This window comes from Anser cygnoides, chromosome 3 (genome assembly GCF_040182565.1).
Source record: "Anser cygnoides isolate HZ-2024a breed goose chromosome 3, Taihu_goose_T2T_genome, whole genome shotgun sequence".
Classification (NCBI taxonomy): Eukaryota; Metazoa; Chordata; class Aves; order Anseriformes; family Anatidae; genus Anser; species Anser cygnoides.
In genome coordinates this window covers 18,754,895-19,038,092 of record NC_089875.1, presented here as the reverse complement: position 1 = coordinate 19,038,092, position 283,198 = coordinate 18,754,895, and the positions used below count along the sequence as shown (strand labels likewise).

General features: G+C 44.2%; 5 protein-coding genes and 3 long non-coding RNA genes across 23 annotated transcripts; 5 read left to right on the top strand and 3 right to left on the bottom strand.

Annotated features, from left to right (window-relative positions):
• Nucleotides 1–11,810: 11,810 nt before the first annotated feature.
• XDH (xanthine dehydrogenase) lies at nt 11,811–61,396 on the top strand. Its single transcript, XM_048078421.2, is given in 38 exon segments — nt 11,811–12,092; nt 17,716–17,773; nt 19,645–19,741; nt 20,910–21,018; nt 22,063–22,189; nt 22,987–23,048; nt 24,593–24,661; nt 25,435–25,503; nt 25,940–26,026; nt 27,267–27,408; nt 28,033–28,125; nt 28,810–28,961; nt 29,837–29,930; nt 30,774–30,883; nt 34,594–34,778; nt 35,291–35,465; nt 36,046–36,135; nt 36,824–36,830; nt 36,833–36,992; nt 39,468–39,591; nt 40,145–40,264; nt 41,781–41,877; nt 43,825–43,949; nt 44,686–44,819; nt 45,377–45,464; nt 46,080–46,166; nt 47,577–47,768; nt 48,271–48,416; nt 49,039–49,120; nt 49,752–49,847; nt 50,300–50,428; nt 51,447–51,521; nt 52,468–52,520; nt 52,941–53,055; nt 53,769–53,834; nt 55,524–55,712; nt 57,008–57,175; nt 58,125–61,396. Coding segments are annotated over 38 exon segments (4,077 nt in total). The 5' UTR covers nt 11,811–12,038; the 3' UTR covers nt 58,176–61,396.
• Nucleotides 61,397–64,335: 2,939 nt separating this feature from the next.
• Nucleotides 64,336–75,645, top strand: LOC125184599 (uncharacterized). Of its 4 annotated transcripts, none has more exons than XR_007168885.2 (4): nt 64,336–64,520; nt 64,649–64,747; nt 65,362–65,495; nt 70,777–75,645. It is a non-coding gene; the product is annotated as an uncharacterized lncRNA (long non-coding RNA). The 4 variants fall into 4 exon arrangements; XR_007168884.2 differs by having other exon boundaries at nt 64,336–64,747; nt 70,777–71,009; nt 71,480–75,644; XR_007168886.2 differs by having other exon boundaries at nt 64,336–64,747; nt 70,777–71,009; nt 72,067–75,643.
• Nucleotides 75,646–80,980: 5,335 nt separating this feature from the next.
• On the bottom strand, nt 80,981–110,807 carry EHD3 (EH domain containing 3). Its single transcript, XM_013174064.3, has 6 exons — nt 110,260–110,807; nt 104,448–104,624; nt 100,369–100,466; nt 85,795–86,207; nt 84,518–84,682; nt 80,981–83,016 (listed from the first exon to the last, which is right to left on the bottom strand). The coding sequence occupies exons 1-6, from the start codon at nt 110,484–110,486 to the stop codon at nt 82,489–82,491; spliced, it is 1,608 nt and encodes a 535-aa protein (XP_013029518.1). The 5' UTR covers nt 110,487–110,807; the 3' UTR covers nt 80,981–82,488.
• A 6,605-nt stretch (nt 110,808–117,412) lies between these two features.
• LOC106031599 (uncharacterized) lies at nt 117,413–132,404 on the top strand. Its single transcript, XR_010830102.1, has 5 exons — nt 117,413–117,592; nt 120,366–120,540; nt 125,205–125,398; nt 128,627–128,689; nt 131,725–132,404. It is a non-coding gene; the product is annotated as an uncharacterized lncRNA (long non-coding RNA).
• Nucleotides 132,405–139,039: 6,635 nt separating this feature from the next.
• Nucleotides 139,040–237,877, top strand: GALNT14 (polypeptide N-acetylgalactosaminyltransferase 14). 7 transcript variants are annotated; one of them, XM_066993611.1, is made up of 18 exons: nt 156,763–157,024; nt 164,252–164,421; nt 178,317–178,415; nt 184,739–184,806; nt 186,554–186,619; nt 188,508–188,629; nt 192,302–192,389; nt 193,083–193,167; nt 193,942–194,045; nt 198,192–198,318; nt 200,523–200,615; nt 201,922–202,005; nt 202,937–203,081; nt 208,756–208,875; nt 209,451–210,487; nt 210,575–210,651; nt 215,696–237,174; nt 237,205–237,877. In XM_066993611.1, the coding sequence occupies exons 1-15, from the start codon at nt 156,842–156,844 to the stop codon at nt 209,607–209,609; spliced, it is 1,713 nt and encodes a 570-aa protein (XP_066849712.1). In that variant the 5' UTR covers nt 156,763–156,841; the 3' UTR covers nt 209,610–210,487; nt 210,575–210,651; nt 215,696–237,174; nt 237,205–237,877. The 7 variants fall into 7 exon arrangements, with proteins under 7 accessions (XP_066849713.1, XP_066849715.1, XP_047934465.2 ...); XM_066993612.1 differs by lacking the exon at nt 156,763–157,024 and adding an exon at nt 139,040–139,338 and having other exon boundaries at nt 215,696–237,877; XM_066993610.1 differs by having other exon boundaries at nt 215,696–237,877.
• CAPN13 (calpain 13) lies at nt 221,487–282,252 on the top strand. Of its 7 annotated transcripts, none has more exons than XM_048078494.2 (22): nt 221,487–221,591; nt 239,259–239,507; nt 247,960–248,029; nt 248,851–248,969; nt 251,425–251,558; nt 253,348–253,522; nt 254,473–254,541; nt 255,550–255,635; nt 257,032–257,106; nt 257,927–258,093; nt 260,118–260,266; nt 263,355–263,515; nt 264,701–264,737; nt 265,730–265,792; nt 266,831–266,888; nt 267,857–267,924; nt 269,391–269,459; nt 270,534–270,612; nt 273,541–273,657; nt 277,509–277,564; nt 279,432–279,484; nt 281,349–282,252. In XM_048078494.2, exons 1-21 carry the CDS (start codon nt 221,589–221,591, stop codon nt 279,456–279,458), a joined length of 2,031 nt encoding a protein of 676 aa, XP_047934451.2. In that variant the 5' UTR covers nt 221,487–221,588; the 3' UTR covers nt 279,459–279,484; nt 281,349–282,252. The 7 variants fall into 7 exon arrangements, 5 of the variants coding, with proteins under 5 accessions (XP_047934451.2, XP_066849707.1, XP_066849708.1 ...); XR_010830099.1 differs by having other exon boundaries at nt 221,492–221,591; nt 279,432–279,526; XM_066993606.1 differs by having other exon boundaries at nt 221,492–221,591; nt 260,121–260,266.
• Nucleotides 241,167–242,582, bottom strand: LOC125179632 (heat shock transcription factor, Y-linked-like). Its single transcript, XM_048078509.2, has 2 exons — nt 241,959–242,582; nt 241,167–241,621 (listed from the first exon to the last, which is right to left on the bottom strand). The coding sequence occupies exons 1-2, from the start codon at nt 242,505–242,507 to the stop codon at nt 241,427–241,429; spliced, it is 744 nt and encodes a 247-aa protein (XP_047934466.2). The 5' UTR covers nt 242,508–242,582; the 3' UTR covers nt 241,167–241,426.
• Nucleotides 242,730–247,282, bottom strand: LOC106031601 (uncharacterized). The gene is made up of 3 exons (XR_007168882.2): nt 246,991–247,282; nt 245,741–245,855; nt 242,730–243,509 (listed from the first exon to the last, which is right to left on the bottom strand). It is a non-coding gene; the product is annotated as an uncharacterized lncRNA (long non-coding RNA).
• Nucleotides 282,253–283,198: the final 946 nt, after the last annotated feature.

Sequence of the window (283,198 nt, the reverse complement as noted above, 5' to 3'; positions counted from 1 at the left end):
GTTATTGTTACAAATATGTAGATGATCTTTTTATTATCAGGACAGATACCATGAGAAAAGAAGGGGAAAAAGTAAGGGGAAAAGAAGAAATTAAAGTTTGGTCAAATAAAATTGTACATATATGGTATAGAAAAGCATCGAGTAGTTTGTGAATCTGTAGTACTCACCAATGAGGAAACAGGAGGAATTAAGCATTGGGTAATAGGGAATATGAGATTATGATTTACTGTGTGCTGCTCTTCACAGGACATCTGCCATTGCAATTGTGAATAAATTAGCTTCACAGAAGACCCTGTCTGAGAAAATTATTGAGATATTTCTCACAATTTACTGGGACTGACTGTAATAGCTTGGGAGGGGAAAACACAGAGCCTTTCAAAATACTGGATGTATTAGGAGCACTTTGTTTGAGAAGCTGACAATAAAAGAAGTTATATTTAGTGAATATAGTTATGAGCCATTCGATGATGAAAACTCACTGTCCTATAAACAGGAGGGAGGGGGAAAAGCAGAATCAGACAACTAGTTAAGATATTAAATGTATATATCCATATCCCATAAATAACATAAAGCTTTATCATTTCTAAGTACTTTAAATGAGCTGCTTCAGAAGCCAGTACCGTTGCTTTGTTTGTTTTTTTAAGGATACTATATATGATTTTTCTATGCACAACAGACCTAAGCCTAGCTGGACAGGTGTTAGGGTCTGTTAACTTGTCTTAAGCAGAAAGGGAAACTTCTTTTGATTTAGCGTGAACACTAATTTTTGCAGCAGAAAAAATGCCTGAATGAGTGCTAGATAAGAGAAATCCAAATAGAATACATTCTGTTCTTTTAGGATGGTTCTTATGAAACAGCAATGGGATCTATTCAAGAAACGTCTCTGAGGCGAGCACTCTCCATATATTTTTATTGCTTCTCTGGAAAATGAGTGGTTCTTTGAAAAACATAGATTACTCAAGGAGAGAGAAAACAGAAGATTACTGAGAGGAGTAAGACTTACAGTCTTAAGACAGTTAGGGAGCAGTAAAACTGAAAACTGAAGGAAATGAAACGATACACAAAGGAAGCCTTAGGAGCCATCTGCTCCAGCCTTCCCTTTCTTGTAAAAGAAACTATGGAGCCAGATAGAAATCTCCAGTTGACTAACCATAACCATAGGTGAGATGTCTGACTGTGCAAACACTGACCTCTGCTGAACTTACTGTGGATATACGTTTTGCAAATTGGATATATCAACACATCTGAGTGCAAGACTGCCAGACAAAAAGCCCTGTAAGGTCACATTCCCTGTTGGGCTGAATGCTGGGCTATGTGACTGGTTGCAGAGCTCTCTTGAAATACAAAATAGGTCATTAAATAATTGTCTTCTGACTTAGTAGAAGAAAGCTCTAGACCTCTTTACAGTCTTTACAGCACACTTGGTGCCCCTTCTCAGAAACCATCTGAGATAAATATTGCCTGCCTGGCCTTTTTGAAGTATGATTTGTACCCTATTAAACGTGGTGTCATCTGGAGTAATTTCTTTTCCTTGAGGAAAGAGCGTTCCACTATCTTGCTGTAACTCACTACACAACTGTCAGCTCTTCGTTCAGATGATTCTCATAATCAAAGATGTTTTTTTTTTTTTTTAAATAACGTGTGAGATGCAATATCAAACTGATCAGCAGTTTATTAGTCTTTAATGTTTAATGATCTTGATACCTCCTGTATATGGAAAGGGAACAACAAAAATTTGGTTAGATTTTTTCAGCTTGGAGCAAGTGAAGAGGTTTACAGAGTCTCACCAAAAATATGACAAGGTTCTTCTGCAGTTGAGGAAATCAATATTGTCAATTGTATAATGACATTTAAATGACTTAATAGTACTCAAAATTGTGATTAGTCAGTTACAGTAGTGTGGAAGCTTTTTGCATTGTGGTAAATGTTTGCAGAGATTTTACATATCAATATATCAAGCATGAAGTGCTGCAAAGGTTTCTGAAGACTTTAAAATAAAAAGCATACAATGTAACTGCTACTTTTTAGATCACAAATTGAAAGGGCAAAAGAGAAAACAAGTTATGTGGGTTATTTACCCTGGTTTATCTCTGTTACCATATTTCATATTGCTTTCACTTTTTGCAGTGGAAAAAATAGAGCAAAGAACTATTTTTTTAGTTAAGCATTAGTAAGTCTATAGTGACAAACTGTCAGTAAGTGACTTCTGTATTTTTTTTTTTTTAGTCCTCTCTAGGCTTTCCATATTTAAATGATATCTTGCTTATGTGACATCTATTTTTCTCAATGCTTTCCATCATCATTTTAGGAACTGGAAACAGAAAGGACAAAGGCAGCTGAGGTATGTTCTGAATGTCCCAATGTAACACTTGTCAATTGCATAAACGGATTTTGTAATCTGTTGCCCTGTTCCTTGCACCCTGTGGATTAAGTTAATTATTTATAGCTTGTCAGGGCAGCATTTTAAGAGTGCTGTGTAACGCAGAAGTTGAGTATGACAGGAAGCCATCCTGCCCTGACTGGTCAGTCAGGGTAGGGGCTAGAAGAGTTTAAGTGATAGAGGTGGAATAACTTAGAGATTTATTTTTTTCCCCAAAGAAACAGAAAAAATCACCTTCCCATTTGTCCCCTGAAATAATTTTTCCTATGATCCTGAGTTTTTCATTATTTAAATGTTTGTGTTGCCGTTGTTAAGCTCGCTCTTTTCCCTAGCTTTTGGTGATCTACACTATCTACACACCTGTCATGGACAGGTACTATATAGCGAGTACTAAGAGTGAATTTTAATGCTTAGCCACTAGATTGAGTGCCTTGGACTGAAGTGAGGGTGAGGAGATCACGTTATGCTCAATACAGTGTATATACTTGCTTACCATTAATATTTACATAAACAGTGGAATGATTTTTTTTTTCCAGTTCCTCCATCTTTGATAATTTATACTTACGAGAGGAGTTGCTGCATTTAACCTTGTCTCAACAAAGGCTTTGAGTGGTAGAGCTGCCATCAGTGGGCAGTCAGCACTGTCTCATGGCCGGCAGTCTCGCTCTTGGTCGTATGCTGGGCAGAGCGGGGCAGGTGAGAGGACAACCCTACTGGGTGCCTCGCTGACCATCCCTGCCTGCCCCTCACTGGGCACGGGGCCCAGGCACTGGTTTGCTGGGCCCTTGACCTTACCAGTACTGCTGCTGATCTCTCCAGCAGACTGAGTTCAGGACCTGCTCCCTTTCCTCACCCAATAGGGGCTTGTTTTTGTGAAGCTGCTGCTGAGTCAGGCGTTCACTGATTAGCAGACCCTGAACATGGAGTCTTTTTTTTCCCTTTAGTTTATCCTGAACAGCATGTCACCTTCCTGCATTGAAACGTTTTCTGACATCAGTGGGGTAAAGAGATCAAGGACTATGATGTTTTTTTCTCACAGGCAGTGCTGAGTGACCTGATGCTGCATGACCTGAGAAATTTGAAACTTAGGAAACAGGTCTCATAAATTAAAAGGCAGCGTTAATAATGGTACATTCCATGCCCCCAAACTGGAAAGGAATCAATTTTATATGTAGTATTTTTTTGTTTTAACATAATAGCATCGTCATGAAACACAGGTAAGATATGTAAATATAAATTAAACAATTCAGTTTGTCTTAGCAAAATGCAACATTATCTGTATTAGTGAATACAGCTATTCAGCACAAGTCATTCACTAATACATCAGTGAATTGTTAGAATAGTCTTTGAACATTCTGTTCTTGGAAAGCTCTCCCTACTCACCATGTTACGTACTGTGGAATAAACTACTCTATAGCTGTTTCTTAGTCAAGAAAACAAAACATTTCCAGGAAGATTATTACTATTACATTGTATTTTCATATTTATGTTATTTTCACGCCTTCCAGGTCAATGTGGGAAAACATTCAAGCATTTATTTTATTTACTTTACCTACTTTTTATTTACTTACTTTTTATTGCTCTTATATTGCATCCTTTTTGCTGGGACATCAACGCCAGTAAGTGTAAACGAGCGATATACATGTTAAATTTCAGTCAACGTTGCAGACAATTTGCATTCAGATTCTGATCTCAGTGAAACCAGAGGTGGTTTCCCACTAAGTGGAATTTTTCAGATATCATTCAGTGTTTATTTAACTTCTCTCCCACTGAGTCCGGTGAGAAAGCATTTGAAAATTTCACCCTTAGTGTCGTCACTGTTTGTCCAGCTGTTTGGCCAGGTCATTTAACTTTTCTGTACCACAACAATTTCCTCCATAAGATGAGAGAAAACTCTAAATCTAGCCCTTTGCTACCCACATAAAAGTGGAGCGTGTAAAAAGACTGGTTTTCTAAGAATTTGCCTTTGAAAATGATGCTTTTATACATTTAAAATATTCTAAAAGTTAGGTATAGCCTATATAAATAATTAACAAAACTGGAAATGTCCTTTTAGTCCAAATAATGGATCTACTCGTGGAAAAGTGGAGACTACTCAATACATGACTCCACTAGATAGATGAAAATGGGGATTTGAAGGTCAGCTTGTTTAGGGCTGCATCTCATAGGAAGAGACAAATACGGTAAATGAATCCTGCCTTTAATGATAAAATGTAGCTTCCAGAAGGGAGTCAAATGAAAGCCTGTCTGCCATCAGTTTCTGCTGTTTGTGAAATCATTGCCATCATGTATGAGCATAGTTTCCATTCCTTGATCTTATGGGTGTTCTACTAGATTGGGGTTCTTCCCCCAGTCTTTGTAGTTGCTTTGTCTTCCACGGGGAGGAAGTGGTGGAGTAGAGACCTGATGCTGTGGTCTGAACTGGCAAAGAGACTAACAGACTGGGTCCACCTCTCCATTGATTTTGTTCACCATCACATTAAAAGGGGCTGAGAATAATACCCAACTTCAGGACTATATGGATTAAATGTATATATATTAATAATTTTATGAATGCATGCAATAGATAAATTTGCAGAAATAGATATCTGATCCAAAAAAAGTTCTGCCATGCAGAGCTGTGATATGCAAAAACAGGTTAAGTTAGATGACTATTGAAGGTCAGTAGGATATGAGTGTTTGATGTAAATGGTTTGGCATTGATGATGCTAGAATCCAGTCAGTTCTTTCTGCTTTATTTCAGCTCTCAGGGCAGGTGACTCCTTTTTTATTTTGTGCTCGAATATTCTCTAAGACATAGAATATGCAGCATCCTGCATATAACAGGCTTGACACTACTCCCTGAAACACAATTACCTGCTGCAGTAATCACCATCATAAAGCTTTTTTCTTTGCTTTTTATTATTGGTATTTAAAGATTAAAAGATTTGTGGTACAGAAACTGAAATCTCTCCTTCTTGGATGTATTTTATTGTGATAATAAACCAATGCTGTTACAGGGTCACTGGCAGAACTCTCTTCTGCAACAGAAATGTTGGAGTTCTTATTTATGGTATGTAATTCAGTATTGGAACCATCATTATATTCCAGTTTGGAAAAAATGGGTTGGAATTTCTGGATACGATTCCAATGTGTTTTTATCTATGTAGAATGGTTTACACTCTGTTAAGGGAACGTGAGAAAAATCTCAATAACTTTCTTCAGACAGGATCTTCTGTGAAGCTATTTTATTCGCGATTGCAATGGTGGGCGTATCTATGACCCGACACCTGATTTCTCCCGTTTCCTCGTTGGCTGAATACTACAGGTTCACAACCTACTTGACACACTTCTATACCATATGTGTACAATTTAATTCGACCAACCGTTAATTTCTCCTTTTCCTTTTTTTTCCTTCTTCTCTCGTGACTAGAGGGCCCATGGTTTTTGTTTTTACTGATTTCGTACTGCTCATCCTGTTTTTCTTAGCTATCCCCCTTATTTTGGGTCAGTGGGACCTTCCCCTTATCTGCTTAACATACTCCCTACTGCGATGCCGCACAATCACTTTTGAATGTGCAAGGCTATTGGAATTTTCCACTACAAAAACACCTTCTATTGCAAAAACACAACTTTGTTTCTCACAGGGAATAAAAGCCTTTTGTATCTTTATTAAATCAAAGTGAGTAATATTGGCTGTCTGACCATTTAAACTTTAGATGCTTTGGCCAGATCTGAAGGATCATTTTGAGAAATGATTGCACAGAGGCCTCAGGTTTACTCAGCAGAAAACAGACAGATTTGTGATTGAACTTTCCTATATTGTTAGTAACACAACTGGCAGCAAGCAGAAAACACCTAGCAGTCCATTATCAGGGTGTATAATCCCAACCTTGGTAACCACTAGAACACCTTTTCCTTGTTCTGGGAAAAGTAGCTTCAAGAAGTCTTACATATCTATGTATAGTTTATCTTAGTTTTGCTGTCATTTTCTCAAGTATTTTCTGAGCTGTGTTTGGTTAAAAACCATCTTAACATCTAAGTTAGCAAGGCTGTTAATCATGTTTGTATCCAAAATACTTCAGCAGTGTTCTGCTGAAAGAAGAAATCTACACTAGTGGTAGGTGTCTGCTTTACTCATGCTGGATGTTTTATTGCAACAGCTCTGAAGATTCATTTGTTATTGGCAAATCGTTCATAACCTTATTTTCCCTGCTTGAACTTTGTGAAATATCCTCCTGCCATAAAAACTTAGCTCTTCATCTTTTGCGTTTGGATATAAGATAATGGGGAATACAAACAAATGGAGGGAAACCATATTCATTTTAAAAAGGAAAACCACTCCAAACCAAAAGAAAGGTGAAAATTGGTTCAGATTTGTCATTAGAAGGTACAAATGGTGGTCACGATAAGTGATTAGAAATATTTGAGATCTCTGTTTCAACATGCAAAAAAATAGGAAGAACTGTAATAAAGGGAGTAATTAATCAGTTTTTAACTGGCTTCCAAACAAATTAATGACAATAGGAGGTAGTTTATGTTCTTGGACTTGAAGAAACAACTTTCAGCTCTTGCAATTATATGCATCACATCATATTATCCACTTTGCAGACTGTTCAAGTTTCATTTTGAAAGCAGTTAATATTTCTTTCACGCACTATTTCTTTTGGAAGGTAGTTCTTCAATCTTATTGCTGTTTTTAGGGCCTTGGAAATTTTCACTTTAAATGATTCATGTTCAGTATATAGCATTTGCTCTTGAGCCAACACTGTCCATGATTTTGCATTTGGGCTTTTTTCTTTCTTGCCTGGTGTTTATTCTCTGTTACTATTACTTAGTGGCAAATTATTTCAAATGGGTTTGTTTTTAAGAGAAGTCAACACAGTTTGGGAGGTATAAGCTGGCCCCAATGGCTAGTTTCAGACAACTAGTCTATTTCATTAATGATGTATTTTGCATTATGCTTGCATCTGCTGTCTTGTATTATATTGATAATAAAGCCCTTCTGAAATTTTCTTGGCGACTGTCTTCTCATATTTGACTGACAACAAGTCGTATGGACTTGTCCAGTCTAGATAGGTCTGCTTTTGAAAACTGTCGGTCATCTTAAGGGGAGAAGGTATTTGGGAGCTAGAAGGCGGTCACAGCATAGGGCACTACACGAAGTCTGTCTCTCTCTTTAGCCAGGGTCTTTGAAGAGGCGCACACCGACTTGTGCAGTTGGAGACTGCTTGCAAACTCAGCTTGCAAATCCTTCCTATATGGGACAGTCAAATGTTAGGTTGATTCAGGCAGCCTTTTTTTGTTAGCAAAAGCTGTGAAAGGTTTCTTGTCTTTTGAACAAACCGTCCATCAAAATAGCGCATTCTCATTTGAGAAAGTGATTAGCAGCAATATACACATGGCAGCCAGAGGACTCATAGAGATGCCCAGACACGTTTATTAGTATATTCACTTAGGTTTTCAGGACAGGTGTCAAATTTATCTCATTGTACCCTGGAAGCAAGTAAAAGAAAATTGGTAGGTATTGTGTGAGATACTGATGAAGACGATGTTGATGAAGGCAAAGAATCAGGATTACAAAAACCTGCTTGAGGAGTTGCTTGTCAGGTTACCCATCTGAAACACCTTTTGACTGACACATTGGACCTGGGTTATGAAAGAAAAACTGCAAATGAATTGAAACAAAAGAGCTTGCTTTGCTAATTGTTCTGAAGACTAGTGGCAAGCAGTACATTTCCACAGAAGGCAGAATTAGCTAAGTTTGTTCTCCTCTTAGTGCTGTCAGAGGAAGTCAGGTGGTAGGACTAGGAAAATAACTATAATTAAACTCCACCCATCATCAAATGCAGGTGAAGAGGTCATAGTTCATGAAATGCATACATACTATTATAAAGTATCCATACAATTACAACCTGAACACAGAACAATTAGTGATTCATGAATAATGAGCTAGTATCCTCTCAGAAACATCAGTGAAGTTCTCTAGTTTGATTTGTGACTATGATCTTTTTTCAGACCTGTATCTGTAACCAGAAAGGAATTTTAAAACATCACTTCAAAATGCATCAACGTTGCCATTTTTTTAACCTCTAGAAATACTCTTGAAAAAGTAACCAATACACTACTTTCACACTTGTATGGTAGTTTCGTGGATTTTTTTTTTTTTTTTTTTTTTTTTTTTTTAAGTCTACTGCCTGTATGAAGATCCTTGGAAGATTGCATTTCTTGGAGATCTTTTGGAAGACTTTGCTAATGAAGTGCAAATGTCTCTATAGAGTCAGATCAAAAGTCCATTTCTTCCAGGAGCCTGTCTCTAACAGTGGCCACCAGATCTCATAAAAGAAGAACAGATTTCCTTAGACAGCCTTAATATTCAGTCTGTAATTAATACATTGTTTTTTTTCTCTAATTTTACTTATACAGAGAATACCCATGACAAAGCAACAAAATTAATTTTCATCAAGTAACATATATGATACGTAAAGCCCTAAGTAATCTTACAGCTGACCCTAGATTTCAGGAGGTGGTTAGACAGCAGAGGTCCTGAGATCCCTGAAAACAGGATACCAGTGCACACTGCCGTAAAGGATATCTGTACCAACAGAAGAGAGATTTCCAGATCTAAAGCTTTCCAGCTCAATACTTTGGGCATTGTATTAAAGACCTGGGAATTTCTTCTTTTCTTTACTATCTGCTTTACCAAACTATTCCTCATAAATGCCTCCACAAACTCATCTTGATTCTTCTTGAATCATCTTCGGAGCTGCTACTGTCTTCCGTCCCGTTTCCCAGAAGAGTAATGTGTGAACAAAATAACAAACCTCCTCACTTCTGTGTAATCCTCTTCCTCATTACCACTGACATCTGTTTGTCATTGTGCTTTTATGTGTTTACTTAATTCTGGTGGTGAACTCCTTAGGTAGTAATGGTGTTTCTATAAATTTCAGTGTCTTTATTGAGCTATGCATACGATCATCTGCAGAAGAGATTATCATTAGGATTGCAACAGCTAGATCTGCAGGATTGCAGAATGAGTCAGAATGAGAAAAGCTAGCTTCTTTTTTTCTTGATGATGTAATAATATATCAGCTACTCTGAACTTTTTACTAAGTTAATGAGACCGTGGGGAATTCTGAACCTCTAAAACATAAGAAGCTCTTAGGTATGAATGGGCAAAGGGACTGTTTCTAAAATGGGAAACCTGCTACACTTTGGTTGCCAAAAGTGCTTTGTCTTGTAAGCAATCTCTGCGTTTGAGAAAAGTTTTTATCTAAATTAAGGGATATCTATGCTAATGGAAATTTTCTTATGATATAGAAGTTTTTTGTTTTTTTTTTTTTCTCCCACTTTCTGCACTGTCATTTCTGGTAATCCTCCGTGTTGTTTGGAGTGGGATTCTCCAAATGAGCTAAGAGACTTCTATAGGAGATCCTTATACATTCCAGAGTTACTTAGAGAACTTGGAAAATTCCTCTGAAATGAGTATAGCATTAGCTAGAGAGAATGAATTGATTTGATATTCTGTGATCAGTGGCACTTGAGATGAGGTCTGAAGCTTTATATTCTCTGCATGTAGAAGTCACTGTTACACATGTATTTGTCTTGACATTTCTCTTTGTATTACATGTATAGTTGGTTGATGGGGTCAAAAATAAACCTGACAATGGCAAATCCAGAGATTCTGCCTAGTGGTTTAAGCATCATGGGATAGTTTAGCTCTTAGGCTCTCACCACGGCCAGGTGTAGGATTCCTTAAACAAGTGTTGACGTATGATTACAATTGTTTTTAAGTCTAAGGACAACATCTTGCATTATGGAAAATACAGATTACGAAACTACTTATGTTTGATTTTGATGTTAATGCTGTAATGTCTAGTTGCTTTAAGATTGCTGTAACATGGTACCTGTGGTTATGAGTAATAATTGATATTTAAAATATTACAAAACTATTTAAAAGTATTAAGGCTGTGTAGACTAATTTTGAGATGGATGCTTGCTATGTGAGGGTAGTTCTTGTAAATTTGCACACAGATAACAGAAGAATTGAAGATTTCTTGAAGAAAAGTGTTATTTTTCTAACGCTACTACAGAGTGGGAGATGCCAAACAGTAGGTGTCAGCACTGCTTCAGTTAGGCACAGGCTCCCTACAAACGTAGAGTAAGGCAACCAGAGTTAAGCACAAGTTTGCTGTGTGCTATATGTTCAGCAAAATGAGTACCTGTAAAGAAGTGCTGAGACAATGACTGACACTTGTTATAAACTAGCTTTCTGGAGGACGAACTGGACAGTAGACTACATGAGTTGGAAGATAAAAATTGGTACAAATAATCCGTTTTCACTCCGACATATTTCCAATATACTGAAGGAAAGGCTTTCTGAAAATTGTAATTTAATTAGGTTTTGTTGTCTAGCGAATTGAGTATAGAGGTTACTCGCAGAGAGACTTAATTTCCAAGGAATATTAAGAAAACTAGAAAATCAATCAAAACTAATGAGACCTAGTATGCTGAAGAAGGAAAACAAAGACACAGAACTCAGACTGGAGCAGACAGGATTAACTACTGTGCTAGGAAACTTCTGTTGCGTTTTGGGATTGTGCAGTTTCGTGGTGTGGTTTTAAACTGGAACTAAGAAATTAGAAATCTTATTCGTGAAAATGATGCATGTCCTGTCTAGGGGTCTGTGGACAGTTCTGCAACAGTTTTGGGGAAGGAAAAAAAAGGCAGGAAGATTTAAACAAGGAAAAAATACGGTTGCATAAACCATATGAAACCAGAAGAAACCACAAAAAAAAAGGAAAAGAGAAGACACACAAATTCTGCATTGGCTCTTCTGTTTCACTGGCAACATGCACCTGAATCCAGGATGTGATAATTAAACCACAAAAGGTAAGCACAAAGGCCTTAAGAGCCCAGTGAAAATATTATGATTTCAGCCCAGTGCTTTCTTTTAACATGCTGAACCAGAGGTTCAGCTCTCTAGAATTGTTTTTAATCTGAACAAGTACATACCTGTTTGAATTATGTCCTTGCAGGTGGATAGCACTGTAGCTTTAAAAGTCTAAGATAAAATGGTGAAAGAGCCTTGCGGTCACTCTACTAAGTTGATAAGGAAGTGCTCTTACGAGAAAGACCTCACTGTACCGAATGCCAGGTGGATGGCTATGCACGGAGAAAAGGAAAGAGGGTTTTTGTCGTCAATATTCAGCGACGGACAGTTGGGAGACCATTCTCTCTGGACAATGCCCCCCACCCAGATTTTGCGTTGTATTGCAAAATGCTGTGACTTCCTGGCAGCTGTTGCAGTGGCACCCTGAGTATCCCAAGCTTGGCAGCATAGTCCAAAGGGAATGCAGCTGGATTGTGAGTCAAGTTGATCTATTGCTATATAAAAGGGGGCGGGCCACTTCGCTTGTTCCAATTCCTTTTCTGTTATTACTGCTGCAGAAGCACCAACCAAAAGCAGCTGGCACGCCTCTTTGTTGGCCCTTATATAATATGGGGCTTCACAGGTTACTTACGTAGAAATAAAGTCAGACGTTCTTGAGACAGACTCATATTACTTGTCGTGTCGCTGGTACTCACTTCCCTGTTAGGTGTAGGGTTGCTCTTAGGGGGGGAGAGGGGTTGGTGGTGTCTGTGGCCCTATTTGAGTCAATTTTGGAAGGCGTGCAGGATGGCGCCAGACGAGACAGGGGATGAACTTGTTTTCTTTGTGAATGGTAAAAAGGTAAGGAAGATTCCAGCTTTCTTCTTAGCTTGCTCCTTGATTGCTTGGTGATTACTTATTTTTCTAGTCTTCTTTTCTTCCTCTGAAATTCTCTAATACCAGCAAAATTGCTATGATCACTTCTGAATATTAAACTGTCAAGGCTACTTACACTTACTGCTTTGCTTATTGGCTTTTTCCCTTCCTTACCTTTAGTTTTTGAATTATTCAGAGAGCAATATAATGTTCCTTTTACAGTTGAAATTTGTTGGCAATAATTTGCTGCAATTCTGAGGCAACTACTTTTACTAGACATATTTTCAGTAATTACAATAGATCTGGAAAATGTAGCTCAAATATAAGCATCTCTATAATTCATAAGTTCAGTGAGTAATTTGGCATTTGCTTTTAAAAAGTGACTTTAGGAAAATATTTATCCCATTTCCATTTTAGAAGCTAGAAAACTTTACAATCTAAAACCCATTACCTGATCCTGTTTTGCATATATCGAAAACTCAAGTATCACCTAGGTCATCTGCAGACAATTCCCAAAGGAGTGGTGGTGCCCCACAGGAGCGTGGAAGGTGGTGCCTGCGCACACTGGACACCTTTCAGCTTTTTCTCTCCAAGTCTCATTTCTCTGTTTAGACTTCCCCAGCTAGCATTGCAGGCTCTGCTCTGCAACAACTTGTAACAAGTCAAGACTACCTCTTTTGAACTATGAATACAAGTTCAGAGTTTAGCTCAGTGTTAATCTTGCCCTGCCTCTATCCTCTGCCTGATACCTGGGTGGAGAAACTCGTGCAGAGCAATTGGCAGCTGAGAAACTTGGGGGTGGGGGGGGAGAAGGTTTCATATCTGCAGTATAGTCTGGGGCCAAGAGTTTGTGGACATTCCCTGTACCTTCTTCAGGGGTAAATAACATGCAGAACTAATTTTGGGCTATAGAATTACTTTAATCTCTTGAGGGATCACACAATATTTTTATTTGGTTAAAAAGGTCTGTGTGCTGCCCTGAGGATTGGGACAGGATTCCTATCCATTTTGCTTTTGTTGATCTTTCGTTCTAATTTAATCATGTGTAAATGTGGATTAGATTGTTGCTACGATCAGGGTGTTTTAGTTCTGAATTTGGATCCCAAGCTAGACTGGAATTTGAACTTTCCAAGGTTTTGTGGAAAAAAAAAAAGGCATTGGAAAAAACCTAGGACATTTGATGTCAAAGCCTTGTTTTAGCTAATTATCAATTGCGAGCTGAATAATGAAGTTTGCATAGTATGGATTAAAAATTAATCCAAGGTCTCTTTAGTGTAATACTGATGTAGAAGTCAGCCCTGGTTCTGAGCTTTTATAAAGAAGTAGACAACTCCTGAAGCTTTGGTTGCACATTTCAGTAATGGTTCATGTCAGTGTTAACTGACTCTTCAGCTGTTAATAGTTTCCAAAAGGATGTTAAAAACTTGAGGCTTTGTTTTAATTATAACTTGCTAATTGAGTCTTGTAAATGAGATCATGAAACAGTTGCATAGGATGATGTATGAATTTTCTGCTATGACAGGTGATAGATATACCATTAATTTGTGTTGTTCTCTTTCCGTGAAGGTTTTAGTCGTTTCAGATCCCTCCCTGTGAGCCCAAATTTTCAGAGTGAGTTGAGAGTTTTTTTCAGTCTTATAAAAGGGGATTGCCACAATCATGTATGGCAATCCAGGCCCTATCAAAGGCTAAGTATACTGTCATGTTTGGTGGTGGTAGGTTTTTGTTTGTTTAAGTATACTCAGATGGAAGAGAATTGTTCTTCTGGTGCTAGACTAGCTTTAGTTCAAAACCAATATGCTGCTCATGGCAGGTATAGGAATGTTTGCCAACTCTTCATATTCAGAGATAGCTGGTGCTTCAGCATCAGGGATTGCTTAAGTATTACAGGAGCGTTGCTCTGTGTATATCAGTAGAAAAGTTTGTCTTCCTGGAAAAAGACTCTTGGCTAACTTATGGAAAATGTGTTGCAATCTATAAAGCAGAAAAGAGACGTAGCTGCACCAAGCTGTTTTTGTGAAACGCTTATAGATGTGGGGTGAGGCAGAGAAGGGGAGGAAAGAGCAAGTGTGGGTCCTGAAGGCTGACAGCTGAAAACAAACCCTTCCTTTCTATCTGCTCTTGCTGTGTCCTGAAGTTAAAGAACACGCTGTGAATGGCATCTTCCTTGGTGCTTTGTAGCAGTTTTTACGGAACCACAGTTCCCTGTTTACAAAACCGCATTGGGGCTGGCCTTGTGAATAGTGAAAAGGTTTTTATCACATTACCTTGGCAGTCCTTAGTTGGGGGGAAAAGAAAAAAAAAAAAAAAAGCAGGAAACCATATACCATTAATACTACCAGCAGTACCAGCTCATTCCACATTTCGAGACTTTCTCAGCATCATTCCCAGCTCGCTCATGGGACCGCAGTTCCACCTGATCAGAGAGGAGGAGGAGGCCCAGAGCCTCCAGTGGCTTTTTTGGTTCCCTTTTTGGTTGTGCTGCCAAAGTCACTTGAGCTATGCCCCCAGCAGATGAATGTCCAAGAGAGATAACAGATGATTGGACTCATTTGGCAATCCGGTCTGTGGCAACAAACATGGAGTTTGTTGGCACACTTCTGCATATGAGAGACTGTGATGAAAGGGGGTGACGAGAAGCTCCTAGGCAATGCTGCTGAAATGCCAGGTAGCAAATCCGGGTATGAATCCACCTGTCTGGAGTCCTGACTAAGTATTCCTGTCAATTTGCTGTAGAGACTGTGACAGCATGACCAGTGGGAAAGGTTACTGCTGTATGTATTCATGACAGCTTCACATTGCTAATGGGTTGCTGATATTCATATGCATTTATACTATTGTCATAGTACAAAACTGCACAGTAAGAGGGGGTTGATAAGATAGGGACTTCCATGGTAGCCAATACTACTCTTTTGCATTAGCCCAGTCTGTCATGTTGTCAAGAAATAGTCTCGGAACAGCTGAATACTTTGTAGTCAGGGTTGTTTATTTTAAGCACCTCTTCGCTGGCAGTGAAACTTGGCACACAACTATCACAAAGTTATCTTGGTAGCCTGCCTGCAATATGATGGAAAACAGCACATACAATTTACAGGTGGTAATGTCAATTCTGGTTTCCTCAACTGGAAAGCATATCACATATGTAGTATGTAAGTTTAGTTCAAACATGCTCGATGCTTGTATTTCTATCCTGAATATTAAGGCGGGGGCGTGTCTATATTGGAAACCATATTAAGTGTCTTCCAAAGCCTGTGGAATTTTAATTTCAGATGGAACTAGACAAAATACAGATATTTCTCTCAATCCGTTCTCTGCCCAGCCTGTACCTGTGCTTGGGATTGCCCCAACCCAGGTGCAGCACCTTGCAGCTGGCCTTGCTGAACCTCATGAGGTTTGCACAGGCCCACCTCTCAAGTGCTTCAAGGTCCCTCTGGATGGCATCCCTTACTTCCAGTGTGTTGAATGAATGTCCTCCAAACTCATAACCTTTACCTCTGACCCCACGTCTCTGTCAGCATTGCAGATACACAGCTACAGTTGTTTGAAGTTAGTGAAGTAGGAAACTGGGCTATGAGTTTGACTGAGCTATGAGCGTGGGTTGTTCATGACGATGTTCTGCGTAGTAGGAGCCGCTTGCTGGTGAAGTTGAGCAAAGGTTTGGCAATGATGGGACTCAGCACATGCTTGAGTACTTCACTAAAAGCCCGTGGAGCTGAGTGGCTACATGCTTTGCTGAATAAAGACTTAGGCTTGTGTTTTACTGTGTATTTAAAAAAAAATAAATCTGTAAAAGGAGCTATTTGCCGAAACTTCAGTTGCTCAGTTGGAGTACGTAGTGGAATGTTTTTTGAGAACTTTCAGGAAGAATTCTTGAGACATTTTCTTTGATCTAAGGATAGCATTGACATGAATATTCTTTAAATATTCATCTGGAAAACTGTTCTGAAGGTTTTTCTCTATGCCTGGCTATCTTGGGAACTGGTTTGAAAGGGTTTGCAATGGCCATTGCTGAAGACCTCGGGAAGGAACTCAACTCACAGTGAGGGTACAGATTTTTAGGGAAGGCTCTTGGCTTGGGAAATGTCTGTGAAAGGTGAGTAGTTCATGGGAGACTAGTAGTCGGTCACAGGTATTTCTTTTGGAATTACCTGCTCATGTCTGTCTATTTACTGAACTGCTGCAGAGGGGTTCATGTGCTTGCTCTGAACTGAACGGTCACGAGAAGACCAATACATGCTCTTACTAGCTTATGTGTATACAGGAGGCTAGGGTATGAGACTGTACTGCATTGACTAGCAGCAACACAAGCGCTGCGTGATTTACTGGAAGGCATCCCAGAGATAGAAGGAAGAACTGTTTTCTTGTAGATTATCCCCAGTGCAGAAATTAAGTGTATAGAAACAACCCCCCCCCCCACACACACACACCCATTGTGCCTTGTAGCAGCAACTGTATTAGATGGTTATAAAAATGTAGACTCAAGTAGAAAATATGAACCTTGTCTCTTGAGACTAATCCTGTCACGTGTCAGGGACATAAACTGAAGCAGTGCAGAGGGCTATAAGCAAGAAAAAAGGCTTACACAAATGACTTCTCTTTCGTTTTGCCATTTGAAACTGGGAGGGATTAATTTATAGAAACAGTATTTGCCAGTGTGAGATTTGGGTTAAAAAACAGCAAGAGGACTTGCACTGTGTAAGAGCTGAGAACACGTGCTCACGTTCTGGCACATGGTGAATTTGGAAATGATTCTTACGTTCTGTTAATAACAGTGAAATAGGAAGACAAGCTCTGCAACTTGTGGGCAAGAGCAGACCTCCAGTTTCTGGCCATGAAGCAAAGGTCAAAGTAAAATCTAATTTTATATCTAATAGTTAACTGCTAATACTGTTGTTCACGAATGGATGAAGCCGACTGAAAACCTGCAAAGGAAATCTGTCCTTGGTTAGGATTTCATATTACTTCCTTCTGGATGGCTACTAATGTAACACGAGTACATTTAACACTATCAGGGATGAAAAAGAAACTTCAAGACATTTTGTACTTGCTGTCTGAGCTTTGGTACCTATAATAGGGTTCCTACTCTGCTTTTTTTTCTTTTTTTTTTTTCGTGCACAGTCTGTTACCAATGCTGCTTCTGTCTGTCTTCTGTGTATCTTCTCATTTTCTCCATCTCTTCTACTAGTGATAAGTGGAAGGGTGAGAGGTCACTTAAGCCTGATCAGGAAGACTGATATGCAGTTTGTGGAGATATCAAGAATTCAAAACTCAAGTCTAAAACACAATTCTTTCTTTCTGTACTCACAAATAATTGTGCTTGCTATTTTTGGTGAAGGGTTTTTTAGGGATTGCCTTAATGGGCCGTGGCTGAAACACTGTGGCCTACATGATATGTATACTTTTCCCTGTCTCAATAAATTCAAGGCATCATTGTGTCTGGACATGTATAACCAATACTGCTGAATGAAAAAAGGGCAGTTGATCTTCGGTTCTACTCCCTGCTTCGGAAAAGAAGTTGAAGAAACACTAAGCTTTCTCCTTGCATCTAATGTATCTGCCTGTGTTGTAAAGTTTTCAGTGTGTAAAAAGTATCTTTCCTTTCTTGCAGGTGGTGGAAAGAGATGTGAACCCAGAAACAACTCTGCTAACCTATCTAAGAAGAAAATGTATCCGATGTCAGAAGAAACTGCAGAAAGCTTTAAATTCCTATAGCATTTCATAACTGTTTACTGCCTAACAATGAAGTTGAGTGCTAGGCAGAGGTTGTGCACAGACCATAGGAGGGAGTGCTCTGCATAGCCTGGTATTATTTCATTCTAGAAAAGATTATAGAAGGTATTCCAAGCTTGAAGAACAGAAAAATACTTTAAATAAACCTTAAATAATTTGTTAATACTTTAAAGGGCGATCTCTCAGAATTGCTAGCAATTGGAAGATAGAAATAACTATAACATTGAAGGAAATTTATCTTTGTTTCACAAAAACTGTAAAGAATTTTCTCGCCAAAACGTTACAGCCACTTGAGTTGGTTGCTGCATCATCCAGTGATTTGGATATTACTGGATCTATTATATCCAATAATTTGATTATCCTATGGAATGCGTATTGTAGGGAAGGCTAAGGTGATCCAGAGATCTGCACGTGGAGTCCAGAGTTTCAACCACATACTACAGGCATGTTTACATGAAGAGATGCGATCAATCATGTTTCACTCCTCTGAGATGCTGCTCACACATGACTCAGATTTGCTTCAGGAGCTGGGTGGCTATTACTACGATGACGAGGCTGGCTATACTAGATCTAGTTCTGTCGGTAGTGTCATTCCATATTTTCTGAGTTTTTGTTTGCCCAACTGGGAGTGGACATGCTCTAGACTGTCCATGTCTGTGTTGGTGTATTCCTTAAAAAGAAGCATGCATTCTTATTCTAGCTTTGCTGCCATGTTCTAGTTTTCTAGGATATAAATCATGCTTCTCTTTGTAGTTTCCAGGAGAACTATCAGCAGCCCAGTTTTATCTGTTTCTTGGGTAGATAAATAAGGAAAAACAAGCGACCTGCCTACTGCGCCTGTGTGCGCTTTTAACTGCTAGACCTTTTGTGGCTAAGCTTGTTAATGTTGAATGTAAATAGCTTCAAAGGAGATAATCGGGACTCTTTAAAATGTTATGATCTTGTGCATGAGCTTTCTGATGAACTTATTTTGTAGATGTCTTGCTAGTGGCAGAGAAGTACTTTGAAAAACATGTTTTATTGAGGCAGATTAGCACTATTATCACAAAACTTTGGATCGCACAAGAAAGCTGTATTTCTGCTGAAGTAGGCATAGAGACTTACGAAAATAATAGCTCTGGCTCCAAGTTTCTCTCTTCTGCAGTCTTACGGAAACCGGGCTACTGATAGTCTGCTTGGCTGATTGTGTTCTTAGAAGCCTTTGCTTGGGAAGCCACCATAAATGGGGCCAAGAGAGATGCTGCAGTGACCAGGCCATGACTCTTGAGATGCAGGTAGTTTGAGAGCAGCAGTTCAAGAGCAGCGCCCTTGTCAGTTGTAAACTCTGTGACCTACAGCACTGTGTGATTGCCCTGCTTGGGTGCCTTCCACGTGGTAAGAATCACCAGGTATAGGAAGAAGTCAGCCACCACCAATGAGGGGTGCTGAAGATGTCACCATGCGTCTCAGGAGTGTGGCAACATGCCCGAGCAACTCCTGCTCAGCAGTTACTAAGAGCTTTGTCTCCCATATGTCATTTCCTTTTCTGAGTCAAATGAAAAGTGAGAAGTGTTGAAGTTCAGAAATTGTTGTTTATTCTGAGTTTATTTGATCATGGGCTGCTTCCTTATCAGGGCTTTGGGATGTTGATCTCAAAGCTCATGTGCCAGCATTTTGAGTCTTTTCTTATGTCAAGTTAACTTATTAAGCAGGAAAAATATGAGTGCTTTGTTTCCAGCAAGAAATTGTTTCTAAGACTTGATTGACAACTGTTTGAGCAGGCTTCTGCCAACAATCTTCTTGTTTTCCTTGATTCCTGTATTCTCAGTGGGCCTATGTGGAACCAAACTAGGCTGTGGAGAAGGCGGATGTGGTGCTTGCACTGTTATGATATCCAAGTATGATCCGTTTCAGAAGAAAATCATGTATCCTTTGCAGTCTGGACTCTGACAGAGTGTGAAATGAAATGGGGATAGTTCCAGGTTCTTGACATATCACTGTTTTAAAAGGTGTTACATAATGTATGTTTCTGCCAAAACATCATTTTTCATTTTCAGAATATATACTCAGAAGGCTGAGACAAGAAGGTATTTTTTTCTGACAGCATTGTACAGTGCTGATGAAGAGTGTTTCTTCTTGCTCTGAAATATCTAAACTTACTCCAGTGCACAGTCTATCTGCCTTTTCCCAACTCAGAAAATGTTTATGTTCCTTTCTTGCAATGCAATATAACTTTTTTTGCTATGCTGGCCCAAATAATGACAAAATCTTTACTGCAACTGTATTATTACAATAATCTGGTTTCTGTCTGTATTCGTTATTCCTCTACTTCTGTGGCAGCCTTCAGAATGTCAGTTTCCTGAGAAATGTTTTTTCCTCTTCTGTGTTTAATTCACTTAAGAGTGAAGCAGTGGAATCAAACCAAAAGGAGAACATAGACAGGAGGATGGAGCAGAGGTACAGGCCTTAGTTTATTTTTCCTGTGGGGAATAGAAGACCCTGAAATCTTGGAGATACTTTAACTTGGGATTATCTAACTTAATGGTTATATGTAGTAATATGACCTTCAATAGGATATCTTTAGGGTCATTATTTCTGTCTTGATAGAAAAGAAACACAGTAGCTAGTTCCTGTAAGAATTTTGCTGGTAGACTGGAGTTTTTCCTCATGTGTGTCATCTAGAAATGTCTTTTTGTTTGTTTGTTTTTGTTTTTTTAAGGAAAAGGTTAAGTGCTCTATGCTTAATGTATGTTTTTGTGCAAGTGAGCGTAGGTCAGCTGTATAACATCTTGGTATTTGTAGTCTGTCCCCATAAATTACTTACATTAGTTCTGTAGCTTAACATGCAATGATGATGTTTAAATTTCTAGGTCAAATCCTGTGGTGCATATTCAGTTTAAACTTCAGGTGAAGTTGATAAGAACTTTGGTTGAGTAGGTACTGTAGCATTTTGCTTGTAATACATTCAGTACATCTATTTAAGTTCTTCTGTCCAGTGCCACAGTTTCTGATTACTCTTCAGCCCTCCCGGTTGCCTTTTTCCTTTGCTGAGCAGCACTGTTGAATGAAAATTACCTTAATTTATCATTTTAGCCACCATACTGCCAATGCTTGCCTCTTCCCCATCTGTGCCCTGCATCATGTAGCTGTAACTACTGTTGAAGGCATAGGAAACACAAAATCCAGATTGCATCCAGTCCAGGTAAGCTATTAATGTTAACGTTAATTGTTAACCTTAAAACCCTGTATCCACACTTTCTTTTTATTCTACTCAACCATGTTCCAGTGTATTGGGACCTTCATCATAATGTTAAAGAGTTAACATTATGAGTAAGAGTTAACATTAAGAGTAACAATCTTAAAGCAAAGAGACTGTCCTCATGATTAGTCTTTACTTGCAGGAAGAGCTAAGGGATGGAATCAAACTCCCTTGTCAGTTCCAGAGCTCTGTTATGCCCTAGCAAGTTAACTGCTGCTATCCTGGCCAAATTGCTAATGCTTTTGTTCTGGGGCTCTACTTGGTTCACATCTTTTATCAGAAACTGGGAAAACTGATGTTGTGCTGAAAGCCTGTATAATGACTGTGAGCCAGGAAATCTGAGTTAGGTTTTGGCCCTGCTGTAGTTTTCCATGAATGACCTTGGTTTCTCCTCCTGCATAGTTAGGAACCTGCAGTGGTAGGAAGGAATGAAAGGAACGTGAAGTCTTGCTCTTCCAGCAAGGTGTTCTAAAACACTTCTTACGGAAGCACACTTCAGCATTGTCAGAGATATTGCTCCTTTAAGGGAAACTATGATTCATCTCAGTTTGTACAGTGGGTAGGACTTGTATCTGTCTGAGAAAGCAAACAACAAAGAGAAAATGTTAGACACGCATGAACGAATGACATAGTCAAAACCTTCTGTTTTCATACCTCCCCTGAAGGCTCTTAACAACTGAACTGTGTAATACAGTTAGTTTTCTATCATGGCAAAGCTGAAGAACACCAAGTCTCATTGGAGGCTTATAGTTATTTTCAATTACTCTGGAAATTTGAAGCCTAGATGCAAGCTTTTCAGTATACTCTCCTCTTTGAAGTCTGCTTCACAGACTAAATGACCATCTAATTGAAGAACATTGATAATAGCCTTAGCTCTTCCTGTAAGATTTCTGCAACATCTCTGTTTAAAAAAAAAAAAAAAAAAAAAGGTACAACCATGAACTCACTTTGATATTACAAGCTGATGGTTGCTGTTACTTTTCCCAGGAGAGAATAGCAAAAAGTCATGGGTCCCAGTGTGGCTTTTGCACTCCAGGCATTGTCATGTCCATGTACACATTGCTTCGGAACAAACCTGAACCCAACATGGAGGACATAGAAGATGCTTTCCAAGGTAAAACCCACAGTCATGCAGAGATGCAACCAGTGCTGCTTTCATAACAGCTGTTTCACCAAGTGGGTTGGAAGTGCACCTTCATTTAAGGTATTTCATGAAAGACAATTGTTATGAGGTTATGCTGTGAAGTAAACAAAAATGGCCTAAGGCAAGTCCCACAGAAGCTCACTGTTTGTCCTGAAGCAGTGGCAAGTGGTCTCAGTCTTGTATTAGGACTTCACTGAGCTTAACACAACAAATACGTGATCAGTGCCTTAGAGGTTTATAAGAGCCCTCCACATCTTGTGGAGGTAAATTCATCACTAGGACAAGAGCTTGCAAAGTGACAAGGAGTATCTGAGCCAGCCAGCCTTAGATAAAGGACCATGACAGCAATATACATGATGGAGTTGGGCAGAATCTGACTGTCAAAATTACCTCAGAGGATCCTGTTAATACTGAAATTAGAGAGCTATTACCAGGCTTCTGACAGTGGCCTGAAAGGAAATCAGATCAATCTCTTTGCAATTCAGGAGTCTGGATAGTTGGTATGCTGATTAGACTTGCATAATTGAGGTAAATGAATACCGAAAAGGGCAGAATGTTTTTTTTACTGAATTAATTTCAATTTAAAATTTCAGTGAAAATGGGTGGTAGGATTGCTGCAAAAATTATTTATGAAATATTCCTCCTCCCGGCTTTTTCATTAGCTTTATCTATATTTGACAAGGTGAGAAACGACAGAATGTTCTACAAGAGGATAAGTATTCAGCTTAATAACACTAAGCGTTTTTCCTTTTGCTCTGTATATGCAGGAAACTTGTGTCGGTGTACAGGATACAGACCCATTCTGGAGGGATATAGGACATTTGCTAAAGTAAGTGGCTTCAGATAGTGTTCAAATTATTCTGGAATTTTGGCTGTCTTACTTTTTGTTAGTAAAATACAGCATGACCTGAAAAGGGGAGGAGAATATACGTGCTGTACCTCAGCTCCAACTTTTGACACATTGTATGTGGTTCATGCATTGAAAAAGCAAGAGTGACTCACTCACTACAGTTTCTCGAAGTGGAATTCTTTATTAAGATCCACCTGATGGTCCCTTTTTGGATCACAGGTAATCAGGTGCTGTAATTCTCTTCTGTAAGTCTGAAAATCTCATAATTGCTGGATAGTTGCTGATGATCCCTGATGTGGAGAAGGTGTAAAAGGGTGGTTGGTACATGAATAGGAACAGACTGTGCGGAAATTTGATCAGACAGTTGCTTGCTTGAAAGATAACCAGCAGAGATGAAATAACTCTGGAAATAAGTTGAATTCACAACTATAGAGCTCTTGCCCCAAATTCTCCTACTGGATAGGTGACAAGTGAAGCTTTGCTATAAGTTTTCTCTAGTACTTTGATCATAAAAGACTTGTGGAGGCTGTAAAGAAAAGTATTCACTAGGTACTTCTGTGATTACTAGCCACTCATGGGGCTACGTGGGTATTATGTATCAAAAGTAAAAACAGAAATTAGAATGCTGCCCATTAATTTCATCTCATTATCCAGAATTATAGTCAACATAAGAGAATACAAGCAGGAGTGAGATACGTTACAAATGGTTGATAAAGCCAGTCGATATAGTCTACTTAGATTCCCAAGTCTTTTAACAGTGTCTCATCAAAGCCTTTTAAAGAGCATAAGCAGCCATGGGGTAAGAGGCAAGATCTCTGTATCTATGAAAAAAAGACAGGAAATGACAGGTAGGAGAAAATGGTGTGTTTTTCAGTGGAGGGAGGTCACTGGTGGAGTGGCTGTCATGAAGTCCCAGCCTGTTGCATAAGCAAAGGCAGATGCCTGCTGTTTGCTGCCTCTTCCAATACAAAACAAGGTGTCAAGAAATTAAACTAGTAGCAGTCTGGTACAAAAGCAAGGGAGATGTACCAGATAACTGGCCTGGAGAACTCACCAAAGGGTGTTGTGGGGACCAAAACCTGACATAGGCTTCAGGGGAGACTGTGCAAATACATGGAAGGAGAGCTACTGAGGATTACTGAAGTGACAGAAACCACACTAGACTAAAGTAGTCTCCTGAGCTGAAATCAGTTAGACCCTAGCAGAGTATTAGGGGTTGTATATATTCACCCCTTTTACTCTACTCTCTGCACATGCCTTCACAGCTGCAGCTGGACCAGAGTAGCTGGCTCAATTGTTAGGGTCCATCCACAAGAACAAGAGGTCAGTAAAGTGGACATGCCCTAGCCATCACAATGCCTTCCACAAGCAAGGGGAAACAACTACTTGCTTGGGACATCCCATCTCCCATTTCTGCTTTGGAAATAGAAAACATGGGATTAATTTCTCTCAAAAGGGAATAAAATCTGCTTAATTTCCTTAGAATCTGCGCATTTTTCTTAGAACTGCTTTTGTCCCCACAGAACTCGAATTGCTGTGGCAGAGCAACACAAGGCACAGGATGCTGTCGTAGCAAGAGGGAAAATAGCATGGTAAGCTGAATTAAAGAAGCCATAAGCTCAATTTTTAATGTTGTATTAGTAGAGTTTTTATGTAGTAGCCATTCCTCTGGCCCTACTGTAGTACAGGTATTCAGAGATGTCTGAGCTGGTTTGCATGTCTGTCTTGGAAAAATACTGCTGTCTTATATTCCTGAGTGGCATGACTGGCCATCATGACACAGCTTTTAAAAGAGTGAGCTATGGTCCTTCTGGGTCTGTGAGGTGAAATACCATGGTGACAACTGTAAGAAATGTGTTACTTGCTTTTGGTATATTGAAGCTACCTTTCTGTGAAAACACTTGCAAAAACCAGTTAACTCTCTGGTATGGTCTTTCCCAAACTTCATAGTCTAATGATGAATAATTTAATGACCATTCCAATAAACTGTTCCGTTGGATCTTCTTGGAATATCTGGGGTAAAAGAGCTAATTTTATGTACTAGTTGAGGTACAAATGGTGGAGGGATCAAAAGAAGGAATCCAGGCATAAGGTAGTAGGAATGTAAAATGAATTTAGGAAGGAGAGAATATAAAGAAATTATTTCTTGGAAAACTCCAAGGAATTCTTATGGATTATAATTGTGTGGAATACTTTAGCAATTAAGATTACTTTGAGTTCTTGCATCAAAATGGTTTATTAATGAAAAAATATTACTGAAAATTTCTGTTACCCAAGGATTGATAAAAGGGAGGAATATAACTGTAAAAGCTGGAGTTTTCTGACTTTGTGCAGAATAGCTGAAGTATACTTGTTTCTTCTTCAGAATGGGAGTTGTTGTGGAGGAAGAGCCAATGGTCCAGGCTGCTGCATGAATGAGAAAGAGGACAAGGTGGTAAGGTGTTCCTTTAAGTACTTTTTGCTTCTTTCTTATGTTTTGGAACCTAACTCTGCTTTGCTCTGTGCCAAACCCCGTTGGTTGTAATTTGTATTTATGCCAAGCACTTTGGACTTACCTAGCTTTTATGCTGGTGTTAACTCAGAAAAGGTTCCTTTGTTATCTAACATGCCAACGCGAAAGTGATGACTCTCTTGATTGGAAAAAAACCTGTGATGAATATGTTCAGGTTTCTGACCAGACCTATTCTTAGCAGAAAAATCCAACTGGGAGAACTTAGAATGCTGGTCCAGGTTGCATCTTTTCACTGTTTGCCATTATTTGCTGCATGAAATATTAAGAGCCATTTGATTGGAAAAAGGAATGAGTTAGTGTTATATGTAGATAGATTTCTCCTCTACCTACTATTAGTTTGCGTTTTTCTCTTTCATAGACAATGATGTCTTCTAGCCTGTTCAATTCTTCTGAGTTTCAGCCATTGGATCCTACACAGGAACCAATCTTCCCACCAGAGTTAATGGTAAGTTAATTCCAAAAGACCAAGTATGTCGTTCATTGGCTTCATTTTTCCATGCAGAGTTTGAATGTCCCCAGGGTCTCTGTCCTGAGGAAACGGTAGTACAAAAGATGGCTACCAATAAAAGAAGCATGGGCATAAGCTCTTCCCTCTTTATAAAAAGACCTTGCCAGCCGGAATGGCTTAAAAGATACTGAGTCTTAAGTGTCTTCCCCAGCTGGCTGCCTGCCCTTGAGTGCTCTTGGGTTGCCTTCCTTTCCGGTCACTGCCTGTCAAGGGATGGAACCGTTGCTGGCATCTGGATTTCAATTTAGTAGGTCATCGGTAAACCTCTATAGTAAATACAATTGCATCTGAGCTAATGACCCCGTAATCCATTTTTAGTGTAGGGAGAGAAGTAGGAACTATGGGATATAACCGAATATATGTTTGAACAAGGTAACTTCTTGAAAGCCCCAACTTCCCTCCACTCAGTATAGCAAGAGGAAAATCTGACTGGCTTACATCAAAAGTTAGGTAAAGAACAGCTTCTCTCCATGTTTAATTTCTGTCTTTTTTAGGGAAGTATTCCCCAAAGAAATTGTTCTGTAACAACAGAATTGTTCCAGCCAACAATGATGTCCAGTACATGAATTGTTTACAGCTTCCTTCATACTTAAGAAACCAAAACTCAGTTGTTAATTCTGCTGTTGCACCCAACACAATCAAGCCAAATGTGTCCTGAACTACAGAACTAGCAAGCTCTCATGATACTGTAGCCCAATACATATTTAGCCTGAACTAGGCTCCCCTCTGTTTCTTCTCTAAGAAGTACCTCTGCCTGACAGTTGATCTGATGTTGTTGGGAGACAGCTATGTTAGTCTGTTTTCTTCGGTCACAGAATGAAGGAATGGAAAAGGGAACCAGAATCTGGCCTTATTACTTCTGAGATGGGTGAAGCTACCAGTATCTGCCACAACTCGGGGATGATGGAGCATGCTGGCAGAGGTGTTGGTAGGGAGAAGTGGCAGCAGGATGCACCTGGCAGAATCAGGAAGGAAAAACTTTTCTCAGTGTGACAGAGACTCTTGTCAGTGATAGCGGAAGAATGGAGAATGAATAACTGATCAACAGTGTGGATATCACAGGTGCCCGTCAGTAACTTCACTGAGAGGGAGCCTGGCCTGGTATGGGCATGGGCAGCACATGAGAGATTCTTGGCTTGATCTAGGGTCTGAACTCCATCTGAACTCACTTTTGCAGAGTCAGAAAAACAAACAGCAGAAGCAGCTGTGTTTCAAAGGTGAACGTGTAATGTGGATCCAGCCTACAACCCTCCAGGAACTGGTGGCCCTCAAATCCCAATACCCCAATGCCAAGCTTGTTGTAGGGAACACGGAAGTGGGTAAGAGGAAGAGCTAATGCTCATTATCAGCAGTTGGAAAACTTTAAAAAGCTTACCTAGACCCCTGAGCCTTTGTACTAGTTCTGTGGAGTTCTGAGAAGTGGGGTGTGGCATAGTATAAAATTTCCTTGTATTCAAAAGAATTTGGTTGTGAAACCTGTGTTTTGAAAGATGTGCAAGGAGTAAACTCTTAAGACTTGAAATGTTTTCTCTCATTGATGTTTTCTCCCATAATACATTGTTCTGCAAACATGAGGGGTGAGAAAGAGAGTTAAGACATTGAGTAATTCTGTTATTCTGAACAATTAATCCACAATCTCCCATATTTTTCTGCTTCATTGCATTCATTATTCTTTCCTGAAGGATTACGTACAACAATAGCCAGATAACAAAAGTGCTAAATAGTGTATTTAAGGTTATTGAGAGCCAAGAAAAAAGTCTCTAGAACTTCCTGTTATTAATTGGAAACAACTCTTAGTTTATCTCTAAGACTATACATGATCAATGTGTTAGATGGTCAGTGAACTGACTCATTTATAGGCCTGCTTCCGTTTCAGTGGGAAACAGTTAATTTAGGCTCTCTGTCACCAATGTGTAACTGAAGGAGTCTTACTTTTCATTAAGGTGTTGAGATGAGGTTAAAGAACATGTTGTATCCAGTGATAATAGCACCAGCATGGATCGCTGAAATGAACGCTGTTCAACATACTGAAACAGGTGAGCAAAAAAGAGGCAGAATACCTGTTAAGTGAGTGGGGATTCCAACAGAATAATAAAGAGGGTATGAAGGAAAATCCGCAAATTAAAGACTACTTCCTATATCTGTTAATGTTTCTCCCATACAGGGAGTCAAGTGAGTCCTATGCATAAATAATTTGAGAATCAAAGAGAATTTTCAATGGAAGGTATTTTAAAAATTTTATCTCAGTTTGTATGGTGTTTTATTTATATTGATTGGGTTAATAATGGGTTTCAATGAGCAATCTTCTTATTTAGAAATATTTTAAAATTACTAAGTGGAGAAAAGAAACTGGATTTCATGGTCTGTGTGACTAAGTTAAGTATTGTATTTATTTTTGTGGTGGAAGCAGGTCAAACTTACAAATAGAAGTAATTGAGCTGATGTAGCGCATGGGGCCATACTACGGTGAGGCAAAAGGGTGGTGGGTTACTGTCATATGAGAGGCAATACCAACATGAGCTGTAATTTAAAAGATAATTCGTTCTGAGGATGTGATGTTTACATGCAATGCATAAAAAGTACTTTGAGCGTCTTCTCCAAACCCTTACTGCCTAATTAAATTAGTGGCATCTAAGCTTTGTAGACACAGTTATAACTGTCCTCCCATATCTAGACTTTTGGGAGAAGAAAAACAACACTTTTTGTTTGTTTGTTTACAGGGGTCACCTTTGGCGCTGCCTGTACTTTAAGCTCAGTAGAAGAGGTGCTGAGAAAAGCTGTGGCAGAGCTTCCTTCTTACAAAACAGAGGTCTTCCAGGCCGTCCTTGAACAGCTACGGTGGTTTGCAGGGCCGCAGATCAGGAATGTTGCAGTAAGTGACGTAGGAGTATCAAGGACTGGAACTGAAAGCTCAGTCTGAGGAGCAGGCCTCCCTCATCCAGCATTGCTGTGCCTGGTGCTCCCCATATAAGAACACAGGCAAAAAAAGAAATTACACATAAAACAACCCCAGGAATTGATAGCAACATGGGGTCTCAGAAGGTGTCTGCTGCAGTGATATCACAGATTCAGCAAGCAATGGCAACATGGTGGTTGTGCAGGTCTTCTATTACTGTTACTGGGATAAGTAGGGGAAACTGTAGAGAGGTTTGGCTGTGACTTAACAAAAATGCATTTACAGAGCTGAAAAAAATAATGGACTGGATGACCTTTGACCATTCCTTCCAACTGAGCTATTTTACTGTTTGACTTTTCTACCAGCTCTGGCAAGCTGGCCTGCTTTTATTTTACACCAAACTTTATTCAACAAGTTGTTATGCCATATATTTGTACTGCAGTCCAAAGACTTTGTTTCCTCAGCATTACTGAAAAGATCCTGCATAATTTTATGGATCTTCCCTTCATTACAGCTACAGCAATTGAATTTTGGCATTGTTGGGCATATGTGGTTTGAGCATAAAGTAATTCTGATGCATTACCCAAAGACTGTTCCCAAAATTGTTTCAGATAAATATTAGTTTTGATGGGACAGCAACTGGTTTCAGGGGTTTTCTATTTTCTTACTTCATTAAAGGCCTAAAATTGTTGAGTGAGCAAAAAGAATACAAAGGCAAACTCAAGCCTAACTAACCACTTGTGCATGAAGTGTATGTATGAAGTGTATAAAGTAATGTAGGATTACAAGACGTTATTGTTCTATCTTCAGTTTCTTTTAATATTTATCTAATGCATTTTTTGTCACTCTAGGCTCTTGGTGGGAACATAATGACAGCAAGCCCAATCTCTGACTTAAATCCTGTGTTAATGGCAAGTGGAAGCAAACTGACCCTGATATCAAATGGTAACTTACATTTCTTTTTGATGGTAAGGTCGATGAAATAGTTGACTATCCTTTCCTATGCATTAGGTCAGGTCAGAACTTGAAAATGCATCTTAGTAATACATAAACTATTCTTAGTTTGACTTAATAGGGTTTTGCCCTTTTTGACTTTCAAGTTTTTCTAGACTTAAGGCTGGTTTCCCAGAGAATTTTGAACTTCTCTGTCAGAATGAATCTCTAGTACTGTGCATGCACTTACAGAAACATCCTTGTGAAGAGCTGGTTGAAAGTGTCTATTCATTAAAAAAAAAAAAAAGGCATATAATTGTTTCTGTTACTATCATATTTTGATACTAGTGGATTTTTGAGATAAAGGTTAAAACCTGTATTTTTTTTGTTTGTTTTTCTTTGAAGAAAGCCAAATGTCTCAATTTGTAGTTGCTCTTAGGAAGAATTTTTTTCATAAAGGATCCATTTGAGGAGCAGACTGACTGCTCAGTGACATTCTCCTGTGATGCGTTTGTATGCAGGCTAAAGAAAGAGGGACTTGTATTGAAATGTTGGAAACTGATTCACTTGGAGACTTAGCTTTCATTAGATAATGGAAGGAGGGCTTTGAGAGATCTCTTTTCATCAGTTCCTGTGCAGATAAAACTTCATATGTACACCAAAACTGTCATAAATTACATAAGGACCAAAGTAAAGCCGAGAAAATCCTTCCTAATTTGGTGAAATTTTGTGGAAAAAAAAACACTGATATACGAAGAATGATTTGTGTAGGCCGAAGGCTTTTTCACGTGTACTATTGTCATTCTTCATCCAAGTTAGTTATTCATCTGCCATTGATCTCTTCTTGCTCTGCAGAAGGCAAAAGGACTATCACGATGGATGAGAAATTTTTCACTGGATACAGAAAGACAGCAGTGAAGCCCGAGGAAATACTTCTTTCTATTGAAATACCCTACAGCAAGGAGGTAAGCTTGTAGGAAAAGATTTCATTGTCCATGGAATTAAAATGTTATTACCTGAATGTTAGTTTCAATGTTAGGCACTTTTCCTTGAAGACAGATCACGAAATGCCTATGTAGACCCAAGTGGATCAGCAAGCAAATAAATTATGTGGTGAAAAGCAAGCAACGGGAACTGGGCTCTCTGGTAAATACAGTAAGCCCAACTTTCTTCATGCAAGAAATACAAACTTCACTTTATTGTCCAGGGATTTTTGAGCACATTCATTAGTGACTAAAGGTGCCAATGTGATGTTCTCAGAGGCCTAAGTTCTGTCTACAAAATAGTACAGCAAAGATGCTAGTAGTTTGTGAAGTAAAATAACTTTAAGGTTCCTGAGGTTTCTGTTTCATTTCTGTGAAATGAAATGGGAAAAAAAATGAGAGAAAAGTGTGGGGATAAGAGGCAAGTTCTGTTCTGCATCCTTGTCTTGCAAGACTGAAAGCACTAGGACTGACTATTGTGGCATTTTGCCAATGGAGACTTGCAGCTTCAAATGAGCCTGCAAAACTTCTGTCAAGTAGAACAATGAACATTCCTCTTTTTTAGCAGCATGAACCATAACTAATTCAGTCTTTAAGGCAGATAATATCAGACTTTAGTTTGATGCCTGTGAAAGGATTTACCTTTTTAGATTTACCTTTGTGGCTACAATTTATAAGATGCAAGGATTCACAATGTAGTAACACATTTCCTTTATAAATGGAAAACATCCGTTTACCTGAAATGCTATCCTGCTATGGGATAGAACTAATAAATCCTTTGTCTATCCTCTATATTTTGTATCTAAGCATTAAGAGAACGAAGGTATTTTATTGATGGTGTTTTTACATCTATTTCTGAGTGATTCTTCTTTGATCTCGTGGTAACTGCAAGCATCGCTTTTTTTCCAAAATGAGAACCACGTTTGAACGAGTCAGTGGAAAACACCACATTCCTCCATTTATATGACAGTCATATGGCAGTTTCACAAAACAAATAAATATTTACCAGCAGAACAGTGGCATGATCTGTAAGTTATATGCAGCTCATTCACGTGAAAAACTAGAACAGCTTTTGAACTCTCTACTTCCTGGTTGATCATGCTCATCAAGCATGAAACTAGGGAGACTAAAGTTCTTCAAGGGATGTCTGAAGTTGTTGGCATGTGGCAGACAAAGTGTTCTGGAACTGTGATTTCCTCACAACTGATGTGTCAGCACATAGCTAGAGATAAATTTTTGGTTTGTTTGTTTAAAACTGATGTTACCTCTTGCATTGATGTGACATCACACAAGGTGTAAGACTGGCCAAAAGCCAGAAAGAATTAGACCAAACCTATTTAGCAGATAAGAATATTTAGTGTTACTGTAGAGTAACTGAGTTTATGGTAAGCTTTATCATAGTGAGATTGTTAAAGAAGAAGAGGCTACACATTTTTCTCCTGCTAGTCTGTCTGTCAGATATTTAAGATCTTCAGAGAAGAAAGGTTGTTGAGTACTTACAAGATTGCAACTGAGTGAGAACAGGATTTGGAAGAGGAAACAGCTCAAAGAATTAAAGTATAAACAGGTTCCAGAAAAGAAAACTGCTTATCTTTTAGTATATAACAAGGCATTCCTAGAACAGGGATGTTTTTAACATTCTTCTTTCTCTTCTGGGCTGCTAAAACATTGCCTGTGTTCCAGGTAAGGTTCACAAATGTTAGACACGATTTGCATTGTTAACTCGCTTACTGACTATCAGTTTTTTATATCCTTTACCTTGCATGCATCTTTCTCTAGCACGTTTTTCACTGTTATGTAACTTTTATGGTAATAGTATTTTGTGTCATGAACACACTTGAATAGTTTTCAAACAGAAGAAGCATAACAACACAATGACTGTATATGTCTCTCTTTAAAAGGCAATCTTAAATGTAACTATTGTTTACTCAGTATTGCCATCATAGGTTCATAGTATCACATTTTTACTCCACTGCAGACAGAAAGAGGTCATGAAGTTTACTTCATCCTTTAAATTAGTATCCTCCAACCTTCATCCATTATTGACCTTAATTCCGTGGTGCTGGATTGAAAAAAATCACATGGAAATGTTTTTGCAATTATGAATATTGCCTATGAGACTTTCAGAGCCTGTACATTTCTTAATATGCTCCTGCCTGGTGTTGCCTCTTAGGCCAGGCAGGGATTCATATGGAGGCATCAAGAATCTGAGTTATTTGTCTTTCCTTTGAGATAGCTAATACCTAGAAGCTTTCACTGTGAACATTTGGAGGGAACATGCACTGTTGTTTTAGCAAGAAATGGGGCAGACACGGGCAGCTGATACGATGGCTACATAACCTGCAGCCCTAGTGAGGAAGAGTAGTGAGTGCCTTTTCTCCTACAGGACTCTTTACCGAGAAAACTAAGATATCTTATGAGGCGTGAAGGCAAATTTTGCCCTCATGTAGCAAAAGCTGAGGTGTGCAGTAAGAGAAGACGCTGCATTTTCTCCTCTTTGAAAGCTAATTTAACAAGCGTAGTGGCAGAATGTCCTCATTGGGAGGATGTTATTGATGTTATTCTGCTATTGTCTGCTGGCTGCTCACTCATCAGTTGAATTTAAGAAATTATATAGACTAGTTATACCTCCAGTAACAAATCTCAGTGTACAAAACTGGCCTCTTGTGAAACTGTTCTCATTACCAATGATAGAGGAATTATTCTTTACAGTAATGAAAGAAGTGTTATCTACTTCAGACGAGAGTTAATTAATGGAACAGACCACTCTGCTCTGCAGAGTCACTTGGCTAAGCTATTCAGGAAAGAACTTGGCAGCAAACTGTCCACAATGGCCATGCCAAGACATCAGATCTGATTTCTCTCCTAGTCTGCAGGATGACTGAACAGGAACTTTGTTATACCCTGCAGCATAGGCAAGGGAAAAAACTGACTTTACTATGACTCCAGATTGACACCATCACTTGATGTAAACTGGTGGAGCGTTAATCTCATGTTTACTGCCACTTTTGATAGGAGAGCTGCTGAGTTTTTTGAGTTGTAGTTGCTGGTGCATTTAGAAGAATTTCCTCTCTCTGTGGAGACCAGCAGAGGATTCAGAATAGTTACTGAGAGTTGTATTTTTAGTAACAGACTGATAATAAGTATGGTACATTCTGGAACTGTGAACGATTTGTGATTATTGATTTCAGTTCCTATAGGGTTTGAAGACTTCTGAAAGAGCAAGAAGAGAAGGGGTTTAGGGATCTGAGTTTTACCGATGAGGCTTCCAGCTTAGCAGCTTTTAAGACAGGAACAGTTGCTAAGGAATAATAAGCTTGTATAGGTACTAAAAATCTGTCTTTGTTCATCTCCTCATAGCATGGAAAAAATGTCTGCAGATCTCTGTCAAAACTCATTTTCTGAACAGTCCTATCATGGGTAATAATCACTAGTTTAATACATTAGATTTAATCTTTGAATCATATGAAATTTGGACTCGATGGTCTTGAAGGTCTTTTCCAACCTATATGATTCTAAAATGTACAACACTGCCTTAAAAAACATGTCCTGCTTGGCACTGCAAGGTGAATCTACCTGACAGAGTTCCCTGGAATAGCTCATCCACATAGGGATAAGCTAAAAGTTTGTCTATATCCGTATTCCAAACCATGCCAAGATGAGGAGTAAAGAAATATTTTTCTGTCTCCTAGGGTGAATACTTCTCAGCCTTCAAGCAGGCTTACCGTCGAGAGGATGACATTGCAATTGTGACCTGTGGGATGAGAGTCCTGTTCCAAGCTGGCACTAGCCAAGTGGAGGATGTTAAACTAAGCTATGGAGGAATGGCTCCTACAACGGTCCTGGCTCTAAAAACTTGCCAAGAGCTCATTGGCAGGTAGGAATTTTTCTGCAATAGGAAGGCTGGCTAGCGGAATAGTGTTGATTTTTTACAGGAACGGTTTAAAAAACCCTGAATCATTCTCTCTTATAGTACCCAGAATGAGAAAGGGGAAGAATAGTAGATGCACTTCTGTAGCAGTCTATTTTGTGTGATGTCTTGCTTCTATCCATACCCCTTACCCTCAAAGATCCGTATTGGTCTCTTTTTCACAGAGATTCCCTTGCTAAATGTGCTTATCTAATGAAGTGTGCAGATGGTAGATGTGGATATGGGCTAAAGAACTGATTTTTCTTTTGAAATGAACTGAGAAATCTGCACGTTTAATAGCTTTGTCATATCATTAGAAATGTACATGAGTCCAAGATGAGAGCAAAGCTGACATGTACCCTGTAAACAGAGAGCAGGTAGGCATCACAAGATAGGTTGTGGGGCAGCCATGTCAGAAGAGTTAGTCTGCCCTGTTAATAGGTCCGAGAAAAGGCTGTGTCACCTGTGTTCCCTTGCAGAGACTGGAATGAGAAGCTGCTGCAGGATGCCTGCCGCTTGCTGGCAGGTGAGATGGACCTGTCTCCTTCTGCACCTGGTGGGATGGTGGATTTCCGACGCACGCTCACACTCAGCTTCTTCTTCAAATTCTACCTGACTGTCCTTCTGAAACTGAACAAGCACCACAATGGCCCTGTGAGTGTTGCTGGAGAAGGACAAACTGCATGTGCAGTATTTCTGGGGAAAGCATAGGAAGAGTTCACATTCAGGAAGACTCATAGCAGAAAGTGGCCATGAAAGGATTTTTTTCCGATAACAAACTCCATGATGCAATAGCTGCCAAAGCTACTCTGCAGTGATTTCCCTGTGTGACAGGGACTAGTGTATCTTTCTACTTGCTTCCCCTTGGCATCTTCACCTTGCTGTAGGAAGATGTTGATCTGTGGGCTCACAGGAGGATTCCTGGAGTTCCCCTTGAGGGTGTTGTAACTGCTCTTGTGGGTCTTATGACTATTGTTTGCACAGAGCCAGAGTACTATTTGCTTTTCACCTGGTAAGAGATGGATTATCTTCACTGCAGGTTGAGCTTTGGGTTCCGCTGTATGGTTAGTGTGGGCTTCTGCCACTTTGTACCAACAATCTTATTCTTCTTTGTGGGCCACCATCCAGGAGGGGCATCTGTGTCTTACTAAGGGAAAGAGAATATCCTGGATTACTGGGGAATGTGAGAAAGAGACTGGCAGGGAAGATAATTGTCTTTAATATTCTTTGGCAGAACAATCTGTGTGAGCCTGTCCCCTCAAACTACATCAGTGCTACAGAGCTGTTTCACAAAGATCCCATTGCAAATGCCCAGCTCTTCCAAGTAAGTAGCGGTACCTGCATGATCTAGATGAGGCCTTTTTTTTTTTTTTTTTTAGCTCAAACAATGCTTCTTATCTTGTTGTCTCCCTGATTATAAACAATACATAAACTTACATAATGCCATTCCTGAGGCATGTATTTGGGCCTCAGTCCCTTCCTTGCTTTAGGATACAGTGTTCTTTCCTGTCATGTTCTTTCCTGTCACTGTCCAAGACCGCTATAACTTGTATAGCTTCATAAAATTTGCTGTAGGTAGCATTTTCCTCCTGCAACCAGCTCAATACACAAACTGAAACTGCCCTCCTGCTTAGCACAGTGTTTTCCTCTCTTTGCATCTCTCAGGCTTCAGATTTGGGATATATATCTCCTTCCTTATTTCTGTGCTAATGATGTGTTCTCTTTAGCTTTGAGAGTAGAAGCTAGCTGCAGAACTTGAATGTTTTTTTACGAGCTGTCATAGCAAAGCTTTCTCCTCTCTAGCAATTTCAAAGAACCATATCCCTTTTGCTTCATTCTCTGCAGCCCCATATGTGAAGCCAGTCCATCTCGTTTATCTTCCTTTCCCAGAGGACTGGGCACCTGTTCTCTTATACATCTCACTAGGATGTCTCACCTTGCCTTTTGTGCTCCCTTCAATGCTTCTGTCCCCTGCTATGAGCAACAGTAATCAGTGATGTGTTTTACTTCAGGAAGTGCCCCGGGGCAGGCAGCTGAAGATATGGTGGGCCGGCCTTTGATGCACGTATCAGCAGACAAACAAGCATGTGGAGAGGCTGTTTACTGCGATGATATCCCTCACTATGAGAATGAGCTGTATCTAACGCTGGTGATTAGCACCAAAGCCCATGCTAAAATCATGTAAGTGTTCCGTCTGAGTTTCAGATGTTGCATGCATCTAGTGCCTGCTGGGTTAGAAAATACTGACCTGTGGAGTTGTGGATAGGGGAAATGTCCTTGCATTAGTGAGACCTCCAGTTCATTGCACATTGTTACATGGAGGTGAGCTGTGTATGTTACAGCTGCACTGCCAGTCTGTATTAGTGGAAATATGAGGGAATTAACACCATACTCAGAGCTTTGTTGGAGCACAAAGGTCTTGGCCCTAGGCAGCCTTCTTACATGCCCTATCACACTCTTATACTCAAACACAAAATTAAAAAGGAGCTGGGTGGGAGAGCACCACAATGTCTTAGGAGATGCTTTAATCACTCACCAGAGCATGCAGCTTTTCTATGTGTCTAAAAATCTAGCTTGAAATGTGCAGTTCTACCACAGCACTCCTGGTAGCATCTAGTCGGATCTGTGTACTGTCTTCTGCGTTTTGCCTTGCACAGAGCTTGCCATGGCCATGCTCAAGCCCTCTGCATAACAGTCCTGTGTGAGAGAGATTTAGTTGTTAGAGAGCTATTTGTGCTGGGCTTTAACAAGGTGGATAGGTCAACATTTGGAAGTGTAGATGTCTAAAAACATCTTGTCCATAGAGAGAATGACTGATGGAGAATTTATAACTAAGGTGACTAACAACCTCTAAAAAGTCTGTCTTGGCAGGTAATGTCTTCTACATTCTCATATAAATTTTAATGCTGTTACATTGCAGTACTGACTTACCCCCCATGCAATTCCTAATTGCACGTGCACTGTGGTGGTTCTTCAGGCTCCCATCTGCTTTGGTGTGGTACACGCAGCAGTGCATTGCCTCATGACACCCTCAATAGCCTTGCGTTGCGTCATTCATTCCTTAAGCAATACTTCCTGCCTGTTTAGGCTTCCTGCCCAGAGGTTTCCCACAATGGTCTAACACAGGACAGGCAGCATACAGTGGTCATTTATGCACAGATGTGGTAGTTGACTCCCAGGTTATGAAAAAAATTATTCTGTCATCATAGTTAAATCTTAGGTGTTGCAATTTTGGCATTGGTGAGTGACACAAACATATGAGCATTGTTACTATTACCAGTGCACATGGGGCAATAGAGAAAGCATCACATCTATGCCTATGACCCCAGTGTGAGTTATTTTCTAGAGGTTGCTATGCACATTCTTTTGCACCTGCGTTGCACGTTCACGTTTCAAGCCATGTCAGTGTCGTTCTGTAGAGGAAGTGGCAGTATATTTCATCAGGTGACAGAAGTATCTCAGCCTGTGATTACGTTGACTTTGAAAACTTCACTTCAAATGAGTCAGGTTTTGACTACGAAATGTAATTTAGAAATTATCTGCCTCTATATTACTAAGGAAATTGATCAGGGGATTCTTTCTGAGGCATTGCTGCAGAAGTGCAAGAAAGTGAATTTTCCAAAGAAATATAGCATTTTCTTCAGCTCCTGTTGTCTGTCCGTGTGGGAGAGTTCATTCATGCATTTAATGTCTTTTTTTAAAAAAATAAGTTTGTAGAACACTGGGACGCATAAACTTTCAGGCAGAGTTTGTATCAGAATTTCAGATAAATCCAAGCATGCTGGAAAAAAATGCAGCAATTTAACAGAAGACAGTAAATCATTCAGTAGAAACGAAGCCACAGCTCTTTTTGCAACAGATCCCTTGTAAAGCCAGCCAATTTCATAGATACTGTTCACAATATTGCAAAAAAAGCTGGAAAGTTGTTTGTATTTTTTTTATGAAGAGCTCCATATAAAAATATAGTATAATGCACCTTTTTTTCCTGTCTCGCTTGTCACTTACTTTTAAACCTTTGAATGATTTCAGCAGACAAACATTTTCATTAGATACCTTTTCCTGATTACCAAAAGAAACCTTTCATGAAGTTTTTTTTCTCTTGGAGCTTCATTTCTTTTGCACCCTTTTAAATACCCTGCAGCTTTATTCTGATTAATACTCAACTTCTCCCAGGCTCACAGCCACATTTTTCTCCAGAGGTGAACAAACCGTAGATAGATCTGCAATAAGATCTTATATTTATCAATATACAAGGAGGAATCCTGCCCTCATGAAATCATGTTAGCTAAGATGGCAGTGGAGACATACCATCACTAACACAAATTTCTCTTTGGTAAAGGGTGTCAAGAGATTTTTAGCATACATGACAATTGCATTAAATTCAGGTATGTCTCGGGGAAAAGATGTATGATGCAGTATAGTCCAAAGCAGCAGGTTGGTTATCAGCGTGACAGTCAAGATTCAGGTTATAATATAGTTCCCAAATGATTTTAGTTGCCTTTCTGCCTTGGTCTTACATTATATTGATATGACAAACTCCTCTTTTGCATAGTCAGACTTCATGGAGTCAAGCCTGAAGATTTATTGGTATCTCATAAGCACTTACAGAAAGAAAAATGAGAAAGAATAACTCTGCCTCTCCTGCTTTTTCTTTAGTTCTATAGATGCATCTGAAGCCCAGAGCGTTCCTGGGTTTGTATGTTTTGTCTCCGCTAAAGATGTTCCTGGCAGTAACATCACTGGTATCGCTAATGATGAGACTGTCTTTGCTGAGGATGTGGTATGTGGTTAAAAAAATAGCCGTTTTCACTTACACTGTCCAGGAGATAAGACTTAGTATATTGTCCTGTGAAGTCCTCCATTGTATCCAGAGAGAAATTCTGACTGCACTGGAGTCAGTAGAAATTTTGGTGCCAAATTCAGTAAGGCTTGCCTCATGCCCCTCTTCTCTAGCTGCATTAATCTCCTCTAAGCTGCAAACTACTGTGCAGGCTTACACTCGTTCAGTTACTTTCCAGAGTCATTTGTGATCAGAGTTTACCTTGACAAGTTATGAGTAATTATGTCTGTATTCCATTCAGACATCTCTTACACAATGAAGGCAAACCTGCTACTCAGAGACACCAAAAAACTCCAGTCTAGCTACTCAGATAAAATTGTACTGTTCCTTACTCCATTCAGAGTTCATTTTACACAGACTGGTCCAATCAAACAGAGAAAAAGTTGCAGAAACAGGGTAAAAGTTGCAGATGATAGGAAGAGAATTATTATGAGCTGCTCAGTTACTGCACATATACACAGTAAATGATGGTGGGTCCAAATCTGGCCTGCAGGTCACTTGTGTTGGTCATATCATCGGTGCAGTTCTTGCAGACACACAAGAACATTCCAGAAGAGCAGCTAAAGCTGTGAAGATTAAGTATGAAGAGCTCAAACCTATTGTCACAATTCAGGTAAGACGGCTCAGATCTGCTGCTGCGGTTATCTCGGAGCCCTCTGATATCTAGTTAACTTCTCTTTTCACGGATGATTATTTAGCCACATGTTGTGTTAGTCTTTGTGATGCAGGTGCAGCAGGATATGGATAGAAAGAATAATTTGTATATTTAAATATAAAGAGGACACACCTTTTATATGCTACTGATTAGGAGTATATTGGCTCTGTATTACTTAATGCTAAAACAAACAAACTCTGAGAGATACATTGCACTCTTTACAAATTTGTTTAAATTAACAAGGTTACTGCCAGTTACATTTTTATCTGCGGGTGCTTGCTTCCAATATTGTCTGGTATAACCTTGCTGGCTTCGTTGGTATTTATTCATTCTTCTCTCATTTACAAAACTCAGTAAGAGAGTGTGAAAAAGTCCCCTCTAGCTCAGCCACAGCACTGTTTCTTTGAGTTTTCTGGAGACCGTTTGTAAAGTTTCTAAAGCTGACAAAATCAGTTTTCAGGAGTTCTCTCTGCTATGAATATTTCTATTGGCTGTATGGATACAGTCCGTAAGTGGGTCTTCTCAAAGCTGAAGAAATGCATGTCAACAATTTGTAATTATTTTGGGCCTTTTTTTTTTAAAGCTTATTATTTGTTGACAAAGTTTCCTTGTGAGAGTGAAAGCAAATGGTAATATCTAATACAGGATTCACATATAGAAATTGGGAAGAAAAAAAAAGTATGAAGCCAGAGAGAAATTAGAACCATGGAATTCTAATTAATTTTTATACAGGTCAACATTTCATACCATGTAGTTTGTAACATGCATCGCATTCATGCAAGTACAAAAAGTCCATGCCTTGTCTCATACAGACAGTAGTGCTGTCATCTATGAGCAGAAGCTTTGATTTGTTTACATGACAAAATTTACAAGCATTGTGTGAGAACTTTGCTGAGGCTTCTATCTGCTTAGTCAACCAGGGAAGATGAGACTAGAGATAAAAATGTGTTGATTTCTGTTGTTGTTCTTTGATCACTGTTTTGTTTTGTTTAAATTATGGAAAGTTTCAGTTTTGGCAAGAGTCAAATGCATTTATGAAATTTCTACAAGGAAAATTGGGATTTGGCTCAAAAGTGAACTATTTGTGCAGAACTTCTCACTCCATTTGGGAGATTTAGTTTTCTTCTCTTTCTTTTCTTTCTCTCTTCCCCCCTCTTCAGACCATGAACTGTAGTTAACACAAGTTGCAAGTCATAGCTCTGGTGGCTATGCTCTGGATCCATAAGGTAAAATGGGTCAGAAGAAACAATCTAAGATTATCCAATAATTTATTGTGGATTATTGTGGAACTGCTGTTATGCCAAAAAAAAAAATTAAAAAAATTGTACTGTGCAAGTGAAGTCATTTGTCTGTTGCCATAGTTACTGTCCTATAAGAACTTGTGCTTCTTATCTTAAATATTTCTTCTTCAGTCAGAGGAAGCTTTGCTTTCAGTCTGCTTCCACAAAAATTTCATTGTGTCATTGTTTCCTAGGAAGCTATTGAGAAACAATCCTTTCTTAAGTCTATAAAGAAGATTATTAAGGGAGATGTGAAGAAAGGATTTGAAGAATCTGATCTCGTTTTGGAAGGTGAGAATAAGTATTAATACTTTTACAATAGGATAGTCTGTGATAAAAGAAGTCAAACTATCAGCCTCCTTTCTATGCATATGATACCAAGCTCATGCAAGTAAAGCTTGCTGGGCTGAATTTCACATTAATTTTCAACTAACTGTTTATATACGAATAGCTCATGAAAAATTTAATTTCAGTTTCAAAAGGACTTGGATGCTCTCAGGTATGCCCCTGTACACTGTCTTCTAATGTAGGGACACATTTTTCTTGAGCAGATATTCTATAATGTGATTCTTTTTCCTGAAATGTATCATATAGAAGCTTTGCCCTGTCCAAACAGAGTCTAGTCTGAATCTTACAGACCTTAGTCCTGATATATGACTGTCTTATTAAAACAGCACATACATGCTTCTGAAAACCAGATTCACCAACTTTGTTAGCTGTAGGTATCATGAAGAACATGAGAACTCCTGATAACATTTTTTGAATGTTCTTTGTTGGCCTGGTTTTTGGTGTGTTCTTGGTCTCATGCAGCTGGAGTCTGTCAGGGAGGTTATAGAGGCATGGATAAACACAGCAATTCTCAACAACTGTTTAACCCTGTAAGGGTTAGGAGGAAATAGTGCCAGAGCTGTGAACTAGAGTACTCTCTCAGATCCACATTGTGTGACCATGAAAAGTGAAGGGTAACTTGCTTGGTGTATGGCACTAATCAATAGCTTCTATAAGGAACAGTCACGTACATCGGACCTTCTGGAAACTATGTATTTATAAAAAAAAAAAAAAAAGGGGGGGGGGGTGCTACATCCCTCTTGCAGATCTGAAAGTAAAGTAAGGTACACACATGAGGCCTGATATGAAGAGATTATTCTTAAAGAAAACAGAGAATTATTGCCACCCTTACCTCCTCATGGGAGAAGGAAAGAGCTGTGTAACTGAAACACACCTTTCCAATTCTGTCACTTGTTGTATGTTGCTATGCATTGCTGAGACTTTTCTCTGCAGTCAGACATTGGCCCTGGCATTTCAAGGGTGTCATAAACTATTGTTTACTGTTTCTTAAGGAGTACTGTATTATATAAAATGAAATCATTGTGCCAGGGAAGGCAGAGATTGTTCTGAGCTAGAATATTAGGTTATTTAAAAACCCACAATACTGTGCAAATGCCAGGCCTACCCCTTTGAGCAGACAAGGGAAAAACCCTTCTTCATAACAGAGTAAGCATGGTCTCACACAAGTGTGCATTTCTGACTGAGGTGCCTAAAGAAGACAGCTATTTTGTTGTCACTAAGTTGAACAGGAGAGGAACAGGATTTTGAGAACTGCTCTGAAAATTATTTTTGTGGCAGCTGAATAGATCAGGGCCATAACTGAGAAAAAAGGTTGATTCTGAGATATAACAATGTGTAGCATGACTTAAAACTGCACCATCAGCAATGCCAGATAAGATGTCCTGGTAAAGAGTCATGTGTAGCAGCAGAGAATTGATTACAAGTTAGATCATCTTAAAGCATTTGGGGTTTCTATTTTTGTTCCCCTATGTTGAAGTCTGTAATCCTGCATTTGATCTGCTCAGCTAGACTATGCTTGATTTATTTTTATCCTTCGTGTCAGTGGTATTATCAAGGCAGTCCAAAAGGCACCAAACACTAAATTTTAAAGGATGCTAGGTCAATGGTGTGGGGGTGCAGGCTTATTTTTGAAATGCCAGCCACAAGTGTTTCAGACGGCAGATTTCTAGAAAGTGGTTGTTGCTTTTTGGTGGTTGTTTTTTTGGTGTTTTTTTTTGAGATGAAACTGGAAATGCCAGTTCTAGAGCTAAGGATATCCAGTGCTGAGCAGCACGAAGGATTCTTGTTTAACACGTCAAGAGAGCAGAGTTTTGCAGAAAACAGGTGGTGGGAAACTTCTCACAACACCAGGGACACCCTACTTATGGGGCATTTCTTTCAATTTTCTAGGAGAGATGTACCTTGGTGGACAGGAGCACTTCTACCTGGAAACACACTGTACTGTGGCTGTGCCAAAGGGAGAAAGTGGTGAGATGGAACTGTTTGTGTCAACCCAAAACTTAATGAAGACACAGGTACTACCTCATTGACCTGATACCCGAAAAACTTCTGAGTCTGTGTTAGAGTAAATAAACAGTTGTTTTGCAGTTAGTTCTAGCTTGCCTTGTGTTGGGGGGGGGGGGGGGGGGGGGGGAAGCCACTTAGGTTTAGAGGTGGGTATAGGATCAAAGTCCACATCCATCGTATTGGTGTCCTGAATCCACTTCCAGGTAAGAGATTTCTCTTGGCAGCACATTTCTCTTACCAGGGATTACACGCTTAACCCTTGATGGCAAGGCCTGGTTGTTGAATGACATGTCAGAAAGGGAGGTGGTGCAAACATTGACAATATAGACCAACTCTGCCATTTTGTGGGATAGGCTACAGGCACTATGGGATGTCTCTGTCCTGTTTACAGACTGACTCACCAAGACTATCCAAAATCCCACAACTTAGCGAGGAGAATGGACAGAGTGGTACAGATGTTGAATGTTGTGCTAAATGAGACCTGTATCTTGGTAACCTCATCTGCTGCAAGTCTTTCTAAATCTTGTGCTGTTTACTGAAGGACTATATGCCATCCCACCTCAGAGATGAAATGATGGGCTTATTGGTTCCAATTGCAACTAAGTCAATTGCAGGACTGATAGGACCTGTAGCAGTGACAGAGTATTTCCACTATTACAATGGCTGCAAAAGGCAGTGTGTTTGTGTCTGGTTCTTAACACCGGGACAGCTCCATACATGCTCTGCTGTTCTGTTTTTCTTCAGGAGTTTGTTGCTAGCGCACTGGGAGTCCCATCAAATAGGATTGTGGTTCGAGTGAAAAGAATGGGAGGAGGATTTGGAGGAAAAGAGACTAGAAATACCATTTTGACAACTGCAGTGTCTGTGGCAGCCTTCAAGTAAGTTTCTGTGTAGGGAATAGGACTTTTCACTTCACCTGGTCTAGCCTTCCTCTTTTTAGAGCAATTTGCACTGGAACACTTTGAAGACTCTTCGTGGTTTTCTACTGTGTAGCTTGTAGCAAGCCTGAGACCTCCTAAAGGAGGTATATAATGGTCTCTGAGCTGGAAGGAATTGAACCTGCTCAAAAGGACTAAGCTTATTCAAGAATGTCAGCTTTTAGCAGGAAAGGGGAAAAAAGAAACAAAACAAAAAAAAAACTTTTATGTTCTTTTGATACATATACATATATATATCATATATATATGTATATATACATATATATATGTATACATATACATATATATACATATATATGTATATGTATATATATATGCATACACACAGTCAATCTAGCTGTTTTCTTGAAAGCAAGATACGTACTCCAGGCAATTTATCCCTAACTCAGGTGGCCTTTGCCACCACCCTGGAAAGACTCTGAAAAGATTCGTGTACATCTCCGTAGGAACTGTATCGTGCATTTCAGGGTTTGCCTGATAAATGTATCCTTTAACAGAACTGGACGCCCAGTAAGGTGCATGCTGGATCGAGATGAGGACATGCTTATAAGTGGTGGGAGGCATCCCTTCCTCGGAAGATACAAGGTATGCATACATATGAAATGAATGCATGTTTTCTCAGTGTCATTTCAAACATCAGAGAGTAGTAAGATACAGCGATAAACTTACTGCTCTGGTTGTTTCACCGCTGATGTCCGCTGCAGCATATGGATCTGATCAGCCCAGTCATGGCATTCTTTCTGTTAAAGTCCTTTTGCTTCCTGAAAAGTTGTGCTTCCTGTAGCAGTACTTTTGGTTTGGATGGTTCTCCTCTCATGACCTCTGTGTGAGTACTTCCCTCTTCTTCCACCAAAGAATCTGCTCCTTGTGGACAATCACATTGATTTTAGATGGCTCCCAATTGGTTTACAGTATTGTACTCCTAATTGTCTTAACTTTCTCCTCCCATTCCTTCTTCAGTCCAAGTGCTTTTGTTTTTCAAGGCAAAAATATGTTAAGGAATGTGTGGCTGTGACAAGTGGCCTTTATTTTTGGAAGAGTTTTCTGGAGCAAGATTAAGATGCGTACATACACTCTTTACTGGGAAGCTTCCTCAGTAATTACTTACCTTTTGTCTGCATGAGGTCCATTCAGTTTTTGGAAGGAAGTACAAAACCACATTTTATAGAAAAGACATTACTGATAAGACTCTCTTGACAGGTTGGTTTCATGAAAAATGGGAAAGTCAAGAGCCTGGAGGTGTCATACTACAGCAACGGGGGCAACTCTGCAGACCTCTCTCATGGTGTAAGTAAGAGAAATTTTCTGATACTTAACTATGTAGAAGACATGTTTCCCTGCATAACCTTTTTCTTTGATTTTAGAGAACTTATCTACAGCAATGCTTACGCATCCTGCACACTGACATGACTGTAAGCAGATTTTGATGAGTTTTGTAGCTTCTACAACTGTTGTCTGAGCCAACCTACTTGTCTTGACATGTGCTACACAGTTTTTATTGATGCCGTAGTAACTTGGATAGAGCAAAAAGGTCAAGGAGGTTTGCTTTGCCTTGCAGAAGACTGTGATGGGAAACTTACTGCACAATACAAGATGTCTAATACTCCCCCAGCTTTGGGGAAAGCTAGTTCCTTGGAATAAGAAATGCCAAAGTCAATAGCCTGATCAGGGCAGAGTGCCTAAATCAACAAGTTTGTTAAGGAGTGACTAAAGCTAACAGAAGCTCAGCATTGGAGTTCAGAAGCAATAAGGACAAGGTTGGGCCTGATTTCAGAGTTTGTTTTCAAGAATTTTTGCACTGTTCAGTAGAAAATTATCCTTTTCTGTTGCATGTGTCCAACCCATTAGCCTAGTGTCAGTCATGCTCACTTTAGTTCTCCTTCCCAAGTCTGCTGAGTCTTTGATAATTTTCTGCAAAAATGAATCCATTTCAGTGAGAGAGGACTGCAAGTAGTAGAGTCACATTTGATGCTAGCAATATGCTTGGTGCTGTACAGAGAGGAATGTCAGGCATGTGTAAACTGTGGGCGTGGCTGGGAGTACATACACGTGAGTTGTCTGTGTTTGAATTAGGAAACTGGGAAGTACTCCAAGTTGAAATAAATCTGAGATGTGCATAATCTCCTCCATGCTGCTGGGAACAAAAGCCAGAAAGAAGATCTGGCCCTTTCTCAGTTTGGACAATTAGTGGACAAAGATCTGAAATGTTGTGGTTTAGATGTAGTTATTGAAAATATTTATTTTATTTGCCCTTACTACTCCCATAGCCCAGCTGCTGAGTCGCTTGACATCAGCAATACATCTTTTCCAGGAACAAATTATGCAGTATATTTAAAAGAAGATTCTTGAGCTTCCAGGCGGGTAATGGCATTTAGTAACAGTTTGTCCCAGCAAGAGCCCAAGGCCAACAAATAACTTTGAAGCTCAATCTGTTCCATGATCCTAAATGTTAAGAAAGAAGCATGCTTATCTATCTTTCCTTCAGGAGGATATTGCTTGACGCTCCAATACGAACAGGAAGGAGTACAGGCTGCACCTCAGTGCTCATTCGTGTTAACTGCAGACCTGTGGGATGCAAGAGAAAATGATTCTTATTGTATTGCTTTGCACCTTTCCAGGCTGTCTTTGGCAGGTGATCAAAAGTCTGACATGTAATTCATGTAAAATGTATATACACCCATCCCTTCTCTTCACCAGGTTATGGATAGAGCCCTGTTACATTTGGATAACTCCTACAACATCCCCAATGTTAGCAGTGTGGGCACTGTCTGCAAGACCAACTTGCCTTCCAACACAGCCTTCCGTGGCTTTGGAGGCCCCCAAGGAATGATGATTGCTGAGTGCTGGATGAGTGATATTGCTCAGAAGTGTGGCCTACCACCTGAGGAGGTACAGATACACTGACACATTTCAGGGCAGTGCTGCCTTTGAACAAGCTCTGAGACTGGATAAAACAAAAGAAAATTATGAAGCATAAGAATTTTTGCTTCATTTTTTGCTGAGTCCTTAGCAGAATATCAGATTTTCTCTTTGATAGTCACATTATAGCTTGGTTCTTCCTTCTAGCATCTTCTGCTTCCTTATATTCCCTAAGTAGCCTCGATTCTGTAATACCTGTTTTAACAGTAGGTATTCAGAAAAAGTCTAAAGGTACTAAGTACCTTAATCTTATTAACAATATGCTAATACTTTCTCTTGAAAGTTCCAAGCCTTAATGTCTTATGTTCCGTTTTCCCATAAACAGATTTGTATCTGTTAATTCTACTGCTCTGTAGAGCGAACAGAGAAGGAAGAACTAGGAACCAATGTTCTTTTGATGACATCCATTAAAAGGACCTAGTTTGAAACATTAAACTTGGCACGTCCTTTATATGTCTCTTTCTTTGGGAAGGTACGGAAGCTCAATCTTTATAACGAAGGAGACCTCACTCATTTTAACCAAAAGCTGGAGGGATTTACTCTACGAAGATGCTGGGATGAGTGTTTGTCAAGCTCTAGCTTTCATGCGAGGAAGAAACTAATTGAAGAATTCAACAAGTAGGTGTTCTGCAGCTGTGGTGTTACTGGGCGTACCTGTTGCCTTCTAACTTCTGGAATTCTCTTAGCAACTTGAGCAATGTAAAGTTCATCCATATATTTGCAGAGTGACTTCTAAAAATTCCTCTTTTTGAAATTTCTACAGGCCCATTGTGTGAAGAAACCTGTATCAGTGACGTGGTAGCTTAGATAAGGCCTAGCATGACATGGTTTTGTAAGGGAAATGTAGCAGAGGAGAGATGTCTGTAGAGTCTAGGCTTTACCTGACCTTTCATATGGCTGTCAAGGCAATTCGTGTAGGCTTTGCACTGCTTTTTTACATTGTTTTTTATTTTTATTTTTTATTTTATTTTATTTATTTTTATTTTTATGCTTGTATTTATAACTAGGTAGCTAATAGCTAAGAGAAGTGCTTCTCTAATGCCTAGGAGGCCATCTTCGATTCAGATTTCTTCTTGTACCCATAAACAAAACCATTCTTTCTTAAAAATCACTGATTAACTCAGGCTGTGTTGCATTCATGCATTTAAATTTTGCTTTGATACCCAATCTGTCAGAGTGGTATGGCACCAAATTTGAATGAAAGCTTCATGACTATACAGATAATATTCTTTCCTTACAGGCAGAATCGCTGGAAAAAAAGAGGAATGTGCATTATACCTACCAAATTTGGCATCAGCTTCACTATCCCATTTCTGAACCAGGTGCGTGAGTGTCATACATCTTTTCAAGCAGAGGAGATAGATTTATGATGCCTTTCCCAGACCCTACTCCCTTTGTACTTAACCAGAGCTTTTCAGAGAAGTGGTTAAATTAGTTAAGAAAAAGCACAAGATTTTTGAACCAAAATGAGCAACACAACAGTTACAATTTATACTGTCCAAAAAAAAAATACCACAATGCAGCTATGTTGTCACTGTATTAATTTCCCTTCCTGTTCTCTCTTCCTCAGTGGTGGAAATACTGTGACACTGAAATATGGTCATTTTCATTCATATGTTTAACCTGACTTGATGGACTGTCAGTGGTGTTGGCAAATTCAGGTGGACAGTGCATCTCTGTTTTACAAGGGCAGGTTTGGGTTACTTCACCTGCTTTCTCAGATGAAAATACTCGCTGAGGTTTGCCATGTCACTGGAACTTCTGTCGAGCTGGTGATGCTAAACCAAATTCACCTCAGGTGTAAACTAGTGGCTTTAGTTACTCAAAAGAACAACACTGCTCTAGTTCCAAATTCATTCTCTCTGTAATTTTTAACTGGACTCTGCCAAGCACTTCACTACTTCATTTATGATGGCACTTGGAGTAAACTTGGAATAATATTCCCTTTTATAGGCTGGAGCTCTGGTCCATGTGTATACAGATGGCTCTGTGTTAGTTACACATGGTGGGACTGAGATGGGTCAAGGACTTCACACCAAAATGATCCAGGTAATAATGAATTTGGACTTAACAGCATGAGAAATCTTTTCAGCCAAATTACACTCATTTTATAGTATTGCCTCAGACAGCCTGACACATCCATTGTAGGCATGTATAGGGTAACAAAACATGACTAATTCCTTCAGCAGCAATGCTAGGTTTCCAGAGTGTTATTACAACTGAGCAGAAGAATTAGAGTCATTTTAGCTCTTCTTATTGTAGATAATGCAGCTTACGGATTGGCAAAAGTGTATATATATCTACTTGCACGGTGTCTATGAAGGGCAAACTTATTAATTTTCTGGCTAGCTCTGAAGCACCAAGTCAACTGATTCCCCAAGAAAGATGAGATTTAGTACTGGAAGAGGGTGGAGGTTGCAATGTGGACCCTAGCAGTGTAGGCAGTGAATCATCGTGTCCTTGTATAAGCCACTTACAAATTGTTTTCCTTTGCTCTGCAGGTTGCTAGCAGGTCACTGGGAATCCCCACCTCCAAAATTTACATCAGTGAGACGAGCACAAATACTGTCCCAAATACCTCCCCAACAGCTGCATCTGTCAGTGCAGACATCAACGGAATGGCTGTCCATGTACTGAAACCAAGTTATTTAAACAGTTGGGTCATGAGCTGGGACTCCAGAAGATGAAAAGTTGATACATATTTATCTATAGCTTAAGGAAAATATAACCTTCAAAAGGGACTAGCAGGCAAAGGATACCTCATAATTTCTGCTATAGCTACAGGGGGTGTTAGATAATGAATGACTATTTTTTTCTATTTTTATTTACTCTCAGGCTTTTTGTAGTCATAAAATATTGTTTCTGTGATTACTCAAAATGAACAGAACAAAGCATCTGTTTAAATGGCTAGCTTGTTAGTAATTAATGAGACCTTATCTATAACAATATATTACACTGCAGATACTACTTGCAGCTTGTTTGTGGGCTGTGCTCCAGAACCAAATACCTCTAAGTGTTAAACACTTAGAGCAAATAGCCTTCTGTGGCAATGGCATGGTTATGATCGTCTCTGACATGGTGTAGAGCTACCAGTGCATCTGCTTGCAGGGTATGTGACTCTTCCATTGAAAAGAGGAATTTAGTCTTGGTCAGTCTCATGTCTGAAGAAAAGGGGATGGATAATCTCAAAAGTAAAAAATTTCTAAATACTCATGGCTTGATTCAGTAGGTTGGGCTCTGCACAGCTTGATTCAATAAGTTGAATTTTGGCAAGAATATTTTTTCGGTGTTATTGGATCATCTTGCTGCATATGGCAATGTGTCCCACTGTGACTTGGTGCAGGTAAAGTTACTGCATAAAAAAATGGACTTTGGTGTTGTGTGCCATGGTCTGGCAAGTTCTGTGCTGTATTTGGGATTCTCTTCTGCTATCAGCAGAGACAATCTGTTTTAAAATCCTATTCAGTCAACATTTCTCCTACGCAGCGAGCCTTCTATTAGTGAACTTTGATCTGTTTTATGATATGCCAAAGTCCTGGAGGCAATATTGATTTAAACAGAAGGTTCTTTGAGACTAGTATTACTCTCTTAATACTATAGGCTGACTTTTCAAATCTTCTAATACTGCTTTTTGTTATTTGTTTTTAGAATGCATGTCAGACCATCTTAAAAAGACTTGATCCAATCAAACAGTCTAATCCGAAAGGATCCTGGGAAGATTGGGTAAGCTGTCTGTATATGTCATGAGACAGGTGGGCATTGTCACAGATTGTTTGCATTGGCAAACCCTGTTTATAAGTTATCTTCCAGGTCTGCATCTCACTAGCAAAGATTTGAGAAAGGACAGCAAAGCAGAAACCTGGCAAGGGAAGTAACCAAAGCCAGCAAGGGTTCATTCCCAAAACATCAGTTGTGACTTTAATATGGAGATTTCCCCAGATCCTGGGGCCTGCCTATGACAAACTTTACCAAATAAGTTTTGAGCGGTTACATATATCTATGTAGTCAAGCTCCAGTCCCAGACAGAAAGAAACCTAATTTGTAATGAAGGGATTCTGTGACAAAGATGACTTTGCTGAGTTACCCGCCACCTCCTATAGTGCTTCTTGGCTGTGATTTAGATAATTATAAATAACCTATAAAATATACCTATAACACCTATAAATAACTTATAACCTAAATAACTCTATAACGTCAATAATAAGAGATTGGTGTGCTGTAACACTCTAAAACTATTTTCAATTGTGAACTTTAAAGTTTTTTTTGTTTTTTTTTAATTTCAATAGAAGCTCCTCTTCAAAGGAGGAGCTTCGATTTTGTAATTTGGATGTCAGGACAGGATTTCTCCTGGCCTCAGTGAAGTCAAGGAGACTGATAGCTTAACCTTTGTCTCTGAGCTTGAAAGACTAATCTTGCTGAGAGACAAATAAATGAGTAAGTCTTACACCTCTACCACTATACCTTGGTAGCTGCTGACAAGGCTATCTGGGGAAGCAAGATGATGTTTCCCTTGGCAATGTTGGTGCTGGGTAGTGTCACAGCTGTCTGTCATTGGACACCTGTTCATGCTCTCCTTGCAATGTATTTGGGAATAATGTATTTGGGGTAGCTGTTTTTCCAGGCACTGGTTGGACAATGATTGTTTTCAATTTCTTATTCACTTTGGCAGATTAAAACCGCCTATCAGAACTGTGTTAGCCTGTCAGCCACGGGGTTTTATAGGTGAGTGAATATTCACACTACAGAGGCACAGTTCTTAGTTGCATCCAAGGAGATTCTGGGAGGATTTACAGCCCTAATCCCCCTGTCACTGCTCTAACCAAGGGCTGTATGCCCTTTGCTGCCTAGAATCATTGCAAATGACCTCCAAGAAATGTTCAACTACATTCAAAAAGCAAAGGATTTGCTACTGGATTTATGGCAATGAGTCCATAATACTCACCATAAGATCTGAGATTCACTGGAAAATAGCTAAAATAGTTTCAATAAGGTTTGGGAATACAGGGTAGCTTTAGGAGATTTCTATTTGTAGTTGTTTATGCTTTTCATTTCTGCATGGGTTTGATGGAGGAGGTAAAACACAAGTGAATAAAGATTTTAAGTTGTGGAATGAAATGTGGTTTTGTTTTTCTTTGTGTCAAGAATTCCTGATCTTGGCTACGATTTTGAAAAGAATGAAGGGAAGCCATTCTGCTACTTCAGTTACGGCGTTGCTTGCTCCGAGGTTGAAATAGATTGCCTGACAGGTGACCACAAGGTGAGGGGATCATCAGTGAAATAGCCTTTTTTTGTTTAGTTATAAGAAATGTTCACAGGGAGTTAGAACAAATAGTGGGTGTCAGCCTGTTCCTAGCTCAGTCATTGGTCCAGTGTGACCTTCACTGAATTTCTTAACTCCTGTGTTCCACAGTGCAACAGTCCATAAAGTATAATAAATTGAGAATTGTCTGACCTGCGGGGATATTAGGAGGCTTAATGAATGATTGCAAAAGTTATTGGATTTGCTTATGTAAGAGATATCAGCACTGTGTTAGCACAAAGGAACAGCAACATACCAGAACTGAGTTAATCATTAAAACTAACACTGGAATCTTTTAAGGATGAAAGAGGGAGAAGTGTGCTCACGAGAAAGAGGGGGGGGGGGGGGGGGGGGGGGGGGAGAGGGAGAGAAGACGATTCATTAGCATTTGGCCTAATTGGCTATGCTTAGGTACAGAGCACTGACACTGGCAGTTTTGATTAATGCAGATTGGGTCTGATGAATCTCCAGGGAAAACTTCAGTGAGTTCCTTTGTTTTACTTTAGAGATGAACTCCCTTTAAAAGATAGTATGAAGAATTGAGCTTGACATAGATTGTTGACCAGTGGCCAAGTATGGATAGTGGTGGATATATTGTGCCTCCTCATATAAAACCATTGTGTACAAGTTTCAATGTCTGTGCTGATTTATTCTTTATTTCTGTCTTTTAGAACATTCGCACAGACATTGTAATGGATGTTGGCACCAGTCTCAACCCAGCCATAGATATAGGACAGGTAAGTGAAATAGTGTCACTAATTTCACCATGTTAGTGTGATCACATTACCCTCAGGCTTTTCTAGATGAACCATTATCCAACTCCAGCTTGTACATTTACAAACAGAATATTTTAAACTTAAATTGGCTATCCAGAGATGCATTTTAAGAACATTATGAAAGTTTGACCCACAGTTAACTATGCAATAGGCACAAAATTTTGTAGTGAAATACCTTTTTATTAGTAGTAGTATTGGGCAGATATAAAGACTACAGGGTATTCTCCAGTTACTGCTACACCAATGCTTTTCAATGTATACCTCACCGAAGAAATTAATCCAGAGAATATTAATACAATGGAATAACCTCATCCCAGGACCAACTTCTGCTATGTGGCGTGTCTAGGCTAAATCCCACGCCCTGTTTCTATACTCCTATTGTCATTGTCAATTCCCATTTAATTCTGTGAATAAAGAGTTGGGGCAGTTAATTCTGTTCTCCAGCTACTGCTGTGCAGGGATCTCAATAGGAAGTTGGACTAGTTACTTAGCTTGCAAATTTTCAGGCAGGTACAAATGTACTTCTGTATTTTGTGCAGTAATAATCACAATGAAACTACCCAGCAAATAAAGGTAATAAAAATAAGGTAGTCTGATACACCGGGAGATGTGTCACTAGACATTTGCACCTGTTTACCTAGGCAATGCTGCCTTGCTAACTGTAGGTGTCAGTATAGTGCAACTCCAGTGCTGCTGCTGCAGGATCTATTTCCAGAACATAAGGTGCATTGAAAACAGCATGTTTTCAGAAAGAGGCTTTTTTTTTTTTTTTTGGGAAGTGGCCAAGGGGCAAGGGGTCCTTTCTGTCTTCTCAGCATGTTAAATAGGGGCTGGGAATAAAGATACAGGCTGTATGGAACCTGTCAAAGGTGGCAGTTTCCTGTGTCCTTCCATGTATCACTGCAGAGAATCTTGGGGGCAAACTAGTTGTATGGCTGCAGGATTGCAAGCACATGGAGCTGGGTTAAGGAATGTTTGTGCTGCATCTTTAGAGTAGTCTGTTTGTCAGATCTCTCAGTGGACACAGAGAGCAGTTTCCTCATATAGGGCTGTTTGAGAGTGTCCTCCTCTCATAGCTGCTTCCCTTATTTTTTTCTTTTTCTCCTAAAATTTAGAGTAGAAAAGTTATGCAAAGAAGCCTTTAATAGTTGAATGGATATGGGAGTGTTATTGCATGGGTCTGTGCTGTTAACCTGAGAATATGCAGTACTCAGGAAAGCATTCATACTGAAATAGCAAACATAAAATAGTTTGTTTTCAGATAAGTTTTCTTCAGTCCTTTTGATCTTCTTTGAATTATCAGCAAGTACAATTCATTCAGTGCTTATCTGCCTGTGAAGGAATTCAATATTCTGCTATTGATTTTTTTTTCCCTTATTTCATCAAAAATATCCTGTCCTGCATTTACAGTATATGTGCTTGCTGTATAGATAGATTGCTTCATCTGCCAGGAAAATGTAGTCATATCTATATTGGGAACACAGAAGTTGCATAAAGGTGCTAAACTACTCAGCAGAAGGGACGAGGGTTTAGAGACAAAAAAATAGGTATTTAGCTAGGAATGGAGAGCTGAAAACTCTGGCTGAAATTGTCACTGTTTGTTCAACAACAATGAAAAAAGAATGTAACCTTGTTCGGATGTTTTTGTAGATAGAAGGAGCGTTTGTCCAAGGACTTGGGCTCTTCACCATGGAGGAGTTGCGCTATTCACCAGAAGGGAACTTGTACACTCGAGGGCCTGGGATGTACAAAATCCCTGCATTTGGAGACATCCCAACAGAATTCTACGTCTCTCTTCTCCGTGACTGTCCGAACAGCAAGGCAGTTTATTCATCCAAGGTACACTTGCAAGATCTTGCAGGCCTCTTACTGCTTCTGTAAATGTGTGGTAAAGTAATGATGCATGTGTCAGAATAGTTGATTTTGATATGCTGGCTTTACACTCGGGTCAGGATGCTTTTCTATTCCTTACCAGAAACATGTACACTACCCTTCATTGTAAAGAGGACCGGAAGTAGACTGCACATTGCATCCCTGATTGTCCAGTAGAAAGAACTGAAACAACCTTGCTGTGCTAGAAGCTGTCCTCTTACAGAGGCTGCAAGCCTTCCACTGCATGCTAACACCCTTGCTGTCATCTCCAAAAGCCCTGATTACCTTTCCCTGGCAGCAGAACCACCACTGTGAATGACATTACCAGTAGTACCATTTCCCCAGATCTGATGTACCAAGATCTTGTGTCTGAATTTTCACGTCTTGCTTCCTTCGCTGTTTCACAGTGATATTTCACCGTTAAAGCTTCATAATAACGAATCCACATCTTCTTCAGCTGTTTCCATTGCAATCAATGCCGGTGCCTGCAGCTAGTCAGGTCTGCATGTACAGCATGAAGGAGTTTGCTTTCCTTATGGTTCAGCGGAGCATTTAGGAAGGCCACCCAGCATCGTTAACCTGTATATGTCTTGCCAGTTTCCATACCTTGTCTCATTCCCCTCTATCCACACAAACATCTTCATCAAAGAGGAGAACTTGGGTGATAAGTGCTGGTGTAAGAATTGAGAAAAAAGGGGCTTGGCAAGGGTCTCAGCGTGCTGTGTTAGACAATACTTGTGTAATCCCTGAGGGTTTGCAAGGACCTCCAGTGATGGGGTATCATGCACTCTGCCTAGACAACTTACCACTGCCTAATCTGAATTCCCTTTGCTGAAGTTTTAGTATCGTCCAAAGGGATGTGGGAAAGGGTTAGTACCTGTTTTCCTTTATAGCAGCCTTGCTATGTTTGAAAGCTTATATTTTGCTACTGAATCTTCTTAAAATGGACTGGGGATTGTTTTTTAGCGTGATCTTTCCTCACCGATCACACCTGGTAACCTGGAATCTGTTTTAGTTTGGTGTTTCCTCACTACCCACATCTGGTAGACTGAGGTTCACACCTGAGAGGTGAGTTGCTGTTTTGGCTTGGCCTTTCCTTGTTGATCACATCTGGAAGACTGAGAAGTTACAAAGAAGGAATGAGGAATGAGAACAATTGATTGTCGTCTAGGGCCTGCTCATCTTTCTGTTAGCCCCATTAGTCTCTCTAGAATCAGGACTGCTTTGGGCTGGAGCCTCAATCTTGCTTGTGCTCTGTCTAGGCTGTGGGAGAGCCGCCTCTGTTCCTGTCTGCCTCAGTGTTTTATGCCATTAAAGATGCCATCTACTCAGCAAGGAAGGACTCTGGCCTGACTGAACCATTCAGACTGGACAGCCCTGCCACCCCAGAGAGGATCCGCAATGCTTGTGTGGACATCTTCACGAAAATGGTAAAAGCTTTTGGTTTCATAGTCTGCTCCCTGACCAGCTTGTTCTGTGTGTGCTAGTCACCGTGGCTCAGGTCCAGGATTAGGCCAGTATGGGGAAGCTATGGCCCTACTTAAGCATCTGGTTTTTATTTCCTGAGCATTATCTTTTACTTAACATGCCACCAAATGAGAGACAAATCCACTGACCAACACTGTTTGGGCTGCCATTGCAGAAAGGGCTGTCATAATATTTCTGAAGTTGCAGTTCATCCTCTTAAGTGCAGTCCGCAGAAGGCACTGACCTGCCCTGATGCTCCTGACCCTCATCTCTTAGGGGATCACAACTGTTAACACACTGCAGGTCTACTGTGTGATTTATTGGCCTCGCTCCAATAGGGAGAGAAAAGAAGTGTTACTGGAAATGCTCACTTCTGCTGGATGTTATTACCTTGGGAGTCTCCTTAGAGGGTGTGGGCTTCACCTGAAGGAATGCAATATTTAACACTGTCACCATCTCCTCATGGGTTTCTTCTCTGTCATAGTGTTGTGACAGTGCTGCGTAGGATTATGTCCCTGCACAAAGTCCTTCTCATTCCTTTGTGACTCCAAAAACCTCACTGTCTGTTCACATGGGCATCCACCAGGCTTTTGTCAGCTTGAACCCTAGTGTTGTTAACAGCAAAACCTGGATACCTTAGTTCTCCTCACCAAACACCTGCAGCACTGTCTGAGTTATATATTCTCAAATAACTTTGAGAATGAGGCCTTCAGCTAGAGCCAGGCACAGCCTGTAACAGAAGTGCCACAAGACAGACGTCTCTGTGTTTCGAAACACCAGTATATGAGCTCAGATCTTCAGTGGTATGAAGTCACTTACCTCAAAGGGAGCATGGTGGGGCACACTGACCCAGATCAGAACCTTCATTTGTTGTTGCTGTTGCTTACTGTATTTTTTTTCTTCTCTTCACAGTGTCCTTCTGCTGAGCCAGGGACCTTTAAGCCATGGTCTGTGCGTGTGTAAATGGAGAGTTTGAGGAGCAAACTTTCCTCACGAAACTGCCTTGTGGTCCCTCCGTTGTAAACCCAGTAGGACTATAATGAAAAAAAAAAAAAGAATCTGTATCCATGTGGCTCATCTACTGTGATTCATAGAGCTTTCACATTTAATTGTTCAATCATTGTTTCCTCTAGGAGAGAGAATTGCTGCCAGGTTATAGCTGTGATTTTATTTTTTTTTTTTTTTACTGTGGGGAAAATAATGCACCTTCTGCTGTAATGCCAAGAAGGACTTAAATGCATCGAAGCCAGAAAAACAGTCCTCTTGTGGACATGTGGAAAGGCATTAAGGGGAACTGAGGGCTGGACCCTATTGTGTTGCCTCAGCACACACAGCTAGCTATATATTAGAGGAAGATGAGGAGGAATTTTGACATTAGCTAACTGTGGTGAAGGTCTTACATGTATAACGGCCATGGTTCAGAGGGCAACCCTGAAATGTGACCGACAGCTGATTTATTCTGTTATATGAGGATTGCTTTGTCTACAGCAGGTCTTTAATGATTTTTTGGTTCATGTGCTGCCTTCTCCAGTTAAAGACAAAAACTAGAGATACCAAGGCTTCCAGCAAGATGCTGATTCATTCACATGTTCAGCCTTTTTCCTCCACATCTTTCCCTCATCCTTTTAAATAGCAGAGGAAAGGACCTTGGAGTAACAAGAAGTTACTGATCATTGTTCCCAAGGCAATTTATACCAGCCTGGGTGAGGGAACAGGACAAGAACGGACGAAGCTGGAGGATTAGTTGGCTGTGTGTGTCCTCTAGGAACAAATTCCTTGCTTTTGTGCTATGGTCTTGCTGCCTTTTCAAGACAACTCTTAGTTTTGCTGAATGTAATGGAATCGGGTGTTTTGCTACATGGTTTGCTTGTCCAAAAAATGTGCTAATGATGTGATCACCTCTTGTCTTTTGAGTTCAGTGCCTTTTTAATGTTGGATTAAAGCCTGGGCATCCCTCTTCACAGGTTTTGTTACTGTCAGTAACACGGTGACATCACATTTTTTCTAGATGATGCCAGCCATGTACTGTAACTGCTCATCACATGCAAACTTTTTCTATTTCTCTGGCCCACAGCTCTATGAAAATGTCCTTTTTTTATTCTAGCACTCCTAGGGACAACAAAAATATGAGGCAAGAGGATATAACTTCATTGTCTAAAAGTAAATTTTGCTTACATACATCCTGCTTAAAATTGGCTGCCATCTTAGGACTTAACAATGTATGCAGAGTTTGAAATATTTTTTGAAGCACTCCAGGGCGTACAGTTTGGAAATATTTAGATGTAATTCTCAGCTTGAAATATTATATTTCTACCATCTGGAAAAAGAGCATTTTTATATTCAAGTTGCAGGAAGTATTTTGTGCCTGCTGGACTTGGTATTTAATTATTTTATTAATTAAAATAGATTATGGTTGTTTCTCTACTGATGAGGTAGTGGGTGAGAACACATTCTTTTTTTCTTCTGAAAGCTGGCAATATGTTAAAAAAAAAAAAAAAAGCAAAACTGAAAACTGTTAGGGAAGGAAAAAAAAGTAGTCATTTGTGTGCCAGAACAGCTAGCTATTGGAGTCTGCGTATTCATTGTCTTTGTCCAGGAAGGGATGCAAAATACAAAGTCTGTGAGGTAGATAGGCATCAGCACTGTCTCTGCGTTGTTCCACCTCACGAGATTGTTGGATGCACTCATTCTACCCAGGCCAAAAAGAAACAAAAAGGGAATGTAAAGCGTGTTAATGCAGAACATGGCATTAGAGTTAGAGGCAAAGAGTGTGACACCAGTGAGCTTCCAGCATCATTTAAGTGTTCACAAAGAGTCATTGACAGGGAGCACATCCCATGTGACGGGATGTCGCCCAGCAGGATAAATGTGCTGTTTATCTGCGGTGGTTCTGGCAGCACCTTTTTCATGATTTCAAAACGGGTTTGTGGTATCTCATAGCCACACTGACTGCCTACTCAGCTGAATTTTTTTATAAGATTTATCTAGTTTTGCTTTTGTTATTAATTTTCTGCATTAATCTTATGTGTATTTGCCAAGTTATGTATATATGCAGTGGTCAAAGCAAGCTAGTTCAGTGCAGGCCTTAGCCTGTGGAGCCACTTCTGCTGCAGTATCTGTGATCCACAGTTTCAGGTACCAGTCTTGGCTCTCAGGCCCACCTGATCTTTGGGCCCGCTTATTTTACCTTCCGCAGCCGCTGGGTGGCAGGAGGAGGAAACATCTTCCTTTTTGAAGACACTGGAATTGGAAGGAGATGATATCAGACACCAGGGTCGGGGAGTGATATAAAATCAAGGTTACAAAATAATCTACAGAAACTGGTTTTGAGGGTGTAGGCATAAGGTATGGTTGGAGACCAATGGAAATTTATGGAGATCAGTGTAACACCTGGGTGGGCTATGTGAACATTGGGGACCCTAAAGAATGTGAAGCTGAGATTTTCATTTAATTTTTCTGATAGTGCCTTAACATTTCATACATTGCTTTCCCATGGAACTAAGTGTCAGATAACCCTAGGGAAGGACTGGATCCCTTTGTGTAGGGCTGCAAGGAAGAGATAATACTGACAAAGAATAGTCCAACTTAAAATGTGGTCTGTGCTACTAAATGGAGAACAACTCTCCTATTTTTAGTGCACATTATTGTCCTCTGATAGATGCTCTGTCAGATCTCTTGATGCACATCTCTCTGCTAGGATTTCAGCTTGCAATTGCTGAAGGGAAATCTACTTCCAAGATCTACTTCCAAGATATGTTTCTTTCCTAGTACTTTTCAGTGAAAAACAGTATGGATGCATGACTAATGTTACGTATAATCTGGAAATCTGCCCTGCTTCTCTCCTTCCAGAACTGTATCCTCGGGAGATGAACTACACCATCTTGTTAGACTGTAAATTGTAACGTACAATAACATTTAAGTAATCATTGCAGTAGCTTGATAGTTTGTGGAAGGGCTGACGGCGGTCATCTGATCTGATGTCTTAAATAACATTAATTGCATGTCCCACTAAGAGAGATGGAAGCTGATCTTCAGTAATTGTTTAAGCGCAATTATAATTGACAGCTTTCACTATCATTCTTCAATGAACATAGTCAAATTGGTATCTCTGTCACATGAATGTGTGTGGAATTTTCTGTGAATGTCACATCATTGCAAAATAAAACTAAAAAATATTCTGGAAATCAGTATGCTACAGTAAAAGTCCGTCACAATTTGGAAACAGGACAACTTCATCTCACCCTTTATTTTTAACAAGGATTGACCCTTCCCAGAGGCTGCAAGACAGGTCAGCTCCATGGCTGACAGGTGCGGGGGGGGTTGCTCCAGGTTGCTGAGCAGTACGGTGCTGGAGTGCCTCTCTCTGGGCCATGCTGGCAGTCAAGTCCAAAAGAAAGTAGAGTCCATGGCTTCTCCACCAGGAAAATCTTACAGTAGCCACATCCCATTTTTACAGGAGAATAGTGATGCATCCTGATGCTTCTTGCCACCTCCACTGGGCCCATCAGCTGCTGAGAAAAGGTGGCAGGCACTGCACAACATCAGCAGTGGAGAGACTGCCTGCACCATAGGCTGTCTGCACAGTGTGACTGGTACCTGGTCTAGATTGCCGTATTCTTAAATCGAGCTTCTGAGTGCTGGCAAAAACTAAGCTTGGCCCATTTAAAACAGCCCTGTAAAGGGGAACCTGGTGTTACTCCAAGCTTGTTAGTGGAGCAAGCATCATGTTACATTTCCAGGGCTCTTTTAAGCCTGAACATGCTGGAACAGTCCACACAGAACAATTATGAGCAAATGACAGGCCAAACCTGGACTTCCCAGAGCATGGAAGGGTTGGGAACATCACCAGTGGTTCCCCAGTAGGGTCTGCCACCCTGTGTCATCTCACCTGCATTTGTAGACAGACACCAAGTAACGTGCATCTTTAGGTAGGTCTTTCATCTGTGTGGGCAGGTTTCTCACGAAGAAGCCATTCCCAAAGCTCTTGGCCCAAAAGGAAAGGGGAGCGCAGAATACGAAGAAGTCTATTCAGAGCTTGTGAGGATCATGCTGTAGTTTGCAGTGGGTCCGTTCCAACCTGCCTCAAAATGCTAGGTTTGCTGAAAGCTATTCAACCCATCACCATTAATATGCAGTTTTCTAAGCTCCAGTGCCATCACAATGCAAAGCTATGTGTTTCTCAAGCACCTAGTCCTGTATTTTGTTACACAATTCAATAACGTAAAGAGCCTTGGCACCTCGTCCCTGGCAGTGGTCTATCTCAGCTCCCTGCCCTGTCATCTGGAGAAGTAACACACTAAAGTGCACAACATGCAGCTGTGGAGAAAGGGTTCATCCGTGACCCAGCTGATATCTTGAAGCATTTGAATTTGTATTGTCTTTGTAACAGTCCCTCTAAATGGAGTTGTTTCTACCAGGACTCTAGGGTGCTGAGAAGGCCTGACAGCAAACTCTGAGAAAACCGGAAAGTAAAAAGGTCCCAGTAGTAAAGATGAGACAGCTGTTTCTTCTGTTGAAGGGACAGCTGCTCACTGAACAGCTGCTCTGACAGCCAGCTGTATTATCTCGCTGAGGCGAACAGACTCACTGAGGCGATCAGCTCTGTTCGGGTGCATTCACAAAGTCACAGAATGGCTGAGGTTAGAAGGGACCTCTGAAGATCATCTAGTCTAACACCCCCACACCGAGCAGGATCACATAGTGCACATTACACCGGATGGCATCTAGGCAGGTTTTTGAATGTCTCCAGAGAAGGAGACTCCACATCCTCTCTGGGCAACCTGTCCCAGTGCTCTGTCACCCTCACAGTAAAGAAGTGCCTTCATATTCAGCTGGAACTTCCTGTGCTTCAGTTCGTGCCCCTTGCCTCTCATCCTCTTGCTGGGCACAACTGAAAAGAGACTGGCTCCATGCTCTTGACACCCTCCCCTCAGGTATTTATACACATTCACAAGGTCTCCTCTCAGTCTTCTCTTTTCCAAGCTGAACAGGCCCTATACTCAGCCTGTCCTCATAAAACAGGTGTTCCAATCCTCTGATCATAGCCCTCTTCTGGACTCACTCCAGTAGTTTGGTGCCCCAGGGTGTGTCGGGGTGCTTCCACAGAACACATCTGCACTGCTGCCAATGGGCTTAGCGAGTGACTGTAAGATGGCGGCTATGCCCCACATAAATAACCTGCTGCTGCTGCCTCATCAGCTACCTTTGCCAGGGCTGCTGGGTCCTGGTGACTCAATCAGCTACCTTGAGTGGCCTTGATGCAGGAAACCCTCTGCACGCCATGAAACCCCCCTACACTGGATAACGTGTCTGCACCGGAGTTGGTCACCTCGGCGAGTGCCTTTAAAATGGCAGCTCCTTGCTCTTTTTTGTGGAACTGGTTCTTAAACAAGTGGTTTGCTGGTCTACAATTTTGCAGTTGCCCTTTCCTGGGTCTTGACCATTACATTGTTGTTGTTGACACACTCTCCTTTTTTCGAGCCCCAGAGCATATCTGTTGTGTAGGGGCACTTCAGGGGCAAGGGGGAAGATTCCTCACTCTGCTCTGAGCAGAGACAAGGGTCCTGCCTCCCTTGTCTTGCAAGTCTTGTCAGTTCTGCCAGTTTCAGGTTGGGAGCTATTTTACCACCCCCTTGTGAGGACTTAAGCCATGGTTGTTGCTCAGCACATGATACCACGCATTGGTGTCTCTCTCTCGGATTCCTGGATGTATTGCAGGCTGCCGAGCTCCTCTCGCAACCTAGCGACTTGCTCAGAGAGTGCGTCAGTCTGGTCATACTTGCACCCACGACACCCAACTCTGCCTTCAGGCCCTAGGAGGACCTACAAATACTGCAGTTCCCTGCAATGGGTGGTCTGGGTAGCTCTTTCAGTCCTTGGGAAGCCTGTGCGGGTAGAGGCGTCTCGGAGGTGTGTGGGGGGGGGGGTCATGGCCCCTCCGTCGGGGTTTCAGTCTCAGCCCGGCAGGTGCGGCGAGCCGAGACCGTTTTTGCTTCACTGGAAAGCCGCTTCGTGGTGCTCTGCTCCCAAAGAGACGGAAGGCATCGCCCCATCGCCTGACGGACCCGCCGCGCTCCCCAGGGGCCGCCTTTGTACGGCGGGGGGGGGGGGGGGGGGGGGGGGGGGGGGGGGGGGGCGCTCCCGGCGCCGCCCGCGCCTCGTCAGGGCGGATCTGCCCCGGAGCGGGTCGCATCGGCGTAAGGAAGAAATTCTTCACTCTGAGGTACTGGGAGTCTCCCATTTTCTTTCTCCTCCAGCTCCTCCAGAAGCTGCTGCCAGCCCTCCGCCCCTGTTGGTGGCACCTGGCAGGTGAGGAAGTTCAGCTTGCTGCTCACCCTCACCCCTGAGAGCAGAAGCGCCTGCGCCTCCCCACTTGTTAGAAGCACGGCAGCTCTGCTTGACTCACTGCAGAAAGCGCTCGCTCTCTATTTCCTGAGGTGCTGCATGTGAAGGAAGGTGTCCAGCATCAAAGTGAAACACATCTCACTGTGCCTTGGAGGCCAGGTCACCTGGAGAACGCTGTCTGAACGTGGGAGGTGAGGGAAGCCTGTAGTGGACCACTGCCCCAAGCCAGCACCCCAGCACAGGATGCTGTGGCAGGCTCTTTTCCGATTATTCCAGTTTCATGGGGTTATAAAGGAGTGTTCCTGTCAGTGAGCTCTCTGGGCTGCCTCCCTGTGACTGTTAGAGCTCATGGATGCCCAGACCCTGCTTTCCCTAATTGTGGCGTTCGAACACAGATCCTGACTATAGCTGTGTGCTGTGGATCCAGTTCTCTGCTAAATCAGTATTTCTGTTTTTAACTTTTCACTTGCAACTGAGCTTAACTGAGGTGAACTTGCAAAGGGGAAATAGAGTCAGAAATATTTTGAGACCAAGCAGTGGTAAATTGGTTTGTAAATACAAATACACAACTCCCTGCAAACAACAGCCTTTGGATCTGTTAATTGTTTAACATCAGACATTAAAATATGACGATAATTATATGCCAAAAAAAGGAATTATTCTCCACAGCTAGGGGTGATACCGGAATCCAAATTGCATGGTTTCTTGCATCACTTGGCCCTGGGGAGATCATTAGTTTGATCGTTTCTTGTGGGTCCTTGGGAAGTTAAATATTTTTCACTGATTCAGGGATGCTTCCACACAGGGAGATGAGCCGTTTTCAAAATTAGGAAGAAGGGGCACTGGGAATGCAGGAGAAGAATGCAGCAGTGACTGCAGCTATCCCGAGGTCATCTTGAATACACCCAACCTCAGACCAACAACATCTGCAAAATACAGGTAGGCCTTGCCCCGTATTCTCAGGGACTGGAGGGAGCAGGCATTTTTCAGGCAGCAGATGCACAGGTTTACTCAGCCCTGGCCCCCTCCAGCTCCCTGGTCCTCCCATCTCCACACACTGAAGCTTTCTAGTGTTACCTCTTGGAGTTTGACACCTGATTCCCCACCACACCTGAGAATAAAGGACCATACTAGGGACATGAAGCTGCAAGGCTCCACACCAAGAGCTTTTTCTGCAGTGTGGAGCAGCTTAGCCTTGCTGTTTTTTGCTTGGGGTGTTACCTCCTTGGCCAGGGACCAGGCTCTGGAGAAGTAGCCTCCAGGTCGTGAGGGTGGGAATGCTCAGGGTGACTGAAATGATGATTCAGGGAATGAAGCACATTGCAGCACTGTTCTGTGAGCCGAACTCTGTACCAGTGAACAGGTGTAGACCTGGAAGATGGGTGTCAGGAACTCTCTGTGTTGATTTAAGACAAAACACACCCAGAGGTGTGTGTAAAAGCACACTGCTATGGGGCAGAGAGAAGAAAGGAATCTTTTCTTTCTCTAACTTGTACCTGCCATTTAAATGATTAAAACAGTAATTTTTTAAATTATTTTTTATTTTTTTTTGGTGCTGGAAACCTTTCTCAAATGTCTGTTGACACTCTTCAAATTTAAACTTATTGCTAGGCTTTCCTCACTCTTCTACCATGGACCTCTTAGAAATGGCCAACAGATTGCAATCTGAAAGGCTTCCTGCTCCGTCTTGTAGAGGGACAGCACCGTTTTTAGGCTAGAGTTTGAGCCAGACAGGAAAATGCACTTGCATCCCACTATTTAACATGACGATACAGTGGAATTAAGGAATTTATGTGAAGCTTCACCTCTGAGTCCTTATTTAGGAAAACTCTTACTGCCATGACTGTGAGAAAAAGTGATTCTTTAAACCAGTAAAAAAAAAAAAAAAAAAAAAAAAAAAGATTCTTTAAACCAGTAAAAGGATAACATAATTAAGTTTATCCAGATTTAGCCCCACTGATGACTCAAACTGGGTTGCTTAGGTTTTTCTTTTTTTTTTCTTTTTTCTCATAGGATGCAAATGGTTTGGAGATATTCTTCTATGTCAATAAGCATTCTTGTCTTGAGCGTTTTCACATTCCTCCTACACTTCAAAATTTTGCAGAGCATTGTTTTGTGTGACCATGACCTGACCAAAGCACTGTGCCGATCCACCTCCATTGTTCCTCCATGTGCCAGCCTTTGTGGTGCGCGTGTGTGAGCAGAGGAAGGCAGATCCTGCTGCCTGCTTGTGGGAAAGTGTTCTTTTCTAAGTGATGGTAAACACTGCCTAATTCAGCAAGAGATATTTTTACACTGGAAGTAAAGGAAAGGCAAGATAGGAAGCTTTCTTTTCTCCCGTTTTTTGTTTGGAAGGCTACCGTTTGGAAACTAAGAGAGGACATCTAAGCTGGACCAGTCACTCTGTAGAAATGTGGGGGCAGCCAGGGGAGGAACAAGTTGCCCTGCTCCTAGAGCAGACAGTTGTGGGGTGAGCGGATCTTCCCAGTGCACCAGGTCCACATTCATCTTTTCCAGCACTCACATCCAGTGCTGCTACTCAAACACCAGTGCTAGGTTGGTTGGTGGTGGGTTAGGGAGGTGGAGGTTTAGGTTGGAAGCAGCATACCGGGTTTAGGCAGGTAATGCTAGCAGGAGACAGCCACCATCCTGTGCAGCAGCAGCATCCTGGGACTGGTCAGTGCTGGATCAGAAAGGGAAGGGAAGGAAAGGAAAGGAAAAAGTTCACATCGCGTCCAAGGAGTGGAGCAGGTAGGACAATGTTCAGAGGGGTTGTAGAACTCCAGCGCTTCCTGTTTTCCTGTGGGCAGGAGCTGTGATTGTCACATTATTCAGCTTCTCATCCTGGGAGGAAGACAGTATCAGGCTGTGCCGGGGCAGCAGGATGTTTATGTGACAGACTGAGTCAAGGTACTGCTTTTAATACTCTCCAGAGCAGAGTCATTGGGGGAAATGTACATTTTAGATTATATTTGTGTTTTTTTTTTTTTAAAGGGAGTCATAAACATCCAAAGTGCTTTGCAACCACCATGCAAGCTGCACAGCTAGCTGCCAGCACCGAGTGCCGTTCTTTTTAAAGCCATTACACAAGAATTGTACAAGGTGCCATCAAGTATTGTAATTTACTGAGGATTCGTATGATTAGTGAAGTTCAGTTAAGCTTTGCTTAATTACTACATCAGCTGTTAAACTGATCATTGTCTGCATCCATACAAGCACCACACCATAGTAAGGAGGGGACTGAGATGTGACTGGGGTCCCTGCAGGCCCAGCCATCACAGGTCTTCATCCCGTGCCTCACCACACCCTGTTTGGCTTTTAAAACACCGTAGCATGTAGGGGGCTGAAAGAAACCAGAAGCGTGTGCAGACAAACAGACAAGGCAGTGCCTATATGTGTGGTAATTTGGAATATCCAGCCCTTCACATTTTCTTTCTCATTTATTTTGAATACGAAACAACTGTCACCCTATTGTGTTCCTTAATATCATGTTCTTGAGGGTGGGACTCTCGGTTGGGCTTTGCTGTCAGCCCGGCATTTCTCTCCTCGTGTCAAAAGTCCTTTCCCTTTTGGTGGGACTCACAGCTGGGGCTACAACTGCTGCTCCCCATTCAACACTTGGGCAGCTCCTGTCGCCCCGACACTGACCTTAGCCAAAATATTGGGTTCAGCTTGTCTGTGACTGCTCTGGACTCGTCCTAATGGACACTGGGATTTATGGGGGGAGCCAGGAGGCTGAGGCTGAAACACCTTGGAGGAGCCTGGCCCTTCTGCATACCTGAGGTGCAGAAACCCTGCGGCCACTGCCGGTGGAGAACCTGCTCCTGCTGGGTGAGTGTGTCCTGAGGGAAAGGCAAGCTGCAAAAGCACTGCCGAGGCTCCTGCAGGACAGGTTCCCCTGGAGGGATGTTTGAACCTCCCAAAACTGGTGTAAGGGCAGCATTCCACTTTGCGGTCCTGCAGGGGGCTGCAGCAAACCTTGGGAAATGGGTGTCATTTTAGCCCAAAGACCTGGACTGCTGAGATGTCTGTCCATTGCTCCTGGCCTTTCCCATGGGAATAATGCCAGGTTGGTTGTTGAATTTTCTTGGTTGCTCATTCAGCATCTTCTCAAATACTCAGAGATCTCTGCTGTTGGGGTGATTTTTAGGGAGAGGCAGTCAGGCAGGCTTAGGCTATCTCCACACCTGGCTTTGCGGGATGTTACTGCTTACAGATGAGTAACATTTCTAGGAACTTGGGAGAGTCTGGTCCTGTGGTAATGTACCAGAAGTGGCAGGGGAAAACAGGTTTAAGATCTGTTTGGTTTACATTTTTTTTTCTCAGACAATAACCCACCAAATATTCCCAGGTCGTTTATATTTAGATAAGGCTGTGCAGTGTCCTGTGAAAGGAAAGTGACACATCTACTGCTCCGGGGGCAAGACAGCGTGGGACAAACAGACCTGACTGAAGTGAGGCACAGCGACAATAAATCGATGCCACTGGTGCAGGAGGGTGCATCAAACACACAGTCCCTGTGCGGGGACACCCACCTATCCAGGGCCAGGTCCTGTGGGGTGGAGCCCTCTCCCATCTGACCGTGCAGTGGGATGAAACCTCTGGATACACCCTCCCCTGTGTGCTGCCACACTCCTGGAGACCAAGTGCATACTTTAAATGTCTTTGTGGGAGCAGCCCGTTGTTGCTAGGTACAGGCAGGGAAATTATAAAAACAACACCCCTCTTTTTTTTTTTTCAATTGCTCATAGAGTAATTGCAGAGATTTTTGCTTGACAAGGGATAGGTTATGAGGCAAGGAAAACCTTCTAATTCTTCTTCTTCTTCTTCCTCTTCCTCTTCTTCTTCTTCTTCTTCTTCCTCTTCTTGTTTTTCTTCTTCTGCTTCTTCTAATTCTGATTCTTCATTTCTGATTGACCGTTGCTCTTGCCTAAAGCCTTGCAGCAGGCTTTGCCACTGGGAGCAAAGATGATGAAGGCGCTGGAGAGGACTGGTGATGGAGGCGTGGTGTTGGGCTCTGCCCCACACGGACTGGCCTCCTGGGAGAACAGCACACATCGCTTGTTTTTGTCCCGAGGGTGGGCAAGCCAGGGGGGAACAGGAGGTAATAGTGGAGCCTCCGTACCAAAACAGCGTTTTTAGCAGCTGGGCAGAATGAGCTTGTCTCACTGCTGGGACTGATTTGGGAGTGCTGCCCCTGCCCTGGACCTTCGAGTTTAAGTGGAGCACTGAAATGCCTCTGAAGACCTGGCCACAGGATTGTTTGAACCCACAGGCTGATATGGTTGCTGCAGTACATTCGCACTCCTGTTTTCCCTCCGGGGCAGCCCCTTTGTGGAGAACGATGTGGGTGCCCCATGAAAGCTGCCAGTGCCGGCTGCACCCAAAAATACTCCTGCTCTGAAGGGGCAGAGTTCAGTCCCAGCAGCACAGCCCTGCCTTGGGCAAGGTGAGCAATGTACAGGCACCGCCGGCTGTGGGCACTGCCACGAGAGAAACAGCTGTGACAAACCTTACATTTTGATTTTCATTTGATTAATAAAAGCGATGCAATAGCAACTGTTTGATACATCAGCACCTGGTCCTATTTAAATATTTTAATCTTTGTGGTGGGACAGGTTGCTTTTAGAAAGCAGACTAACACCCGTGCACACACAGCAGCGCTGCACACTTGCTGGCAATGACTGAGCCTGGGAGCTGGGTTAGCGTACCGGGGCAGACCCGAAAGTCTCTGTTTCAGCATTTTGTGGAGGAGTGACTGGATTCCATCAGCATGAAATTTCCCGCAGTTACAGGACACTTCCCCATACGCTGAAGGGCCAAGCTTTTTCTGAGGTGGTTGATTCACGTGAGAGAATCGGGATTTATTTTTCAAAGGAAAAAAAAATAAAAAGATGTACTTCTCTTCTCAGGGAAGACTATCAAAATCTTTCTTATGTGCCATTAGGAAAGGCTTTCTGGGAATTGAGCAAACCAAAGGTTTTGTGTGTCTGGTGGAAATAGTGGCGGTAGGGTGTGGGGGGAGTGGGCAGATGTGTTCTCTCTACATAGCACGTGTTGTCAGTGTGTGGGAGAGCAAAACCTCGTGTTGGTCCGATTTTACGGTGCTCCAGGAAAGGCTCAATGCCTGCTGTTGTGCCAAGCTGCAAGCTGAGGTTCCCTGCACACTCTGCAGGGTTTTTATTTTCATTTTCATTTTTATTTATTTATTTTTTTTCAGAGTGTTTCCCAAAGCAGCAGAAGGGGAGATCTGCCCTGCAGCAAGCTTTATTCACTGCATTGCCATCCACCCCCAGTTATTACCAGTTGCTGATGCAAGGGACAACGGCAGGTATCCCCACTACACACAGCTCCAGCAGAGCTTAAAATGACCGCACCTCCTCCGGCAGAAGCCCTGAAGCACGTACAGGATGAAGGCCTGATGCTCAGCCAAGCCCTGATGCTCACCATCAGGTGCGGGATGCTTGTGTTTGGGGCTGCAAGCCCTCTCCTCTGCTTCAGCAGCACCCTGGAGTGGCTCCTCCTGCCCCCAAAGTGAGGTGCAGGCAGTGAGGGAGGCAAAAACATGGGGAGCAGGGTGGGGGAGGAATGCATCCGGGGCTGCGGCGGTGGCAGCGGTGTACAGGAGTGTGGGAGCTGGCACAGGGAGTGGAAGGGGTGGGGGGGATGACTCCTCTCCAGCACTGACATTTATCTCCTCGTTAGTGACCCAGCTCAAAGGGCAGGACGCAACTCCAAGCCCGAGAAATTTGTTGTTTTTTTGCAAACACCTACCTGAGAAGGATGCAAAGCTTAACTCCACTACTAAAAATATTCACACAAAACAGATTTTCTAAAGCAGTTATGGAAATGCTAAATTTGGTTGTTGTTTATCTCGGGGTGGGGGGGGTGGTCACATCTGCTTTATTTTTTTTTTCCCTAAGGCAAAGCAGAAGCAATGTCAATACCGACCACTGCTCATCCTATCACTTCTGCTGCTGCACTTTGAAGAGCCCATCAATAATCCTACAGGCACCAGCTTTCCAAGGAGATGGCCCCACAGAAAAACAGGAATCCCTTATCGGATGGCAGGAAATTCTATTTTTACATGGAGTTCAGATTAAAAATAAAAAGGGAAGATACGCACAGGACTTGCGGGCTAAAATTAAACCTTTATATTCTCCCCTGCTGCTCCTGCTGCTCTCCATATGGAGAAAGCAGCGATGTGTGCCAAGAAGGAGGCTGCTGGTGCTGGCTGTGCTTGGTGGGTTTTGCCCTGCTGCAGTTATCATAGCTTAGCAGCAGGCTTTATGAGCGTGGATTAATTAAAGCACCCTGGATCTCTGCTGTGGCCAAGCCATGTGCCCCGGGCAAGCAGAAAGAGTTTTTTTCTCAGATTATTTACGTGGGTCCTTGTCCTCTCTCCGATCGGAGGGATTTGGTGTCTGACTGCCCCAAGTGCAGCCCTGTCTCGTGCCCAGACCGAGTCTTTCTGCGACTGAACATTTCTGTGCTTTGGGATTTCTTCCAGGCTGTGCCAGGCTTACCAGCTCTGCGGGCTTGGTGACACTGCTGCAGGTCTCAGAGGCACCATCATCGGCAAGGACGGCTCTGGTGGCACCTCGTCAATTCTGTTAGGAAGCAGCCAGCTCCTTTCAAGCTTACCTGCATTGGCTCTGCAGAGCTGCACCGTGTACCGAAAGTCTTTTTGCTTGGCTTGCAGAAAGCAATTAAGACATACCCAGCAAAGTCACCCTGCGCAGGGTGCACATCTCCTCGTTGATCACGCTGATGTTTTTTTATCTGTGTGTGGTTTATGCATATGTGTAATCTACCACCTGCCTGGGAAAGCCCCTTTCAAATGCAAATGGGAAGCAGGAAGGTTTCTGAGCTCAGCTGGGGGCTTTTCACACTACCAGAGTTTCTGTGAGAGATGCTGTGACCCTGCTGAGGGCTGTAAACAGCAGAAAAGGATTCTCGCAGATAGATACCCTCTGCTTGCTTTACCAGCGCCCAGCCAGGAGCGTGCGTTTTGGGGCTGGGAGCACAGCAGGTTACCTTGACACAGCCCAGAAAAGCAAGGAGTCACCAAATGTCAGAGAGAAGGATGCAAAAGGTGTTCGGCTAGGATAAATAGCAGGTGCAACCTGGGTGTCTGGAAGCTCAGCAGGAGCTCAGGGAGGTCACAGCCTTGGCTCACCGGGTGCCACCAGCCAGCTCTGGCCATGCAGTGCCTCTGCACAACAACGACTCTGATTTCTTCCTTCTGAGAGGGAAAAAGCAAAAGCTGGTCTGAGCGTGATGACCCAGAAGTGCTCTTCTGCAGCAAAACTTTGCTCCAAGCCTTTAGCTCGCAGCCTCGTTCAAGGAAGGGAAGCCCAGAACAAACAAAACAGATCAGGGCAGCCTGAGGTAGTCAAACAACCACCAGACAGAGGCCTAACTTGCCAGGTGAATGAGGGTTTGGGAACAGAATTTGTTTCACCTGTGCTGCTCTCCTCCTACTTAACACAATTACAGGAAGGTTTGAAAAGGGAGGATGATGCAATTTTTTTTTTCTTCCCTCTGTGGAGAGCCAGGTTGCGTGGAGGTATGAGTGCTAAGGCAAGATGGTTAATGGGGGGAGGGATGATGATGATGATGAAAAGGTGTTTGGTGCTGTTTTTGGAAATACTTGCTGGTCTCAGGCTGGACTGGGCTGCTCGGCTTGTTCGTTGTGGTGCTTGCAGTGCTATTGAAGGTAGCTCTTTATCACTAGCAGGTGGTATGGCTGCCTCTGCTCGTGCCTGGCCTTTTTAGTACCACTTTTTGAATTTTAATGCCATGACATCATTTGCTTCACCTATCTTCTTGCACACTGAAGTGGGTATGCAGCGAGAGCTGCTGCTGCCTTTGCTAGCCTCTATGGGCAAGAAATTAAACCATGCTGGGCAAGCCCACGTGTGAATAACTGTGTGGTTCACACACAGGTGAAAGTGGTTGTCTGAAAGCACAAGAAATGCAAGTCTGAGGTCTGTGCTGCATTGTGCAAGCACTCTGCAAGTACTCACTTTTGTTCCTTACTGTAAGATTGAGCGGTGAAACTTGATCTGAAGAAGCGATGCAAAACAGATTCTCTTAAAAAAAAGTACTGATCAGAAAGCTGTTGTTCCTCTATGGGGGTGTAAACTATTTCAGTTTTCACGCTTTAAAATTAGCTTGTTTGTGAGTTAAAATTTTTGATTTGCAAAATGGTTCCTGGATGTTTTGCCTACTTGAAGTCACTTTCACGGCTGTCCAGGCTGCTCCTGTGTGTAGAGAATTTGCAGGTTGTGTGTGTGGCTGATTTCTGCCTCTGCTTTTCTGAGGGGCAGAGGTTACGGGCTAGATGAAAAACAGCATTTTGAAAAAAGAGAAAAAGGCACTTTTGCTTTCCTTTCTGGAGTGGACTGAATTGCAAGTTGATTGTTTTAATGAGAGATGACTTCAGGGGATTAAGTGTTAAAACCTAATGCGTGAATCTGCTAATTGTAGGGGGGATGTCACTTATCAGTACTTAACGTTGAATAAAATGCATGTAATGATTTTTTCTTTTCTCTGAAGAAGAGAGATTTGTGACTACGTTTATCCAGAGGTGCTTGTGAGCATGTTGGAGTTGGACGACCTTTAAGGTCCCTTCCAACCCAAACCATTCTCGGATAAAACCTTTGGGCTGGGATAGGGGCAGGGACTGAGTTCTCCAGCAGAAGTCCCTCAGGCAGGCCAGCACCTAGAAGGAAGGGTCCAATGGCAACATGTTCCTGTCTCTGATGTAGCCTGTTAGGCACAGAACTGGTGTGGGACTTGGGTAGCGTAAAAATACAGCGCATGAGAGGAAAGGGATCAGGAAAGGACTGACGGTGTGTGCAGAAGTCACCCAGCCATCCCTAAGCAGTGGTGGACTTGAGCCATGCATCTCACCTGTTTCCCAAGTGGATGTGCTTGGTTTTTGGTTTTGGTTTTTGGAGTTAGTCTCTGTTCTGTATTCAGCAGAACAGCAGGTATTATGCAACACAACGTGTTTGGGGGAGGCAGAATAAACTGTATCTGATTGCCCTTCCTTTTACGAGAAGGTTGAGAGAGTTGATTTTTATTAAAAACCAACAGAACATAAAAAGCTACTACCATCCAAAACAAACCAGGAAACTCTTATCAGCTTGCCAGGAAGGTCTGTTGCTTTGTGGAAGTGTTACTGGACAGTCATTGCTACGTTCATCGGTTGTTTGCAAAATAATTTATTGTTTTCAGATGGGTGGCAAATCTTCCATGCAAAGCAGGGAAGAGGCCCTAAAGCTGCAAAGGGTGGTTGTAGGAGAAGAGGGCTGAGGGGAAATACCATGGAACAGGATTTGGATTATCTCCCTACATATTTTTACAACGATAAGAATTTCATTGTGTTCTGTTGTAAGTTATGATCCTGTTTTTGTTCTGTGTTCAGATCAGGAAACAACAAACCTATGTCTTAAAAATAATAAAAATAAAAATAAAGCCTAATCTTCAGTGACGTTGTCATTCAGCAGCAGTAATCAAGGGATTCAGGATGATATGTGATTTCTAAATCACTGCCCTATAAAATGCTGTGTGCTTTTGTTACCAATGTGTGCGTGTGTCTCTGTGTGTAAAGCTATCCAACTCTACCAACATCAGGGGTGCTTGGCTGCTGCTTTCATTCCCTGTTTCTGGTGTGCCCATCTCTGACAGAGGGCTTGGTAATGTCCAAAGGGCATTTATTATAAAACCGTGTTCCTCTGCAGTGTCTCCCGATTAAAAAAATAAATAAATAAAAGTGGTCTGCAGTAAACTGTATCTGATAACTCGGTGTGAGTGCTTTACTAAATAGATCTGGAGCTTGCAATGCAGATCTGTCAGGTGTTTGTGCTGACCAGAGCTGCCTCCTTGTCCACTGTTTGCTTTTTTTCTTCTCTGGTATATCCATTTGAGTATCTGTGGGTTGCAGTTACAGCAGTGGAGCTGTCTGGCATGCTGTCAGCTGCACGGGGCATGCACGATGAGAAGGCGGCAGCGTGGTGCTCTTCCTGAGTTACCACGTTTGTAGTACTGACTGAAGCGTTCATTTGCTTACCTTTAATTTGTGCTGGAAAATCCCTTTTGATGAAAAAAATAAAAATCTGTCTGGAAATCTGAACTTCTGGATGACAAAGGGGGTGGGGTGGAAGAAAATGATTTCAGACAGGTGCTCTGAACTACCTGCCTCACTCCTCCTCCTCTCCACAGTCGCTGCGTGCCCTCTCTGGTGCAGCAGCAGCCAGTCCTCAGACCAGAGAAGTGAACAGCTTGCTACGGGCATTGCGCTAGTAGGGCTAGTTCAGATTCATCGCAGGTAGTGGTGGCACACTTGGGAATCCAGATATGCTTATGGGCTTCTGATTCAAATCCCCTTCTGAAAAATATCTTTAAATACAAATATCAATTTTATTCCCTTCACTTTTAAAATGATAGCCTTAAAACCAGAGCTCTGGGTAAAGAGGTGAAGTATACCAGTGCTTCTGGAAAAGGGTGTGATTTCATGCTCAAGTCTTTGGTCAAGCCTAGTTGGAGTACTGATACGAGGTAGCGTGTAACAACTGCACTCGTGTGTGAATCCATTATTCCCTCTTTACATGCGCTGATCTCTCTAACAGAGCATCTGAAGAAATTTCTCTGAAACCCCGTGAACAGTCAGTGATCCTTTTCTTCTCCCTGGACTGAATTCAGGATTCTCACAGGGACTTCTGTAGGAAGTAAGCAGCTGATCGCTGTGGCTCTAAGGATCCCTCTTCCTCTCCTTGTACCTCTGTGCCTTTCTCATTTTCCACTGGCAAATGTCAGGAGCCTCGGGTATGTAGTTGAATTTCTTATTTTTGGCTGGGTGCGGGTTAGATGCTCTGAGAACAGGCCCAACCAACACTGGAGGTGGAAGCTAGGTCTGAGCATCCTCCTCCCTCAGTGGGGCAAGGGCAAGCCTGTGGGCCCCGTGCTGTCCTGACCCCAGCAGCCTCCCCACCTGAATCAGAGCTCTGATACCTGTCTGCAGCAAGGCGCGAGTGACCTGGGGATGAGAGCGTGGATGCCTGCACGTGCCTTGGGCCGTGGCCAGTGGCCCGTGGGGCTTGGGAGGTGGGTGGGGAGCGTTGCCTCAGCTTCTGTTCCCAGCACTCCTCCTGGAAGGAAGCAGTGAGAGGCCGTCAGTCCGCCTTTCTCCGTGAAATTAGCGAGGCAGGCTCTCTGAAGGAGATTGTTAGAAATATTTGTTGCCTTAGGTTATCCCTAACAGGGCTGGGGTGGAGTTTGCCAGAAAGGACGATGTGTCCCCGTTTGTCACGTTAGCAGTTTATGATCTCCTGCTCTGCGTGGCTTGTTTCTCTCGCCCATGGAGGAGATGCCCGTGCTTCCTGTGTGGTGGGGAACAGCCAGCAGTTTCAGGGAGGTTACACCAACCCCTTCAGGAACCATAAGCAGCCTTCACAGAGCTCTGCTTCCACCAGCCTGCACACGCACTGCACCCTGGCTGACTTCCAGCATCTCTCTTTCCTCCTACCACCTCATCCCACCTCCAGGTTGCTGCAGCTCCCTTCATGCCTTTGGCGGAGTTTCCCAAAGGCTGGGTTAGGAACAGCTCCTGCTGTGTTGTTTTTGGGGTCCTGCCAGGGGCTGGCTTTCTCTGAGGGACAAGAGGACAATGCTCCATCAATTCTGCCTGTCTCAGAGGGTCGTCTTGTTTTTTTTTCCCCCTGCAGAGGGTGGATAGGAGGCTGTACTTCCCCGCTTCCCTTGTGGGAGGAGGAGGGCAGAGTGGCCTGCTAAGAGGAATTGCTATGAGCAACCACAAACAAAGCCTGGAACTACTCCTCTCAGGTTGTCTCAAGAGCTTTCAAATTCTGACCCAGGGCAGGGAAATGCTGCCAAGATTGCGATGATATGGTGCTTGGACCGAGGTGTGTAAATGATGAAGGGGGAGGGAAAAGCCTAGGCTTTGCCAATCCATGGGCAGCATGTGGGCTGTTCTCTGCTCTGTTCTGCTCAGTGCTGTCCGATGCCTGAACAAGCATCCTCCCTAGCATCCTCCCTCACGCACACAGGGAGCGTAGCTTGTAAGACCAAGAAAGTGCTGGAGATGAAGGACTGGAGCGATTGAACCAGCAGAGCTTAAAGGCAGGCACTGCTGCTGAACCTTACTGCCTCATCTGCTGCTGCTCCTGCGAGGTCTCTTCTGAAAGAAGTACCGTAAATGTTGCACAGACAGCTGCAGGCCACGTGTTATGGTTATCGAGACTGTCAAAGGCCCGAGGACTGTGGTCCTGGACGCTTACAAGACATTGAACTACTTTTGCTGTACAGCATCTCTGATGGCTACAGTTGGCAAGGCGAGCGCATGTATGGCTTTGTCAAGGAATGGTTGCTAGTCATGGCATGTGCCACCTGCCACAGGCCTCGGCTGAGGCATGTTGGAACCAGGGGGAAAAAGTAGGTCTTTGTGTACTGTCAGTGTTTGATCCCTGGGAAGTACACAGCCACTTCTATGGTGTAACTTGAGCCGTGGTTTCTTGGAAGACAGGATGGCCATCAGCCTCCTCTTACCATTTGGCAGGATGAGCCAGGGAAACTTTAAAGACAGTTGGATAGGAATGCTGATGCTTATTTACCTGATGCAATTAGCTGCTTTTTCCATTTAAAACTCTATCAATACATACAGTGTTTGTGCTCCTGACCAGCGAAGGGAGCAGTGGAATGGGTGTGTCATGGTGAATGTGAGCCATGCCTGCTGGGGCTTTCTTCCATTTGGGTAGAGATGAATTGTTTCAAATTATGTTCATCCCACCTTAAATAGTGGCTTTGATACTTTGTCTGCACTGCCTGAGGGATTTGGAAAGCTACCCGGTGATTGACTTGCCTGCACTAGCTTTGAACTTATTAGTAGGTCAAGTTTCTAAACTGAGCCTTGTTCTCTGCCCACTCTGTATAAGGAGAATAAAACCAGAAAGGTCTCTACGCACAATGAAGGAAAGGGAAAAAAGATGCTACGTTGCAAAAAATCCACAATAGTAAATGTGGATGTTGTAATCGAGCTGTTCCTCTCCTCAGTGCTGTTCTCCACAAGTGTCTCCAAACATACACCTCTCAAGCTTTGAAGGATGTGAGGTCTTATAAGCCTAAGAAGAGGTTAAATAGTTAATTGTGTCCCTTGATCTGTGTAGATATGGAGTCACCTAAACCCTCTTCCCACAGCTGTCCCTATAGTAAGAGAAACACTGAAATAATAGCACAGGAGAAAGTTACCAATGAGGTGCTCTTAGATTAATTTTGGAGAAGTTTTTCCCCAGTTCTCACTGGGTGTTGTTGGAACATTGTCAATCTACGTAAGACCAAATCGTCTGTAACTCTGTGTTCCCCAGCCAGAGGTTGTTATCATATGGACAAAACATTAAGGAACAGCGAGAGCAAGTTAAAGAACAGTTTTCAGATTTAAATCTGAATTTCATTGTTGTATGAAGTTTAAATCAGAACTTAAGGTGATGGAAAAAGTGATTCTATCCTTTTATGTTTGATTGCAAATCCCTCTGAACTCCAACATCCTGGCCAAGATCCAGCTCACAGAGATAATTGGTTCTTGTTAGACTACACCCCTCCTGAAGCTTTATTCAGTGAACGTAGTGTAATTACTACCCTTCCCCTCATATATGTGGTTGTACAGCGCTGTTCAGCCGAACTGTCTGTCCGGTTCCACAGTGGAAATCTTAATTTTAATGAAGCCCAAAGCATGTATTTTCAGATTTTTTTCTCTAAATTCTTCCCAGAAAGGAACAGAAAGAGGAAGACCAAGTCTGCTTCCTATTGAGAGAAAGAAGGGGTTTGTTCTTTGACCTTGTGAAAGTTCTTCTGCCTGAGGACAGGCAGAGGGGAGTATGAGAGGATCAGAAGAGTGATAACTGTGTTCATGTGATACAATCCCCTACCCACAGCCATAAGCAAATGCATAGGTTCCTCTGTACAACTTCCTGGGGAAACCTTGTTCAGTGGTTGAGAAATGTTCCTAGAAAAAGGAAGCACTGCTGGGCACACGCAGTCACTTTCAAGAGCGTGGTTCTGTGAACTGGCAGGAACCCTTCACAAGGCTGCATGAACAGCCTGGAGTCCTGGTGCACTTAGGAAATCATTATCTTTCCCACATGTGTGGTGAATAGTGCGAGGTTACCCCAATAGTCATAACTCCAAGTAAGAGAAAGGGGGTGGGGAGTGATGACAGCTGCAGCTGCTGTCTGTGGAGATGGGCGCAGAAAAATGTGCACCTATTCATGGCCACATTGGAGGGAGGCTTCTGGGTTTTTTTTTTTGTTTGTTTTGTTTTTGTACAGAGAATCTCAGGATGCTTGAGTTACCTTTCATTTCCTAAAGCGCTTAATATGATTGAAATCTTTTGTATGAACTTGTCCGAGCATGGAGGACTATATGTAAACTGCAGCTCTGGAAACAGCATCTCAAGTTGCTGTCCTGCTCCCTCCACTTGAAGAGATGTCTTGTGCGTTGTTGCTGAACCACAAAGCAATCATATTAAGTAACTGTCACTGAAATGCTTTTGGTTTTGTCCTCTGCGATGACTAGGGAAGTTCCACTCTGACAGCGCCAAGTGGTTTTTGAACAAGTGCTGAAAGAAACCCCCCTGCCACACTGCTGCGGTATTGTTTTGTGTGCTTGACCTAAGCTGTCGGAGTTCTAGCGTTAGCTGGTGTGCACACGGTGCTTAAACTGGGGCCATTGGGTAGGTGAACTGGATTGAGAAGATAGTCTGCTGATTTCTCTCTAAACCTTTGTTTGTTGCTTTTTGCTCTCCACCCTACGATTTCCTCCCTCTCATCCTGTACAAATGCTGAATGGAAACTCTGCTCACACCCTCTTTTTCCAAGTGCTTTCCCAGGACTATTCCAACTGCTCTCACTCAGTGCATCTCGCTGTCCTGTTCAGGGGATAATGACCACCACAACAAACACGTAAAGAAAGAGTGATGAAGACAGAAGTAAAATTAAAACTAGCAAGATTTAAGACCAATTTTTTTTTTTTGGTGTTCATTCTAGATCTTGATGAATCTGTAGCATTTTCATCCGTGACCGGCAGGAGGAAACTTTCAATACATTCCTTTTCCTACTGAAGTACTTATTTAGATGTTACTTTTTCACTTCTGTTGAACGAGGTGAATCTTGGGTACAGTTTGACTAGCTACAGCAAGTATAACACATGCTTGTGAGCAGACTGCCAGAAAAGGAGATGTGTCTGCAGATGCTAACCAATCATTCAGCAGTGCACACAAGTCCAGCAGGGCAAATCTGTACATGCATGTTGGGGAATGTGCTAAACTCATTTCGTTGCACACAGAAATCAATTTTGTCTTTTCAGCTGTATTTAATCTGGTTATGTAAAGAAATAGACAGATCTGGCCTTTCTTTTTAATAATGTTTTAGGATCAGGGTACAAAAACGGTTAATGTATTAATTTTTAAGACAAGTGATAAATGTAATGCAGTAAGCACATCCTACATACACAATATATTTCTCTATATAATATGAACACAGATATAAAATAAGTTATACTTGTATTGTTTTTTTTCATCACAGTAGGAGCTCAGCTTATATAAAGTGACAACAGGAATTGGAACAAAATGCTGCTTTAAAGCAACAACAAAAAACAGAAGTGTCCGTGCACGGGTGTGTGAAACAAAATAGGAAATCTAAGTATTTCTGCTAAAATGGGGTCTTGAAAAGAGAAATTTTATAGAGCATTAAAGAGACAGGGAAGGTCTCTTGGCTCAGGGCCGAGGTTCTGAAGGGGATAAAGTGTTACTGTGTGGTGAGGAGGAGGGTAGATGAAGGCTGTTGACATTCAGGTTATATTTGTGGGGGCACAGGTAGCGGAGCATGCTCTGCCCGCTGTGTTCTCTGCTCTCGTGATGGACCATCTACCCGACAGTGCTGTGTTCTGTGTTCTTGTCTTTACAGTAAGAATGGGACCTACTAGCTTTCACTGCACACAATGAGTAAACATCGCTTCACAGGAATGATGAACACCACCGTTGTTCAAAGGCTTTTGAAGGAGAAAACACTATCCACTTGTGAAACAATCAGTGAGCCTGGGGGTAGAGTCCTGGGTTTCTCCCCTTCCAGCCCACCTGATGTCTGACTTCAGTATATTCTCCCTCTGTTTCACTCAGGGTGGTTGTTCTCTCGGCCATACTTTGAAAATAAATCACCACCAGGGAATGGATGAGAGGTACAGGTGCTTGGGAATTCCTAGTGCCTGTCCCATAGTAAATAACGAAGAACTCAAGATGTCCAATTGAGAGCCATTTCAGATTGCTTTATTTTTTTAAGGACAGGGAAATGCTTGTAGAACTTGCATCTGACAGTGAACCGGATTCCTAAAATTCTTAACCCAGGGATTCAGAATTTGGAATTTCTTATTAATTAGGAGGTACTCCTTAATTTGGCCAACAGCTTGGAGTCCTTTTTGTGGCTGCTTCTTTGCTATCAAGGATCTGTCTCATTGGGTTTGCAAGACCAATAAACAGCACAATGTGCAGTCAAAGCTCAGGAGTGACACTGGTGGTTAGCAGATTTCTGTTAGCGCCAATTCCACTCTCAAAAGATGCAGCCCACTTAAGGTTTTCCTTCTATCCTGCTTACCAGATAATCCTAGTCTCAGTGTCCTTTCTTCACCTTCATGTTTACAGACTACACATTAGAAAGCAGGGACATTACACTGGAAGAGTGAATTGCATATCATCATGAAGAATGATTGGACTTTTTTGTTCTGCTTTAGTTTTTTCTTCATACAGCAAAATAGGTATAAATTGAAAGGTGACCTCACATCTAAAGGTATAATTTAAGTAAACATGTTTTTCTAGATCTTTCTCCCCTCCCTTTCCCTCTCCCTTGCAACCTTCCTTTCATTCTGTTATTTTCCTTTTGGATGGAGGGAGGAGATGGGAAGGTAGCTCATTTGGCAGCTCATGGCCCTCCAACTTGACTTTAATGAGATGATTTGCCAAGGCAAACTCCTCATCATCCAGCATGCCATCTTTGTCAATGTCAGCCAGTTTCCATATCTTTCCCAGCACTGTGTTGGGCAGCTTAGACCTTACCATCTCCTTCTTGGCATTGGCACCAGTTATTTTACCATCAACAGGTGAGAGCGTATAGAAGATCTCATCATACATGGGCTTGTCCCTGGCCACTACCCACTCAGCATCATCAATTCCTTCGCCAGCACCTTCGCCGTAGCCATGGCCAAACGGACCATGTAGCGTGCCCTCGAAGGCTCCTCCCTTCACCATCTGGGTAGGCCGCTGTGACTCCTCCTGGCGTACAAGCACCATGAGCTGGGCGATGTCGTTAGCCAGCATATCTTCCACAGTCTCCAGCAGCTTGCTCTTCAGAGGCTGGAACTTGCTAAAATCTTGGGCCTGCAACTGATCCTTAAAGTGGGACAGGGGAGCAAGAGGTGAGTGACGTGGTTGTGCACAGGGCAGTAACAGCACAGGGTGGGCTCTGGCTCAAAAAACCTACTGCAGATGAGTGGGGAGTACAGCACTCTTCTCTGACAGCCCTGTTCCTCAGCATGTGATAGGATTTCCCTGGCTGGCATTGCTCTTACATATTCTTTAAGTCCTGCAGAGAATAATCTCCTCTGCTTACAAAGTGGGGCTGACATGGCACAGAGAAAGGGAAGTGATTTACTCCAAGACCTGGGTGATGGCCATATGCGAGTAAGACTTCCCTTCCAGGCCATGTACAAGTGTTCTTCTTGAGAACCAAATTGTTCAAAGCAAGCTGGTTGTGCAGCTCTTGCTGCATCTTCTAGCTGGTGCTCTGCATTTCCCCCCCCTACACACACACACTCTGGTAAAGAAGTGCGACTTTGGCAATAGACTATTTTACAGGTAAATCCCTTGTTATCATGCAGTGCGTATTTCAGATGCCATAAAGACAGTAGAACTTCACAGAATGACTCCATTTTTGTGCTTTTTCACAGCTAAGCAAAAGTGGTTTGAGCAGGGACTGCAGAAAACTCTCTTCAAAGAGCTGTAAAACAACCTACAACTTCATCCTTCACCCTACCCATTAAATCCAGTCTATTCACTCCTAATGGAGTGGCATAATTATTTTTTAAACATTGAAACACATTTTAACAAGCAGTGAGTGGGATCTTCTATTGGGTACGCTCTACAGACCTCATTCGAAAGAACTTAGGTGAAATATATTTTTATTAAAAAAGATGAGCAACTGCTGTGTTTTCCATAGGGAGCTTATAATGGCTTCAACAGCCAGTAACTGCAAAGAGGTTTCTGCTTGGACTGAAGCCACACAGCAACGTAGCCTTGCCCAGCATTGTTCAAGTATACAATATAAGGCCCTGATCCAAGGTCCTTTAAAGTCTTTGACTTGTATGAACACTGAATCAGGCCTCAACTTTGCAGCTCAGAAAAACTGCTTCCCTGCTTAAAATAGATAGGGAGCTTTAAGTTTTCACTGCCTCCTTCATCCCCAAGTCTTTCTAGAAACAGAGCAAAGTAGAGGACAAAAAGATACAGCTCCTGAGGAGATGCATGTATATAGGCTTCTGGGAAATATATCTTTTTATTTAATATAGATTAGCAGTATTCTTAGGTCTAGAAAATCTGAAAATGGAGCCTGGAATTAAAAATAAAGAAAAAGAGAGCAAATGATTTGTTGTCAAATGCTACTTAGGCAAAGACTTGAGAAATTAAGGCAGCTGTAGCTTCACATGAGCTCTATGTGCAAAAAATGTTTATGCCTAAACATTGACTGCACACAGTTCAAGGCTCATTCCAAGACCACAACAGGCCTTTCACACAGGCAACGATAATAAAGGTCTGTATTGTGGCTTCTGTCATATTCCCTGGAGTTACTCTTTCCTTGTATGTTCGGTGCTCTGGACAAGATACCACCACTTACCTGCATCTTTCTCAGATTAGGGAAGTCTCCTGGTGAGATCTGATGTTCCCGTTCAATGCGGGCATAAATCTCTCCCAAGTTGTTAACAAGCTCTTTCTTTTTATTGTCTTTCCCAAACACGGAGGGCATTTCCTTCTTTAGAGAGCTGATGATGTAGGCATGGACCTGAAGGGCATTAAATGATATGGAATGAAAAAGACAAGTGCTAAAGAACACATCATGGTTTTCCCAACAAACAGTACCTGTGTGTAGGAGTCAACCCATCTTGTCCCATCCTGAGGAGCAAGCTTAGCTCCTCAGCACGCCTGTATCTGCTGATTATCACTCTAGTGCTAAGTGCTGCTCAGCTGTGTCCAAACATACAGGTTCTAGAACTCCAGACTTTGTTTAATATAGGAATGAATCTTTGACTTACATGACACTATGCTACTGAGTACTCTGGTACTCTGTACGAGGACTGTACAGACCCAGAACAACCGCTTTCATTAAATTCAGTTTATATTATACTTCCTGTTAGCACTGGTGATTCTGGAAGGCAGAATCTATTCTAGTATCCCCAGCAGAAGTGACTGATGGCAGTGAATTTTATATGAAATATTCTGACACATCTTTATTTTGTGGATGCGGGGGTGGGAGAAGCTTTTTCTCTTTCATAGAAAGCTTTTGGGCATCTTTCAGTCTCTCTTTCTCAGTTGATATGGGTCTGCTCCCTGTGCTCTGGAGAGCTTAACTCAGCTCATTCTAAATAATCAGAAATAGAATTTCTGGCAGTGCCCTTGATATATACATATATGTGTGTGTGTGTGTGTGTATATATTTTATATATATATATCTTTCATGTTTGTGGGAGGCTTATCTGCCATTCTTGTCACTCTCCATGTCCTCTGCATCCATCTAGGTTTCTCTCTTTAAGGCAAAAGACCCCCAGACTCTTACTTCCCTTGGTGTGTGATTCTGACACAGGGAATTGGTTTTAATTCTCAAGTTGCTAGCACAGTGCAGCTGCTTTCTACATCCCCTCAGGTGCTACCTTCTTTGATCTGTGAGCAACTCTTCACTCAGGCCAGTTATAACTGATGCACTAAGCAAAGGAGGAATATTCTTCCTTGACGTGCATAGGACAAACACACTAGGCCTCTGAGTGAAATAAGAAGGGGAAGAAGAGCAGTAGGATCCACCAGCTATGCAAGCTAGACCAGCCAAAACCACTTTCCCATACCCTGTGTACTGCATACGGCCCAAACTGAGTGCCTGGGCTCTCCTGTGCCAATACGCACCTTGGCCAGCCGTGCCCGCTTGATGAGATCATTCAGCTTCCTTAGGGCTGCGTTGCGGGGAAGGCTCTGGATATCCCTGAACAGGTCCTGCTCCTCTGCTTCAAACAACTTCCGGTTGTCAGGGATGAGCAACGGATGGGACCAGAAGGAGCCGATATAGACCCTGATGACCTCAGGAGTGTTGACAATCTTTCCCAGGGACCACATAAGGGCACCGTACACCCTCATCAACTGCTGGGTCTCTATTTGGTCAGCTTTGTTGAGAACAACTCTCATCTTGTCCTCGTGGTTCTTCAGGGCCTTGATGACCTCAGAGAATTCATCTGAGATGTCCAGCTTGTGCGCATCAAAAAGAAGAATGATGCGGTCAACCCGCTCCGCAAACCACTCCAGGACAGCAGCAAAGTCGTAACCTACAAGGGATGGAGGAAGAGCAGAGATACACATGCACAGGTGTAGAGAAGCCTGGTGGTCATACCTGAATCATGCCATCTGAGGGTATGCTTGCAAAGAGAAAGCTTTCCCCTAGCAGCTCAAGTAGCTTGATAAAGTGAACAAGAAACCTCATTCTTTGCCGAAAGAGGGTAGAGAGGGAAGTGCTCTTCATTCTGAAACATCTAAGACTTGCACATTTAAGGATGGTTCTCATCTTCTCCAGATTAAGAGATCACCCAGGAAGTCCTGAACTCGTTACAAATGCTTTGTTCAATTGTACATCTTAGGCAAACTGCTATGTTCAAACAGCTACTGCAGAAGTTTTGCATGTAACAAGACAGGGACGTCTAATTTCTGAATTACTGGCCATCAGCAAAGCCTACAAATGCAGCAGAAAGCTAGATAATTAGTATTTGCACCCAGACCGGTTTGAGATTTATATCTCTACTGCTTAATAACGCTCAGGTCTAGTCTAGTTGTGCGACTGTCCCATACAATTCAAAGCCCAGGATGCAAATAACCTGTCATGGCTGAGTAATCATCCTCTCACATCTGCTGCATGTGCACGAAGCAAAATTAATTGTTTACTTTGCTAAGTACTTGCTACTTAGGCAGTATTGCCATGAACAGCAGAGCTGGACTCAAACTAAACACAGTAGTTTCAAATTTCACTTACTTCAGAACTAAGAATAAAGGCACGATAAATAATGTGTGTATGTTTTAAAAATGACAGCAACAAAACAAGCTTTTTTTTTTTCTTCCCCTAGCTGTGTGGTGTTTCTACATCTTTTTTAAAGCCTCACGAAGAGATTGGTGCTCTCTCTCTCTGCTCTATAAGGCTCTCTTATGCTGTGCAAGACTTGGGGTTATCTGTGTTGCCAGAGTGCTGCACTCTGTTAAGAGAACTGTCCTCGTTAAAACACCTTTACCAGCACTGCTTTGCAACACAGCTTTTTTCCTGGTGGGCAGGAATAATCAGGACAGAGCACGTGCTATTTGCATTCAAATCCTTGAACGTAATTTTTTAGTCTTAGCTTTCATGAATAAATGTATAAGAACTAATTCAGTGCCTTCCCCACTCCCTTTTTTTGCCCCTCTATCCTCTCATCTCTCCTAGAGCACAAATAATGCATCCTACTCTTTAGATGAGGGCTATGGAAGGGAGGACTGCAGAGCTCTGATCTTGATTTTAGCCACTGGCCTTTTCTATCTTGTGACTTTAAGCAAATCAGGGTGAAACCCTGACTCTGAAGTCAGGAGCAAAGCCCATGTGAATGTTTCTCTTCAGATACATGAATTCATGTTAGGTGTTTGCTACTAAGAACTTCTTTACAACTGCAAAGTACTATTACGAGGCTGTGTTTTGTCTCGGTTATAGTTTGCTCATAACAAACAAACAAAGGGGTGAGAGGAGACAAATGTGCTCTGCCATTTAAACAGCTTGCCCTGCTTTCTTCCATGTGATCTACAGAAATCATAGAGCAGAAGGCCACTGGCTTGTCACTCCATTAATGTGCAGTGGTGTCTTTTCCAGCAGCAACAAGTGATACCGGTCCCTAGCTCTTCACTCACCTCACATTTGATGCTGAGAGCTTCAGAGAATTCAGCTAGTATTACCTTTAAGAGAGACCTGCTCAACAGTCAATAAACTGTATTTATATGACTTGTCCAGTCCATGTGTCTGACCTCACACGTTCTTGTGAATCAGACCTTATAGTTGAAATAAAGTTGGTTCTGCTTGCTTTCAGATGTCAGCAGTCTTTTAACCTTAGAGATTTTGCCTGTAAGGAGCTCATCTCCATGGGTCTAACCATGTAGCTGTTTTAAAGCTATCTTTATTTCTTTTCTAAATTGCACTAGGACACGCTGGCAGCAGAACAGCATCAATCCCAACACCTTATCTCACTTGGACTTGGTTCAGGCTCTAAGTTCTCCCTCTGAGGAGATCAATAGGGTTTGCAACTGGGGGAAAAAACACTAACTTTGCTAAACACAGGATGCACATCTATACCTAATGGTCAGTTCGGCTTGGGCTGTGCTGGAAATCAGTGGCAGGATAGCTTATTCTGCATATGCAGCCATACAGCTTGCTCTTTCACCATGGGAACAATTAGTGTGACTTTGTTCAGAGAAGTTTGTGCGTTGAATCTTATGAAGTCTCCTTGACTGGGATGCTTTTTGTCACGCTGGCATGTGTTTGAATTGCACCGTGACTGCTTTTCCTAGCCTTTCCTTGAAAGATCAAAGGAGAAAAACTGAGTCATACTCTCTAGGGCACCTAGTAATGTTACAGCCATGTCCTGTCTCAGACCAACATGGATGGTTTCCCTCCAGCAATAGAGTAACAACTGCTGCTAGGCTCTTCAGGGTGTTTAGCAGGGGCTCGGATGAGGTGGGGAAGGCGTCTGCGTCTGACACTCAGCACAGCTTCCAGTGATTCAGTAAAGGTAGGGAGTCATTTGAAAAGAGGAAAGAAAAAGAAAAAGTGGCATTGTAGTTTTGGTATTAGCGGAGGACTTGGGAGGCTGAGGTCTGCCCATTGATCTGCCTGGTTCTCGGGATTTGTCTAAAAGGATCTTTAGTTGCTTAGCTCCATTGATCTGTTGATTTTAAGATGTGTCAAGCCAAGATCTACAGCAGCACTTTAGGTATCTGCTCTCTGAGTGTCTATTTCTTATTCACAGACAAAAATGTTGCTCTACCCAAGAGGAAAAGGGAATTAATATATGCTGGGATCTTCATATGTTCCTAGCTGCTAGCGTAACATACAATTAGTCTAGAATGTCCTTGTAGAGTTCATCAAATGTCTAGATTGATAGGCAGAGCATCTTTCTTTCCCAGCTTCTTTGTGTGTTTAGAGATAATCTACTGACAGCTGTCCTGTACATCTCTATTAAGAGAGAACAAAGCCCTAAGAAGTAGCAAATGTTGATGTTTCAGAGCAGTCACAACAGCATGGGCTGACTTACATCCTGTGCTGGGACAGAAGCCTGATCCCCACATACTCCTCCTCCTTGTATGCGTCCCACTTTTGGCATTTATGGGAATGTGTGAGGCCTTTCCTCTTGGTGCTAAGCAAGAAACTTCTCTCCCTGTGTGCAGCTCTATGAAGTGCTAATCATACCTGCACTCTCCTGTATGGAGGTACTTGCCAGGAAAACTAAGGTATTTTGCTTCTAAGTGACAGAATTCTTCAGAGATAGAAAAGAGGATAAAAACTGTGTGTTTTTCCTTTACATATAGTCTGACAAGTGGAAAAGGCAGGCGGGACAGACCTCTGTTTACAACCATCTACTTGGAGTCAACTCTCAGAGCTCTGTGATGGTATTTTCCCACACAGACAGTTGCCTAGAGAATTCCCACATGGGAAATCTACAGGGTTGACTTTCTAGTTTTGCTTTTAGCATATAAAAGAGTAGATCTGGAGCAGAGAAGCATTTGGATAGCCGGAGACAGGGTATAAAACTCTAAGGAGAAGCAAGCTATTAGTGAAGATATTTAAAAATAAGGCTAAACTAATATTTTAATGTTTAGTTCAGAACTCATTTTCAGAGGACTTCTCTATAGCATGGAGAACTCAGGACGTTTTGCCTGGCTGAAACCAGAGCTGGAACACCTGAAAACGCAAGGCTCATTGTGTAACTAAATTTAAGCATTATAGCCTCACTTCATATTTTTTTTTCCCAATTTTTATTTCACAGATGCATAGGGCCTGATTCTACGTTCTTCTGGCAGTTTATTTCAGTGTGAGATTAGACCAAGAACTCATCTTGACCTACTGTCAAATTAGGAGTTTTCCGTCCAGAGTGTCCCTCTTGATTTGCAAAGTTGAATTAATAACTCTGCGGATGTGTTGTGTTTTTTTATGCCCTATCTCAGTGTTGTAGAGTGTTGCTAAGGCCTCTCACAAAGGCAGCCAGATTTGGCAGTGTGTCACTGATGGGCGAAGCTATCCACATACCATAGCAGTTTATTGTGAAGTTAAATGGCATTTGGGAAGCCAACTGCTTGCCAAAGTTGCATAAATGCGAAAGAATTATTACAGGGATGTTCACGCAAAATGTGAAGGGGAAAATTTTCTCTTCAGTAATTCCTGGTTGTTTATGGTTACACTTCTACTTCTGTTGAAAAACATACCTATTTTAACACGCTTTAATACCGCTGATGTGGATTGTTTCACAACCTCCAGAGAAGGCTGTGAAAGAAGAACACGAACAGAAAATGAATCCCATCTATACAGTACTAGAAGAAATGGGCAAGATGAACATACCATTTCCTTCTATCAGATATTCTTTCACGGGGACAGATTTCATTCTGGCAGCATGAGAAGGATTCAACAGATTTAACACAAAGCTGACAAGTCAGATGACTGTCAGTAGATTCATCCTGTAGAGAAAACGGTTTTCTTGCAGACACCATGTCACCTAGACGCTGCAAGGCAGACTGTGGCTTTATGAATACTTGTCTGTGCGCTGTTGGAACACCTGGCAGCAAGTATTTAACTAAGATACGGCAGGATTATGCAATTACTTTTCTGTCAAGTCAAAGAATGACACAGTCTTTACGTTGACTCCTTGAAGACAAATGATAACAGACCCGGCATAAAACCTGCCTGGCTGTAACATTTTAAAGCCATTTAAACCAGCAATGAGCGTGCATGTAACAGTTCAGCATCGGTTTTGTCTGATGGTAAGCACACTACTCAATTTCCTGTCTTGTGGAACTACAGGCACAGACCCTGTGGTGAGGGTCAGGTGGGATGGAACGAGGAAAGTAAGATGAAGAAATGTTGAAAAAATAAAGCTGGTTTTTTTTTTTTTTTTTGTGGCAGGTATCTGACAGCTTGCTGTCACTAATGTTTTAAACTGTGCCACTGCTTCTAGCAATTTACCTCCTTCCTGGTGAGTTTAGTCCCTGGGAGCTCCCTTCGTACTATCCATCTAAATCTGGTGTGTTCCAGAGACTGAAAGCCCACTAGATCACAGCCCTCAAGAGGGAAGTTTTAATACAGTTTCCATCTGTCCCTATCTGTCAACTGATAGATTGGCATTGTGTGTCACGTGTCTGAGGGCAACATCAGAAGAAGACACAGTAGTTAGCTGGAAGAACAGATATTGACTACCTAGAGAAGGAGCAGCTCTCAGAGATGAAATTTAAAACCTATTCCAGGGAGCTAATTACTTGGTTTGTGTTTTTAAATTGCAGAAGTGGGTTTGGAGGCTGGGTCTAGCTGGTAATTGTGATGGCCTGCTGGAAAGCATTTCAGGGAAAAGACTCTGTCCAGGCTGAACAAGCAGGCAGTCCACGCTGGAAAAGGAGAATGTACCAAGAGGAGCAGGTGCCTCCTGAGTGTGGCAGATAGCTGTAAGCAAAGGAACAGTAAGACAATGTGATGGTCAGAGGGACGAAATAAAGGGAGGAAAGGAGGAGGAAGTGCTACACGAAGTGAGTAGGACACACAAAGTGAGTGGGAAGCAAGGCAGGGGTGGCTGTTGTGAGGGAGGGATGGTACAGACGTGGGTGACTGTAAGGTGATAGAAACCGAAGCAGGGGAGGGTAGAGAACAATGATTTAGGTAAGTTTCTGTGAAGGTGAGGAGCTGGTTAAACCAGCCAGGAATGGATTAGAAAGAATGATGAAAAGAGAGGGATGGATATTGCATATACCTCACTGAAGCTCATCCTAAACCATCTTTGTGAAAAAGCTGCTTCCTTTCTGGGAGTGGCTGCCTTCCAATGGGATATAAAGAGATTTATGTAACGTGTGTCTGTGGGTGTGTTGGGAAGTAGACAGAAATTCCACAGGATGAGAATACTTCTATGAATGATATGTCATAATTTCTAGAGCAGGTTTCTAGAGCTTGCTGATTAGTTCTGCCTTTGCCTATACCTGAAGAAATCATCTGTCCTAGAGCTGGTGATTCACAGCAATGGGAGCCGCATGCTCCAGTCAGTGCTCTGCACGGCCTCTCCCTCAGTACCAAGAATTAATGGAAATGTTACATCCATTTTGGAGGCTTAAAGGTTTCCAAAGCAAAAGTAAAGGGACTCAGCTCTCCACAGCAAATCTGCATAATGTTCTCAGCTAGGAAATGTGGGCTGGTGTCAAATTTCTAATGCTAACATTTACATGAATAAGTATCTGGAGTGGCATACCAGGGACTTTGGCTTTCATGTTGTCTAGAGCAATGGTTTCATGCTTGAGAAGAGACTAGGAGACTGATGAGGCTCCTGCTTTATGTCAGTGGAAACTTAGTGAAATCTCACTAGACAAGTTCAATTCAGGTGGACTAAAACTGATGAAAACATTGTCCAGAGCCAAGTCTTCTTACAACTGTAAGCTTCTATGTACACAAGACAGAACTTTTCCCCTTTACCTGTTACTCATTTATATCTTTGTTATTTCACAGAATCACAGAATGTTAGGGATTGGAAGGGACCTTGAAAGATCATCTAGTCCAATCCCCCTGCCGGAGCAGGAACACAATTTGTGGCAGACGGACTGAGCATCTCATGGTATCTAGGCCAATCCTCAGAACAGCCCATAGCCAGATTTTGAGACCTCAGGAGGTATCTGAATCCAGGCTAGGTTTTCCAGAGATACCAATTTTCCAGAGCAGTGCTGATGCACTGACAGAATTCCAAGAGGTTTTTCACTATAGTGTCCAAACACAAAGTGAGTTCTCCCAATAAACAGTTTGAATCTTGGGAGCGTTCATGCTTGAAAATCAGGTCTGCAATGGCCACCAGTATTAAGTCTTCAGGTAACCAACCGATAGTTGCTGCCAGTGACGAGGAAACACGCTCCTCCTCTGCTGTTACTCAGGACACTGCAAGAGTGCATGATGTGCAAAAATAATGCAAACTAAGATATTGTTGGGCATGACTGTCCTTCCTTAATGGAGGAGATACTTAGGAAATGTCTGGAGTGCACAGGGGACAGACGATAAAATGTACAAATTCAACAGTTCTAAAAAAATCAAACTTGTTTGGTTTAAAAAAAAAAGGCCATATATTAACAGGAGTTAAAAGAAACAGTAAATAAATAACATAGACCTTTCTATTTGCACAACTAAATACTTAATCTCATTTCTTTTGCATTTTATTTTTTCTCTTCCAGTTTTGGAAACGCAAAACATAGCAGTATTCCCACCCCAAATCATGGGGACAGCTCCTCTCTTTCCACCTCTCCCTCAGACAAAACGAACTCGGTCTCCTCTAAAAAATATATAATCTTGAGTTTTTGTTGCATCCTACTTTCAGGTTAGATGAGTTAGTCAGGCTAGTGGCTTCAGATATTTCTACGAATAAAAAGGGACAGATGTGTGCAGGTTTTCTGCTCATTTTTGTTCTTACAGGAAGCACAGAGCTATGTCACTGTAGAACTATGTGACTGCCTTTCAGTGGGACAGCATGTGTGTGAGACTATGCTAAAGTCAGGGAAGTTGGCAGCGTTGCTACTGCACTGTAGTCATGGAAGTGAACTGTGAGGCCACAACTCATCACACTGCACTTTCACCCTCCCGGGTGGAGTGAAACACAAATAGTCACAGGGGACTATTATAGCAAATGTTTGAAATGCCTCCTTTTTTAAATGCTTTCAGGGTATATCATACTGTTCCCAGAACACGTGACAAAACTCCTAAAAAAACAAAACAACAAAAAAAAACACAACTTGTTGCTATTGGTAAGAAAGATCAAGAAAGAAGATCCTGGTAGCTACAGGCCTGTAAAATTATGGAGAAGATTATTCTGGGAGTCACTGAAAAACATCTAAGGGACAACACAATCATTGGTCAGAGCCACCATGGGTTCACTAGGGAAAGGTCTTATCTAACAAACTTAATTTCCTTCCACGACAAGGTCACCCAACTAGACCAAAGGAAGCCAGTCGATGTGATCTTTCTGGATTTCAGTAAAGTATTTGATATTGTCTCTCACAGTATCCTTCTGGACAAAATGACCAGACTATAGTTAGATAAAAGCCTAATAAGACGGGTGAACGATTGGCTGATGGGTCAGGCCCAGAGGGTTCTTGTAAATGGGATTACATCAGGCTGGCGACTTGTCACTAGTGGGGCTCCCCAGGGCTCCATTTTAGGACCAGTCCTCTTCAATGTTTTCCAAAACAATTTGGATGAAGGACTTGAGGGTTTTTTGAGCAAGTTTGCGGATACCAAATTGGGTGGAGCTACTGACTCTGTCAAGGGTGGGGAGGCATTGCAGAGAGATCTGGGCAAATTAGAGAGCTGGGCAATCACCAACAGTATGAAGTTTATGAAGAGCAAGTGCTGAATTCTGCATCTGGGAAGGGGCAACCCTGGCTATACGTACAGACTGGGCAACGAGACACTGGAGAGCAGCCCTGCAGAGAGGGATCTGGGGGCTGTGGTTGACAGCAAGCTGAATATGAGCCAGCAGTGTGCCCTGGCAGCCAGGAGGGCGAGCCGTACCCTGGGGTGCATCAGGCACGGCATCGCTAGTCGGTCGAGGGAAGTGATTGTACCGCTCTACTCTGCGCTGGTGCGGCCTCACCTCAAGTACTGTGCGCAGTTCTGGGCACCACAGTACAAAAAGGACGTGAAACTGTAGGAGAGTGTCCAGAGGAGGGCTACGAAGATGGTAAAGGGTCTAGAGGGGAAGACATATAAGAAGTGGCTAAAGTCACTTGGATTGTTCAGCCTGGAGAAGAGTAGACTGAGGGGAGACCTCATTGTGGTCTACAGCTTCCTCATGAGGGGGAGTGGAGAGGCAGGTGCTGAGCTCTGCTCCCTGATAACCAGTGATAGGACTCGAGGGAATGGCTTGAAGCTGCAACAGGGGAAGTTCAGGCTGCGTATCAGGAAAAGGTTCTTCACCGAGAGGGTGGGTGGTTGGGCACTAGAACAGACTCCCCAGGGAAGCGGTCACAACACCAAGCCTGCCAGAGTTCAAGAAGCATTTGGACAATGCTCTCAGACACATGGTCTGTTTTTTTTTTTTTTTCTGTGGTCCTTCAGGGACCCAGGAGATGGACTTGATGATCCTTGTGGGTCCCTTCCAACTTGGAGACTCTATGAGTCTATCGTACCCTAAACATTTCATGAAGTGGGAGAACATTATTCTGCGATTCTATGATAACATCAGTTCTCTTGGTGTTTGCTTTCTTTTCCAACTACGGCTGTTCAAAACATAGTCTGAGAGCTCTGCAATTGCCCAAGACTGTTATTCATTTACATTTTTCCTTTCACTGTCAGGCTGGTGAGTAACTAAATATCCCAGAGTGAAGCTACTGGTAACTGGGAAGTTTTCCTTTCCAAGAGGGAGAACAAGGCTAGTATGTTTTCCCTTGGCTATGGGAAGCCTGGGCTGCACTGCAGTCAGCAGAATGGAACTGGGTGGAAGGCTGGAAAAAGGCTGGAATAGCATGTACTGGAAAGAACATGCCCTGATGAGAAGGACTTGAGGGTGTTGGTTGAAGAAAAGCTCCATGTGAGCCAGCAGTGTGCGCTTGCAGCCCAGAAAGCCAACCATATCCTGGGCTGCATCAAAAGAGGAGTGGCTAGCAGGTTGAGGGAGGTGATTCTTCCTCTCTACTCTGCCCTCGTAAGACCCCATCTGGAGTACTGCATTCAGCTCGGGGTCCCCCAGCACAAGAAGGACAAGGACGTATTAGAGTCAAGAAGAGGGCGAGAAAGATGATCAAGGGACTGGAGCACCTCTCCTATGAAGACAGGTTGAAGGAGTTGGGGTTGTTTAGCCTGGAGAAGAAAAAGCTCCAGGGAGACCAGCAACTTTCCAATACCTAATAAGGGGCTATTTGTCAGTGGGTCCTAGTGATAAGAGAAAGGGGAATGGCTTCAAACTAAAAAAGGGTAGATTTAGATTAGACATTAGGAAGAAGTTCTTTAATGTAAGGGTGGTGAGGCTCTGGAACAGGTTGCCCAGAGAAGCCGTGGATGGCTTGGATCCCTGGAGGTGTTCAAGGCCAGGCTGGATGGGGCTTTGACCAGCCTGGTCTAGTAGTGGCAGGGGGATTGGAATTAGATGATAGTTTAAGGTCCCTTCCAACCTAACTCATTCTTTGATTCTATGAAAGAAAGCTGCTGGGGAATGACACTGACAGTCCTCATCTCTTGACTGTGACCTTGTGCTCATTGCTAATAATGCAGGAAAGGGAGGAGGTGACATACATCGGGTGAAGATGAAGTGTTCAGCATGTATTCAGGAAGTATGACCCTAAAACAGGGATCAAATACTATTTGGCAATGGCTTTGTTTAACTTGGCAGACTTAGATCTGCTTAGCTCAGGGCGTGTGTAGGTCAAGACTGATGGTTAGCAGAGACTGTGAAGCTCATTGTCCAGGGATGCACTGCTACTGAAGTGCCTGAGCTGCTGTTATCAGGTGGCTCAGTTAGTGACTGCACAAGATGATGAATTATGAGTAAGTCCTAGCTCCTGTCTTGGTTCTGCTGTACTGAATGACCTGATCCATGGTCCTCCCCTTTGTCCTCATTTATTTCAGTACAGTTCCTCCCTTTCTCATCTTCCATCCCAGCAGGATGGTGAGGGCTCATCATGTGACACCTGAACAGTGCTTTGTAAATGGATAGCATCTGTATTGTTACCAAAATTGTCAGAGTAACCAAGACTGTGCTGCTTTGGTACATACAACTCTCTCTCCTATAAGTATCTCTGCAGCCTGCTGTTGCAATAAATTAAAAAAAAAAAAAAAAAGGACCTGGAGCAAGGGACAGGGCAATCTGATGACATTCTTTATATGTGAACAAAGTATGTAATAAAGACCAGAGGAGAAATGGTTGCTCTCTAGGCAAGGTGAGTACAGAAGCAGTGATAACCAGAATGCTTTGTGCCATGGCATCCTGGGAATACTTCTCACCAGGCTTGTAAATGTAAATCTGTGTATCCTAGGGATCTAGCTACCATACCCATGATACCATGGGTGCCTCTCACAAAGGAGCATACAAGTCACAGGAGCTCAGTATGACAGACCAGTGCAGGCAGCTCCTCGGCTACACCTTTTTACCAAAATCTGAGTACAGCAGAAGCTGTATCAGTGCTGGTGATCTCATGGCATGTGCAGGAGATGTGGATTTCAGATGACAGATTGCATCCCCCTTTGCTGCTTAACAGGCCTAGACCTGCACGTCTGCTAGTGGGAAACAACATGGGCTGCTCTGTGTGGGGAAGGTGGCGCATATGAGATCACGTAGCGTTGTCCTGGAAGAGAGCCAGGGCAGAGTTCTGCTTCTGTCTTATGTGGCTTTCCTTGGAGGAAAGCTTGCCACCCCTTTGCAAAGCCCAGCTGTATGAAGCTGACTGCTGCTAGCTCTAACACAGGCACACTGGTGCTTCTCAATGCTGCCTGCCCACTGGGGAAGGTACTGCATTTACCTGTCGCATTAGCCTTTACAACAGCAAACAGGCAGTGAAGTTAAGTCAATGTAGTTCAAACAGAGGAGAGGCTTCAGAACCTGGTCTTGGCCCCTGAATAGTTCCTGGAAAGACAGTTCCCTTGCTCCTGGTCCCTGAAGCATGGATGCAACAGGGCACATGATGAGCCCTGATGGATTGCTAAGCTGGCACTGTATAGATTAATTAATGTTCTTAATAGGAAAAGACAGACTTCTGACGTTCCCATCAAGAGGAATTTCCTATTTTTAGAAATGCTGCTGGTTCACATGGGATGGGCAGGGCAGGAATGCCTGCCATATCTTCTGCATTTGTACTTTCCCTCTCAAATTTATGACAGAAAGCTGCTTTGCTACCCCTTCCCTTCCCTGATTCTCACTGGTACTCTGATCTGAGGGTCTTAAAACATACATACTACTGGCAAATAATGGGGGTGAGCAGAGCTACCCTCCTCCCAACAGTCAAGGAACTGGGAAGTCTCCTGGGAAACCTCTCCCAGGTTTTGCTACATTCCCAAGTGAAATCTGAGCAGGCTGGAAGGTAGAGAAGGCCAGAAGCATTTTGTTGCATCAGCAGTTTTTGGCACTGTCTTGTTTTCTGTCTAGAAACTGCATTATTGCTCTGTCTGCCTCCAAAACCAATCTGCTGATCAGGGCAGCTGGCTTACAAGCCTAGTGGCAAATGTACCAGCCTCACCACTTTTTTCTGTTTCTCTGCCATGACAGCCAGAAGGCGAGCACTCCCTTTCAAACACTGGCTTCCTTGAGAAAAGCTTAAGCTAATCCCTGGCAACAGTCCTTCCTAAATTTAAGCACCTCAGCCCTCTTCTGACTTTCTGCTCCCTGGGCTGGATCCCCTGCAGACAGAAATCAATGGAGCTCTTCCAGCTTCAACAAAGTTATGTTGATCTAAACTGGATGAGGAGCTTGTCCTCTAGCTATTGAAAAGCCATCTGATGCGGCCCACGTGACCAGCTTTGGGCTGTCCTGGATATGTGTGAGGATCTCACCTAACCTGTACTTAGGGCTGTTCCCTGATGCTTAGGGAGGTGTTTGTTGCCTTGGGTTGAAGTGCACCAGTGACTTCCCTAACAGCACACAACTGTGTATCAGGTGTATTCTGGCACTGCTGGTATTTACTCATGTGGCCATAGGAATGGGACACCAAGGCCCCTGGGAGACTGATGGAGAAATTTTGCCAAACGAGTAGCAAGAAGTACCAGTACATTTTGCAGGTGGATATTTTTAGTACTGGAAGTAGCTGGAAAAGAGGAAAATCTTGCAATGTATGTCAGGACTTGAAATGATGAGGAGAGCTGGGGAAGGGTTTTGGAAAGCCTTTTTTGCCACTTGAAATGGGTCAATTTTGACTCATACGTGATGTTTTTTTTAAAGAAAGTGAAAAAAATTGGTTTCTCCTAAGCAAGTTTTCATCATAATAATAGTTCCAGAAGAGAACTGTGCACTTCCAGTAGCATTTTTGACTGAAAAAATGTTTACACCATGTAATTTAAGCTTTGATTGTCTCTGCTTTGAAACATGTTCTGTTGAAAGGAAGAATTCTTGCACACCTCTGACGGTGTCTGCATCTTGCTACCTCTTGTAGACTGTCTGGAAGGAATTCATGATCTCCTAGCAGTGCTAAGACCCACGCTGGAAAAGCTTAATGTGAGTCTTCAACTAACTCTAGCTATCTTTTATAGCTTTATTGATGCTGCTTTAGTTGAGCTTCCTATGGTGGAAGATCCCAGTAAAATGAACAAGGGCTGGCTCTGTGCAAGGTAGTTCCTCGATGAAAGAGAAAAGGAAGTCTCGAAGAGCAATTTCAATGCACAAGCGAGTTACAAAACTGAATCAACAGAAATCTTATGGGACAGGACACTGAAATATGGGAAAGGCCTCAGTACTTTTAAGTAGCGCCTGTGCTGCTGAAACTTAATTGTGCATTGCTAATCGGCAGTGTGAATGAGAATTGATCTCCTCAAACTCAGACATGTGTCATTATCATGCTTTTACTACTTTCAGCTTTCTTCCAGTAAAATGTACAGTTACCAGCTTTATCTCAGGAACCTGCAAAAAATGTGAGCTATGCCACCATCATCTTACAGAGTAAGAAAATGACTGCAAACATTAGGTTCAAAGTATCAAGATATTGTCCACTTCAGAGGGTCATCCTGAGCCACTAAGAGACTTTGAGCTATTCATCAGTATTTGTATATGAATATCATTTAGTATCGCCACGGTTTCCAGATTTGCAACTGCAACAAGGAACGTGAGTGCCAGCTTAGACCTTATCCAGTCCAGCATTAGATTCAGGAAGCCTGGGCAGTGTAAGAAACCCGCTAGGCCAACTGGAAAGAAACCAGGTTGATTGCCATGCAAACCTCACCTATGGCTCATCAATAGGTTGCTGAAAGCAATTGCTTCTGCAAAGCAGATAGGTATTATTTGACACTTTCTGATGGGAATCTGTTCTACTAGGGAATACCAAACAGATATAAGTATTGCTGACACTGTCAGCAACCTTACCTGATAGCACTTAAATTCTCCGTAGCAGATAGCAAATCAAGTTCTAAGGCATCAGTAATGACATCAGTAGTCATGCCGTATCTCTGAGAGGCCCCTACTATTGTTTCTGTCTAGAATTTGTACAGCTTAAGAGGAAACTCACATAGTCCATTTGATTTTAACTACTGTGATTTGGAAAAGAACTGAACTTGGGACTTACCTCTGCTAATTCTCTGCTTTTCTCCAGAAAGGATTCCTGGTGTATCAATGACACTGATGCTCTCTAACACAGGGTTAGGTAGCTGGGCACATACAAACCTGTGCAAAAATAATTAGGTTTAAAATAAAACCAAAAAAGTACTCATGATGCATTGAACATTACAGGCAGCATGGGACAATCCAGGCTCTGATCTCAAAAGCCTTCAGCTGGAGCTACTCTTGATTTAAAGAAATGAAAAAGCTGCCAGAACTGAGCACTTTCTCTGATTATTTTGGCTCTTCTGGAACATGAATCTCTGTCATGACCTATGACGTGAGTCATTTTTTGTGTGTCCCCAAAACTATGAGAAAAACAATTTAGAAATCCAGAGGTTTTTTTTTTTTTGCTGTTTATATTTTAGCAAGAAGTGGTATTTCTTTTTCTTCATTCTCCAGCAGTGACCTGAACTCAAGTGAATTGAAATTAGCTTGTTTAAATAAATCAAGTTGTAGTTTTGTCTACTTTTAAATTTGGTCTTAGAATGTGTGCTATTCTTGCACCATGGAAGCAACATGAGATCTCAAGAATCTGCTTAGGCTATCTTCCTGCTTCAAGGCAGGGTCAATCAGATGTTTGTATGAAGTATTCGTCAAACCCATAATGATGCCGATTCAACAGCCTTTGCTGGGAGTCTACTCCATTTCTTAACTGTCCTTACAGCAAAATCTTTTTCTTAACGTCTAATCTAAATCTCCCATGCTACAATGCATTTTAGTCTCAAACACAGTAGATTAGTCTCCAATACAGTAGACAAGGAAAATGGCTTATTCTTCCACTCTTGTAGCAACGTACACCTATTGTCATCGCATCTCCCCTCAGTCTTTCCTCTAAAGAAAACCAGACTCTCTTCCATCTCTTTCAGTTCTCTGTAGCTGCCTTTCCAGTTCCCTTTCTAAGTCACAGAAGGCCTTTGCAGCTTTCCTTCTGATTCTTCTCAACTTGTTCCACGTATGTCTTCTGGCACAATGACCCTAGTTGATGTGGTATTCCAGCTGTGACTTTGCCAGTAGTGAACAGATTAGATGAATTGCTCCTTCTCTCTTACATATGACAGTCCTGTTTGTGTGTCTCAGGAAGATATTTACTTCTCATAGAAGTATGACACTGTTGACTTACACTAGGTTTGTAATTCAGTCACTCATTTCCCCTCCAGAGCTTCATTTCTGCACAATTCCTCTTTACCTAGTTGTTCATCATCTTATGCCTACACAGGTCCCTAGCTGAGAAGAGTACCTTGTGCTTATTCTTAGAGGGCTGCAGCTCATCTCTTTCAGTTGCTGCTAACAGCAAAGCACAGCAAAAACCTATCTGCTTACATGGCTCCTGGTTGCGTTTTGTGGACAGCCTTTTTGTGACAGCATTCCGAGCAGCTATAAATATATGTGTGCGTCTACGTATGTATGTATATTAATAGGCTGGTGTAACACTGAGGCATAAAAAATGTTGCTGTGGGAGGAAACAGAACCACAGGAAGGACTGGAGTTGACATAATGGCCACTAGATGCAGTCAAGGCAGACAGAGCCTCTGATGGTTCTGATGAAATCCCTGCGGCGATGAACTCCTCCAGGCTATGCCACAGCCTCACCCCAATTTTTTCCACTTGTAGGACTCTAAGATCATTCTGACAAGAATGAATCCTTGTGGGTCAGCTTAGGAATGAAGGCAATTCTCTATCAGATATTTCAGTCCAAATATTTCAGCCTCTTTCCACCATCCACAGCTCAACAGGTGGCAACAGGGAGCATCTTTGAACACGTAACACCTTGTGTAGGAAATGGGGCTGGCTTAGTTCTCCTGTTACGTGCCAGGCTTAGAAGCAGAGAACAAAGGCTCCACAGGTCACAGGCAAGGGGATCTTCCATAGTTTCTCTAGGGAAAGTACTCTACAGGAAATTGCAGATAGAAGGTCAGAGGCTAGCTTAATAAGTGCATTCTGGCTCTGTTGGCGATGTTCTTAAGGATGCTGTCTTCCAGCTGTCCCCACAGAACTGCAGATACCTCAGGGAGCATGATCCAATTCTGCCCTGGACCGCACTAAGGGATGTGTGTAGTGCCAAACTGGACTTTCATTGCCCCTACAGGCAGAGTATGGGGGTGAAGAAAGAATTGTTATCCATGATGTCTCCTGTTGCTGACAAGAAAAAAGCAGAAACGACTCTACCTTAGCTCCCTAAGACAGACTACCAGGGTCAGGAATAATCTTGCAACCATCAATCAAGCCAACATGATACAAAAGCAATGGCTGATATTCCTGATTTTGTGCCAGGCCCTTGGTGCCAAACAAGCCTTCCTGATAACAAGGTGCAGCCTGTAATCTCTCCGATGGGATCCCTCCAAAGCTGGGATACTGCCAGCAGAGCTTGAGTGAGGAAAACAAGCCCTTCTCTCAATGCCTAGGAAGCACCTGGGGCAAGAAGAGGGGGAAAGGAGACAGGGTCAGAGCATGGTACTGCAGAGCTCTCTCTTTTCATCCCAAGACAGCTTGTCAGCCCCATCTCTGGCCTTACCCTCATGCTACTAAGCCTGTTCTTCTTAGCCTGTCTTCTTTTGTCAGTTCAGAAATCGTTACACCATTCTTTTTCTGTCTGCAGAAAAGGGGTTAGTTAGCTGTCATGGCTACTCTCTGCATTGCTAGCGGGACTGCACTTCAGCTGCTGCTGAATCACTGCTGTGCCCCTCTGCCCTGCTGTCCTCACATTGAAAAGGAAGAGCAGGAGGAGAGAGCAACAGCACAACATGATGCAGTGAACTAGGCTAATGGATATGTAGCAACATCAGAGATCCCTTGCTGTATTAGGAGCAAACTGCATTCAGGATGTGTCAATCAGTCCAGGTGTGCTTATTTTTTTGCACTCCGTGCCTGGCCTCATTGCTCCTGATGTTGCTTCTCTTCTGCAGTGAACTGATGGACGGGTGCACAGGTTTTGGGCCCTGCAAGATGCTGAAAACTTCTCAAAATCTGTCTAGTGAAGGACCTTGTTGTGGTATTTGAGCCTGTGTTGTGATCAGATATTGCTTCCAGGGTCACTGTGAGGCTTTCCGCACAGTAGTAACTCCAGCTAGGTCCCTCTTCTCTCATCAAGCTTCTCCCCGTGTTTCTCTGCAAGCCCATGCCCTTGCCTGCCTCGCTGCAGCCTACACCAGCATTCCTGTGGCTAGTGGTGGTAGGAGACAAGGCACTCTCCGGACAGACACTCCCAAAGCCCGGAAGTCAGAAAAGGAGTCTAACCCCAGCTTTCTTGGCCATCTGGCTGAACAGCTGCCATGTTTGCAGTGTCTCCCACCCTGTCTTAGCAGGGAAGGCACCAATGACAGGTGTAGTCAGTTTGTTCCCATTTCCCTGCTGTAGCACAGTCTGTGCTCCCCTAGGACATGGGTGTGTGCTTCTGGCTTCCTGCAAGGCCTAGATCCAAAACTGGATGGTTGGGCGAGGTCTAGGGAATGGAAAGGTTATATTCCTGATGTCACAGGGCTACTGGTCAAAGCCCCTGGACAGTTTCCTGTAGGAAAGAAGCACCTTCAGAGCTGTTACCAAAATATATGTAGGTTATATGTATGTGGCCTCAGAATGCAGAGACATTCAAGTAATTATGAAAGAAATGCAAGAAAGCAAAGATGTGCATATTGTGCCAGTTCCACTCTACTGACTTCACTGGCTGAATCTGGTTGGACTGTTTAGCTTCAAGGAACTGAACTGACTGCAGAACGGAAGAAGCTAGGAATATAAGAACAAGGGACAATGAAATGTAATGGAGAGTGTTTACCTTTAGACTCCTACAGCATGAACGTGACAGGCTGTGCTTTATTCTTTGTTTTGTTTGTTCAACTAAACTGAAGTTTTGGCCCACTTGACTTTATTAATCTGCCCTTCAGTGAGTGACTGATGCATGCCTGTTAGGACCAGGGTGGCTCTGTAATAGCCATGTGGATAGGGAAAAGAAAAGGCAGAAGAAGAGTAATGCCTTATCCTTTTAAATTGCTAGCTATGCTGCTCATTAATCTTAGCTTTATACTCCAGAGCAAGTTTTTGATTACTGACCTGTTCAAAAAGGCATTGCCAAAGGCATTGAGTTTCCTGAATGGTTTTTTGGGATCCACCACCAGTGCATTTCCAGGAACAATTCCTTCCACATCTCCTTGCATAACCGCTATAAAGGAGTCAGTTGTAGGCTCTGGTCCAATCCTCATTCCTGGGAAATCCTGCTCCAGCAGGTACCTGTAGGTGAAAAAAACAGGGTGTGAGCATGAGATGAGAGCTGCCCAAGTCCTAATTGAGTTGTCCTGAAGATCCCAGTGAAATTATGTAGCTAAACAATATAGATCCTTTCAAGAATATTTTTTAGCACTGTCACTGAATTTTTTGGTAAGTGTCACAGTAGCTTTTCTACTTGGGATCTCCACATTTAAAGCTTTTGCATTTCAGGAGGATTATAACAAATGAGAATATTACAGCTGCTGGCAAGGGATTCTCATCATGTTTAATCATTTTGTGTATTTTAATCAAGACATTTAGAACAAACTTAGCAGAGCAAAGTAAAAACAGCAGTTCACTGCTATCAGAGTTAATCCTGAAACCTTACTGGCCTTTGGTGCCAATATTACTTCACTGCTGCTCATTTCAGCAGAAAACTCATCCAACTAATGTGCTTAGCCCCCAGTCCAAATCAATCACCCCAATGCCAGCTTCTCCTGTACTTGGCTGTTGAAGTCTCCAGTCTTCCTTCCTGCATGCTCCTATAGCACAGCTACAAGTTTGCTATACAGAAAAAGGAAGTCTGGGGAAAACGTCGGCCTGCTGCTGGATGGGGCAGGTGCGCTGGTGACAAAAGATACAAGAAGGCAGAGTTGCTGAATGCCTTTTTTGCTTGTCTTTACTGCTAAGACCAGCCCTGAGATGATGTTGGATCACCTGGCCTGCTGACAAGCTCTGGATTGTTACCTGAGGAACATGTGACTACCAGGCTGTAGAAGTTAGCATTGCATTGTGTTGCTTATTGACATTAGATAGCCTCTTCCTCTTCTGTTACTTTAACCTAATTTTTATGATGAACCAGAAAGGTAAACACAGAACTGAAAGTGATGTTAGAAGGTGGTTCAGGGGGAGGGGAAAAAGGAGAGGAAGGAAGGGGTGGTGATTTTTCACAACTGAGATCAGCATATGTAACAGTCAGCACTGGTACACTCAGGTGAGTCTTATCAAAGACCAAAGTTCCTATGGGAGGGACTACAGGACCTCTGCTCTTGCTTTGTACTTTGCTTTTGTTCTAATCCTAAGTGCTTAAGAGTGATACACAGGTGAGCATTCACCTGATCTATAACTATGAATCTTGTGAGTTCTCTCCTTGCAAATATTAGAGATAAAAGAAGCAGGTAGTAATAACAACCATCAAGTGCAACAAATAAGGTGCGTTTGAGAAACGCACCTTACTCCATAAAACAGGTATCAGCCTTGTTGAGGCAATAACCCACTTACTTCATATGGGCTTGAGATACACGTGCAATATGACAGCTTTTGACCAACAGGGGAAAAAAGTCTTTTTTTTTTTTGTCATTTACAAACAAGGGTTCTGAGAAAATCCAAGCAAAAGCCCTGTATATAAGAACACTCCTCATCCAGCCAGGCTGATTGAAAGAACTGTATCACAGCTCCACTGAGCTTATGTTTCAAAGCATTTGTTTATTTCTCGTATACAACAAAACAAATCTCAGCAAACATCATCTCAAACAGACGAAACTGTGTGATAATGAACAGTGTTAATCAACTAAATGTGCAGCAAGTAATATGAAATCAGAGATAAAGATTTGCACTGTCTGGTATCACAGCCTCTGTTTTAAGTCAAGCTTCTCTGGGGGTTTGGCTACATTGTGCAGGAGGGTGTCTGTGGTACTCAGCCTCATTATACAGCAGACAAATACAAGGGAATTATTGACACTTGTCTGGGGAGGGGGAGGAAAGCTTCTGCTAGGCAGTGACAGAGGCTGCCTCTGCTAACAGAGGAAAGCTGAAGAACATGTGTGATTGTTACATTTGTGGGGTTTCTGAGAGAGGACAGCAAACAATGACTGTGGGAGACACCACGTGAGAGCAAGCAGCAGCTATAGAGCAATTTCCCCAGGCAGTGCAGTATGCTTTCCTCCGAGCCAGGTACACCACCAGAGACCTGGGGAGTGACCTCCGACCAGGTTAGGAAGATTGCGGAAAGCACCAGGCAAGAGGTGAACATTTATTTACAGCCTATCTGCTTTTTGGAGAAGTGGCTGGAGCCTGTATCTGATTAAGAGCATTGCTCTGCTTGCCCCCTTCTCAGAGCTGTCCCCTACCCTGCTGAGAAGGTCAAGGGGGAAGGGCAGAGAAGCTGCACAGGGGCTGACCTGGCACAGGGCATCTTTGCCCATCAGGTCTGGAGTAGTGTAGGAGACTAGCAAAGAGCTGTTGGGCTCTCCAGGCAGGAATGCCTCACAGGATGTGGGGGAGGGAGCCATTTGCTAGTGATGAGTCATGTAGGAGCCCTGCAGGATGCTGTGGCAGCAGAGGTGATGCATGCTGGAGAGGATGAGGAAAGGGAAGAAGGGTAGAGGGGGAGGAAGTGGCGAGAACTGCCTGGTGGAGGCAGAGATGAAAGGTTCAGGGCCACGCAGGGAGGTGACAACCACCCGGTGTACGCTGTGACAAGCAGTCAAGAGAGGCCAGGACATGTAAGTGATTAGCCGTAAGGGAAAGGAGTGGCTACACCAGAAAAGCAAACCATGCTGACAGTCAGTAGAGCTCGGGCTGGCTTGTTTATTTTATTAACAGGATGGCTGGACAGAAGCCAGGATTATTTTTAGAGAAGATCACAGAATCTAAGTGAATTAGGGGAGTAATGTTCTGTCCTGCATTCCCATCCTCTTACAGGAAAGATTAAAAGCAGAAACATTAGATGCAGGCTGCAGTGCCATCCTGCTGTCCCAAGGAAGTTAACTGCTGGGGCTGCTAGATGTTCCCAGGCAGAGGTGTGGCCTTGCTCCCAACACCCAGGCCTTTCAGAACCCAGTCCTGCAGAAAGGCCTCGGCTGAATGGATGCTGACAGAAACTGGAGCAAGGAAAGGGCATACTGCAGTAAGCAGGAGTGGAGAACTGTCAGTCACTGTTAGCGACACTGCATCTTTGACATGCAAAACAAGGCTCAGTTCTCTGGGTCTCTAGAAGGAGGAGAGAGAACAGCATTGTTTAGCCAGTGCTCTGGTCTCACTTCACTGCCTTTGACCCACGCGGCTCACCTCCCTCCACCCCCTCAGCCCCTAGGAATGTTTCTCAGTGACCTTGACTGGTTTCTGCCACTTCCTCCTGACAAGAGGGCAGCCTCGCCACAAGAAACTGCACCTAGGTGCTCTCTCCAGAGAGGTTCTGGCTATTTATTGCCTCAAAATCTTGTATTTCTTACCTGCTTTACCTCAGACTCCATAGGAACAAAGGAAGAAAACAAACCCATGTCTAGGATAGGTGAATAAAGCAATGTTTTTGTTTTAAAATGGTGCCCTGGGATTCAGGTGTAAGTTGAGATTGAGTTCACTCCACCTGAGCATTTAGCAGCCCTAATCAAAATCTCTAAGTTGCATTGCAGTATGTGCAGAATACAATAAAGGAATGGACATGTAGGGAAAAATGTCAATTGCCACTCATCCTGACAACATTTTATGGAAGAGATGTTGAGAGATCATTTCTTGTTTCACTCTGGTACCAAGACATATTGTTTCCCCTTTTACCTCCTCCTCCCTGCTCTTAGTTTTTAACTCCTACTCACCATCCCATGGTAACTCTGGATGCTAATCTGGTGTTTATCCCAGATGTCTAATGACCAGCACCTGCAAGCTCATGTTGGAAGCCTATCACAAGCAGCACAGCCTTCTGGCACCTCCTGCCTTTGTTTGGCTGGGAACATGCTGGAGTGGTAGGCCCGCACACTTCTGCTGTAAGAGGCCCACGGGTTCTTCAACAGCTCCACTTTCACCTTCTTAAGCACAATTTTAAACAGAGTCCTCCACCCTCCTGCAAATGGCTTGCTCATGGCCATTTTGCACTTCTGCAGAGCACCAGCTCCTAGTCACTTCTGCCTGACTGTAATACGTTGGTAAGCTCATCCCAATCTCATGCACAGAGGGGGCTGGGAGAAGAGCGCAGAGGCTGGTTGAAGGAAGGTTCCGAACAGCTTGCTGACCAGAGAGCTGAGGGGTTTCTGCCTTCCCACAGAAGTGAAGGCTCAGCTTCTCCTTTTGCCTGGAACATAATTTAAGCAGCCAGACTTCTGAAGAAAGCTCCAAAACAAGCTCAGGCTTACAGAAAAATGAACAGAAGGGGGCAAAGGCAGGAAGACTGCTAACAACAGTATGCAGGTGAGACTGCAGGGAAAAGCTGATGCTGGCAATCCAGAAAAGGATTTAGAAGGATGCTCTAGTTATACAGCCAGCAACCTCCTCACATTCAGGGAAATTTCTGCTCTGAAACATCACTAACTAGAAAAGGCAGAAAGAGCCTTTCACATAGGTTCGGTATCAAGTCATAGAACAAAGTTTTTGTCTGGTTCCACCCTGTTATGCTATACAAGACAGTTTTTCATTTTCAGAAGAGCAACTCCCTTTCCAACCACATGCCAAATGCTTCTGAGGGTCATTCACATTCCTTCATCATACACCTGAGCTGCTAACACAAGAAAGGCCTTTCCATTGCTAAATTTCATTTGTCATCTGCGTGTCTGACAATGTAGTAGAAATGCATTCTTTTCTTGGCTCCTGAGTGGTGCAATAAGTAACAGGAATATTACACAAAAACACCCTGCCATTTCTCAAGGTCACTTTTGGAGAGGCATTGTCATTTTGATTCACTTCTCTCTAGAGCTCCTTCCTTCAACGAGAAGTGCCGGTAGAACAATGGGACTGGCTGCTTGTGGCCTCTGTCCAGATTTACACTGGGGTAATTCTGCAGATTTCAACACAGCCACACCAGAGTAATGCTGGAATTTAACACTAAGCCCATGAATCACGTAGGAAATGCAGACAGCACAGCTTCAGCTATGATCCCAAGAGAAAGGCTGCTGCAAGCTGAACTAGAACTGTCTGAACAGAGATCCCAGCAACAAAGTCCAGCTGGAAAAATTTAACCCTCTCTTTTATAGCTTCATATCAAATCTGCTGCTGGCAACTGCTCTGCTTTACAGTTCAGAACAAACTTGCTGTTCCCACTATCACAGCACGTCAGGACACAGGTCTTTCTTACACAGGCACATGCCCGAGCACATGTGCTTCTCCAGCTAGGTTCCCAGTGTTGCCTCTGGGCACAGTACAGAAAGAGACAAAACGATGAGACACAGGCCATTACAAATCTGAGAACCCACTTCAAATTTTCCTAGGTCAGTGGTTGCCACAGCGCTTGGGCAGTGGGGAAGTCGGAAAAACTGGCCACAGGGGGATACCCTGACCTGAGCAGTCACAGGGGTTCCCCTGTTTGGGGCTTTCCACGGCCTTTGCACTTTGAATGGGCAAGAGGGCCTGAAATGACTCATTTCTCCACAGTAATGCCCTGCCTCAACCCTGCCCTGGGCTACTTTTTGCTACGTTGACGTTTTACCAGACACCTCACCCACCCTGTCCTCCTGAAGCAGGCCTGCTGAGGTACCTGCAGGGACAGCCTCCCAACCGAAAGCTGTTCAATGGTACCGAGGACATGGAGGAGGGGTGCAGAAGAGTGGTAACACAGGTAGAGAAGACCACCCCTGGTAGGAGGCGCTCCCCTGCCATCCAGGCGGGTGCCGAGGGGTCGGGCACGCCCAGGGAGCCCCTCCCGGCCCGAGGGGAGGCGGTGGCCCCGCGTTACCTGATGAAGGTGGTCTTCCCCGTGGAGTACTGCCCCACCAGCAGCACCATGGGCTTGTTGTCGAAGTCGGCATCCTCCAGGGCCGGCGAGTGGAACTCGTGGAACTTGTAGTGCTCCTCCAGGGGCAGCAGCTTGGTCTTGTAGAGCTTCTTCAGGCCCTCGCTGACCGTCTGGAACACCTCGGGGTCCTTCCTGCGGCGGTCGTCGGTGCCCAGCCAGCTGAACATCTTGGGGCCGCCCGAAGCCAGCTCCGCAGCGACAGCCGGGGCCGGGCCGGGCCGGGCAGGGGGCGGTGCGACGGGCTGCGGGCAGGCGTTACCCCCGCATACTCCCTCGGGCAGCCTCGCTCCGCTCCAACCGCCGCCCGCGACCGTTACCGGCGGTTTCAGCTAAACCGTGCCGGAGGACGCCGCTTCACCCGTGCGCCGCCGGCTGCCGGCGCGGGCATGCCGCGGGGACGGGGCGGGAGGGGAGAGCGATGATGGCGGCGGCAGCGCCCTGTGAGGGGAGCCGAGCGCGGCGGGCGGCGTTTAAGGGGTGCCCTCCAGGAAATGGGCCGGCGGCGGAAGTCGGCCACTCCTGGCAAAGCGCCGCCCGTGTTCCCCGGCGGGTGAAGCCGCGCTGGGCGGCGCCATGTTGAGGCGAAGGAAGGAGGGCTGGGAGCGCCCCGCCGGGCACAGCGCCCCCTGGCGGCGGCCCCGCGCAGCAGGGCGCTGCTGCCCGTCCGCCATTTTATCCCCTCGTGTCTCGCACGTTAAAACAAACTCCTGAGTGGACAAACTTGACAGGGGAGCCACTATTTCTGAGCGCGGCCACGCTAAACTGTGCCTCTACCTCCCCCGAAGCCAGTGACTGGAGTTGGGGCCCCAGTGGCATGCAGTGCTACACCACGGCAGCTGCCTCAGTGCGTGGCTTGGTCCTGAAGCACAAAACTTGCTCAGGCTGCCCATCAGCAAGTCGTGTTCAGTGACTGTTATCTGAGCTGGACTTTGCAGAGCTGGTGTCCAACAGGGTGGCTGCCCTCGGATAACCAATGCAGTGCTGTTGCCACTTGTCACAGGTTGTTAATTCAAGGTTGTCTTGAATCACAGAATCACAGAATCATCTAAGTTGGAAGAGACCTCCAAGGTCACCTAGTCCAACCTCTGTCCTAACACTAACAAGTCCTACACTAAACCATATCACTAAGCTCTACATCTAAACGTCTTTTAAAGACCTCCAGGGATGGTGACTCAACCACTTCCCTGGGCAGCCCATACCAATGCCTAACAACCCTTTCAGTAAAGAAGTTCTTCCTAATATCCAACCTAAACCTCCCCTGGCGCCAAGGCAGTCTGTACCTGGGATAACTCACTATTTACTTAGGTAAGAGAGACAAAGTAGTCGCTGTCTATGTTCTTTTATTCCTTCAGAAATTAGGGTGACAGGAGAGCTGAAGACCAAATGCTGCAGCACGTGGGCCTTCATGAGTTCTGCAGCACTCGTCTGTGGCTGGGCCTGTCCCCAGGACTGCCCATCTGCAATGCCACACTGCCATGCTTTCTTAACAGCAGCTGATCTTTTGGGACAAAGCATTGCAAGTTAGGAATGTTTCCTGAAATATCTCCAAGCAGCTTTTTCACTTGAGTTTCTCCATTGAGTCCAAGAAATGTGGCAATAGGCAGTTCTGGAAGAGGCTCCACCATGTCAGGGGTGCCTGCCCTTTCCCAGCCATTTGTGTCCAGCACGATTTCAGGCTTGGAGGAATTCAGCTCTTGCAGGAGATGAGATGCAGCTTTTCAGTAAAAGTGGTTGATTTTCACAGGGGAACACCAAGGTGCACATGGTCCCTTGTGCCTGCAAACAGGTACTTGACCTTACTGTTGAATGAGAAGAGAACAAAAGAAGGATAATAAAATAGTTTTCACTGAACATGTTTCTCCTTTCTTGACAGCCAGGGACCCTCCTAGGAATGACAGGATTTATGTGTGCTTTTGGGATCCCTTTCTATGCATCTGATTGATGGATTTTCCTGATTCTGTGATGGGGTGCATTTGCACGGATAGCTCTTCCATGCAGCCTGACTGTTTTCTTTTTCTGGAAGAAAATAGCAAGTTGACTGTATCTTCTGAAGGTCAGGCGCCTCTGCTTCACTGCCAATGCCTAAAGCTAGCCTGAAATCAGAATTAATATTTTAAAACTTCTTTAAGATTCATTTCCCTCATTACTTTATTTTTTATAAATAGACTGAGATTTTGGCTTTAAGAATTTGATGAGTTATTTCTAATGAAAATTCCTGAAAAAGACCCTGTAGAAATTATTTGGCAAGAATTCCTTGTTTTGTAAGAAAAATTTGGTTTCATCTTCTAGTCAGTTCTGCCGTTTAAGGACTTTGCTCCTCAGATGCTCCATATACAGCTGTACACTACTGCTAGAAGTCATTGCGCTTCAGTGCTTTCTTGTGATATTTTCAGAGCTGACTATAGGTCAGGCCAGGAAGCCTTTGATGGCAAATTTCCCCAGACCACCTTGATACCCTTCCTGAATGCAGTGAATGTGAGAGAAATGTGAGGTTTTACTTCTGAAATACACCACTATATTTAATCAAAGACTTTAGGTTGTACCTGCAAGTGCACTTTTCATAATGTGTGTTAAGAGACTAACAAAGATTAGCAAAGCCTAATACAGTCACATTATCATTTGACCAATCAGTGTTAATTTCTGCAGTTAATGTTCTGCTGTATAGTGAGAATGGTTGTAAAGGATGGCACTCCATCATTTCTTCTGCTTACCTTAAAATTTACAATTTTGCATGCAAACATTTGTTTTATTTCGCACAATCAGGAGCAGCTCCTCAGCCTAGATACAGATTGCCTTGTTAAATCAGAGGAGATGGGCTGAGCTGTCAAATGCAGTCTGTACCAATGTTGTCTGAGATAAATCCTCTCAGGCTGTCAGAGAATTCCTTGATGGTTCAGTTACTTTTACTGAAAGTGAAGAATTTTCCTTGAATTCTTCAGATTCTTATTTTAAGACTGAGGAACCAGCCAGTTCATGGCATCTAAGATGATGAGCAAGATCAGGGGAGATCATAGGATGCTGATCTATTGGAAGGATTTACATTAGATGGCAAACATACTAAGTAGGGTAATGTGCAAAGAATAGAGGATCAAATCCATCCAGCCTACCAGTTCACAGCTTCCATCTAAAGCTTGTAACCTTTGTCTGCTATGCTTGGCTGCTTTCCCTTAGAAATTATGAAATGTCTGGAAGAGACATGCACACACTGCTCCACCCATGTCAGAGGACATGGTGGGACACTGTGTTTATATGTATTGCTCACAGTCTAGTTCAGTAACATTGCTGAAAGGAGTACACGTGATTTCCAGGTATACTTTTGACTCTTCATATACTGCTGTGTCTGGGTCCTGCTTGTACACAGGACGGAAGCCAGGCAGCATGCAGAAACTTAAGAGACAAGATGTGTATGTGGGGTTCAAAACATATAAAGTAGCTGCATCACTGACTCTCACACACACTGTTGCAGCCAGGCTTTCTGGCTCAGTTTCTTGGAATAAAGCCACATGTTCAGGTAATTTAAACCTCCATTTTTGAAGGCATTATTTTTTCATACTATCTTTTGGTTCCAAAGCTCATTTGTAAGGTTTAATTATTTTACAAATACCAGACTGAGGTATGAACTGGTAAAAGGGTTACAACGATTTTATCAGGCATTGTGGATATCCTGCACATGCAAAAAAAAAAAAAAAAAAAACAGATCTCAAGTATTTGCTCTTCAGTATAGCTCAAAGTATGTCAGTTGCTCACTGGTTCTCTTCCTAGGGAGCAACAAAATGAGAATTTCTTCTTAATACATATTTTTACTGTCTTGTCTTTATGAAGTGCTGCCAGTCTCCAGGCTTTCTTTTTTTCCTCTCATTTTTGTATTAACGCTATCTGTCCACTGTTCACATTGTTGTCGCTCTGAAGGTCAATGGCTGTAAAAAAGGAAAGGTTTGGAGGGAGAGACAATACTTTTCATTTGCAGAAAAAGTGTACAAGGTGTTAGGCACTTAAATCCTTCAGGTTTTAAATTTCTAATGTACAATGGAACATTGAATTTTCGTTTCCAGGGTTATATTTTGAAGACTTTTCTTTTGTTTGCCCTTGAGAATCAAGCCTTGTGGATCACTTGTAGAGTGGTTTTATAACAAATGAGGGCTCTCTGTGGGAGGACAACATAATCTGTGTTTGTTGGATTTCTCACTGTTGGGTTTCACACTGGGAATACTTTCTACACTGGAATGTAAAGCCTTGAAAACACAGTGATCAGTGCTAGGTTAGAATCAGATAGAGCCCCACTTCTCCTGTGGCTGCCATTCCCCTCTGCTGACTAAAGAGAAAATTTTAAAATCCATGATTAAATTTACTTTTTACATTTATTTTAATGATCGGGAACTCTTATGGAGAAGACACACCTCATCCTAATAAACAAGGAGTTTACAACAGGACTGGTCAGGGCAAGGCTTCTCAAGGGAAATCTCCTCAAAGGAAGAATTTATCCCAGCCAGATACCTTCTGCAGATAGTGCCATGCCGTTGCTGTCATGCCTGAAAAAACAAACAAACAAACAAAAAAACAACCAACCAAACAAACAAAAAAACAATAAAGCTGCCTGTGCTTGTTTCAAAAGCACAACCCGCCTGTCCAGCAGAGCTACCAGGCCTTGCTGGAGATGTGCTTGAAGAATAAACGCCTGTTCACAGATGAGAATTTCCCTGCTCACATCAGCTCTATTGGAACAGGAACACCGTGAAAGAAACTGCAGAAATTTACAGTGAAAGAGGCCACATGTAAGTGATTTTCAGAGGTCTCATGTGAGTGGATGATTAGACTTGATAGCCAGCAAGTAGTGTTAGCACTGAGTGAACTTTTAGACTTTAATTTAGGCAGACCTTAATGCTGTCAGAGATGACACTTAGAGTAGCAGCTGTAAGTTTGGAAGTTGGAGTACATACGGTTTTATAATTGTGTTTGAAGCCTTTATTGTCAAAAATTATAACCAACTTCATTCAGTTTATATCCAGTAATTCTTGGAGAGGCAGGGAGAGCAGGTGACGGGAGTGGGGGTGCTCGTGTCCTTGGAACAAGTGGCATGCTTGCAGTTCTGATGATCCGGTGGTGATTCTGTGATGACAGTTCTCATGGTGATAATTCCTCCCCCCAGAATTCATGATTTTGATATTTTAGAAAATTTCTGCGTTTCTAGACAGTTTTTAACCTTTGGCCCCTGTCCCATTGACCACGCACTGTTGTGATGCTGGAGGCTGTTACTTTCACAGACAGCGGCAGGTGCCTTATCCTCTTGCTGGTCTGTTTTTTTTCTTCCTACTTAACTGTTTAGTCTAATCTTTCTTGTAGTTGTGGAGTGTTTTCCCAGCCTTCAAGGTTGAGCTTCTGCTGTGACCAAAAACTGACCTTCAGTGAGTTGTTTTCAGTTCTGGAGCGTCTGTATTCATCTTGTGCCTGTATTTCTAAGGCCTTTCCTGCTATCACACGGTTAAACTGAATGTCACAACAACAGACACTTGGTACCAAGCTCTGGTCACAGAACAAGTTCCCATAACAAATGGATAAGAAGTCTTGCTAGCCAGGACAGGCTATTAGCATAAGACGATAAGGTCTGTTGGTTCTAGCCTGGTTAATAGGAATGGTGATACTGTTCTTACTGAGCTGGTGAGCAAAACATTGATATCCCAATCATCCTGAAAGCAATGTATGCAATCATTTGAGAGTTTCAGTCCCACATACTCTTTACATTCCTGTGTCTGTAAGGGAATACTGCCGGCAATAGCAGATGGCATCTCCCAGCTAAGTCGTTTTCTAGTTGACAGATTCTGTCAGATTTATCCAGTTTCTTAGGGCCAAATTTCTGATGGACTCATGAAAATCACTAGGAAGGTAGAGGCACGTTTACAAAATAAGCAGGAGGGCTTGAAAATAGCAGCCCTGGTTCTCAGGGTTTCAGACCTAATTGTGTCTCACAGATGGTTTGAAGTCAGGATCTTGCTGGCGGAGCACAAATGCCATCCTCAGGAGCCTGAGTTGAGATACGCCAGTCTCTGAGGCTGAGAGAGCTGAGACAGCATAGCTGTGTTTGGAAGGGAAGGTCAACACAAGTCCTGGCCTCTGCAAAGGCCTTCAGGTCTGTAATTGTGTCCCTCCACGCCAGGTATATTGGAATGGGCTTGAAACCTCCTCTTTCTCTCAGCCCACTGTTGAGCTGCTCTAAAACTGCCTTAAGAAGGCTGCCATTTGCTCTGAAGACAAACTTAGCCCAGCAAAGACTCTCTGAGGATGGATGCTGCGCATCCTTCAGTCCCTTTGCTGCAGAAGAAACACTGAGATTGTGCTGTTTGGCCTGCAGGCTTGTAGCTTGCTGTATGTATGACTGATGGCCTGCAAAACGAGCACCCAAATTCACCAAGGATAGGAGCTGGTGTCTAATTACTGCAAAGGCCTTTTGAGGGGTTGCCATTTCTCTGCTACTGCCTGAAGGGAAAGCCAACAGTGAGAAAATTAGCTTGAGCAATTTGTGGGTCATAAGAGCGAAATGGAAGTTTGACACTTAGGTTATTAATTTGATCCAAGAGGCATCTGTGAGAGGAAAAGAATAATAGCACAATTTCTGTCTGAACAGTTAGTCAAGAGACACACTTGTCACAGCAATAGAAACTTCTTCAGCACATATCAGTTAATCTGTAGCTTGATTGTCGTTCAAATCATGGAGACATTAGCCAGGTTAGCTGAAAGTTTAAACAGTTACAGTCTGCCCTTGTAGCTTCTTGGACGGAAACTTGTCAACAATTACGGAGGGGCTGGGCTGGCAGCTCCGAAGGGTTGTCTTCTTAGATATTCATGGACAAACGCACTAATGTGTCTGAGCTCCACTGGCTTATCTCTGAGACCAAATTCAGTGTAGACCAAGCACAAATGTGTGCCCAGGCTTGTGTCAGATTAGCCAGAGTACATGACAGCACTAGAGTTATACCTGAATTAGAATAATATCTGCTGGGACAATGCTACCTTTATTATTTTGAAATCTTTAAACAGGCAGAAGGAGTCTTTTCATGATTTACATTTTTGTACATTCCATACTAGAAATGTACTGCATCTCTCATCTCATGAGGTTGCAGCTCTGCAGACAAAGAGCTTTACTTCAAGCTAAAAGAGATATTAGTGCCTTGTTTTTCTCTCTCTTCTTTTTGGTCATGTGCTTCCCAGGCTTTGCACAGAACTCCTGCGTTTTAGGATGCAAAAAGAAAGCAACTGGATTTCTGCCAAGGATTGATGGGTAAGGAAACTCCTTTGTCTAAATATGTAAGTTTTTTTATAAAATATAACATTTTGTGTGGAATATTGACTGTATAAATCCTGGCATAGAATAGAAGATACGTGTACCCTTATTGCTTTACTTAGCGTAGTGTGGATGAAGCAATCGTTAAGATGGGACAGGCTCAGTAAAAATATTGACAAGCTTCAAGGCAGGATTTGAGGTTTGAGAGGTGTCTTCACCATCTGAAATCAACATTCTTTTGTGTTGCTTTTCTGCCTGCTACTGCCTCAATAAGGAGTGACCATGTATACTGGGCCTATAGTGTTGCTGCTTGACAGCTGAATGGAGGCTATAGAAGCAGGAAAATCTGAGACTTGCAATTTTCACACCTAAGACTTAGTGGGAGTACATTCTCTTCTCAGCTTTACAGTTGGAAAAATCACTTTTATACCATGTTACCTGAGGTAGAAGAACGTATTGGCATCTCCAAAACAGGTAGGGGCAGGACTAAATTGACTTTCATTAAGTTTTAATTTTACTTTAAGCCCTTAAACACAAAGTACAGCTTTGCCTGGAAGATCCATTGGAAATTATTTTTCTCATCTGAAAAAGTGAACGCTTTCAAGGGAAAAAGGGAAAGTATTTTTTTTAATAGTGTGTTTTTACAGGCAACAGAAAAAAATGTGTAATGCCAGTAGAAAACAGTATGTTTCCATTGACAACTATTTCTTGTTAAATTTGTTATTTAAACTAATAGTATCCAAATGAAAAGATCATGAGAGAACAATTACAAAACAATCATGGTTTGGTTAAATAAAACACATATCTGGATTGTCTCATTTTCTATGTATGGTTCATTATAATTTTAAAGACATCAGCACAATAGCACTTCTAGTATCTTCATGGTGCTCTGAACTTAGCTGACAGGTCTTGTTTTTCAGCCAACCACATGTCCATTTGTCTTGGCACACAGAACTGCAGGTTCTTGGTGGCCCTGGAAGCCCTGACATTCCACCAGGGCTTCAGTAGTGCCACAAAACTAGATTTTTGAGAGGAAATAAGTTGGCATTTTCTACTTCCATGTACATTTGCTTCCCAAGAATGCAGGAGGTCTTCTGAGATCCTCTGTCATGCTTTGCGTCACACCCTTAGATAATTTCCACAAGGTTTCCTTTGGTCAAGAGCAAGTGGCTAGGGGGTATCCTGACCTGAAGGGTAGCCCATCACTCTGAACCAGTCTGAGCATATGCCTTAGTTTGGCCCTTCTCTCCAGCTGGCCCTATCCATATTTTAATCCAGACAAAAGTCTTACATACTAGCAGAAGTCAATGGGGCTTGAGCACATTTTCTCAAATTTACAGTCTTGCTCAGCTCTCGCTGCAGCTCTGCCAGCCTGCAATTGGGAACTCCTTCCCCAAAAGCCCAGCTGTGCCTAATTTCTCTATTTAATATTCTTTTACACCTGACACGCACTTCATTTTCTTTTCTGTCTGGGTGAGGCTGATGAGTTGGATCTGTGGGTGAGTCAGTAGCACCCACTGATCTAGTGCAGCCCTCCCCCAAGACAGCTCGTCCTGAACCCACTGCTAAGAAATTTTTCCTTTCCCATTGCTTCAAAGGGATGTTCCTTGTAAGGGAAACATGATCTTGTTCCTTTCCCCTGACAGTTCTGTCACATCCGTGAATGGGTTAATGTGGTGGTTGATGATCACCTGCCAGTGAATGGGGTGAGGAAGCTAGTTTTATTTTTTTCAGTCTATAAGAATGTGTTCTGGGGAACCCTTTTGGAGAAGGTATATGCTAAGTGAATCATTCCAAGTTATGCAAATGATCTCTCTAAATCACATTGGTTTGTGGCTATGCAGTTGTGTTTATAAAAGCATCTTCTAGGCCTTGCCACATTTGGAGCGTTGTAAATGGTTCTCATCTTTCTATTTTTAAACAGTAAAAGCTCACACTGCAGTAACTGTTGCTAAATCAGGCCCTTGAGTTTAAATCCTAAGGTTTAGGATATAAATGAAAGCAAACACATCCTGGGGGATTGTCCTCTGAGCAAGGAGTTTCATTTTGGGGATGTGTAAACAAATTTGGCTTTGGTTTTGGTAGAGGTACCTACGCTGGGGTCTTACAAAACCTCTAACTTGTTAAAGCACTCAACCATTCACATGGCATGCTGAAAATACTGCCTTCTCTCTTTGGGTTGTTTTGTTTAGAGTGGTTTATTGGGACTAAGAATAAGGCAACAAATCGTAACTGTTGGAATTTGTTAGTCATGGGCTAAAGTAATCTGAACATGGAAAAATCAGCAGAGCAGGGAAAAGTCCTAGTTAGTGTTGAGAGAAAGATTGTACAGAAGGAGAGAAACTTCAGTTATTTTCACTTGGTAGCATTAAAACAAAAAGAGAAATTTCCTCTGCAACAGTGAAGAAAATCGCTTTGGAGACTGAGCTTTCAAGGCACAGTGTCTGGTCAAATACTCAGGCAACAGTTGGTAAGGCAGAGTTATTAAAGAAGCAGTGATGGGCATGTTCTCACTACTGCTCAGTGAGATCTGGGACAATAATGAGTGAAGAGTCCTTTTCAGACTGTGGCCAATCTTGGAGGCAGTTTGCTAGATATCCTCCTCTTCCTACACACAAAAGATTCTCCCCCGCATCCCCCTTCCCAAACATGAGTTAGAGCCTTCTTTTTGCTTTGGAAACTGTTATTATATGCTTTCATTGGCACATTGTTCTCAACCTATCATCTGACTATAAGCCCAAGAATTTACTGATTTCTTTTTTTTTTCTAGCCTCTATGGCTCCTATGAAGATCTGCAGATTGGGCAAGTTTCAGATGCCTTTGTGGATTTCACAGGTGGTGTTAATACAAGCATCAAGCTTGCAGCAGCTCCTCCTGATCTGTGGGATACGCTGAGAAGTGCAGCCTGGAGCAGATCTCTCATGGGCTGTCAGATGCATTTAGGGGTAAGATTTAGTGTGACATCAAATGGTTTCACAGCTAAAAGCCTTTCCAGTCATGTTTGCCTCTGCTGGCTAGTCATTGTTGCTACTATAAAGTATCAACTATCAGTATTCCCAAAGAAATCACATCCTTAAGGTTAAAGATTGAACATGGATTGGTTCCCTGCTGCTCTCAGCTCCACTGTGTTTAGGAATTGGTTTATCTATTGAGGAGTCCCTATTAAATAGGACCTATCATTTTCCCATTTTCAGTAAATAAATTTTCCAATTTTACAGGTGGTGCACTGAGACACAGAGACTCATGGAATAAGCTTATAGCCAAGAACAGAGAGGGGTGTGGTTCAGAACATAAACTCGAATCTTTGCTCCCAAGCCTTATACTAATACTTCAGCTATTGGGAAGCCCTAAGTCATAACCTAACCTAGACTTTTTAGAAGTGAAAAAGACAAAAGATCATAATTTATGAAAGGACCCTTGCAATCATGCTCCCAATTCCAAACATGCTGCAAAATATGGCTGTTAGAAAAAAAGTGTCTGTTAAGAGCTCAGACTTTTGTTTTGTTTTTGCCTTTCAAACCATTCTCCATTTGCTTTGAGGGTCACTGCTTACACATATGCGTGTTTCTGATACTGGTGTGAGTCTGCTGTGTAAGTAGTGATAGGAAAAAAAGGTTTATTTTCCTTCTGGTTCTCTTCCTTGTATACAGGCAACAAAGGTCTTGAAAAATGGGCTTGTTGCTGGCCATGCTTACACAGTAACAGGTATTAGAAAGGCAAGAGTAGCACTAACATCCTGGGTCCAAGCTTGTTTGCATGTCAACAATTTTTTTTTTGCAGCCATAGGTTAAGCCCTTAATCAGGGCAGCTGTGGTATTTCTTCCCCTGATATCTTTCTCTTAGTCTAAGGCTAAAAGAGACTGTGTGCTTTGTAAAGACTCCCTTTCAAGTGTGTCTGGTTGAGTACTGTGACCTTGACAAGATCAGTGTAACTCTAAGTGTGGGAATGATTCACAGGGCTCTGCTGAGAGCATCACCTACAAATGTCTTAGCTGTTAAGGGTAGAAGGGTATGCTTTTGGGTATGCTAGGAGGAAACCTGCTCAGGGTAAAAAGCCTTCCTCTGAAGTCAGAGGAGGGCCAATAGTGTAGAAAAGTTAATTGAATACAAAGGCCAAAACATGACAAATTGCAGAAGGAAATGTGAGTCATGGCTAGAGTAAGGGAATCAAACAGTGCTCCCCACTGATCTGTAGAAGTATTATGAGGAATGCCCTAAAGATATCTGTGTAATGGGATGGAACAGTAAAATAATAGATCCCAAAGAGCCTCCCAAGCACAGCAGGAGTGCTTTAGTTATAGACTTTGTTAACGACATCTGTCAGTCTGACTAGCTCCTCTTATGGGGTGAAGGAATAGGCAGGAGTAAGGGATCAGCTCAGCTCGTGGAGCTGCTGTGAAGTCAGCCATTCTGCTGTATGCTGCCAACATAATTCCTAGTCAGCCTGGCTTCCTCTTCCCACCGTAGCATCCCAGTTCAGGAGGCATGAGTCTCTGTGGTCACCCCATGGGCTGCATTGTGCTCTCCCATCGCCCTGTGCTTCGCTTTCACAGCGCTACAGTTCTGCTTCCATGTAAGCACAAAATGAACAGCTGTTGGAAAGGGGGAGGAATTTACAGTCAAGCGCCCAAATTAGGAATCTGTGAGGTCTCAGGTTTCACTTCCAGTGAGGTAAGATAAATTATCTTGATCTCTTTGTGCCTGCATTCAGAGTTGCATGTTCATAGCTTTTATTATCATGCTTGCTAGCATTTGTGAGAACAAACAAAATCTGTGTTGCTGCCTGGCACAGTACAGTGATATAAACCAGATGAGAACTGCTGAGACCTCGGAGAGCACAGTGTTACTGTGTTCTGCAGGTGACAAGTCAATATGGACCAAAAAACCTAGTGAGACTGAGAGATCTGTGGGGGAGAACTGAATGGAAAGGGGACTGGAGTGACAGGTGGGTTTAAAAAATTGAAGGCTTGATGCCAAGCAGGAGGGAAAGTTTCTTGGGGGAAAGATGCTGCCATCTTCAGGATCGAATTAGTGCAAAGAGGAACATTAAGATAAATTAAAGAGACCCTCTGGTTTCAAAGCAATGACTCGATAGGTTTGTATTTCTCCAGCAATGGGCTCACTTCGCACATGCAGCTTCTGCTGGTTTGGTTCTGCTTTTCAGTGCTTTGAATATGAAAGGAAACATAGTGTGAACTTCAGATGCTGACTGTGTTGCTGCAATCTGGATGCCATTGCAAGTGACAGGTTATAGTTTAGCAATTCGGGAGGCTTTAAGCATCACATTTCAGGGCACACAGCCCTTTGTCACAGGAGGGGCCAGGCAAAGTTCTCCACGTGCTGCAAAGCGTTAGAGCTAGGTGACTATGAAGGAGTCCTCCCTCCTGGCAGCTTGGGGTATGACATCGGAGCAAGTAATTTGAGACCAATGGGCTGTATACTTGTAGCTGCATGGATTTTTTTGACAGGACCCCTGAAAGACAGTGGTTTGTATTCCAGTCCATGATCAACTCTAGACCTACCCTGTTCCACTTTGAATCAGAGCATGTTCCTTCTGTCCCAGCTTCTCTTCATTTTTACTGGATGCTCAGAGGTAGGGAGGAGAAGGATGAGCACAGGGAGGTGTTGAGAATATTAGTGACTTTCACCTTGTCTGCAGAGCAGTAACTTCTCTGTATCAGTCCCACGATGACAACATACCAGCTGTTCCTGTTGAATAGCATAATGAACAACGTAATGTAGGCCTGCCTTTTAAATGACTCCCAGCTGCCTCTTGGACTGTCCTACTCCTTCATTCATTATGCCAAACACTCTTCCTATTATTTTTCCTTTGACAGAAAGTTGACCAACAAAACAGATCTAGATTTTTATATTTTAACTACTTGTATGCTGCATGTGCAAATGAAGGAACTGGCTGATGGAAGTGGAGCGTTTCTGGTTTCTGCTGGAGAAAGCTGGAGCTGTTTAGCTATAACTCATGGGACCCAGTATGTTTGTGGCGTCTGCCATGGCTGAAGGCATAGCAGGCCTGGGCTCCGTGAGGGATAAACATGGAGATATATGGAGACAGGAATTTGTCATCCTTTTATAGGGGAAGGCTATGTCCTCAGTGATGAATTTGAGGCCACGTGGGTTTAGTCACCCCTTGTTTTTGCCCTTAGCTTTTACAAATGGGACCTGCTGAGCCCAAAGGAGAAGTGTCTTTTTTTTTTTTTTTTTTTTCCTGAGGAAAAAGAAGGAGGATGGAGAATTCTGGTAATGGCACAGTCTTCCTCTCTCTGCTGGCAAAAGAAACCCAGCACTTTGATTTCTGCTTGTGCCAGTTAGTTCGTGGTAATATGTGACCTGCTTTATAGCAGCCCTTGGTTTCTTGCTTGCTCTCTTTCTCTACTTGACGATGTGAGAGGCTGTGCTGATGTGGCAGAGATGCGCTGTTCTAAAATGGCAGGGGTGAGGGAGAAGCAAGGCACTACCAGATCTTCCAGGGCTTCTGGAGACATGGGCAACTTTCAAGAGCTTTTGTCTTATTTTTAAGATAACTGTGAAGTTCTTGCTCTGTTTTTTCTTGTCGTTTCTCCAAAGCTTGTGCCACGAGGTGGCAGTGTTGTCACCCGTGTCGTTTCACTGTGATGCCATGGATGGTAATATTTTAATCTCAGTGCTGCTGTCCTTTTCTGAAGCTTCAGTTGTGCTTTTGCTACTGATAGATGCTGCTGTTGGAGCAGACACTTGCTTCTTTACTACATAATAAAATTTGAGGATTGCCATGTGTAACACAGAATGAGTCAGCTTTGAAGTTCTCTGATCTCTTTCCTTTTCTTTTTGTAAGCCATATGGACTAAACTAAACTGCTGACAAGATGTCTCTTGGCAGTCTTTTCCCAAGATGTCTCTGTGAAATTTTAAGATGCATTTTGTAGACCTCATGATCTGTAAGTTAACTGCAGACATGATGAGCCAGGAAAATGGGAAAGAGTGGATGTATTCCCTGAAGAGTGGGAGGTGGGTTAAAGGAAGCACAGCAGGAGGAAGTCTGGGATTCTGCAGTGGTGAGGGGTGCTTAGGGCTCTTCTGGGTGCCTGGGGGGTGACCCTTGTCTCTTGACTCAATTACTAGCACATTATACCCCTTAACACAAAATGGACAAGAGAACATGCTCTTCCTGCTTGAACCTCCACACAAACATCAAAAGTAAGCAGCTGAAGTACTTTGACTAGCTTCTATCATCACAGGAGCTGTGTTGCTTGCAAAGGTAGGGCAGTGGGCTGGCAGGCATGAAATGATCTGCAGGAGTCCTAGGATCAGTTGGCAATACTGAGCTTCTTTGGGGCATTAGAGTTTCTGTTAAAATTTACTCCCTGGAGGTGCTGAAGATACCTGAGGATTTACCTTTAAGTAAAGCGACTGGGAAACACAGAGGCTCAGCCCTTCTGGAAGCAGGGTAGGTGGGGTCTGAAGTCAGTTAACCCATGCACAGGGAATGATAGAAGACTAATGATAAATTTATAAACAAAATAAGCTCTTAGCTGCAGGTGAGCCAAAGGTGTGCCTTTTGTTCATTTGTTCAGCTATTGCAGAACATGTTTCTTCTGTGTTTCTTCCCTTAACAGCACCAGGAAGTCAATAGAAAGCTGTCCCCAGCATTATTCACCTGGCACCACCTTGTGAATAAGCACCAAGTCTTGATGGTTGGGAAGTGACTCACGACTTCCACCTGGAGGACGGTGTCTATTTGATCCACTCTGGAGCCTCAGCAGGAATCTGAATTCATCCTGCAGGTCTTCTCCAGGAGGCATGTTATTTGGTAAGATGCTGCTGCTCCTCTGTCAGCACCTGATTGTTTGTCATGGTGGGGAGATCTGGTTGTTATGGTTTAGTGCGATAGCATAAGGGCTATGCAGCACGCTGCCTTTTGGAGAAGGCTGGCTGTGGGCCTTTCCTAGCTCGGGATGCTTAGTGGCTGAAGCACCGCTTTTGGTCTTACACTTTTGGGAAGTGTTGAGCTAGGCCCACACAAGTGATTCTTGCAGCATGCTCGTGTTTGAGACTGGGGAAGCACAACACCTTTAAATGCACCATAGATTTACCAGGGGACTCTGCTGGCAGTGGCAGAGGGGTTGTTTGTGCAGAAAGTGGAGAGTGCAGCTCTGGAATAGTGTCTTCAATAACTGTATCTTGGATGGCCACATTTTTCTTCCTTATTTTTATTTTTTTTATTTTATTTTTGTATTTATTTAAAACCCTAAAGGAAATTATTGATAGGTGCGAAGATGAGATCTGGGAGGATTTCTTAACAAAGCGTTTTGAACAGGTAAATGTGTGCAAGAGCCACCAGGCGAAATTACTCCGGAGCTATTATGTAGCTCTGTGAAAGTAAAAGCATGTGGACGTGCCAGGGATGTTTGGATGTAGAAGCATGGGGAAGAGAGAAGGGCCGTGGGAGGCTGGGCAACATGTACAGTGCTGATTCCATGCAGCAAGTTTGGCCACAAAAGTGTGGGAATCTGTTAACACTGAGGCAGACAAACTTCAGTACATGAGAAGCAATGAATGCCTGGAGCTTACTGCCACAGGACACTGTGGATGTGACAGTATCAACAGGCTCAAAAGGCATTAGCAATCTGATGGAAAGCAGGTCCATAAACAGATACTAAAAGAAACTATCACTGCCCAGAGTGCCTTGTCTCCTGATAGAAGAAACCCCAGTTCTGTAGCTGCTAGGCCCATGGGCGAAGGACAGGGGTGTGTGTGCTTGTGGGGACTATCTGAATGAAGGTTCTTACCTAGCTGTGACTTGGAAAGGTCATTTACAAGCATTCAAACCATCTCTTTTTCTTTTATAAGTCAGCATAGCCCTACTGAAGTGAGCTTGAGCTGGAGGCCTAGTCCACTAACTTTTTGCTGGGATGGAGCCTGTGATGCTTGCAGATTTGTTTCAGAGAAGCAGTGGGCTGTCTCTGCAGATCGAAAAGTACAATACAGTGAGAAGTAATCCCGTGTAGTCTTTAAGTCACTGGAGACTGGCAAGAAATATATGTTCTCTGTAGCATGACACGGGAGCAGTCTGGCAAATAGACTTGTAGGACATTAAGGTGTTAGTTCTTTTCATAAAGGAGAGAGGGGGACAGAGGGGAAGAGGAGGAGAGATTTTAAGTGATGCAGGCACATGGAGGCTGTCGCATTAGAGAATCTAAGTGGGGCTATTCACACCGAACTCTGTATTAGAGCTATTTGGCACATCTATCTGTAGGACCTTTTTTAACTTTCTTAACATTTAGCTGCTTGGGATGGAAACTTCCCCATTAAGTGCCTGTTAAAGGTTGCTGCTTAGACTTTTTTCATTCCTGTGGATAGCAGAATTGTCTCTTTTCCTGTGCACAGCACATAGTCAGAGCACTGAATGCAACAGAGTTCCAGCAGTAAAGATCATAAAATGGAAGACCATACTATAATGCCTTTGTAGGAAGGAGTTACATGAAGCTTGTATAGGCAGCCTTCCCTCTGGCCTCTGCTGACTTTTTAGGTGCTTAATCTCATAAATACTGTTTTAGAGTGTGCGTGAGATTCAGGAATGAGGACTCAGGTACATGCTTACTACTGCATTGAAGCCTGTGCAACAGCACAAGAATATTTAGAGAGAAACCCAACAATATGTGTTCCCTATCGGGAGGCATTAAACAATATAAACAAGTGTGCTCTTTATTCCCCAGAATAGGCTGTTTCTAACAGTATTATTTTCACAGGTTTTATTAGAAAACGGTTAGAACTGGATAGCTAGGTAACTATATTTGTCGTTGTTTATAACAGATGATACAGCTATCAATTATTAAGTGGCCCACTGTGGTGTCACCGGAGCCATAGGGTTCAGAACTGTGAGGCAGGACATGTTAGAGGGAGCAGGGATATCCAAGGCCCTTGAGCAGATGTGTCGCGGTGCTACCATCCTGCCAGACTCCTGGAGAGGTTATTTTAGCAGCTCTCATCACAAAGCATGTGCCCTCTCCCAATTGTCAGGTCTCTACTCCCTTTTGTGATTTGCAGCTGAACACAGTGGAGCAAACTAACTAAGCCTGATTTAACTTGCACTCAACTCAGTGGGTGATGTTATAAACACTGATTTAATATGTGTAGGAACGGCGCTAGAAGAACCAAAAGGTTGTCTGAGGGAACATATATCTTGCTCTTTGTGTGTGCTTTGAAGAAAATGGTCCCTGGTACCAATGGGAATGGCCCTGGGTGGCCAGGAGTGTCTGTGTAAGTGCAGAGAGTTCACAGCAGGACTCTGCTGGACGTGATGGGATGAAAATGTGTTAGTCCCAACTGTATTCATTACACAACGTGTGTTATCAGCTCTGCAAGAATTATTTAAGGCCGGGAGTATGCAGGACATAGTTTAAATGTCCTCAGCCCATGTGCAAAACTGGGTTTCAGGACACCCAGGTTCAAATAGCCATTCATTTTAATTCTGTACACACTGTTTTTTGTATCAGATTTTGTACTTACTTACTTCATACCTATTTAATGCAGAGCAATGTAATTGCAAGGAGATTATTTTGCTATTGATTACTTGATCCAGGAAAGAAGCAGAATTCATGCCATGCCATGAATCACTAAACATTTGCAGCAATAAACTTTATTGAGCCATGTGACTTGCTGTTACAGAATTGTAAAGAATGCTTTACTGGAATGATTATACCAAACTGTGTACAATTCAAACTGAATTATCTGGCTCACAATAAAATGTTTTTGGCATGGCACCTACTCAGACACTGTGAGGCTTTTATGTTGGTAACAGAATAACATTTTCTGGGCAATTCTGAAGATAAATTACTCTTCATTTACAATGTGCATTGTAGGAAAAAATGGTTTAAAAGGCTGCTGAAGGATGCATTTGTTTGTAACCACAGCATTTATAGAGATGCTGAGCTTTGCAGTGGGTGTTATTCATTTAACAGAAATGAAAGAAAAGTGAGGCTGTGACTTGGGCCTGGTATTGCTAATAGAGGCCTGTCTTTTTTTTTTTTTTGAAAAGACAGGTGCAAGTAACAGGAATGGCAAATAATGGCTGGCATGTGAAGAGGAGCTGGATGATGAGGTATACTGCAACAGTAATACTGACATGAAATTGAAAGGAACTCTTGGCAAACAAAATAATCAGCTAGAGCAGGACACACTACTGCATATACTGGAGGTTTTCTGGGTATCGGTGTTGCACACATTAAGTATGCAGCTGGGGTAGAGTAGGTACTGGTCAGCCTCACTGCACGTGTTCTGCATTTTCAGCATTTCTGTCCAGATGGGGACATCTACTTAGAAAAGCAGGAAAAACAAGTACTTCTTGAGCAGCTGGAAAGGGGCTCTGCAGTCAAGACCTGATCAGAACCTCAGTCTCCTGGAGCCCAGCCTTGAACCTGGACAATGAGCTCCTCTCTGCCATGTGTACTAGAGTGCTACTGCTCTGTAATTTGTGTACTGTTGTGAGCCAGATTTTTCTTAGAAACAGTGCTTCTTCCTCACTGGCATCCAGGAGCTCGAGGTATGATCCTGTCCCAAGGCTGGTGGCTTGTAAGGAGCCAGTCATCACTGGGCAGTTCTTCTGTATCCTGCTATCTGTGCATGCACACCCTCACACTCCCTTTCTCCCCTCCTCCTGCCATCTTCCTTAAAAAAAAAAAGTTGAAATATTGCGCTGAGGAAGGGAAAAAAATATATATATTTTTCCCTCTTAGGGGAAAGAAATGCTAACGGTTACCTTTGCCTTTCCTTCCTGCTGTGTCTTGCACAGGATTAGGCCTGAAAAGCAGTAGCACGGAGCTTGAAGTTCAATTTATCAGTACAGTCAGGACTGATTTGTTACACTACCTGTTCTGGGGAAACAAATGTCTCCATTGCTCTCCTCTCCAGTCCAGGCAGACCTTTGTTTTGCTCAGATCAATTACCTAAGGTAGGAAGCTGATGCTCCACAGATAAGGGCATGAAAACTGCAAAATCCTGACAAATGCTACATAGCTTGGCAGTGCCAGAAACTGATGCTGGTTGCAAAGCACCCACTTGTCATTTTGGTGGCTGCAGATACGAGGCAGAAAGAGTGCTCTTTGCCTGGACTTAATCTCCTACTTTTGTTGTTGTTGTTGAAAAAGCAGTGAAAAGTCATAGAAAATGATTCTTGGGTGAATTACATGTCCCATTTATCACTAATAACATTATAACTGGATGGTCAAATTCATCCTCGGAGCTCAAATTCATAGTAAGAGTCAGGCTGAAGATCAAGTTGTTTTTTGTACAAATTTTTATCTCCTTTGTGAGACAACAGAAATAGACTCTTGTTACTGCTGTTGAGGGAAATAAGTTTTTCTATGGAAATTTGCTACTGTAATCTAGCACAGGACATCTCAAATAAAAAAGCACGCAGTTAAAAAATCACTTTCCTCCCCAAATTCATTTTGACAGAATAGTTACAGCAAACCTTACAGGAATGTAGGATTTACATTTTCAGATTCAAAAGACCCAGAATGTGGATTGGTATGAAGAGTCATACTTGAAAAGGACCCATTTTTTTCTGACTTTTTTCTAACAAGTTATATATGTGTCTCTTGTTGAGGTAAGGGTGAATAGCTGAGCACCCCGCAGAGAGAGCTGTGGAGATCCTTGTGCTCCTGCAGATGCAGCTGTGAGAATGATGGCGGGAGCTGATGCTTATTAAGTGGGATGAAATGAAAGCGATAGGTGCTTTAAAGTAGCTTATTTTCCTCAGGTGAAAGCAGTATTTCTTTCTCATAAATATGCCACAACTAGACATAAAGCATTTGCTGTTTGAAAGCAGGATTGTTGAAGAGTTGATGCTAATGAGTGAGAACCTGCATCCTATGCTACCCTGCCCTGGGTGCTTTCAGGCTGGCACCTGCGATGCTGCTTTTTGTCTGGACTGAGGCTGAAGAAGACGCTTGCCTTTGCAGCAGGTGCTGCAAGCTGAGTTTGTGAGGATGTGAGGAAAAAGGTTATGTCTTGGATAGCCTCGTTACTACTCTCTCCTCTTTCCCTCTGCCCTCTTCAAAACCAAAGTGTTAGCTAGGAATACTGCTCACAAAATTGAAGGGCTGCACACCCGTGGGCATGAGATTTCATGTTGCCCACTTCTCTGTAACTTGAGCATTTGTTGTCATTAAATGTGTTTTCTTTTAAAATGAAAAAGAAACTCGGTATCGCACACTTCCTACCTGCTCCTTAATCCTACCCATAGCTTAGAAGAATCATAACCCTACTCTTAAAAATATTTCCTACTCTTAGGGCACTGGTGCGCATGTCAACAGACCGAAGTTGAAGGGTTGAGCTGGTTCTCCCCCTCTCCTCTGTCAGCCCAGTGGAGATCGTGGGCTCCAGCTCTCCAGGCTAGTGCTTGAAGTCACACGGAATCCAGCTTGTGTTGGACCGCACACATCCTAGCACTAGGGTCTGACTGCATCTGTGATAGTGCTGGGACAAAATTCGGGGGTGGGGGACACTTATTATTAGCCTGGAGCTATGGTTGTCAGACCCTTTTTCTGAAACAGAGCTGATGCCCATGCTGAGCACATCCATTGTGGCCAACTTGTACCAGCATAGCACTACCTGCCTTTTGGTGATACTATCAAAATATTAGCCTGATGATGCTCATCCTTGGGGACTGTGGAGAACCATGACTCCCAGCCTCCCAAGGCTCAGTGGACAAATTCAGACCACAGAAATAGCCCTGAGCATTTCAAAAGCAGTTTGACCTGAAGGGTTGAAGATTTTTGAACATCTGAGATGAACGTTGCTGACAACTCAATTTTTACTTCAGATTGCTCTTCATTTTGCAGGGCAGAGCATGGAAGCAAGGCTTGGGTACTTCACAGCCTCCATTGTCTAGATCAGTGTTTTCAAATGTGCACAAGTTTCCAACACTTTTTAAACTGCTGAATTTTGCAGAACTTTAATTGTATCAAATGCAAAAAGAAAATGACACTCTACAAAACAAACATGTAACTAGGCACATTAAGAATTTAGGGGCTGAAATAACAGAAAATAATTCCTGTGCTGCAAGAACAAATTGCTGAGTGCAGCAGGAGGAACTCGGATCTCTTATTTCTTCTTCTTTTTTTTTTTTAATAGTGCACAGTACCTGGAAAGAAAAAACTGTGGGAGAGATTCAGTGGAAAGGCCATACGGGGATGCCATTCTTTAATACTACTCTTTAAATTATGTAAAATGGTAGCAATGAATTTGGAGAACCATCGAAGAATTTCTGTTAACTCCAGCTACCTGAACTAGCTGAAGTGAGATGAGAAGTCCACCTTGCTGAATTAAGGTACGACAACACGAGGTACAAACAGTCATCACTGGAGATCTTACCATGACACTAAGTCAAGCCCTACCTGTTCTAAGAAAGACACAAATCCTTTCTCAAATTATTTAAAGCAACTAGAAGCAACAAATCCTCTAGCAAAATGAAGTGATGAGAAAAATAGAGCTAGACCTGCAGAGTTTGATTTGATAAGGCAGGCTGAGGACAGTGGGCATGAGACACTGGTTAAATGTTAGTTTTTACTTGTAGCTGAGTTTTACATCTTTAGGCAAGACTCGATCTCTTCTACAAGCAAATAACACGCTCATTTACATGAATAATCCACATTTCTTATGCAAATCACTTCCCTACTGCTGTTTCTACTGTGAATAATATACAGTATAATTACCACATTTATTTAGTGAATATATTTTCGCAGGGTAGCTCTCTGTCCATGAATGCTCTTCATTAGAAAGGCCCAAAAAGCAACAGAGGAGCCCAAGCTGTCAGTCACGTGCGCCCTCCTCTTTCTATTTCTGTTCTGATAAAGCATTTTGGGATCATTTGAGATGCCTCAGCAAGAGCAGAAGGATGTCAGCATCCTGCCTCCATCCCAGGGAGACCACCTGCTCCTAATGGAAGGCAGCTACCACCCCCCCGCCCTGCTCCCCCTCCACCCCTCCCTCCCTGCTAGCTAGCCTGCTGCTCAAGCTTCAACTAACCATAATGAGGCAAGGCACTTTGAATAGTAACTTCCCTTTGTTTATAAGGCCATCTTAATTTTTGTGTGTGTTTAAGTTGGTAATTGCCGAGAAATTTGACAATCTTCCAGGCTTTACCGCTCTTAATTAGGTTCACATACATATGCATCATCTTCTTGTGTGCTCATTACTGCAAAGAGATCAGAGCCTGAACCTTTGGAACAGTTTCCTCCAATTTTCTCGCATACACAGACTTCCCTGTGAAATAACCCTCCTGCATGGGACAGCCTACTCCGTTTGGAGCGTGTCTTGTTGTCCTGAGGAAACTCTGCTCTGTGCAGTTAAATCAACATGTATTTCTTATTTTGTGTGCCTTACCTGCCTTGCTGCTACCTAGACTTTCCGTTGGTCACAGCACCACCTGTTGAAATGCCTATTTGTTAGGAGTTGTTATGGTTGCTGATGGAAAATATTTCAACTTCTTAGCTTCCAGATTGATTCTTTACCTGCTTTGTTTGCATCTATTGATTGTTCTGGTCCAACAAGAGCCTCTGGGGCTAACAAATTCTAACAGGTTTGAATATGTTGATGATGAGTCATTATGTAGGGAAGGATAAATCATGGTGTTGGGCTTCTAACTTGTTCTTGCTAAGTAAGAGCATAACAAATGTGTTCAATTAAACATCTGTTTTCTGAACAGCAGCCTTGACATTTTGTCCTGCTGGTAGGAAAACCAAACCACTGCTTTGTCTTCTAACCAGCAACAATGATTTGGTGAAGGGAAACGAGATGTTAGTGTACCTGAGCATGTTCAGCACAGAATATTGTTCTCCTGTAGGTAGACAGGATTTGTAGCAGTGTGTGTGTTTTCCTGTAGAACACAATGGATCTTCTAAGATTTACATGGGGCTGAAACAAAAATTAAAAGCCAGAATTTCTATAAAGGTACTTTAATGGCAGGCAAAACCAGGCTCCCAAAGGAAAATTAGCCATCACCTGGACTGGGGGAAGTTCATGAGCTCTAGAAAAATGGACTTTCAGGTTATGTCTGCTTTCTGCAAAGAGTTACTGCTTGCTTTTAACTATTTTTCAAGGAGATAAGGGGTTAGTTGTTAGCACATTGGATCTCTGCTTTGAGAACAGGAGATGGCCTGATCAAATATCAGTCACTGTTTTTATACTTAAAGCATTTGCTTGTGTATGGAAGAAATGTCTGTTTCTAGACTCTTCACCTAAATATTGTGGATGAAATCTTAAGAAGTTAGATGGTGTGTAGCTCATTCTTTTTGGTTTTAAGATCTGTTGGAAGAGGGGAGGGCTGAATAGTCGAGCAATTTTCTATGAAAATAACTCTAGGAGGAAGAGGAGGGTAAAACTTGACATCCAGCTGTGAAAATGCTCCTTCCCACAAGAAGTTTGAGGCAATATTGCATACTGCCAGCTGTGTTAATCGATGCCTAAATCCTGTTTGGCATCAGGCCATGCTTACGTATCACAGAAGTCGAGATTTGGCTCTGAAATCTGCTTAACACCTGCACGCAAATGGAAAGAGGAATTAAAGGTGATTTAAGGACAAGGCTTTATTTGACTAACTGTTTTTTCACTGATGACTTGACTTGTTCTGTTGTGAACGTCACCTGTCCAAACTGCAATTATGTTCTTGAATGTGTCTAAGGGACACAGTCCTGCAGCTGGATAAAATGACTGCTTTAACGTATTGAGAATAACAAGAGGATTTGCTCTGAATTTTGGCAGGGTTCTCTGCTTTCTGTTAGAGATGAAGGATGCATCTGTGTGCATGCAGGAGCACCATCTCCTGGAGCTCATTTTCCTGGGATCCAGCTGAGCAGCTCTGCTTCCTGGTCCCCCCTTGCCTTCCCCCTCTGCTGCTTTGGTATCGGAGGACCTTACAGGCTCAGGTACTGCTGGTAAAGATTCATCTACCCTGTACTGTGTTTGCACAGTGTTTGCCCTCACCCATTTGCCCTCACCATTCTCCCCCACTTTCTTTCCGCAACTTGGTCCATAAAACCATCTGCCACAGCAGAAGAGCTACCACATCTGTTCTTGTGCTTCTCAGCGTGTCCCCCCAGCCACATGCTGAAGTCAATGTGTCTCGCATCAAATCTCCCACTGCTCTGGCCCTTCTTCCCACACCTACTCTACTGGTGCTATCCAGCCCCTGGAAGTGCTGGGAGCGAGCGAAAAGGCTGCATCTAAGCCAGAAAACGTGTGCTCCAGCAAGTGGAGACAAAGCCTGGGGAGAATGTGATCTAAACACAGTGCAAATAGTGGCCCCTTGATTACAGCTGCTAAAGAAGAAAAATATCTTGTAGTAGTTGAGAATTCCCTGTGGAAGGTGGGGTCCTCCAGCCTCCCGATGGCGATGTCTTTGCATTCATCCCAGCAGTGAGGGATCTTAGCGTTTCCTCCATCGGTGTCACACAAGCTAGGTTGAAGGTGGGAGCTGCAGATGAAGAGCTGGATGTGTTCTGGTTCCCATCTATTTGCAGAACAGCTTTTGTTCCTGCAACTGACCAGAGCTTTAATTAACAAATGCTATTAAAGTAGCTCCCCTCTTTATTTTTTTTATGCTTAGTCTATTCTGACAGTTTAAACCTTTAATTAACTGGAGATGCCATTGTGGAAAGTTTGCTAGAGAAGAATGCTTATGGCTTAATTAAAAAAACCCACAACTTTACAGTTACTGAAAAAGATCTGCTTACAATTCCAGTGGTGCCAACGAATTCCTCCATTTCTCTTTTTTGACTGTAACTGTGGGCAAGGATGTGCAGAAGTGATATCACTGCCCAAGTGGAGAAGATGAATGCTTTATAGCTGCACATTGGAACTTCCAGTTTAGGCTGCAGATGTAGGACAAGCTACAGTCTTACCTCAGCAAAGGAGACAGACAAGTATAAAGCTTTTTTTTTTTTTTTTTTAACAAAAACAAACAAAACCCCCACAACTTCATCGTAAAATTCTCTTAGTAGTTACCTGCCACAGAAACGTAGAATAATCTTCACAGGGTCTTGACCTGTCTTCATGGAAGCTGCTCTTTCAGATAGCAAGGTACAGCCGGAGGTGATAGAGTCCTTGCTGCTGCTCATGATCCCCAGTGGGCTGCATATGACAGCAGCCATGGCTGGGAACCAGCAGCACTGTACAAACTTGTCACCACCAGGCTTTTGTCCCTTGGCGTGTTGCAGTGAGGAGACAACTGCTGCCGGGCTGCTGGAACCCTCCCAGGGCACAGCAGCAATGGCTGGTTGCTTCTGTTGAAGCAATTGCTGGTTGGCCTGGTTAGGAACAGACTTGGTGACCTGGAGGATTCTCAAACAGCTGCAGATCTAAAAAGGGGGTTTTGTTCCAGTAATTAAATAGTAGCTTGGGTTACCAACATGACTTCACATTCAAAGTACGACTCCGCACCTAGACAGGTAGCGCTGTCGAATGGTTTCTGAACCATCCCCTGGGAGCAGGTCAGGGCCATCAGGGTGGTGCCAGGGCCACAGCCACGTGTTGGTTTGCTCTCCCTGCAGCCCCTGCTAGTCCCTGGCACCTTGGCTGGTGGGGGACAACGGAGAGATGGGCTTCTTGTGAAACACTCGTCACTTGCCAGAACCTCTGTTTTAGAGCAGCTTGATGTGCTCTCTCTTCTCCTAGCCCTGTCCTCACCGTGGTTAAATTAAGTAAGCATAGAACACACCCATCCAGGGGGAATTTCCACGGGAATGAAAACAAGTTTCTGTATTTGCTTCTTTTTCCAAGCCTGGAGCAGGGATCTGGGACCATAATTGTATTGTTGGCCACTGAATGAAATCCATTTCCCTGTGCAGCCGTGTATTGCCACGGTGACACTTTTAAAGGCACAGCCTTTTGTTCTTAAAAAAACAAAACAAAACAAAAAAAGAAATACCTTCTGTCATAACTGCTGCTACAAGCAGCACCTCTTCATAAAGAAGCTCTGCTGCCATAAACAGTGGGGAGTTCTATACACAGTGGTATATAAATAGTGGTTCTATACAAATGTATAGAACTGCACTTGCTATACATTTGTAGTTACCCATGCTAACCTCCCATTTCATAGACTATTTCTTTCTTTCTCTGCTGGCCTTAAACAAGTTTTGTTCTCCTGGAAATAGGTTGTATGTTATTAACCTCACTTGTGAAGCTGCTGAGATTGGCAGATGAAAAATTAGGAAAAAATAGGGAAGATACAGCTATCAGTAATAAAACAGAACATATTTTTCTTGCCATGTTTCTTATAGAATTGTAGTAAGATTTGTATATGAGTCTCTGGAAGTCTGACTTTAACACCTAACCTGAAGATTTGTACTCTTGCCTCATTCCTCATTCTTGCTTAGGTAGCCTTTGCTATTGCCTGCTCAATGCATTTTCTGTCCCAGCATACCCGTACATGCCGTAACGTCAGTAGAAATATACTTTCCTAGAAACCGAGCACCTCAGATCTCCTTTCTCACTGCAGGACATCTGCACAAAGCAGCTCTGTCAGGCAGGGATTTGTAGACTGTCACCATGGCATGGTGACAGATGCTCCTTGCTGGCATAATGGTGGTGACAGCAGGGAAGGATGAGGCCTTTGCCCATTATCTCTGCTAGGTTATTCATCACCACACTGAGCCTTGCCAGTAAAGCTTTCCCTCGGCAGAGGGAGTCGTTTCTCAAGGTAATAAGAGCATTATCTGATCGTAGTTCTGTCAGGTCAGCCTATTTATAATCTTTCCTGTAATCTAATTTGTAATGTATTTCCTTGATATTTTCAGTATTTCCCTTTATATTTTATAATATATTATAAATGAAAATCTGAACTACAAAAAAGGTGGGGTTTTTAATCCACCTCTAAATGATAACAACTAGGTGCCTTTATCTGGAAAATCTTTTCTACTTCGTAGCATGGAGCAGCAAGGTCTGGTAGGGACCAGCACCCTCAGTAAAAATGCCAGGGGGAGTGCTGCATTATATACAGCAGCCAAAGTAACTTTGTCTGATCCAGGTAAACACTGCTGGCTACTTTCTGCTTGGGGAAAGAGGATATTTTTGGTTTGAAAGTGATTCCTGTTCCAAAGGGATTAGAGGGAGGTATGTGAGAGGTGGCAGACAGTCCATGCCCAAGAGTTGGGGTAGGCACAAGATGGCAAGAACATAAACCATGTGAAAAGCTACCACTGATGCACCTCAGCTGCTGAAAGCTTTTCAGGTGGTCTGTAGGTATGTGGCATAGGTGAGCTTTCAGGAGAAGGTACAAGGCAATCATTTGGGTAAGAAAACGGGGAGACCTGAGCCTGCCCGCTGGTCCTGGATTTCATCATTCTGGTAGAGAATCATCAGAGTCAGGTGGCTTGAAAACAAAGTGAATTTCCCCATTTGTGGATGCTAATGAAATCTTTATCTGAGCATGTTTCTGTGAAAACTGGGCCTGAGAGGCATGGATTACGTTAGGGGAAAAGGATTTAGTGAGCCCTAGAAATTAATCAGAGGAGGACATAGTGTGAGGATCACAAGTGATAAATTAGCAAGTGACACAAAACAACTGCAGGAAATAACAAAACTGGGAGGAGCGGGTGGGAAACGCATAGGAGAGATTGCTTACAACATGTGCACTGGACTTCCCAGCATTTGACATCTTATCTTCAATTCATTCCATATGTTACTTTATGCACGGGTTCGTGTTTTTATGTGGCTCATTCAGTAGTTTTCATACTAACACAAATGACTCATATCTGCTCCGATACTTGATTTATTCTCTAACGTCTTCTGCATGGGCAAGCGCAGATGCTGCAACGCTTGCCAGCTGAATGCAAGAGCTGCAAGTCAGGTGGGTGAGCGGGGACAGCTGGGCAAGGCAACTCTTTTCTGGTGTCCTAAAAGGTTTTATTTCTCTTGGCAATGTCTGCATACCCCGTTCTGGGCTGTGTGCAGAGCCAGCGAGGAGCGTGCCCTGGGACAGGGCTGACAGCTCAGCACCATCCCCCCAGCACCACGGCCCGAGGGGCGCAGGGCACCGCGCTGCTGCTGGCACGCCAACAGCCGCTCCGCTCCGCATCCGTAGTTAGGATTTTATTTCTGAAGTGCTCTTGACAGCTCCGGAGCCTCGCATCTTGTCTTCCAAATCCACTAATTAAATTTCACCTACCTGACCCCCCCTTGCTGCTTCAGCGGGATAAGTGAATCCCCCCCCCCCCCGCGCCGTGCAGGTAACGCAGTTAGCCGCCGGCCCTTCCTCGCCCCGCAGCCCCCAGGGGGCCGCCACGGGGAGCTCGGCCGGGCCCGGCGGCTGCTCCGGCTCCCCCCCCCCCCCCCCCCCGCGCTGAAGGGCCGATGGCCGGGCTGCCACGGCTCGGGGTGCTGGGAGGGGGCCGGGCTGTGGGAGGGGAGCCCCTTCCCCGGGCTCCGGCCTCCCTCCCCACGGCGGTGCCGCCCCTCCCCTGCCGGTCCCTCCCCTGCAGTGCGTGCAGGGAGCGGGGCTCGCTCCGCTGGCTCCGAGGCAGGCGGCGAGACCCCGCCTCCCCCTGTCCCCCCCAGTCCCTCACCTCCCTCGCCTTTTTCTCCCCATACTGGACTTTTTTGCACCCCCCCCCCCACCCCGCCATGAGGCGGCCGCCTCGCCGGCTGACGCTGTCCGTGCTGGGGGTGCTGTGGATCGCCGCCCTCCTCCTCCTCTTCTTCGGGGCCAGGAGGAAGCCGGGGGCGGCGGGACCCGAGGGGCACACGGCGGAGGTAAGGGGGTGTGTGGGACCGGGGCAGGGGCAGGGCGGGCAAGCAGTCCCCGGGCTGCTGGAGCCGTGGCAGGGGGTCGGATGCGCCCCCGCCGCCTGGGGAAGAAGTTGCCGGACATTTGCGGGACACCCCGTCCCCGTCACGCCGCCCCGAAAGTTTGGCACCGGCTCTGTGCTGGCAGGTGGCGATGGCGAGGTGCGTGCGGGGTTTTCTCCGCCGGGCAGTTCGTGCCCCCCTGCTGCCCCCCGGTGCCCAGGGCTGCCGGGGGGGCTCAGCCCGACTTTGCTGCTGGGACGGGGCACGAAGACTTTGCCTCAGCTTTGAGCCTTTCCGAGCCTCTCTAAGGCGAGAAGAGAGCCCCTGTGCTCTGCTCTGGGGCAGCCCGGCAGCGGGGTGACCCCAGGGAAGCTGTCCGGGAGCCTTCAGGGGGTGCCTGGGCTGAGCCTCGGCCGGCCGGCATCTCCGCCGTGTCACCGGCCTCTCGGCGTGGGTTTCCTTCCCCGGTGGAAGGCAGGGTGCAGGTAGGAGCCTCTCCATCTCCGTCTCGGTGCCAGGAGGTTGTATTTGCCGTTGCATGGTTCTGTGGCGTGTTGTAGAGCTCGGAGTGCACCGCGGTGACAGCACGGGAGAAAGGCAAAAAGCATCTGACCTGACACACGAGGAGGAAAAAGCACGAGTTTCCCTGCCCGAAGGATGTGCATAGCAGGGGAGTTACAAGCAGCTCGTGTTTGTACAAGGTCGCGGGGCGTTTCTTCTGTAGTGTAGTGGCTGCGAGTGGCCTGAGTTAGGCAGAGGGTCAACTTCTGAAAGTGCACAGAGTGGATCCTGGTTTTGGTGTTACTGCTGTAAATCCTGAACAAACAAATTGGGTTACGTCTGGTTACCTGATCCAAGGCCTCCTGAAATTAATAGTTATCGTGGCGGAGCCCCTCAGCTTAGCTTTGCACCGGTAACATCAACCTCAATACTGGCCTGTGGCTTGCAGCAACTGTACATGCTGGCCAGGTCTTCACAGTTTCTGATACATATGTCACCTCTGAAACTGAATTACGGACCTTATTGGGGAAGAAAACATCAGTACTCCTAAAGCTTACTTTTTTTTTTTTTTCATGTGGAGCAGTTATTGTTTTTTCATTATTTTTTTAAAATGAAAATGATTGAATGGGTTTTTCAGGCTTTTGGAAATTTCTGTCCTAGCCGAGGTCACTGGAAAAAAAAAAAAATCAGAGAGTGCTCTTGTAATGGTAGCTGTGCTTTTGTGTAAATGGGTTTCTGTCAGAACTGTGCTCTTAAGGTTTAGAAATATAAAACCTCCCGTGTCTGCAGGCAGCTGCTGTGTTCTTTGCATAAACCTTACTTCTTACTCAGCACCAGCTGCTTCATTTTGCAGCTTCTTGGGACCTGCTCCCTGTAGCAGGCCCTGGTCCCATTTTCTGCTCCCCACACCCGTCCTCCAGCTCCCTGATGCTGTTCGGGGCTTGCCTGGGCTCCCACAGCAGGCAGAGCAAACTTCTCCCATCTCGCAGGATCAGGCCCCAAGTTTTGAAGCTGCAGCTGCCAAGTTGCCATAACTCCAGCAATCTGACTGCTAAAATTGCCTTTCCTTCACTTCCTTTGAATTTTCCATCAAAACAGTGGCATCCCCTAGAGATTCATAGAGTACAGATTCATTTTTTTGATGCATTACATTTTTGGCTTTGGGAACCGTTTTTGAGTAGTGTGAATTATGTGCTGGTTGTCATGCTGCTTCAGTTAACCCCTCTGAGCTGATGCTAGCACTAAAGCCAGCAATGCTGTAGCTAGAGACGGGCCTGGCAGTGTGCATCCTGTTCCCTGGTTGATGGGACCGGCTGCCACTAACCAAGGCACAAGCAATTACAGCGGTCCTCCCAGCTTCCTAGAGCCAGCAGTGGAGGTGGTAGGTTGCTACAACACTGCAAACTTTGTGACGTGGTTACAGCTGAGAAATGGAGCAAATCCACATCAACTTTCCTGGCAGCATTCTTCTCTCTCAGTACAGCTCTATTTCTGTGCTCATTTGCACACCATGTATCATGCCTTGCATGGATTAACCTTTGGTTCCCTTGTAGTTAGGCTCCAGCTGGTAGTGCCTTGAGGAGCCTGCTCTGCTCGTGGCTGGCACAAGCTCCATCAGAACCTTCACTGCTCATCCTTTCCTCACTGTGTTTTCAGTCTGCCGCTCACCATGCAGCCTTTTACCACGATTCCTGAGTCCTGTCCATCAGTGTGATGTGCTGGGGCTGGCTTTGCAGGCTGTGGGCTGCAGCAACCGCACAGGGCAGACGGTATGGAAGACAATAATGCGCTTCATTTAGGACCATGAAACTTGTTGACGAGAAGCTGTACACAGGACAAATCTGTCTTGTACTGCTGTTTGTGTGGTTATTGTTGCTGTCTTTTTTTCTTTCATTTTCTTCCCCAAAGGGCAGATCGAACTCTGTTAGTGCAATAAGCAAAGTATCCTCTTGCCTTTTCTGAAGCCCAGTAAATTCAGTGGGATGAGGAACTGTGGTGGAGTGCCTGGTTATTGGCTGGGGCAGCCAGCAGGACACGGCATGCATCCCCTGGGTGATCAATGCAGAGCACTCAGACTTACTGATTAGCTGAGACTCAGCGGTAATTCCTGTGCAGTCACTTTCAGTGTAGGGTTTCCAAATCCTTCTCAGGCATTAGTTCCAGCAAGTCTCCCTGCCCCGGTGGTTTTCTGGCTGGGTACATGGGACTTGGAGAAGTTAATTGGTCTTTTGTGTCCTCATGGCTCTCATTGACTCCAGGGGATTGGAGTGGCTCAGCCCACTTGCAAAATCAGGCTGCTTGAGAGTACCCTACAGGAAGGCAGAGTGCTGTGGGAATGTACAGCTTGCAGAAATGCCTAGCCCAAAATACTGCCAGCCCCCTCCCCTGCCTCCTGCTCAGGGAGCCTTTGCTCCCTGGCCTTTCGCTCTGCTTTGATTTGAAAGGGGGTGGGGATACACATAGAAATTAATAACTTAATTGGTTTAAGGAATAATGAGAGGAACTGATATATGGGATGAATTGCAAGAAAATTCCCAAACTGATATGTGAGGAGTGATTTTTTCGTGGAGAGGTGATGTTTCACTAGTGTGCCAGCTACTGCCAGTGCCTGTGTAAGGCTGGAGCTGCACAGCCTTGTGTGATGCTACTGAAGGAGCTGGAGGGTGCAGATGACAACCCCTTGGTCACCTTATCTCCTCTTTGTGCTGAATGTGTCTGACTGCAGAGGGAGCTGGCTACGTTAGCAGAGCCCTGCCACACTGAGAGGCTCCAAAGGGTCTCAGCTCCAGGGCTTTGGGCCAACACTGAGTGCAGAAGGGGTAGGAAGATGTATTTATGGTTGGATTTGGGATTTTTATTTCTTTTTCCATTCTCCTGTGAGTGCTGGCTTGCTTGCTCCATCTGATGGCTGAAGCACAGCTGACAGCTGAAATGAGTCCTTTGTGGGCTGGATAGTTGGAGAAAGGCTGTGGAGAAGTTTCTTTTATTAAACAAATGACCCGACAAGATGCACTTGACTTCAACAGTGTTTGCAATGCAACAACTCCTTCCTGACTGTGTTCAAATGCAGCGGTGGGATGGCTCCCAGGATATGACTAGCACTGGGCATTTGGCGACATCTTCATGTGGGGTAACATGGCAGAAGTAGTTCTTGAGAAAGGGAAGAAAATAGTCCAAATCCTTCTGAAAGTTGGTTTTGCCGTAAAACAAAATTAAGTCAAAGGCCGGCACAGGAGGACGAAGAGGAAAATAACATAAAAGCATCAATAACCACCTGATCCCCATCCCAGGGTGAACTATAAGATACGCAAAAAGATTTTGGCCATCTCCCACATTGTCATTTGGCTGCTCTGATGCTGGAACAATGGGGTCAGTAGCTTGGAATTAGAGGGCAGGGAAGCCAAGCAGCTGGGATCCTCTGCTAGGGAAGGATGCATTGACAAAGCAGTTGGAAAAGGGGCACAAGTCTTCACCCTCTAGAGGTGACTCCTGTCAGGCATAAAGGAACGGTATCCCTCCAAGGAAGATCTTGGAATATGACCAGAGGAGGAGGTGACACATGCTGAATAAATTCCACATTGGGTGCCAAAAAGACTGTTGTGGTTTAACCTGGCAGGCAGCTAAGCGCTACGCAGCCATTTGCTCACCCACACCAGTGGGATGGGGGTGCTGCATCCTCACTGCTTGCTCTAAATGCTCAGGAAAGCTCAGCACCTTGTGGGATTGGGCCTCAATGCAAAAGGATGCTTGCCAGCTTTGCACTTGCATGCCTCATAGCAGCCTGCGTTTCCTTCTGCATTATCATCATTGAGGAAAAAATCAGCACCTGGAGCTCAGCTGGCAGTCTCCAGATTTTAAATCTCTAAGTTTTATAGCAGCAGAACCACTTAACAGATTAAAATAACTGTTTCCAGCAAAAATTCAGATCTTAACAATAAAGAGATTGAAGTGCAAAGTCTGTCATGAAGAAGAAGATAGAACAGAGAGGCTTCTGCTCTCAGGGTTTGGGTAGGTCCAGGATGGGGGAGAAGAGGAAATGTGTGCTGTACTCTGCAGGTGAAAGCCCGACTTGAAATCTCTAGGAGCAAACACAGACTTTCCAGGATGCCCAAGGTGTTGATGTACTTACAGTGCAGGAGATCCACAGGGCAGAATCTATTTTCTGTTTCCTGTCTCTATTTTTAGCAATAGATGTGGAAATATAAAACACCAAAACACAAAATATGCCCATCCCCTGTCTGTGGGTCCAGCTGGAGGTGGGAGGCAGGACTGTGGCATAAACAGATGATTTCTTTTCTTCTAGTGGGCTTGGGAAATGGGTTTCCTCATCCTCCTCTTTTTGCAAATACGTCCTTGTAGAGCCCATGTGAGGTGAGAAGTTCTGTCAAAGCTGGCCTGGCACAGCCTGGCCACCTTGGTGAATAAACCAGCCATGAATAAATGGCGAGCAGATGGGGCTGTACAGCTCGTTCAATTAATTCATTTACTGCCTGGGCATCAGCACGCTCCAAGAGATCTGTGAAACAATGGGCAGTAAATGAAAGCCTTTTGAATTTTTCACTGGTAATGAAAACCCTGTTAATTTTTCAATTCATTGAGGGAGTTGGGTGGAGCTGTCTGACTGCGTGGCCAATTCAAAATGTCGGGGAGCCGCATACAACCCCCCGTAGCCACTGACCAGGGGGGCTGCAAACAGGGATAGGGACGGGGGGGGCAGTCCGTGTGGAAGGGCAGCTCGCTCGCTCTGTCCGTAGGCAGCCTGCTCGGCCTGCCTGCTCTGCTCAGCAGCAGGTGTGGGATGTAGCCCTGAAGGGCTCCCTAGCCAACAGCAGCGCGTTAAACAATATTCTGCCAGGTGGATGGCAGCGAGGAGGTGCAGACGTGGTGACCGCTTGGCAGAAAGCTTGTTCTTCTGGCACCTGGTAGGACTAGACAGATGAACTGCTCTGCCTTGTGTCTAAGCTTCAGGAGGAGCTAGGGAGACTGAGAGGTACCTGGGAGTCCGAGTAGGTGATGGATCAACGGAGCTGTGCTTTGCCAACCTAGCACAGCCATTGCTGAGGTGGACCTGGCATCTGACCTGCGTCAGGCAGGATAAAGGCAGCAATTTGAGGGACACAGAGGATTGGAAGCAAGTTACTGCACATTGAGGAGATTGTATACCAATGCATGTGGTGTGAGGAACAAACGGGACAAACTGGAGCCTTTGGTCCTTTCCCAGAGCTATGATATCATTGGTATTTGTGAGACTTGGTGGGATGAGTCCCGTGACAGGAGTGCTGGGAAGGAGGGCTATCGGCTGTTCAGGAGGGACATGTAGGGCAGGCGAGGTAGAGGTGTTGTGCCACGTGTAAGGGAGAGATTAAACTGTACAGCCCTTGCCGTTAGGGATGATGTGGTAGAGGGCCTCTGGATGAGGCTTAAGGGGATGGATAGCAAAGCAGGTATAGTTGTGGATGGGTGACGCTTGAACAAGACCTGTTTGCTTTGTGAGATGGTGATCGGTGGGATATCCATCCATGCACCTGTCCCAGCTTTGTGCTTCAAAAAGAATCAGAGGGAAGGACGGAGAAGCGTGCAATGATGATGCTAGCTAAATGTCAACAAACATGAGTCATGTTGGTAAAAGCTGTTGAGAATCAAGAGAAATACTTTTTATCCTGCTCTGGAAGGATAGTTACTGTGAAAAATGCTTCTGGTGCTCTCTGAAGGCCCTGAGCAGAGGTCACTAAGTCCTTGGGGACACTTAGGGATGGGCTTAACAGAATAAAATGTCCATATGAGCCTTCTAACCAGGTCTTTTACATATCAGTCTTTTAACCAGGCTGCTTTCTCCTCCTCGCTCCTCCTTTCCATTATAAGACAGCATGCTCCTGATTTACTTGAATGTAATCAGGGCCCAGGGACTGTTTTGGCAGGGTTTTCTTATCCTGCTCTTCCCAGATGTCTCTTGGTGCCAGGTCTGTGGTGTGATCTGTGCCTTCCCACAGGTGAGGGGAGCTGGGCATGCCAGGTGCCAGGGTTATAGATAGCAATACTGAGTCTGGGGGGAATATCATGGTTCTAGGTTTTCTTTTCCTCACAAAGCTCAGTAGTTAGGCATGAAGTCCAGGGCAGACTACATCAGGGATGCTCTGTTGAGCTACTTTTGTAGGCCTACAACAGGAGGAGCATGAGCAAGGACAGCACTGAGAGCACCTGGGTTACAAACAGCACAGTCTTAAAAGCCCACATGAGAGTAGCATTATTGTCCTGACAAATCCCCAGATACCTGAGTATGGCTTTTGAGCTGAGTGGGTTTTTTTGGGGGGGGATTTGGAGATGTGCATGCTGTTGTTCAGTATGGAAGCAAGGGGACAATGCCTTCTCAGAGAGGGGGCAGGCAGTGGGAATTGCAATGATTTGTAGAAGGTGCTGGCAGTGCTGAGTGTTGTCTTTCAGTCCCCGTGCTTGTCCTCCTTGGGGACAGCCTCTGAAATATACAGCCAGCCCACAGCCTGGGGTCACCCCTCACGTGGCAAAATCAATGAGACCACTTGTCAAGGGAAGCTGGCACTTGGCTTGGTGTCAGTGTGCCTGTGTTGGAGTGGTCAGCTCAGGAGGGACTGGCCTCCTCTCTTCTTTGTCATTTTAGTTCTTTTTTTTAAAACGCCCCAGCCTTCCCTGTAGGCATATGTATAACTACACAGATGAGCTCCATGGATGATCTGGGAGCTGGCAGCAAACACAACCCATGGGATGCCAGTGTGGTGCTTCCACGTGTCTCTGTATGAGCTCCCATCTTTGATGTATGAGCTCATATTTGCCAGTGGAAAAGCAAGTTTCAGAGAAACCACAGAAATGCAAAAGCCACCTACTGCATCTGTGAGAAACACCATTATAACTGATTCCCTTTCGCTGGGGCGGCGCAGCGTTTGGTGCAATAAAACCAGTTACAGAGAGGTATCCGTGGTCAAAGCAAAAGTCAGATCTCTTTAAGGAAGACATTTGTGTGAAGTGGTAATGGTGTGTAGCCTAACAACAAAGGGTGCACTGGACTGACTGTTAATTGCAACAGCTCTGGCAATGGATGTTGGTTTCTTGCTGGCTTCGTCCCGTTTAAAGAAGGAAAGGGGTGAGGACCAAATGAGAGTCAAGGGACTTTGCTCCCAGTCCCCTTTCTTGTGCAATGAAAAGCCATTTTCTCCCATTTCTCTCACGGTGAAGTGCTCAGCTTTTGCCAGCAACGCAGCACAGTTGCAACTACATTGATTTCTCACCCTCCTTCCACTCCTTGCTTCCAGTCTCTCAGCAGGAGTTGGTTTTGTAGGAAAAGTGAGCCAAGGAAGAAATCTCAGGCCCCATCCTCCACTGCTCTTAAGCAGCACTTCTACACTCCCGCTACATATTTCCATACGAGCCATGCAGTTGAGATGCATCAGGTCTTTCCCAGGTGATGCTTGGAAAACCTCTTCCACAGCTGGGCATAGCTAGAGAGGTAGGTTTATCCCTCTAGTTGCTGCTCTGCATGTCTTTCATCCTGCTATTGCAAAGCTCCTTATAAGCCTTAATTAAACCTTACTGCAGGTCTTACGGAGCGAGTAGGCTTGGAGTGCTAGGGCAGGGGACTGATGCCCTGTGGGGCACAGACAGAAATTAGTAATCACAGAATATCCTGAGTTGCAGACACCCATGAGGATCATTGAATCCAACTCCTGGGTCCCCCACTTCGCTGGGGAGCCTGTTTCAAGTGCCCGACTACCCTCTTGTGAAGAACCGTTTCCTGATGTCCAGCTTGAACCTCTCTGACCTGTCTTCGTGTCGCTGCCTCAGGCCCTATCCCTGGTCACCAGCGAGAAGACATCAGCACGTCCCCCTCTGCTCCGCTTTGTGAGAAAGCTGTAGATCGTGATGTCGTCTCCCCTCAGTCTCCTCTTCTCTAAGCTGAACAAACCAAGTGACTTCAGCTGTTCCTCTAGTGTCTTCCCCTCTAGACCCGTCACCATTTTTGTAGACCACCTTTGGACACTCTCATAGTTCATATCCCTATATCGTGGTGCCCCAAACTGCACACAGTGCTTGAGGTGAGGGCACACCAGCACAGAGTGGGACAGCCACTGCCCTCGATCAGCTGGCAGTGCTGTGCTTGAGGCACTCCAGGGCTTCCCGCAAAGCAGCTCAGGCTCCAGCTGTATGATATTATTTGGGGCAGCAAATGAGCTAATGATTGCATCTCATCTCGGGAAGTACTGCAGCAAGAGCAGGAAATGTAGTGCCAGAAGACAGTTCAGAAGCAACACAGGTTCATTTTCAGATCAGACTAACAGATAAGGGAAAGATTGACTTTTATTCCTCCTCCCCCCTAATTTCAAGTGCGACTGAAGGTTTAGTTTTTCTCTCTTCTCCATGCCAACAATAAACCTGATCTGAAAGTGATAGGAGGAGAGGGGCTCATGCAATGCCAAACAAATAGATTCTGAAATAAACCACCTTTTATTCTCTAAATACTGTTCGCAAAGCCAAGGAAATAGAGGCAGGTTATTATTTTTTTTTTTTGAAGCCACTGAAGGAATATGTCCAAAGGATGTAATTTGACCCAATCAAGGAAAATAAGGCTGCTTTGTCCTGGCTGTCTGAATAGCTTTGTCTGCATTTAGACACACGCCATTTCCTCCTCAAGGACCACTGCCATCGTCAGACAATTACAAACACACATCATAACACATTAGTGCATGGCTTGCAAATACGAGGCAAGTAAAAACATTCAGCAGCACAGGCACTGACTGCAGCCCCCTTGTGCTGAGGAGGGGTTGTACAGATCTTTTCTTCTCTGTATTTAACTCTTAGTTAATTGTGGGTAGGTCTGAGGGACAAAATACTGGAGTTACAGGTAAAAGCAGGCTCATGGCTCGTGCCAGTTCTTCTTTTTATTAAAAGCGTTGGGTTTTTGTGGCTAGTGGGTTCTTTTGTTTGTTTTTTAAGCATTTTTTCCTCTGAGTTAGGGCAATCTGCCCTATCCAGTGGGTTGATTTGGGGTGCTTTGGGATGAAAGGTGCTGTGTGCTTCTGGGGTCTATGAAATATGAGACAACATGGCTTAGTTTCTCCTATGGAAAAAGTGAAGACGGGTTGTGCCTTTGCTCTCTCCTGCATGGTGGTGGGAGCAGAACTGGACGAGAAAGGAGTGGGGAGGAGCTATTGCGTTTGCAATGCCCGCCGCATTTTTCTGGAGCCATAATATGGTGTCATTTGGATGGAGAGAGACTTGAGCACATTAACCAGCCATCTGGTCCTGTGATGCCGATCGGAACAGATGACTCTCTGTGTGGCATTCAGGTCCAAAGCACGCCCGGTGTGTAGGCTCCGCACAGCACACTCCTCCCAGCAGCTTGAGGTTCTTTGCGGAGCATCGTCCTATCCTGCAGGAAGACTGGCTGCTTGACACTACTCTGTCACCACGTGAATCCTCCCTCGTGTCCCTGAACATCCCTGCAGCACGCTGGGTGACCTCTCCTCTGTTTTGAAGCAACTGTTTTATTTTATTCCTTACCTCACCCTGCTGACCCTAGGTCCCATTACTGGGGGACAACATGTTCACTTCTATGCAGGCTTTTCTGTCACGCTCAGTGCTCTGACAGCTGAGAGCTTCGTGAGCTTCGAGGGCATGCATCTGCTTTGCAGAGGTGCTATGTGGAGGGTTTGGTCAACTCTAAAAACTGTGGGAAGATCAAGCCTACAGACAGCCTGAAATCTGCTGAGACTTCGCTGTTTTGTTTTTAGGAAGCTTTGTGTTTTTGGGTGGAATCAGCTTTACCAAAGGCTTCTTGCTTTGCCAAGCTTGGTGATGTTCTTGGAGCAAACATAAAACTTCCAAGCCCACCTGCCTACTGTGTGGTCCCTGCCCCAGGCCTTGGAGAAGGAAGGACATCTCAGTAAGGAGGTGACCAGGATTTCCTAACAGGAGCAAACCAACTTATTCCTTCCCTGACTTTGTGCACGTGCTACAATGGTATGCTTGCTGTTTGACCAGCTCGGTGTGTGTGCAGTGTGGTTGGTTACCTGGAGCAGAGAAACCCGAATGAAGCACTTACGTAAACGTGAACTGGGAACCGTGATTTTTGGTATATGCAAGCATCCAGATCTCCTGGTATTAATAGCAGTTTAGTGCCTTGGGCAAGCCAGTGTCTGTCTTCCTGAATGCAGGATGTCTCAAGATGTTTTTCCTGTCTTGGAGGAACTGGCAGCCTTTGCTGTATCAGAAGGTTAAAGCAGAGTAACTCCCACTTTTTTTCCCAATTTCTGGAAACTCTATTTCAAGGCTGTAGGCTGTACTTCCCAACTGTGGGAAGCTTTTTAGAATAATATTCATCTACTGAGAAAATAAAAGCTTTGAAGAATAAAAGTTAGTTAGGAGTCTTTTTCCTTTGAGAACAGGCTAACATTTGACCTGGAAAACATGATATCTATTTCTGAGGAGCAATTAGGTTCGTATGTTGCTCAGAAATCTACCTCAAGTTCTTTTCCCGTGTGTTACACGTAGGTACAGTGATGCAGAAATGAATTTGTCCAAAGTCTTATTGTTTCCTCAGTGTTACAGGACTCAAAGTCTGTTTGGATGCTGCTGTAAGGAGCCACGTGAAGCTTCATCACCTGGTGGCCAGGGTTAGCGCCCTTAGTTGTGCTACCTGGCTGTGCTCTTGCATGGGAACCACAGCTACAAGGGCTGTAGAGTGCCCTTAATATTTATGCTTATTTATGTTAGAGAGACCCTTTGCTCCCGCAGGCTCTGCTGTCTGCTGCCGTTTGCAGTAGCATTACACCGATGGTCAAAATGCCAAAGTCCCTCCAGCCAGGAGATTCAAAGGCAGCATTAAATCTCTCCCGTTTGCCCATATCCTTTTTTTTTCTGGGTATCTTTTAGCAAACAAAACATGCAGGGGAAGGGTTCAGAGCATGAAACGAGATGGGAAATGAGCTCCTTGTGGACCACTTAAAAGCATGTTTGCTGCAAAGGAAAGCAGGGGTCAGAGTAACCAACTTTCAAGTGTGCTGCTGCTATGCGGTGTCTCCCGATCTTTTCAGATGGCAGGGAGGCTTGGAGGGGCTCTGAGGATGTGTCAGAGAGCGAAAAGTTGAAAAAAGGGAGCTGTCTATAACTCTTGGTGCTTGGGGTCAGGCCTGGATTGCATCTACTGCAAAGCTGCGTACTGAGGGAGGGATATTACTGCCCCTCTCAACAGCCCTGCCCTGGATGTACGGTGTCCACGTGCCAGGAGAAAACCACCCGAATCCAGGAATTTCTTGCAGGATGTCTGTCTCTGCACTGCTGGTGCTCTGGAGTTGGGGGACAGTCTTCTGCCCTGTCTCTGCCTCTCCTGCCCTGGTAGCGACGGCTGGTCCCTGTCTGCAGCAGCATTTCTGCATCTCTTTTTCACATCTCCCGTGATGGAGGCAGTAAGGCAACTCGTGGGGATAAATTATGGCTGTAATGTGAACTGAAGGGTGACTTAAAAAAATAAAATAAAGGGGGTCTGGGATTAAAAATAAATAACAATGGCTGGGGCATGAAATGAAGCATCTCCTTCAGCAAAGCCCCTCAGCACCTCACTTTCTCCCCACATGCAGGCACAAGCTCACGGGGGCAAGAGATGAGCTGAACGGCTGTATCTGTGGCTTGTGCCGAATTCTGGAGTTGAGTAGAGCTAAATGGAGCTAAATCCTAGGCCAATTTACAGCCTCACTGTCTACAGCCATGTGAAAGGTTTGATCTCAGATTCTATTGCCTGAAAATGTCTCCATGGCTTGCTCTGCCTCTCCTTTTTCTGCCCGGCTTAGCTGGGTTTCATTTCTTTATTTACTTTTAAAGCAAATTCATGCCGGCGAAAGTCTGATAGGAGACTTAAGCTTTTGTAGCTATCAGTTTATTTCTGTGCGAGGTGGTGGCTGCCTGGACCGACTCTGTAGACCTGGCTGGTGCTCTGGGCACGCAGGAGGGGGTTTGGAGCTGAGCTGGTGGCATCTTCGCTGGTGGACAGTTATCTGTCTGGAGCCAAGCAGAGCCTGGCAGCTCCACCTGGGGTGCCGTGTAGATGTTGGGTAGCAGTGCTTTAAACCTCTGTCATCTGGAAATGAAGTGGCAGCAATGATGCTCTTTTTATAGACAGGGACTTGGAGGCATGGGAAGAATTAGTAGGGGATGCTTTGTAAAGTTAGCTGCGTGGCTAAATTTTTGAGAAATCTTAGCCAAATCATGTAAATTGAGCTAAAATCATTGCAGAACTGTCATTCTTGACAGGAAAAAGAAAACAGGAGTCAGAGGGGAAAGCAAAGAGTTTGCAGTACTGGGAAAGCTTTAACGCTGTCGCTTGACTCATGAGTGTGCCCCCACCTTGGGTGTGCTGCTGAGCTTTGGGCATCTGAACCGGCGTAGGTCCGACATTGACAGCAGGTGAGGTGGGTGATGGAAAGTTACCTTAAGGGAAGGAGATGGGTTCGGGGTGGGATTTCATTGTCAGGACTTGCTGCTGCCAGGTGTCTGTGGGATTGAGGGCTTGTCTGCTGCCAGTAAAAGGATTTGACGTTGGCATGGCTGCTCTGAACCTCAGTTTTTAGAAGAGAAGGACAACAGGTGGCAGAAAGTGTCCCATGACTCGAAAGGGTCTCTCGACAGCAAAAGTTGGGAAAAATCCTGACTTGCAAGGAAGCTGTGTGTAGCTAAGCAGCACGGTGGGTGTCTTCTGAAGCAACTGGTGCCGGTACCGAGCCAGACGTCTGCTCCGTGGGCTGCCTGTAGGATTTGCTGTCTGAGGCTGGGTGCGGAGGAGCAGCAGTGTCACTGGGAGCTGTGCCCTTGGCAGCGCAGTCTTGTTTTGCAAGACAAGGGGGAGGAGGGGTGGAGAAAAGCACCTGAAGCTGAAGGAGGATGCGAAAGAAGGTAGGATGAAATTCTGTCCTTTGAATCTGGCCTCCAGCCAGGACACCCCAGCGAGTGCCTGTGAACTCCTGCTGGGTGCTCTGGGGTCTGTCACCACCGAGAGCACTCAGGAGCTGTTCTTGCTACAGCAGAGCTCAACCTGCCTGGAGACCTCCAGGTGCCAGAGACGGACAGATCACTGCAGGTGGACAAAGGGTTTGGGTGTACTTTTTTCCTCTCTGTCCCAATTCATGTTCTGGATAATTGTAAGCTTTATGGGAAAAGTACTCCTGGGGGCAGTGTCACTGCCTGGAGAAGAGGGGGTGACCTCAAAGTTGGGCATACGGATACTCCTTCCCGTGCTTCAGGCAGTTTCTGGATATTTGACGAGGTGGAGAACAGTGCATCTTCTCCTCCCACCCACAGGGCTGTTCCAAACCTGCCCTCAGCCTGACTCCAGCTCCCTTGGTGCTGGGGTGCAATGGCCCTTTACGCTTTACCTTTGTGTGGAGTTTGAGCCCTGACAGCCAGGTGGTTTCGTAAATAGCTCTGTTTCAGTGAGCAGCAGGTAGTTCACCTTCCAGTATCCTTACTGGTCTCTTTCAGGCTATTAAGAATAGAAATAAACTGTCAATGCAACTTCTGTTTTTTTCTGCTTCCTACTTAAGCTTTCTTTTGTGTTTCATTCTGTTTTGTCAGTGAACCTGCCTTGATTTTCATTGACAGGCAGTTTTATTTTTCAATTCCTACTCCTGAAACATGACGTTGTTACATTTGTTTTTGCAGAACGCGAGGACTTTGCAGTTAAAAACAAACCGAAGCTATGCTTATTGAAGCAAGGCAAGAAAATCAACAGCTTAAGGTTTCTGGTAATATTAGGTTTTCTAAGGGCCAATATGTGTGCAAATTCAGTGCTCGAGGTTGAACACAGCTACCCTGGGAGGTGAGGGAATGCTGCCTGCAGCAACTAACGTACCTTGGGGAGCAGAGTGTGTGCTTCTGGGGGCTTTATCAGTGGACCTGTTTGTCTCTGCTTGGAAAAAGCAAGTCCATGATGTTTTATCAGACTTGTTAGAATAGGCCAAATATTAAAGCTTGCAGTCTTTGGAAACATGCTTTCCGCTATCAGGAATTTCCCACAGCGGAAAATCTTAAGGTAGTTGTACTCTGTTTGAAAGGATGCTAAACAGAGCAGACTTGAAAGCCATGTTGCTACAAATTCCTTTTTTTTTAATCTTTTAATCCATCTGTGTTTTTATATGCAAATGTATGTATTTAATTTCCCATGGTGAAAAACAAGTGTTTCAAGGAAAGCAGAGCCTGTAATGGATGAAGAAGAAAATGGTTTTGGAATAGACCTGGCTTTTCCCATTGAAGCTTCAGCTGAAAATGTGAGGTCAGCCCAGCTAACAGCTACAGTGCTCCTGTTGGACAAAAGAGCAGCTCTTTTTCCCCAGCTCATTAGACTGTCATTAGCTGCTTGCCTGCTCTGCCTGGGGACCACTAAAAGCCTCTGTTAGCCAGATAAGCTCTGATTTCTCCAAAGTGCTGCAGATGCTTAAAGCTTACCCTTTCTGCCTTGTGTGATTTAGGAGGCTGGAGGAGCCTGGGAGCTGGCAGCGAGCCCTGAGCTGTGCCTGGGGTGGGTGAATGCAGGTTTCAATGGCAGGGCTTGGCTTCTGGCAATAACGTCATGGCCGTGACACCTACAGGCTAATTTCAGTCTGTCCCGAGGTTAAGTATATCTGGAGGAGGGATTTCTCCTATCTTGCAAAGGTTTGCCCTGACTGAGGCTGAGGTGTGCTTTATAATGGAGATGCTCAGGATGTCAGCATCGGTCCTCCCCACCTTGTTCCCATGTAATTGTGGGAGGAAAAAAAAAAAACACAAAAGAAAAACAAAAAAGCTGCATTTCAGGGAGAGATAAAGGAATAGTCCAAACAAAAAAACACAGCAAACATTCAGGGCAATTTATGGAGTATCACAAATAGTTTGCCAGGCTAGCAAGCCACACAGAGAAAGAAGTCAGACTGGGACATTTTTTCCCTCTCCTTTTTCTCCAGTCAGTCCTTCATTGTATGACTAAGGTATGAAGGCTCAAAGCTTTGCTCAGCTCATGGTGGTATGGGGAGCAGCTCCCCATCCCAGCCCTGCTCCTCTCTGGGGGAAGGCATGGCCAGGGAGCAAGGCAAAAGGTTGCTTTGCCATCCACTTCCCCTGCTTTGGGGGGTTAAAGCAGCTTGGTGGCACCCGTGGAAGGCTGCAGCAAGAACTGTGCTCAAAGCAAGGCTAAAATCCCTTTTCTTTTGCCCTTCGATTGCTTTATTTTCTATATTTAACATGTTCGCTCTTCATGAGTCAACTGACTTTTTCTGTAATATTTTTTGCTCAGATATTTATTTGCGCTGGCAGAGGGAATGTTTTTAAAAGAGCCTTGCAGAGCTCTTCAGAGACGTTACTAGTGCCTTCTTCAGGCTTCTCCTGGCATTGCTGAAGTGGTTGCTCACCTCTGATGTAGCTTGGGCTTTCACTGCTGCTTCTGAGAGAGCCAGCTTTTCACCATGTTATATCCAAGCATGGAGAATTTAATTCCCTGTGTTCGCTGTCACCACTTGTGTCCCTGGCAATGAGGAGCCATCGGTGTTAACTTGGTGCTGGCGGCAGAGCCCTGCGTGTGGTGGAGCCCATCCCATCCTGTGCTGGGGCTGGGGAGCTGTGGCTCCCGTCTGCATCGGTGGTGCTGAACAGAAGGTGAGAGATGAGCCAAAGCCACTTTGGGATGGTTTCTGTGGGAGAGGAAAACTCGGGCTCCTTAGCTGGGAAAAGAGGAGGAAGGATTGGAAGTCAGTGGTGACTGACGTGTAGAAGAAGGGTCTGTGCAGCCACTAAATGCCATGGTGTGTGTGATGTGACCTGTGATGCAGTGATGTCCTGCGCCTGGCCTGCGCTGTGCCGTTCTCATCCTCAGCAAACCTCTGCTGAGGCAGTGGCCTCGACCAGCTCCTGGGCACGGCTGGCAGGATTGCGCCCCTGCTGCTGTGTCCGTCCTCCTCCAGAGCACGACGTGCTCTTAGAGCCACCTTTACACCGGCCTCTGTACCCGAGCACAGCCCACGAGCCTTGCTGGTTAGAGGTACGATCCCACGTAGCACGTCCTTATCTCTCTCATTGCTGGACCTGTGAGTGTTCTGCACAGATTAATTCAGCGTGACTCGAAGGGAGCGTTATTGCCGTTGTTTTAAAGCAGACATAAAGGTTGTTGGCAGACCAGGAGAAGGATGTCTCTGCAATACAGCTGTTCGCCAGCTCCCAGCCACGCTAGCACAAGGCTCCGTCACAGTTTTCGTCTCTGTTGAGATGTTGTTCCTTTCACTGCAAAAAGATGGATGCGTTCAAATGTGTTCAGCTGTACCTGGCAGTTCTGGATTAAAACTTTCTCTCTGTAGGAGGAAAAGTCTTGGCTTGTGCAGCCAGCTATTTCTGGTGCGTATCCCCAGACGTCTGTGGGTAGTAAAATATGCTGCAAACGGCAGAGGGAACAATCCCACAGCCATCTGCACACCCTCTCACCATTCCAGATCAGGTGCTGCCCTTCCCAGGGCTGTGCTCAAGATGACGGCCTCACCAGGGCAGCTGGGGCTCGGGGCAAGGATGGAGACTTTGTTCTGCGTCAGCCCAAGATCCTTGCACGTGCCCAAGCAGTAGATGCCCATCAAGATTTCCAGGCTACGTTTTCACAATGAATGATTGCAAAAATCCTGTTTCCCTTGATGCAGAGAAATGTGTATGTGTGAGAGAGAATCCAGGCCAAACTGAGGGTATTTTTTCAATAACAGCAGCAAAGCTCAGTGCCTGTTGCTGGTTTCTGTCCAGATCCCCAGGCTTTCGTGAAGTGTTTTGAGTTTGCTGCACCATGTGACTCAACAGTCGTTTTTTTAATTATTATTGTTGTTATTTTCAGTGTTGTTTTTTTTTTTTGTGCTTCTAGATATGTGCAGAAGTATTGATCACACTCAGATGTTGCCAACGTGCATGGGAAAGGGGGAAGGAAAGTCTGATCCCACGTCTCTGGGCTATGGCACAGCAACGTGTTTTGTACCAGAGGCCTCCTAGGGTGCAGGAGTTCCAGCGATATGTCCTCGGTGGTGGCAGGGTCATCCTCCAAACTGAAGAGACGCCCCTGTGCTTGGAGGCTGGACGGCCTTGTTTTCCCAGACAGAAGTCTGAGAGGAGCTGCAGGTGGACAAGGTGCTTGGGGGTTAGTGTCTGCGCCAGGGAATGGGTGAAGGATTGTGATTTGCCCAGCGCTGTCTCCTCCCTCCCCGCAGGGACGATCTTCCAGTTGTAGGGGAGTCTGTAAGGTGGCCAAGCCTCTTCAGGCCCTCCCCTGCCACTCCTGGGCTCAGCGTGGCCCCTTGGCATCCCTGTGATGCCCACAGCAGGAGCTGTGTTTGTGAGGAGGCAGGAGGCACAGGGGACGCTCCTCAGGAGAGGCTGGGGGATGTTTTTAGGATGCTGAAGTCCTGGCTTGGACCTGCAGGGCAAGAGTGGAAGGAGGTCACAGACTGCTCAGCCCTGGAGGTGGCACAGCGGAGCTTGCTTTGGTGTGCTCTGGTGGCTTGGGATTGGCAAAATGCTTCGTATATTTTTTCATGGAATGCTTTGCTCTCACGTTATTTAACCTTTTATTGCCTGTTTTTTTTTTTTTTTTTTCCTCTGTGCCCCATTCTGTAAGGAAGGTAGGATGGCTTGTGTGTATCATAAAACAGGGCTTGACAGGCTTTCACCTTTCTTCCCCAGAAACCTCTCTATATCAGATGCGATTTCTGGCAGATAGATCTGGCTGGCCTGAAGCTGCACTTTGAAGCAAATCTGTTTTTGAGGTGAAACATTGCTCAGACCTCAATACAAGCTTAGACCCTTGCTGCCAGCCCTGCGTCACCCTCAGGTTCTCCCTGCTGCATGGAGCTGGTCTGCCCAGGGTCCTTGCTCCCATGCAGCTTCAGCCCTTATCAGCAGTCCCTTATAGCCAAACCTGCTTATTTTCTCATGATACCTTGCTCTAATGCATTGCACACTAGTCAGGGTATTTTTTTCCCTATTACTGAGCTGAGATGGAAGCAGGCTGGCTTGACGCATACTCGAAATTATGCTGCTGTATCTCTGCTGCTGTCACTCACGTTGCTGCCATCCCCAGGATCTCACAAACTCTGGCAGCGTGTACCCAGGAATCAAAGGTTTATTTAGATCAGCTCTTGCTGTCACGGATGTTTTATATCTAATTCTTCCTCGAAGACAGTTCAGGGAGGACGGGCTGTTGGTTGTGGCATGTGCGTCCTGCATCAAGGTGGCAGTGACCTGAGTTTCATCCGCCTCTGCCCGCGAATTGAGGACTAAATGTGGGTCACAGAAACACCTTCCTTTGTACAAAACTGTTTGTAAGGTAAGGAGATGGCTCAACCCCAAATTTGGGTTAGTTCCAAGAAATGTTTTCCCTCTGCTCTTCCCACTTGGCAAAGAGTGAGAGATGGGAAGGGGAGAAAGGCTGGGAGCTGCTCAGCGTGGGTGATGCTCTGTGGGGAGTCTTGCACCAAGCAGCAGCCTTGGGAGTTACTGATAGGGATGGGGAAATTGGGTCATGGCTGGGGTCAGCCTGGGGCTTGTCCAGAGCTAGAAATAAGGTGCAGGACTGGAGAGCTTTGACTGACAGCATTTCTTGCTGAGCAATAGCTCCTTGGTGCTGGTCGTGCCTCAGCACCCACCTGGTAAAGCTCTGATCTGTAAAACAGTTAGCTGGTAGGGAGTGGGGACTCCCCATTGGCTTCCTGGGGACAACTAACGCAATACACGTACGTGTCCTGTGCATTTGCAATTCTTTTGTTTTGCTTGAATATTTATTTTCTCATCTCTGCTTTCCCTCTTCGCCCTGCTAGAATAAACCCAGGTAAAGCAGACTAAGCTTTCCCTCCCTCAGAGGCATTTTTCTTTCTCTGGCAATCATGTTTCCCATGCTGCTGCCACGAATTGCCCCTCTTTGCTGCACAGTTTGGAAGGGGAAAGATAATGGCATTAGTTTTTAAAGCTGTGTGAAGGTCCCCGCAGAAAAAATTACCAGCGCCTTCGCTGCTGTGAGAAGGCCACAGCAGGTCAGGGATGCTGAGCGTGCCATCAGCAAGGTCCCTTCCCTCTGTTCTTGAGAGGACTCTTTTCAAAGCAGGACAAGGGCTGCTTTCTGCTTTACCCTCCGTCCACTCCCCCCATTCCAACCTTTGGCTTTTACACCGAAGGAAGAGCAAAGCTCAGCTGGAAACTGAGTGCAGCCACGGGCTCCTAAGTACCGAATCAGCTGCCATTCTTGCTGAAGCATGGGAAAGCTGCTTTGACCTTCATGGCTGGGAAGCAGCTCCCGTATGTCCTGAAAAGGCTCACAAGGAAAAATAAATGCTGTCTGTCAGTGCAGTAGCTTCCTTTTGCCACTCTATTTACAGCTCGTGGGTCTGTGCTGTTCCCAAGCGTGTTTGACTCCTGATGATGCCTGCCAAACCTGGCTGGCGCAGGGGAAATAGATGCCACCTTTCTCTCTTTCCCAATTAATGCACTGTCTAATTGCTGCCTACCTTTGGAGGATCACTGTAGGGCTAGCCTGCCTGCTGCCCCCCACACTGTGCTTCTCAGGTCAAGGGCAGATTTCTTTGCTGAAACCAAACTTGTTCGGGGTGAGAGGTTGCTTGGGTGAGAGCTGCAGATGTCCTCAGCAACTGGCCACAGCTGATGCTGTAGGGGCACTGTGGGGTGGGGAGGTGGGACCATGGTGTTTCGGCAGCCCCCGCCGTGGCAGAACAGGGCAGAGACGCTGAAACACCCTTGTGCAGCATGCGGTTGCGAGGTGCGGTGCTGTTTAAGGCAGCTCACTGAGCTGCAGCTCTTTGCAACACGGCAGCGATGAGTCCTCGGCACAGCATCCCTGACACTGGGACAGAGAGAGGGATGAGAGCCGGACCAGTGCTGCAGGTGATTTAACAGGCAGGGTGCAAACATCCCCTCCCAATAGCAGTGCTGCTCCCCCAGCATCCCACAGTGATTTCTCTCTTCTCTCAGCTGAAGGAAGACCTGTCCCAAACTCATTTCTCCTAATTACTGCTTGCAAACCCATTAGTGAGGGTTCACTCTTGCCAGCAGGCTGGGGATGAAAACCACTGACCTAGCTCGTCCTTTCCAGGTGGATTGTGGCATAGCTCAATCCACCTGGTGGAAGTGCTCTGTTGTTCTGGGGGATTTGGGTGTTATTAAAATTAAGGAAAATAAAATTTTAGCTTGGTGACGGGAGCAGCACCAGCCATAGAGGCTTGTAAAGTACAAACCCTGCCAGGATAAGGATGGGTTGAAGTGGGGAGGCAGACATCAGACCTGGGGAAAGGCTTACTGAGAAAACCTCTGCCCAAGCACGAGTAGTTTAGAGTTGGCAATAGAGCTGAGCAGCCCTGCGGGGTCCTGGGGGAACTGCAAGCAGGGAGAGATGATGGAAAATCCTTTCCATCCTCCTGCGTGCCTCCTGGCACAGACAGAGCTGGGTATTCTCTTTTCTTGTCAGCAGCTTGGTTTGTGCTGACCTCCTAAATATTCAGCTCATTATACAGCATAATATATAAATAAAACAGAAGCAGGCAACGATATTCTTCAGGAGCGTATAATCGGCTTCCTTTTCTTTTTAATTAGCCAGGATTTGTCTTCGTGTGTCGGACTATTCTGTAAGCTAATTTGTACAGCAAGGCGCTCCTGTATGGCTGCACGTGCACGTCTGGTTTGGGGAGGTTCTGTATGAAGAGCATCTTTTGGAGTGGGAATCCCAGGGAGTCTGCAGCTGAGCCTTGTTTCTAGAGGTCAGTGGTGTGGACCCTGGGGTCTAGGGCTCTCGGGCAGAGGGCTGAAAGCACTGTTCTGGCAGCTCTGCTGCAGGTTGCCGTAGACTGGAAGAAGAGGTGACCTGCTGGTATGGCTTTGGCAGAGGCCAAGTGAGTACAAAATCCCATCTGTGAGCCCGCTTTGCTCCCTGCCTCATGCGTAGTGGGGGGATGCAGTGGGCAAGGTGACAGGGGAGCTGTCAGGGTGCTGCTTTGTGAAGAGAGCCTCCCAGCTGCCTTAGCTCAGGGACGGCTCTTTGCGCCGTGTCTCCGGCCAGCGCTCTGTGCTCAGTCCAGCTGAGCACGGAGGTGTTCAGGTGAGCCATTGGAGATCCAGGTCCAGAGCCTGCATGGGGACATTTCCATCCGGGCAGTGCTTACACAGGGGTCAAGCTTGCGTTTGAGCAAGTCCCAGTGGCTGTCTGAGGAGATGGGGAGGAGACTGGGGGCAGCGTGACGTGCTGCTTTCCCCTGCTGGGACCATTGTTCCTCTTATTGCCTGCTCTGGCACCGGGGTACGAGGAGGGTTGAGCCATCTTCTGTCTGAAGCATTATGATTCTTTCAGACAGCATTAGTGCCTCGGATGGTAACAGCTCTGTAATTGAGTCTCCTGCTCACAGGGGCCTGGCACTTTGGCATGATGTTTAAATCTCATTTTTGTAATGCCTGGTTGCAGTTCCTGCTGAAGGATTACCCTCCACCCCTGGTGTCCCTGAGCCACAGCACGCGAACAGCTCAATTGTTGTGGCCAGCAGTGACGTGCCTTAGGACGTCGGGGTCCCTAGAGGCCCTTCGTGCCAAATGGACGTGAATTTGTTCTTGTTTACTGGAGCTTTTGCTAGGCTGATGCGTTGCTTGTGAGTGAATCAGGAACCACTTTTAGCTCCTGCCACCCATTACCTTTTCTCCCTGGCACCCAGGTGGGCTGGGGGTGGCCAGTCCATGGAAACCTCCAGCCCATGGAAACCTCCAGCCCATGTCTGCGGGCGGAGCTTCCCTGGGGGAAGCAATATGCTTGCAGCAGGGTTGCTCATTCCTCCTTCCCACTCGAGCGATCCCTGCTGTCCTGTAATCACACAATCATTATGCCATTAGTATGTCATATTCACGGAAATCCACATAAACAAGGCACTAACAGTTCCGGAAAATCGTAGTCCTTACCATTAATGACCTGCTATCCCCCCACGGCACCGCTCCCTGTTTTTTCCCCTCTTTTTTTTTTTTTTAATTTTGTTTGTTTCTGAGCTGTGATTTAAGTAGCAGATGAGGAAGCACACCTTTGCATAGTGAGGCTTTCAGTCTTCGCTGTGGCGTTGCAGTGAATACCTTGCTCTGGGCTTGCTGTCTGACCTGTTATTTGGTGTTGGGGTTTTGGGGTGTTTTCAACAGGCTGGGAAAGGAGGGGGGTTCTTTCCAAGCTGCACTCCCTGTTGGGAGCATCCCTGCCATATGGTGGGATGCAATAGGTGATCTCTGCAATGGGTAAGAAAATGCAAAAGGCAGGGTTTTTGGCAGAGGCATTGCAAGACGCGGCACAGAGGAGAGGGTGAGCTGCTCAGCACTTGTGTCCCAAGCTACCTGTCTGGTTTTGATATCTTTTTCCACTATTTCCTGTGGACTTGTTCAGTCTCAAACTCTTTAAGCATTGACTGTGTTTTCTATAATTAATACTAGCTATTAAACTGCAGTGCTGAAAGAGAAATTACCTAATTTGAAGGAAAAAAATGAAAATTTATTACCAGTACATGAGAGAAAATGAATGTGAAGCTTAGGGAGAGGAGCCATGTGGAAGATAGAAAGGCAAGTGGAGTATTGACTCGATCCTTTTCCAGTGCAAGGTAATTGGGCTTCTAAAGTGAGTTAGATCGTAATAAATTAAATCTAGATTTTTGCACATCATTTAAATAACTCCCAAGATAGGCCTCTGCTGTGAGGAAGAGGTGATAATCCGTGGCAGAAATATTACAATGAAGACCTCATACAGTGACCCAGAAGTGATGTGGTATCCCTGGCTGGGTGAAGGGATTTTCTCCTTCTGTTTCAACTTGCTTTCCCCCTCCGTGAGTAGGTGCCAAGGACCAGGTCAATCTTCTGCCTGTGGGTCCTCCACAGCAAAGGATGCTGCCTTGATTTTGGTCATGGTTGCACATGGGTATTATCTGGCTGAGAAGGTGGGAGATATATATATATATATCTCCAACAGCCTTAAGAGCTACGTGACCACTTTTAATTCCACTTCTCGTATCAAGCTTGATTTAAAAAACAAACATTTAGGGGCTGAAACTCCCTGGCAGTTGTTTTAACAGAGCCATTCCCCCTTCCCTGGGGGTCATCATCTTTATAAACTTGAGGGCTTTGTTGGTCCTGAAATGCAATAGGCTTACTCTTTGCTTATCTTTTACTGTGGCAGCAAGTCATGTTTTGCAGGATGCCTTAGAAAGAACATAAACAATATTTATCACCCAGTCTCCATCAGTCCTCCTGAAAGCCTGCAGACAAGTTCCGTGCGTTCCTTTGCTTGTAAACCTGCTGGACTGCGGTGACCCGATTATTTTAATAACTCTCTCCAAGTCTTTGATAGTTTTCTCCCTGTCCCGCTGGTGGTTCAAGGGTTTCTTGGTGTCATTCTTTCACTGGGGTAAATTTTAGAATAACTGCTGATAAAGCTGCTGGGTAATGCAATAGAAGAAAAACAACCCTGTACCTGGAAACCCGTGCAGCCCTTGCTCTGTCAGCTTTCTGGGGACAGTGTCCCTGCGAAGTAGGGTGCTGTTGGGTACCCTGCGCTCCTGGAGATGCTGAGGTTGGTTCTGCAGTGGAGGCTGGTGGTTCGTGTGCGAGAACTGATGCTCCTTCCTCCACATCCTGTGAACACAGGGAGCATGCTGTCAGATGCAAGTAAAATCAATTACAGGATAAAAATCACCTGTTTCAAAAGCTTCATTTTGTGCTATTAGCTGGCAAAATCATCTTTGCGATGGTGTTAACTGAAGGGAAAAAAAAAAAGAAGAAAAAGAAAAGATAAATTATTGGATAAGACCACAGTTTCCTTAGGGGCTGAGACATCTGTAAATGTTTGAATTTTCCCATGTTACGCGTTGAGATCAAAGAGCCTGTGCTGCTGTAATGATGTGATCTTATTAGCTCTGCGTTGTGCTCACCAGCTCCATGATACTGAGGGGTGCTCTGCCCCTGATAGCTGCTGGAGTGGGTGAGCAGCCATGAAAGGCAGCTCCATCCCTTGTGCCTGGCACCCTGAGAGGGGGCTGCATGGCAAGGGTGCGCTCCTTGGCAGCTCCTTCTGTTTTTCTGTATTTCTTGAGGCCGTGCTGCTTGATAGTAGGACCCACCGGAGGCGGGAGTTTGGTTTGGAATTAATTTTAAACTCAAGTGACCAGGTTCTCTTTAACATGCTGCTTCGAGACTGGGGGCGGGGAAGACAAGACCTAATGAGGCTCCTTGTTAGCATCTTCTTCCAAAGTGGGGCCGCCCAACTTCTTGAGTGGGGCTGGGTGATGCCAAGGGACCGGGCGGTGCCACCTGCTCCTTCCTGTCTCTAATGGGGCTGACTTTGTGCGCACAGGGCTCAGAGGCGGACTGGGACGACCTGTGGGATCAGTTTGAAGAGCGGAGATACCTGAGCGCTCGGAAATGGAAGGGCGGCGAGGACCCGTACCGGCTCCATGCCTTTAACCAGCGGGAGAGCGAGAGGATGCCCAGTGACCGTGCCATCCGTGACACCCGCCACCACAGGTTCTGCCCTCCCTTCCTGGGGACAGCAGCTGGCTGGGCATTTTGGGGGGACCGCTGTTCTGCTGGGGGGGCGTTGTAGCAAGATCACTGGTCAGGGCCGTGGCAAGGTGTGTAGGGTGAAGGAATGCACTTGCTTCCAGTTTCAGATAGTGTCATTCTTGGGTTCAGCTCACCAGCAATTGTGCAAATCGAGGCAAATTCTTGCTGTGGTTACATTGGAATTAATGATTTTTAAATGAAGGCAAAAGGTTTTTTTATTATTTTTATTTTTTCAATTTGTATGCATCTAGTAGAAGCAGGAGCTTTAAGGGAAATATTGAATAACATAGGATTCATGGAGAAATCAGGTGAGGTGCCAAAGGCAGTATTATTCAATCTTTATTTTCTTCATCTCCCTCAAGAAACTTCAATATGTGGGTGGATAGTACTGTACCTCTTCCCTGGTTTGGGAATGCTGGGGGCAGATGGGGAGGGGGGGATCTAGGCTCTTTGGCCATGCCCAGTGGTTGTATTTGGCTTTCATTCTGCTCATATTTTTGGGGTCAAATTTTTCACTTGGGTTGCCTTATTGTCAAGTGTGGCAGTCCTGAACCTGTATATTAAAAACATTACTTCCTGTATAAATGAATTATTCTAGGATCATAGGGAGAGAAAGAAAACGACATTTTTTCGTCCTGAAAAGCAGGACTAGGTTTGTGTGACGTGTAGCAGTGGTAATGGGTATCGTCATGACAGACATAGTCTTCACTGGTGCTGGGAATTCTTGTCCTGTGAAGGAGGCACTGAGATGGTACAAGGGGATAAAACAGCAAAATAAGTGCTGACCAGTTGAAGAGAGAGGAATTTATGAGAGGCATAAGGGACTACTGCAGAGTGAATTGGAGAGGAAGAAAAGAACTTGCTTTGTTACTTCTTTTAGCAGCTCCAGCACCATCAGGGTCAAAAATATGCTTTGGCACCCAAAAAGTACCCCTGGAGGAATCCTGGGAGAACTGCAGCAGGATTTGGTTGTACAATTTTCCTCCTTGTCCTCTGAGGACATTATATAGCCTGTGTAAACCCTCCTGAGGAGCCATGTATCTCAGCCTCAGGACCTTGCTGCCTGGGCAGTGTGTCTCAGAGAGACCCAGCACCAGGAATCTGACCTGACTCTGAATTTTCATTGTTCCAGATCCAGTGCAGCACTTGGGCTGAAATGCTGAACAACACCAGCTCTTCAGCCCTGTAGCAATCAGTGGTGCTCTTTTTTTTGTTGTTGTTGTTGTTGTATAATTAATTTTTCTAGCCCCTTTTCATAGCAAGGACCAGATGCTCCTCTCTCCGGAGTGGGGCTGACAGCCCTTATGGATGCCTGTTAGAGCTGATCAGAGCACGAGCATACTATTCCTGGAGAGAATTAATGCTGGGGCTATTAACCATCTGCCCTGCTAAAAAAGAAGGGGGACTCAGCTGCCACTTCGCTGCACCCCACTGCTGTGGCTGCCACCTTGTTCCCGGGCAGGCAGAAAGAAAAATTCTCATTAAGGATGAAGCAAGGGCATAGCATGTAGGAGGGGCTGGTGCTAATAGCATTTGCTTCCAATTTCCTTAACCCACTAATTGGATTCTGACTTATTGAATATGTCTGAACAATGCTGAAGATGATGCGCTGTTAGCCAAGCAGTGGAGCAGCCATCAAGCAAACGGAGCTGGATGTCTGGGAGAGGTGGGTGCTGAAGAGGCTGGGAGAGGGATGGGGGAGGGAGGAAGGGACCTGTCGTGGTGGACAGAGGGGAGAGGAAGGTGCAGGGTCTGAAAAGTCCCACATGGAAATAAACCTTTGTTCATAGTGCAGGTACTTGAGGAGCTGCCACAGCTGATGCAACTTCGCCCAGGGGCAGCTGGAACATCCTAAGATGTGCCCTGCTCTAGTGCATTGGTGTGCAGGGGGTCATGCTGAGGGGCTGCTCCCCATCTGCCATCCCCAGAGAAAGCTCACATGAGGGGCAGGAGGCTTTGGAGACAGTCTTGCCCACCTCTTCAGCATGTCCTCAGGGGGGAGCAGGCTGTCCTTCAGCTTCCCAGCTAGATGTTGGTGCCGCTCTGTTCTCTCACCAGGTTTTCAGCGTTTCTTCTCTTTTATCCCCTCTGTATGATGTATGAGAACAGCAAGGCTTACCAAGCTGCAAGCCAGTGTGATGCTGAGAGACTGATACCTCACAGTCCTAGTGTCCAGGACATGGAAGCAATGCTCCTACAGCTTCCCTGTGTGGTATTACACTGGGATGGTTGCAGAGGATTTCCTTGAGTTTCTGTTTTAATTTGCTAATCCAGCCAAACATCAAGAATTGCCAACAATAGCTGAGTGTACAAAACCGGGCCAAGTCTGAGCAGCAAGCTCCTTGCCAGAAGGTCACGGAGAAGGCAAACCCTACCGTGGGGTGGGGTGTGGTACCGGCAGCCAGTTGCATAGCAATGTTTGCTGGATTGATTTTGTTCTTATATTGTAGCCAGTGGAATGATTTCAGACAGAGAGGAATCAGTGCTCAAGGGAATTGCAGCTGAAGAAAAGATAGCAGCTCTTCTTGCCTGCCCGTGACTTGCACTCAGTTTGTGGGTGATTTCAGCTAAGGAAACACCATGGCTTCTGGGGGCTGCATTTTATGGCCAGAGCATTGTTCCTGCTGACCTGCCTGCATTTCCCTTTCTTTTAGTGCGTAAATGATGTCAGCCAGCCTCAGGCATCCCCTACTGCCTGATTTTCTCTGTTCACCTTGCTTTTTCCTCCACGGCTCTGATGCAAGTTTTGTAGTGCTGTCTCAAGAGCTGGCAGAGCATGGTGGTCAAGGATGGAGCCTTGTCAAATCCTGACATAAGGCAATAATCCTCTGAATTTTTGAACCTCCCTCCCTGAGTCCCAGGTGTGTTACAAGAAGCCCTAGCTTCCCAGTCGGGCTTGAATTTTACAGCTGCTGGAGGCTGCATTTGTGTGTGTATGTGCATGTCTGAGAGAAAAAAGCAGTTGCTGAAGTCAAGTTGCAGTTGAAGTGAGGGCCTGGCAGGGGTACTGACAGGTTTGAAGGTCAGGTGTTGCATCATCTGCTGACACTAAGAGCATTCTGGCAGGCATATAGTCGATCACATGAACTTGTGCCCCCTGAAAATCTCAATACACTGTAAGACCCTCGTTTCCTCTCTCATGCATTGCCAGTTGGAGGGCATCCCTCAGGTGGGAGAGTGGCCCAGGGCTGAGGGCTGTGCTTGTTGAGACTGTTCAGAGAGGGATGTGGCCAGGTGATATCTGTGATGTTCCCTCAGCCTGACTGCCACAGAGGGCAGAGAGCATCCAAAGCCAGGACACTTGTGATTTCATTAAGAAATAAGATTTATCGTGTTTGGATGAGATGCTGTATGTGTGAGGCCTGTTGCTGGATGTCTTGCCAGCAGATATGCTGCGGCTGAATTAGCTGGGCAAGATAAGACCTGAGGTTGCTTTGCCTTTGGTCTTGATTTCCTTCTTATTCCTAACTACAGGCAAGAACACAACGGGACATTGCAGGTGAGCAGTTACACAAATGAGTAACAGAAAACACATTTGGGCTGAAAGCATCTCCATTAGGACACTGTAATTACTTTTCTCTTGGACACCAGACCCCAAGAGGTTAGTGCTTGACAGTGTGTTTTTCCATCACCTCCTTAAGCTGAGATCTCCAGGGATAAAAGTGTGAGAAAAATCCATCAAATGGAGCTGTGATCAAAGGCAAGTGCAAGAGCTGGGCTGCAGGGAGCCTGGTCCCATCACTGGCTAACACTGCTCAGTGAAGTTGTGCTTCTGCCAGGTGACATGGAGCGATGGGTCTTTGTAGGAGGAACTGGCATGTGTTTCAGGCATGAACTGGAGGAGCCCAAAGTGGCCAAGGTTTTGTTTCTGCCATTGATCAGCTGGCTGTTATGGCCCAAGCAGCTGAAAGTCATTGAGAGACAGATTTGGACTCCCCATAGGCTGTCACCAAGTACTGATAAACCATTTGATAATCAGCTGTACCATCTTAAGTAAGATGGGATCATCATGGGATGCTGGGATTTATTTTTCTTTTTTAGGGAACTGTCATTATTATCTCTTCTAATCATAGCTATCCTGTTTTAAAGTACTTCTGGGAATTCAGACCTTGGCTATAGTCTGATTACAAAGGCAGTCAGCTTCCCTAGCTGGGATAAATTGTTCTTTGCTAGTAAAAGGCCCATTATTGAGCTCCTCATCTAAAAACCTACTACCTACGGTTTTCTGCTAGAGTTTATACCTGCTGTCACTCACAGATGGGACCTGTATGTTACTGGAGAGCTGAGGCTTTTGAGTTGACTGAAAGGTGGAGCCCAAAGATAAATTTAGAGGGTGCAAACTGAGAAGATCCCATCTGTCCACAGGTTTAAGGGTGAGGCACAGTTTGAGCATGGGTGTGCACTGTGTGCTCCAGACACAGCACAGTAGTTATTTTATCTGTCCAATTCCTGTTGGATACCTGTTCTGGCACAGTTGTGATGGCCAGTTTGTTCCCCATTGCTCGGGGACCAACACTGGCTTTTGTGAGCCTTTTGGACAAACCTGACCAACCTGTGACTTCAAGTAGACCCAGAGCTTTTGTCTCAGAGACAAAATTTCCCTGTATCCACTCACTGATGCTGCTTGAAAGAGGAGGGAAAAAATTCATTGGATCCTTCTAGCACTGCAAAGAGCTAAATTTCACGTTCTCCTGTTTCTGCTGGAGTTGGCCTGCAGGTGCTCTACGAAGGGGAAGTACTTTGTGAGCAGCATCCTCGAATGACCTCCAGGGCTTAGATGCCTTTGAGATAGTTGTTATCTAGGTGAGCCTCACTGGCATCACAGGGAGATGATCCTCTTTCACACTGGTGTCAAACAGATCAAAACTTGCTCTTGAGCTCCCAGGATTCTTGAAAATGCTTTTATGGTGGTATAGCAATATTACTCAGCGTCAAGCCTTGACTAACGTGCTTTGAAATACCTGGAGTTTAAAGACCTAGCTTTTGTTGCTGTCTCGTCCAAATGTGGAGACGTGGTAAGAAGTTGGTGAAGTGGCACACTTCACCCACAGCCTGTAAGTTGGGACCCACAGGCTGTAAGTTGGGCTGGAAACACACAGTCCTGGCCAACAATTGGTGTGTCCAAGCCCCCATCCTGGGAATGGCTGTGGCCTCCCCAGCACGAGACAGCATCTGTGATGTTTCCTGCCCCATGTTTGCTGTCTGGTGGCCTGTGGAGGTGGAGGAGCAGGCCAGCTAGTCTTGATGGTTTCTGAGATGGGTTGGTGGCTTTGGGGGACAAAACTCCATGAATTTGGTGATCTTTTTCAAATATCTTTTTCTACTTACTATCTTCTTTTGAAGACTGTTTTTTCCTCATTTAGTGATGGAGGAGAATAAGTGATGAGAATGGACTGTATAAAATGTGATATAGCGAGCTTGAGCATTGAGAAGTTGCAATTCCTCTGAGATGGCTGTCTAAATTTAGGCTGAGAATTGTTCCTGGTCAGTGCTGCTGGCCAGACCATCATCCCAATGTCATCTTGTCCCAAAGACTCTGTTTTTCCCTTCGTGGGATGGGGTTTCTTCCAGGATCTCAACTGCTGTGAGGTGCCACATTTTTATGTCTTGAGGGACTACCCAGAGAGAGGCAGGTTGAGGAGCTTTAAGTGGTAATGGTACTGGGAGGAGATGCTGGTAGAGGGGCAGTAGAGGCTGGTGTTTGTTCAGGAGCAGGGTTCTTTGTGAATTGATCACAGATGCCATAGGGAAATGGCAAATGGTGACGCTTATTCTGACAGTGTGTATTTGCAGTCCTACTCTTCCCCCTTGTTTTCTTTTTCACGAGTGAAAAGGATGAGGGTGATTCTTGGGAAGGAGTTCAGGAGTGAGCTAGGTTGTGTGAGGATCTCATGGAAATATATAGGTAAAGGTTTGGAATGCACAAGGATATCAGTTAAGTGGATGTTACTCTTTATTTTATTTTTTTTTTCTGGAAGGAAAGCTAGTTATATCTGAAAGTGCAGGAAAGAACCGTGCTGTGAGAGTGAGTTATGGCACCTGTCTGTGCAGCAAGGAGAAAGCACTCTTGAGCTCTGCTCTTGGCTAAAAGGTGTCTTCAGGTCATGGGGGCTCAGCAGAGCCCATCAGACCTTGGTATCCTGCAGACCCTCTGCTCACAGAGCCTGGATCCTGGCAGAGGGGTGATTCTGAACTGACCCAGCAAACACCAGGGGTATAACAGTAGATTTCTTACCTCCTGCACTTTATGTTCATCCCTTGCACCAGCCCTGCAGTGTTTCACTGGGTAGGAAGAGCATCTGTGTGGGACAGGCATTCTCCCGAGAAGGGTCCAGGGGGGCACCTTTAATTTATTTGAACTAATACTTTGCTTGACAAAAAATGCTGATTAAAAAAAGGTGAAAACAGCTTCTGTCCCTTCCCCAAATGACAGATTTTCTTCCACCAAGTTATTTTTATTTTATTTCTCCATGAGACAGCTTTGATTTCACTTTGGAAGTTCTGCACCCTCCCCCACCACTGTTGCACTTTGCCAAGAAAAATGCATGCACAGAGCAGTTCTATTTTGATCTGAAATAATCCTTGTCTTGTCCTTTTACTGTTTTTTCATTTATTCAAGAAAGGGGTTAAAAAAAAAAAAAGTTTGCATCCCAACTCAATTCTTAGCAGCCTTGCAGGGAGGTGTTGTGCAGTGATGAGCCCCTGATGAGGACTGCAGTGCAAGCAGAGTTTTCCCCCTATTAATGTTCCACTGCAAGTTATTATTGAAAAGCAGCTGCTGTTTAGAAGTATTGTCAGCCCAAATTTGAAGTGGTGGCCATCTATCTGTCAGTGCCACGCATCTCTTCAGCCTCTTCTCTTTCACTTGGGCTCTCAGGAAATGGCAGAGCCAGTAGTGCCAAGGCTAATTATTTCTCCAAGCATGAGATGTGAGAAAATATTAACCTTTTTCACCAACAGAGCCCCAGTTAATTAGCTCCATTTCTGTGACACGTTAACCCAGAGATAAAAGTTCATCCCCAGGAATCTGCCTGCGGTGCAGTGATCTTTGTGTGTCGTGATGCGGGGAGGAGGGTGGGTGGCAGGAAGGTGAAGACAGCTGGGGATTTAATAAAAGACCGTGACCTGCCAGTCACCGAGCCCTGTAGATGAATTTCTGCATTTCAAGGTGAGCAGCATCTGGGCATGGGTGCTGCTGCTTTTTGTTCAAGATGCTGAGGTTTGACGTGGAGGCAGCACAGGGGCTGGTGGAATCGTTCAGCTCACCTTGCCTGGGTTACATCTGTGTTGTCAGTGCCAAAGTGGTGGGGGCTGACTTTGGGGACTATACTGGTGGACAGAGCTTGGCAGAGTTGACTGAATAAGCGTGTTTTGGTTCTTTGGTTCTTTAAGAAAAAGAAAAAAACAGGAGTTAGCAATTCCAGGATAAACCAAAAGCAAAGCTCTTAGTGAATCTACAAGTAAAAATACAGGAAAATCTAAGGCCTAAGTGATCTGTTTTTCTCATCCTGCAAAGGAAGAGCTTTCATTTAGATCTTGAATGTTTTTGACACTCTTAGTCATCTGAAAATGACAGGCTGTATTTAAAAGTAAGTGATTTCAAATATCAGACAGAAAGTACGTGCTGGACTTCTGGGGAACAAATGACGCAGTGGAGCAGAAGCAATGCTGTGAGATCACCAGCATCTGTCAGAGCCTTTGGCAGGAAAGCATCGCACAGCTGGAGTGGCTGCTGCACCAGGGAAGGGGAGGATGGGGGGCAGGAGGTGGTGGCAGGGGTGGTTCTCTCTGAGTTCATGGGGACCAGTGGTGGCCTCTGGTGAGTCCTGGCTGATGGGTTTCAAAACCACACATTTTCTCGAGGTGTCCGAGGTATGCTGACGCCTAACCATCCGTGGAGGCGCCCAGTCTCCTCTTTTACCTCCAGGTACATTCTTCCTTGTGATACACAGAGGGGATCTCCTCTTCTTAAAGGGGAGAGAAAGCATGCCATAAACCACACCAGGGCTCACTGGTGATTTCAGAGGATGGGTATTGCTTCATCACCAAGTGCTTTGATGCTCCCAGGTGCCATTGATCACTCTCTGCTAGTGCATCCATTTGCCTTTGGCCACCAAAATGTATTGACTGCTTGTCTTACAGTTATTATGTGCCATTGATTACTTTGATAACTTCCTGTAAGTAATTTACAGTAAGAATCACAGAATGGCTGAGGTTGGAAGGGACCTCTGAAGATCGTCTGGTCCAACCCCCCTGGTGAGCAGGATCACCTAGAGCACATTGCACAGGGTGGCATCCAGGTGGGTTTGGAATATCTCCAGAGAGGGAGACTCCACAACCTCTCTGGGCAACCTGTCCCAGTGCTCTGTCACCCTCACAGTAAAGAAGTGCCCTCTCATATTCAGCTGGAACCTCCTGTGCTTCAGATTGTGCCCCTTGCCTCTTGTCCTGTCGCTGGGCACCACTGAAAAGAGACTGGCTCTATCCTCTCGACACCCTCCCCTCAGATATTTATACATATTAATGAGGTCTCCCCTCAGTCTTCTCTTTTCCAAGCTAGACAGGCCCCATATTCTCAGCCTGTCCTTGTACGACAGGTGCTCCAGTCCCAAAATAATTTTCGTAGCCCCCCTCTGGACTCGCTCCAGTAGCCCCATGTCCGTCTTGTACTGGGGAGCCCAGAACTGGACACAGTGCTCCAGGTGTGGCCTCACCAGGGCTGAGCAGAGGGGGAGGCACAGCCCGCTGGGCTATCGGCCACTCCTCCCAGCTTTGTGTCCTTAGCAAACCTGCTGAGGCTGCGCTCTATTCTACCGTCCAGGTCACTGATGACTAAGTTGAACGAGACTGGACCCAGTACAGACCCCTGGGGGACACAGCTGGCTACCGGCCTCCAACTGTACTGCACCACTGAGCACAGCCCTCTGAGCTCTGCCGTCCAGCCAGTTCTCAATGCACCTCACTGCCCGCTCATCTAGGCCACGCTCCCTGAGCTTGCCTGTGAGGATGTTATGGGAGACGGTGTCAAAAGCCTTGCTGAAGTCAAGGCAGATAATATCCACTGCTTGCCCCTCATCTACCCAGCCAGTCATCCCATCACAGTAAGCTCTGCAGAAACCTGCACACTGAAGTGGTTTTGAGCTATCACAGCACTGAGGTGGGTTTGGACTTCTCCAGATCCAATTAAGGAGGTGTGTTGAGATCAGAGACCTTTTCTGTTTTGTTTTGCTGTGTGGTGCCAGGAAGCTGTGGTTGGAAAGTGTTCTCCCTAATGAATCTTTACATCAATGAAGATAGTCTTAAATATAACTTGAGGTTATCCTGGCTTGTAAAGTTCTTTAGTAAATGATTGGTGTCTTTCTGGGAAGGTGCAAGGTAACCGATTTTGCTTTTACTTTCAACAGGTGAAATCCTTTGATGTCCCAGTAGACATCAAAGAGTAGATATTTTAATATAGATTTTTAAAGTAGAGTTTAAAATTCTACTGAAAATGAAGTTTTTTTCTTTCTGTTTTTATTTTTTCACATATATTGGTTCCTTTTTCCTTTTTGTCTTAATTCTGAGAAAGGAAGGGTGGTGTCCTAGCTTCGGCTGAGATAGAATTAATTTTTTCCTAGTTGATATAGTGCCGTGCTTTGGATTTAGGATGAGAATAATGTTGGTAACACAGTGATATTTTAGTTGTTGCTGAGCAGTGCTTACGCTAAGTCAGGGACTTTTCAGCTTCTCATGCTGCCTCCTCACTGAGGAGGCTGGGGGTGCCCAAGGAGCTGGGAGGGGACAGAAGCAGGACAGCTGACCCAAACTGGCCAAAGGGATATTCCATCCCTTATGGTGTCGTGCTGAACAATTAATATGGGGTGTGTTGGCTGGGAGGGGGGAAGTGTGCCATTGCTTGGAGACTGGTTGACCATCAGTCAGGAGGTGGAGAGCAATAATTGCATTGTGCAACACTTGCTTTGTCTACTCTTTTTGTTGTTACTGTGGTTTTTTTTTTTTTTTTTGGCGTTTGTTTTTCTTTCCTTTTTTTGATATTCTCCCCCATCCCACTGCATTGGGAGGGGGAGTGCACGAAGGGCTCTGTGGGGTTTAGCTGCCTGCCATGTTAAACCACGACAGGTGGGAGGAAGTCAAGAACCAAGACAGACCTTAAATCATTGTGGAGGGCCCTACAAGTCTGAATTATTCATGAGCAGCTTTGAAAATCAAGACCTGTGGTCTGGTTTTCAAATGCAGCCATGCTATTCTCTCCTTCCATTGCAGTAGGTTGCTAAGTAGCTTAGTAGTTTTTTCCCCTCCCCTTTTCCAAATACAAAAATCCAGGTAATTTCTAATATATTATAAATGCATTATCTTGTCAGTCCGACGTTTCACAGGCAAGCAGCACATCATGTGCACAGAAGGCTGGTTTTTCCTTCTTGCATTTCCCCCTTTCTTCAAATTTAGCTTTTTGATTATTTTTTTTAGTTACCTATCTTGCAGGGAAAAGAAAGAGAGAAAGGAGAGGAAGGGAAGGAACGAAAAAAACAGAGAAAGAAAGGAAGAAAAAAGGAAAGAAGGGAAGGAAAAAAGGAAAGAAGGAAAGAGAGGCAGCAAATTAGAGGAAATACTAATTGTGCACCACCTAAATATAGCAGTCCTTGAATATCCAGAAGCTATGGAGAAAATCTCCTTATGGGTCAACCTGCCATTGATTTGAACCCCAGTTCCCATTGGCAGTGCCTGCCCTGGTGGCAGTCTGAGTGCTGGTCATTCAGGCAGAACCCTTTTGACTGCCTGAACCCTTTTGGAGGCATGCACCAGGTTGGCAAGCCCTCTTCTTCCAGTGCGGATACAAGTTGGGAACTTTGATGTTAATATTAACTCTCCCTTGAGGTTGCTTTGAGATCTGTGTAATTAATTTAGTTTACTTTTTCTGTGACCTAAAAGGAATTTGTATGTGTTTACCTTTTTTCCACCAAGTTCTTCTCCGCTTCTGGCAGAGTGTCTGAGTCCGTACTACTCAGCTCATGGGTGTTGCACTGCTGTGACTCTTGCACGCGTCTTCTCTCAGGTGGCATGTCAAGCTTGGAGAGGTGACCAGTGTCAAGGAAGGTCAGCTGGAAGCTAAAGTGCTTGTAGGTTTGTCCATCAGCAGTGGTGTGAACACATCCCGTTTCAGATGGGGGGTACAATAGCATGGTCTCTGACCAGAAGCACGAGGATTAAAACAACCCAAGAAAAATGTCTTCAAAATGGGGTCTTTGAAAGTCTGTGAGGCACTGAGGAGCCCTCAAAGATTGGGATATTGCAAGAGGGTTTGTGGTTCCTGTGCTGAGTGCAGGACTCGGGCTGTCTGCTCGTTGTCTTCACAGACAGGTGCGCTGTAGTTTATTCCTAAGCTATTAGCAGCATATTGGTAATATGGAGAAAGGATGTTCTGCCCTGAAGGAAATAACAGCAAGTGGCCCATTTGGGCTGGGATTTTCAAAGGGCCATTCCTAGGGTGTCTGCAGCCAGCATGTCCCTTCCATAAACAACTTACTCAGAAATTATTTAAAATTTGAATGGGAAATAACCTTCAAACAGAAAAGTGAAACTTACCATTAAGTGAAAGCTTGACTTCTTGGCTTTTAGGAGGAAATACTAATTGGCTCTCCAGCTGGGTGTTGTCTCCGGGGTGGTTGGAGTGGGAGCCTTCAGCCCCCAGCCTCGTGGGTGCCAGCTGCTCTGAGCTGGTGCTAATAACATATTATTTTTGTGTGTGTGTATTTTTAGGAACAACCTGAAAAATATATCCTTCAAGCTTTCTTTCATTGGTTTCCTGAAAATGTTGTGGGTGTTTTTGCTTTTTTTTTTTTGGTTGTTGTTGTTCAATTGGGTGACCTATGAAATACCATAAGCAGCACAAAACATTTATCTAGTGACAGCCTGAGGTAGCACAGGCAGCTCGTAGCAGGTTTATCTTCATTATTACAGCAATTTTAGGGCTGCATACTGCAATTTTCACTTGCAGTGAGGTATTAAATTGAAATTACCCCAGATGTAATTGTCACACAAAATAATTCTGGACATGCTGGATTTAATGCTTTTCCAAGCTGTGGTTTTTATTACCTAAGCGAGAGCCAAAAACCACTCAAAGTCAACAACTTAAACTGAAATTTGCCTTCTCAGGAGCCAGGATGTGTAGCTGCTGTTAAATTGTGTGTGGGGGGGAAAGGGGCCAACTGGAGGAAATACCAAGTCTAGGTGTTGATGGAGGTTTTGCTGGGTCCAAGTAGCAGCGCTTGCTGCACTACTGCACTCAGTAGTGGCAGCTCAGCCATCCATCACATCTTTGGGAAGTTACAAGCCTTATTAAACAGAAGTTAGGAGTGGGTTGTAGAGCTTTGGATGGGTTCGTATAGGAAGTTTCAGTGTTTCCTGCATGCATGTTGTCTAATTAGGAAGATGTAATGCATACAAATCCGGACTTTTAAAGACAAGTTATTGTCACCTACAGGAGCCTTCATTGCATCGCTGCAGGCTCAGCCAGCGTGCAATATCTGCAGCGCTCCCACGGGTGGCTGATACATCATGCATGCACCGTGGCATTGTATATTAGCTTCTTAACTATCGTAGTAACGTTTTGATGACTTAGTACTTTCCACCTCCCTTTGTTCTTTCCCTGAAATACCTTCCGTTATTTGCTACGCAGACCCCCACTGCCGAGTGCTGTGCTGGAAGCGGGTGGAAAGACCCAGCCTGGAACAGCTGGCAGATAATTGTGTACAAGTAGCGCGGGGAGAGCAATTGTCCTAGTCTGTCACTGCAGCTCTGCAAAGCACAGGAGAGTTGAGCCTGTGTGCAGCAAACCACACGCTGCAGTGGCAGCAGTTTGCGTCTCGTGAGGTTGGGTTGGCAGAGCTCAGCTGAAGCGTGCTACTGACAACAGCTGATTTAGGGTGAGCTTGCAAATATTTTGTCCCACCCAAGATGTCTTTTTTTATTATTATTATTATTATTGGAATTATGTAACCTGTTGAACAAGCACGATTGCTGTGATGGAGACCTCTTTTGGTTGGGTGTGGGACACACTGCTGCCAGTGGTATGTCATCTTAAGGCTGACAGTGACCTAGGAAGACAAGCCAAAAGCTGCAGGTTGCAAAGCTTCAGTTGTCAAGTTTTGACTGCTCTTGGACCAGTCTGCATGTGTGTCCAGGAATGCTGGAAAGCAAAGTTGCAAAATTGTGTTCAGGAAATAATTTCTGGAGATCTTTTTTTTTTTCTCCACTTTTTTTCTCTGTGCTGATTGTAGGTTCAGAACTCTGTATTTGGTATAAATCAAATGTGAGAATAAACTATTATGAGCATTTATTTCTGTCCTGATGGAGCAAGTATCTACAAAATGGCTGGTTCAATTTAAGAAAGACAAATACTCATCATGATAACCCAATGCTTTTGATACAACGCAAATCCCTGTGAAGCTCACGAAACCACTGAGACAGGGTATAATTGCAGCTGATCTTCTGCAAGAAGGCCTCACCTTTTGTGTGAAGGATGTGTTCCTACTGCCTGTGAGCGTTGGAGCCTAATGGCTCCAAGAGAGCACGCCAGATGGGAAGAAATGGTTAGAGAAGGGTTGCAAGCTGAGTGGCTCCTTTCTCATCCCTTCCTAATAATAATTTTTTTTTCCTGCTTTAATCCTCAGTGACTTGCTTTACGGTTTCTAGACTCCTTCAAAAAAGATTCATGCAGATGCACAGATGCAGAAAAACTTTTTTTTTGTTATTTTTTTTTAAAGTAGTGTTAATGGCTTGTGTTAATGCTTGTGTTAACCTCTGCTCCCACCTTGAACTTCAGCACCTGAATGCCCTTTTTCTCTTTCTCTCCCCAGGTGTTTGACCCTGCGCTATCACCAGGATCTCCCGCCAACCAGCATCATCATCACCTTCCACAATGAGGCCAGGTCTACCCTGCTGAGGACCATTCGGAGGTAAGAGCTCCCTGTCTATTGGAGCATATTTGTAAATGCTTTTAGAAAAAGTGAGCAGACTTGAGGTCTTTGTGAATAAAGGCAGAATGTGTCTGCACTCACTGCAGTAAAGTGTCTGGACCAACCAGCTATGATCTGAAACAATTACCAGGAGAAATTAGAGTGCAATCTGGTCTCTGAAAAGCAGGTTTTACAGTGAGATGCTCAGGAAGCAAGTAGCTGTGCTCTCTTTGCAGGTTCTAGCACTGGGCACTCTTGAGGTAAAGGCAAGAGATTACACACAGCCTGGGGTAACAGCTTTTAAATTCAGCTGGGTCCCAGTGCTCGGCTCTGTGTTGTCCCCAGTGTCTAGAGAGGTCTATTATTTTGCGGATGTCTGCTCTGGTATCGCTGCTTGAGCTTCTCCAGTGACATATCAAATGCCAGAAAGGCTTGCTAATTGAGAAGCCCTAACGGAGTGCGCACAGATGAGATTTTCAATGATAGTTTCTTTGCTCTTCTGGCTTTGGAGTGCTTTGGGCATGTGGCCATTCTTTCATTTGTCAGTGTGTTCTTGTCTGGGTTTTGCTGTAGTGGATAGAGTAAAGGCTTCATTTTCACCACAGATTTTTAAAATCAGCATTTAATCCCAGTGTATGCCTTGATGAGAACTCTCTTGTGGGAAGATTTAACGAGGTTTATCTTTGAGAGGTCTCAAAGAGACCTGTTTGAGACCTGTCTCCAGGTTTTGGCTAGTGGCTTCCTCTATAGAAAGCTGGTGTGTTCTCTGCTGTCTGCCAATAATAAATGTTTTGCAGGTGTGTTTCATGCCCATGCAGTGAAGGCTTTGCTAGCAGCAAGTCAGGCCATAGAATCCAAGCTTCCGTAGATGCCCAGGGGCAGCTCTTGTTTGCCCTTGGGGAGGAAAAGTTAGCTGGGTTCAATGTGAAAGCAGTCCAGCCTGCAGGACAGTTGTCAGTTAAACCATGACTTTCCCAGGGAGCCCCTGCCATCATCTGCACTGGTCAGACTGGGTTGCTGGCAAGGGGGAGACTTCAGCTGTGCCCTGTTTGCCATCACATAGATCCTCAATGCTCCTCTAGAAATAGCATTCTTCCTCAAGTGAGCATACCCAGTGCCACAAGTGAGTTAGACAGTCCTGAAATTGAATTCCTGCTTTGCTTTATGGTTCCCTGCCCAATCCCATCTCATTCACTTCACACTTAATTATCTATCACTGCTTTCTCTGTCCTAGGGTGTGTGGATTTTGGGTGTGAATAACTCTGACACTTTATGCTGTGTACCAGCTCCTTCATGCTGGACCTTCTCTTTTACCTTTATGGTGCCCTGCGTGGGGTTACCATCCTCCAAAAACCACTGTAACAAGGATGGTGAGGCAAAGCTAAGAACAATCCTCTAGAGCATTTATAATTGAACAGGCTCCCCAGGGAAGTGGTCACTGCACCGAGCAATTTAAGAAGAGATTGGACTGTGCACTTAGTCACATGGTCTGAACTTTAGACCTGTGCGGTGCCAGGAGTTGGACTTGATGATCCTTAAGGGTCCCTTCCAACTCAGGATATTCTATGATTCTATGATTCTATGATTCTAATGTGTGAAGCACAGACAGACTTTAGTCACGTATCTCCCCACATCTTGGGACCTGACTGTTCTGGCAGATATGGTCAGGAGTGATGTTAGACCTTATGCCTGGATCCCCCCTGCCTCTCCCATGGCTGCTATCCTACACTCCCCTGATACGGTCAGGGACTTCTTCTGGTCCCTGTGGTTTGGATATGATCTCTCAGGAGCAGGGTTTGATGTTTTCCTCCTGGTTGCCACACTCAGAGGTTTGCTTTGACCCTACCAACCCTAGGCCCACCAGCCCTTGGTGGCAAGTCTTGCTGGTGATGTGGCTCCTGCCCTGCTCCTCTCTGGCCGTGATTTTACTTGCAGTGCCATCTCCCTGTCTGTGTTTGGACCCAGTTGAGAGTTCATCTGCCTCTTCAGCCTCTGTGCATTAAGTTGCTGCGCCTTCTGACTGATTTGTCAGAAGTAAATGCTTAGTTTAATGAGGTCTTCCAGATAATTCCATCCCGCGGTGGCTGTAATAACATGGATCATTGTCCATTGGCCAGTAAAAGCAGTGTCCTCCTGACACTATTTTGTGCCTTTTGGAGCAGCTTGTGACCAAGTATCTCAAAACACTTTGAGCACAGCAGCGATTAAAGAGGCCCTCATCTACCCCATTCTCATCGGTACATCCCCATGGGCAGAGCATGGTGCATTCGTAGTATAACCCAGGTGGGAGGTGGATGGGCTGAGAAACAGAGCTGATTTGTCTGTGGCTGGTAGAAGAATTTGGGGTTACAAATCTGATTTCCTCGGCAAGTTAGGTTTTCCATCCTTGCTGCACAATGAATACTGTCTATAAACCTCAGTTGCAGGAGCAAGAAATGGTGCAAAGGGAGATTGCTGGGCTTGTCTAAACCAAAGGGAGACGGGGCACCAGTCCTGCTAAGGGAACACTTCTCACAGGACTGTGTGTAAAGAGAAACTGAGCAGGAGGAATGTTGCTATTTCAGGCTTGAGAGCCTGAAAGCTCACCGTGTGCTCAGATAGAGCTGCAGGCTCTGTAGTTGTCCTTGGCTCTTGGTAAGCATACAAGCGCTCTGCCCCATGAAGCAGGGACGCTAGTATGTGGCTCCTGAGGCAACCCTTACACCAGTCACATTGCAAACATTTGCAGCGTTTTGTTGATGAGCAGTATGTGTCGTTCAAACTACTGAGAAAAACTAGCGGGCTGTGTGGAATAATGAATGAAATAAAAGGTTCCATGGTCATTTCTCTGACCATTTGCCAGTTGGAAGAAGACGAAAAAAAAAAAGCTAAATTAGTGGTATGCCCAAATCTCTGCAAATAATTTAGTCAGCGCTTATAAATGTGTATACAACTCTGCTTGTGAAAGTGTCCAGGTAGTAGGGACTGGGTGTCTTAAAAAAGAGAGAAGGAGGTGGTGAATAGCAAAGTGGCACATCTGATTTTCAGAAACTGCCGCTAGATTCTTTCTTTGAGCCAGGCACTACTGGAGTGACCTTAGGCAAGTTTCTTATTATGCACCAGTGTTCAGTTTCACCTGTTTCCAGCTCTGAGACTCAGTGTGTTAAAGGTGGTGACCCTCTAGCACCATGGGGTGGCACTGTGTGGATAAACCCTGGGAGGAACAAGGGAGAGAAGAAGCAATACGGAAGTGACTTTTAGGGAAAATTTTCAGTTTTCTCTTCTCCTTCCCTCTCTTTCCACCTTGTACCTTTCCACAGTACTGGTGTTCCCCTCAGAGGGAAATGCTGAGCCTCTACCGCACTGTCCTCCCCCTGAGTGGCAATTGAAGAGGTGAACCCCATCAGCCGCAAACATTGCCGAGAAATATGGTGGCACCCCTCCACAGGTTACAGTCTCATTTCCTCTGCTGAGCAAATCTATTTATTCATCTATTTATTGCTCCGATTTGCAACGGGAGGCCACAGAGCAGGAATAGGGAGGCATAATTATTTCCCTCATACTGGCAAACCAATGCACATACTTTGGCAAAAGTCCTTTTGCGAGTACTGTGAGTACTGCATCAAATATTCAGATCCTTAATTAGCAGGTAGAATACCACACCTTTCATTTTCCCAGCACTTGAAAGAAAAAGGAGTGATGTCCTGTGCCACCAGCACCTTGCTCCTTATCCACGTGCAGCCGCCTTGCCTGTACCCTGGCCCTCCTGAGACAGGGAAATAACAAAGCCACGCACCTCCTTCCTCTGGCAGCGTGTTGGCATTGTGTAGGGCCTGTGTCATAACTGAAATGAGTCTGATTAAAGGAGCTAAAACAAGCCAGGTGTTGCTCAGAAACTCTATAATTAGCACTTTGGGCTGACTTTTTTTTTTTTGCTTAAGCCTTGGACTTTTTTATTTTGCTAATCATCTCTCATGGTTACTAAGTATACAGCCCCATAAGCACTTTTACCTTTTGATGTTAACATAAGAGAACTCTTGAATTTCAAAAAGCACGGTGGGTATTTGAAAGAATGAAATGCAAAAGCCACAGTGTAATCAAAGCTCATTATGATTATTCTTGGTGTGATGTCTCACTTTCTACATAATTAGCCGTTTTGAGTTGTCGAAGCAGTTCATTTTGGTGAACGTTTTTTCTTCTTGCTCTCATTCTGATCCTGATAATTGGGACCCTTGGCCCCTGCAATCCCCTATTATACTCCCAAAGGATTCATCTCTCTCTTTCTCTCTCTCTCCTTCTCTCTCCTTCTGTCCCCCTCTCCCTCTTTTTTCTTTCTTAACCTCCCCCTTCTCACTCTCTTGAGCTCTCTCCCCTTTGCACTCTTGCTTCTTTGCACTCCCCTGTTTTTCCCCCAACAAATCTCAGTATGGTGCAATGGAGAGAATTAACGGGTTCCTGAGGATCAATGTCCACAAGTCACTTCTGCAATGCAACTAGTATTCCAGGTGATGACCAAAAAATGCTGACTTCTGTCAGAGTGTCAGAACTGCTCCCTGAAAACATTTTCTGCATTTTTAGGAGTCACAGAACCATAGAATGGCTTAAGTTGGAAGAGACCTTGAAGGTCTAGTTCCAACCCCCCTGCAATGGGCAGGGACATCTTCCCCTAGAGCAGGCTTCCCAGGGCCTCGTCCAACCTGGCCTTGAACAACTCCAGGGATGGGGCATCTACAACCTGTCTGGGCAACCTTTCCAGTTCATCATCACCCTTTGAGGGAAGAATTTCCTCCTAAAAACTACTGTCAAGGACCTGGGTGCACTTGGTGGGTAATTTAGAAGGATGGGGAAGTCTGATGTGTACCTCAAGGGGATTTGATTTGGGGTAAGAATAGTCCATGAATTGTATTTTATGGTGGCAATTGCTATATTTATATAGTGCTGTATGCCATCACTGCTATATCAGTGGTCTTACAGTAAAAGTCATCCAAACTAATGAAGAATGAATTTTGATGGAACCAAGCAAAGTGCAGCAATGATAGGACTGGACAAATAAAGCAGTGTTGAAACCAGAGCTGGCTTCAGCATGCAACAATCCAATACCATGCACCATCTCTCTTGCCCTGAAGGACTGTTACGACAGAAGGAGCCCAAAGCCATGGACAAAATGAACTCAACAGATATTTTGAAGCAAAGACCCATAGACTAAAGGAATGATATCTGTGTGAACATACACGTAAAAGACAGTAAAAATTGTGGTGATTAATTGGGGTGTATTAGAATGCACGAGACCTGAGCATGATGCAAATGGTTTGGAATAATGGGTGGATATCATCTTGGTTTCATATGAGATAGGGTTAATTTTCTTCATAGTGGCTGATGTGGTGCTGTGTTTTGGATTTAGGAGAAAAATAATGTTGATAACTCACTGATGTTTTAGTTCTTGCTGAGCAATGCTTACGCTAAGTCAAGGACGTGTCAGCTTCTCATAGTGCCCTGCCAGTGAGGAGGCTGGGGGTGCACGAGAAGCTGGGAGGGGACAGCACCAGGACAGCTGACCCAAGCCCTGAGGGTTCTGCTTCAAGAAGTCAGCCTTGACCCTCTGTTGGGGCAGGATTATACGTATCTATGTGTAGTTCTGCTGACCTCTGTGCTGTGTGAGGGAGGGAAAGAACAGGTCCAGCCATTTCAATAATACAGAGAACCACCATGGTGTTGTAATTAAGAGGAGATTGTGGCTTTCAGACACATTTCCTAGTGGCTGTACCCCTGGGGGGAGCTGTGGGCCATGTCATCCAGCCTCTTTATTTTATCAAATAGGCAGGCAACAACCTGCTCTTATCCTCTCTGTAGCTTTTGAAGCACAATCAGCTCACTGATAAAAACAGTCGTCCTGCCACAGCTGTGAGCTTTGTAATGATGGGTTTTAGCTGAGTAATTTTCTCTGTGTTGGCCCTGCTGGCAGTGGATACCATGTCATTAGCCCCAGGAGAGGTGGAAGGGTGACGGAAAGGAAACTGTGCACCGTACAGATTGCTGAAGCCTCTTCCTCCAGGCTTTATGGGCTGCTCTGCTTTTGCTCACAAATGCGGTAAGGGTGAATCTCGCCTATTTCCCGAGAATATCAGGTGCTCAGCTCTTGGGTCAGGCTGCAGAGAGCTGATACCTGGGCACTGCTGGATATGGGGTGGGAGACCGGTTTCTTGGTCTTCTCTCATATACCCTTTATGGAAATACAAGTCTGGTTGTGCTTTTGCAGCGACTGGTTCCCAGGTTTTTCTAACCCTGTTTGCTGGGTTGTTGAGTTGGTCAAGCACTGTCACAGATTTTTTCTCTTTGTTCTTTAGTGTGCTGAACCGCACCCCAGTGCACCTTGTCCATGAAATCATACTGGTGGATGACTTCAGCGATGATCGTAAGTGATCCTTTCTGTGTTAACCAGAAACCACTCATTGATTGTCACAAATGTAAACAGGAGTGGAATAGGTATAGGGATTCCTGCATGAGTTGCCGATTTCTGAAATGCATCATCTATAGCACTGTATGTGACACAGCCCACATCCTCCTGCCACTTTCCCCTGGTTGATAGGATGACTTGAGTGAAATCAGTAGGTCCAATCTTCAGCAGAATTCCATAGCTGAAGCCCTGAGGGCTCTCAGGGAATGGCCCTGGTTGTCCCCAGGTAAAGATCTTACCTGGTACAATGAGCTAGCTAGTGGAAGATGCAGGTGCAAAGAGTAAGTGCTCAAAAAGTCTGTCTTAGGCATAAAAAGAATAAAAAACTACACCTAGACTGAGTGGTCCATGGCACTCACATTTCAAGGAGCTGCAAAATATAAGTATTTACTAGGAAATGTGAAAAACAAGCCAGATAGTTTGTTTGTTTTAAAGAGAAAGGTATATATACACCTTGCTCTTGGACATTATAAATAGGCACTGCCTCGGAGGATGCTAGGGGCAGATTTCACAGCAGATCCAATTCTTGACTGTCTCTCTGGCATTGCTGCCTGGATTGGGAGTCACCAAAACCAGGAAAGGGGGTTGCAGGGATTGCAGTGAGCTTGGGAGCCACTCCAGTGCACTGGAGGCCAGGCGAGGCAAGTCTGGGAACTCTTGGCTGCTCAAAACCAGCACTTCTCATCTGTCTTACATCTGGCCCCTTCTTCTTTCTTGTGACAGTCTGAGCCTCCTGGAATACAATCTGCATATATTTACATAAAAATGCATACATTTGCATAATATGTTTTAAACATATGGTCAGCTTTTCCCTGCAACCCACTCCAAGCAATTGGTGCTTTTATCTCAGTCCCAGTGGCATCTCTTTTCTCACATCTGTCAGCCCCTTAGAGTACCCTGAGTTGGAAGGGACCCACGAGGATCATTGAGCCCAACTTTTTGACCTTTTATTCACTGGGACGCAGTTGTTCTGCACACAGATGGCACATGCTCACGGGTTCCTGCTATTCCCAGCAACTTTCCATCATGTATACATAGCAAACTTCTGCCACCTTTGCTCCCCTGGTGCACACAGATAACCTCAGCTCCACATATAAGTTGTGGGGAAGTACTGGTATGATGATATGTCTATAAGCAAAGATTGCTGAACCAGGATGAATATGTTCAGAGGAGCATGCACAGGCAGGGGCTGGAAGGAGGGATCACGGTAGAGGCACATGCACTTGAGGCTGTGGAGGTGGTAGGATGGGCACGTGCAGGAAAAGGGGCTGTGTTGGATGTTCTTGCTAATGCATCTAGTCCAGCTCATGCTCTGTCCTCCTCCTGCTCGCTGAGGGAAAGTCAGGCTGGGAGGGTTGATGCAGGTCACCTCAGGAGCTTCCTGCCCCACCACAGGCTTATATGATGCTCTGCAGTTCCCCCAAATAGTCATTTGCATTAATGTACAAAAGGCCAGAACTCTTCTTCTACACTGACTTTATAGTGCAATTCAACTATTCCTGGTGTAAATGCCCTGGGTTTACACTGCTTTTGTGATAACTGCTGCTCTGTCTGTTGTGATAAGCTGAAGGGTAAAACCACTGTGCACCACCTGACTGGTCACACTGCAGCAGGGTCCCCTCCCTGCTCCAAATTTTTCCCTGGACTATTTCTGTGGCCACCTGAGTGCTGCCAGGTGACATTGATTTCCTCTGTGCTTCCAAAGCTGACGACTGCCGCTTGTTGGCCAAGCTGCCCAAGGTGAAATGCCTGCGGAACAGACAGCGTGAAGGTAAGAGCCAGGTGCCCTGGGCCCATACAAGTGGTGGGGAACGCAGATTTTGGAAGGCGTGAGAGTGATGGAGCAGGTGGTGGTGGGGAGGGTAGTGGAGGGAGTGCACCAATAGAGCCCTGGTAAAGTAATGATAAAGGGAGACATGATAGAGGGCTGGGAACTTAAATGGATTCTACCCTCTCTCCCCCAAAAAGATGGGTCTATTAATATAGCCAAGGCAGCTCTGCTGTAGCTTATTAGCCGTAAAATTAGAACGGGCAAAACAAAGCCTTGGGTTTTCTTTTTAAAGATGTTTGATCTAATGAAAGAGATGAGAACTGCTCTTGCTGCTGCTCTGGATTTTTTTTTTTAAATGTAATTAATTATATTTTAAAGATCAAGATGGGCTTTATATATACCCTATTGGGCTACTGCTTGCAACCTTTTGAGACATTTTCCCGTTCAACCCTATAGTCTGAATGGGTATTTTCAAGTCCTGCTTTGCAGTATTAGGCAAACAAAACCAGAAAAAGTTTTCCCATACTGAAAATCAAAGTCATGTGTATTGGGTTGGGGAGACTGAGGAGCAGAGAGGGCTTGTCTGTGTGCTTTCTCCTGAAAGTTTCAGCTCTGCAGGAATGGTGTCAGGGTGGCATCACCACCTGGATGTACAAGCCTGCATTAGCAGGAGGGAATGGAGGTCTCCACAGGTTTGCACCTCCTTCACACATTTCTTTCCTGTGCGACTGGGATATGTGCTAATGGGCTTATATGCTCTTTGCCAATACTGGATAGACCTGGAGGTATTAGTACTGCATAAAGGAATCAGGATTTGGGAACCCAGCCTGAAGGGCTTACTCCACTTAGTACATCACTGACGCTGTCTCCCTCAGGACCTGCCAGGATTTGGGGAGAGGTGATGCAGTAGGCCCTGGCTACCCACAAGATCATAGATGCTGGAGAGAGCAACATGGGGACAACCTGTGTTGCAGGAGATGACCTGGGAAGATGTGGGATTGCTCTAGGCTTTGTTCTCCCTGTCCCCCTCCCTCCTGTTCAATGGCTGTTCCTTGGCCCCTTCGCTTTAGGAAATTTTGATATGAAAGATAGTGACCTCCTTCTGCATGGCATGCTCCTTGCCACCCTTATATCTCTTTATATTTGCTGCTATCTTGCATTACCTCTGTTTCGCCTTCATTCTTCTTCCCTTGAGCATCCTGTGTGTCTTCCTGTCTGTCCAGTTGACTGTCCCCTTGTTTTCCTTGGTAGAAAATATGTTCCTGTTGAGCTGCAGGTCAGCAGTGCCCAAGCTGGCAGGCCAAGAAAGGTGTAACTCTGGCCCGAAATGGTTCCAACCTCAGCTCTCTGCTAAGAGCTGTTGGGATTCCATTTGGGGACTGGGGGCACTGGAAGCCATGGTCTTACTGAGGAATTGGCTTCACCCCATGCAAGCGTATGTGGTGCTGGGCAGGTGAAAGATGTGTTTAGGTTCCCTTCTGTCTCCTGGGGATATTATGAATGCTGTTAGCATCTAACACGTTGCATCTATGTTAGATTTATTACCTGCAAGAGTAAGAGTTAGATTTATTACCTGCAATGGTAAGCATTTTGAGTCCTGTTTTTGCCCCAGAAGGTAACAGAGGGAATAATTACACAAATTAAGGGTTGGCATAGGTGCCATAAATCGTTAATCTAGGTAGAGCCATTTATTTGCTTTGATGACCTTGGAAAACAGTTGGCGTGGCTTGCAGTGCTGGGAAGGGGGTGATGAACCTGAACCATGTTTTATCTGAATGGGTTTTGGGTGGGTCAAAGCCCATGGGGTGTGTGACGAGCCTCTGAAAAGCTGCAGGGGGATATTACCGAGACACCTTGGTGGCAGCTGATGTGGTGTTTCCCGGAGCAGGTCTGATCCGGTCCCGAATCCAAGGGGCGGATGTGGCACAAGCAGGAGTCCTGACCTTCCTAGACAGTCACTGTGAGGTGAATAAGGACTGGCTACTTCCACTTCTGCAGCGCATTAAAGAGGTGAGTGCTCTCTTAGGGGATGTGTTGCTGATGTTCATTCCCTCTTTTGTCCTAACAGCCATCATCACCATTGGGTGACCAGCTGCATGCAGGCATCTGCATAAGAAAGTGATGATCTTTTGGGGTGCAAAGTGTCTTTTTTAGGTCTTCCACCCAGCAGGCAAGTGGGAGAGAGTGTGGTCCAGTGGGACAAGGTGTCTCCTGGGGCAGTAGGGCTGTTACTTGGCAAGCGTGGGTTGAGCATTGAAAGGGGAATAACCAGGCAGTGCTCCAGCAGACTTTTTAATTAGGCTTATATAAAATGCTCAGTGCCGATGATTTAAAGGAGTGATGCCTCCTTGAATAGGGGCCGAATTTAATTTCATGCAAATTAACCACTAATAAATTGATTTAATAGGATTTAAATTCTGCTGATTTCAGAGCAGACAATGACACTCACCTTTCACTGGTGTAAATGCTGGCCAGACATATGTGCATGGAGGCTCTCAGCAGCGCCTTGTCACTCGCGTTAGCTGGAGTCCTGTGCTGGTGACCTGGGGGGATGGCAGAGGGTGCCCAGTGTGGATGCAGGTTCCCTCTGCTGTACCTCATTCCCCCACTGCTACTCCACCTCTTGCTCCTGATTGCTGGTATTTGCTACTCACTAATTTTACAATTAGCGAATTATGTTGAAATAGGGGCAGCTGAGGAGCAAAGAGGTAAAGCAAGGAAAGAAGCCAAGGCATTGGGTTCCGGAGAAACCTAGGCAGCACCAGGTTAGGACCTCTTGGTGGACAAGGGGAGTTGGTGCTGCTGGCACCCAGAGCACCAGAGAGGTCCCAGCCTTGGTTTGAAGGTTGGCCCACAGTGCTGCTAGTAAATGGCAATGTAATGAAAGTGGTAGTTTTGCGTTATCAATTGCAGCTCCTGTGAAATTATGAGAATGTGAGCTGTGAAAACCCACTTAAAAGCAGGCAGAGCTGCTTTCTCACATGGCTCTGGGAATGTGCCCCATGTTCAATGCCTGTGGGGTGGTTGAATGTAGACGCCACGTGCAGAATCTCTGCAGAAGTTTTGATGCTTTGTGGCAGCAGTGATGGCATCATGGATCTGAGAGGCAGCTCAGGAGGGCAGGCCAGCACAGGGAGTGTTTCTGAAAATGTGCTTTGCTTCCTTTTAGTCCTGCTTGTTCGATTTTTAACTGCTCACAAATGCAGCTGGACAGGGGCAGCAGGTGCCTAGTTTCCTCCTGCCCAGTCCCACTGTACCTGTCCTTTCTGTCGGGGTTAAAATATTGATCAGTGAGCTGTAAGAGATGTTACTGCTGACACCTTCAGGCTGTGCTCAAGAGCCGGATCCCTGCTGCAATGAGGATTAGCCTTGTTGCAGGAGCATTTTCTTACTATTACAGGTAGAAAGAGTCTGTTTGGCTTCTGGTGATTTGAAGCAAGCCAATGCTCTTTGTGAGCCACCTTGCATGTTGATTTGCATTTTCTTTCTTGGGCAAAGCATCTTTCTGCAGTTTCCCATGACGGAAGATGCAAGAGCCCATGTGCACCACCATGTACCCTCATGTAGGTGCACCTCAAACCCTGTGCTGAGCTCTCCTGGCTGCTGTTGGTGTCCCACCAAGACCTGTGCTGCCTTTCACACGCAGGCAGTGTGCACCCAGCGTGTGGACATGGCAGTGAGCCAGAGCGGGGAGAGAGCCTGGGAACGAGTGAGAGGGTGGTAGGGTGGCAGAGAGGTGTGCGTGCCCTCTGTGAGGGTCCACGGGGCTGCGCCCAGGATGGTGCGTGTCCAAAGGAGCCACAGCAATGATGCCTGTTGTGCAAAAACATGTTTGTGACTGGATGATTGTGAGTGTGGGGGCACATGCTCTTTTGTTTTTACTTAGGAAACAAATATATCTAAAGCCATTAACGTCACATTTTGACTGAATAACTTCCTAAAACTCTAATTGAGTGTACGGTGGTTTTATGTCATGAATCAATGAGCTTGCCCCCAAAATCGAATTTGCTAACGCTGATGGGATGAAACAGTGGATGATGAACTCCCACGTCCGGTCCCCCCCCAATCTGGTGCTGTCCTGGAATAGGGGAGGCAGGTGAAGAGCAACTTTACCATCTCGCCTTGCCCTTTTTGTTGACCATTAGAAGGAATGCATGGCTGGCATAAAGCTGGGAGACAAGCTGGACTCAGGGTCTTTTTTATGTTAAAACACATTGCTTGAGTTTAGGACCATTTTTAGAGTTTTGTGCTGCTGGTTTAGTTTCATAATAATGATAATTGCTTTGTTTTTGAACTATGTCTTGGAGAAATTCTCAGGTTTCTGAGATTTTCACGTGAAAGAGGTCTGATGATTCGGGTGTTGTAGATACTAGCATGCCGTGGCATGGGAACATATCCCATCTTGAAAAAATGAAAACCAGAAAGGTGAGGCTGCCTATATTAAGATCTGGTGCTTAACCCAAAATAAATAATAGCAACAGTACTGCGCTCCTGTATGTGCAGTGCTTTTCATTTGAGGGTCAGAGACACCTTCATGAAAGCTGAGTAAATATAAATGTCCTCATTATATGGCAGGGAGAGTGAGGCACAGAAAAGGTCATACTGCTGAAAATCAAACCTTTGCAGTATTTTAGATAGCCAAAAGGTAAAGGGGACTTTTTTGTGAGAAGTTTTGCCAAGTTTTGTAATGCTTATTTGGAAAACCTGATCTCTAGCCCAACTCCCCAGCACAGCTCATGGCATTCAGTTGCTGCTTCCTCTAGCTGCACTCAAGTACTTTTTTGTTAGGAGGAATTTCTGAAACAAAACCTTTTCAGAGTGGGAGAGGAAGACTGTGTGTGCTCAGATGCTTTTCTCCTCATGGCTGTGAAAAAAGATTTCATCTGGCGAGGGTGAAATCTTGAAGTTTGAGCTATAATTGGAGTTTGAGATTTTTGAAAAGGAAAAGGGAGATAAGAGACCAGCAAAAGCTGTCAGAGTCTCTTCCTCCTGTTTTTGTTCATAATTGTTTGTATAATCTCTTTGCCCATAACAAGATGTTAATCAAATCACCACCAACTATTTAAAACAACTTGGCTCTCTTTGTTTTAACCCTTTCACACCTTTGGCAAAACTATAACTGTATCCCCCTAATTTGTATATTGAAAATGTGGTTGCACTACTTAACCAGCTGTGTTTTCACTCTGTCATTTCAAATGCCTGTTTGTCGTTTGACTTTTGAAATTCAATTAAATGCATTTAAGGGAGGTGAAAAGGGAATACCCTGACGAATGTGCAAAAAGCAGACAGGTTTGCATCCAGCTGAGGTTTTTCTGCCAAGTTGGGCGCTGAGCACACACCAAGTCTGAGGAGGGGGAGTCTGTGGGTAAAGCAAGAGTCAGAAAGGGAAGTGAGTTTGGTGGTCCAGCAGTGCACAGTCCTTTGCCCAGGTGCTCACCTGCCCAGCCTGTCTTGGTGGCATGTCCCTGGGCTCCTCTGCCCTTTGGTGCTGCTCTCATTAATTCCTGGGCTGACCTGATGTGACGGCGGCGGCGGAGACAGCAACGGGCACTTGTCCATGAGAAGCATAAACAACATGAAAGTTTCCCCCTGCTGGATGGATCCAGGAGTTTGAGCCATCCCTTGGTCAGCTGCTGAATGGTGTGAGCTGAAGTCATGGGTCGTTCTGTTTCTGCTTTCCAGGATCCAACCCGGGTGGTCAGCCCTGTTATCGACATCATCAACTTGGACACTTTTGCCTATGTGGCGGCTTCCTCGGACCTCAGAGGTGGTGAGTGAGCACCATGGGCCCCATCCTGTAGTGTGAGTGTATACCAGCCCAAGCTGCTAGTGTCTCTGCACTGCACTGCTCCCTCCAGCTACCTTGCAAAAGGTGCATTAGCACTCCTTAGTGCTCCCTGGGCTCTTTTAAGGCTGACTTAGAGATAGACAGGCGTGGCGTGAGGATGGGTGTTTGCTACAATGGAAAAAAACCAATTGATTAGGATATAGGGTTGTGTCAAAGCCACCCTTTGCAGCACTGAAAGCCCAGCTGCTGAGGAGATTGGGGATGTCCAGACATCAAATGGTGGACACAACTCTGGAGTTTATTAGTATGCCTTTGTGCCTGTGCTATTTGTAGCGTGCAGTATCCACGAGAGAGTGTATCTGTGTGCATGGGGGGAGACGAGGAAACCTTACAAGGCTAAGGTTTCATCTGCAGCTTTAATTCTGACTTTTCCTGTTTTTGGAGTGCTTGGCTTTGGAATGGTAATGCGATGTGTTGTTTCTCTTTCATATGCAGTATGAAATGCATTAGTCATTTGACTTGTCTCCCAAGAGTTTTATCTCCATTGGCCTGAGTCATTTAAAAGTGGAGAAAATACTTCATCCAACATAGATTCTGTAGCCTCAGGGATTACATTTCCTGCTAATCCATACCCATTTCTTATTTCCCCATGGTACTTCTCTACTTTGGTTTTAGGTTTTGACTGGAGCCTTCATTTCAAATGGGAGCAGCTCTCCCCGGAGCAGAAAGCAAAACGACTTGATCCTACCAAACCCATTAAGTAAGTCCAGAGGGGAAAAGAGGCACCTAAGGAATGTGGGGCAGGACAGGCAGCTTGTCTCACACTGAGCCCTGGTGCTTGTACCCTCAGCCGTGAAGTGCTGGGATGGGTGGCATGGAGAAGGCCCAGTGCTGGGGTGCTCAGGGTCCCATGAAGCTTACAGGAGAGCAAAGCCCTGCTTGTCCTGAGGATGCTGGCATTAACATGAGCTTTCACTGGCTGTCCTGGGTCTGCCCTCCCCTCCCCCAAGTGCCACCTTAGTGCAGCTTTTCTTACCTAATTCAAAGAATGAAAAATAGACCTGTTTTGAAATAAAGATCACACAGCTAGTGATCGCTTCTAAAAAGCCCATCTGTATTGGCTCTGCCCTCTCCTCCTCCACAGAACTGTGTTCTGAATAGGCTGGCTCCAGGCAAAAAAAAGCCTGTGTGAGTACCATCATGTGAATAACCCCCAAGCGTTAAGTGCATTTTTGATGCTGAAGCCTACAATCAGGGCTGTGAACTTTGGGCTTGTAGGAGTTATGCTGACGGGTGCATTAGCCAGTCATTAAGTGCCAGGCAATTTATGATTGACAGAAAAATACTGAGGCAGCTGAAAGAAAGGTTTAGATGCTTTTTGAGCCATGTTGTCCTTGTTTGGGAAGAGGGAGATACGTGGATAACGTCCTGATGATGGAAGAAGGGGCAAAGGGAGGAGTTTCTTCTGCACAACCAGGTGCTGCAGCAGTATTTGAATGAGAGCCTGTCCCCTCTTACCTCCCCAACCCTGCAGGACGCCCATCATTGCCGGGGGGCTGTTTGTGATCAACAAAGCCTGGTTCAACCACCTGGGGAAGTACGACAACGCCATGGACATCTGGGGTGGGGAGAACTTTGGTGAGTCACCCTTCTTCTTTGTACCCTTGGGGTGTTGGTTCTTTTTCCTGAGCTATGCCAGGTGCTTACGATGCCAATTTGGACTTGGCTTCAAGCGCTCTGCAAAGTTTCCCTCAGTTACATTCATAACTTGTAGTCTCAGGTGAGTAAGAGTTCTACAACCATGAAAGGTGGGAATTGAGCAGTGGCTGGTGCTTAGGACCCCCTGCCTTCCACGCTACTTTGGTGTTCTATAGGGGAATGCCCTGAGCAGCAGAGTTTTCATCTTTAGTGTTACCAACAGATGAGAGCGCACCACACATACTGTCCTGTGCCTTCCTCATCTTATTTTTTCTCAAGAATAAAGCAAAGGCATGATGTGTGATGTCTAATGCTAACACTCCAAAGCCATGAATTAAGGCTTTAGTACCTCCCTGAATTTGCAGAGTACCTGCATCAGTAGCTCCATTTTCACGTTGCAGACTGGTGGCAAGGTATCAGGGCTTCTTATCCTCTGTTGCTGGCTGGCTGAGGGCTGCCAGGCTCTCCCCCACAACATCAGGTGTACGAAAAAGATTAAGAGCCTACCTAAATTAAGTCACCTGTGCCTGTTATCACAGGACAGATGGACATTAGGAACGCTTCTGTATACAAACTTGATGGTGCAGATGAAAGAGGTAGCAGTCTGTCCCTTGTCCCCTGAGTCAAGCAGAGCTGGATCAGGCTGGGCTGTTCTCTCTGAAGCTGCAGTGATGCTGCATGTCAGAGCAATAGACTGCCTCTGAAAGGAGGAGGTGACACTTGATGGCAGGGAGGCAGATCCAAATCTGGCTCTAATAGTTCATACCTCTGGGGAGTGTGGCTAGCAAGGAAGGCAAAATCTTGTTTCTTAACACATAGCAGTGCTGTCAGCCATCCAAAGGAACAGATGCTGCCACTTTGCAGTAACCCATCCACTGCCTGGCACTGTTGTTTGTTTCACACTCCTTCTTCCTCCAGCATATTTTATTTATTTGTATCTCATTGCTCAGTTGGATTGCTCTCCCTCGTACTTTCTCTCTGTGGTGGGTGTCTAGCCACCAGTATGACCCAAAGCATCTGCTCCACTGAGAAAACCAAGCAGGCACTGCAGCCTTCCCACCTCCTCTGTGGAGCCAGTGGCCCAAACAAAGCATCTAAGAAGGCAACTAGAAATGAAAACGTGCTGCCTCTGACCCCCTGTCCATCTCTGTTTGTTGCTCTCTAACAGCAACCAGCACAGGCTGCTCCTGAGACATAAATAGTCCCAGAGCAGCCTGCCCTCTAGGCATGAGGGGAAGACCCACCAGATCACACCTTGACAGCCATCCTTTGAGCAAACCTCAGCTGGCAGCAGTGCCAGAGGAGCTGATGCGCAATGTCTGCTGGTTCATCACCATTTCTACCGGTCAGGTGAACCCATCCCAGATCTGACAGCTTCTCAGAAGTGGTTCCTTGTCCTAGACTGCTCTGTGGAGGCTGGAGGCCAGGCTTGGCTGAGTGCACAGGGAGATACTGCACCACTCTGCTTCATAAAAGCTTCTTGAAAGGTCTCTGACAGAATAGAGGGAAATCTCACAGCTGCACTGGGTCTAAAACATGAAGAGCTGCCTGCATGTAAGAAGAGCTATCAGCAAGAGGCCAGGTTGATCAGCATGCTCACACTGCTCTTATCTCTCCTGGGGTGGCTTGCAAAAGGCCACCCACAAGGAGACATCCCTTGTAGTCAGCTGGCCCCATGCTGTGCCTTTGATGGCGCTTGGGTTCTCTTCCTCCCGATGTGTTTAGCTCTGTCTGGAGACCTTGCTTGTGTGCTCCTATGGATGGGTCCATGGGTGTGGTGGTTTTACTCGGGTGGGCGGCTGAGCTCCACCACAACTGCTCTCTCACTCCCCCTCCTCAAAGAGGAATGGAGAGAAAATACGATGAAAAGGGCTCAAGGGTTGAGATAAGGACAGGGAGCTTGCACAGTAATTATTGTGACAGGCAAAATGAACTCAGCATAGGGAGATAGTAAGATTTATTACCTATTACTAACAAGCTAGAGAAGTGAAAAACAAAGAAAAGAAACCAAAAGCACCTTCCCCCCCATCCACCCTCTTCCACCTCCTCCCCCCGAGCAGAGCAGGGGAACGAGGGAATGAGGGTTATGGTCAGTCTATAGCACTTCTTCGCCGCCGCTCCTTCTCGGTCACCCTCGTCCCCTGTGCTGTGGGGTCCCTCCCACGGGATGCAGTCCTTGCTGAACTGATCCGGCGTGGGCTGCCCACAGGCAGCAGCTCTTCAAGAACTGCTCCAGATATGGGTCCGTACCATGGGGTCCATCCCCCAGGAACAAACTGCTCCAACCTGGATCCCCCCAGGCAGCAGCTCCTGCCAGGTCACCTGCTCCTGCGTGGTCTCCTCTCCACAGGCTACAGATCCGGCCCGGAATCTGCTCCAGCAGGGGTCTTCCACAGGCCGCAGCCTCCGTCGGTGCAGGTCCACCTGCTCCACCGTGGTCTCCTCCATGGGCCACAGCGTGGAACCCTGCTCCACCGTGGTACTCCATGGGCTGCAGGGGGACAGCCTGCTTCACCATGGTCCTCACCACAGGCCTCAGGGGACTTCTGCTCCGGCGCCTGGAGCACCTCTCCCCCTCCTTCTTCACTGACCTTGGCGCCTGCAAGGCTGTTCCTCACTCCTCTCACTCTCCCAGCTGCTGTGTGTGCACAGTGTTTTTTTTTCCCTGTCTTAAATATGCTCTCACAGAGGCGCAAAACAACATCGCTTATTGGCTCAGCTCTGGTCAGCAGTGGGGCCCTTACCTAACATGGGGCAGCTTCTAGATCCTTCTCACAGAAGCCACCCCTATGGCCCCCTGCTACCAAAACCTTGTCACGTAAACTCACTACAATGGGTCAGCCTTCCCTGCTGAAACCTGTGCTTTATTTGCCTCTGCTGGGGCTGGAGTAGGACCTGCAGGGAGTGCGATGTCTGACACAGGGAGCTCGGGCTCCTTAGCATCCCCTGCCTCCCAAGCGCCAGTTCACAACACATGGAAATCACCCCAGCTCACCTCTTTCTTAGGATCAGGTGCAGGTCAGTTGTAGTGTGTCATGGTTTCTCTCCCAGCCCAAGCAGAAATACCAGCAGAGAAGGAAAGTACAACACAATATCCACACTGGTCATACCCAGCACTTAGAGAAGTGATGGGACTGTGGCAGCTTATGCCTGTAAGCACAGCAAGGGAAGAAGGAAAGGGGATTCTGGAAAGAAATGCTTTTCCTTCCTGTCATACTTTCCCACTCCAGCCTTCTCTGGCCCCTGCTGCCTGCCAGTGCATGGGGCACAAGCTGGCAAAGCAACGGGTGTCCTTCTGCCTGACTCTTGTAGTTAAATGTGATGGAGCAGTGAAAAGGAATTGGTGGTTTTGGAGTAGAGACATAGATCTATGCTGCCAACAGATCATCAAAAACAGGATGCACAGAACTGCAGAAGCCTTTCCTTTTTATTTAATTTCTTTCCCATGCTGGTTCTGTCTAAGCATGACTGTCTGATGATACAGCTGCAGATTCATATCTTCACAGCTGCTGGGACCAGACAGACCCCTTAGAGCAGCTGCTCTGCCTGCCTGTGCCACCTCAGAGCTGGCAATTTCATCCAGCTCCCTGTCAAGAGCCCTGGTGTCAATTGTGGATTGTGCTGCAGGCATGTTGTCCTGCTCGAGGGGACATAAATGTTCATAAAGTTTCATAAAGATAATGACCGCTGCCATCATTAAAAAGCAGAGCTCATGGCCTCTCTTGGTGAACTTGGCAGCCCCTTGTACGGAAACAGCTCTGAAGTGGCCAGTACAAAAATGATTAAAACACTGCATGGGTGGTTCTGTGCTGTGAGCAGGAATTCATGTAAAGGGACTTACTCAATGTCTCACTCTCACCAGCGTGATAGAGCCTGCCATGCTATAGGCAGGTTTCAAGTGTGTTAACTTCAAACAGATCGCAAGAAGCTTTGAAATGCACTTTGACAGGAGTTGTGCCTAAAAAAGCCCCTCTAGTAATTGATTTACCCCGGTTTAATGTGGCAGAGGATGAAATGAGAGGTAATACTGAGATCCAGCCTGCTGTAGGACAGAAACACAACATGCTGAAGCTGTCTCTCTTGTAGAAATCTCTTTCCGTGTGTGGATGTGTGGAGGTAGCCTGGAAATCATCCCCTGCAGCCGTGTTGGACACGTCTTCCGGAAGAAACATCCATATGTCTTTCCAGAGGGGAACGCCAATACATACATCAAGTGGGTGTTCTGGATTTGCTTTGTTTTTGTGAAGCAGAACAAGCTGCTGCCCTTGCAGGGAGGCAAGTAGGAAAGTTTGGTTGAAAAATTGTGACATACCCATGGGTATGGATTTCTTGAACCAAAGCAGGCCGGTACAACTGTCTCCCTTAGGATTTCTATAGTGTCAAGAATATGACAGAGGTAGAATACTTAATGTGGTTCCTTTCATTGCCACAGAAGTGAAGGGACGAGCCCTTTAGCTCCCTGAGCCCTAGCTACCACAACAACAAATGTTTTAGATGCTAAGGTCTAAGAAAAAGTTTATAATGCACTGAAGTCAGGATGCCAGCCATGTCTATCAGTATGCAGTAGCCTTAGCTTGGGGCTGAGCGGGACTTAGCAGAACCAGAAAATATGGTTCATGGTGCCTTTCAGCAAAGAGCAGAGTGACTGAGCAGGGGTGGTGAAGAGCTGCACCTCACTGGAGGGGCACTGAGGGGGCTGCCAGGATATCCCAGCTGAAGGGGTCCTGGCCTTACACCCAGGATCAGGGACCAAATTGGGTACTGCAGTGAGTGGCTGAAATGGGCCAAGATCCTGGAAAAAAGAAGGTGAGGTAGGGTAAAGGATGATGGGAGCAGCTGTTAAAGTCAGGAAGGATTTTCTCCTTTTTTTGAGCACTAGACTAAAGGTTATCTTTTAAGTAAAAGACAGAGAAAGACACTGGGGGCACTTAATACAGGGTTGTTTCCCAGATAAACAGCATTTGTATGTGCTCACACACCAGGTGTTTGTTTCAGAGTGAATTTCCTGGTGTTTCAATGATCCAACAGCATTTGTGAGGGCCTAGGGACTTGCAGCGGGGTTGCCACTGTCTTGGGCTCTCTGCAGCTTCCTCATGCTTTGCGTGTGACAGTGAAACTGGAGAGTGTAAATTACACCTCTCGGTTATACCTAACACATGTCCAGCCACACAGCGTGGGGGCCAGAAGGGGAACTCTTCAGCTGGGTCACTGAAGACACTTCAAAAGGATGGTGTAGAGGGGCACAGGATGTTGCTGGCATCAAGGAGGAGGGCCACCAAAGGAGACTCTTGCTTTTAATAGTGAAATAAGACTCCTGCAAAAAAGACTGGGACATGGACTTTACATAGACCTGAATCAAGACCCAGGTGCAAGCCTTGGCATTTATTCCCATTTATTCCCATAAACCCAAGATCAGGAAGGCAGCCTGAAATACTCTCAACTTTGGGGAAGGCTATATCAAGATGTAGACACTGTGACTTATGCATCTCTTGAACAAGAGCACTTAGACCATGGGAAGCACTACAAATCAGCAAGGCATTGAAAAGCAGTGTGGAGAAACTTATCCTAGGTATTAGGAGCTGGGTTTTGATTAACCTTATGGTATCTCTCAGGCTTAAACTTAATATAGTATATAGACTGGGTGAAGAAGCAGTTTCTGTCAATCCAATGCTTCATAGTATCTCTGTAACAGAGATGTTAACAAGAAATATCTTCACTTTTCTGCCAGATAATGACTTTTTTCCACACCGCCTCACACTTCCTTAGTGTGAGAGACAGGTCAGGATCCAGCATCAAGCTGGGTTCATGTGTGGATTATCCTCTTCTGGGAGGCAGTGGCTTGGGCAGGACTACCCTGACCAGACAGAGATGGGAGGATTAGCACTGAGAAACAAAAGTCATTTGCAAGGAGAGTTGCAGCCATCTGAAGTCAACTGAAAATCTCCTGAGGTTCATAAACCCGTGCAGAGATTTGTCCCAGTGAAATCCAGGGGTGCAAAGCAAGACAGCCCCTACAGAAGTGAAACAAATGAAATACGTAGCTTTAGTCTTCGGCAGATATTGCACTGCTCTTCAGATCTCCATCCCATCCACTAAATAAAACCCTGGCCTGTCTGGGAGATGGCACTTAAGAGAAGCCATGCTTCTGAGTATGGTGGATGCAAAACATCCAGCTGAGCTGAAGAAAGTGAATTCCCTGCCCTAGCTGTGACATCTTGTGTCTGGTACTTGGACTAATGGGGAGGAGAAAGAATTTGATATTGAGGGCTGGACAGGCTCAAAGGTGGCTTGGGTGAAGACAAAGACCAAGCTGAGGATGGAAGGAGAGGGAGCTGGAATAGTTGATGCATTTTAGAAAGTGTGGGTGTCCCCTCAGAGGCTTTCTTTGCTTCATTTGTCTTCTGTTGCCTCCTTCAGAAACACCAAGCGCACGGCAGAGGTGTGGATGGATGAATTCAAACAGTACTACTATGCAGCCCGTCCTGCAGCCCAGGGGAGACCCTGTGGAAAGTAAGTGTCCTCCCCACTACCCATGTCCTGCCAGCTGCAGTTGGTTTTCATGGTGCTGTCACCCTGCAGTGGAAACCTGCCTGCATTGCTTCTGCAGTAACGCTCAATTAAATGCTAATGGCAGTCAGGAGCTACAAGCACAGCAATATAAAACAGAAGTTTATATGTGATGCTACTTTATCCTGATGAGTAAACCAAGTCATGGTGAGGGAAATGGAAACCTCCATGGGCAGCCGTGTCCTATCCTTAGTGTTAGTTACTAGTACTTCTGGTCCCAGAGATGAATTTGGGGGAGAGTCCACAGGTCTTGCTGGCAGCTGAGTGTCATGAAAATCATCAGATTTTGGACCTAATAAGGCTTTATTGGAAAGGAGCAAGTGCTTAATATTGATAGAGTTTTCTATTCACCATTTAAACAGTCAGAAATGTCTCCTTGTCAGGAGGATTGTATGTATTTGTGTTATTTTCTCATTTTCATATGCTCTTCCTTTCCTTAGAATGTTTCCTTTGGAGCATAGCAGAGTTCAAACCCAAACTGAAATTCATGCTGGCTACTCTTCCATTTCCAGGATAAATAAATTGAAATCTTGGAGGTTAACCTATTTCCACCGAATTCATATCCTCTTCCCATCTGTCAGAGTGGGATGAAGTAGTAACTCTGTCCTGCTCAATATATGAATGAGGGTGGAGAGAAGATAAACTATGAAAAGGGAAGGTACTGGAGGTCATACCAGCTCCATGGGTAGAAGCTGGCCCAAAGAAGAGCTGGAGTGAGGGAGATGTCGCTCTATACAGCATGACACCTCAGCAGTTTAGCCCTGATTAATGTAAGAAAGAAGTATATCACCATGTGATTAATTTCTAGTGACTTAAAGGTGTATTTAAGTGCTCCTGTGAATCAAGGCCTTCTGTAGTACTATAAACTAAGAGTAACTTATAATAGCATATATTAATTTCCATTAATTTTTCCATTAATTAATTTTATTGCATATAGTAGATAGCATACATTTGTTACTAATCATTTTTAAATGGTTGTGATTTTCTACAAACCCTAAACTCCAGACTCCTTGTTAAAATGGCAATATTAGCAATGTTTGGCAATATGCCAAATCATGGCATTTTACCGGGTGAGACCTCCACAGGACACAGAGATCAAAGCAACCAACCAAGCTTATGTAGAAGAGAGCAGGAAATAGTGCTGCTGCTGCTCTGGTGTTTGCCGTCTGTGCATATCTGTTGGGTTTTGGTGCCTTGGGTTTGACTCTCATAATCTCCATTGTCACTCCACCATATTTTCTCCCCCCAGCATCCAGAGCAGAGTGGAGCTGCGGAAAAGACTGAAGTGCCATAGCTTCAAGTGGTACCTGGAGAACGTTTACCCCGAGCTTCGGTATGGATGTCAGATCTCCAGGGGGATGCCCCGTCCCTGCTGCCAGAGACATTTTCTCTGCCCCTCCGGTCTCCACACCTCCCTCCTACCCAGAGACACAGACACCTCCTCCCTTGGGCTTCACAGCAGAGCATGGCAAACTTTGTGCATTTGTGAATTTTTTTAAAACACTGCTCATTCGCAGTGTGATATAGTTCATTTGTGATCCTGCTTTCCATAAGCAGTCTTAGCCATGGTTCTTCATGGCACAAGACCTCACTGTTATCAGAGTGTCCATGCTAGGAGTTTATGACCTGTATTCAGGTGACTCTGCCTTACTCATACCCTAGTGCTTTGTTTTATATGCACTTCCACAGCTGCTTTTGTGCAGATCCCTTTTAGTCACCAAATTACTCCAGGAACCATTGAGTCCATTACCTTAGTCGCTGCCAGGAAGAGCAGAAAGGGTGCACAAGTTTTGGAGATACCAGCAGGTCCCTGGAGGTGCAATGGCTGAGTGCAGAGTCACAATGTAAGAATGATTTATAGCCATCTTCTGGCTTTTTTCACCATGCATGGCATTGTGCAGCAGCACTGAAAAGGAATGCCAGAACTGTGTGGCAGTTTGTTATAAAGTTTCTCACTTCTGTAAGCTGAAGGCTGACCTTCAGCCTGCTCACAGTCTGTTCCTTGCTTCTCTATTTGCCTTGCACAGTTATTTATTCTTTCCCCTTATAAAGGCTGACCATCCATCTGTGAGTGCTGCTTCTGCAATGTCCCTGGCCATGCACTGCTTGCAGTGGTTTGATACTGAAATAGATCTTGTCGCTCATTTCCTGAATGTGAACTGGCACAGCAACACCCTCCTCACCCCACTGAGCCTGCCTGGGAGTACACTACATGCCTGAGGGGGAGCAGGGATGATTTTTTTTTCTCCACGTTGTTCCCACAGGATTCCCAAGGAATTACTATATCAGACTGGGATGATCAGGCAAAGGCAGAGTTGCCTGGAGTCGCACCAGTCTGAAGTCCAAGAGTTGCCCATCTTGAGCTTAAATCCTTGCATCAACAGCAAAGGGACGGCAGCAACAGCACAGGTGAGAAGGCTGGAGATGCAGGCTCTGGTGCAGCTTCAAGGTGATTTTCTAAGCTTGCTAAAGTTCTGTTAGAGGGTTACCCTGCTGCCAGTCCCTTTCCTGAGGGAGCATGTAGTTTAACCTCCTTGCCTCAGTAGAGGCCCTGGGCAGGAGCAGGGACTGGTGCCAGAGCCCTAGTACAAGCTGGATCACTTATCTCTGTGCTAGTCTGCACTGAGCTCTTACTGCTGCCCATCTGCAGAGATCAGAGAAAGACAAAGAGAACTATAATTTTCTCTCATCTTTCAGCCTTATTTCTTTCAAAATGCTCTGAATTGCAATGGTATTTATAACTTCATAGTCTGTGTTCTCTCAATTGCCCATTAAACTATTGAGAATTTAATGAGGGTGATCTTGCTTTTTCAATCTGAGGAAAAAAAAAAAGCTATATGAATCAGCATGTGTTTTCAAAAGCATATTCTAGGAAATGTTAGAGCTGAGAGCTGGCATATGTGCCTTACTGTGGAGTCACTGGAGCAGGACCCTGAGGATGTAGCTTCAAAAACCTGCGTTTGCTTCAGGCTTCCTTTGTGATTTTGGGCATGTCAGTGCATTCTCTCACCTTTCCCATTTATAAGAAGGGAGGATAACAATCACTCGCTTTTTTTGGCGTGCCGCTAAATAATTAATTAGGCAACAGTATGCTTACTTCTACTTGACTGTACATCCTTAATCCTCATGGTTAAACATTCAGACCAGGTACATATGTAAGGCCTAGCCTGAAGGTGTTGCTGAAAATTTCCCGAATTTGGATGTGCAAACAAAGCATGTCATTACGTGCATCTCTTTCATATGTGATTGAATGCCTGCCTTTAGTCACTAAAATAATATCTGTTACAGTCTGGTTAAAAAAAAAAAAAAAAAAAGACTATTTAAATTTTAGTAATTTCAGAAAGTATAGTGAATATAACTGCAAGTGCCACAGTCACCGTTCTTACAATTTACCTGATTTCCAGGTTTTAGAATTCTTTTTCTTTCTTCTAGTGCTACATGGACTTCTTACACAAACAGCAAGAGAAGTAAGCTAATGAGAACAGGTCGTCATGTTTTGCAGGGCAACTTTGCTGAAGGAAAAAAAAATAGTGAAAATTGTAACTTCCAATAAATTGAATGTTTTAAAAAATCTTTTTGGGAAAATCAGAATGGAAAATACTGTTTGAAGTATTTTGAAATACTGCATTTCAAAATGAAATGGCATACGTCTTTCTTGAGATACCAATTTTATGAGATATATTACAATGAGAAATGGCATGCCACCAAGTTGGATTGTTTTATTCCCATCAAACACATTCTGTTTTGACACATTAGTGGAGAAAATTTTCAGAATTTTTCATGCCATGAACTTTTTCATCTTCACATTCTGACCCTGCTGCTGTTTGCTTTCCACTGGATGGCAACTCCATTTCTTGTGGATGTCCAGGAGTGCAGTCAGTGTAATTCTGCAACAGAACAGAAAAATGCAATACAGACAGACCACCAAATAGGTTCACTCAACAAACAGGCAGGAATAGAGAACATTTTTATCCCTTTCATCTTTCTGTTTCTTTCTGAAGTAGTACTTGTAAACCACGGAGAACATTCCAGATGGAAGTAGTGTGTTTAAATTTTCATTGTGGATAGAAGCTTATATTTTAATTGTACAATTGTTTCAAGACTACTTAAACTTAGGCATGACATGGGGGCTATAATCAAGCAATGGATGGCTACAAACTCTTCAGAAGGGATAGGTGATACGGTGGGGTAGCCACCATGTTAGGGAGTGTTTGGATTGTCTTGAGATTAGTAATGGTGACGACAGGGTTGAATGTTTATGGGTAAGAATCAGAGGGAAGGCCAATGAGGGAGATGTCCTGGTTAATGTCTGTTATAGCCTGCCTAACCAGGCTGAAGAGGCAGACAAAATATTTTACAAACAGCTGGGAGAAGTCTTGCAATCACTATCCCTTGTTCTCATGGGGGACTTCAACTTACCAGATGTCTGCTGGAAATACAACACAACAGAGAAGAACCAGTCTAGGAGGTTTCTAGAGTGTGTGGAAGATAACTTCCTGACAGTGAGCCAACTAGGGATGGTGCTTCTCTGGACCTTTTACTCATAAATAAGTAAGGACTTGTGGGCGATGTGAAGGTTGGAGGTTGTCTTGGACACAGTGATCATAAATTAATAGAGTTTTTGACTCTTGGAAAAATAAGGACGTGGGTTAGCAGAACTGCCAACCTGGACATCCAGAGGGCAGACTTTGGCCTGTTAAGGAGACTGGTTTAATGAACAAGAGCTGGCAGTGTGCTCAGGTGGCCAAAAAGGCCACCAGCACCCTGGCTTATATCAGGAATAGTGTAGCCAGCAGGACCAGGGAGGTGATCATCACCCTGTACTCTGCTCTGGTGAGGCCGCACCTCAAGTACTGTGTTCAGCTTTGGCCTCTCAGTACAAGAAGGACATCGAGGCCCTGGAGTGTGCCCAGAGAAGGGCTACGAAGCTGTTGAAGGGCCTGGAACACAAATCCTGTGAGGAGCGGCTGAGGGAGCTGGGGTTGTTTAGTCTGGAGGAGAGGAGGCTCAGGGGAGACCTTACTGTACTTTACAGTTACTTTAAGGTAATTGAGGTGGGGATTGGGCTCTTATCCCAAGCACCAAGTGATAAGACAAGAGACAATGACCTCAAGTTGTGCCAGGGGAGGTTTAGGTTGGATATTAGCAGAAATTTGTTTACTGAAGGAGTTGTATGGCAGTGGAATAGGCTGCCTAGGGAAGTGATTGAGTCACCACCCCTGGAGGTCTTTAAGAAACGTGTAGATGCAGAACTTAGTAGCATGGTTTAGTGGTGGACTTGTCAGCACTAGGGTAAAGGTTGGGCTACAGGTGATCTTAGAGGTCTTTTCCAACCTGACTGACTGTATGATTCTATGATCACTAGGCTGTATAGGATAGAGTATGCAGCAGTCCCAAATGCTGCATAGTTTCATATTTGATGTAAGAAGAGCAATAACATTGACTTTCAATATACCGAAGTCACATCTTGCTGTGGGTTGTTGCAGCATAAAATCCCTGGAGAAGCCTCTACGCCACAGGACCACTGAGGCCAACATGGCCCCTGCCCCTCTGTGGTAGAGTAGTCATAGAGAAGAGGCCTGAATATGGCCCAGCAGCAGAGCCCAAAGGTGCCTAACCAGTGGCCATCTTTGGTGGCTAGTATGGCAAAACAGGCCCTGAAGAGATGACAGAAAGCTAGCAAAGAAGTGTCTCTCTGGGGAGTGTGGCAGTGTTGATAAGGGAAAATTGTTCACAGCATAATTCCCAGTGACAGAGGGTTAGCAAATGCAAAAACATAGTCATTTTTGTATCTTTTCCATTTTGGGGCCACTGGGATTCAAAAAAGAAACTTGCAGAGCTGTTGCTGTGGAGAGGAAGCTTTAGGAAATGGCAGGGCTTGTAGCTGGGCTGAGCTGACAGAGCAGTGGGCTGGCTGGCAGCAGTGTCACTTCTGCACCTGGACTGCCACAGGAACCCTTTGCACTTTTCTTTCCCTCTCCTGAGATGTACCTGAGCCCAGATTGCACCCCAGGGCCTTTTGATGAGTGGAGCGTTTGGGTATCCTTAGATGACCCATGCAGTCACACGCTAACAGTCTTGGGCACTCTTTCCCTATGATGTTAAATAAGTAATAATGAGGGCTGAAGTTGTTCCTGGCTTCTTCAGAAACATTTTTTCTCTGGCTTCTACCCTGGCTTTAGGGTACAGCTGACCTCTTGTTTGGCAGTGGAGCATGTACTGTTCTGTCACATAACACTGGGCTTGTATCAAGCTGCTCCTCGCTAGGCTGAGCGGCTACTATGCCAGGCTGAAGGTCACATTTTAAAATAGTTTCCTCATTTCTGAATGATGCTGAGTAGCAGTGACAGGTGCCTGCTTGAATGATGCTAAATCCTTGAAAAATAGTTGCAAGCCTTGGGTGCGGGTTAGTACTAACTGAAGCTTCAGAGGAAGGGGATTGAGAACGTTGCTGCTTGTGGTGTGCAACTGGTAGTTCTGCTTTCCCAGCTCACTCTCTTCCTCCTCACTCCACCACCATTTCAGCAAAAGCTGTTTTGTCTTTGAAAAGGCAAGAAACATTGATCTCAGTTTCACCTCACGTGTCTGTTTTTCTTTGGTGTCAGTGGTCAGCTCATAACCCTGCTGGCATCTACAGGCCAGCCTGCAGCCCTGGAGCCATGTTAGCTCCTTAAAGGTCTCTCTTAGGAGGAACCTGGGGCTGCCCAGTTCACCAGAACCCCTGGGGTGCAAGGCTCTGCCATTGTTACTGCTGTGCTGGCCACTAGAGTATTTGATGTGTCAGGGTTTAGAAGATAAAGTAGTTTCTTCTGGGGAAAAAAGCAGAAATTTTCATGCCAACTAATACAAATAAGAGAAAAAGTAGGGTAAGATAAAAATTTGTATGGCCATTTGCTTTTATTTTAACTCAAAGCTTTTCATGGATTCTGTGGTGTTCAAGTGCCTTTTTTTCAGACTTTCTTGATTTTATGTATCATTTTCTCAGGCTTTCATCTGGGGCTGAAAAGGGACAAGATAAAACTAGAACTAGATAAAACATGTTCAGCAGGACTGGCTTCCATAAAAAGCCATTCTGTTGAAATAGAAGAGCCTTCTGAAAATCTTTCAGTTTAGATAAAACAGTAGCAGGACAGCCTGGGGCAAGGAGGCAGGATCTAATGTCGGCTGTTGAACTGATGCATATATTTAGCTTTATAGGCCTCACTTCTTATGATGAATTGCTTAGGAGACATGGTTACCACCACCCCGTCTATCCCATGGACCTTTGTTGAATGAGAGGATGGTCCTGCCTTGAGACAGTGTGAATAATGGGATGGCATGAACAGAGCCTGGCCTGGAAAAAAGCATAGAGAACCTCTGGGAGGAACCATCCTCTGTGAGGTGCTTCAGTGAAGCAAGCAGGTTACAGAGGTCAAGAAATCCCCTTATTGTGAGACCTCTTTCAATTCTTTTTCAATGGTCTTGGGTATCTGGAGAGGTCCCAGTTGACTGGAAGGTGGCAAACGTTATTCCAATTTTCAAGAAGGGCAAGAAAGAAGACCCTGGTAATTACAGGCCTGTTGGTCTCTCTTCAGTGCCTGGTAAAATTATGGATAACATTATAATGGGAGTTGCTGAAAACACCTGAAGGTCAATGCAGTCATTGGTTGCAGCCAACATATGTTCACTGCCTAATGAACTTAATTTCCTTTTATGACAAGGTCACCCATCTAGCTGACCAAGGGAAACCAGTTGATGCAATCTTTTTGTACTTCAGCAAAGCTTTCAATACTATTTCTCACAGTATCCTTATGTCCAGCTAGATGAATACATAATAGAATGGGTGAGCAATTGGCTGATGGGTAGGGCTCAAAGTTTTATAGTAAATGGGGTTACATCATGCTGGTGGCCAGTCTCCAGTGTGGTTCCCCAGGCTTTAAGCATCCCTAGTGATCTGTCCTGGTACCTCTTGAAGTCAGTGAGGTTTGTGCTTGGTTTCATAGGGGACAGGATCCAAGCCAAAGTGTTTGCTTTCCAGGTATAGGAATACCAAGAATCATCCCTGATTTCTCACCACCTTTCTTTCTTTTATTCCTCTTTGCAGGAATGGACATACACATACAACCACCAAGTCCGTCAGCAGCATCTGTGCTTGTCTGTGTACACCCTTTTCCCTGGTTCCCAGGTGCTCCTGTCACCTTGCAAAGAAGGTGACAACAAGCAGGTGAGCCCTTTCTTTGACACCCCATTTTCTTTGAAGTTCTCTTTCTTTCAGCAAAATATAGAATCATCAAATCGCTGGTGTGTTTGACATCATCTGGGAAGCACAGTCTGTCTGGAAGCACAGACTCTGGCCTGTTCAGCCCTTTGCCTTAAATGAATGTGTTGGTAAGGATGTCTATTAGTGCAAGTGGTGATCTGGATACTTATCTGCAGAAGTCAAAGTGAAACTGGCAATTTAGTCCACATGGCTGCCAGTCAGCTGGCATATGCTAACATTTCTCTGCATTTAATCATTGAGCTGACATTTGAACCAGCGACCTGGGGAAAAAGCTGTTAGTAATATACTCACTTTCTGATGCCAAACAGAGGCTGAGCTTAAATGAGTGTGTTTCAGATGGGAGAAATGCTCAGCATGTATTCTGCTTGGTGTAGGCTGGGGGAGCCCTGTACTTCCCAGCATTAGGCCACAAAGTTGTGGTGATGGCTGTCTCTTGATGCTGAACCAGTGTAGTAAAAGCGTAAAGAGGAGGAGGCCTGTTCACTCATGTTTCTCCTCTTCTGTATGTCTCTCTGCAGCGATGGGGTAAAGTTGGGTCACACATTGAGCACATAGCTTCACGCTTCTGTTTGGACACTGAGATGACTGGGGACACGAATGAGAATACCAAAGAGCTTGTCATCAATCCTTGTGAGAGCACAGCCATGAGTCAGCGCTGGGACATGGTGATGTCTTGACCTGCTTGAGGACTTAACCCAGCTGGGCCGGGCACTGAGACTTGCTACACACAGCTGAGATGCACCTGATAGCACTCACATGCAAAACCATTGGGGTCCTTGTGTATTATGGGACAGGAGAAGAATCACTTAAATAAAAAGGAGGACACAGTGCTGCAGGTTGAACAATGGATGTTGATTGCAAAGCATGTAGCTGCTATTGATCTGTCGGCAGTCATATGTTCAAAAAGAAGGGATGGCAAGAAACCAAAATGAAATGTTTCAGAGGGACACTCAGGGCTCCTGTGATGGGCCCTGCAGAAGTTCTGTGTGTACAATATTTATTAATCTCACTGGAAGCACAGATAGAAGAACACAGGACACCAAAAGGAGACTTGGACTAAAAAAAGCAAGCATGTCAATAGCTTTGGGGAATGAGGCAGGTGCATGAGGAGGGATGCGCTAAGGGATGTGAAGAAACAGCACCTGGGATCAAGTGGAAAATGCTGAGTTATCTTGCACATTTTATTGCTGTGGTTGAGTTTGTCTTCTGCAGACAGCATGGGTAGAGCTGTGTTGCACATTCAAATTTGTATCCAATCCATGGACGTGTATGTACACAGACAGGGCAGTCATTTATGGTTATGGCCAGGATCTAGCCGTCGGGTAACAGAGTTGACCACCTCTGTGCTATGTATGGGGGTGTTGAATCTCTGAAGTCCAAGCAAACAGAGGATTCAGTGTGTGAGATTCAAGGATACAAACCACTGTGAAGCTGGGAGGAGCAGCAGTAACATGATTATTTCTCGTTTCTGAAGGACATGGTTGAGCCTCAGTCACTGAAAACTCCCTTACAATCTCATTATGTTTCTCCCACTGCTTCAAACAACCTGGAATAAGTAAAATTTTAACTCTTCTTCCATAAAAAAATAATATTTTCAGCAATTAAAGATAATTGTGTCATCTTTGTGTTTCTCAATTTCCAGACTATGGAAGAGGGGACTCCCATGAAGTGCTGCTACCGAAGGAACAGGAGACTGCTCTGAGAAAGGAGAAGGGATAGGTAAAAGAATTGCCTGGTTTTGTCTTCCAGGTATCTTTTAGCCCAAGATGTGAAGTACTGAAGAAAGGGTTTAGGAATCCCCCAGTTGCACCTGAGAGTAGAGACCTCTGTATCACAAAATACCTCTCTCCCAGTGTGTCTTTCAATGTAGGTAGACTTGGCAGAAATTATTTCCTTGGGTTTTGGAGATAAATTATTAATTAGAGGTCACGTCAGGTGCTATGGCTATGTGACTGCCAAATGAGAAAAGGACAGAAGACCTCAGAAGAGGTCTTAAGATTAGGAGAAACCTGCCCTTCAGAGCAGATCCCACCATGGCAGCAGGTAACAGGTGGTGGAGCACCAAGAACTGCACATACAGCTTTTGTGCGGTAACAGCTCTTGAAGAGAACTTTTACCGGACTCCTGACTTGAAAAAAAAAAACAGTTTGTGCCTCTAAAAGCCTTAGGGTTTAATGAAAATCCTGTCCTTTGGTCACCGTGCTACAAACTTCAGGTAAAATATCGTAAGACTTTGAAGCTTTGGAGCCTTCAAGTGCTTTCAGAATGCCTTCTTGAATAAATTGATGGCTTTCAGAATTTTACTGTTTCAGTTTCTTCTCCCTTTGCACTAGGAGAGAGCTGTATGTGTAAATCTCCCTGGTTTTAAAGGCAGAACCAGCATAACTATTTACAAAATGTTGCAGGGTACACTTTCTATGTGCTGTGGTGATTACTGCGATGGAGTAAGTTGTTATTTCATGGTGCTAGATTGCATTGTTTCCATGTCACCACTTTGCAAAGGAAAAGGGAAGCACTTAAAATGAAATGGATCCATTCCACAAGGCAGGGAAGTGACCCTGGGCTCTTATTTAATTGAACCACAAATATCACATCTACTTTTCACACTGATGATGACAGCCATCCTGTAACAACTCCCTGGCTAGTGTTAGCAACAGAAATAACCTCTCAAGAGCTTGCAGCGTAACATGTTCACACCTGTGCCATGCCTGCAGCCTAGGTTTGCCAAGCAGCTGGTGCTTTGATCTTGAACATTTAGAGACAAAATGCTGCTGCCTTGCACCTGACCTAGCATTTAGCTGAAAACCTTGGCTTCAGTTTTGAAGTCCAGCACCCTATGGGTACACTCTGACCCAGACATTTCAGACAATCATAGAATCATTAAGGTTGGAAAAGATCTCCAAGATCATCTAGTCTAACCATCCCCTAACCACCACTGTCACCCACCAAACCATGTACCTAAGCACCACGTCCAACCTTTCTTTAAACACCCCCAGGGACGGTGACTCCACTGCTTCCCTGGGAAACCTGTTCCAATGCCCAACCATTTTTTCTGAGAAGAATTGTCTCCTAATTTCCAACCTAAACCTCCCCTGGTGCAACTTGAGGCCATTCCCTCTAGTCCTATCAGTAGTTACCTGTGAGAAGAGGCCGACCCCCAGTTCCCCACACCTTCCTTTCAGGTAGCCGTAGAGAGCAATGAGGTCTCCCCTGAGCCTCTTCTCCAGACCAAACAACCCCATTTCTCTCAGCTGCTCCTTACAGGACTTGTGCTCCAGGCCCTTCACCAGCTTCGTAGCCCTTCTCTGGACACGCTGCAGGGCCTCAATGTCCTTCTTGTAGTCAGGGGCCCAAAGCTGAACACAGCACTCGAAGTGCGACCTCACCAGAGCCGAGTACAGGGGGATGATCACCTCCCTGGCCCTGCTGACCACGCTATTCCTGATACAAGCCAGGATGCCGTTGGCCTTCTTGGCCACCTGGGCACACTGCCGGCTCATGTTCAGGTGAGCATCAACCAGCACCCCCAGATCCTTTTCCTCTGCACAGCTTTCCAGCCACTCTGCCCCAAGCCTGTAGCGCTGCATGGGGTTGTTGTGACCAAAGTGCAGGACCCGGCACTTGGCCGAGTTGAACCTCATCCCATTGGCCTCTGCCCATCGACCCATCCTGTCCAGGTCCCTCTGCAGGGCCTTTCTTACCCTCTGGCAGATCGACACTTCCCCCCCAACTTGGTGTCATCTGCAAACTTACTGAGGGTGCACTCAATTCCCTCGTCCAAATCATCAATAAAGATATTAAAGAGGATGGGCCCCAACACTGGGGTTTCCTGGGGGAACACCTCTGGTGACCGGTCACCAGCTGGATTTCACTCCATTCACCACCACTCTCTGGGCCCGGCCGTCCAGCCAGTGTCTTACTCACAGGCATGGCAAGGAGCTGCTCCACCAGTCTAACGCCTGCTCACTTTCAGAGATAGTCCCTAATCTCTCCACCTCCTCCTTAAGCTCTGCAACCAGGCTGATCAGATCGTCCACCTGCTCGCACCTCAGGCAGGCAGTATCTCCATCACCCACCACTGGCAGCAACAGGCTCAGGGACTCCCTGCAGTTGGAGACCTGAACCTCGAAGCAGGAAACGCTTTGCACACTGTGATCCCCTGCTCCACTGCGAAATGCATCTGCCCTGAAGGCCCCAAAGCTACCAAGTATCTAACAAACCTAGGGAAGTGCAGGTGATTGTGTCTTAAGCATCTGTTAGCCATAACCCTTAGACTACAGCATGTTTCATGGTCCAGGAAGTGAGATTAGCCCTATGAATCAGCAGTGTTTTTGGGGGAAGCCTGAGGTATCACCCTGGCTCCTGGGAAGCTTAATATAAGGGGACAATGAACTGGTAGTTTCCTGAGCTAGCCCCAATATGGCATTTAGCAAATCTGCTTAGCATTCATAAAAAAAAGATCCTGCATTGTGTCAGGGGAAAGGCTAACTGCTACTGAAATCCAACACACGCTTTTAGTTTTATTTAACTTATTAAAATACATTGGAGACAGATGAACATTTTTGCTTTGTATTTGTTAGCTCCCTAGACGTTTATTATGACGCTGTGAAGTGATATACTTGACCTTTCAAAAGCATATCTAGATGGGCTCCTATGTCTATACCTCTTAAGCCCTAATGTCGTTAGGTAGTAATGCTTTTTGGTAACATTTTTGCATTGATTTGAACGAATAGAAAATAAATTAGGAAATATGGTTCTAATCCTGGACATTGAGTTTTGTGACAGGCTTTATTATCTTTTATTATGATAAGTCACTTCTTGTGCCTTGGGGAAATCCCCTGTGAAAATTACTCAGCAGGAAACTCAGGTCTAGAACATCTACTGCCTTTTAATGAGCCAAGCAAGGCTATGCCAGCACAACAAAAATCACCTTAGCCTTTCCCTCCCTTTCCAAAGGAGATCCATGTTCCAATGGGAAAAAATCTACATGATTTTAGTTGGGCTGGGGGAAGTCTTACAGTTCCTACCTGGCTCATTTCCAATTATTTTGTGCTCATCCTCACTGTGCCAGCACAATACTGTAAGATAACAACACAAAGCATCAATGGTTGGAACCTCAGCTTATAGCATGCAGATGTAGTAATTTAGTAGTAAACAGAAGGAAATTGAACTCGAACTTCTTTAATGATTCAGTGTGGCAACAAGAAGATGGGGCTGATTGATGAAGACTTGGAGGACTATAGTTGAAGACAGGCAGCAGTCATGGAAACATAGAATGGCTTGGGTTGGAAGGGACCTCAAGGATCATCTAGTTCCAGCTCCCCTGCCATTGGCAGGATTGCCATGCACTGGATCAGGTTGCCCAAGGCCTCATCCAGCCTGGTCTTGAACACCTCCAGGGATGGGGCATCCACAACCTCTCTGGGCAACCTGTGCCAGTGCCTCACCACCCTCTGAGTGAAAAATTTCCTTCTAACCTCTAATCTGAATCTCCCCTCTTTTAGTTTAAAACCATTCCCCCTTGTCCTATCAGTATCTGATGGAGCAAAGAGTTGCTCTCCATCTTTTTTATAAGACCCCTTCAAGTACTGAAAAGGTGCAATGAGGTCACCCCAGAGCCTTCTCTTCTGTAGGTCGAACATCCCCACCTCTCTCAGCCTTTTTTTGTAGGAGAGGTGCTCCAGCCCTCTGATCATCTTTGTGGCCCTCCTCTGCACCTGCTCTAACAGGCCCACATCCTTCTTAGTTGCCAGCAGGGTTCAACACACCACACTGCCCTAAGGAAAGCAGGGTCCGTAGTGCAGCAGGCTTGTCTTCTTTGTGTCTGGGACTCTGATCACAGCTGTGCAATAGGACCTATGCTGCTCAAGCTTCAGATCTTAAAAGTTTTAATAAAAAGCTGTGGGCTGGAATTGTTTGCAGAAGTGGTAAATAATGCAAAATCAAACATCACAAGATGCTAATAATGAACACATGTGGCAGATGAAACTGTAGCTCATTAATTTTCTGGCTAACTTAATTTATTTGAGTGATCATTCCAGCCCCAGTTTTAGGTGGCTGTTTACACGTCTGGTACGGGTGTCCACCCTACACTGAAACTTAAGGCATGAAATCCAGTGGAATTATTCCAGGTTTACAGGTGTTTTCTGCATGTCCACTGTTCTGTTTCTCACTGGAAGTGCCTAAGAACCCTGTAAGAATAAAAACGTTACAAGCTACTTTGCCTCTAATTGAGTCTAATTAAGTTTTAAGTTGAGCTGCATCTTAGCTTGGAGCTGATGAAAAAATGTGTAAAATTGCAGGTAACAACATTGCTTTTGCAGTGTAGGGGATGCTTTGTTTTCTCTGATATTACTTGGGCACTAAGGAAATCCAAGTTGTGTGTGATGTATAAAAAAACACATGACTGAGCTTCAAGGTTGGACTGTCCACTGCAACAACTGTCTCATTTTTTTTGTGATTTATGAGAAAGAAGTGTAGAGACAAGACATTGCTACCGTACTGTGAAATTCACTTGTAAAACCAACTAACCAACCTATGAAGGAGGGAAAAAAAGGGAAAGCAAAAGGAGTATTGAAAGCTTATATGTAACCTGATACATGAAATAAAAGATGAATATTGCAAAATCAGGGCTGTTCCAAGGCCACAGGTTGTGGAGTCAAGTAGAAATGTGTTTAAGCTCATTTTTAAGAGAAGGGTGGAAAAAAGAGATCTTCACTGTGAACACATGTAATGATTGTTAGCATATTTTTTTTTTCTTCAGTTCCTGTGGCCCAAGCTTTCCTACCTTGTGCTGTAAGCTGATTACAGACAGCAGTGTCCTGGCTAGCCTGTTTCTACTGCTCAAGCTGAGAAAAGCGGGAAGAAGCAAACTCCCACCTAAAGGTCAAGTTGATACAAGTCTTCTTAATTTTAGAATTTCTTAGTTTCACCCTGTGTGAGGGAAAGGGTTGCTTTCCCTGCAGAGTAGCAGCTGTCTTTGCTGCAACAGGGACTCTTCTGTGAGGACACTCAGAGCACACAAGGCACATTAATGCTCTGCCAGGGTCCTCTGCAAACTGGAAGCATAACCTGGCCATGGGCTGGGCTGGCTGTGCTTTGTACAAGTGAGCTGCAAATCCAGCCCCAGTAACTCACAGCTGCACCATGATTTGTAACAGAGCACCAGAACAAAGTCCCCTCAGCCCTTGGTTTTCTCACTGAAAAGAGCATGTGGCTCAGCACTGCTACTGCTCGTATCATGTATTAAATATGCACTACATGCTCCAAACTAGCTCTGACCATGGAGACATACAACAACCCATTGTGGTGGTTTTATCTTGCTGGGCAGTTGAGCTCCACCACAGCCACTCTCTCACTCCCCCTCCTCAGAAGAGGAGGGGAAGAAGAAAAGGAAAGAAACAACTCACAGGTTGAGATAAGGATACTTTAATTAAAGGAATAATAATTATTAAGGGAAAATTATTATTAATTAAATAATTTAACTAAAGGGAAAGGGGAAAAGGGAAAAACTAACTAACAAACAACAAGCAAAAGCCATGTGGAAGTGCAGAGAAAGCACTGCATGGGCTGCTGCAGGGAAAGTTAACTCCATCCCAGCCAGCCCCAGTACACCCATGTATCTGTTTGTCTCTGCAGGAGAGATATACAATGCCATGCCTCCTTTTCCTAGCTAGGAAAAGTTGCGTGAGCCTGTTTCACTGTTGGACAGTGCTGCTAATCCTCATCTTGAGGCTGTTTTCACCTCTGTAATAATCCTTGGAGAGTGGAGCTGGGGAAGGTTGTGCACAAGCTGAGCTGAAAGGGAGTTTTCTGGAGGTTTAGCACTGGTGGGAAGCACTGGCAGCTCGTCTGACAGACACAAGAGGTGACAAAGGGCAAATGGGGTGAGTTCACAAGATGCTCAGTGAGTCGTGGAGATGTGAGGCTTCTGCTGCAGCAGGCCAGGTGAGACTGGGGAGTAACGGAGGACATTACAAATCAGCTGAGCGTGAAACCACGTGCTCCCAGGAGTGAGTAGGGCCTGGGTAGATGTTGGGTCAGCTCTCTGCACTTTGAGGTCTTTTTATGTTTAAGGCTAACCGATCCAGTGACTTAAAATAGCTGCCCCAGAACGATGTAGGGGTTAAAATAAATTTGCTTATTGCATTGCAACATATTTTTGCTTCTGTTAGTGAAACTGTTGTTAGAGGGGCAGTGGATTATTCAGTACCTTGGAGGTCAAACCTTGATCTGGATATAGCACATACGTTGACTTGTATATCACTTGTCACGTCTGCAGCTTTGCATTGCCAAACACATAGTATGGTTGCAATGGATGTTTAGCTTGAAAGATCACAGCCACTGCAATTTGAAATTGATTTTTTTTTTTCTGCACAGAGGTGCTTGAAACAAAAAACCAATTTGGTTTGTATAATGTATGTTAGATATAAGAAGATATCCTTTAGAGTACGTAGGATCACCTTTGAAGCCATTTTCCCCCTGCCATGAATAATAAGTTGCACAATAACAGGAATTTCTTACAGCCAATCTAATCTCTACCCAACCGTGAGTTGGCTCTGAAACGAGATAAGCCTATCTGCTTTGATTCGGGACAGGTGTCTCATATTTCCCTGTGACATTACAGAGACTCATGATGCCTGGCAGCGTAACTCAGAGCTTACTACCAAGGCAAGTGAGACAGATCAAACTACATTGAGGGGTTTACCTAGTGAGTAAGATGCCAGGCAGCTCCTGCTGCATTCAGGAGGAATCAGCAAATTGGTCTGTGAGAATCCACCTTGGCTGCCAGTTGGTAAATGGTGTCTCTGGAGGGTCACACGTGCACCTTGCTTTTCTCTCTGGATAGACACAGTATCTTGTATATCTTCTCCCCTCCTCTTGCCATCAGTTAATAATTTTGTCCTTAGAGCCTATTCTTCCAGTATGGATACTTCCATCCTTGCATTCTTCCAGAATACAATGGTATTCCATCCACCTTGACTGGTGGCTGTCTGTTTAGGTATTCTGGTAGCCAGCCTACAGAGAGAACAGCAAAACAGAATGTATGCTTTAAAGGCAAAAGCAACAAGGAAGAAAAAAACAGTATCAGCGCCCCTGTTGCCCAACCCTCTTAGTCTTTTGTAATGGGCTTTCCTGGTGTCTGTTAACATCTAATGTTTAGGTATTTAAGAGGTATGGGGGCCTTGGTGCCAGAGATACAGGTGCATTTGCAGTGCAGCTCCTGTCCGGTACCATCCCCTTTCTTCTCTCAGCACAAGGCTGCTAGCCTCAGCTGAGGCAAGGCTGCATATGTTTAGTGGGTCCCACATTGCCGTTTGTCCGTGGCAGGAGTGTCAAGGCTAGGCTGAAAAGGTTGGTTCATGAACACGGGTAAGTTATCCCCAAACAGGAGCAGACGGACTCCTAGCAGTAGATGCCATCTCAGGTTCTCCCTGAGACAACTGGAAAAAAGACCCTGGCTGACCCAGCCTGGGGCAGGCACTGGTCATTCTGCAAGGGGCAGGGTGACGGTCACTGCCGTGCTTTTTACCTTCAGTGGCAGAGAGCAAACCTTCTACTGGTTTGCCTGCATGCAGGTGTGAAAATGGATGGTCCCATATCCGTGTTTCATGAGAATTAAGGGTTCTTCCCAAAAGATGCCCGAAAGTGTAAATATCCAGAAGGGAAAGGAAAAAATCTGTGGTGCCTCAACTGGATTTCTTAGGAAGTAACTGGACTGGGGGAAGAAAAGGAACATGACCTTAACCTGACTTCAGCTTTTTGTCACAAATAACAATAGCAGCAGCTGTGAGGGGGTGGATGGATGAGTGTAAAGGAACTACTAGCTATCCAGTCTGTGACTTAAATGGCCAGCCCAGAGTTATTTTAATGTTTCCATTTCTAAATCTTGTGTCCTGTGTGTCCAAATGCGGCCCTGCTCTATCCATGGCTGTGCTGGGGCCTGGGGAGATGTCCAGGGCACCTGTAAGACCCTTAGGGTCTTCCCAGGCTTATTGTAAAATCTTATGGAGGATTGCTGGAGGCATGCTGTGCATACCTTGTGTGCATTATAGCTTCTGGGTATAACACACATTCCTGAGGAAAGTAATGACAACGTCAGCAGAGCCAGTGGGAGCTCATTTCCCCTCAGTGAGACCCCCATGGAAGGAGAGGCCGGGTCTGCTCAGGCCACTGGGAGTCATTCCTCAGAGGCTGGTCTTTCTAGGGCACTTGGCTGTCTGGTGCATCCCACAGCCTATTTGTTGGTGTATTATCAACTAATTTAAAATGACTCAAGCCCTTATCAAGCACATGAGAATAAAGTATTAGCGGGCATGATGACAAGGAAGAATTTATGAGCAGCTTCATGAAGCCAAATCCTCAGGAGCTATTGAGACCATAATTAGATTTGAAGATAATATGATCTTCCCTCCGTTCCCACTCCACCCTGCCACCCCCCTTCTTGCTTTCTAGTAGCATAACAAGGAAAAAAAATACAGCACTCAGCTCATTCTCATAAAGTCAGCGTGGCTGCAGGCACTTTGCTCAGCAACACAAAGGGATTACAACTTGATACTGAGTGGCCTGGGAGAAGCATATGCACGGAAGTCTTTTGCTGTAGACCATGTGATCACTTATATGTGTGCCTTGAAGAGGCCTCACAAGCCTTAAGAGCAATGAATAATGAAATCAATTAATAATAAGATCTGCAATGTGAGGAGAAAACTAGTCAGTATTTTGTTAACAGGTAGGAAGTGAGCAAACCAGCAGGGGACATGCCGATTGTGTCTGATTCATGTTGTCTCTATAACTCCAACTGAAGTTTTAACAGCACAAGAAGATGAATCACCCAATCTAACAAACAAACAAACAGATCAGCATGGGGTTTATTAGAATCAGGCTGTCATTTAACAATGTCAGGAGTGTATTTATCATTAAGCAGTAGATTCCACAATCTAAATGGAAAACCATTACCCCTCCTTGGACACCAAGCAAAGTACGACCATAAAGCCACTTGATCAATATATTGCATGCTTGCATGAGCACATAGGGTTTGCTATTAGGATAAACTTGTTTACTGAAAGGGTTGTGCAGCATTGGAATAGGCTGCCCAGGGAAGTGTTTGAGTCACCATCTCTGGAAGTCTTCAAGAAATGTGTAGATTTAGAACTTTGTAGCATAGTTTAGTGGTAGACTTGTCAGTACTAGGTTAAAGGTTGGACTAGATGATCTTAGAGGTCTTTTTCAACCTGAATAATTCTATGATTCTGGGTACAGAACAGAGAAATTGGTTAAAAGAGATTGCCTATGGGCCATGGTACAAAAACCATACAACAAAACTCTGCACTAGAAACTCAAACTACCTTCTAATGTGCACTTTGTATTTTTAGCCTAGAGATTGCTCAGAGTCCTTCCCTTTTCCTTGAGACTGCTTTCCTTGTCCATAGGAAGACCAATCAGTAAAACATATGGTAATACACAGCAAACAACTTGGTTTCATTTATCGCTACATTATGGTACCCAGTAGGGAAGCATAAACAATACAGATCCAGAAAGCTAGTACTTAATATAGCAGTGTTTCAAGGTGGATTTGTGGGAAAGGCTTGGGGGTTGGCTATGTCTTCAGCACAGTTTTCCAGGTCCAAAGTATTTCTGTTGGCCCAGTGAACGTACAACCCTCTCAACTTGTAGCACAGCCAAAGAACTCTACGCATTTGTTTTGCAGTTCTGCTACTGCTGCACATTCAAAATGGCAATTATAGCAATAATCTTTTGGTCTAAATATGGGGAAGAGTTGCTGGGCACAGCAGTCTGATTGATGTGACTGTCTGCGTTCATGGGCTGTCACAATTGGCTTTAATCATCACCAAAAAATCTTTTTGCAATTTATAAGGCTCTCTCAGCATATTTTTAGCATGTTCTCCTAATTGCCCTGATGAAAGAAAGCTTGAAATATGACAAGGCAGATTTTCAAAATTTAGAAGCCAACCTACAGAATGAGCTGAGAGCTGAGGCAGCCATGGAATAAACATGACAGACTATGTTCACCTCTTCCCCCTACCCTCCTACCCTCCCCCCCCCCCCTTTTATTTTTTTACCCAGCTATCTAGGAAGACCTGATTTCTGAAGTTTCAGAAATATACGGATTTCTTAACTATTCATAATGTCACTTACAATTCATTTCCTTCATCTCTGAAGTTGGGGATTTGTTAATACATTAGACTTAATACACTAGACTGGCAGTGTGAGATGCGGGTTATGCAGAATTAACACAGGTCTTAAAACTTGCTCTTCACCAAAGGTTGTTTTGTAAAATGAACCAATTGACTTTTCTGGTCCTGTTTCTTGTCATGTATTTGGAAGGGGAAAGCACCAAACATCCATTTGAATGTACTGGAAACTGGAGCCAGTCCATGCAACAGGACTGTGGGGCATGAGGTCTGTAATTGGTCTGGGGCACAGATCTGAAGTGTCTTGCTATAGCAAGACTATTTTGGTTCTCCTCACTTGTATTGCTCAATTTGTGCAATTAAATTTAATATCTTTTTCTCTTTCCTTGCTTTCCCATCAGGCTGTTCCATTACTTCACATGGTCTGTTACTGTTCCCTAAATTCTCCATAGCCGCTATTCACAATCAAGTCATAAGAGCAGATTTGGTATCATCTCAACTGGAATGGTAAATACTTCTTGCACTCTGATAGCTTGGATTTTAGCCATGCATAATTTTTACATTAATTATGTCATTACTGTTTAATTGCTGCAATTGGCAGCATCACTTTCTCTGAGCCATCACTGTCATCATATGGCGTCATAGTAGACTCTCACTTCTGTAACCAGGCTCTCAACTGGAGGGGCAATTTATGTTGCTTCTCTTGTACGAGATATCTACATAGAAAATAAAATACATGATCCCTAAATGACAGGTCCTCCCATTGTCTACTCTAACATAACTATAAGCAGGAAGATAATCTTCAGAGGGTATCGAAGAACAGTGTTCAATTAACTAGCAGATAGAGAGAACCTGAGCTGTTACTTCTTCCTTGTGAGGGCACCTAAAACCCTGCAAGGCAAGTGTAAAGCGGCACCTCTCTGAAATGTTTGTTGTTTATGTCCTCTTTGTGCAACTCAGGATAGCTACACAAAGAACAGGGAAGCTAGAATTGGGTCTCCAAACCTGCAATTTAAGGAGCTTCATAAACTGAATTCATATGTCACCATGTGTACTCAGGAGTTGTCAGTAAATCCCACCTGGAACTGATATCCAGGTCATTAAGGTCAGGAAATGAAGTCCAGGCTGGGAGTGTGTATCAGGAGGCAGACCAATGCTTACCTAATTAAAAGTGGGCTTCAGAAAGCCTGCTGACATAATAGCCTGGCTGGTCACATAATGCAGAAAATGGATCAGTTCACAGCTATTTGGATGATGTTTCTAGAAGACTAGAGTGCTTCCTGCTGTCTGGTGAAGATGTTAGATGGTGGACTAGAGATGGGGGTGTTATATGATAAGCTGCTAGCAGCGCTTTTTGAGTGTTGTACAAAGCTACCCTCATCAAACACCCTACTGCATCTGCAGTGGGGAGGCTCTCTGTGCAAATCCAGTAACAGGTGCTGGTCTCAGCTTCGTAAGACCTTTGGAGAACCCTTTCGTGATGAACTGAATGGAAGCATCTCATATGCAGGTACAAGTTTCTTTGCTTTCATCTTGCAGCAAGCCTGAGCAAAGTTCAAACTGTTATGGCTGTAGGCTGTATCTTTGCTGCTTCTGACTTTCTAAGCTACAGTTTTCAGTGTTACCTCTTCTCAGTCTTCTGCACTAAATTAAAATCCATTTTGGGTAATGTCAGAAGGATGCCAGTACAACAGGTTATTAACTCATGATGCTAGATAAATATCAAAGCCCACTCTTTCATTCTGCTGAACAAAGAGCTTGTTACTCTGAAGTTATTGCTCTTCCAGGAATCCGGCTACCCCTCAGAGACTAAATGAATTAAAACTACAATCTGACACCCAGAGACAAGCTTAGATCTTTAAGAGAAAGTCATCCTTTGTATTGTGGTGGTTGGGCTCAGGAGGCTTCTGACTGCCTGAATCCAGTCTCTCCTACTCAGCATTAAGCTATCTGTTAACAGCACCATTAGACATCATTACTGCATGACATCCATCAAGCAACAGACCATGGTATTTATTTAGCAGCAGGAGATCATTATCCAGTAACAGTATTCTTTGTGCCTTTAGACATTCTGCCTTAAATAAGGGTTAGCCATCCTGGCAAATGCCAAAGACTTGCTTTACCCTGTGTATGAACACTGATTTTGAGTAAAACAGGCAGAAATGCAACTTCCCAAACAGCTTTTAATTCCGTGATTTTGTTTTTCTGTTGTGTATGTGTAATCAGAAGGTTACATGTGTGTTTCTGGAGACTTTTTTTTTTTTTTTGCCATGGCAATTGCTCTGCTGGGAGTTTTTATTATTGTTATATTCATTTGAGTTTGCTTACATAGACAAAAATCACTCAAGCAAAATCACTGCTGATCACTCTGCAAGCAGGAATGATGTTGAAGTGACAGTTATATGGGCTCAGTTGCATGGCTATAAACCATCTCCATTGGTTGGAAAAACTACCTTGGGATGGCCTTAATATTTTCATGCTTGCTTTTAAGTGCTTAGGAAGGCAGCAATTACAGAACATGGCTTAGGGTCACTTTAAGTCACCTAATGATGAACATTTATGCCACATATAACCAGCTTTTTAAAAGGCACCGTTCTGTGCTAGTGGTTACCCGCTGTATAGATAATTGTAAAACAAACTCCATATTCCAGTTGACACCCTTTCTAATTTCATTTCACCTTCATTAGGCTATTACAATGATAAATGTTAGAAATTGTACTGAACTCTAGTGAAAACACTGCGTGACGTGCACTGACTGCAGTGTGAGTTACTTGCCCAGCAACCCAGCAGAACTTAGCAAAGCCATGAAAAAACAACAGGAATAACAAAAGCCAGCAAAATAGACCTTGAAGGATTAGAGTGTATCTATAAGTGAAGTCTGTACCTGGCATCAAACTGCTCTGCTGACTGGGGCTGATCCACCAGCAGTGAGTGGCAGCTTCTTTTTGTTTTAGTTAGATTGGTGCAGGAGAAAAAGGGAGCTGGTATGATAGATGCTTGGGAGTCAGAGCTGCCAGGTGTGCTTTGACAAGGAGCGAGGTGTTCAGAGCTGGCTCTGGTGGGTGTGCTGTGGTCCACACGTGCTCACGTGTTTTGACTCACATGTTTTTGCACATGCAGTATCCCTTGGTGCAGTTTTCCAGGTACCTGTGTATATGGACACCTTTGTTCTGTGGATATGTAGGACTAAAGCGTACACAGTCACCTCTGCTCTAGCTCGTTTGTGTCCTCTGTTGCATTAGGTAGGACATGGGTAGGTAAACAAAAAAACCACCTTCTGTCATTAGAAAGCAATATGATGATGCTGTTAGGAGCTCTCTTCTGGATGGAGAGGGGAGGCCATGAGGAGAGTCCCCAGGTGCTGATGTGCCTGTGGTGGGGCTGTCCTGGGGAAAGAGCTGGTGTGTTGTGGGATGCAGCATTTTGGCTGATAAGACCTCCCTGTTGACTGTTATGCGAGAGCAGCAGGCAGGGAGTGTGGGAGCCAGGGAAGGGAGGGGACCATGTGTGGCACCTGTTGAGAAGCATCTTCTGCGTGCAAATCTGCCTGATACCGATCTTGTACTAAATTTAATTTAAAAATCCTCACAATGCTTTTTTATTGCTATATGTGCAGTTCATCTGAGAGATCAGCTTGCTAGTGCAGGAGCAGATGTTTCTTTCCCTGATGGATTCAGTAAACACAGAAGATGGAATGATAGAGATTTTGTGTGTGTATGTTAAATAAATGTGATAGCTTCTACAAACTCTTTCCTGGTTTCTGTTGGGCAACTGCTATTAGTGCTAAGAGCGTGTCCTGAACTGGGCTCAGGCTTACACAGCTGATCAGGGCTGTGTCTTAGGAGACAAACAACCAGGGTTTCCTAAAAGTACAAATCATTCATTTCCTAGAGAAGGACAGGCAAAGTAATCTCTTCTTATTGTTTCTTATCTTCTTGCAGACAGATTGCAGGTTTCTTAACTGTATTTGCTGTTTGAAATTATTTGCTGAATACAACCACTAGTCATTTCTGACTTATGGTTTTTGCAGCCCATGGGCAGCTCCAAGGAAGGTATTTGAGATTCAAAATCCTAGCTGTGCTGATGTGTTGATTAGCTGGTCTGAATGCATTAAGCTATTTGATTTGATTCTATTTTCTGAGTAAAATGAGTATGACCTTTAAAAGTTTTGTACTACTAAAAATAGTAAATCATTAAAATCCTTAGTATTTGGCCTGTACCTTAAGAATATAATCCAGTGTTAGGAAGAAACAGCTGTGGGCTATGTATTGTCAAATGATAACAATGGACTATCCTCCAGCTTCTTTTGATACGGGAAGCTTTTTAATTCGTGCATTGCCTTTCTATATACGAATATCTTGCAGAAGCTCCCTATGCAGAGTCATTGGCATCTGTCACGTTTGTCCACTTTTCCCAGAAAAAGCAATCAGGTGGAGTGGGATGACTTGTTTTGTTATCGATGCTGTCTCCAATAAGTACTATTCTTACTGAAGTTTTCTGCATCTGGTCGGCAGACCAACAGCCTGGACACAGCGCTCGATGGGACACAATCTGTCAATGTGGGAAATTCCTGTTTTTCATCAGAGTGGTAGAAATTCATGATTACACAATGCTGAATCTATTTTCTGTGCCTAAAGGTTTGCTCAGAATGCTATTTCTGAATATATTCTCACCAGTAAAATTGTTTAGAAACAGATTTGTAGAAAAGTAACAAGAAAGTAGCATGAACCCGGAAAAGTCTTTGAAAAAGAGGAAAGATAATTCCTCAAAAAACCAATGGGGACTACAAACCACTTCAACGGCATGCCAGCCTAGTGGTCTGACTTTCAAACTAGGATATCCCCAGCCTTTGCTGAACTATCCTACTACAAGGAAGATGGTGAGTTGCTTGACGGTGTGCAGAGAAGAGCAATGAAGCTGGAGAAGGGACTAGGAAACAAGGCTTATGAGGAGCAGCTGAAGGAATTGGGGTTGCTTAATCTGCAGAAGAGGAGGTTGAAGGGAGACCTCATTGCTCTCAACAACTACCTGAAAGGAGGTTGTGGTGAGGAGGCTTTTGGTCTCTTTTCTCAGTTGGCAAGTGATAGGACATGAGGACATGGCCTCAAATTATGCCAGGAAGGTTCAGATTAGATATTAGAATTTCCTCATGAAGAGGATGGTGAAACATTGGAATGGTTGCTCAGGGAAGTGGTGGAGTCCTGATGCCTGGAGGTATTGAAGAGGTGCACAGACATGGTACTAATGAACATGGTTTGGTGATGAGATCTGGTAGGTCAGGTGAATGATTGGACTCGATGGTTGGAATTTTCCAGCCTAAATGATTCTGTGATTCTATGACTTTGCACAGCTACAAGTGTGAGGGCAGGGATTAGTGAGGTGTCAGGGGGCCAGAGAGGAATGGTAAAAGTGTTAAAGCAGTGTCAGGCTGGCAGAAAGACACCTTATGTTGGTCTTATTGATGTAATTGGAGAAGAAAGCAAATGGGGAAACTTTCAGGTGTTTATGCCTTTCTTGAGCTCTGAAACTGAAACTGTCCTACCCGAAAAGGTCCTTTTTCCTTCTTAGTGAAGAAACGTTATTTACATTTTAGATGATCACTTGCAGATGCCTGTACTCTGTCAGCCTGGATCAAGATGCCTTTTTTGAGGGGAGAAAAAAGGTTTGTGGTATGGGCACAACTGTGCTGTGCTACTCTTCATTAGCACCAAGCTCATGCCATTGGTGTCTCCTCTTGTTTTTAATAACCAGGATAAAGCTTTGGTGTCTATGGCTTGCTCGTGGTTTGGCTGCCTTACCCCCCAAATATGTGCTCTGAGATTCATTAGAATTGCTGAATTGTTCCATCACATCGGTGGCCTTTGGGTTAGATCCTGAGGAGAGGGGGCAGTTCTGCATGGTTTTATTTGGAAATCCAGGCATTGCACTGCTCTCTGATTAGAGAAACAAAACTTCCTGATGTTTGAGGCAGACTTTTGAGATATTGACTGGAATTCATTTTCCAGCTAAATGGTTTCCAGTTTTGCTTTAAATTCTCTCTGTGAGTATTTCCTCTGGTAAAATTCTCTTTCTGTAGTTTTGAGGGGCACAAACACAAGGGCTGTGTGACAGCTCAAACTGTGACAATTTGTGGGGAACGGCCCTGGCCATCCCAGTCACCAACTTCATCTTTGTCTGCTTTGAGCAGTGACAAGTTGTTGCTCTCTGCTTGTCACTTATTGCTCACTGGTGAATGAGATTACACAGTCTTAACTCACCTCTGAACCACCACCTGTGGCAAAAAGGGCAAAGGGTGCATACTTGAGGGGAAAAAAAAAAAAAAAAAAAAGTGAATATATATCTGCATTGTAGCTCTGGGGCGTGTTTTGCAGGTCTGATAACACAGCAAGTACACAAAGTCATAGAAATCTGCATAAAACATTCTTTTGTGATAATCACTTGGCTTTTCTACTCATAACTACACTCATTAATGAAATGCCCAGAGATTTATTAACTGATTTATTAATTGAACTGGCAGTTCAAAGATTTACTGTTCTGCAGTTTCCTTGTGTTTTGTATATACTTGATGGTTAAAACACAGGAAGTGTTCTTAGTCATTCATCACTCTGACATGGAGTAATTGTTTGTTATTACTGTTTGGATTACCTAGATTTGGATTATTACTGTTTTAGAGTACCTAGAAACTCTAGTCAGGAATCAAAGTGTTATTATATGGGGCACTGGATACATAATAAATAGCAACCTGCAGCCCCAAATAAACTGCAAGACGGGCTGCCTATACTATATCAGTTTTAGTTTGTATCTCCCAGCAATGCAGTCTCTTCTTTCTCTGTGAAAGTCTGGTTATTCAGCATGAAACCCACCTTTGTAACTTCCTTGTATGATACTGCAATGCTTTCTGTAGCCCATTGATAACAGGAACATTCATAGTGCTTTGGCAGGAGTATACGCAGGGAGCAGAGAAGAAGGTAATTCTTTGTGCCAGGAATCCAGTCCATCACACCCCACAATATTTTATCTTCAGTACCATTCTCTGTCACTCACTAGGGCATATATTGGGTCAAACACACTGTAGTTTGATTCTCCAGCTAATGGCTGAGAACAGGTTGCCCAGAGAAGCTGTGGATGCCCCATCCCTGGAGATGTTTAAGGCCAGGTTGGATGGGGCTTTAAGCAACCTGATCTAGTGGGAGGTGTCCCTGCCCATGGCAGGGGGGTTGGAACTACATGATGTTAAAGGTTCATTCCAATCCAAACCATTCTAGGATTCTATGAACTGAGGCACTATCACATTGTTTTCCAGGCTATTTAGGCTATTTTCAGACTTTTTGGGTGCTTCCCAGCATAGCAGTGTACCAGTTCTGCTCACCTCAATCGAGAACAACCACTTCCAAGTGTGCCGCTACACTTGCTGAGCATTGTCCCCCCCAAAAGTGGGAAACCTTCAGTCATTGCCTTGTATTTTCCATGTATTACTGGATAAAATCACTTTCACAGAAGTGATCCTTTGTTTAAAACAAACAAACAAAAAACACCAAACAAAAAAAAACACTTGAGACTTTGCCCAACTCTTTACATTCTTGTTCTGTATTTTGACTCTGTTTCTGTGGTTTATGGCTGTATGACTGTTACCCACAGCCTCCTGTGCTTGGCCACAAAAGTTTCATAGGCTTTAGTCCTCCTCGTCATCCTCCATGAAGAAGCAGGTGTTTAGACCTATAGTGCAGTTAAACTGGAAAAGTTAAATGTAATCTGTGATGCGTTTCCTTGATCCATGCTATAATATAGATAACCATGGAAAAGTATTAGTTGAAATGTCAATTAGAAGTATCAGAAATGTTCACTAGGGACCATATGCTATTCTCTCTACTGATATCCTGCTCTCCCTATATGCGCTGAGCACTATTAAATGGCTTATCTATCTGATTAAGGTATTTAATTAATACCTCAGATACAATGCCAGTCCTGATTGTTCTGTGGTGATGGAGCAGAGCCAAGAGAGCAGCTGTGCAGCTCTGAGAAGAGGCTTTCAACCTGAAAAAAAGCTCAGGGCTGGAGCTTCTCTGAAGCTGCTCATACACATAGTGTGAGCCTTCCTCCCAGCAGGGAAGGTTAAAGTAATGAGCTGGCTTGGGAACTGAAACACGCGTCCAATGCACCATAGGTGTGTGGGAACAGGTTGAAAAATAAGTGCAAACACACAAACGTTTCCTTTTCGAAGCCCTCAGCAACAAAACACAACACACACAAAACAAAAAACACAAAAAAAAACTATGTGTTTTGCTGGAAGAGCCAACTTGTCTGGAGCTTTTCTTCAAGGCTTTTTTCTCCTTCTTATGAATTTCAAATAAGGAGTCAAATTCTCCTTCGTTTTGATCTGATGCAACACCACTGAGCAGGAGGGTGTTGCACAGTATAGCCTCAAGAATACGCAGAGCTGCCTCCTTTACAGTTGGTATCTTTCTTTTTTACTTACTGTTGGTCAGATGAGCAAACAGAGATACCTGGCTGCAGTGTTATCAGGATGAGAAACCATGACTGTACTCTGGCTGTAATGTTTGTTTTTTTTTTAAGACTGCCCAACCCTGTGATGCTGGCAAGTGCTGATTTTTTTTTTTTTTAAAAAAAAGGCCATGAAATGTCTCTCTTCGTGGCCAAAATCATTCTTAGAGGCCAAGAATGCTTTTTCAGACATTACCAGCAGGTTTGTATCTTGGCATGTTCTACATATTCTTTCAAGACAGTTCATTTTTAAGCTGCTAGGTATGTTGCAGGTATGTGTTTGGGGGTGTGTTACGGCTTCAGACAAGGTTAGTTGTGTTGGATCAAGAGAAAATGAACCCATGGTCATCAAAACCAGTTGATTGCCATTTTTCAATAACTCTTACATTTCCAAGAGTTTGCTAATGAGTGTTGGTCTGAGAAATTGATTCAGTTTCTTTTCTCTCCTTTAACTGGAGCAATATATTTGAGCAATGCCTAACACCATCGGCATGCAACATGCTTGCTGCTGCACAAGGGCTTCTTCAAGATAAGGCAAGCGTGCTGTATGTCTGACTTCGAGTCACCACATGGTCTTAATTCCACTGTGACAGTATCGGGGCTTGCCCCAGTTAGCTTCAGATCCCTCTGAAGGGGAATGAGGGACACAACAGGGAGAAGGGCAAAAGTGCACTTACCTTACTGAGCAGTTCCTAGTGAAGTGTGGTAAAGCACAAGAGCAGTGCTATGACCAGGTGAAAGGGTATCCATATCGCTTGCAAGGACAATGTCATGACAGCTCTGTTTAAGACATGTTTAGGTATCACTGATGATGATAGGAAAGGCCAAGAGCGTTTTATGGGGAGTTTCAGTGTTAGCTGCTGTGGGGCCAAATCAGCCTTTCAGTTCTGTGGAGGTTCAGTACATTCAGAAGGCTTTCTTATTCTGTTCTTCATTCAAATGAAAAACAACGTCTGAAATTTCTCATGAAAGCACATTCTGAAAAATACTGTCAGGCTGAATGTAGTGAGCTATTGCAATAACATTTAGAAACTTTCTTACGCTTCAATATGTTAAATCTTTTGGATAATACAGAGTGATTCCTGAAGTAATGATTATTTTTTTTCCATAAGCAAAAGATGAAACCATTCCAAAATCAAAATGGAGCCTGGTAGCATTATTGAAAATTTATTGTCTCTTCCTCATGGTGAAAATTCACTGCCAGTGGCTTTCATGTTTGACAGATTGACGTTTTCTGAAGGAAAAGCATTCCACTGGAAAATTTCTAACCAATTCTAGAGCTAATATGAGCATTGAAAGCAGTCTGCTTGTTCTTTATTTTCATTTATATTCTTTAAGGATCCCTACTGTACTTCCGAAGTCAATGGATTTTTGTCCTAAAAATATGGCTCCACGGAGAAGTATTATCCACACCAAATCCCCCCCCCCTCCCTCAAATGGCAGTGATATCTGGCTGTGCAGATTTGTTATGTACAGTTAAGCAGCTACCACATTTCACTTTCAACAGCAGTTGTACTTCATTTAGGAGCAAAATGATGCATATCTGAATATGGGGAAAATACCGAACTCATGGTTAATTTGCGTTAAGGGGCAGCTTGTGTGTGAGGGCTGGGTTAAAAACAGATACAGAAGTAGGTCTTTGCTGTCTGCCTGATAAGTTTTACGGTCATAAAAGTTTGTGTTTTCAAACGGCATAGCCTGCCAGAAATTGGAGTGCATAAACACAGAGCAAACTAGATTGTATATACATTTTTTCCTGCATCATAGGTAACAAAAGCAAATAAATTATAACACTTGGCCAATATAGAAAATTACAGCTGTGCAAATGAAACTAATTGATAGTGTTCTTCCATTAGTCCCATAATACAAAAGCAGTGGGACACCCAATCAAAGTGACTGGAACAAATGTGAAGGTGATTGAAAGAAGATTCCTCTTTTTTTTCCGCTAACATAAAAGGTAGCTGTGTTTGCTACCTTGGAAAAATTTCCAGCCTGTTTTTTGTTTACCATGGTGTAAATTAGCAGTATCTCTGCTAAAAATGAATGTGATCTTCACAAGGGTGAAAGTAGTGGAAATAAGAAGACATGCATCTGAAACGTTGCAGAAGGCAGCAGTCAATACTTCAGCACATAAGCTCGGTAGGTGGTGTGAGGAGAGTTGCTTTTCATGCCAAAGCTTCCAGGATTACTTGGGCAAAGTTATGCTGTTCTTTTCCCCCTTGGAAAGATGACAAAACCCGGACTGCTTCAGGGGTGGCTGCTGACTATGCAGAACAGCAGCCTGCCCTCAGCACAGCTGGGCGACATGGTAGGAGTTAAACATATTTGGTGTGAAATCTCTTTGAGAAGAAGGTCACATTTTATGTAGTTTATTTTTATTCTAGGGTGGAAAGGAATAACAACCCATTAAATACATGAAATCGCGTGGTGCCAGCTGAGATCTTGCAAGCTGTGCTAACTTCACAGAAAGCACGTGTTGAACAGCACGTCTTGGTACTTGCCCTTTGGTGCTAGTGCACCTTAGACCGGAGGAGACAGTGCAGAGCAGCCACCCCTCCTAAGCATAAAGGGCATTCTTTAATTGTGTGTTTAGCAGCCCTGGGGAAGTAACTGGCTGTGTAGAAGCGGTTTTGAGTTTCCAGTGACCCCTCAACAACTTTTGCTTCTGAATAGGCTGAGCTGCACAGCCACCCTCCATTGGATTACTATCCCTGCTCTGTAAAAACAGACCTGAAGTCAGGGCAGTGTTGCACCTGCCAAAATCTCACAGGGTAACACAAGCAAAAAACAGCCCTGCTCTCCCAAAGCCTTGTGCTTTGTTAAATTCTCATATTTTCCTGCAGGCTTCCACAAACACCTAGGAGAGCATATAATCCAAAGGCTCATCGTTATACATAAAATCCCAGTGCTTTCTATGTTTCCTTCTCTGGAACCACTGTGAAAATGGACACATGACACAGCCGTTTGCAGGAAAGCTGACAAGCTCAAAGTGGTGCCACGCTGCAGTAACTGAAAACCCCTGCCAGGCTGGTGATGGTGCTTTCTAATCAACTCTGCAATGAGTATTTCTTAAATCATGTTAATCCACCATTTAAGCAGAGGCATCAGTTCCAGACAGTAAATCACCATACCTGGAGGGGAACATACCTGTCATTTCCCCAGAGAGGAGGCAATTAACAGCACGCTTGCTGAGAGATGAGCTAGCAACACTAGCATTCGGGAAAATCTTTGCTCCCTGCTTCTGGTGCAATCAGCTTTTATTTATGTAACCGTTGTGGAAAGCAGCTCTCAGAGGAAAACTGCACCAGTTTTACTCTCTGGAGTGGGTTTTACTCTAATTTACCCAGAAAATTTACACAGAGTGGTGGGCAGCTGCTGGACTTGCTGTGCTTTCAGGGTCCCCCTGATATTGAGCAGCCCCAAACTGGACATATTACTGCACGTATGGTCACAAAAGCACTATGCAGGGGGGAAAGATCCCCTCCCTTGACCCACGGGCTATGCTCCAGCTCTTGCAGCCCAGGATGCTCTTGGCTTTCTTTGTTGCAAGGGCCTATTGCTAGTTTGCATTCAACTTGCTGTCCACCAGGACGCCGAAGTCCTTTTCTTCGAAAATGTTTATGGGATGTAGGAATAGGTATGGGATTGCTGCCAGGCGATGTGTTCCAGAGAATATGCTGCACACCATTCCGCTGGATTTTGGGCCTCTTTAGGCTATCTCAGTTTGGCTTCCCCAAAATGAAAAAGACTCCCCCTTCCCATATCATTGCTAGGTATTCTTTAACTTGGCAAAATAGAGGACAGTACCCTAGACGTTCTAATTATATACATAACCCTTACTTCCTCAGGTGGTCATGGAGGAAATAAATCAAGCTACCTAAGTGAGTAAACTGACATGATATTTGAAGAAGAGCCCAGTGTAAATGCTGATGGATATTGACTTAAAAGCATATGCTTCTTTTACTACTGCAGAAAGAATGACGCAGCTCTGACAGCATGTCTGTGAGTGCTGCCAGCCTGTGCCCAATAACATTTCTGCATTTCCTGGTGTAAGGGGGACAGCAGGTAGTGTGAAAGTGTGGGAGGTGCAAACAAATCCTGTTTTTCCTTAAGAACGACGGTGTCTGAAACCACAATAAGCCAGGGGAGACTTAACTGTCCAGCTAGGTATAGAATTCATTCTGCATGGCTAATAGAAGTGTGTGTGTATACACACATACTGTGGTGTAATACTATTACACCCAAGTCTTATTGTTTGGTTTTGACTTTGAACTTGAATTCAACCTGGTTATGTTTGCTAAAGGCAGGGTGAAGCTTGCCCTATAAAGGATCACACAGATAATACCAGCGTATCTGTAGCTCTCTTGGATTTGGCTGGAGAGTTCTACCGGAGGCATTGCAGGTAAAACATCACTTTGCTGTTTTACTTATTACACGATAAAGCAGACAAAATACAAGGAATAGTGCTGGAAAAGCACCACAGAAACACTGAGAGGGATTTGTCTTGGGGAGACAGAATAGATCAGTCCCCATCCTTAACGTTACATGTAGGGAGAGAAAAGATGAGTTTGCTGTCCTACAAAGAGCCTGAAATTAAACTGGTAAGCTGTTGGAAGAAGTTGGATCTGGTGAGAGTGGAGATCTGAAGAGGACGGGGACTCTGTAATTTCTGTATGCTGCTGTTAAATGAGGAAGAAACAAGTTAACGGGGAGTGTCCTATGCTATGTATGCAGAAAAATGACTTAATAAATAGTCCAGAAAGGAATACTTTATAGACTAGTTGGAGGAGAAGGTCATATCAGGTGCCACTGGGAAACCAATCTGTAGAAGGTTTGCCTGTCTTTGGTCTTGATTTTTTTTGGAGTGCCCAAGGCTTTTGAACACTTCATGTACAAGGACCCACTATCCATCTGCCAGAGGGTTTGGGACATCCAAGTTCAGGTCCCTGCTCTGTCTCTGCTGTTTGCTGTCACTGAGGGCAACCTGCTGAGAAACAGCATGCTCTCATTTGTTTCTTCTCTGAGTGTAGTGGGAACTAATAAGTTCACTCTTTCCTTCATTATAAGACCATTCTGGAGCTGACTCCCCAAAGTTTTTACAATGCTCCAAATACATGAGTGACAGGGTCTTAAAGGTAAAGAGCTTGTATTACTGTAGCATATATTGAATATTGTGTGTGAGGATAAATATACATTGATATTTTAGAGTGTTTGAGAGGGAACGGGGAAGAAGGGCTGTTGGCCTTTTGTTTTTTCTGGTATTCTTCATAGAGTTTGATGCAAATTCTTCAGTCTTCCTGAAGTATGAAACCCAGCTGAACCAGCATGTATCAGAAATGTTTTGAAAAAATGGGAGAGGGGAAGGTAGATAGCTCAGTTATGAAGTAGACACATGTTTCTAATTGCTTATTTACACTTCCTACACAGTGAAAAAAGTCAGAAACCTTTGAAGGAAATGATGTCTGTACTCTGACATAAAGCTTTTTGCAAAATGTAATTAGCTGTCAGGAGCATTTGCCACCACTGAGTACCTGATTATAGCAGTGGGTTGACATCTTTTGCAACTGAGTGCTGGAGAGAGATGATACATACCCTTTGCCAGTGGCTTTTAAGTTGTTTAATGCAGAAAATAGTGGGTGCTTGGGGTTTCCAGGTTAGTTTCTGCAGGGGTCACTAACCTTTCTGCTGTCATATCCTCAGAGACTCCCTCTTCCTTCCTATTCCTTCTAGTTGTCACAACCCTTGTCTTTTCCTCCTTCCCTCTGTGGTTTTTCCACTTCCCTCCCTCATCCTTTCATTCATTCACTACTCTTGGGCAAGTAACAAGAAGGATCTCTGCTGAGAAGGAAGGGAGGCACCAAAAAAGAACAGTGGAAGCCAAGCTGGGTGCGATTCATTTCTCCATTCAGATAAGGAGGTTTTAAGTTTTGGAGGAGATCCCAGGACAAAGTAAATGTATGTGTAACCCCTTCTGAACAGTTTCCTTCTTAGTTGAGAGTCAGTCTCTATCTTTTTTTCCACTGTTTTACAATATGCCTGAATGAGTTTTTCTGACTGTTTGAAATTCCTCCCTCTTTCCACGTGTCTCATGGCAGGGAGCAGCCCAAGGGCTGTGCATCTGAGACCCATTGCGTTATTTTTTTCCCCTTTCTCCTTCAGAGTTCAGCATCTGTAAGATGTTCCCCACTCAGACAGGCAATATTCTGCTTTAAAAACTGTCGTGCTCTTCTCCATTGCTCTTGCACCAATGAAAGCCAAGTGGAAGCGATCTGTGGCCAGGGCTCAGAGCTCCAAAAGAACCGGCTGGCAGAGCGTAGGGAACATGGAGCTAGCTGGGTGTGGGTGACCCTAGGGGCTGTTACACAGCACGGTCAAGAGATACAGCTCACGTTATCTGTACACATGTGTACTCAGACACAAAGCTGACGAAGTTACGCATGGAAGGAAAATGTAGTTAAGTGTATTATTTTCTTCAGTCTGGTTGCTAAATTATTCTGGATGTGTTAAACAATGTAATTAAGCACACACACATGCACGAGCACACTAAAAGCTCTTCTTGTCTGTCAGAAGAGAGGGAATACATGTCAGCCCCAGCCTTCAAGCTCTGTTAGGTTTAATTTGAGTTTTGGAATTAGCAATCAGTTTTGCTGGAACACTGCTGCAAGAAATATATTTTAGCATACGTGGAGCCTGAGCGTAGTTTCAAATGAATATTTGTTAAGAAGAAGCCATCCTTTTGTTGTGTTATGGTACATTACATGAGATTTATTTCCAATGTGTAAAAAAAAAAAATGCAAGCCTGAGGGGAACGTGCTCTCATCTTGTTGGTGGAGTGTGATTTCTGAATTCCATCTGATTTTTTTGGTGGGGCTTTTAATTAAGACAAAGAAATGCAAAAAAAATCCTTATTTTTCTAGGCTGTTGTTAAAATGCCAGAAGGCCAAGTGACTTGAAGGGCCAAGGAGGGTGATAACACTATGCGTGTAGCAAGGGGCCTGTATCATGCCTTCATTGGGGCTGCTCTGTGTTCACAACAGAAATCTGAGGCTTAGCTCTTACTGTAGCCTTCTGTTCTCTTTTAACCAGACCAGCAACGTATCAGATCCACGGATATGTTTCTTTGGTAGGAAAGAGCCCTTTTATATATATATATATATATATTTTACTAGATAAAAAAATAAAAAACAATGGCATGCAGTGGCTTGAAACTGAAACCAAGCAACCTCAGGCTAGCAATGTGCATGGAAAGTGAATGAAATAGGTGAGTGGTTTGCCCAGGGCATATTGTGAATTTTCCATTGCCAACTGATGAGAAGGTATGTCTTAAGTGTAAGCCAGGAGCTAGGGGCAGGGACTGCTGGATCAAGTGCAGTGGCTCCTGTCATGCAACAAGTCAGAGAAGGTGGCCGCAGTGATCTTTCTCAATATTGAAAGTCTGCTAACACAGGCCTTTTAACAGGGGCTTTTCTTTACATAAGGAAAGGGACAAAAGTCTCATGAGAGTTGCTTTTTTGGTTTTGTGATGTCAGTACCCAGAGGGGAAGGGTGAATGAAGGGTGAAAACCTAGACTGTAGGCTGACCCAGAAGGTACCAGAACAATCTTGGAAGTAGTGGAAGGTACCAGAACAATCTTGGAAGTAGTGGAAATGTACAGTTGGTAGAAAACGCCAGAATTACCTAACCTGAATTGTGGCCAGGGTGGAAAAAAACTGACTAAAGCCAATCATCTTGTGATCCAAAGAGCCCCTTTGAGCTGTCCAGGACCACAGAAGACCGTGACCTAGAATCTCTTCCTGAGGTGGGTCTCTTCTCAGGGCAAGACTACACGAGGCTCAATAATTATCCACTGTGTAAGCCAACGCAGAGGAAAAAGAATCATTCACTAGAGGCCTGGCTTCTTAAGATTCAATGATCTTCCACTGAATACACTGACACAGGAGGCTGAGTTATTCACCAAGAGAGGAAAAGTTCTTGAGTGCACAACAGAGTTCAGAAATCCCCAATACCTTGTTGTACAGAAATCCCTAATCCATTGCTGTATTGAAATCCCCAATCGCTTGCTGTACAGAAACTGCTAATACCTTGCTGTTAAGTCTTGTGTGTGAACCTTGCCATTTATGAATCTTTAACTTTTAAAGTCACTGTTTTGATTGTAGCAAACACTACTGAATTATTCTGTTAGATAGGCTAATGATTAACTGATGTTTAAGTGCTACTGAAGACAAAATTATGCAATCTAATTTGTGATTTACCGTAAAGGAATTAATAAATCTTAATTGCTGGTACATCAGATCTGTGTAAAAATTTCATCTGTGACACAGGGTGAACAGTCTTTCTGCTACTTCTCATAAACCCACAGCAGAGCTTTTAGACTGAAGGAAGCTCCCCAGGAGCTGGTGCACACGTGTGTCTCTGTACGTCTGTGTGGCTCTGGGGAGTGCACCTGAAAGCCTCTGTTCTGGTTAGACAGAGCAAATTGCTCTTTTAAAGCTCCAGTGCCGCTGCCCCTCCAAATGTGCAAGTTTTCCACCTTCCTAAGCCTCTCTCCCCAAAGCCCTCCCACCCTGCAGTCCAGGGTCTCTGTGAAAGATGCGTTGCCTCCCTGTGGAGCACGAGCCCGTCTTGGATAGCAGGAGTCCTGCTGTGCTGTTTGGTAATTGTAAAGGGGACAGAGTCCCCAGTGGAGTTGCTATCTCTTTGATTCTTTCGTAGCTGTGCCAGCAGATATAATAGCAAGTGTGGCTGGTCTGGAGATTCACTGTATATGTGAAATGGTCACTCTTCCCAAATGAAATGTATCTTAAATATGCACATTTAACAAGGCAGGATCTAAACATGCTTCAGACTGGATTATCAATGGATGCCATGCAATGACTCCCCAGTTTAAAGAGGAACCTGCAGTTAGATCAGTTCAATGTACACTATAGGTCACAGGTTTAAACGCAACAGGTCACTCCTAGTGACCTATCGACTCCAAAAACCCCAGACCTTGGAGCACAACCCTGTGAGTGTGTAGTGCAGGTGGGATTAGGGTCTGGGTGTTGCAGCTCAGTCCCATCTCAGCACTGTAGCTTTAGGGAGTCTGGTGAAGTATTTGTGGAAGCTGGTAGAAAGCCATCCCACCAATCTGTCTGGGGTGTTCAGTACAGATCCCGAGGAAAGGCAAGTGTCTGCCTTATTTAGGTCTCTCACAAGGAGTGACCATGAAGCACTCACTTGCTGAAATGAAATAAAGTAAATAACTCAAAAGATGCCCTGGGCCTAGATGTGATCCATGGCCAGAGGAGTCCTGGGCACTTCTGACCGGACTCCCTGCTCACACCGCCTCCCTGAAGGAGTCTGAAGCTCCTGCTCCATCCTGCAGCTTGTGCTCAAGTTGCAGATACACCTCATCACTAACACAGCATCTCAGTAACAGCTTTGTCCTCTCTGTCCCCGGGGAAGACTCAGAATCGAATCTGTAGTGTTGACAGAACTGATTTAAGATAAACCAGTCGGGATTTAACTACTCCTCTTTCCCCAGGCATTTCCAGCTAATAAGGATTTTGTCACTGTGACTGCCCTCAGCTTTGTGTGCTCCACCATCCTCCTGGGGGAGGGTTTGCTTTCCCACATGCTCCCCACTTCGGACTGGGCAATTAATGGTCATCTGTGTCTCTCCTCCTTTGCAGGAAGGGTCCACAATGCTCAATCCCAGCTCTACTCTGAGGTTGGAGGAAGGCTGGCAAGCAGCTGGGACAACAGGAAGCCTCCAGAACCTGAAAAAATTTAATAATCAGGACTTCGGCCACCTCCGAGCCTTGTGTCTGAGCCAAGGCTGGCTGTTTGAGGACGACACCTTCCCTGCTCACATCAGCTCCATCGGTGCCAGCCTGCTCCCAGAGGACCAGCTGCAGCAAATAGAGTGGAGGAGGCCAACTGTGAGTTATGCTAGCCAGGGTGTTTCACAGCACTGCTGCTGAACGGGAGTGCTGATGGTCAGTGGGTAGAAGCCTTCACGTTGAGGGGAAGAGGTCTGTGCTAAGCAGGGAAGCACTGGAAGCACAACACTAAAAGAAGGGAACCTTGGTGTGGGACGTGTGGAGGGAAGATAACCTCTCTACAGCATCTTCTTCCGCATGTCCAGTGTGAATTGCCCTTTGCAGGTCAGGGCAGCAAGCAGAAGGACACTGTAAAACACCTGAACAAGCATGGAGGTTTGCAGGCAGCCCATGGAAGGGATCATAAGTTCTGTTCATGCCCAGAGCACGTGGGTGGGAGCAGAGCAACTCTTTTCCTGAGGCTCTTCAATCATCTCCAAGTCCTGGGGTTCACCAGCTGCCCCTTCAATTCCTGGACTTGCCTCTCTTCTGAAAACAAGTAACTTCCTCAGTTTTAATTGTTCTTAACTGAGTAGTGACCTAAATCAGTTAAGCTGAGATTTTCTTTCTTGCTCTGTTAAATGTGTGGATTCTGACATTCCACTGTTACAAGATCACATGGCTTCACCCATGGCCAAAACCTCTGTATAGGTTTTTGTTGGCTGTGATGATACACTTCCACAGGAGGCAGCCATCCTGTTGGTCTGTCAGATCTTGGGCCAACCAGTTCTCTAGAGTTACAGGGTCAATTTCTGGCTACGGTTTGACTCTGGATAAGGCAAGCATATATACACATATATATATATGCTTGCCTTATATTTATATATATATATATTCAATATTCTAACACTCTCACCTAGCCACCTTTGCCTTTTCTTTCCCTCAAATCTGCCTAAACTCATCCCTCAGAGGGGTGTTGCTGTGAAGGGGTCTTGGACATTCACTGCCTCTGGATCTGTCCCATAGACCTAGAGGTACTAGGAGCAGATCTGACATACCATGCACTCTGCCACCATGCTAATTGCAAGATTGTCCTTCCAGTCTGTTTTCAAAGGGGCTTTCTAGTCTTCTAATGGAGACCATGTTACAAAGCTAGAAATATGCAATATCTGGCTCAGTAAAAGAGAGATCTGCCTGTCTGGATTAGCATTTGTAACATTAATGACTTCGTTAGATACATTATTGTAGGAAGACCTTTTTTTGGCCTGTGAACCTTACTAAAACTAGTGTTCCCACTTTCATCTGTTTGTAGATGACTTCATGCAAATCTGAAAAGCTCTCAAATTCTATTAAAGAGCTATGATTTCTGTAATCCAAGCCACAGATGCAGCAATAGCTATTTCAAAGTAACTAGGATGCTTGCTGTTTTCCAGTTCAGGTTTAACGGTCTGATGTGATGTCATCTTCATCTGGCATATGAGTGTTTAACTTGGGACATATAATCACATACATAGTCAGCTTTCTTATCCTAGGACCTTATGTTCCATCATCGGACTGCACTGAAAAGCAATGCTGTGTATCCATTGCTACTGGTGAAGCAACTGGATTAGCCGCACGTGGCTGTTTTGCTGGAGTTTACTGAGTGCGGTGCTAGTGCCCGGGGCCTTTGTCTCCCCTGAGCTGGAGCAAAACAGATAGTCTTCCTGACGGCAATCTCCATGCCCAGGGTGTAGGAACAGTAACTGTCAAACTGAAGAAATGGAAACTAGAAACAGAACAGAAACTAGAAAATATTTTTTATTGAGACGGTTTATATATAGAACTACTATACTCTATTCACTTGGAACCTATCATATATGCTTCTGGTATGTACAGTGTTGATGTCCAACCCCGTCACCTGCAGCTCTGCTGTCTGGTGGAAAAACGCTATCTGTTATGTGGGGCGTAATGTCGTATGGAGAAGCAGCAGTTTCAGCAGAAGCAGCACCCTGGATGCCAAACAGGGAGTGGCTGTGGTGTTGTGGAAAAAGGGATGGGGCCTAAGGATTGATCTTTGCACTGACTGCTGTTGAAGCAGGGCCTGACCATGTCTTCAGTGGGTTTCTTCTCAGGTGGCATTCCTTCACAGCCAGTTTCAGTGAAAATGCAGCTTTTTTTAGACCAGTACTTCGCTTGCATCGTCTTAACAGGTAGGGATAGTCTCTCTTGAAGTAGGGGTTATGGTAGAAGAGTAACTACAAAATGCAAATGAGAAAAGTTAGTTACCACCATTTCAAAACTGGAAAAGACAGATATGATAGCTAAGAATTAGAATCACTGAAGACTCTCAGGGGCATTTTAAACGTTCCCCATGTGATTAATATGGTATGGCACGATTCTGTTAAGCAATAACCACCCTTGCATTTTTGCCATTTGAGTGTAGCAGAGAAATTTAAGATTTTTAAAAAGCATAAAAACTGGTTTAGAAACCCAAATACCACCAACTTTTGGCCACCTCAGTTGTGACTGACTGGATATCAATCCCACTAACATGTTCTGAGAGGTATTTCATGGGTAGGGGGACTAACATACCTTGCTAAAAGCAGAGACTGCTCCTTTATCAGCTAGAAATTCATCACATGAGGAAGATCTTGTCAAATCCCATTGCATTTTGCAGAATCCATGAAGATGAAGCTGGCGAGTGAAAGTTTTCATGCTATCAATTTCAAAAGTTCGCAGAGGTCCTCTCCTTGTCAGCAGTTCCATTTCGAAGAGTTTTTCCACAATCACTATGCAGTTCCCATCGTCACCCCACCAAATGGACTGAAACTGATTGCTTCCAACAATTTCCCAGAGTTTTTTCAGAAAGGATTGGGGTGACAAGTCATTGGCTTTGCCAGAGCTTTCATCAGAAAAATTAAGATGCACTCTTTTTGTGCAGGGTTCATCACATGAACCTTGAAAAGTGTTTTCTTCTTTTATAGATCCTAGGGCAGCATCCCGAGCTGCTCTTTTATCACCTACTTGAGGAGAAGCTGAGACTGCCAAATCAATGGGCTTGTTCGAAACAGAAACATTTGTTACCGTTGAAGATGGCTCCATTGAAATTGTTTTTCTAGTTGGACAGAAGTTTCTGTCCATAGCCACTTCCTCGACCAACTGGGCTCTGTCCTGCCAAACAGGGGGATGAAGTGCAGCTGCACCCACCTGTGGCCTAGGGAGTGTGGTGGAAGTTTACCAAATGTCACCATGGTGCCTGTGCTGCGTCACGGTGACATCACAGACCGGTGTCCAACTGCCAGCAAAATGGAGCAGCAACAGACAGAATTGCTAACTAGGCTGCTTTTCATTGGCAGAGCTGCAGATGCCTTCAGTTGAGAGTAAAGAAGTAAATGAAACTATATTTCAGCTTGGTGTGTCCTGAGAGGCGAGCACTAGGAGCTGTTCCCCAAGGAAGAAGGGGGAAGACTGCAGTGTTAAGAATAAAAGTGCAGAATTTTAAATTTTAAAACTGCAGAATTGTCAGTTAGACACCGTTTGCACATACACAAATGTCCATACCCTCTTTGCTCTTAAGTTACTGAGATGGTAACTGTAAGGAAATATGATCCAAGGTATTTAAACTACCTAAACCAATAGGCAAAAAGATACCTGTAATTTCCCCAAGGAACTTTGACATACCAGAATATGCGTCCCTGAGAGTAAGTGTAGTTGCATCCTGCCTACAGAGCATGGCCAATTTAACACACATCTATTTTTCTCACCCTCTACCATTGGTTCCTTCTGACATGAAAAAAAAAGTGGCTGGGAATGTACCTGTGACAAAAATGGCACCTTCAGCCTATTAATCTCTTAGCTTCCATCTTCAGAGTCATATAGGATCTTAATATTTAAGTGCATATAATTGTAGATAGCAATTATATCTGCTGCTGTTGTTCCAGATCCAATATAGCAGTTGAGCAACACGCTCCATCTATTTTACCTTGAGAATTGCCAATTATGTTCAGAGTTTGGAGTCTTCATATCTGGTGGTAATGTATATGGTAGTAATGGACTTCTGAAATAGCCAATGTGTGTTTCCTCTGCATCATCACAGTCTGTTCATAGCATCAGGGCACAAACTTCTCAGTGTGTCTCATATATCTGGTGTGAGGAGAAGGGAAAAACAGAGTCTTTAACAAGGACTTGAGCAAAAGTCATGCCTTGTTCCTGTAGCAAAGACTCAGGGAACTGTGCTACTGCAATTAAAAAATCTAAAAAATATTGGGGAAAGTCATATAGTCTGAGCCAATGCTTGTCTGCTGGGACTCACTACTTAAATTCTTTAAATTATCGAAGTGATTTATTATTTGACGCAGCCACTTTGCAAAAGGGCTTGGTCACATTTTTACCTCTTCTGCCCTTTGCAGAGCAAATATAACCCTCTTCCAGGAACAGTGCGCTTATCATGATTCTACACTATTTTGATGATGCTTTGTTTATCGGCATTTCATTTAATTCCCAGAGACTTTCAGGAAATAACTTCAATGTTAAGGACATTTGAAAACAGAAACTGACAAAACCAAAATGGGACATATAAAAAATTGTGTTGGGATTAGGATCTTTCCACACAGCTAAGCTGAGCTGGAGTTCCTACTGCATCAGTTTTGGCCTGTCTGTAGCTGGAGGGGTGAAAACAAGAGCTTTTATTCAGGAAAACAAAACAAAACAGGCATCAGTTTGGAGTTAATCTAAAACTTTAGCCCAAATGGAGCAGAGAAGAAATGAAGAAAAACCTATCAAATATTAAAAAAAATAGGAGAAAACAAATATACAATGTCATGTGAGCTGCGTTAAGCAAATTAAGGGAGGTGTGTGGCAATGAGGGATGATGCTAACCTGCACTACCTGCAGGTCTGTCACTGTGGGGCTGTTTTCTGGCATAAGCCAAAGTTCATAGAATCAGAATGGTTTGGATTGGAAGGGACCTTAAAGATCACCTAATTCCAACCCCCCTGCCATGGGCAGGGACACCTCCCACCAGACCAGGTTGCCCAAAGCCCCATCCAACCTGGCCTTGAATGCCTCCAGGGATGGGGCATCCACAGCTTCTCTGGGCAACCTGTGCCAGTGCCTCACCACCCTCATAATAAGGAATTTCTTCTTTATATCTAATCTAAATCTACCCTTTTTTCATTTAAAGCCATTACTCCTTGTCCTCCTCCCTGATAAAAAGGTTTTTTTATTTTTCTTAATTGTCATGCTGTTAAAGAGGGAACGTTATGGGCTGCGATGTGAGGATGTGTCAGGAAGTTGAGGCTGGGGCAGGGGAAGCAGCACAAGTACAGCCTGTGGGAAAGATGTGGTACTGTGGCACAAGCTGGTGGGAACAGAAGTGGGACTGGGAATTTGTTGTGCAGGGTTAAGGTGATCTGATAGGGAGGCAGTTCTGCAGAGAGTCATCCTCTCCCTCTTAATCCTCAGATTCATTATGCTGGATCAGAGGGAAGTCTGGTGGAAATGTGTCCGTGGCCAGACCACCATCCTGTGTAGCAGCCTGCAGTCAGACTGGCTTATGCTACCCAGTAAATCCAACCCCAGGCTTTCAATTTTCCACAGTAATGTAAGACTTGAGTCCTTTGCATATATCTGCATGTGCCCTACGTCTACACTGATCACCCCCAGCTTCTCCTTCACCAGCTTCGTAGCCCTTCTCTGGACACGCTCCAGGGCCTCGATGTCCTTCTTGTAGTCAGGGGCCCAAAGCTGAACACAGCACTTGAGGTGTGGCCTCACCAGAGCAGAGTACAGGGGGACGATCACCTCCCTGGCCCTGCTGACCACGCTATTCCTGATACAAGCCAGGATGCCGTTGGCCTTCTTGGCCACCTGGGCACACTGCCAGTTCATGTTCAGGTGAGCATCAACCAGCACCCCCAGATCCTTTTCCTCTGCACAGCTTTCCAGCCACTCTGCCCCAAGCCTGTAGCGTTGCAATACGTAATGAAATCTTCACTGGGCCAGGGAAAACAAGTGATGATAGGTTTCTCCTGGGGAATGAGATCAGACAGAGCAGTTGATTTATAGCCCATATGGTTGCCTTCATTGCTGGACTAGTAGATACTATGAGAAGAGAACATGTGCCTCTTTGAGCTCTGTCTTTTTCCCCCTCCAGCTAATGTTATGGAAATTATGCAAGAGTCAATCACCATAACAGGGTTCAGTTCTAGGTTTATGCAATGTTAATAAGCAAAAAAAACAAAAACAAAACAAAAAAAAAACCCACGCTTCTGCAGAGTTAAAGTTACAGCAACAGCTCAAGCTCTTCAAGAGACCCTGAACAAAGAAATCCCTATGCAATTGTGCCCGTACACTGTACATTCCCAACCCCTCACCTGATAGTCCAGACCAATAGTAATAGTAGGCTTGGAGGTCTTTCTTCTCTGGATGGGTTCCCTTCATTGTCTCTAGATAAGCCGTTCTCTCCTATCTTCAGGGCCGTAGAATCTGCTGATGGTTGCAGAGTCTGTCAATATAGTCTTCTTTACTTTCTTATCTTCCAGTTCAAGCAGGCTCTGTGGCCTTTCTTACTTGTAACTGGGTAAAAGTTCAATAGCCTATGGCCTTAGACTTCAGCAATGTTAGCTACTTGTGCTAAGCATGTTCTATATAAAATTCTTCTCTACAAATAGCGTACCAAATCACATATCACTAAAATGGAAGAGTCTTGGGGAAAATGCTACAAGGCCTCATCATATTTTTTTCAGAGAAACAGAGCAATATTTCTGGACAGAGTTATAAATATGTAGTTTCTGTATTTGTCATGCAATTTGAGTGCTAGTGGATTTTAAAGGCTGCACATCTATGTGCATAGTAGCTAGGCACATAGCTAGGTTTTGCAATAACAGACAACAGTTTCTGGTGCTTTATAACTGCTGTATTTCCTTGGAAGGAAAAAAAGATATTTGGAGACTACCTTTCCTCCCTTTCTTTCCAGTTAAGTATGCCCAGATTTCCAAAATGCTGCTCCTGTCACGGATAGGATAGGATAGGATAGTCCATTCAGAAGAGACCTACAAAGATCTTCTAGCCTAACCACTTTAGGGCTGACCAAAAGTTAAAGCATATTATTGAGGGTATTGTCCAAATGCCACTTGAAAACTGACAGACATGAGGCATCAGCCGCCTCACTAGAACACCTGTTCCTTTGTTTGACCACCTGCATGATAAAGAAATTTTTTGTTACATCCAGTCTGAATGTCCCCCTGGCGCAGCTTTGTGCTGTTCCCACACATCCTGTCATTGGTTAGCAGAGAGAAGAGAGTGGTGCCTCTGTCTCCATGTCCCCTCCTCAGGAACTGGGATAGAGCAATGAAGTTGCCTCTTAGCCTTCTTTTCTGCAAACTAGACAACCCAAGTGTTCTCAGCCTCTCCTCATAAGACATAACTTCCAGCCCTTTAACTGGCTTTCTTGCCCTCCTCTGGACACTTTCAAAGATCTTAACAGCCTTTCTATATTGTGGAGCTCAGAGTTGTGCACAATATTCAAAATAAATCACTTTTGGCAAATCCCCAAACTCCTCAACTAAGCGTAGATGCCTATGTATCAGCATCATGTCCCCCTTCCATCAAGAAAGACACTTACCCAGACTGTTTTCCCTCGTGTCACCAAGGCAGTGGGAGCATGATCCACCTGCCAGCCTGGAGAGACAATACTGTGTAGAACTCTCTTCAGCTGCGGAAATTTCTTAGAAGGGTTTGATCACCGTGAAGCCGTTTCAGAAAACTGGCAGCATTTGCTGATGCTGATCTCATGCGAACATGTGAGTCCTGTTTTGTGCTGGTCTCATGTTTGTGCAGCATGTCAAATTGATTGGGCAGAAGAAATGCCAGGGCCTGCTTAAGGAAGGGCTGCTGTATTAATTTTCTCAGTGAGAGGCTTTCTTTTCCTCTTATCTCTTCATTTTCTTTGGTGTGCAGTGACTCTCTTATTTGAGGCTGAATGCTCTTTCAAAACAGAGCCTTATTCACTGGGAGTGTGCCAAGAGTAATCACGGGGGATGCTCAGGAACATCCTCCCCAAGCACTCAGATATCCCAGACTAATAGCAGAGGCAGAGGGGAGGATGGTTTACATTTCTGTGCACAAGACCAAACTCTGAAGTGTTTCGTCCTTCACTGACCAAACAAGACTCTCAAAGAATGCAAAGAAAATTCTCCCTGAATTAAAAATAACTGGGCCAAGTCTGTGGGATTTTGCAGCCAGAGATTGAGCACTCTTTCTATAGCTTCCTCACTGAAAGTGTTGAAAAGCAGCCCCAGCAGATCTGTATGAGTCTCGCGTGGAAAAGCTCAGAGCATAAAACTTGCACAGATCCAATACTGAGCTGAAGTACAGTCCCTGCTCCATGTTGCCTGGAAAGCTCTGTGTAACTGTCCCCCAAGAGACTGTGTGGTTTGGCACCTGGGCCCAGAGCCCTCTGAAAGGTGTTGGTAGCATTAGAGAAGCTCATGTGAAAATCCTTTGAGGGGCTCTGCAAGGCCCCTCTGCAAGGGAACGTGCTGCTGGCAAAGACTAGGTACCCACACTGATCTCAGCATTTTCTTTCTTCCAGGAACTTCGAAGAAATCCCTGTTTGATCATGGATGGAGTTAGCAGATTTGATATTATTCAAGGACAAATAGGTAAGGTTACGTTCCTGTTTAGGAAAAGATTGGCACAAACCAATAACTTGTGGTTGCTTTGCTGTGTTCTGAGTTCTCGGTGGAAAGGCATGGACCATGGTGCCTGCAGTAAACAAATAATTAGTGTGGGTCACTCCAGACCCCCATGAATCCCCACACAATTTATTGGAGATATTTAGCAGGATTGCCAAATGCAGCAGCTGTTACTTGCAGGAGCTTCAAGTACAAAGGTGAAACACAGTTACGTATGGTAAGTAGGCACAGCTCCAACATGTGTAGGACTGAATTTTCTTTTCATCCTAATGTCTCCACGTGGTCACTCTCAGTGTTGTGTTTTTTTTCTTCCCTTTTTTTTTCTATTGATATTTCTGTCCATCTTCTATGATACTCACCCAGATATGTGTCTGCACCTCATTGCCAGTTCCATCTTTTTCTCCCAGCTCATAATCATGTTTGTCTTTGTGAGTAGCTCTGTTTTGAGATTAAAATAAATGTCTTCCCATTTCTCACCCCAACTGAGAGGTTTGAAGATTACCTAAACCACTTTCCAGACTGCGGGTCTCAACATGACCACAGAAGATAAGAGGAGCATAAAAGTAGCAAAGGATGGCTTAAGTTGCATCAAGGTTCATTTCTGGTGAATGGTGGTTGGTGTTTTGATGTTTTTGGGGGCAGAGAAGGAAGACAGAAGAATGCTGTTTTCTTTTATCAAGCTGTTTCATAGATGTCTTAGATGTTGAAGTCTGCTCTTCTAAGGAGTTAGTTATGATCCACAACTGTGAATAACTGGCTGAATGTACTGTATTCTTCCCTCCCTTGAGGTGACTGCTGGGTGCTGGCTGCCCTGGGCTCCCTGACAATGCAGAAGAAATTTTTGGAAAATGTTTTACCAAAGGACCAAGGATTCCAGAATGATTATGCTGGGATATTCCATTTCCGGGTATGTATTCTCTGCTGTATTGGTACTGCTGGCGTTTGCCTGGTTGGATTACACAGGGATCCAAACTACAGTCCCAGGTCTTGACATCTTTGCATGCTTTGGTTTTTCAGTGCTAAGAACCAATTCAGAATTTTTCAGAAAACCCCCAAGTTTTCTAATGGGTCCTCATGCTCCAGGTGGTACTATCAAACTTCAGGGAATTTGAAGCCCTTTTCTGAAAGTTATGACTAATGCCCATCTCCAGAGGTACAGCTACCAGCTGTTTGAACAGGTCTGTGTACATGTGTTTTGAAAGGCATTCTGAAGTCTGCTTTGATTTGGACGTTTTATTGTTACTGTCAGTGTACCTGTAGTTTTTATCTATTTTTTCATTTTCTATTTTCCAATATACTTCAGTTTTCCCTTTTAGCTGGTGGAGTTTACTTGAAATTACAAATCCTGGGAAACAGATAAGAAGAATGGAGATTTAATTCAGAGAGAGGAGCAAAGCTCTCTAGTAAATTTCACTTTCTACCAACTCTTGAAATTCTCTGAATCTCCTGTGTGAGTGACTGGGATACTGGCAGTCAGGCCCTGGTTTCTTGTGTCTGAGTCAGCCAAGTGTCTTACAGGATTAAAAGCACTTGCCTCCAGAAGCTAAACTGGAGGTAGAGAGAATCAGTATATTCCTTGGCCATTCATCATCCGCCTTTTTTCACAATCTGTTATATGCAGAGAGCTCTGGCACTGGCACTTCTTTGACCCCCTGGAGCTCTCATGGAGCAGCACCAGGAGGATTATCTTGCAGGCAGTCTAAATTTTGCTCTGTTCCTTTGCCCTTCAGAATGCCAGATATTTCTGTCTTGACCCATTTCTAGCAAGCAGAGGTGCTGTTATAGGAGACAAACCAGCTGAAGGGACACCAGACTGCTTAAAACACATTAAAAGGATACAAGATAAATTTTCTTTTATGAGAGCTTTGAAAAGATTAGTTGTGAGCAATCCTTAACTCTTAAGCAATATAAATACTTTACAATATTTGAAAATGTCATCACACCTTCAAATCAATGTCACTATTTCTGGCTTTCCTCAAGCAGTAAACCCTTGAGGAATCTACTCGGAATGGAAATGCCTTCTCGGCAATGTCTTTCAATTATTCCATCAAAGATATTTTACTGCCATCCACAGGCTAAGCTACCAGTCCTCAGAAGAATCTCAAACAAGACATACTGTATACAAATATACAAATTATAGCTTATAATTTTTTCCTTTCTGGATCTGGAGAACATTGCCTCTCAGTATTACAAAGGGCTGCTCCGGGCTTCCTACACAACACTCAGCAGCAGGAGTTAAGGGTGTTAAGCTCTTTATCAGCAGCAGTTAAGATGAGTGACATTTTTGTCTAGGGAATAATTACAGTGACATTATTTCACCAGGAATTAAGTTAGACCCTTGTTTATGCAGGAATCACTTTCTCTGCCACAGAAACTCTGATGCCTCTGAGGCAGGGTGTGCTATGTGTGAGCAAGAAGTGTGCAAGGAGCAGATCAGGCTGGGGAAAATACAGAAATGTTTCTTAGGAACTACAGGGGATTATGGCAGAATGCATCAATTTAAGGCATGGGGAACCTTACCAGATCTGGTCTTGTGCTTTTCTAATAGAGCAGCTCATTTTGAGGTTTTTCACTGGCCAAAGCTGATGAAATAAAATCATGGTAGACTAAATCTATTGCTAGCTTACTCCCACTCCCACCAGAGTCCTGTGTGTTATTGCAAATAAGAGCTTGGCCTCTTATGATTGAGAATTGTGCTAAGCTATGTTAATCTGCTAATGATTCTGGAAATGGCTTCTTTAGGTCATCCCCATGGGTCTCCTTCCCTGTCTTCTCCATTAAAAGGTTCCATCAGCTGGATCAGCTTGGGGAAACACCTGCTTTGTCCACATGGTGGAGAGACTGCCTGCATCCTCCTCATCTATCAAGGAGATGGATAACACCTCAAAGCAGTCTTTAGTCACTACACTGTCCCTTTCCATGACAGCACATATAACAGTCTTAATCGAAACACAGAGAAAGGTTCTAGAAAATCTAGAGACTGAATCTTGATAGAGGCAGGGGAAATCCAAATGCAGCTGAGGTGTGATTGTTCTTTATCCTCCGAAATGTTTGCTGTCACCCAACAATATTAGCATATTTCCCATACTGACTCTTTCCTCCCGCTGATTGCAGGACCGTTATATCCCCAAATGACTTTCTCTACCACTAGGAAATGCAGCCACTTGGTAGCTTGTTTAACAACTTAGACCATTAGCCTTCAGTAGTTCAGGAGAGAACTTGCAGATACCCATGCTTTAGATTAGTTCCTGTGCTGCTTCAGGAGGCTGTTGCTTGGCACAAATACAAGCTCTCAAAAGAGGCTTGTTCTTTTCTCTCTTTCAGTTTTTCTTCTCTCTCTATCTTTTTTTTTTTTTTTTTAGTTCTGGCAATTTGGAGACTGGCTGGATGTGGTGATAGATGACCGTCTGCCTTTCCTAAATGGGAGCTACCTGTCTGTACACCCTCGAACATCAAATGAATTCTGGCCATCCTTGCTGGAAAAAGCATATGCCAAGTAAATATAGATGGTCTATTTTTCCACACCTTACCAATTGCTTTATATGGTTGGTTTCACTCTCTGATATACACAAATCACACAGGCTTACGCTTGTACATGTTGTGCTGTACTTATGTAAGGAACTGTGGCTGTGTGCAAACACAGGGCCAATATAACCTGGAGATGTAGGTCTCAGGCTGAGGACCTAAATGTACCCTTTACACTCTGGGATATTAGTGTCTGAGAAGTAAAATGAAGAGGGTAATAGCTGGTGACACAATAGGGGCTGGGCTAAAGTAGCTAAAGTAAGGCTCCTCCTTACTTTAAGCAAATTTCTCTGCCTCTGTTTTCCCTTCTATATTTTCCTGTGTTTAAAACTGCAGACTCTGAGCAGGGATTACCTCTGTTTGCAGTCACTAAGAGACCATGCAGGTATTAGAAGCAGGCAACAAGAGGAAGCATGACTGAAGAGCATCCCCAGGCACAGCACATGCACTCCTATGAGTCTCTGATTGGCTGAGGTCCTCAGAGTAATACAAGGTTAATAACAGTTAATAAAGAGATAATGATTAAAAAAAATCCTCTGAGGAGTGAAGGAATCAGAATGTCGTCCCTTAGCGTCTGTAACACTACCCATTATGAAGTATGCTAAATAGAAATTCCCATGCTAGAGGCAGTAGGAAGGGCTGGGATTTGGCAGACATGACCTACATCAAGCTGCTGTAACGTGTGATACAGTAAAGAGGAGCTGAAGAAAAGGCCTAATTATTTTGGCAGATTTGGTCAAGAATAGTAAATGCTAAAGCAGCATTTGAGTGACTCACAATAGGATGCTTTTTGCCCTAAGAAATCCCAGAAAAGTTGACTCGGGACTCAGTATCAGTTTGCTGCATAAGATTTTAATTACAAAACAAAACAAACCTCTATTAAATCAAATTTGCAAGAGATGCCGTTTATGAGATTCCTACTTCAGAAATTTCTCCCCAGTGCCCATGACAAATTTTTTTCATCCATGTAGGACAAGGACAACTCTTCAAAATACAATTAGCCACAGACTTAATTTGATTACGTGCATTAAATACAGTGTGCATAGTGGGGTTTAACAGCATGATCTACTTGCTCTAAGTACAGCATGTTTCATCTTATTTGGTATCTCAATAAAAAACACATGATAAAAACACAAAACTCTGTTGGCAATATTTAATTATTGCCCTATTATTGCACTCTAGCAGAATGATTTGGAAACAGTACTGAAAACTTTTTTTCTATCTTGCATCGGGAATATATGCTAATGCCTTCTTCCTAGTTCCCATTTGCAAATGGAATACTGGTCATTTTTGCAAAGAGTCATGACAAAGTATTATGTAGGAACTAACAGTTCACCTCCATTTAGCTGAAACATCCATTTAGACTAGTCGTGTTTGGCTCTTTTCTAGTTTAGAAGAGAGAAACAGGATACTTCAGGATGAGACTCAGCTCATCTCCCTAAAATGTCTCTATCAGCATGAGATGCACCTTATTATTTCCCACTACCCGTAATGACTGTAGACAGCTGCCTCAGATATGGGTGAATGCATAGGAAAAAGTCCCTCTGCCTCATTCATCCTACAGGGCATGTGTTTTGTCTGGGCATCTATTTCAGTTATGTTTCCTTTCATTCCCTGGCCTCAATGTCTCTATTCATTACCTGACCCTAATGTCTCTGTCTCCACTATGATCACTGCACCAATGCACGTGTCCATTTTGTAAGCCATAACTGTGCGTTGTTTATCAAAACATGGTGTAAGGACTACTTTTTTGTTTTCAGATTGCGGGGCTCCTACCAGAACTTGCACGGAGGCTACATTTCTGATGCTTTAGTAGACTTCACAGGTGGAGTCCAAGTTCAGTTTTCATTAAAGAACCCCCCTCCTGATCTGGAGGAGATACTGAAAGCTGCTGGCAAATCTCAGTGTATGATGGGGTGTAGCACCTCAGGACAGGTGAGTTGCAAGGCCAGGAGCACACCTTTCTTGGCTTACTATGTTTGCATTAAGGTTACTCTTTTTAGTGAAGAAGGAAGTCCACAATCTCTCTGAGCAATAGTCACAGCTCACGGATGCCTGGATCTTGGTAACAAAAAGTAAATATGCAGTATCGAATGTAAAGGCTTCTGGCTAGATAGATTGAATGTGGATGAGAGATGTGGATGGAGGGAAGCCACATAGCCCTCTCTGAAGGGCCTTCCTCCTATTTTGGCCTTGATAAGATTAATCACACAGCCCTCTCTGGGCTGTGTGGCTTCTCTCCTGGTTAAATCCACTGTGATAGAGTAGTGTCCTCTTGCAGCAGGGCTGATTTGGGCCTCAAAGCTTTGTGACTGAGTCTAGCAAAGCCAAAATGTGCCTGTCTTCTGTGAGAGTATGCTATTACCACATTGTGATTTGCAGGGTACTGATATTAATACTGAGAAGTTGCAAAAGACTTTGTAATATTCAGTAAGTAAGTATCTCACTAAAAGAGTGTCAAGGGGTTATATAACATGTCAGGGAAGACTGCAAAGCATGTAATATTGCTTCTGTATCGACTGGTTTATCAGGACACAAAGATTGCCTATTGCAAACTAGTCAAGGACTAGCCCCTCAGGTCGGGTTGCTGATGCTGGGCTGTAGGTAGCAGTGAAATTCTGGAGCTCTAATCCTCCCAGAAGCCCAGTTCAGCTCATATTGCAGTTGCACTGTCTCTGTAGCATTAAAGAATTTGCAAAGAACACTTGTACTTTTGCTAAATTTACTCGATTGCTTATAGCTACAGTGGGAACAGTCACATTTCTCTGGAGCCAGTACATCTGAGATACTGCTGTAGTCAAAACCAAATCTCTTTTCTGCCATGCCAAATGCAAGTTCTGGGAGTGTGGCAGAGAGCTAATAGCTGTACTTTCACCCTTTTGCAGCTGAGGAACAGAGAAATGAGGAATGGAATTGTACAGGGTCATGCCTACACTGTCACAGGAGCAGTGAAGGTAAGATTGCAAACTTGTTCCTGCCTGGTAGTCTCATACTGGTGGTCCACCACTGGGATGTGGAAGGCAGTCACACTGCTGTTCCATTCAGAGTAATTAATCCTTCCTTTTAGGAGAGATTTCTGAAAGCATGTAGTTGAAATTTCAGGAGATGGAGGGTTTCTTGCACAATGGGAAGAGTGAGGGTATCAGAACTGTATAATTTTTCCTAATGAGAAGGTTCTGGCTCACCCCAAGTCAGAGGGTGGAAGGATCTCAAATCCTGTTGGAGAATGGAGCAGGCTGTTTTAGGTTCCTGCTACTCATGATCTGTGCAGAAAGGAGAAACAGTCTTTGCCCCACCTTATAGGAGTGCCAAGGCGTCCAGTGGGATGTCCTGCAGGAAAATGTTTAGAGGCTGACCTGGAGGTTGAACATTTGCATCTGCAAGAGAGTTGCTATGACATCTGTTTCCAGTACTGCCTGTGTGCATAAGGGTAGCCAAAAACAAAAGGTGTGCTTCTTCTTTCCACTTCTGCCATTTCAGCTTCACTGTGAGTTTCTGGCTTAAACCACTGACAACAAGAGGAGAAAGGCACCAGAAGCTCCAGCTTTTGGAAACTGCAATACTGTAGATACAGAGACACAGATTCAGTTTATTATCATCTGTCCGTATTGATTGTCAACATTTGCATCAGGCAGTCTGGTGGTCTAGACACCCAAAGTCTCTGCCTTTGCTAGGCAACAGCCTTAGATGTGCAGAACTAGACACTAGAGGTGTTGAATTCATGCAGTGTTGCAGGAATGCTGCCACTTCTGTCTGTGTCAGCCCACTGCTATTCACTGTCCTTGGGAAACCAACAACTTTCCACACATCATTCCTCTACAAGCAGCAAAAGGCACTGACTTTTAGCTGCAGTTAAATCAGGACCCCAAATTATAGAGGACACATTTTATTACCCATCTCTTCAATGAATATCGTGATAGTGAAAAGTTGTGACTGAGCTTGTTTTTCTTTCCTCTTTACAGATACGCTACAAGAATGGCTGGGAACATATCATCAGAATCTGGAATCCATGGGGCCATGGAGAGTGGAAGGGGGCCTGGAGTGACAAGTATGGCCTTAAAGCTTTCATCTCCTAAGACAAATCACTCTTGTGTAGGCTTATTATAAAGGAGCTCTGCCTCACACCCATAATAATGAAACAGGCAGTTCCAAATCAATTCATTATAAGCTCTATTTCCAGCTGCAAAGCCACTGCTCACAGAAATCCAGTTGAAAGAAAACTAATGCAGCATTTGTGTTATATGTGCTTGTCGCTAGGCCTAGCTCAGGTATCCCTTTTTGTCTGAGTACATTTTTCCCAGTGGGTAATTCCAGATAGGTCATGGATAAGAGACTTGTTACTACCTGGAGTAAGGTCTGATCATGCGCCTAGACAGTGTCTGGCTGCTTCTGTTGAATACTCCTGCAGCAATCATGCATCTGCCTTCATGCTCCTCCTGCCCTCCCATGAGTCCAGCTCTGGGAGGAGGGTGGTTAGCAGAGTCCATGAGAGTAGGGCAGCACTGTTAAGTGGTATTAAACACAGACAGACAAAAAGGGTCTTTGGCTATTGCAAAGGCAAAGTGCCACTGGTTGGCTTGAACTGATGTTTTGGATCCTGCGTTCAGCTTTAGACATGTAAGGGACACTTTCCTGCTATGTGTACAAACTTACTTCTCTTCCCCAGAGGAAGACTTGCAAGAATTTTCTGTAAATGAATAAATGTTAGTTTGGCTGGTGGAGCTGTGTCAGTGTTATTCTGACTAGAGAGATGTACAGGTATTACACTTAGGTGATTTAATAGCATCACACCTCTCCTTGTTGCTAGGACCACTCGTGACTGCTCTACTGAGAAAGGTCAGGCTAACATCCAGGTGTCTGGATGGGTTGGCAGGTGGTACAGACATGTTCAAGGCTGGGATGATAGGCAGCATCCTCCCATTTTTGAAAGCTTACTATAATCCTAACTGTAGTTGAGAAGTCAGTGGAGCACATTCATAGGTAAGCTGCATAGGTCAAATTATTGATTCATGCTCTGTTTATTTGTCTTACATTCAGCAGAAAGTACAATTATCACTTAATTATAAACATGCTGCTAGGAAACAACACATTTAATTGGCTAATGTGCCCTCTGCACGTTGATGTAATATCAGCACTTAGGAACATTAAGCCTTGGTACCTCGCTAACCTCTTCAGTGTGGGGACAGGCGACCAGTGCTCTGAGGGCAGAGGTAGGATTCCCCATCCTAGGACGGGTTACTAAGGGCCAGGTACAGCAAAGGTGCAGTGCTTCATTTGCTGGCCTTGGCTATGAAGTTGTTGAGCACAGTCCTGTTCCCAGTGTGCAGTTCGCTTACCCCTCTTGATCCCTCTCAACTTGATAGGCTGGGTAGAGGAATGGACTGGCTGGAGAGATGGAAACTCGTGCCTCTCACAACGCTTTGTTGATTTGTTCCTGTTCACAGTTCTCCAGAGTGGAACCATGTTGAGCCTCAAATCAAGGAAGACCTCTGCAGAAACAAAGATGATGGAGAATTCTGGTAATTCCCTATCAATCCTTCTGTCCACCAGGCTTTCTGTTTGCATTCATTATGAAAGGTCATTTAGGCATTTTTTTCTCTGCTCTTATTGACGGGTCAAAGCACCTCCGTGTTAATTGCGTGCAGACAGAAAATTGGAGGTTGTCCTGATCCAATGGTCTCAGAAGAAACGAGATTTGGAGAAGTGAAACCAGCCAATATTATGCAACAAACTGATGAAGAAAATGAAGTAAACGAAGTGAAAATCCAGCTCACTGAGACCTAGTCCTTTTGTCACACTTTCCTTGCCCCTAAAGTGACCAGCTTGAACTTCAGCTGCTCAGAGGGATAGGTGGCTGAGCAGGTCTTAGAGCTTACGCACTTGACTGCTCTGCAGGTGCTTGTGGCTTTTCACAGCCTCTGAATACTCTGAGGTCTGGTTTAGCCATGGGTCAGACATGCTTTAGAAGACCTATTATTCTTCAGAAAGTCCACGCTTACCCTGTGAGGCTCTGGGGAATGCAGGGGAACAGCAGGCTGGGCTGAGATGGACACTTCAGTCTTGAGCAGTGCATTGAAGGCAGGACAGGATGTCACAGAGGGACAGAGCAAGGCAGCATAGCAGAGTTGTGCTGGAGATAGTGGGACTCCACCTAGGCACTGCTAAACATGTCCTGTAATTTCACTGGGGGTTTAGGTGTAGTTATGGCAGTCCAAACACACTGAGGGCTCGGCTACGCTGTGCAGTACTGCTCTAACCCTACTTGGAGACATAGGGGGTGAACATGAGTATCTCACTGGTGTCTCAGACTGAAAGGTAAGGTTTTCTCCGTCTTTGCAGGATGTCCTGTGAAGACTTTTGTGAGCAGTTTTCCTGGCTGTGTATATGTAACAGCACCCCAACGTTCCTGGACTTTGGAGATCAGCGCAGCACGACATGGTCCGTGGACAGGCACATCGACCAGTGGAGTAATTCACTCTCCACAGGCAGGAACAACTCTTCCCTCGGTAATAAATGTTTACTGCAGTCACCCAGTCCTCTCCTCCTCTGCACTAGGTGATTACACTGAAACATTCAATGAGAATCAAATAACAGAGATATTGATTGCCAGTTATTAAGGCCTGCTCTTTCCCATTACACCACCTATTAGCTTTAGAGACAGAAATAAAGCAGCAGCACTTGCTGCTGAGTTAAAAAAGAGGGCTTGTGATTTAGAGACCCTAAACTCTTTAAATCAAAATGTACATCAATATTCTTTCAGCTAGTTTCAGCAGGTGCTACGGGGACCTCACCCCTCACTCTGCTACAGCAAATAGGTGGCTGGTTTCCCAGAACAAGAAATACTCTGAAATTGAATGAATATGAGCTGAAAGAATTGTGCTACAAAACTCCGTTTTTAAAGGTAGAAAGTCCATTGACCAGAAAAGACCTCGTTTATTTTATTGGGGTGCATTAAACACAGCATAGCCAACCAGTCAAAAGAGATGAGCAATGGTGCAGCCTGATCTTCAATATTGTGCACAGCTCTGGGCTCCACAATATAAAAAGGCTGTTAAGACCCTTGAAAATGTCCAGAGGAGGGAAACAAAGCTGATAAAAGAGCTTGTATTGCCTTTCACATGTCCTGTGAGGAGAGGCTGAGGACATTTGGGTTATCTAGTTTGCAGAAAAGGAGGCTAAGAGGCAACCTCATTGCTCTCTCCAACTTCCTGAGGAAGGGAAATGGAGATAGAGACACAAATCTCTTCTCTCTGCTAACAGGATGCATGGGAACAGCACAAAGCTGTTCCAGGGAAGGTTCAGGTGGATATAATGAAAAATTTCTGTACTAGGAGATTGCTCAAACAGTGGAACAGGCATCCTAGTGAGGTGGTTGATGCCCCTTTCAGTTTTCAAGAGCCATTTGGATAATGCCCTCCATGCTCTACTTTAACTTTTGGTTAAAACATATTTTTGACTTGAAGTGGTTAGGCAGTTAGGTTAGATGATCTTTGTAGGTCCCTTCCAAGGGAAGTACTCTAATTCTAGTTCTAACTGCTTCTCCAAGTACTCTTCTGGCACTGGAAGCTCTAACTATTACCATGGTTTTTTTTATATTAATTTTTTCTGCTGCATCACATTCAGGCTCTGTTTCTAATCTAAAATGGCAGCATATGGTCTGTGATGGAGCTACTTTTTTTCTGCAGTGCTGATCCCTGACTTAGCAGCAAACAGGTTTTGTCTTACAGGTTTCTGCCTCCTCATCTTCACTGCCATCTCCAAGTGGTGATTATAAACCATGGCCTGTGCTGCAGCACACCAGAGGCACTGGGACTGAGTGAGGAGGTGCAGGGCCTGAACTTGAGAGCATGTGGGCAGAACAATTTTCCTTGGAGCTGTTTTGCCACCGGCCCTCTACTAGAGTTACTGCCCAAGTACAATTTTGGGCTAAAATATAGCTTTCAAGGCCACTGAACACAGCTTAAAGCCTAGACCAATTTAAGCAGATGTTGTGCACAGCTCAGTTTGCACATTTCACTTTTTGTCAGGGATGCTTCTTGTTAATCAAAACCTTGGCCAAGAAGAAGCCTTTTCATTCTGGTCCTTGTCCCTCTATCTTCTCCATCATAAACGCCGGCAGGAAGGAAAGGGAGGATAGTTTTGGATCATTTTGTCTTTTTCTTTTATGTGCTTATGATCTCCAAGCCACGATACTTTTCAGCTCAGCCACCAGGTCAGCCAGGTGATTAAAAAATCACTCTTTTCCTGCCTTGAGGAAAGTGTACCATGTAAGTGAAACAGGTATGTGGGTGAGAAATCTGCCTGGCATTTATCACTTTGCCAGAGATTTCTAAAATGATTAATGGGCAATTAGTTTAACTCCAGATGCCTCAACTCCTACTGATAATATAGAGACTGTAGTGCTCTGTCGCACTGAAAGCATCTTGGAGCAGCTACCTCTTCCTCTGGGTGTATATAAGCAAGATCTAACACAACAGGCTACTACTGGGATATCTGTTTGTCTACTACTAATCTAATAACACTTCCTCAGCAGGTGCAGTTTCAAAGAACTCTAAGTATTACTTTGAAGTGACAAGTAATGCCCCCAAAAGCTATAATGTGGTCATTTCACTCATGCAAAAACATGCTGAGGGTATGCAGGATGCACAGACATTGAGGATTGGCTTTTCGATCACAAAGGTAAGCACAATCAGGTATAATACAGACACTGTTTTTTTCTGTGTGGGTTATTGTATCTGTACATGTAAACGAAAGACTAAATTGCCTTTTGGGCTGTTAAAGGAGAGCAGTCAGTATTGGAGTGAATTTCTGGATGCTTTCTTTATTAGGAAGACATAGGAAAAGTAGGGCTAAGCAGGCTTAATTTCCTTTATTCATATCTTGAGAAGGAAATTTGAATTTTCAGTTTTGTTGCATCCTAAAATACCCCTGGGAAACTCAGAGGATCCACAGGTTGCACAAGATACTAGGGCAGTAACCTCTGTGTCCAGCGGTGCTAGTGACTTGCCTTGCTAGTCCAGCAAAATGCCTGGCAGCCAGCACAAACCCCAGGGCAGTACTCCAACTCAAGCAGAACAGAGAATGGGCTCTTGTTCCCCCAAATGGGCATCACAGAAATGCGGCGCAAAAACCATTTGCAAAACATTTGGGAAAGCTTTGCTCAAGACCAATGCAGAGCCAATCTAGTCAGATACATGGGACCTCCAACTAAAATTTCCCACTTTTTTTTTCTTGGTGACTGTCTAGGCATGTGCCAGTTCAAGGACAATTACTGTCAGAGTATTACCAAGCTTACTGAAAGTGTAGTTGCTAGTAGAGATGGCTGCTAGCATTTTTCCAAAGCATTTTTGTTCTTGTCTTAGGGAGATTGGGAGGAGTTATTCTTAACCTGAAGAATAAAAGGAAGCAAAGATTTCTTTGATCCTAACTTCACATTCGCCCTAACTTCACAATTCTGATCACTGGAGAGGTTTGCCCTAGTCCCAGACTTTGAATAATTGATGCCCTGAGTTTAACAGTTCCTTAGAGGAAGGAAGAGCATGGCTTTGTAGCTCATAAAAACGGTATCTGATATCTGATGAGAAATACAAAATGTAATAAAATGACCATTCTTTCAGGGATTGGAACTCATTATCCTTATTCAAGAAGATCTTCTGGTGCAGATATCAGCCCTGCAGGATGCTGTGGTGCTCAAAAAGAGCAGCTGCTCCCAGTATATGGGGAACTTGCTCCTTCCAGCATCCTCATCAGCTGCCCCAACAGTCACCAGACATGGAGGCCCCTGGCTGCTCTAGTCTGGTGCATGCTCATCTTGATTAGTCACCCATTTTGACAGAAAGGACTCTCACTGAGTAGTCATGGCATAGTTTGGGGTCCCTTGGAAAGGGGGTTTTGTTTAATCAGGAAGTAGACCAGGAGATAGATTTGGTTCTTGCTTTGTGTTTAAAACTTGCTTTTTATCTTTTTTTTTTCACCTCTAATTGATGCTCAGGTATGTTCATTTCATTATCTTTTTTTCTTCCTTGGTGCATTCCCAAGGTCAGATGAAATTTGATGAGTATGTCGAGGCTGGATGACATGACCTCTGTGGGGTGTCAGCCCCTGGCTCACCTCGTGCACAGATTGGGCTTCTGGTCCAAGGTCGTCTCCCATGCAGGAGCTGGAAGGCAAGGTCAGGACAGGTGATTACCAGGGACACCAGCATTACTCTGGAGCAGCTGGTCAGTGAACGGGGACTGTCATGCTGCCCTGTCACTGCATGTCTTTCAGTATTGTAATGAGATTGGTACAAATGCACAGAGCAGATTATACAGAAAATAAGGACAAAGCCTAATCATTTTAACAGAAGAGCTGCTCTACGAACTCCTCACAGCCCAGCCTCCTGCCCTGGTAGCAGTAGAAGCCAAGTCTAGGAGCTAAAACCAGGGTCGTGTACATTGCTGTTTATTTCCCAGTGTCTAGCCTCAGTGCCTGAGGGCAGTCAGAGGTGGCATCTTTGCTTAAAAAGTTTATGAGGGGGTTGTTTGAAGAAGGGGAGTGCAATTGCTAAGATTCTTGAGGCCTCACTTTTCCTGCTTCAACTGCTTTCATAGCTGTTACTCATCAGCAGCATCGTTCATTGTTCAGTATTTATTTGAGACTCATCATATTGTTGCTGTAAAGTAAAAAGTGCATCATCCATTGGCAGGATGAGGGGAACGCAGTACAGGCAAGAATGCAAACCAGAATGGACATACCTGATAGCTTTAGGAAGCCTTTGATTAAGTATAGACACGGAGCACTAATACATAGCTGTGAGGTAGGCTTAATGTTGTGTGACAGAGCTGAGCAACGTGTAGAGGCTGATTCTTATCTCACACCAGTTTTGACTCCTTTGAAATATTAACCTGCTTCTGCTTTTTACCGGAAGAAATGTCAAATGAGACCCAAAAGTAAAAAGGATTATGTCATTTATTTCTTTGCAGCACTGACCATTTCCATCTACTCAAAATCTGACCCATAATACTTGGCAGTCTACATGCCTCCTAGGCCTCTGTAACAGTAGTCATCTTTTTTTTTTTTTCCTCCCAGAATAGCAGTTTTATGTTATTTTCTCCCAAAGGCATGGCTCATAAATAACTCTGCCATGCTTTATAACCATTCTAAATAGCATTTATACACGCTGATGTATTTTGGGGAATATGTTTAGTAAGTGTTTTTTTATTACACTATCTTTACATGTCCTAATAGTAATAGCTGTTGCATTATATTAGTTTCATCTCAGCAAAAATACTGGAATGACAGAAGAAAGATCAGAATGTTCTGTTTTCTTGTGACACTTGCTGAAAGGTTTGAGTTGTGATTCTTGAAGCATTGTCATCTGGGTAAGATGCTTAGTGAGCTCTGTGATGACTCTGGGTTACGTCAGGGAAGCATATCAGGGAATTATACCAGCTATCTCAGGGAAGTTTTAGTAAGAGTATTCATCCTTGATTCCTTGACGAATTCTAGTCTGCTTGATGTTAACTGAATTTCTCATGAAATCCACTAAAACATATTGCTTCCTTCCTTTTTTTTATAATTTCTTCCACCCTCTTGTGTTATTGATGTGTTCTTGGACAAAGTCTGTCTCCTAGTCAAACTTTGCATGCCACTGGGAAGGTTAAGGCATATTAGATGCAGTGTAGATTTAGAAAGCAGTGGGTAAATAAGGCTGCTGTGGGTAGTTACTGATTTACTTTGATTCCTGAGAGGGAGAGTGAGATAGCCACCTGTGTTTTTCTTTCAGAAGAACTCCAAAGTTATGAAACAAGATTTTTCTCTTACTCGAGATGTCACCAACTACTTTACTTTGAGTCCAGGAACCTATGCTGTCATTCCTGCTACAACAGAGCACCAAGATTTTGAATTTCTCTTACGAATTTTCTTGAAGAATGAATGCTACAATGAGTAAGATAATGATGAGTACTCCATACAGGCCCAGGCTTACAGTGTGCCATGATTTAACAATTCAATGTCAAGATAACTAATGTGGCAATTTGCTTTTAATGCACTCTAGAAGCGTGTTGGGAAGCCACAGCTTAGTGTTAAGTACCATGTTGAGGGGAATCAGCTGTATATAGTCAGATGCACAGGTGGCCACTGCACAACAGGGCAACAGCTCATTGGCAGCCATCGAGGGTCTCGGCTTTGGTACAAAGAGCCGCACAAATGAACAGCAGTTCTGATATATGCCCTGCCAGCTTGTGGGGAAATCTGTCTTAAATAAAAGGAGGACTGAGAGCTTCTTTTTCTTAATAGCCATTATATAGTTTCGTATGTTGTGCCGGCTGGACCCCGCATAGGTCATGTCCCAGTGGCAAAGAAGCAAAGAGCAGTGGGGCTTTGACCCCTTCACCCAGCCATCCAATAGGCAGGCCCACAGGAGCTCTCTGTGGGTATAAGGAAGGTGTTGAAGGATAAACTTAACAGAAAACTGATATCCTAGTTCATGCAAAGGCAGCTAGTATCACATTTGCATATAAATATCTGGGTGTGCATTATTTAAAGAGCAAACCCCAGCTCTCAGTGTTACCAAATAACCTTTGAGCATCAGATACGCAGTGCCTTTCCTTTAGTAAGCTTTATAGTGGAGGCGATTGCCGGTCTTACGTCATAGGCCCATATCTTAATAATGAGAGTGTTTTCTAGGCTTTGGCCTCTGGCAAAAGTGGCTCAGAACAAATTAGGCAACAAAAGGCAACTCCTTAGTTATTGGAAAACAAACGCGAGAAGTCTGTGCTCTGGGCTAGACTGCCTTCAGTGTGATGATTCATGCACAAGATGGCTCACTCCTTGGATGTATCTCTTTCCAGGAGAGCTTGTGATCCTTATACAGCTTGTTCAGTGAGGTAAAACATGGGCATGCTGTTCCCATGGGTCTCTGTAGCAGTCACAACATCGAGAGGCTTGTACAAGGGAGAAGGGAGCATTACCACCATGGGATCAGAGGACATACCACCATGGGATCAGAGGACACTCTGTGGGTTCTTGTGTGGGGCACTGTATTCTCTGTCTGGGGTCTGCCATGTTAGCAGATCAATGCTCTGGAAGGGTCCATTTTCTCCCAGTGTGACTCTTTTAATTGTTTTTTAGGAACTCAGACTCCCTGCTCAGCCCAATGCTGCCAACGGTAAGAGTCCTGAAAACTGATGTAGATACTAGTGGTTGTGAATGGTTCCTAGGGAAAGCCACCTCTTCTGGCTCCCCTTCCCTATACACTGGATACCACTCTGCTTTTCTTTCACCACCCAGTAACTATCCCTCTGGCACCCCAGTCAAGGTGGGAGAGCAAGTGTGTGTACAGGCTGGGGTACCCCTCTGGAGTGATGAGAGTCACAGCAAAGCTCTGCCTCTTCACATATGTCGCTTTCAGAGCCTGATTTCTGAAGGAAACAAATCTTATACAGTCCCTTTGTTGGCCTGACTGTCCTTGCCACTTTTAATACATTGATCAACCAAATATAGCAGGGTGGAAAGCATTTCAAAGGTAGTCAGTTCTTGCACTGTCTATGAAATGGGTATGTATCCAAGAAGGAGATGGGGAAAAACTGATTTAAAACTCACAAATCAGTGTGATCACTTTTTAAAAGAACTCACACCTGAAAGAGGGGTTGTACATGTCTCCCCTTGGGAATGGCTTCATTTAGTGCTTGCACCCTATAAGGCATAGTAGTCCATAGAGGTGAGGCCTAAAGCAGATTTCTTCTGATTTTCACCTAGGTATCTTAGATGTAAAGGAAATTACACTTCAAAACTGGGTTCAGTCCATGCTGCTGTGTCACTGTTTGCTTGTAAAACCATGCCACTGAGCAGGCTCTTACTTACAGTGGTGCAAAGGCCTTCCCTTTTGATTCATTTTCCAGCCTGCAATTAAGCCCCATTAGAGGCGTAGCATAAATAGTGGCTTATCTTTTTCCACTGACAAGCTGTCAGTTTACTTGGCTGTTGTCATTAGCCAATGTTTTGACTGACAAATTATGGTACCCACACTTTCTGCTCCAGCTCAGGCAGTTGGGCTGTTCTTTCCCTGCCCTCTGTAAAGTTCTATTTGGATTTGCAGACTGCTGCCTCCAATCGTTTTGTAACTGATTTATTTATGTGCATACTTATTCTTTCATCCAGGTTGTACCAAGACAGAACCAGGACAGCTCCTATAAGACTATCTTCCTAAGATATGCTAAACAGGTATGCTATCTAAAGCATCTTGCTGAAAAATAATAATATTAAAATTGGCATGTGGACTTGCAAAAAGAACACTAATCTCCAATGTTTATATCAATCCATTTAGAAAAATGCTTTTTGGAAATGTAGCTTCATCTTCAAGTGAAAACCCCCTGGAAACAGTATTGATTTACCTGCCAAAACCCCCAGAAAAATGGAACATTCAGTTGGGATAGAATGTCTAGCTCCATATTTTAGAGCACTGGAGATTTATGGTTGTGCTGGTGATGGGCTTGCATATGTACTTTATTTGGCTTTGATTTGTTTATGTACAGAAAGTGATTAGAAAGCTTTGTGTATCCCCCCTCTCATCAGCATCATTTTGCCTTTGCAGCAGTTGGAAATCAGACATCAGTGAGTGCTTGAGTAATTGATTCCTGCTTTTTCTGAGCCAAACTATGTGCATTCACAGGAGATGCTTTTAATGGCTTAATAAAGCGTTATAAAAAAACTGCTTGACTTAGTCAAGAGAAAGAAAAAAATCACTGCCAAAAGTCTTTGCACAGTGGACCTCTTGCAGTTAATAGCTGTATCAGTGCATTAAGGTGAAAATGAACAAGGGCTGCCATGTTGAAAGCTCTGGCAATGTCTCAGACAGAGAGACAGTCTGGCTTGCTGCTGGGTTGGGCAGCTCAGAGGGAAGCAGGCAGTGGTGCCTGTTTTCGCATCCCACTCACCCAGCTTCATGAAGTCCTGCCACTTGGTGACTTTCCAGCTTGGGGGCTGGTGAAGAGGATGTGGCTGAAGTGAGCAAGTGTTCCCATCACCACTGAAAATACCCCGTGTTGATGGGAAGGCCTGTAACTCCCCTGCATACACTCACGGAGAAGAGCAGACGATGGTCCAGCAGCACGAAGGGCTTTGTTGTGCTCCTGGGTGGGTGCTGCTCAGGTATGAGCAGAGGTCCTTCTTGGTTGCCATGGTGCATAAGTATTTGGGGCAAAAGTGAGGCAGGAGAAAACTTTGCACTCACAGACCTCTTTGCATTTTATTCTGCATTAGGGCTCAGCTATTGATGCCTTGCAGCTGCGACAACTCCTTAATGAAGTGGTCCTGCAAGGTAAAGCTTTTACGACTCAGCTAATGTCTTCGGTACTTCCCTATCCTTAGTCTAGTGTAAATTAGACAGAGGATTTAGTAATGTCTTGATGGTCTTCAAAAAATCCTCAGTGTGTCTTATTACAATATGGGATCTTGAAGAATGAGACGTCTCCACTAATCTTCCTTTACGTGCACAGCAGTGTGGTGTTATTAAAATAAATAAATAAAATCAAAGTAATGATCACATGAAGAGGGCAATACAGTCCAGACCGGCTGCTGACAGACTCCTTGATGCACGGCCATCAGCAAAGCCATGCATCTGCTTGACAGCTGAATTTCACCCTCCCCTCCCAGTCCTGCCCTAGGAAGAGCCTGTGCTCCACAGACCTACGGTGCTCCATTCTGACCCCTGATGTCCCCACAGTCCCCATGATCCCTCCTTCCTGCTCCATGACCCACCAGTTCTAGCAGGAACTCAGTCCCCAGCCAGGCTACTTCAGCGAGGACCACAGGGAGCTGTGTCCCTTGCTCTCTTCACTGCCCCCCCAGCTCTGCCCTGGCCTGTGTCCCCGCTCTGCAGAGGCCTCAAGCTGCCTTTCAGCATTTCCCACACTTCCTAACCTACCCACCTCAAAAATAGCATGAGATGATCATACACAAGTCATCACTAGTTCAGCATGGCCTTTCATATCACTGCCATTTTAGTAATCCTTATTCCAAGAGTCTTCAGTTTCCATCAGGGTAGGCAAAGACTGTGCAGAGCAGCTATCTGTGAGCCCCAGCGGGGCACCTGTCCTTCAGGAAGGAAGCAGTAGAGGTGTCTGAGACACTTCAAACTCCTTTAGTGGACCTCAGCCTGTTATGTCACCCTTTTTTTTATGTGAGCCTTCAGACTAGTGTCCTCCTTCCCTCCCACTGGTGGCTTGGATACACATCTGACACCCCCCTCACTCTTGCTGATTCCATTTGTTTTGTCAATCCTTGCAGATGAAATGGCCAGCCTTGGAGGAAAATTCAGCTTTGATTCATGCAGAGGCATTTTAGCTCTGATGGATGTATCCTTTCAAGCAGAAGCAATAAACTTCCCTAGTGCAGCCCATCCTTTCCTTGAGTTATGGCTGAGCTGAGCCTCCCAGTGTAAGAACCTGCAAGTAAATATCAGCCTCATTCCTCAATAAATAACTTGTCATGGAGGATATGCAAGACTTCGCCATGCATGCCCTAGCTCTGGGAAGTCTGCTACCTCCACCTAGCCGCTAACTCTGGGCTCTCACTTCCCAGCCTGTGGGACCCAGGGCTTTGCTACGCTTCACCCTCGGCGCAGGCCACAGACAGGGCCTGAGGTGAGGAGGCCGTGCAGAGCCTAGGCACAGCCCGGTGCTATCTCTTCCCTTACAGCTGAAACCACATGAGCCTGTGATGGCAGCTCAAATGGCTTGCCAGCACTGACAGCAAAGCTGGGGTGTGTATGTGTGGGAAGCATTGCTACTGCCCAATCACAGTCACAATGCTATTCATCCTGTCCAGTGTGTCTTCCCTATTTAGATGGATCACAGTCTTTTTACTGTTAAAAAGACAACACTGAAAATACATTGCTGGACACTGTAAAACAAGAGGGCTCCTTGGTGAAAACATTAATTCTCCCTTGTGTTTTCTCCCACTTTCTGGTTCACTCTCTCTTTTCTTCCATGCCATGGAATAACTTTGAGACATTTTCAGACTTCTAGAAGCTGCTAGAGAATGAATGAAACTGACCTGCACTCCCTTTCTCTTTCTAGCTTTCTGCATCTAGCAAGCAAAAGAGATTTTTCCCCCTTTCCAAATCCCCTCCTGGGCTCAGTGGACACTGTGAATGCATGGCACGTGCAGGGAGCTGATGAAACCACTGCTCTGCTTTAATTCAAGATGGATTTTTTATTCTCTGTACATACAGCCTAGGTATAGTGTGACCTATTCTGGCCTGCAAAGACAGTATCAGCTTTTTTTTCAGTCAGTTTTCACCCGTGGCATCCTGTTGCTCATGGTAGGGAAGTGTTTTCTTGCCTGCAGCATATGCATGGCTAAGGGCTGCTGCTGGCTTCTGAGAGCAGGCACTAGGATCCGCTCCTTGTACTCTTGCCTCCTTCATTGCCTGTTCTTCCAGGAGGACCCAGTCAGAGCTGATGTTGTGCTGCCCCATGCACAAAGGCAGGTCAGTGTGAACACACGGCCTGGAGCATGCAGTTCTGCTCCTCCCCAAGAGCTGCTGTGCTCTGTGGCTAGATGTCAGCTGAAGTTATCACTGCAGGACCCCTTGTGGTTAAAGACATCATACAAGTAGAAACATTTTGTTTGTGAGCACAGGTGTGAGCAGCTGTACAAATCACCAGAAAAAAAGTGAATTTAACTCTGAGAATAATGGAGACCAAAAAAGATCTTGCCTTTCTCAACACAAAGTAACAAACAGAAGCGACTGCATCTTAAGACTTTGATGATCAGTTTTCACACTCATTAACTGTTCAATTCTTAACTAAATGCATAGACGAATTCGAATGGACGACTCACACTGCAGGAGTTCGGGAGCCTCTGGCAAAAACTCACCAAGTACATGGTATATGGGGGGGTGCTATCTCTTTTCTGCCTTTACTATACTGCTGGGTTTTTCATCACCAGGGTGCAGACACTCTGTGATATTAAAGTACTGTGGGGAAAAATGTGAAGTTTGCATGCCTAGTGGGTCAGATTTCTATCCTCTCATGCAAAGGCCGAGAGCTCAAGAAGCAGTGGGGTGTGAAGTGCTCTGAACAAGCAACCGAGGGTTTCCTAAAGCAGGGAACACTGAGGAAAAAGTGTGAAAAGGTAGGAAGGCCAACTGGGCTCAGAATTTGATGGAAATCTCTGTGTACCACCACTGGCAACTTTTTTTTTAAAGCTTTCTGAGCTGAAATGAATTATTGAACAAAGTCATCTGAAAAACATCACTTCCTCAGTGTTGCAGTTTGTAGCAGAAATGTGTAGGATGTGATGAAAGTTTTCTTGAGATAAATGTCTCTGCTCCAAGATAAGCATTAGCTCTGGAACCAGTGAGAACAATAGCTTGGTATATAGGGTCCCACCTAAAATCAGGCAGCTTGTCTGAGTCAGGTACTTCTTCCTCCAGTTTTTCTGCAGGAAGGGAAGACTTCCTGAAACTTCAAAGTTTGGTGGGATGTACTTTGTTTCATCATCTCTCAGGGTAGCCTGAGGTCACATAGGACAATGGGGTGCCAGTTCTCCATTGAGCAACAATGTCCTTCCCACTAACAGCACCTCCAGTGTGGTTTGTTGAGAAAGATGACCCTATGCCATTCTGGCACGCAGGGACCCCTGGCAGATTTGGTGTGTCATAGACAATGTCTTTTTGTCAATGGAGGTGTAAGCATTCCTGTTTCTGCCTGCGCATGCAAACCACGGAAAGTGAGGGAAAAAGCTTCAACCGACCCAAAACTGGGATTTCTTATGCCATAATATATTGATCAGGACTGGTAGTAATGGGTCTGCTTTGTCATGGTTACTCCATCCCATCTGTTGAATTTCCTTACAGCAAATTTTTTAAGGAAGGAAAGCATCCTACATAATTAAATGTAGTGGTAAATTTGGGGAATGGTGATATGTACTTGAAATCTGCCATTATACTGTTTTCCAGGATATCTTCAGGAGGGAAGACAGAAATAATTCTGGATTTCTTGACATATCTGAATTGAAGAGTGCAATACAGACAGCAGGTATGTCCAGATATGCTTAGCAGCTCCCTTTTCTGTCTTTGCTGGGAAGGATGAAAAAGAGAGAGGAAAGATGAGTTTCATGAATAAAGCAGTTTGGATTACACAGAAGTGCCAGTTAGATCACAGTTCTGCTTAGAAGACTGCATTATTTCAGGGCATTGAGACAGAAAATTCATTTCAGGGAGAAGTCTTTTCCTTGCTGCATGGCCTTGTGCCCACCCATGCAGCATCATCCACCCTTTGCACTGGAGCAGGGGAGCCAACAGAGTGATGCAGGGAAGCACAACATTGGCCAGAGTCTGCAGGGTCTCTCTAGGTCATGGGCAAAATACACATCAGGGGAAAGGAGCAAGGAACATGCACATAACCTAGTTCCTGCAGTTACCGTCCATGGCAGTGACTAAGTCTATAAGGGAAAGCCACAGTGACAAACGTTTATTTAGTTTGCACTGACCTCTGTTGGCTACACAAATGCTGAAACTTGCAGTGAGTGCATGGTACCCCTTCACACGAGCAGAGCATTTTAGCTGGGTCATCTCTCCAGAGACGTTGTGCAAGAAATACAGTTCATAGACAACAACTGTCTTGTAATTGCACAGTAGAGAAACTCCCATTTGGGTACCTGGAGCTTGGTGTGGTGTTGTCCCTGTGAGGAACCTGGTGCAAGAAGCACTATCTGTGGAAACCATCAGCTCAAAGGATGTGTACTTTTTTTGTTCCTGAGAGGTAGACAGAGTGTTTGTGTATGACTAAGGAGTGCAGCACTAATATGCCAAATATCAAAACAGAAGCCGCCGGGCCAGTTCTGTTAGAAAGGCACTAATGTGTAAAACTGTGAGAAGTCCTGGCAGACAAAACAGTGCAGCTATTTGAAGGGATAAAAAGGCACTATTAAATGGCAAGTTCATTACATGTTAGGCTATAAGCAGTTCTGAGTGGAGAGGGGAAAGAAAGTTGTAAACTCATTCTTACCATCTCTTGAGCCAGACAGCTGCATTTTTTATTTTTTATTTTTTATTTGGCTATGCATTAGGATGAGCTTGGTCCTGACTTCTAAGCAGGAAGGAGTCAGCAGCCCCAGAAAAAGCCCCAGAATGGCACTAATGTACTGAAATACAGCTCTAAGCCAGCTGTGCCCTGAAGTGTTCAGTGGCCAGCTCTTCCCAGCGAGAAACTGGAGCATGAGCTTAATTTTGACTGTTGTCCTAGTGCTTCAAAGCATTATAATGATGGGTCAAATCTTCTGTCAGAGTAGAGCAGGCTAGCTGCATTAACAGCAGTGCTGCCCTGATGTGCAGGAGCACTGGCTTTAGATATTTACAGACACTTCTCTGGCAATACTAAATGCATCAAAATAATGTAAAATAGGGAAACATAAAGTCACTATCTTCAAGCTTGACTAAAACCAGACCAAGGAATCCAACAGATAAAAGGTATGGGAGTAAGCTCACAAAAAAAAAAAAAAAAAAAAAAAAAAAGCAGTAGCACATAACTGAAATATCTTGGAAATGGAGAGGATTTACACTTCAGTATTAATGAGGTTAATTGAAAGACATTGCCAGGTGAGTAAATTTCAGAGCAAGTGTATCCCAGACTGAACATGCCAAACTGTCAGTGTTTTACTATTGTAAGACATGGTTAGAGCATCTCTCAAGCAACATTGCCATGCTCAATGAAATCTGTTCTCCAGAGAGTTTGATTGTTTTCCCACTGCCTTCAAAGGGTTAAAAAAGAGATAGGATTCATTTCTCACTGCTACAGTGGTTCTTGGCAGGGTTTAAAACCAAAATCAAAGAAAAAATGTCATTAATTATATATTTTTAATTACTAAACTTTCCTCATAGAAAAATAATCTAAAATCAGGTTTATCTTAATTTGAAGCACAAATGTTTTTCCTTTGTTTCAATATTCAGCATTGTGTGTCCAATTCCTGCTGGAGGCCTTCTCCAACTAGGCTTATGCAACCAGATTTTGTCAATGCTGGGTGTTAACCCACCTCCATCAGCTGCATCTCCCCCTACACAGGTGCAGAATATCATTTTCTTCTTTTCTGCTCACTCAATTAATCTGGCTGCATTATGAGTTCATTAAAACTGAAAAGTTTAGAACTGGTTGGAAAAAGCGGGAGAGCCACTTCACTTGCAGCTGAGCTGCTAAAAACTGGGGCTGAACAAATGAGACTTTCTGAAGTCTCAGAGAATGCACGAACTGAAGCTATCAGTCCAGTCCTCTGCAGAAAATTTCTTTTATTTAGTAAATCAGCTTTCAGACCAAAATATATTTAAATCATTTCTTGTGTACCCAGCACATTTAGGGTAGTTTTATTTAACTAATAAAAGACTCATTCTAAAAGGCAATTTTTGTTCATTCAGTTGAATATCAATTTCCATCCAAATAGACTGTGGCACAAATACTGAATAATCAGCTAATAAAAAAGAAATGAACACTTTACCATTTTCTAATATCAGAGAAAATGTACAAATTAAGAATCCTGGGTATGCTATACTGCATAATAGCATAAGCACAGGGTATTTCCCCACTTAGCAGAAAACGCCAGTGGCATTGTGCTATGCTCAGACTTTAACAGTTACGCACAAAGAAAATCACCCTTTCTAATAGAAAATAAAAGCTAGAATTGCAAAGTAAGATAATCCTAGAATATTTAATTGTGTTTCTTGCTTGCTGACCTAAGCCACAATGAGTGAGTGACTAGAAGGGCTTTGATTTTCCATCACTCTACCCCAAATCTTGTTCCCAAGCCTGGGGGGAATCCAAAATGCCTTGCAGGGACTCAGAGGAGAACCAATCTGGCAGGATGCGAGGACTGAGGGGAGGCCATGGCTTCTTTGTAGCGTGCACAATACCAGCAGGGTCAGTCTGTCATCCTGCAGTGAGTCACAAGTGTTGTCATCCCCCTCTGCTCTACAGGTCTGGCCATCAATGAGCAAGTCCTGCACCTGGTGTCCCTGCGGTTTGGTGATGTTACCAGGAGAATCGGCTTCTCTGACTTCATGTGCTGCATGCTGCGCCTTGAAACCATGACCTGTGAGTCTTGGCACTCGGGCCTGGGGTCAGACAAGGGACATGGCAGCTTTATCACAGGGGAGCCTGCAAAGCCAGACGGAGTAGTGGAAGGAAGCAAAGAGAAAATTGCTGGACACAGTAATACAGGCCTACAGAATAGAGTGGAAATAATAAACCTGCCAAAAGTCCAGGCATGGTCCTGGCATCCCTATGGGCAGGCTGTTTGCCAAAAGCCAGGTTCTTCTGCCTACAGGGGAAACCAGCGTGGTGCTGGGAGAAAAGGGCTGGGAATACAGCAATGGGTACGCTGAAAGGGGGCAGGAAGAAAGGATTCCCATCAGAGCCCATCAGAACACCTGTAGCCTGCTGCTGCACCACGCTGCCCAGGGAAGGAGCAAACCTAATGTATTTTCAGATCTTCTTCAGGGGCACTGCTGACAATGGTTTTTGCTGCATGCATTTAGCCTGACTTCTGCAGGCTTATTTTGGAGCTCCCATGCACTAAGGAAGACTCATTTTCTAAAATGTCTTCGCACTGGTGCCCTTTTACACAAGCTTGAGCATCCTGTTCTGCAGCAGAGCTTCCTCCAGGGTGGCATTGGCAATACCATAGAAAGGACACTACCCAGTGAGGAGGAATGACACAACTGTGGTGGTTTTACCTTGTACAGTACAGTACAGTACCTTGTACAGACCCAGTACAACAACATGTCTCAAATGGAAGAATGGAAGGCTTTCTGTTTTGGTTAAAAGTCAGGAAGTCTAAACCACAACAAGAATAAGTGCCTTTTTCTTTTTTAAACTGGAGAGATGTTCCCACCAAGTTCATTACAGTTCTCTCAGCTTTTTGGTAAGGAGGAGGTGTGAGATCCTTCTCAGTGAAACACAAAAACCGATGTAACTTTCCAAGACTCATTGACTCACTTTGGAGAATTAGAAAGCAAGTATTCTTTATTAACAGCGCTGGGTACGTGGGAGATAGTACTTATTTATGGTACGTAGATATACATATTCATGCAATTTTCCAAGAAAGGTCAAGATTTATGTTAATGTTTCTGAGAACTCATTATCATATTGTCCCTCCTACTTCCGCATGCACAGTACCCTCTGGTGGTCACACTTTGGGGTCTTTCTAATGAAGGCTCTTAGTCTTCTTCACCTTGTACTTTTCTTTTTTCCATTTTGCATATGCTCTGTTGTTGTTTACCACTTCAGCAGTTTTGCTTTTCTCAAACTCAGCTAATTCAATTGTTTGAGTTCTACTTTGGGCACTGTGTTCCTTCTTCAGCCTTGATTTTGTGGCTAGAGCTGAGTCTTGTTGTGCGAGGCCTATCCAACGATTTAACAATTTCAGCAATCCTTTCAGCTTACTGTATTACATATTTTGTATTTTATACTCTTTGTTTCATCAGTGAGAAAACATTTCCATTTCTTGTGTTGTGTCTATCTATTGTCTGCCAAGGAAGGAGTGTTTATAAACAAAAGTGCCTAAAAATAAGGATAGTCTGTTTTACAAAAACATAGCTTTTACTACTATAATTATAAGCATTTTGACTAGAAATACCAATAGTTATATAAATCCAGCAATTGTAACCCATGTACTAGAACACTGCTACAACAATTTACCTCATCTTTGGAATGAGCTGGGTTTGGAATGAGCAGCACATGGAAATGAGCATTCATTTTCTGTGCATGTTTTACCACTGATGTTTTATGGGCCCCCAGTGGTCAGTGGATCTGCCTGGGTGATGCTGCCTAAACTTCCATTTTAAGAAAGTACAGAAGCAGCTCAGAAAGTCAGAACATGTCCTGATTTTAATACTTTCATTAAAATCAGGCAAGTTTTAAAGACCCATATTTTTATGATGTCACTTGCTGTAGACAGAAATTCTTATACCTAAAGCAGTACAATAGCATATTTTTTTTAACATCATAAAAATATCCTCTTACATTTTAAGTGCCAGTATAAAGACAACTCCTTTAGACTGATTTGGAAAATAATCTCTAAAGTTTCATTGCTGTCTGTAATAAGTCTCTAAAATGCTCTCAAGTCTTTCAGTTATCATTTTACAGAGGGTTTAATGTGGAATACATTTTTCAAATCATTGTGAGTAAGATTTTTAGAGGAGACGATAAGGGAGACAAGTTTGAATAAAAGACAGTCCACCTTTATGATGATGTGAATGCAGCAGTGGAGATAAACCTGTCCCATTAAACCATTACTCATCCTTTCAGGATAGCCAGTGAAGAGATGAGAATCAAACCAAATGTAGCAGCTTCTTTCCGTACTCTATTTAACTGGAGGTAATGAAGTTGTAAAGGGGCAGCTCTGTTTAAAGGTAACTTCAGCATTGCAGTTTGTTCCTAGAAAGACTACTGAGTGCAAGCAGCCCTGTAAATACATCCTTGTCAAGGGACTGGGTGCAACATGGTGATTACTTTGTTCTACACACTTTCTCCAGAACAGTATAGGATGGATGCCTTTCATTGTGTTAGCCATGCCTTCTCTCTGCTCTGGGTCATATAGGTAGCTCTGATTGCCTGTGAGCCCAGGAAAACAGTGTCCTAGGGGGCTGATGAGGAATGGGCCCTTATGCCTTGTTCCTACACCCTTCAATTTGTCTAAAGCTGGATAGGTATTGAAACATTCATGAAGTTACAATGCCCTTTCTATTCAGGGTGGGAAACACGCTCCTAGAGAAATGTTTTTACTGTTTATAACAGCACATTTCTAAGAGAAAAGTAATATCAAAATAAATAGGAACTTATAATACTGTTTCTACTTCATCCAAATTATTGGGTTTGAACATTTCTTCTAGACAAACAAATAGAAATATGCTCATAGAATATCAATATTGAATAGTTTAAATTTTCTGATGGCAACGTGTACTGTCAGAAAACTTTAAGCAACGTTAATTTCAAATTCTAGCTGAATAACAGCAGCATCTGCATTTATATTCCATGGAAAATGCTTGTAAGGCATAATGACTTCAAGAGAATCACTTTCCTCAGGCCACACCATGATTGCTCACTGCCAGGGAGGATGGAAAACGACCAACAGAAAGTCTCCTTGTGGGAAGATATTTTTCATTAGTTCACCATTTTCCTGTCATTCTTCAGGCACAAGGTCCTATCTAAACAAATTACGAGTAGATGAAAGCAGTCACACTGAGCACTCCTACATTAAGGGCAACGAAGCTGGTGAAAGGTCTAGAAAACAAGTCTTACAAGGAGCAGCTGAGGGAACTGGGGTTGTTTAGCCTACAGAAAAGGAGGCTCAGGGGAGACCTTATCACACTGTACGATTACTTTAGAGGCTATAGCAAGGTGGGGATTGGTCTCTTCTCCCAAGCACCAAATGATAAGATGAGGGGAAATGGCCTCAAGTTGTGCTGGGGAGGTTTTAGTCGGATACTAGGAGGAATTTCTTTACTGAAAGGGTTGTGCAGCAGTGGAATAGGCTGCCTAGGAAAGTGGTTGAGTCACTATTCCTGGAGGTCTTCGAGAAACATGTATATGTAGAACTCAGTAGCATGGTTTACTTTAGTACTAGGTTAAAAGGTTGGACTAGATGATCTTAAAGATCTTTTCCAACCTGAATGATTCTATGATTCTATGATTTTTGCCAAATTCTGGACCTGTAGTTGGGATGTTTTTACAGGCTGTGATGCAAGGGCTAAGGCAGAGGGGTACTTAGCACAGAAATAAGATGTGGCTAGGCAAGACATTGCATGTGGACACTTGAGCAAGGCAGAGCATCCTAGCACAAGGACCACAGCTCTGCTGGTCGGCTGGTATGGACTTATTTTGCAGACTGCATTGTGTTCTTGCTTCCTCCTCACAAAATAAAATTTTCTTTGTTCTGTCCCTAGGTGCATTTCAAAACTTAGCAAATGGTGGATCACAAATTTTGGTGACGGCAATGGAGGTAAGGATGCTTGTTCCTTCTTTCCAGCTCAACAGTGGGATTATCAAGTATGTTAGCAGGATGAAGCTAAAGGTGGTGTGTTAGTGCCATGAATGTTGCCATGAGTTTTGCTGCTGTCGTCAATAGTGGCAAAGGTTTTGCTTGGCTGTGTGCGCTTAATGGACAGCTAGGAAGTATTTATCTGGGGCTCTCCAGCCACAGTCATGCAGCCTTGCTGATGTGAGGACAGCTCTGTGGTGGCCATCCATGTCCAAAACACTCGGTCTTCCCTTGCTGCCCCCAACCAATATTGGTGGAAACATGGCATTGGGGCAAGACAAAACCTGCACCGCCCAGGCCACAGGGCGAGGTCAGAGGCATTGACTTGTAATGCCCAGGGTGCATTCTGGGGACAAGGTTTGCTGAGCACCCATAAACTTGGTGCTCTGGGGCTTCATCAAGGTGAGGTACCGATGGAGTGAAGCAGACAAGGCCAGGAAGGTGGCAGCTGTGCCCAGAGGATCTCAACAGCACGAAGTGGGTAACATGGGGTCAGCTTGCAGTGGGGAACCGGGGCTGGGTGAGATGTGGCTGCTGATGAGCAGTAGGTGATGGCTGTAATATTTACCAAGGAGGTTAATATTAGAACTGCAGCATTCCCACAGGTTATGTTCGTAGCTGTGGTGATGCTTGGTGCAATGAACAGCCAGTGTAAGAGCATCGTGGTGCTGACCTGTAGCCTGAGAACCTGTCTGTGCCTGAGAGCACCAAAATTGGTGTCTTCAGTGAGGTCATCATGCAGGGCTGAAAAGGGAAGAAAACTGGCTATTTCCTCCTGAAAAGTACCTGCTCCAGTGGAGTATGATGGTGGTGGGAATGGTCAGAACTGCCGGGTGTCTCGCACTGCTGGACTTTTCTAGGAATAAATTCATACAGCAACCACCAGACAGCTCGTGGCATGGAAAAGGCAGAAAATAGGGATGTTTCTGGCTCCTTGGGAATTTTGGTGGGGGGGGAAAGAGTGGCTGGGTGGGAGCACTTTGTGGCAGGGATGCGCAGAGGCAGGAAGATGTAGGGAGAGGGCGTCATTGCTCCAGTGCTTCACCTTCTGGTTGTCCATTTTTTTCCTACATTTTAGGGTTACTTATTTATTTATTTATTTCCCTTTTCCTTTCAAAATACATATATAGCTTTTTTTTTTCTTTTTTTTTCTTTTTTTAAAGCTTATCTACGGTTTTCTGCTCAGGAGGCCTGCCATTGCTCTACCCCCAACGCAGCACCTTCTATCTGCAGCTCATCAAATGGCTGTTGAAAACAAAATCCTATTTAAAATTATTGGGGAAAAAAAAAAAAAAAACACAAATGCGGCCTGCACATTTCAGCGTGTGCCACCGCCCCCGGTTTCCATGGCAACTGCCAGCCCCGCGCGGGGCACTCTGGGAGTTGTAGTTCCTCCACCACCTGGCCGTGCTGGGGAGGAGATTGCGGCCTCCCCCCCCCCATCCCCTTCCCAGCGGGGAAAAAAGGGTGTATCGAGAGATTGTGGTTGGGTTTGTGCACAGTCCGTGCTTCTCTCCATAGGGTTTGTGGTCCCTGTGTGGAGTGTGTGTGTGTTTGTGTACATACAGACCCACAGGTAGATCACCATCCCTGCAGTGATTGCTCCTGTTGCAGCTACTGCAATTGACTGTGGAAAGTAACTTATGGAAGGTTTTTCTGCACCTGAATTGTAATAGTGGGAAAAGACAGTCCCAAAACCCCATAACAGTTCTGTGCAGGACAAAAGGACTGCAGTGACTGGGTCCCAACCTGCAGGTACCAAGACACAAGTCTCAAGACTTAGTGTAGCATTACTATATAAATGTGCCTTTTCTTTTCCTCTTTCCAGTGGCTGACTCTTGTTATGTACATCTGAAGACTTGTCCGAGCTCAATGTGGCTGGTGAGAAATCTCCTCAGTACTATACACACTGGGATGAAAGGGGTAGGTGCCCTTACGTTGGCCACTGGGAACATGAGTGGGTTGCTTTATCAAAAGCTCACCCCGAGTTACGGTTAGTTTTGAGAGGTAGAGAAAAGGTGAGAGCTGCACTGTGAGGAGGGCTGGGAGAGGTTGCCGAAGGTGAGTGAGTGCTACAAAAGGAATTGGACTTCAAGCAATTTTAATTTTATTTTTTTCTGGTGAAATGCTGATGGCATTATTGGTTGCTCAGACCACCAAGGGCTCAGTTAGCCACATGCCCTCTCTTTCCTCATAAGGTGATACATGTTCAGTAGATCAACTAGTAGAATTTATCTTTTTTGTCTTCTTCTGAGAGATGTAACTACTCCTTCATATCTTACATAGAACCAGCAAATTTAAAGCCAACTAGAGGGTTAAGGATATAACTTTTTTGCCAGTCTGATTTTACATTTTAAACTGAAGTGTGTAAATTAATTTACCTTTGAACAACAATCCTCACCTTGTGTTTCATTTGATGTTTATTCCTTTCATGTCAGGCCTAGAGAGTTTACCTGAATTTTCCAACTTTGCTAGTTGGTTCTAGTAAAGGACTCTGCTTTTTCCTACAAAACTTGTCCAGCTTATACATCCATAAACCACCTCAGCTACTGTGCTTCTGGTAATCCACTGGAATGCAGCTGTTCCCAGTTGCAATGGTAAAGCATTAGTGCTGGTCCCAGGCAGTTGGCAGTGAGGAGAAAAAAGGGACAAAAACCCAATCCTTAGAGAAAAGGCACAATGAAGAGCCAGAAGCCTCCTGCCATTGCGTTGAGGTTGAATCCCGGAACTCCGTGAGCACTCTTGGGCAAAGTGAGGTTGAATCCGGGAACTCCGTGAGCACTCTTGGGCAAAGTCACTCACTTGCCTTACCAACCAGCATCAAAAACTGAGTGAAGAAGAACAAAAAAACACACCCCCTTCTCCCCCTGGATCTTAACTGGAATTCAGGGACTGCATCCACATGAGGCTTCCTATAGTCAGGTATTGTGATAAATAATAATACATAAACAGAATTTCTGGTATCTTGCATCCTATTTCTGAAGGCAGTTGACATTGGATGCCAGATTCAGTGAGAAGTTAAAGGAGAAATACATAATCTATTACAGTCCCCTGGGGAGAGAGCGTGGTAGATTCAGACCCAACTGCAGCAGCAGCTGAGCTTTACTGCTCATCACTGTGATGCCTTCACCCTTCTGAGCTCTGCTTGTACATAGTTACTTACCTAAATGTTTGCCTTTTGCAGACTTGCCTTGGACAAAACACTTTCCCTTTGTCACAACAAAGCTGTATTTTGATGTATTGATGTTGTGTAGAAACAGGTTATTCATAACACAGCACCTGCCCCTTGCACCACACAATGTCATTAGGTAAATATGAGACTCAAAGGACCTCGTTTTGGGGGATGAAGTTGCTTAAATTGCTGCCTAAAAAGATATTCATAGTCTATTTAGTCTCCTTTCTTCCTTTCATGAATCATTCATAAACTGATCATAAGTTCTGCAAATATATCATTAATCATAACTTTCACTTAACAGTTTTGAATGAAATTATGCCTGTAGGGTGTTCATAAGCAGTTCACATCAGCAATTTACCAGTTGCTTACAACTGGCGATTGGGCAGTCACAGCATGGGCCCCTCAGAGAACTGAAACTCTATCAACTAGAGCCTAAAAAATCATGAGTGATGTGATGACATGTGGATTTTGTTGGAAAAAATATTTGTCCGAAAGAATACTCTCAATTATTTCTAAAGACTGACATCCAGCTGTCTGTGTTCTGAATGAGTCTCCTTGCCTTTGTTTTAGGTGGCTTTTCTGCTCCTTGGTGTGAGACAGCTTGAAGCCATCCCGTACAAAGCCATCCAGGGGGCTCTTGAAGAAACAATAACTGTGAAGGCATGAAGTCAGGTTTTCTTATGGATATTCACTTATGCTTGATGGCACTCAGATGTCTGGACTGATGGTCGTTCTCAGGTGAACTGGAGTTGTTTTGGAGAGAGAAGAAAGAGATCCATGGGGAAGCTGGTAGTACTTAATGGCCTAGGCAGGCTGGAAGTGCTGACTGTAATCGCCTCTCATCTTTGTGTAGTTTGGCTGGTTTTCCTGCTTCACAGAAGTCGGGAACTGCTCTGTTAACTCCATTGCAAATAAGAACAGAGTCAGGCCTTTTATTTGCAAGGGCTGTTTATTGCTTAGGTAATAAAACCAATTAAGACAGTTTTTATGAATTAATTCTTAATTTGCTTTTGTGACATTTCTAAATGCCAGAAAAAGATTGAAGAAATTAATTGTAATTAATAAATAACACCAGGAGCTTTACATTTTTTTTTACACTTTATTAAAAGAGAAGGAAGTCTTGTGTATGTTCCTCAGCTGTAGGGATTCAACTTTACTTGCTACGTAGATGAAGAGGCATATTAGAAACATAGAACATTGTTCAGTGTTTTTTGTCTGATTTCCAGCGTGTGCATCAGGACCGTTTGGGAAAAGAGACAAGTTTATCTGAATTGTGTTCTCTTTCTCTGTCCTGATGTCTTTAGAAGGGCTTCTTCAAATAAAATTGCTGCTCAAATGTTTAACTTAAATATGCTAAATAACTGTAGCCTCTCAGTAGCCCACACACAAACTCCACTTCCATACTTTTATCATGATGATAAAAGCAAATCTAGTGATCTATTCCATTCAACTATTGAATAAAAAAAATCTCTGAAGTCTCTCTTTGTGTAAATGCCAAAAAGATGGATGCAAATGTTGATGGATGAAAACAATTCAGGATAGTCATGGCGATATCATTCATACCATGCCTCACCCAGACCCTCTGCACAATTTTCCATCAAGGTATCCACACACAAGCCACAGATTTACTCATCTGGCAGTAAGATGTTACATGCTGGAGCAACAGCTACATCACAAGGTAAAGTCATTTTGCAGCAATGTCTCATTCTGCAGCTTGGAGAGCATTACTCATATAGGTAAGTCTTACGCAAGCAGGGGCACTGTACCCACCCTTTCACAGAAAATGTGGGGCAGAGGAAAATCAGTAAAATTAGACTATTCTGATATTTTTCAGTCATTTTGAAACAAACCAATAAGATTAGCGCATAAAGAGCAATTGCTAAAACCCTATTTTGCAGACAATATATTGCTTTTCCTGTATTTGGGATATATGTATTTGTTTGTATGGAAGGTAATTCTGCCTGTCATGAGACAAAGATCTCGTGCCACAGACTAAAATGTTCCTTTTTTATCAAAAAGCTAGCAGCAGACAACAGACATCCCAGGTAAGAAACGTCACTGATATATAAGGTTGAAATATGTAAGAGGGAGGTTGTCTCCTCCTCCCCAGACAGTGGAGATGGTGGCTCTTCTCCCACAAGGGGCTGCATCTATGCACATGCACAGAGGACTTGCAGCCTGTGACTGCTGCAAGCACTGCTGGATAGAAGCCACCTTTACCTGCATCACACCAACCCAAAGGCAGAGCCTTTCTGGCAAGTGTGGTTTGTGCCTACCAGCGGTCTCAGTGACGAACCTACATCTCCATCAGGTTTGCAGCAGTGACAGCCATCAAGCTGAACATAGCTGCCTGTCTGTAGCATTGGAAGAATTGGTATTCCACTCGATTTACACTTCCAACCGAGCTAATTAAGAAACAA

What these genes read in the sequence shown, in the direction of transcription:
- EHD3 (XM_013174064.3), bottom strand. Translation starts at nt 110,486, where the DNA reads ATGTTCAGCTGGCTGGGCACCGACGACCGCCGCAGGAAGGACCCCGAG. An exon ending in GGCAATGCCTTTTTGAACAG is followed by an intron (nt 100,467 to 104,447) that starts GTCAGTAATCAA and finishes ATTTTTGCACAG; the next exon opens with GTTTGTATGTGCCCAGCTAC. An exon ending in CTAATCTGAGAAAGATGCAG is followed by an intron (nt 83,017 to 84,517) that starts GTAAGTGGTGGT and finishes TCCCACTTTAAG; the next exon opens with GATCAGTTGCAGGCCCAAGA.
- GALNT14 (XM_066993611.1), top strand. Translation starts at nt 156,842, where the DNA reads ATGGCACAGCAACGTGTTTTGTACCAGAGGCCTCCTAGGGTGCAGGAG. An exon ending in CTGCTGAGGACCATTCGGAG is followed by an intron (nt 178,416 to 184,738) that starts GTAAGAGCTCCC and finishes TTTGTTCTTTAG; the next exon opens with TGTGCTGAACCGCACCCCAG. An exon ending in AAGAAGGTGACAACAAGCAG is followed by an intron (nt 208,876 to 209,450) that starts GTGAGCCCTTTC and finishes GTCTCTCTGCAG; the next exon opens with CGATGGGGTAAAGTTGGGTC.
- CAPN13 (XM_048078494.2), top strand. An exon ending in CAGGAACAACTCTTCCCTCG is followed by an intron (nt 258,094 to 260,117) that starts GTAATAAATGTT and finishes ACACTTCCTCAG; the next exon opens with CAGGTGCAGTTTCAAAGAAC. An exon ending in GCATTTTAGCTCTGATGGAT is followed by an intron (nt 267,925 to 269,390) that starts GTATCCTTTCAA and finishes CTAAATGCATAG; the next exon opens with ACGAATTCGAATGGACGACT.
- LOC125179632 (XM_048078509.2), bottom strand. Translation starts at nt 242,507, where the DNA reads ATGGACAGAAACTTCTGTCCAACTAGAAAAACAATTTCAATGGAGCCA. An exon ending in CAGTCTCTGCTTTTAGCAAG is followed by an intron (nt 241,622 to 241,958) that starts GTATGTTAGTCC and finishes TGCATTTTGTAG; the next exon opens with TTACTCTTCTACCATAACCC.